This window comes from Sphaeramia orbicularis, chromosome 22, assembly GCF_902148855.1.
Source record: "Sphaeramia orbicularis chromosome 22, fSphaOr1.1, whole genome shotgun sequence".
Lineage (NCBI taxonomy): Eukaryota > Metazoa > Chordata > Actinopteri > Kurtiformes > Apogonidae > Sphaeramia > Sphaeramia orbicularis.
In genome coordinates, this window is record NC_043978.1 from 10,680,882 (window position 1) to 10,948,706 (window position 267,825).

Sequence of the window (267,825 nt, forward strand, 5' to 3'; positions counted from 1 at the left end):
AAAAAAGCCCAAACTTTGACTTTAAAGTTTAATCGTGCTTTAGTTGTTTATTTGGGGTTTCATCTATTGTTTTGTTTTTTTTATTATTCTAATGTGTTTTATTGATTTTCATCTATTTTCCTCATTGTTGGTTTAATTTAGTTATAAATACAGAGTGTGTTAAAGATTTAAGTCACATAAAAAACAGCATAAATTTAAACCCCTCTTTTCTACTAACTGCTAAAGTATGGAAGTAAATCTGTCTCATCAGATTTTGAATGATAAAAGCCACTGAATTTCTAGCACTGATTTTTTTTGCACTGAAATTAAGTATCTGAATTTGTTTTGTTTTGTTTTTTGCATGGAAATTAAATATCTGAATTTGTTTTTGGCACTGAAATAAAGTGTCTGAATTTTTTTTGCATGGAAATTAAGTATCTGAATTTTTTTTGCAACTGAAATTAAGTATCTGACTTTGTTTTTCGCACTGAAATTAAGTATCTGAATTTTTTGTCTCTCAATTTTACTATGCTCATAAATTTAGAACAAAAAAAAAATTCAGAAGTAAAAAATTCAGATGCAAAAAATTGAGATCACACATCCGGGACACCGAGGACAAGCAATGATTCTATCTCAAGTGGAACCTCCACCAGCCAATCAAGTTACATTAGGTTGGTCATGTGACGGCGAAAAACTTCAGATACTTAACCCTTTCATGCATAGTGGTCACTACAGTGGACAGCTGTTCAAAGCTGTTCTCTTATCTATTTATGGATTTTGTTGCTTTAGTTCCATGTCAGCCAACACAGTGGATACGCTTATGCATCATCCCACACACTGTAATTCACACCATTACTGTAAATTTGTTGTTCTAGATAAACCTGATGTTACGGCCACTCTTGCAGTCAAAAAGAAAAAATGGTAAAAAATAAAAATAGCAGAGTAGTCTGAGGAGGAGGTCTATGACTCACTAAATTCCTTAATAAGCACTCGCGGAGATATTTCTATATTCAAAAAATTATCAAGATTTATTTTCATCAACAAAAATATTCTCCGTGGTTGACTTCAAACAAACAATAATCAAACAAAAAACCTTCTTAAGCAGATATGGTATATTCAGTGGTAGATAAACTTTCTCACTCCTCACTCCTTCCTCATGACAGTCAGACAAAAGGCCTGAACCAGCTGTCCTCTCTCCCTAATCACAGGAGGAGGACGGTCCGATCAGGAGGAGGGCGTGAGCAGTTGAAAACAATAAGAAATCAATCATAATTCATTAATCAGTATGATCATTTGCCTTATTTTGATTCACCATTATCCAAAATATTAATAAATAATATAAGTGGCTCCAACACCTGATCTGCAGAAACATGTTTGAGTGTAAAAAAAAAAAAAAATGCTTATTGTTATTAGACTGTGATTAACTATTTTGTTTTTTAAACAAAAAAGTTTTTTTTTTTTTTTTTTTTTTTGTAAATTATCTCCATGCAGGTGTTTTAAAATGTGAAAAAACATCAGATTAAAAGCATTAAAAATGTTTTTTTTTTTTAATTTCATAGTTTTCATGCAGTATATCAGTATATTACGGTGGCCCAGAGGTGCAACAGGCCAAAAAATTATCCACTAGACGAAAAAAATTATCTACTACAAGAAAAAAAAAAGAGAACAGCCTAAAAAAAATTATCCACTAGATGAAAAAAATTATCTACTACAAGAAAAAAACAGAGAACAGCCCAAAAAAATTATCCAGTATAAGAAAAAAAAGAGAACAGCCTAAAAAAATTATCCACTAGATGAAAAAAATTATCTACTTCAAGAAAAAAAAGAGAACAGCCTAAAAAAATTATCCACTATAAGAAAAAAAAGAGAACAGCCTAAAAAAATTATCCACTAGATGAAAAAAATTATCTACTACAAGAAAAAAAGAGAACAGCCCAAAAAAATTATCCACTATAAGAAAAAAAGAGAACAGCCTAAAAAAATTATCCACTAGATGAAAAAATTATCTACTTCAAGAAAAAAAAGAGAACAGCCTAAAAAAATTATCCACTATAAGAAAAAAAAGAGAACAGCCTAAAAAAAATTATCCACTACATGAAAAAAATTATCTACTACAAGAAAAAAAAAAAAGAGAACAGCCTAAAAAAATTATCCACTAGATGAAAAAAATTATCTACTACAAGAAAAAAAAAAGAGAACAGCCCAAAAAAAATTATCCACTGTAAGAAAAAAAAAGAGAACAGCCTAAAATAAATTATCCACTAGATGAAAAAAAAGTCCCCTATAAGAAAAAAAAGAGACCAGCCAAAAAAATTATCCACTAAAAGAAAAAAAAAGAGAACAGGCAAAAAAAATTATCTACTAGCCCAAAAAATTATTCATTATAAGAAAAAAAAAAGAACAGGTGAAAAAATTTATCTACTATGAGAAAAAAAAGAGAGCAGCCCAAAAAAATATCCACTATAAGAAAAAAAAAAACATTATCCACCTTTTCAATTACGGGGGCGCTGTTTACCCGAAAGGTGCCTTGCTTTAAAATTAAGACCACCACAAAAAATAAAAGGATAGGCTGAAAAATTTTAAGGCTTTCGGCTAATGTGGCTAATGCTAAGGAAGTACCCCACCGGAAGTGGAGGTCGTGCCCTAAAAAATAAAGTTATTTTAAAATATAGATATCTCCATTAATATAGTTTGCAAAGCAGTTAAATGATTAAATACGGTTCCAGTGTCTGCTCAAGGTTAGGCATGGGCGTTAAATGGTTAAGGTTAGGGTTAGGGTATGGTTGGGGTTAGTTTTCAGTGGTAAATGGCCCTTGTGTGCACTGTGTGAAGGTTCGTTGCTAAGCTAATGCTAACGCGAAAAGTTGACGGCAACTTTGTGTTATTTTATTTTGAGAGGAGGAGAAGAGGAGCTTCCTGTGGAGCTCCACTATCATGGCATTGCCCATTTGTTTGCAGGTAGACCTCTCCTCCTCAACTCAAACGGAGTGTCTTCACTAACACTAGATCAAGAAGGACATTTTGTGGAGATAAAGATGTGTGCCGTGGTACCGCAGTGCCTCGGCACCTGGCAACGAGCTGAGCTGTGGTACCGAGCCATGGTACGCGGTGCCGTGCTGGGGTACCTGGCACCGAGCCGTGGTACCGTGGTACCGCGGTACGTCGCGGCACCTCGCGGCATCAACCGTGGTGCCGCACCAGCCGAGGTGCCACGGTACCCCGCGGCACCAGCCGAGGTGCCACGGCACCAGGTGTCGGTGCCGCAATATGCACTTGCTGTCTCTCAACAAATGGGCGATGCCATGATAGTGGAGCTCCACAGGAAGCTCCTCTTCTCCTCCTCTCAAAATAAAATTATTTTAGAACTTCTTGTAGCGAATATTCATCAAAAATGATATTGAATGTCAGGCAGTTGAACAATTCAACACCGTAATCACACAATTGTTTACTCGCACTGGTAGTTCACAAAGTTGCCGTCAACTTTTCGCGTTAGCATTAGCTTAGCAACGAACCTTCACACAGTGCACACAAGGGCCATTTACCACTGAAAACTAACCCCAACCATACCCTAACCCTAACCTTAACCATTTAACGCCCATGCCTAACCTTGAGCAGACACTGGAACCGTATTTAATCATTTAACTGCTTTGCAAACTATATTAATGGAAATATCTATATTTTAAAATAACTTTATTTTTTAGCGCACGACCTCCACTTCCGGTGGGGTACTTCCTTAGCATTAGCCACATTAGCCGAAAGCCTTAAAATTTTTCAGCCTATCCTTTTATTTTTGTGGTGGCCTTAATTTTAAAGCAAGACACCTTTCGGGTAAACAGCGCCCCCGTAATTGAAAAGGTGGATGATGTTTTTTTTTTTTTCTTATAGTGGATATTTTTTTGGGCTGCTCTCTTTTTTTTCTCATAGTAGATAATTTTTTTCACCTGTTCTTTTTTTTTCTTATAGTGAATAATTTTTTGGGCTAGTAGATAATTTTTTTTTTTGCCTGTTCTCTTTTTTTTCTTTTAGTGGATAATTTTTTTGGCTGGTCTCTTTTCTTTCTTATAGGGGATTTTTTTTTTCATCTAGTGGATAATTTTTTTTGGGCTGTTCTCTTTTTTTCTTATAGTGGATAATTTTTTTAGGCTGTTCTCTTTTTTTCTTGCAGTAGATAATTTTTTTGTCTAGTGGATAATTTTTTTAGGCTGTTCTCTTTTTTTCTTCCTTATAGTGGATAATTTTTTTGGGCTGTTTTTCTCTTTTTTTTTTTTTTTTCTTGTAGTAGATAATTTTTTTCATCTCGTGGATAATTTTTTTAGGCTGTTCTCTTTTTTTTCTTGTAGTAGATAATTTTTTTCATCTAGTGGATAATTTTTTTAGGCTGTTCTCTTTTTTTTTCTTGTAGTAGATAATTTTTTTTCGTCTAGTGGATAATTTTTTGGCCTGTTGCACCTCTGGGCCACCGTAGTATATACATGTTTCTTTGCTTCTTCAGCTGAGTGGACATTTGTGCAACTCCATGAAAAATAGGCTCATAAAAATTTTCCTTTTTTGTCATGCCTAAAAAGGAATAAAATAACTCAAGAAAAATATCTTGATTAAGGTTCTCATAATTAATGCATGAAAGGGTTAATTTCAGTGCAAAAAAATTCAGTGCTAGAAATTCAGTGGCTTTTATAATTCAAAACCTGATGAGACAGATTTACTTCCATACTGAAGTCCTGTCCTGTTTACTGTGAACCTGTCTGTGTGTAAACTGGTCTGAGGTCAGATTTTTTCTTTTTTCCACCTCTCTCTCTCTCTCTCTCTCTCTCTCTCTCTCTCTCTCTCTCTCTCTCTCTCTCTCTCTCTCTCTCCTCCTCTCTCTCTCTCTCTCTCCTCTCTCTGTGTGTGTAAACTGGTCTGAGGTCAGATGTTTTTGCTGTGTATGGGTCTTTTTTCCACCTCTCTCTGTGTGTAAACTGGTCTGAGGTCAGTTTTTTTCTTTTTTCCACCTCTCTCTCTCTCTCTCTCTCTCTCTCTCTCTCTCTCTCTCTCTCTCTGTGTAAACTGGTCCTGAGGTCGAATTTTTCTTTTTCCACCTCTCTCTCTCTCTCTCTCTCTCTCTCTCTCTCTCTCTCTCTCTGTGTAAACTGGTCTGAGGTCAGTTTTTTTCTTTTTCCCACCTCTCTCTCTCTCTCTCTCTCTCTCTCTCTCTCTCTGTGTAAACTGGTCTGAGGTCAGTTTTTTTTCTTTTTCCCACCTCTCTCTCTCTCTCTCTCTCTCTCTCTCTCTCTCTCTCTCTCTCTCTCTCTCTGTGTGTGTAAACTGGTCTGAGGTCAGTTTTTGTCTTTTTCCCACCTCTCTCTGCTCTCTTGGTGGTCTCTTCGAACTGGTACAGCTTCATCATCAGCTCCTGCTTTTCTCTCTCCATCTCCTCCTTCTCTCTCTCGATGATCGTCCTCCTCCTCTTCTCACTCTCCAGCTGATCTCTGCACAAAAACATCACCGTTACCACTTCCACCCAGCTACAAAACCTGCTCCTCTGATCCACCACCGACAGACCCAAGTCAGAAATAAAAGAAAAATAAAACTAATACATGAAACTGAACCATTTAAAGCAGCAGTCACCTGTAACACATGACTCATTCATTTAACTACAATTAGAAACCAGTGGATGAACGAGGACATTGAACTCAGAACAACTCTGAACTAACTGTACTCTGAGGTAAGTGTACTTTGTGGTACTTATACTCTGTGGTATTTGTACTTGTATTCTGTAGTATTTGTACATGTACTCTGTGGTACTTGTATTCTGTGGTACTTGTACTCTGTGGTATTTATACTTGTATTCTGTGGAATTTGTACGTGTACTCTGTGGTACTTGTACTTGTACTCTGTGGTATTTGTACTTGTATTCTGTTGTATTTGTACATGTACTCTGTGGTACTTGTATTCTGTGGTACTTGTACTCTGTGGAACTTGCACTTGTACTGTGTGGTACTTGTACTGTGTGGTACTTGTATTGTGTGGTACTTGTAATGTGTGGTATAGCCTCTCCTCTTTGACCTGGGCTATCATCTGTTATTATAGTATTTGTACTTGTATTCTGTGGAATTTGTACTTGTACTCTGTGGTACTTGTACTGTGTGGTACTTGTACAGTGTGGTACTTGTACTTGTACACTGGTACTAGTACCCACCTCTCCATCTTCTTCTGCAGCCTCTCCTCTTTGGCCTGGGCCTTCATCTGTTATTATAGTATTTATACTTGTACTGTGTGGTACTTGTACAGTGTGGTACTTGTACACTGGTACTAGTACCCACCTCTCCATCTTCTTCTGCAGCCTCTCCTCTTTGACCTGGGCCTTCATCTATTATTATAGTATTTATACTTGTACTCTGTGGTACGTGTACTGTGTGGTACTTGTACTTGTACACTGGTACTACTACCCACCTCTCCATCTTCTTCTGCAGCCTCTCCTCTTTGGCCTGGGCCTTCATCTGTTATTACAGTATTTATATTTGTACTCTATGGTGCTTGTACTCTGTGGTACTTGTACTTGTACTGTGTGGTACTAGTACCCACCTCTCCATCTTCTTCTGTAGCCTCTCCTCTTTGGCCTGGGCCTTCATCTGTTATTACAGTATTTATTGTTGTACTCTGTGGTACTTGTACTGTGTGGTACTAGTACCCACCTCTCCATCTTCTTCTGCAGCCTCTCCTCTTTGGCCTGGGCCTTCATCTGTTATTATAGTATTTATACTTGTACTCTGTGGTACTTGTACTGTGTGGTACTTGTACAGTGTGGTACTTGTACTTGTACACTGGTACTAGTACCCACCTCTCCATCTTCTTCTGCAGCCTCTCCTCTTTGGCCTGGGCCTTCATCTGTTATTATAGTATTTATACTTGTACTGTGTGGTACTTGTACTGAGTGGTACTTGTACAGTGTGGTACTTGTACACTGGTACTAGTACCCACCTCTCCATCTTCTTCTGCAGCCTCTCCTCTTTGACCTGGGCCTTCATCTATTATTATAGTATTTATACTTGTACTCTGTGGTACGTGTACTGTGTGGTACTTGTACTTGTACACTGGTACTACTACCCACCTCTCCATCTTCTTCTGCAGCCTCTCCTCTTTGGCCTGGGCCTTCATCTGTTATTATAGTATTTATACTTGTACTCTGTGGTACTTGTACTGTGTGGTACTTGTACAGTGTGGTACTTGTACTTGTACACTGGTACTAGTACCCACCTCTCCATCTTCTTCTGCAGCCTCTCCTCTTTGGCCTGGGCCTTCATCTGTTATTATAGTATTTATACTTGTACTCTGTGGTACTTGTACTGTGTGGTACTTGTACAGTGTGGTACTTGTACTTGTACACTGGTACTAGTATCCACCTCTCCATCTTCTTCTGCAGCCTCTGCTCTTTGGCCTGGGCCTTCATCTGTTATTATAGCATTTATACTTGTACTCTGTGGTACTTGTACTGTGTGGTACTTGTACAGTGTGGTACTTGTACACTGGTACTAGTACCCACCTCTCCATCTTCTTCTGCAGCCTCTCCTCTTTGACCTGGGCCTTCATCTATTATTATAGTATTTATACTTGTACTCTGTGGTACGTGTACTGTGTGGTACTTGTACTTGTACACTGGTACTAGTACCCACCTCTCCATCTTCTTCTGCAGCCTCTCCTCTTTGGCCTGGGCCTTCATCTGTTATTACAGTATTTATATTTGTACTCTATGGTGCTTGTACTCTGTGGTACTTGTACTTGTACTGTGTGGTACTAGTACCCACCTCTCCATCTTCTTCTGCAGCCTCTCCTCTTTGGCCTGGGCCTTCATCTGTTATTACAGTATTTATTGTTGTACTCTGTGGTACTTGTACTGTGTGGTACTAGTACCCACCTCTCCATCTTCTTCTGCAGCCTCTCCTCTTTGGCCTGGGCCTTCATCTGTTATTATAGTATTTATACTTGTACTCTGTGGTACTTGTACTGTGTGGTACTTGTACAGTGTGGTACTTGTACTTGTACACTGGTACTAGTACCCACCTCTCCATCTTCTTCTGCAGCCTCTCCTCTTTGGCCTGGGCCTTCATCTGTTATTATAGTATTTATACTTGTACTCTGTGGTACTTGTACTGTGTGGTACTTGTACAGTGTGGTACTTGTACTTGTACACTGGTACTAGTATCCACCTCTCCATCTTCTTCTGCAGCCTCTGCTCTTTGGCCTGGGCCTTCATCTGTTATTATAGCATTTATACTTGTACTCTGTGGTACTTGTACTGTGTGGTACTTGTACAGTGTGGTACTTGTACACTGGTACTAGTACCCACCTCTCCATCTTCTTCTGCAGCCTCTCCTCTTTGACCTGGGCCTTCATCTATTATTATAGTATTTATACTTGTACTCTGTGGTACGTGTACTGTGTGGTACTTGTACTTGTACACTGGTACTAGTACCCACCTCTCCATCTTCTTCTGCAGCCTCTCCTCTTTGGCCTGGGCCTTCATCTGTTATTACAGTATTTATATTTGTACTCTATGGTGCTTGTACTCTGTGGTACTTGTACTTGTACTGTGTGGTACTAGTACCCACCTCTCCATCTTCTTCTGCAGCCTCTCCTCTTTGGCCTGGGCCTTCATCTGTTATTACAGTATTTATTGTTGTACTCTGTGGTACTTGTACTCTGTGGTACTAGTACCCACCTCTCCATCTTCTTCTGCAGCCTCTCCTCTTTGGCCTGGGCCTTCATCTGTTATTATAGTATTTATATTTGTACCTGTGGTACTTGTACTGTGTGGTACTTGTACAGTGTGGTACTTGTAGTTGTACACTGGTACTAGTACCCACCTCTCCATCTTCTTCTGCAGCCTCTCCTCTTTGGCCTGGGCCTTCATCTGTTATTATAGTATTTATACTTGTACTCTGTGGTACCTGTACTGTGTGGTACTAGTACCCACCTCTCCATCTTCTTCTGCAGCCTCTCCTCTTTGGCCTGGGCCTTCATCTGTTATTATAGTATTTATACTTGTACTCTGTGGTACTTGTACTGTGTGGTACTTGTACAGTGTGGTACTTGTACTTGTACATTGGTACTAGTACCCACCTCTCCATCTTCTTCTGCAGCCTCTCCTCTTTGGCCTGGGCCTTCATCTGTTATTATAGTATTTATACTTGTACTCTGTGGTACCTGTACTGTGTGGTACTAGTACCCACCTCTCCATCTTCTTCTGCAGCCTCTCCTCTTTGGCCTGGGCCTTCATCTGTTATTATAGTATTTATACTTGTACTCTGTGGTACTTGTACTGTGTGGTACTTGTACAGTGTGGTACTTGTACTTGTACATTGGTACTAGTACCCACCTCTCCATCTTCTTCTGCAGCCTCTCCTCTTTGGCCTGGGCCTTCATCTGTTATTATAGTATTTATACTTGTACTCTGTGGTACCTGTACTGTGTGGTACTAGTACCCACCTCTCCATCTTCTTCTGCAGCCTCTCCTCTTTAGCCTGGGCCTTCATCTGTTATTACAGTATTTATTGTTGTACTCTGTGGTACTTGTACTGTGTGGTACTAGTACCCACCTCTCCATCTTCTTCTGCAACCTCTCCTCTTTGGCCTAGGCCTTCATCTGTTATTATAGTATTTATACTTGTACTCTGTGGTACTTGTACTGTGTGGTACTTGTACAGTGTGGTACTTGTACTTGTACACTGGTACTAGTACCCACCTCTCCATCTTCTTCTGCAACCTCTCCTCTTTGGCCTAGGCCTTCATCTGTTATTATAGTATTTATACTTGTACTCTGTGGTACTTGTACTGTGTGGTACTTGTACAGTGTGGTACTTGTACTTGTACACTGGTACTAGTACCCACCTCTCCATCTTCTTCTGCAGCCTCTCCTCTTTGGCCTGGGCCTTCATCTGTTATTATAGTATTTATACTTGTACTCTGTGGTACTTGTACTGTGTGGTACTTGTACAGTGTGGTACTTGTACTTGTACACTGGTACTAGTACCCACCTCTCCATCTTCTTCTGCAGCCTCTCCTCTTTGGCCTGGGCCTTCATCTGTTATTATAGTATTTATACTTGTACTCTGTGGTACCTGTACTGTGTGGTACTAGTACCCACCTCTCCATCTTCTTCTGCAGCCTCTCCTCTTTAGCCTGGGCCTTCATCTGTTATTACAGTATTTATTGTTGTACTCTGTGGTACTTGTACTGTGTGGTACTAGTACCCACCTCTCCATCTTCTTCTGCAACCTCTCCTCTTTGGCCTAGGCCTTCATCTGTTATTATAGTATTTATACTTGTACTCTGTGGTACTTGTACTGTGTGGTACTTGTACAGTGTGGTACTTGTACTTGTACACTGGTACTAGTACCCACCTCTCCATCTTCTTCTGCAACCTCTCCTCTTTGGCCTAGGCCTTCATCTGTTATTATAGTATTTATACTTGTACTCTGTGGTACTTGTACTGTGTGGTACTTGTACAGTGTGGTACTTGTACTTGTACACTGGTACTAGTACCCACCTCTCCATCTTCTTCTGCAGCCTCTCCTCTTTGGCCTGGGCCTTCATCTGTTATTATAGTATTTATACTTGTACTCTGTGGTACTTGTACAGTGTGGTACTTGTACTTGTACACTGGTACTAGTACCCACCTCTCCATCTTCTTCTGCAGCCTCTCCTCTTTGGCCTGGGCCTTCATCTGCTGCACTTCGATGGTGTCGGTCTTGCGTCGGCGCATGTACAGGTCGTGGTTTCCCATACACAGCTGCAGGATGCCCTTGTTGACGCGCAGACGTGGAGCGTAGAAAAGAAAGTCCTGACAGAGGAAAGCAGAAAGACGACAGCACGGTTAAAGAAAAAAAGATAAAACTAGTCATGATACAAACAATCCTGTGACACAAATGGACAAAGACATGAACGTAATGTGAAGAAAAAACTAAAGCACACACATTTACAGAGTGATGAGACTGAAAACAAACAGATTTTATACTTTCATCTCGTCAATAAAACAAACTAAATGAACACAAGCATTTTAACGTTATCGTCTTAGATGTAATCGTGCAGTACTTACAGGAGCTTTCTTATCTATGGGCTTGATCAAAAACTTCTTATCATTGAAAGAAACATTTCTAATTTCACTCCATGGAAATCCGATCTTTGGAGTCAGCCTGGAAAAAAGAGCAAAAGGAGACGTTCAGTCACATGTTCGTACAGACAGATGAATGTTTTAGACGTTTAGTTCTTTAGAAAACTTTACAGCGATAAAGTCAAAAAATACCAGAGTAAGGCGTAGAAAGCCAAAGGTTATTTGTCATTTTAAAATATATGAAAATAAGCAAAATAAAAGATGTAATAAGAGAAAAATCAATAAGAGAATAATCCCATTATACTGTGTTTTTGTAAAGTATTGACAGTAAAATGTGGATTAAGTCAGGCTGAATAAGAGCACAGACCAACACTGAAAAGACGGAACTGATAAAAATGATATAAAAGATAAAACACAACGAAAAGAATGGAAAAAATAAATAAATAAATAAATAAATAAATAAAAGAACGAGACAAAATAGCATAAGACATAAAATAAGATGAAAAAAGGTGATTTAGTTTTGTGCCTAATTTGTTGATTTCCATTTGATTCATTTTCAACAGGACGATAAAGACGTAAAAGGTGTGAATGTGTGTTTACTGTATTATAAACTAGACCTTCACAGAACGTGTTAGCAGGTGTTTATTTATGGTCTTAAACTCTGATTTATGGTCACGACAATGAGGACAATTTTAGTAAACTGAATAAGACAATAAAACTTTGACATATTTTTAGCTTAGAATATGAACTAAACAAATGTGTTTTAACTAATGTGTGTGTTTTAAAAATACTTTTACTGTGTTTATCCTGTTTTTCATTTTACTGCTGAGACCTGAGTCCACATTTCATTGTTTCATGTGAATGAGAATAAATAATGTGAATGCAATAACACTGTTTATTATGACATAACTGTCTCTCTATCTCTGATTAATTAACCGGTCTGACCCAATTTACATCATATTTGGTCAAATGTGGAGCTGAACTAAAATGAGTTTACCTGCCCTGCACTAAAGCAACGAGCCCCCAGACTCAAACACACTAAAACTATGAGCCCCCAGACTCAAACACACTAAAGCAACGAGCCCCCAGACTCAAACACACTAAAGCAACGAGCCCCCAGACTCAAACACACTAAAACTATGAGCCCAAAGACTCAAAAACACTAAAACTACGAGCCCCCAGACTCAAACCAACTAAAGCTATGAGCCCCCAGACTCAAACACACTAAAACTATGAGCCTCCAGACTCAAACACACTAAAGCAACGAGCCCCCAGACTCAAACACACTAAAGCAACGAGCCCCCAGACTCAAACACACTAAAACTATGAGCCCAAAGACTCAAAAACACTAAAACTACGAGCCCCCAGACTCAAACCAACTAAAGCTATGAGCCCCCAGACTCGAAAACACTAAAATTACGAACCCCAAGACTCAAAAACACTAAAACTATGAGCCCCCAGACTCAAAGACACACTAATATTACGAGCCCCAAGACTCAAAAACACTAAAGATAAGAGCCCCCAGACTCAAACACACAAAAAACTATGAGCCCCCAGACTCAAAAACACTAAAACTACGAGCCCCCAGACTCAAAAATAAAAAAATTACGAACCCCAAGACTCAAACAAATAAAAAAACTATGAACACCAAGACTCAAAAAAACTACAACTACGAGCCCCCAGACTCAAAAACACTAAAACTACGAGCCCCCAGACTCACATACACTAAAACTACGAGCCCCCCCAAAAAAACACAAACTAAAACTATGAGCCCCCAGACTCAAACACACACTAAAACTATGAGCCCACAGACTCAAAAACATAAAAATTACGAACCCCCAGACTCGAAAACACTAAAACTACGAACCCCCAGACTCAAACACACACTAACACTATGAGCCCACAGACTCAAAAACATAAAAATTACGAACCCCCAGACTCGAAAACACTAAAACTACGAGCCCCAAGACTAAAACACACAATAAAACTATGAGCCCCCAGACTCAAAGACACACTAATATTACGAGCCCCCAGACTCAAACACAAAAAAAAATATGAGCCCCCAGACTCAGAAAAACTAAACCTACGAGCCCCAAGACTCAAAAATAAAAAAACTATAACCCCCAGACTAGAAAACACTAAAACTACAAACCCCCAGACTCAAACACAAAAAAAAACTATGAAACCCCCAGACTCAAACACACACTAAAACTATGAGCCCCCAGACTCAAAAACACAGAAACTAAAAGCCCCCAGACTAAAACACACTAAAACTATGAGCCCCCAGACTAAAACACACTAAAACTATGAGCCCCCAGACTCAAAAACACAGAAACTACGAGCCCCCAGACTAAAACACACTAAAACTACGAGCCCCCAGACTCAAACACACACTAAAACTATGAGCCCCAAGACTAAAACACACTAAAACTATGAGCCCCCAGACTCAAACACACTAAAGCAACGAGCCCCCAGACTCAAACACACTAAAGCAACGAGCCCCCAGACTCAAACACACTAAAACTATGAGCCCCCAGACTCAAACACACTAAAGCAACGAGCCCCCAGACTCAAACACACTAAAGCAACGAGCCCCCAGACTCAAACACACTAAAACTATGAGCCCAAAGACTCAAAAACACTAAAACTACGAGCCCCCAGACTCAAACCAACTAAAGCTATGAGCCCCCAGACTCGAAAACACTAAAATTACGAACCCCAAGACTCAAAAACACTAAAACTATGAGCCCCCAGACTCAAAGACACACTAATATTACGAGCCCCAAGACTCAAAAACACTAAAGATAAGAGCCCCCAGACTCAAACACACAAAAAAACTATGAGCCCCCAGACTCAAAAACACTAAAACTACGAGCCCCCAGACTCAAAAATAAAAAAATTACGAACCCCAAGACTCAAACAAATAAAAAAACTATTAACACCCAGACTCAAAAAAACTACAACTACGAGCCCCCAGACTCAAAAACACTAAAACTACGAGCCCCCAGACTCACATACACTAAAACTACGAGCCCCCCCAAAAAAACACAAACTAAAACTATGAGCCCCCAGACTCAAACACACACTAAAACTATGAGCCCACAGACTCAAAAACATAAAAATTACGAACCCCCAAACTCGAAAACACTAAAATTACGAACCCCCAGACTCAAACACACACTAACACTATGAGCCCACAGACTCAAAAACATAAAAATTACGAACCCCCAGACTCGAAAACACTAAAACTACGAGCCCCAAGACTAAAACACACAATAAAACTATGAGCCCCCAGACTCAAAGACACACTAATATTACGAGCCCCCAGACTCAAACACAAAAAAAATATGAGCCCCCAGACTCAGAAAAACTAAACCTACGAGCCCCAAGACTCAAAAATAAAAAAACTATAACCCCCAGACTAGAAAACACTAAAACTACAAACCCCCAGACTCAAACGCAAAAAAAAACTATGAACCCCCAGACTCAAACACAAAAAAAAACTATGAACCCCCAGACTCAAACACAAAAAAAAACTATGAACCCCCAGACTCAAACACACACTAAAACTATGAGCCCCCAGACTCAAAAACACAGAAACTACGAGCCCCCAGACTCAAACAAATAGAAACTAAAAGCCCCCAGACTAAAACACACTAAAACTATGAGCCCCCAGACTAAAACACACTAAAACTATGAGCCCCCAGACTCAAAAACACAGAAACTACGAGCCCCCAGACTCAAACAAATAGAAACTAAAAGCCCCCAGACTAAAACACACTAAAACTATGAGCCCCAAGACTAAAACACACTAAAACTATGAGCCCCCAGACTCAAAAACACTAAAACAATGAGCCCCCAGACTCAAACACACACTAAAACTATGAGCCCCCAGACTCAAAAACACAGAAACTACGAGCCCCCAGACTAAAACACACTAAAAAAAAGAGCCCCCAGACTCAAACACATTAAAACTATGAGCCCCGAGACTCAAACACACACTAAAACTATGAGCCCCCAGACTCAAAAACACTAAAACTATGAACCCCCAGACTCAAACACACACTAATATTACGAGCCCCCAGACTCAAAAACACTAAAACTACAAGCCCCCAGACTCAAACACACTAAAACTATGAGCCCCAAGACTCAAACACACTAAAACTATGAGCCCCCAGACTCAAACACACTAAAACTATAAACCCCCAGACTCAAACACACACTAAAACTACGAGCCCCCAGACTCAAAAACACTAAAACTACGAGCCCCCAGACTCAAACACAAAAAAAAATATGAGCCCCCAGACTCAGAAAAACTAAACCTACGAGCCCCAAGACTCAAAAATAAAAAAAACTATAACCCCCAGACTAGAAAACACTAAAACTACAAACCCCCAGACTCAAACACAAAAAAAAACTATGAACCCCCAGACTCAAACACAAAAAAAAACTATGAACCCCCAGACTCAAACACACACTAAAACTATGAGCCCCCAGACTCAAAAACACAGAAACTACGAGCCCCCAGACTAAAACACACTAAAACTATGAGCCCCCAGACTCAAAGACATTAAAACTATGAACCCCCAGACTCAAACACACACTAATATTACGAGCCCCCAGACTCAAAAACACTAAAACTACAAGCCCCCAGACTCAAACACACTAAAACTATGAGCCCCCAGACTCAAACACACTAAAACTATAAGCCCCCAGACTCAAACACACACTAAAACTATGAGCCCCCAGACTCAAAAACACAGAAACTACGAGCCCCCAGACTCAAAAGCACTAAAACTACGAGCCCCAAGACTCAAACACACTAAAACTATGAGCCCCCAGACTCAAACACACTAAAGCTAAGAGCCCCCAGACTCAAACGAAAAAAAAAAACTATGAGCCCCCAGACTCAAAAACACTAAAACTATGAGCCCCCAGACTCAAAGACACACTAATATTACGAGCCCCCAGACTCAAAAACACTAAAACTATGAGCCCCCAGACTAAAAAACACTAAAATTACGAGCCCCCAGACTCAAACACACTAAAACTATGAGCCCCCAGACTCAAAAACACTAAAATTACGAGCCCCCAGACTCAAACACACTAAAACTATGAGCCCCCAGACTCAAAAACACTAAAACTACGAGCCCCCAGACTCAAACACACTAAAACTATGAGCCCCCAGACTCAAAATCAGAAAAAAGCTACGAGCCCCCAGACTCAAACACACTAAAACTATGAGCCCCCAGACTCAAACACACTAAAACTATGAGCCCCCAGACTCAAAAACACAAAAACTACGAGCCCCCAGACTCAAAAACACTAAAACTATGAGCCCCCAGACGAAAACACACACTAAAACTATAAGCCCCCAGACTCAAACACACACTAAAACTATGAGCCCCCAGACTGAAATACATTAAAGCTAAGAGCCCCCAGACTCAAAAAAACAAAAAAAACTATGAGCCGCCAGACTCAAAGACACACTAATATTACGAGCCCCCAGACTAAAAAACACTAAAACTAAAAGCCCCCAGACTCAAACACACTAAAACTATGAGCCCCCAGACTCAAACACACTAAAACTATAAGCCCCCAGACTCAAACACACTAAAACTACGAGCCCCCAGACTCAAAAACACTAAAACTACGAGCCCCAAGACTCAAACACACACTAAAACTATGAGCCCCCAGACTCAAACACACTAAAACTACGAGCCCCCAGACTCAAACACACTAAAACTATGAGCCCCCAGACTCAAACACACACTAAAACTATGAGCCCCCAGACTCAAAAACACAGAAACTAAAAGCCCCCAGACTCAAAAGCACTAAAACTACGAGCCCCAAGACTCAAACACACTAAAACTATGAGCCCCCAGACTCAAATACACTAAAGCTAAGAGCCCCCAGACTCAAACGAAAAAAAAAAAACTATGAGCCCCCAGACTCAAAAACACTAAAACTATGAGCCCCCAGACTCAAAGACACACTAATATTACGAGCCCCCAGACTCAAAAACACTAAAACTACAAGCCCCCAGACTCAAACACACTAAAACTATAAGCCCCCAGACTCAAACACACACTAAAACTATGAGCCCCCAGACTAAAAAACACTAAAATTACGAGCCCCCAGACTCAAACACACTAAAACTATGAGCCCCCAGACTCAAAAACACTAAAATTACGAGCCCCCAGACTCAAACACACTAAAACTATGAGCCCCCAGACTCAAAAACACTAAAACTACGAGCCCCCAGACTCAAACACACTAAAACTATGAGCCCCCAGACTCAAAATCAGAAAAAAGCTACGAGCCCCCAGACTCAAACACACTAAAACTATGAGCCCCCAGACTCAAACACACTAAAACTATGAGCCCCCAGACTCAAAAACACTAAAACTACGAGCCCCCAGACTCAAAAACACTAAAACTATGAGCCCCCAGACTAAAACACACACTAAAACTATAAGCCCCCAGACTCAAACACACACTAAAACTATGAGCCCCCAGACTGAAATACATTAAAGCTAAGAGCCCCCAGACTCAAAAAAACAAAAAAAACTATGAGCCGCCAGACTCAAAGACACACTAATATTACGAGCCCCCAGACTCAAAAACACTAAAACTACAAGCCCCCAGACTCAAACACACTAAAACTATGAGCCCCCAGACTCAAACACACTAAAACTATAAGCCCCCAGACTCAAACACACTAAAACTACGAGCCCCCAGACTCAAAAACACTAAAACTACGAGCCCCAAGACTCAAACACACTAAAACTATGAGCCCCCAGACTCAAATACACTAAAGCTAAGAGCCCCCAGACTCAAACGAAAAAAAAAAACCTATGAGCCCCCAGACTAAAAAACACTAAAACTATGAGCCCCCAGACTCAAAGACACACTAATATTACGAGCCCCCAGACTCAAAAACACTAAAACTACAAGCCCCCAGACTCAAATACACTAAAACTATAAGCCCCCAGACTCAAACACACACTAAAACTACGAGCCCCCAGACTCAAAAACACAAAAACTACGAGCCCCCAGACTCAAAAACACTAAAATTACGAGCCCCCAGACTCAAACACACTGAAACTATGAGCCCCCAGACTCAAAAACACACTAAAACTATGAGCCCCCAGACTCAAACACACTAAAACTACGAGCCCCCAGACTCAAAAACACTAAAACTACGAGCCCCCAGACTCAAACACACTAAAACTATGAGCCCCCAGACTCAAAATCAGAAAAAAGCTACAAGCCCCCAGACTCAAACACACTAAAACTATGAGCCCCCAGACTCAAACACACTAAAACTACGAGCCCCCAGACTCAAAAACACTAAAACTACGAGCCCCCAGACTCAAACACACTAAAACTACGAGCCCCCAGACTCAAAAACACTAAAATTACGAGCCCCCAGACTCAAACACACTAAAACTATGAGCCCCCAGACTCAAAAACACACTAAACTATGAGCCCCCAGACTCAAAAACACTAAAACTACGAGCCCCCAGACTCAAACACACTAAAACTATGAGCCCCAGACTCAAAATCAGAAAAAAGCTACAAGCCCCCAGACTCAAACACACTAAAACTACGAGCCCCAAGACTCAAACACACTAAAACTACGAGCCCCCAGACTCAAAAACACTAAAATTACGAGCCCCCAGACTCAAACACACTAAAACTATGAGCCCCCAGACTCAAAAACACACTAAACTATGAGCCCCCAGACTCAAACACACTAAAACTATTAGCCCCCAGACTCAAAATCAGAAAAAAGCTACAAGCCCCCAGACTCAAACACACTAAAACTATGAGCCCCCAGACTCAAAAACACTAAAACTATGAGCCCCCAGACTCAAACACACACTAAAACTATAAGCCCCCAGACTCAAAAACACTAAAACTACAAGCCCCCAGACTCAAACACACTAAAACTATGAGCCCCCAGACTCAAACACACTAAAACTATAAGCCCCCAGACTCAAACACACTAAAACTACGAGCCCCCAGACTCAAAAACACTAAAACTACGAGCCCCAAGACTCAAACACACTAAAACTATGAGCCCCCAGACTCAAATACACTAAAGCTAAGAGCCCCCAGACTCAAACGAAAAAAAAAAAACTATGAGCCCCCAGACTCAAAAACACTAAAACTATGAGCCCCCAGACTCAAAGACACACTAATATTACGAGCCCCCAGACTCAAAAACACTAAAACTACAAGCCCCCAGACTCAAATACACTAAAACTATAAGCCCCCAGACTCAAACACACACTAAAACTACGAGCCCCCAGACTCAAAAACACTAAAACTACGAGCCCCAAGACTCAAACACACTAAAACTACGAGCCCCCAGACTCAAAAACACTAAAATTACGAGCCCCCAGACTCAAACACACTGAAACTATGAGCCCCCAGACTCAAAAACACACTAAAACTATGAGCCCCCAGACTCAAACACACTAAAACTACGAGCCCCCAGACTCAAAAACACTAAAACTACGAGCCCCCAGACTCAAACACACTAAAACTATGAGCCCCCAGACTCAAACACACTAAAACTACGAGCCCCCAGACTCAAAAACACTAAAACTACGAGCCCCAAGACTCAAACACACTAAAACTATGAGCCCCCAGACTCAAACACACTAAAACTATGAGCCCCCAGACTCAAAAACACACTAAACTATGAGCCCCCAGACTCAAAAACACTAAAACTACGAGCCCCCAGACTCAAACACACTAAAACTATGAGCCCCAGACTCAAAATCAGAAAAAAGCTACAAGCCCCCAGACTCAAACACACTAAAACTACGAGCCCCCAGACTCAAAAACACTAAAATTACGAGCCCCCAGACTCAAACACACTAAAACTATGAGCCCCCAGACTCAAAAACACACTAAACTATGAGCCCCCAGACTCAAAAACACTAAAACTACGAACCCCCAGACTCAAACACACTAAAACTATTAGCCCCCAGACTCAAAATCAGAAAAAAGCTACAAGCCCCCAGACTCAAACACACTAAAACTATGAGCCCCCAGACTCAAACACACTAAAACTATGAGCCCCCAGACTCAAAAACACTAAAACTATGAGCCCCCAGACTCAAACACACACTAAAACTACAAGCCCCCAGACTCAAACACACACTAAAACTATGAGCCCCCAGACTGAAATACATTAAAGCTAAGAGCCCCCAGACTCAAAAAAACAAAAAAAACTATGAGCCGCCAGACTCAAAGACACACTAATATTACGAGCCCCCAGACTCAAAAACACTAAAACTACAAGCCCCCAGACTCAAACACACTAAAACTATGAGCCCCCAGACTCAAACACACTAAAACTATAAGCCCCCAGACTATAACACACTAAAACTACGAGCCCCCAGACTCAAAAACACTAAAACTACGAGCCCCAAGACTCAAACACACTAAAACTATGAGCCCCCAGACTCAAATACACTAAAGCTAAGAGCCCCCAGACTCAAACGAAAAAAAAAACCTATGAGCCCCCAGACTCAAAAACACTAAAACTATGAGCCCCCAGACTCAAAGACACACTAATATTACGAGCCCCCAGACTCAAAAACACTAAAACTACAAGCCCCCAGACTCAAATACACTAAAACTATAAGCCCCCAGACTCAAACACACACTAAAACTACGAGCCCCCAGACTCAAAAACACTAAAACTACGAGCCCCCAGACTCAAAAACACTAAAATTACGAGCCCCCAGACTCAAACACACTGAAACTATGAGCCCCCAGACTCAAAAACACACTAAAACTATGAGCCCCCAGACTCAAACACACTAAAACTACGAGCCCCCAGACTCAAAAACACTAAAACTACGAGCCCCCAGACTCAAACACACTAAAACTATGAGCCCCCAGACTCAAAATCAGAAAAAAGCTACAAGCCCCCAGACTCAAACACACTAAAACTATGAGCCCCCAGACTCAAACACACTAAAACTACGAGCCCCCAGACTCAAAAACACTAAAACTACGAGCCCCAAGACTCAAACACACTAAAACTACGAGCCCCCAGACTCAAAAACACTAAAATTACGAGCCCCCAGACTCAAACACACTAAAACTATGAGCCCCCAGACTCAAAAACACACTAAACTATGAGCCCCCAGACTCAAAAACACTAAAACTACGAGCCCCCAGACTCAAACACACTAAAACTATGAGCCCCAGACTCAAAATCAGAAAAAAGCTACAAGCCCCCAGACTCAAACACACTAAAACTACGAGCCCCAAGACTCAAACACACTAAAACTACGAGCCCCCAGACTCAAAAACACTAAAATTACGAGCCCCCAGACTCAAACACACTAAAACTATGAGCCCCCAGACTCAAAAACACACTAAACTATGAGCCCCCAGACTCAAACACACTAAAACTATTAGCCCCCAGACTCAAAATCAGAAAAAAGCTACAAGCCCCCAGACTCAAACACACTAAAACTATGAGCCCCCAGACTCAAACACACTAAAACTATGAGCCCCCAGACTCAAAAACACTAAAACTATGAGCCCCCAGACTCAAACACACACTAAAACTATAAGCCCCCAGACTCAAAAACACTAAAACTACAAGCCCCCAGACTCAAACACACTAAAACTATGAGCCCCCAGACTCAAACACACTAAAACTATAAGCCCCCAGACTCAAACACACTAAAACTACGAGCCCCCAGACTCAAAAACACTAAAACTACGAGCCCCAAGACTCAAACACACTAAAACTATGAGCCCCCAGACTCAAATACACTAAAGCTAAGAGCCCCCAGACTCAAACGAAAAAAAAAAAACTATGAGCCCCCAGACTCAAAAACACTAAAACTATGAGCCCCCAGACTCAAAGACACACTAATATTACGAGCCCCCAGACTCAAAAACACTAAAACTACAAGCCCCCAGACTCAAATACACTAAAACTATAAGCCCCCAGACTCAAACACACACTAAAACTACGAGCCCCCAGACTCAAAAACACTAAAACTACGAGCCCCAAGACTCAAACACACTAAAACTACGAGCCCCCAGACTCAAAAACACTAAAATTACGAGCCCCCAGACTCAAACACACTGAAACTATGAGCCCCCAGACTCAAAAACACACTAAAACTATGAGCCCCCAGACTCAAACACACTAAAACTACGAGCCCCCAGACTCAAAAACACTAAAACTACGAGCCCCCAGACTCAAACACACTAAAACTATGAGCCCCCAGACTCAAACACACTAAAACTACGAGCCCCCAGACTCAAAAACACTAAAACTACGAGCCCCAAGACTCAAACACACTAAAACTATGAGCCCCCAGACTCAAACACACTAAAACTATGAGCCCCCAGACTCAAAAACACACTAAACTATGAGCCCCCAGACTCAAAAACACTAAAACTACGAGCCCCCAGACTCAAACACACTAAAACTATGAGCCCCAGACTCAAAATCAGAAAAAAGCTACAAGCCCCCAGACTCAAACACACTAAAACTACGAGCCCCCAGACTCAAAAACACTAAAATTACGAGCCCCCAGACTCAAACACACTAAAACTATGAGCCCCCAGACTCAAAAACACACTAAACTATGAGCCCCCAGACTCAAAAACACTAAAACTACGAGCCCCCAGACTCAAACACACTAAAACTATTAGCCCCCAGACTCAAAATCAGAAAAAAGCTACAAGCCCCCAGACTCAAACACACTAAAACTATGAGCCCCCAGACTCAAACACACTAAAACTATGAGCCCCCAGACTCAAAAACACTAAAACTATGAGCCCCCAGACTCAAACACACACTAAAACTACAAGCCCCCAGACTCAAACACACACTAAAACTATGAGCCCCCAGACTGAAATACATTAAAGCTAAGAGCCCCCAGACTCAAAAAAACAAAATAAAATATGAGCCCCCAGACTCAAACACACTAAAACGACGAGCCCCCAGACTCAAAAGCACACTAAAGCTAAGAGCCCCCAGACTCAAACACAAACTAAAACTACAAGCCCCCAGACTCAAACACAGAAAAACTATGAGCCCCCAGACTCAAAAACGCTAAAACTATGAGCCCCCAGACTCAAAAGCAGAAAAAAGCTACGAGCCCCCAGACTCAAAAACACTAAAACTACAAGCCCCCAGACTCAAACACACTAAAACTATGAGCCCCCAGACTCAAACACACTAAAACTATAAGCCCCCAGACTCAAACACACTAAAACTACGAGCCCCCAGACTCAAAAACACTAAAACTACGAGCCCCAAGACTCAAACACACTAAAACTATGAGCCCCCAGACTCAAATACACTAAAGCTAAGAGCCCCCAGACTCAAACGAAAAAAAAAAACTATGAGCCCCCAGACTCAAAAACACTAAAACTATGAGCCCCCAGACTCAAAGACACACTAATATTACGAGCCCCCAGACTCAAAAACACTAAAACTACAAGCCCCCAGACTCAAATACACTAAAACTATAAGCCCCCAGACTCAAACACACACTAAAACTATGAGCCCCCAGACTCAAAAACACAGAAACTAAAAGCCCCCAGACTAAAACACACTAAAACTATGAGCCCCCAGACTAAAACACACTAAAACTATGAGCCCCCAGACTCAAAAACACAGAAACTACGAGCCCCCAGACTAAAACACACTAAAACTACGAGCCCCCAGACTAAAACACACTAAAACTACGAGCCCCCAGACTCAAACACACACTAAAACTATGAGCCCCAAGACTAAAACACACTAAAACTATGAGCCCCCAGACTCAAAAACACTAAAACAATGAGCCCCCAGACTCAAACACACACTAAAACTATGAGCCCCCAGACTCAAAAACACAGAAACTACGAGCCCCCAGACTAAAACACACTAAAACAACGAGCCCCCAGACTCAAACACATTAAAACTATGAGCCCCGAGACTCAAACACACACTAAAACTATGAGCCCCCAGACTCAAAAACACTAAAACTATGAACCCCCAGACTCAAACACACACTAATATTACGAGCCCCCAGACTCAAAAACACTAAAACTACAAGCCCCCAGACTCAAACACACTAAAACTATGAGCCCCAAGACTCAAACACACTAAAACTATGAGCCCCCAGACTCAAACACACTAAAACTATAAACCCCCAGACTCAAACACACACTAAAACTACGAGCCCCCAGACTCAAAAACACTAAAACTACGAGCCCCCAGACTCAAACACAAAAAAAATATGAGCCCCCAGACTCAGAAAAACTAAACCTACGAGCCCCAAGACTCAAAAATAAAAAAAACTATAACCCCCAGACTAGAAAACACTAAAACTACAAACCCCCAGACTCAAACACAAAAAAAAACTATGAACCCCCAGACTCAAACACAAAAAAAAACTATGAACCCCCAGACTCAAACACACACTAAAACTATGAGCCCCCAGACTCAAAAACACAGAAACTACGAGCCCCCAGACTAAAACACACTAAAACTATGAGCCCCCAGACTCAAAGACATTAAAACTATGAACCCCCAGACTCAAACACACACTAATATTACGAGCCCCCAGACTCAAAAACACTAAAACTACAAGCCCCCAGACTCAAACACACTAAAACTATGAGCCCCCAGACTCAAACACACTAAAACTATAAGCCCCCAGACTCAAACACACACTAAAACTATGAACCCCCAGACTCAAACACAAAAAAAAACTATGAACCCCCAGACTCAAACACACACTAAAACTATGAGCCCCCAGACTCAAAAACACAGAAACTACGAGCCCCCAGACTAAAACACACTAAAACTATGAGCCCCCAGACTCAAACACATTAAAACTATGAACCCCCAGACTCAAACACACACTAATATTACGAGCCCCCAGACTCAAAAACACTAAAACTACAAGCCCCCAGACTCAAACACACTAAAACTATGAGCCCCCAGACTCAAACACACTAAAACTATAAGCCCCCAGACTCAAACACACACTAAAACTATGAGCCCCCAGACTCAAAAACACAGAAACTACGAGCCCCCAGACTCAAAAGCACTAAAACTACGAGCCCCAAGACTCAAACACACTAAAACTATGAGCCCCCAGACTCAAATACACTAAAGCTAAGAGCCCCCAGACTCAAACGAAAAAAAAAAACTATGAGCCCCCAGACTCAAAAACACTAAAACTATGAGCCCCCAGACTCAAAGACACACTAATATTACGAGCCCCCAGACTCAAAAACACTAAAACTATAAGCCCCCAGACTCAAACACACACTAAAACTATGAGCCCCCAGACTAAAAAACACTAAAATTACGAGCCCCCAGACTCAAACACACTAAAACTATGAGCCCCCAGACTCAAAAACACTAAAATTACGAGCCCCCAGACTCAAACACACTAAAACTATGAGCCCCCAGACTCAAAAACACTAAAACTACGAGCCCCCAGACTCAAACACACTAAAACTATGAGCCCCCAGACTCAAAATCAGAAAAAAGCTACGAGCCCCCAGACTCAAACACACTAAAACTATGAGCCCCCAGACTCAAACACACACTAAAACTATGAGCCCCCAGACTCAAAAACACAAAAACTACGAGCCCCCAGACTCAAAAACACTAAAACTATGAGCCCCCAGACTAAAACACACACTAAAACTATAAGCCCCCAGACTCAAACACACACTAAAACTATGAGCCCCCAGACTGAAATACATTAAAGCTAAGAGCCCCCAGACTCAAAAAAACAAAAAAACTATGAGCCGCCAGACTCAAAGACACACTAATATTACGAGCCCCCAGACTCAAAAAGACTAAAACTACAAGCCCCCAGACTCAATCACACTAAAACTATAAGCCCCCAGACTCAAACACACTAAAACTACGAGCCACCAGACTCAAAAACACTAAAACTACGAGCCCCAAGACTCAAACACACTAAAACTATGAGCCCCCAGACTCAAACACACACTAAAACTATGAGCCCCCAGACTCAAAAACACAGAAACTAAGAGCCCCCAGACTCAAAAGCACTAAAACTACGAGCCCCAAGACTCAAACACACTAAAACTATGAGCCCCCAGACTCAAATACACTAAAGCTAAGAGCCCCCAGACTCAAACGAAAAAAAAAAACTATGAGCCCCCAGACTCAAAAACACTAAAACTATGAGCCCCCAGACTCAAAGACACACTAATATTACGAGCCCCCAGACTCAAAAACACTAAAACTACAAGCCCCCAGACTCAAACACACTAAAACTATAAGCCCCCAGACTCAAACACACACTAAAACTATGAGCCCCCAGACTCAAACACACTAAAACTATGAGCCCCCAGACTCAAAAACACTAAAATTACGAGCCCCCAGACTCAAACACACTAAAACTATGAGCCCCCAGACTCAAAAACACACTAAAACTATGAGCCCCCAGACTCAAAAACACTAAAACTACGAGCCCCCAGACTCAAACACACTAAAACTATGAGCCCCCAGACTCAAACACACTAAAACTATGAGCCCCCAGACTCAAAAACACTAAAACTACGAGCCCCCAGACTCAAAAACACTAAAACTATGAGCCCCCAGACTAAAACACACACTAAAACTATAAGCCCCCAGACTCAAACACACACTAAAACTATGAGCCCCCAGACTGAAATACATTAAAGCTAAGAGCCCCCAGACTCAAAAAAACAAAAAAAACTATGAGCCGCCAGACTCAAAGACACACTAATATTACGAGCCCCCAGACTCAAAAACACTAAAACTACAAGCCCCCAGACTCAAACACACTAAAACTATGAGCCCCCAGACTCAAACACACTAAAACTATAAGCCCCCAGACTCAAACACACTAAAACTACGAGCCCCCAGACTCAAAAACACTAAAACTACGAGCCCCAAGACTCAAACACACTAAAACTATGAGCCCCCAGACTCAAATACACTAAAGCTAAGAGCCCCCAGACTCAAACGAAAAAAAAAACCTATGAGCCCCCAGACTCAAAAACACTAAAACTATGAGCCCCCAGACTCAAAGACACACTAATATTACGAGCCCCCAGACTCAAAAACACTAAAACTACAAGCCCCCAGACTCAAATACACTAAAACTATAAGCCCCCAGACTCAAACACACACTAAAACTACGAGCCCCCAGACTCAAAAACACTAAAACTACGAGCCCCAAGACTCAAACACACTAAAACTACGAGCCCCCAGACTCAAAAACACTAAAATTACGAGCCCCCAGACTCAAACACACTGAAACTATGAGCCCCCAGACTCAAAAACACACTAAAACTATGAGCCCCCAGACTCAAACACACTAAAACTACGAGCCCCCAGACTCAAAAACACTAAAACTACGAGCCCCCAGACTCAAACACACTAAAACTATGAGCCCCCAGACTCAAAATCAGAAAAAAGCTACAAGCCCCCAGACTCAAACACACTAAAACTATGAGCCCCCAGACTCAAACACACTAAAACTACGAGCCCCCAGACTCAAAAACACTAAAACTACGAGCCCCAAGACTCAAACACACTAAAACTACGAGCCCCCAGACTCAAAAACACTAAAATTACGAGCCCCCAGACTCAAACACACTAAAACTATGAGCCCCCAGACTCAAAATCACACTAAACTATGAGCCCCCAGACTCAAAAACACTAAAACTACGAGCCCCCAGACTCAAACACACTAAAACTATGAGCCCCAGACTCAAAATCAGAAAAAAGCTACAAGCCCCCAGACTCAAACACACTAAAACTATGAGCCCCCAGACTCAAACACACTAAAACTATGAGCCCCCAGACTCAAAAACACTAAAACTATGAGCCCCCAGACTCAAACACACTAAAACTATTAGCCCCCAGACTCAAAATCAGAAAAAAGCTACAAGCCCCCAGACTCAAACACACTAAAACTATGAGCCCCCAGACTCAAACACACTAAAACTATGAGCCCCCAGACTCAAAAACACTAAAACTATGAGCCCCCAGACTCAAACACACACTAAAACTATAAGCCCCCAGACTCAAAAACACTAAAACTACAAGCCCCCAGACTCAAACACACTAAAACTATGAGCCCCCAGACTCAAACACACTAAAACTATAAGCCCCCAGACTCAAACACACACTAAAACTACGAGCCCCAAGACTCAAACACACTAAAACTACGAGCCCCCAGACTCAAAAACACTAAGATTACGAGCCCCCAGACTCAAACACACTGAAACTATGAGCCCCCAGACTCAAAAACACACTAAAACTATGAGCCCCCAGACTCAAACACACTAAAACTACGAGCCCCCAGACTCAAAAACACTAAAACTACGAGCCCCCAGACTCAAACACACTAAAACTATGAGCCCCCAGACTCAAACACACTAAAACTACGAGCCCCCAGACTCAAAAACACTAAAACTACGAGCCCCAAGACTCAAACACACTAAAACTATGAGCCCCCAGACTCAAACACACTAAAACTATGAGCCCCCAGACTCAAAAACACACTAAACTATGAGCCCCCAGACTCAAAAACACTAAAACTACGAGCCCCCAGACTCAAACACACTAAAACTATGAGCCCCAGACTCAAAATCAGAAAAAAGCTACAAGCCCCCAGACTCAAACACACTAAAACTACGAGCCCCCAGACTCAAAAACACTAAAACTACGAGCCCCCAGACTCAAACACACTAAAACTATGAGCCCCCAGACTCAAAAACACACTAAACTATGAGCCCCCAGACTCAAAAACACTAAAACTACGAGCCCCCAGACTCAAACACACTAAAACTATTAGCCCCCAGACTCAAAATCAGAAAAAAGCTACAAGCCCCCAGACTCAAACACACTAAAACTATGAGCCCCCAGACTCAAAAACACTAAAACTATGAGCCCCCAGACTCAAACACACACTAAAACTACAAGCCCCCAGACTCAAACACACACTAAAACTATGAGCCCCCAGACTGAAATACATTAAAGCTAAGAGCCCCCAGACTCAAAAAAACAAAATAAAATATGAGCCCCCAGACTCAAACACACTAAAACGACGAGCCCCCAGACTCAAAAGCACACTAAAGCTAAGAGCCCCCAGACTCAAACACAAACTAAAACTACAAGCCCCCAGACTCAAACACAGAAAAACTATGAGCCCCCAGACTCAAAAACGCTAAAACTATGAGCCCCCAGACTCAAAAGCAGAAAAAAGCTACGAGCCCCCAGACTCAAAAACACTAAAACTACAAGCCCCCAGACTCAAACACACTAAAACTATGAGCCCCCAGACTCAAACACACTAAAACTATAAGCCCCCAGACTCAAACACACTAAAACTACGAGCCCCCAGACTCAAAAACACTAAAACTACGAGCCCCAAGACTCAAACACACTAAAACTATGAGCCCCCAGACTCAAATACACTAAAGCTAAGAGCCCCCAGACTCAAACGAAAAAAAAAAACTATGAGCCCCCAGACTCAAAAACACTAAAACTATGAGCCCCCAGACTCAAAGACACACTAATATTACGAGCCCCCAGACTCAAAAACACTAAAACTACAAGCCCCCAGACTCAAATACACTAAAACTATAAGCCCCCAGACTCAAACACACACTAAAACTACGAGCCCCCAGACTCAAAAACACTAAAACTACGAGCCCCCAGACTCAAAAACACTAAAATTACGAGCCCCCAGACTCAAACACACTGAAACTATGAGCCCCCAGACTCAAAAACACACTAAAACTATGAGCCCCCAGACTCAAAAACACTAAAACTACGAGCCCCCAGACTCAAACACACTAAAACTATGAGCCCCCAGACTCAAAATCAGAAAAAAGCTACAAGCCCCCAGACTCAAACACACTAAAACTATGAGCCCCCAGACTCAAACACACTAAAACTACGAGCCCCCAGACTCAAAAACACTAAAACTACGAGCCCCAAGACTCAAACACACTAAAACTACGAGCCCCCAGACTCAAAAACACTAAAATTACGAGCCCCCAGACTCAAACACACTAAAACTATGAGCCCCCAGACTCAAAAACACACTAAACTATGAGCCCCCAGACTCAAAAACACTAAAACTACGAGCCCCCAGACTCAAACACACTAAAACTATGAGCCCCAGACTCAAAATCAGAAAAAAGCTACAAGCCCCCAGACTCAAACACACTAAAACTACGAGCCCCAAGACTCAAACACACTAAAACTACGAGCCCCCAGACTCAAAAACACTAAAATTACGAGCCCCCAGACTCAAACACACTAAAACTATGAGCCCCCAGACTCAAAAACACACTAAACTATGAGCCCCCAGACTCAAAAACACTAAAACTACGAGCCCCCAGACTCAAACACACTAAAACTATTAGCCCCCAGACTCAAAATCAGAAAAAAGCTACAAGCCCCCAGACTCAAACACACTAAAACTATGAGCCCCCAGACTCAAACACACTAAAACTATGAGCCCCCAGACTCAAAAACACTAAAACTATGAGCCCCCAGACTCAAACACACACTAAAACTATAAGCCCCCAGACTCAAACACACACTAAAACTATGAGCCCCCAGACTGAAATACATTAAAGCTAAGAGCCCCCAGACTCAAAAAAACAAAATAAAATATGAGCCCCCAGACTCAAACACACTAAAACGACGAGCCCCCAGACTCAAAAGCACACTAAAGCTAAGAGCCCCCAGACTCAAACACAAACTAAAACTACAAGCCCCCAGACTCAAACACAGAAAAACTATGAGCCCCCAGACTCAAAAACGCTAAAACTATGAGCCCCCAGACTCAAAAGCAGAAAAAAGCTACGAGCCCCCAGACTCAAACACACTAAAACTATGAACCCCCAAACTAAAACACACACTAAAACTACGAGGCCCCAGACTCAAAAACACTAAAACTACAAGCCCCCAGACTCAAACACACTAAAACTATGAGCCCCCAGACTCAAACACACTAAAACTATAAGCCCCCAGACTCAAACACACTAAAACTACGAGCCCCCAGACTCAAAAACACTAAAACTACGAGCCCCAAGACTCAAACACACTAAAACTATGAGCCCCCAGACTCAAATACACTAAAGCTAAGAGCCCCCAGACTCAAACGAAAAAAAAAAAACTATGAGCCCCCAGACTCAAAAACACTAAAACTATGAGCCCCCATTCTCAAAGACACACTAATATTACGAGCCCCCAGACTCAAAAACACTAAAACTACAAGCCCCCAGACTCAAATACACTAAAACTATAAGCCCCCAGACTCAAACACACACTAAAACTACGAGCCCCCAGACTCAAAAACACTAAAACTACGAGCCCCAAGACTCAAACACACTAAAACTACGAGCCCCCAGACTCAAAAACACTAAAATTACGAGCCCCCAGACTCAAACACACTGAAACTATGAGCCCCCAGACTCAAAAACACTAAAATTACGAGCCCCCAGACTCAAAAACACACTAAAACTATGAGCCCCCAGACTCAAAAACACTAAAACTACGAGCCCCCAGACTCAAACACACTAAAACTATGAGCCCCCAGACTCAAAATCAGAAAAAAGCTACAAGCCCCCAGACTCAAACACACTAAAACTATGAGCCCCCAGACTCAAACACACTAAAACTACGAGCCCCCAGACTCAAAAACACTAAAACTACGAGCCCCAAGACTCAAACACACTAAAACTACGAGCCCCCAGACTCAAAAGCACTAAAATTACGAGCCCCCAGACTCAAACACACTAAAACTATGAGCCCCCAGACTCAAAAACACACTAAACTATGAGCCCCCAGACTCAAAAACACTAAAACTACGAGCCCCCAGACTCAAACACACTAAAACTATGAGCCCCCAGACTCAAAAACACACTAAACTATGAGCCCCCAGACTCAAAAACACTAAAACTACGAGCCCCCAGACTCAAACACACTAAAACTATGAGCCCCCAGACTCAAAATCAGAAAAAAGCTACAAGCCCCCAGACTCAGACACACTAAAACTATGAGCCCCCAGACTCAAACACACTAAAACTATGAGCCCCCAGACTCAAAAACACTAAAACTATGAGCCCCCAGACTCAAACACACACTAAAACTATGAGCCCCAGACTGAAATACATTAAAGCTAAGAGCCCCCAGACTCAAAAAAACAAAATAAAATATGAGCCCCCAGACTCAAACACACTAAAACGACGAGCCCCCAGACTCAAAAGCACACTAAAGATTAGAGCCCCCAGACTCAAACACAAACTAAAACTACAAGCCCCCAGACTCAAACACAGAAAAACTATGAGCCCCCAGACTCAAAAACGCTAAAACTATGAGCCCCCAGACTCAAAAATACACAAAAACTATGAGCCCCCAGACTCAAACACACACTAAAACTACGAGGCCCCAGACTCAAAAACACTAAAACGACGAGCCCCCAGACTCAAAAACACACTAAAACGACGAGCCCCCAGACTAGAAAACACGAAAACTACGAGCCCCCAGACTCAAAAGCACACTAAAGCTAAGAGCCCCCAGACTCAAACACACACTAAAACTATGAGCCCCCAGACTCAAACACACACTAAAACTATGAGCCCCCAGACTCAAATACACTAACGCTAAGAGCCCCAAGACTCAAACGAACAAAAAAAACTATGAGCCCCCAGACTCGAAAACACTAAAACTATGAGCCCCCAGACTCAAAGACACACTAATATTACGAGCCCCCAGACTCAAAAACACTAAAACTACAAGCCCCCAGACTCAAAAACACTAAAACTACAAGCCCCCAGACTCAAACACACTAAAACTCTGAGCCCCCAGACTCAAACACACTAAAACTACGAGCCCCCAGACTAGAAAACACGAAAACTACGAGCCCCCAGACTCAAACACACTAAAACGACGAGCCCCCAGACTCAAAAACACACTAAAACGACGAGCCCCCAGACTCAAAAACACTAAAACTATGAGCCCCCAGACTCAAAAACACTAAAACTACGAGCCCAAAGACTCAAACACACTAAAACTATGAGCCCCCAGACTCAAAAACTACGAGCCCCCAGACTCAAAATCACTAAAACTATGAGCCCCCAGACTAAAACACAGACTAAAACTATGAGCCCCCAGACTCAAACACACACTAAAGCTAAGAGCCCCCAGACTCAAAAAAAAAAAACTATGAACCCCCAGACTCAAAAACACTAAAACTACGAGCCCCCAAACTAAAACACACGCTGAAACTATGAGCCCCCAGACTCAAAAACACTAAAACTATGAGCCCTCAGACTCAAACACACACTAAAACTATAAGCCCCCAGACTCAAACACACACTAAAACTATGAGCCCCCAGACTGAAATACATTAAAGCTAAGAGCCCCCAGACTCAAAAAACAAAATAAAATATGAGCCCCCAGACTCAAACACACTAAAACGACGAGCCCCCAGACTCAAAAGCACACTAAAGCTAAGAGCCCCCAGACTCAAACACAAACTAAAACTACAAGCCCCCAGACTCAAACACAGAAAAACTATGAGCCCCCAGACTCAAAAACGCTAAAACTATGAGCCCCCAGACTCAAAAGCAGAAAAAAGCTACGAGCCCCCAGACTGAAAAACACTGAAACTATGAGCCCCCAGACTCAAAAACACACAAAAACTATGAGCCCCCAGACTCAAACACACACTAAAACTACGAGGCCCCAGACTCAAAAACACTAAAACGACGAGCCCCCAGACTCAAAAACACACTAAAACTATGAGCCCCCAGACTCAAACACACACTAAAACTACGAGCCCCCAGACTCAAACACAGACTAAAACTATGAGCCCCCAGACTCAAACACACTAAAACTATGAGCCCCCAGACTCAAACACACACTAAAACTATGAGCCCCCAGACTCAAACACACACTAAAACTACGAGGCCCCAGACTCAAAAACACTAAAACTATGAGCCCCCAGACTCAAAAGCAGAAAAAAGCTACGAGCCCCCAGACTCAAAAACACTAAAACTACGAGCCCCCAGACTCAAACACAGACTAAAAATATGAGCCCCCAGACTCAAACACACACTAAAACTATGAGCCCCCAGACTGAAATACACTAAAGCTAAGAGCCCCCAGACTCAAAAAAACAAAAAAAACTATGAACCCCCAGACTGAAAAACACTAAAACTACAAGCCCCCAAACTAAAACACACACTGAAACTATGAGCCCCCAGACTCAAAAACACACAAAAACTATGAGCCCCCAGACTCAAACACACACTAAAACTACGAGGCCCCAGACTCAAAAACACTAAAACGACGAGCCCCCAGACTCAAAAACACACTAAAACGACGAGCCCCCAGACTAGAAAACACGAAAACTACGAGCCCCCAGACTCAAAAGCACACTAAAGCTAAGAGCCCCCAGACTCAAACACACACTAAAACTATGAGCCCCCAGACTCAAACACACACTAAAACGACGAGCCCCCAGACTAGAAAACACGAAAACTACGAGCCCCCAGACTCAAAAGCACACTAAAGCTAAGAGCCCCCAGACTCAAACACACACTAAAACTATGAGCCCCCAGACTCAAACACACACTAAAACTATGAGCCCCCAGACTCAAATACACTAACGCTAAGAGCCCCAAGACTCAAACGAACAAAAAAAACTATGAGCCCCCAGACTCAAACACACTAAAACTATGAGCCCCCAGACTCAAAAACACTAAAACTACGAGCCCCCAGACTCAAAAACACTAAAACTACAAGCCCACAGACTCAAACACACTAAAACTATGAGCCCCCAGACTCATACACACACTTAAACTATGAGCCCCCAGACTCATACACACACTTAAACTATGAGCCCCCAGACTCAAACACACTAAAACTACGAGCCCCCAGACTCAATAACAGAATAAAACTACGAGCCCCCAGACTCAAACACACTAAAACTATGAGCCCCCAGACTCAAACACACACTTAAACTACGAGCCCCCAGACTCAAACACACACTTAAACTATGAGCCCCCAGACTCAAACACACAAAAACTACGAGCCCCCAGACTCAAACACACACTAAAACTATGAGCCCCCAGACTCAAACACACAATAAAACTATTAGCCCCCAGACTCAAACACACACTAAAACTACGAGCCCCCAGACTCAAAAACACTAAAACTACAAGCCCCCAGACTCAAACACACACTAAAACTACGAGCCCCCAGACTCAAAAACACTAAAACTACAAGCCCCCAGACTCAAACACACTAAAACTACGAGCCCCCAGACTCCAACACACAAAAACTACGAGCCCCCAGACTCAAACATACACTAAAACTACGAGCCCCCAGACTCAAACACACACTAAAACTACGAGCCCCCAGACTCAAAAACACACTAAAACTATTAACCCCCAGACTCACACACACATTAAAACTACGAGCCCCCAGACTCAAATACACTAAAACTACGAGCCCCTAGACTCAAACACACACTAAAGCTATAAGCCCCCAGACTCAAAAACACTAAAACTACAAGCCCCCAGACTCAAACACACACTAAAACTACGAGCCCCCAGACTCAAACACACTAAAACTACGAGCCCCCAGACTCCAACACACAAAAACTACGAGCCCCCAGACTCAAACATACACTAAAACTACGAGCCCCCAGACTCAAAAACACACTAAAACTATTAACCCACAGACTCACACACACATTAAAACTACGAGCCCCCAGACTCAAACACACTAAAACTACGAGCCCCCAGACTCAAAAACACTAAAACTACAAGCCCCCAGACTCCAACACACACTAAAACTACGAGCCCCCAGACTCAAACACACTAAAACTACGAGCCCCCAGACTCCAACACACAAAAAGTACGAGCCCCCAGACTCAAACATACACTAAAACTACGAGCCCCCAGACTCAAACACACACTAAAACTACGAGCCCCCAGACTCAAAAACACACTAAAACTATTAACCCCCAGACTCACACACACATTAAAACTACGAGCCCCCAGACTCAAATACACTAAAACTACGAGCCCCTAGACTCAAACACACACTAAAGCTATAAGCCCCCAGACTCAAAAACACTAAAACTACAAGCCCCCAGACTCAAACACACACTAAAACTACGAGCCCCCAGACTCAAACACACAAAAACTACGAGCCCCCAGACTCAAACATACACTAAAACTACGAGCCCCCAGACTCAAAAACACACTAAAACTATTAACCCCCAGACTCACACACACATTAAAACTACGAGCCCCCAGACTCAAACACACTAAAACTACGAGCCCCCAGACTCAAATACACTAAAAATATGAGCCCCCAGACTCAAAAACACTAAAACTACGAGCCCCCAGAATCAAACACACTAAAACCACGAGCCCCCAGACTCAAACACACACTAAAACTCCCAGCCCCCAGACTCAAACACACACTAAAACTCCCAGCCCCCAGACTCAAACACACACTAAAACTCCCAGCCCCCAGACTCAAACAGACCCCAGGCCTCGGTGGGCCTGGTGCTTTGTGACCCACCTGTCCCCCTTCTCGTAGATGTTCAGGCCCAGGGCGTCCACTCCCAGCCACAGGTCCGTACCCTTCTTATTCTTGATCTCGAAGTAGTTGACCCCGTACATCTCCAGGTCCTGGGCGATCTTCAGATATTCGATCATGGCCTCCTCTCTGTTCAGGATGAAATAAAAACAGCAGTGAAGGACGGAAACCAACAGTTTTACTGAAGCACAAAGACAACACTCCTGTATTTTACATTTTCTGCTTCAAATACTCGACTGTTTACTCAAATATTCCTGTTACTAGTGTCTTTAACTGTTAGTATTATCAAAAAACTGAGGGAAATTCACAGATCAGTCAGAAAACAGGCAGTTAAAACATGACGAAGGAGAACAGTAGTTTACCTTCACCTAACAAATGTGTTTTTAGAGAAAATTTAAGATAAACTCTGAAGTATTTAACCCTTAAAGACCCAAATATCCACCAACGACCAAAAGCATCTACTGATCTAAACTGTTCAATACCTGCAGATCCACTAATCCTGTCAATACATGTCAATAATTGCTGTAAAATACAGTTCTTCATCTTTTCATGGTCATCAGATATGACCCATTTGGACGTTCAGAGGCGCCGTAGTTACCATGGAAACACCGTCATCTTCTACAACAATGATCCACCAGTAAAACCCATGGAGATGGATAAAATGAACAAAAATGAATAATATGAAAAATAAGTAATGTGAAGAAATAAGAAAAAATGTGCCAAAATAAAAGAAAAAAGAAAAAAATAAGCAACAAAATGAGCAAAAACCACCAAAGTAATGAACAAAATGAACCAAAAAGTAAGTAAATTTACAAAATAATAAATAATGGAGAAAATAAGAAACAAAATGCACAAAATTTAAAAAAAAAAAAAAAAAAATTAAATATTGATTCATCAGTAAAACCCACGGAGTTGGATTAATGACAGTGGATAAAATGGACAAAAATGAATAAAAAACCTACAAAACAACAAATAATATGAAAAATTTAAGGAATAAATGTACTAAAATAAAGTAAAAAAGAATAACATAAGCACTAAAATTAGCAAAAACCGCAAAAGTGGAAAAAAAAAGGGCAAGAAAATGAACAGAAAAATGCAAAAAATTAAATGAAATTAACAAAATGTACAAAAGCGAGTAAGAAAATTTACAAAATAATAAATAACGGAGAAATTAAGCAACAAAATGCACAAAATTTATTTTAAAAAATTGAAACATTTATTCACCAGTAAAACCCATGGAGTTGGATCAATGACAGTGGATAAAATGAACAAAAGTAAATAAAAAAACTACGAAATAATAAATAATGTGGAAAAAATAAGAAAAAAATGTGCTAAAATGAAAGAAAAAAGAAAAAAATAAGTCACAAAATTAACAAAAACTGCAAAAGTGGAAAAAAAAATAGGCAAGAAAATTAACAGAAACATGCAAAAAATTAAATGAAATGAACAAAATGTACAAAAGTGAGTAAGAAAATTTACAAAATGATAAATAACGGAGAAATTAAGCAACAAAATGCACAAATTATTACAAAAATGTAAAGATTAATTCACCAGTAAAACCCATGGAGTTGGATCAATGACAGTGGATAGACACACTTATTTTAAGTTCAGTTATTAATTATGTATTTGCAAAAAAAAAAAAAAAAAAGTCACATTTTCTCCAGTTTTCTCTGTTTTTGATATAATAATCCTCAAGTTTAACCTAAGCTTTATTTAGAATCTACATGATCAGTGAATTAAATATAGGAAAAAACCTGATTTTCACCTAAAAATGCAAAAAAACAGAGGATAATATTAGAATAAATGGTGATAAATCTGAGAAAAATGAATGTGGGAAGTGCCACAAAACCAGCCCTGGTCTTTATGGGTTAAAATGATGCTGTTTGATAAAAAACTGTATCAGGTTCATATATTTATAATAAACAGATATCACTGCAGATCGTAAAGCCACAAATGTACACAAATACCTGCTATAAAATCATTGCATGTTAATGTTTTTTCTTCTTTTTTCTGCACAAACCTCTTGAACCACTTCAGTCCTGCTCAAAAATACCAAATATTCAATTCAATTTTCATGACTTTAACCCTTTAAATGCCAGTTTGAATATGTGGTGGTACTTGTTTTACTAAAGAAAAAAAACAACACAAATGTATTTATATTTTCCATATAATTCACGGTGGATGGGTGTATCATGGTTTTATATCTGAGTCTAAACATGTGTTAGATGATCATTAACAGGTTCTATATCTATATGGATGTTAGTTATCACCTGTTTTATTTAGATTTATTACCGCTGATAACTACAGAACTCCCCACTGTGACTTGTATTCTACACTGTAAAAAAAAACCCTGTAATTTAACAGAATTTTTTTTACCATTTATTTTACAGATTTTTCTTGTATTTTTAAGATACAGGAAAATATCAATGAAATGACAAAAATAGACTGTGATTTTACACGTCAAATTTAAAATAACAGGAGTAAACTATAACTGTGAATAACCCAAAAATTCCAATTTCTTCAAAGAAATTTTTTTCTTTTTTCACAGAAAAATACAGTTAAATACATTTGCCAATGTATCATAATTTCACAAATATTTATTTTCTATTTATGAGATTAAACTGTTCATTTAAAGTTTAATACTGTAAAAATAAAATAATAATAAAACACGATAAAATTACTGACAATTAACTGTAAAAGAAGTATTTGTTCTGTAAGTTTAACCAGATTTGTTTGTTAATTGACAAATATCTTGTGTAATTACGGGAGGTTTCACAACAAAAATGTTGAATAAATGTGTTTTTGTGAATGTATAACATGTATAAGCACTGATAAACTTTCCAAATACAGTTTTTATCAGTGGATTGTACAACTGAGTCTTATTGAAAATCATATATTATATATATATATATATATATACACACACACACACACACACACACACACATATATATATATATATATATATATATATATATATATATATATACACACACACACACACACACACACATATATATATATATATATATGTATGTATGTATGTATGTATGTATATATATATATATGTATGTATGTGTATATATATATATATATATATATATATATATATATATATATATACATATATGTAATTTGATTGTTTTAATACATGAAAATATTTGTTATTAAACATTAAAAAGTCAAAAAATATGCAAAACCTCATGTAAAGTTAGGGCAAAAAACTGTATTTTAATTACGGAAAATTACCATATTTTTATGAGATGGCTATTTTCCGTTATTTAACAGTTTTTTTTCCGGCACCCCTGCTGCCGGAATAATACCCTTTTTTTCCTTTACTTTTTTTTTTTTTTTTTTTTTTTTTTTACAGTGTAAAGTTGAACGGCCCTCCGATAAACACTGGGTGTTATTCATTTATAAATCACTTATTGGTCTTTTGCCTCCGTATGTCACTGCATTACTATCTTTTATTAAAGGCACCAATAAAAGCTGCACAAATTATTTTATTATGATGCGAGTACAACCTGTTTTTACAAGTAAATATAGTTCCACTCATCGTGCAGCATCAGATAAAGCTTAATATTGCATCATTTGTAAATTCAAGGTAATTCAGATTTTTAATTTCATTATATTTTACTGATAAATGTTCATGTTTTAGCTCATTTAAATGATTTATATTTATTCTTGGGTTTAAATTGTTTTATTGCATCTTTGTTGTGCTTTTATCACCTCTGCTTATCCATGTTCTGACTATAATAACAATCTAATTTTGATTAAATTTCATTGTACACCCTTGTGCAATGACAATAAAATGCTATTCATTCATTCATTCATAATTGTATTTGGCTAATGACGTTCATTTTGTCTTCTGTTTATGTAATTATACTTTTCTTTTTTTCTTTTGTTTTTCTTTTGCTAAGTTTTCTGTCGTTTCCAGAATCAACTGTTTTAATCTTCATTATTTTCATGTAAACTGCAGCTGAGGCCTTCACCTCTATATTCACAGATTAACTGAAGGTGACACTCCACATTCATGTGTTCTTATCTTATCTCTCCTGTGCGATGCACTGCACATTTAACGTATTTAGTTAAATATTAGAGATTAAATCTGCAGGTGAAATAAAAGTAGGTTCACTGAGGTAAATGTGTGGTTCAGTGACTGATTCTGTAGTAAATGACGTAAAAAAAATAAAATAAACAAAAAACAAACAAACCCTGAAACGGTGCTGTCAAAGTCAGTTTAGTTCAGGTTCCACATTCAGTCCAATATGATGTGAAGTGGGAAAAATAAGAAATAATATAATAAATAATAATATGAAATTAAAATAAAATAAAGAAAAATTAAAAGAAAAATAATCTAAATAAAATAAAAATGGTAAAAGTTCAATTACATGATGAAAATGTTTACATCAACAAACCATCCTTTAAAAGATGTGAATAACATGAACAACCTGAAATGTCTTAAGAAAAATAGGTGCATTTTTAACAAAAATTATTCCTCAGTGAATCTACAAATAAGCTAAACATTTAATAACAAACAGAATAATGATAAAATTACACTTATTTCATTTCAGTTTGTTCATATTTGTTCAGGTTTTTCACATTTTTTGTGAAAGGATAGTTTTTAAATGTAAACATTTTTGTGTCATTTTACTTTTTTTACACTAAAACAATGAGAAACAGTTGGAGTTGTGATTATTTATAGGTCATTAGGATTTTTATTAGGACTTTTTTTTTTTTAAACATGATTCTGTATTTATCCTCCTAAGATCACATTGGTCTGAACATGGAAGTGGAACTAAGATGATTTTAACATCTTTGACAGTTTCACATTTAACAGCAGCAACATTCGAACAAGTGCAGAGAAAAAGACAGGTGGAAAAACAACAAATGAACGAAAAATGAAACATGAGAAAAATAAGAAATTTGGTATTAATTTAAATATTTAAATATAGAATAGAAACGAAATATTATTTACATATTAACGATGTGGTTGCAGGTGGTGTGATATGGGGGGGGGGGGTTACTGTGATGGAAATTTTTCTTTTCTTAAATTCATCTCAAGGATTGGACCCTTTGGTGGTCCAGTTTTGGCCCACGGGCCGTATGTTTGACACCCCTGGCCTACTGAATCTTTACACCGACGTCACAGTTGTCATGTGACTAGGGGTGCCGTGCCATGGTGGACGGCAAAAGCAACACAACAAACAAACAAACGAATGAGCGACGTATTCTGTCTACCAGCACTGAAAATAAAGTTTTGGAGTTGTCCTGCGAAGTGACCCACCTTACTGGACGGCAGAAAGAACACTATTTGGAGAAGCTAGTTATAGCAGGGCTAGCTACCGACCCATACCCTCTGCCTCCTGATGTGTTTACGGATGTAGCAAAACCCTCCAGTCTACCAGAGTTTAAAGCACACGATCTGTTCCATTCTGTTCTAAATGGAGCGTCCCCATACACACGTACTGATGTTCCAGTTTCACCTGTATAAAATAATCCCAGACAATTTCTTAACAATCTGAGATGGTTGAGCTATTGTCACGCTTGAATGAACTTGTCTGCGTTCATAAGACTTGTTTTTCTCATTGCTCAGCAATGAACTGCTCAACTTAAGGAACTGTGGTCAGTTCAGGAGTGGTCATGTTCTGTATATAAAGCCAAGCTGAAAAGCATGAAAATCATTTGCAATAACTCAGCGATGCCTAAACTGACACCTGACCACAGATGCCATGCTATGGGGCTCCTGGAGGCCGGAATCTCTGCTCGGCAGGTGGCGGGCCGTTTTGGATGCAATGTGTCCACCATAGTCAGGATGCAACAGAGGCATGAAGAAACTGGCTCAGCTGCAGACAGACCTGGACCTGGACGAGCACGTGTGACCACGCCACAGCAGGATCGCTACATTGAGCTGCAGCACCTCCGGGACCGCTTTGTGACTTTTGGTTTTGGGGGTCCTTGAGTTTCTTTCTTTATCCTTATTTTTTGTCAACAAATTTGGATGTGTTTTTTTTTATTTTTACTGTATAGAAATGGCCTATGATTAATTCCAAAGAGCTTATGGAATAAAAATCCTCATCGATTTAAAAAAATATAAGAATTTTCAAGTGTTGCGTTTTCATTGGCACTGAGTATATCTCATAATGGTAAAGGAAAGATACAGCTAACGTTAGCTAGCTAGCTGTGTATGTTTTTAACATGTTCCCCCCAGCATGCCATTAAAACTCAAATAGACTGGAACCAAAAGCAGCTCTAATGAACTAACACTGTGTAATAATGTTAGTGTGTGTCATCAGTATCCTACAGTATTAGCTCTGTTGTTGAAGTGTCTGCCTTTCTACTGTCTACACACAGTCATATGTACAGTTCCACCACTAGAACATATGGAACAGCATCAGGACAATAACAGTAGGACATAGAACATAGTGTAGTTGGTCCAAAGGCAGACACTACAACAGCAGAGCTAATACTGAAGGGACTGATGACAGCCACTAGAACACAGTGGCTCATAGTAGTTAACCCAGTCTACCACCTAGCTAGCATTTGGTGGAGCTAATGTACTATGGACACAAACAGAGCCTGTTCTATCTGTAATACCAGGTCCATCAGATCCAGGCTCTGTCTGGAACCAGCTGAAACTATGGATGGAACTGTTGTGTGCGACCGCTGGGTGTGTAAAACAGGGTTAAAACAAGCCAGTTTGTCATCCAGTGTGCAGTCCGGCACTTCCACCCTCCGTCATGGCGCTTGTTTGCAGCGTGAACAGACCATGAGGTAAGGTCATGGTCACGTAACGGTCAATATAAGTCTGATACTGTGAGGTGACGGTGGACTGTGCAGGTACATGGTTCCAGCTGGTGGACCTACTGGTTCCAGCTGTTGGACCTACTGGTTCCAGCTGGTGGACCTACTGGTTCCAGCTGGTGGACCTACTGGTTCCAGCTGTTGGACCTACTGGTTCCAGGTTGTGGACCTACTGGTTCCAGGTTGTGGACCTACTGGTTCCAGGTGTTCCAGGTGTGGACCTACTTGAGCATGGACCGGTGCTCCTCGTGCCAGACCTGGATCCTCTCCTCCCACTGACTCTTGGACAGTTTGTGTTGCTCCATGACCCTGAGGATGGACACAGACCATTATGACAAACCCACTGGTGAAACAGTACACAGTGTGAGTGGACATAGAGGACTGAACCAAACAGACGCTGCTTTGTCCTGCAGGACCTGCCTGATAAAACATTAGTTGGACGTTGAGTGGATGAAATATGAGACAGGATAATAAGTGAGTCACACAGGATGTTATTGATCCTCAGTGTTTATTCATGTTTGTGTCCGTCTGGGGTGGATTACACCAGTGGTTTCCAACCTTTTTTGGCTCGTCACCCCATTTTAACATCACAAATTTGTGGTGACCCCAGACATTCAAAACTGAGACTTTTTTTTTTTTTTTTTGCTAAAATTACATTTTTTCAGATCATGTAATAGTTTTCTATACTATGTTGCAAATAAAGGTTAATGTTAGAGGATATTTAGGCTATATAATGTATATCACAGGTGTCACGGCCTGGGGACCAAAACCGGCCCGCCAAAGGGTCCAATCCAGCCCCTGGGATGAACTTGTGAAATGCAAATATTACACTGACGATATTAACGATCAAAAATGTTAGAATCATTTCAGGTCAATTCAATCTCAAGTGGGTCAGACCAGTTAAAATTCTATCGTAATAACTTCTAAATAACGAAAACAACACATTTTTCTCTTTGTTGTAGTGTAAAAAAAAAAGTAAAATTACACAAAAATATTTACATTTACAGACTAGCCTTTTACAAAAAATGTGAATAACCTGAAATTTCTTAAGAGAAGTATGTGGAATTGTACCAGTATTCTGCCTGTTACTAAATGTTGTGCGTATTTGTAGATCCACTGTGATCTGTACGTTGTGATGCACATGTATAAATGACAAACTAAGGCGTAATATTGTTAAAATTGCATTTATTTTTCTTAAGAATTTTCAGGTTCATATTTGTTCATGTTATGTTCAAGTACGGTTCGTAAATGTAAACATTTTCATTATGGAATTTGACTTTTTTCACTCAAAAACAGAAAAAAACTTTGGAGTGAACATTATTTATAAGTTCTTATCCTATTATTTACATTATTTTACTGGTTCGGTCCACTTTAGATCAGATTAGGCTGAATATGGCCCCTAAACTAAAATGAATTTCACACCCCTGATGTATATTATTGTGGACGGAGGCAGAAAAGCCAGGTGTAGATTACTGCACAAAGGGAGAATTGGATTTGGTCAGGATATGTACAGTCAGTCCAGCTCAAGGTTATAATAGTTTTGGATTTTTAATCATAGTTTAGTTTTATTTAGTTTTGACTTTTTTTCTCTAATTCAGTTAGTTTTAATTAGTTTTTAGAGCAGGTTTGCTAGTTTTTATTAGTTGTCATTTTTTCTGAATGCTTAGTTTTAGTTTAGTTTATTTTTAATTTCAGTTTTTTCATATATTTTATCTTCCTCGCCATCCTATTCAAAGAAATAAGTGAGGTTACCCTGGACACTTTATTTGGGGGTGGGGTTAGGGGGGCTCTGACTGAGCACAGACACAAACATATGTACAGTACCATGGATAAATTCCCTATAGCAGGTTGGAGGGGGTGATGAAACTTGCCATTCTTTCACTGTTGGCCTCCTGACTTCTATACCTCTCTTATACCGCTGATCTTAGATGAAATTTTCACGTTCGATCCTATATCAACATTGACAAAGACGAAAACAAAGGGAATTTTATACATAATTTTTATCCGTTTTAGTTAGTTTTATAAGCACACAATACAGTTTCAGTCAGTTATCGTTTTTTTCTTGTAATTATAGTTTTTATTTATTTCAGTTAACAAAAATGTTTTTTTCAATTTTACTTTTCGTTATTTCGTTCCTTTTCGTTAACGATAATAACCTTGGTCCAGCTTGAATTTACAAGGCTGACAATTAATACTGAACAAACAAGAACTCAAACTATGAATTATGAAAGAGCTGCAGCATCTGAAACTGACCACTATGAACATTTGACAGATAAACAGAACCACAGTGCTGCAGTTTGAAATGTTATTTTAATTTAGATAGTTGAATTCTTCAGTTTAATCACATATTAGTCAGTATTAGTATTAGTCAGTATTAGTTAGGATTCTTTTGTGTCACTAGATTTTCTTTGTTTCACTGGTCAGTCGTAAATTTCTTAGGATAGGTCACATCTTGGTCACATACTAAACTGTCAGATTCATGATCATAGGACTAATACACATGCCCACAGACGATCGTAAACAACTAGAGATTAAGAGGTAAACACTAAACAGGGGGTATTGCACTGAGTTGAGGAATTACATCTGCTTGACATTACAGTCAGATGACCCCAGTCCATTTTCTGTGACCCAGCCCACCTATAGCACAAGAGGTTCAGCCCATAGTTTGAAGATCAGTTTACAAGGATTATAAAAGTGATGTGCATTGCAATGTTCTGGCTCCATTTCCCCACTTGGGGTGTGGATCCTCAGCTGAGTTATATTTTGTTTGTGATCAGATCAAACCAATAATAAATTTATAAAAATGAGACCGAAAAGAATCTGGACTTATTCTTGGAGCCGCCAACAAAAGAACACGTTAAAGAGTTTCAGCTTCACAGTTTGTCTTTTATGGATTGGGATTGTCTCTGTCAACTCACCATAGATTTTTTTTATTAGTAAGTTTTTATTTTTATCAATAACTAGAAATTTCAGGTGACCCTATTTGAATTCCAGGCGACCCCATATGGGGTCCCGACCCCAAGGTTGAAAAATAGGACCAATGGCTCTGTAGCTTAGCGGCCAAATTAAAAGCTTTGGGAAATGTATCCAGATGCCATTTATTATCACCCAGTTCTGTGTATTTATTCTATTACAGAAATAACCCATGTTTTGGTCATATTCCAATCAGATCTGTAAAAAATTCAAATTCCAACTTGATATCATTGATACTTACTGATTTATTGGATCAATCCACTTCCTATCTCTTATAATGGGAAAATTTTTCAAAGTGGCACCAAATCCAGAATCAGATCCGGATCGAAATAATTTCAATACCTTGTGTTGACATCATCATACAGAAGCTGTATACCAAGTTTGAAGTCAATCAGAACTGGAGTTTCAGAGAAAAAGACGATTGAAATGTTTTCCCCATAAGAGCCCGTGTTAAATTTTCTGTAAGTTCCCGGATCCAGAAGAAGAGCCTGATCAGCATGTGGCCTTTATGTTTTGGTCATCTCCCCATCAGGGCTGGACTGTAGAAATTTACACTGGATATCATTTATATTTACTGAGTTATTGCATCGATCCACTTCCTATCTCTTATAATGGGGAAATTTTTCAAAGTCGCACCAAATCCAGAATCAGATCCGGATCCAAATAATTTCACTAACTTTTGTTGACATCATCATAAAGAAGCTGTACACCAAGTTTGAAGTCAATTGGAATTGTAGTTTCAGAGAAGAAGACGATTGAAGTTTTTGTAATGGACAACAGACGACGCCGGACGCCACACGACGACAATAGTTTACAGCCTGTTGACCGGTGAGCTAAAAACACTGGATTATAATGACCTACTGTTAATGCAGATACCTCCACTTTAAGGAGCCTGGAGTCAGTGGATCATGGTTCTGTACGTTTCATTTCAAATCTGTCTAAATCCGTCTCTCACCACTGCATCCTCTATGATTTAATGGATATAATGGTTTTATCCCGACCGTCACCAGAGCTCCTTGGTGTTTTGTCGATAACTCGGACAGATTTGGTTGGATTTCTTCTCCTTGATAACCAACATAGTGGACCCCTACTGGAAGAACCCTATGGATTTTAGCGTCTATGAGTAGTATGAGTCATCCACATGGGGGCGCTGTAGTTGAACATGTGTTTTTTTGTCACTGTAAATTTTAAGATGGATTTTTTTGTGCATCACAGGAAAGGATGGGTGAGATTTGTGAAGCATTTGAGATCTGATTTTGCTGAGATAACTGCATGAATATGAACCCAAAATCCTCTGGAGGAAATATGTTTTTTGTGTTTTTATTTGTCTTTATTTATACATTGATTCTTTACTTTGAGATCCTGTACGTTAAGACAAGGATGAGCTGCTGTAAATGTTTTTGGTTTTTCTTTGTCTTTATTGTTGTTGTTGGGTTTTTTTACATCTACTTTCTGGATGTGTATAGTTTGTGTATTTGTCAGATTTTTCAATGTCTAAAAAAATCTAAATTCCTTCAATAAAAAGAGAATTAAAAACAAAAAAATCTGTTTTTTTGGAAATAAATCAAGCTATAATATGATCACTCAAATGCAAATGCTGTAAAAGATATGAAATATACTTATAAATAACTACAAACAAATGTACAAATGCAATATTATATTATAAAAATTACACATTTTTCTGTGTTGTGACTTTTTAAAACTCAGTGTACAGTCATAATGATGAGTAACAGGTAAATAGAAGCGGGGACATTATTTGAGGAAATATGATTTACATTTATGCATTTGGCTTTTTTCCAAAGCTACTTATAAAAGGGAAGATTAACAATTAAGCTCTCTCTATATACATTTCTTTTGTAAACCACTTTGAAATAACTACAGTGGACCAAAGTGCTGTTACAGAAGAATAAATAAAAACCAAAGTATAAGAATAAAATACAAGAATAGATTAAAAAGACATAAAAACAGCTGTACAATTAAAAAACAGTGTCGTACAGAAGAATAAAAAAAGCAAAATGATAGACTAAAATACAAGAATTGATTTAAGACATAAAAACAGCTGTACAATTAAAAACAGTGAATAAAAATACCAAGTAAAACAATAGAATAAACATAATGATACATTTAAAATGGAACGAAATGTGATATTTATTTTTTATTGCAGTTATCATGACCACTGAAAATGCCCAAAGAAAAAAAAAATGTTATTGTTTGGGGGTTTTTTTTACACCTTCTTATGATAAAAATAACTATGAAATGAATAAAAGTAAAGACTGACTAACCTTCTAGAATAGAAACAGAAACTCAGACTTTTAATGCACCGATAACTTAACGATAGAGACATAAATAAAGTGAAAAGAAACTGAGATCGATCCAGTTTTAAGACACTTAAGGCTTTGGTGGTTTGCACAAAGGCACTTCAGAAGGAAAGTTCATCTAACAAACCAAACATCCTGTAACGGTGACAGAAGACGAGTGGAATGTCGCCAGGAAATGACTCATCAACCCTTCCACTGACTTTAACCTGCGACGTTAATTATTTTCCTGCACGTTTCACCATAAGGCAATTAATGATCTGCAAGTGTTGGCACTTTCTGCCCTTTACTGAAAATCTAAACAGTACAGTGAGCAGCTTCACTTTCTATTCTGAGCAGTTTTGTTTAGTTTTTTTTACACTACGTTATACTTTTACTCAAACTAAATGTCATATTATTAAACCTTTCATGCATAAATTATGAGAACCTTAATCATGTTTTTTTTCCCTGAGTGTTTTTATTTCTTTTTAGGCATGAAAAAAACAATGCGATTGAAATTTTTTATGAACCTATTTTTCATGGTTACAAAAATGTCCACACAGCTGGACACCATACGTTTAATTTTTGAAGCAAAGAAACATGCCTTTACTGACAAACTGTGTAAAAACTATGAAATATATTTTTTCAATGCTGCTAATCTGATGTTTTGTCACATTTTTAACATGCTATAATTAGGGCTGGGCAAGTTAACGTGTTATTACCGCGTTAACTCATTCATTAAATAACGCCGACAATTTTTTTTTAATCTCCCGATAATGCCGTTCTGCCTTTCAAGCAAGTCTTAGTTCATTTATACATACGGACTCTTATTTTGAAACTCATGCTTGTATTTTGGCGCGCCACATGCCGGTGCTCTGTGTGAACTGCAGGTAGCTGAGAGGAGAGTGAGCGAAGTTTCGGAGTAATGCTGAATCGAACTGTGTGTAACTCCTGCAGTTCAACGCCTGTATGTGTCAATCATTCTGTTGTTTGCTAAATAATTTCACATGCAAACGTGCCGTTAGAAACATGTTTATGACGTTATTTTGGATGTGTTTATTACAATGTGTTATTAACATGTTTAAGCTAATTCGTTTATGCTACCAGTCGGAGATGGGTTGCTAATTCTTTATGCAGGCTCATGCTAAGTTTATGTAAATTCATTGGTTGTGTTTAGGTATAATATGCCAGCCTATATAGATTTTATACTATTCATTCTTACAACAACTGAACATAAAATACTCACAGGCAAACGTTTTTGGGGCCATACAAACAGAGTGAAAGAAACGTGTCTGTTAGTTCCTTCTTATGTCTGAACTGACTACGGTAACACTGAAAGGACAAAACATACGTTAGTGCAACTTATTCCGACCACTAGAGGGCCCCCTTTGCTTGCTTTGAACAACTGAACATCACATATTATTGGGCTTAATAGTATTAGTACTTATTAGTGGGCTTAAGACTCCTGTCAATCACTCACAAGCAGAAATAAACTGGTGGGGACATAAACATGGAGAAAAGTACTGGTCTGTTCCATGGACATTTTCATTTTAAATGTCCTCAGATGGTGGGGGTGAGAAGGACACAGTTGTCTGGAAGCACTGACATGTGGAATTATTTTTTATCACTGGAGTACTTCCAGTCTGAAGTATCACTGAAAGGCAATACACACTGTTGAGGCCGGCAACCGCCCCCCCCCCCGCCCCCAGTAACTTTGCGATTAATCGCAGAAATCCATGCAATTAATTGCAAGTAAAAATTTTCATCGCTGCCCAGTACTAACTGTGATACAGGTTATTACACACTAAGATAATATGCAAAAAAAAACAACTTTTTTGTTTAAAAAAAACCCTGTTAATCACAGTCTAATAACAATTAGCAACTGATTTACACTCAAACATATTCCTGCAGATCAGGTTTATCAAGAACAGGAAAGTTACAGTAACGGTATGAATGTCAGTGTATGGGATGGTGCATAAGTGTCCACTGTGTTGGCTGACATGGAACGAAAACAACAAAATCCATGAATATATAGGAGAACAGTTTTGAATAGCTGCCCACTGTAGTGACCACTGTGCATGAAAGGGTTGATGTAAAATAGTCATGTTCGCTTTTTCATCCACTCACATGTACCACTGACTTCACCTCATGTTCTGTAAGTTTACTTTTAGTTTGACGTTTCCTTTGTAAATAACTGAGTTAATTATTGCTCTTATAATTAACTCAGTTATTTACAGAACATAAGTCTTCTATGTTAAACGTCTAACCTCAGTGTGTGTGTTTTACAGTCTGTTTGTCGCAGGATGAAAACAAGTTCATACATTTGAGAATCAGTCGTTCTGGTCTGAATCTATGATACAGCTCCTGAATGACGATGCGTTCACTGACACTGACCTCTTGGGCAGCAGGCGTTCAGTCGACAGGTACCCGGCGTGGTTCACCGACTTGTCGAACTCCCCGTATTTGGCCTGGACGGCGTAGGAGGCCAGCAGGACGGCGGACTCTGGGGGGCAGTAGATCTCCTCCCCCAGGACGTCCTCCTTCACCTGCAGGAAGAACAGCCTCCGGGTGACGTCCTGGATCAGCTCCTCCGAGACGTCCTCCGGGTAGTACTTAGCCCTGAGCTTGAACTGCAGGGGGGTCTCCCTCCTCACTTCCTGGGACATGACCTGAACAAGGACAAGGACGAGTTTATTTCTACAGCACATTTACAACGACAACAAGTGCCCAAAGCGCTGTCCAAGGATATAGGTAAAAATACAAGATAAATAAAAAAATAAATAAATAAAACTAGTAAAAATATATAGATGTAAGATAAGATATGTTATATGGCAGAGGACCAGGGCCACTAGAAAAAGAAAATTAAAATTAAGGTCCAACATATTTTTTTAAATTATGATTCTGAGAAAAAAGTCAGAATTCTGAGAAAAATGTCAGAATTCCAACTTTTTTTCTCAGAATTCTGACTTTAATCTGAGATCATTAATTTAAAAAAATATTTAAAACAGTCAAAATTCTGAGGAAAAAAGTCAGAATTCTGAGATTAAAGTCACAATTCAAACTTTTTTTCTCAGAATTCTGACTTTTTTCTTGGAATTCTGACTTTTTTCTCAGAATACTGACTTTTTTCTCGGAATTCTGACTTTAATCTCAGATCATTGATAAAAAACATGTTTTTTTAAAACAGTCAGAATTCTGAGATTAAAGTCAGAATTCAAACTTTTTTCTCAGAATTCTGATTTTTTTCTAGGAATTCGGACTTTTTTCCTCAGAATTCTGACTTTTTTCTCGGAATTTTGACTTTAATCTCAAATCAATGATAAAAAACAAAACAAAACTTAAAACAGTCAAAATTCTGAGATTAAAGTCAGAATTCAAACTTTTTTTTTCTCAAACTTCTGACTTTAATCTCAGAACAATCCTAAAAAATATTTAATTGTCAGAATTCTGAGAAAAAAAGTTACAATTCTGACTTTTTTTCAGAATATCAACAAAATATATTTAGGACCTTTTTTTTTTTTTCCCAGCGGCCCTAATCCTCTTCCGTAAAACTAAAACTGATAAAACAGACTCACAATAACAGGATAAATAACATCTAAAAACACAACCAGAAGATAAAACAAAGAAAAGTTGCACACGTGTACTAAAACACAATTCAACCATCTTTAGAGGCATAAAAACATCTCTGTTAAATAAATGTCTTTATAACTTATCTATAACAAAAGGTCATAAGGAAAAAATGAGTAACAGATGCAAACAGATGCTTCCAGTTTAACAGTGAGGATTTTATTTTTCTCCTCTGGAAAGTGAAGTGAAATGATCCTGCCTTTTGTATTTCTATGTTTTTACTCTGAGTTATTTTAATTTTTTCGTTTCCAAGACAAAACGTAAAGATTAAAATGAACAAAAAACATTTTCCTCAAACTTTCCCTAAATTTATAGTCATCACCTTTGATAGAAATAAAGTGATATGGCCAAAACATTTTATTTTAAGTGTTTTTTTTTTTCTGTGTTATGGAGGATTCGTGGTTTTAATGGATTTGCTTCCGTGCACGAAAAAGGAAAAATAGGATTAATGCGTTTTCTCTAATAAAACACGTGCAATATTAATATCACTGTGCATTATTTGTTATAAAATAAAATAATCTGACATAAAATAAAGCAATAACGGTAAAGGTAAAGATTTCAGAAACATATTCACAGTATAATATATTAAAGGAAACAAGAAAACGTACCTTCTTGTCAAAGTTCAGCCATGTCATGAATCCTTTGGCGTCGACAAACTGGAGCCCAAAGTACCAGGTTTCACGCAGGCCGATGGTCCTGGTAACCTTCACCAACAAATAAAAACTTATATTAAAGTACAGTTATGGTCCTGCAGTCGGCTTTAAACCTGTCTGTAACAGGAAGCCAGTGGTTCTACAGACTGGAGACCCTCAGAACCCTTTATCTGGAACCTACTGTAGACCCTCTGAACCCTTTATCTGGAACCTACTGTAGACCCTCTGAACCCTTTATCAGGAACCTACTGTAGACCCTCAAACCCCTTTATCAGGAACCTACTGTAGACCCTCATAACCCTTTATCTGGAACCTACTGTAGACCCTCTGAACCCTTTATCAGGAACCTACTGTAGACCCTCAAACCCCTTTATCTGGAACCTACTGTAGACCCTCATAACCCTTTATCTGGAACCTACTGTAGACCCTCAGACCCCTTTATCAGGAACCTACTGTAGACCCTCAAACCCCTTTATCAGGAACCTACTGTAGACCCTCAGACCCCTTTATCAGGAACCTACTGTAGACCCTCAGACCCCTTTATCAGGAACCTACTGTAGACCCTCAGACCCCTTTATCTGGAACCTACTGTAAATCCTCAGACCCCTTTATCAGGAACCTACTGTAAACCCTCAGACCCCTTTATCAGGAACCTACTGTAGACCCTCATAACCCTTTATCAGGAACCTACTGTAGACCCTCATAACCCTTTATCAGGAACCTACTGTAGACCCTCATAACCCTTTATCAGGAACGTACTGTAGACCCTCACAACCCTTTATCAGGAACCTACTGTAGACCCTCAGACCCCTTTATCAGGAACCTACTGTAGACCCTCATAACCCTTTATCAGGAACCTACTGTAGACCCTCATAACCCTTTATCAGGAACCTACTGTTGACCCTCAGACCCCTTTATCAGGAACCTACTGTAGACCCTCAGACCCCTTTATCTGGGACCTACTGTAAACCCTCAGACCCCTTTATCAGGAACCTACTGTAGACCCTCAGACTCCTTTATCAGGAACCTACTGTAGACCCTCAGACCCCTTTATCAGGAACCTACTGTAGACCCTCAAACCCCTTTATCAGGAACCTACTGTAGACCCTCAGACCCCTTTATCAGGAACCTACTGTTGACCCTCAGACCCCTTTATCAGGAACCTACTGTAGACCCTCAGACCCCTTTATCTGGAACCTACTGTAAATCCTCAGACCCCTTTATCAGGAACCTACTGTAAACCCTCAGACCCCTTTATCTGGAACCTACTGTAGACCCTCATAACCCTTTATCTGGAACCTACTGTAGACCCTCATAACCCTTTATCAGGAACCTACTGTAGACCCTCAGACCCCTTTATCAGGAACCTACTGTAGACCTTCAGACCCCTTTATCAGGAACCTACTGTAGACCCTCATAACCCTTTATCAGGAACCTACTGTAGACCCTCAGACCCCTTTATCAGGAACCTACTGTAGACCCTCAGACCCCTTTATCAGGAACCTACTGTAGACCCTCAGACCCCTTTATCTGGAACCTACTGTAGACCCTCAGACCCCTTTATCAGGAACCTACTGTAGACCCTCAGACCCCTTTATCTGGAACCTACTGTAGACCCTCAGACCCCTTTATCAGGAACCTACTGTAGACCCTCAGACCCCTTTATCAGGAATCTACTGTAGACCCTCATAACCCTTTATCTGGAACCTACTGTAGACCCTCAGACCCCTTTATCAGGAACCTACTGTAGACCCTCAGACCCCTTTATCAGGAACCTACTGTAGACCCTCAGACCCCTTTATCAGGAACCTACTGTAGACCCTCAGACCCCTTTATCTGGAACCTACTGTAGACCCTCAGACCCCTTTATCAGGAACCTACTGTAGACCCTCAGACCCCTTTATCAGGAACCTACTGTAGACCCTCAGACCCCTTTATCAGGAATCTACTGTAGACCCTCATAACCCTTTATCAGGAACCTACTGTAGACCCTCAGACCCCTTTATCAGGAACCTACTGTAGACCCTCAGACCCCTTTATCAGGAACCTACTGTAGACCCTCAGACCCCTTTATCTGGAACCTACTGTAGACCCTCAGACCCCTTTATCAGGAACCTACTGTAGACCCTCAGACCCCTTTATCTGGAACCTACTGTAGACCCTCAGACCCCTTTATCAGGAACCTACTGTAGACCCTCAGACCCCTTTATCAGGAATCTACTGTAGACCCTCATAACCCTTTATCTGGAACCTACTGTAGACCCTCAGACCCCTTTATCAGGAACCTACTGTAGACCCTCAGACCCCTTTATCAGGAACCTACTGTAGACCCTCATAACCCTTTATCTGGAACCTACTGTAGACCCTCATAACCCTTTATCAGGAACCTACTGTAGACCCTCAGACCCCTTTATCTGGAACCTACTGTAGACCCTCAGACCCCTTTATCAGGAACCTACTGTAGACCCTCATAACCCTTTATCTGGAACCTACTGTAGACCCTCAGACCCCTTTATCAGGAACCTACTGTAGACCCTCAGACCAGAGCACAGTTGAAGTTGTTACACGCTAAAGCTAAAGCTAAAGCTAAAGCATGGTGATGTCATATCACAGTGGCTGATGGCATCATCAAACCAGATAAAGGTTTGTTTATTTCCGTTGCTACTAAACAGAAACAGATGCATTAATACAAAGAAAAGCAGAAAACCATCCCCCTCAGTGTCCACTTTTTAAAAACTGAAACCATCTACATGTATTTTTCAGACATAACGATGCATTATCTAATATAACATCATTATTTTGTTTGTTTTTTTCTAGAATACATGTGTTTTTATTCTACTGTCAGTGTTGTAATGAAGTGTGTTTGAATATACATCCACATTTTATACATGGAAATCTATTAAATACAAACATTTATTCATTCATTTTTTACAAGAGTTTAATAAGTTTTGCATAAGTTTTGAGGTGTTAATTTTTAATAAAAGTAAATATTTGATTATTTTGTTGATATTTTTGTTATTTTATTGAATATTTGAAACATTTTTACTTTTATTTTTTATTTGGTAGATTTTTTTGTTCACTATTATTTGTTGTTTTCTAAGTGTTTTGTTATTTTTTCTAGTAATTTAGCAACTTAATACTTGAAATTATTTGAATTTGAAATTAATTCATGTTCATTCTGGTGATCATTTTACTGCTTTTTTTGGTGATTTTCTTGATTATTTTAATAGTTTTATGGTCATTTTGTTCATTTTTTAAATTCATTTTTCATTTTATTTATTATTTTAATAATCTTTAGCCATTTTGTTCACTTTTTTTTCATTTAATCGATTATTTCATTCAGTTTGATCATTTCAGTGATTATTTTGTTCCTTTCTATTGATTACTTTGTTTATTTGTGTTAAATTTGTTGTACATTTTATTCGTTTTTAGTCATTTTGTTGATTATTACATTCATTTTTGTTGAATATGTTCATTATTGGTCATTTTGTTGAATATTTTATGCATTTGTGCACATTTTGTTGATTATTTTATTATTTTTTTGTAATTTCATAGATTATTGTGGTCATGTCATCCATTATTTTGTTCATTGTTGTTCATTTCATTGATTATTTCCTTAACTTTTGGTAATTTTGTTGATTATTTGTTCACTGTTGTTGATTATTTTGGTTCATTTTGTTGAATATTTGGTTCACGTCATCAATTATTTAATTCATTGTTGTTCATTTCATTGACTGTTTTCTTAATTTTGTTGAATATTTTGTTCATTTTGTTGATTATTCTATTCTTTTTTGGTAATTTTGTTGATTATTTTACTGACTGCTGTTCACTTCATTGATTATTTTCTTCATTTTTGGTCATTTTATTGATTATTTTGTTCACTGTTGTTGATTATTTTGTTCATTTTGTTGAGTATTTTATGCAATTGTGCACATTTTGTTGATTTTTTTTAAATTTTTTTTTGATAGTTTGGTTTATTATTTTACTCACTGTTCATTTCATTGATTTTTTTCCTTTATTTTTGGTAATTTGGTGATTATTTGTTCACTGTTGTTGATTATTTTGTTCATTTTGTTGAATATTTTGGTCATGTTATCAATTATTTTATTCATTGTTGTTCATTTCATTAATCATTTTCTTAATATTGTTGAATATTTTGTTCCCTTTTGTTCATTTTGTTGATTATTTTACTCATTGTTGTTCATTTCATTGATTATCTTCATTTTTGGTCATTTCATTGATTGTTTTGTTCACTGTTGTTGATTATTTTGTTCATTTTGTTGAGTATTTTATGCAATTGTGCACAATTTGTTGATATTTTATTCTTTTTTGGTAATTTTGTTGATTATTTTACTCATTATTGTTCATTTCACTGATTATTTTCTTCACTTTAGGTAATTTTGTTGAGTATTTCGTTCATTTTGTTGAATACCTTGTTGATTATTTACACACATTTGCAGCCTGGGCTCAGTTAAGTTGTTCCTGGTGCTAACATTGTCCTTTTATCTGCAGTCTGACATCGTATACAGTCTCTGATGGACTGAACATGAACCTTTTAATTCAGCAAAACTGGGAAAAAGGGCCCATTAAGTCCTCCAGGTCTGCATTTTTGTCATTTCATCGATTATTTTGTTAACTGTTGTTGATGATTTCATTCATTTCATTGAGTATTTTATGCAATTGTGCACATTTTGTTGATTATTTTATTCTTTTTTGGTAATTTTGTTGATTATTTTACTCATTGTTGCTCATTTCATTGATTATTTTCTTCACTTTGGCTAATTTTGTTGATTATTTCGTTCATTTCATTGAGTATTTTATGCAACTGTGCCCATTCTCTTGATTATTTTATTCATTTTTGGTAATTTTGTTTATTTTACTCGTTCATTTCATTGATTATTTTCTTCATTTTAGGTAATTTTGTTGATAATTTCGTTCATTTTGTTGAATATTGTGTTGATTATTTGCATACATTTGCAGCCTGGGCTCAGTTAAGTCATTCCTGGTGCTAACGATGTCCTATTATCTGCAGTCTGACGTCGTATACAGTCTCTGATGGACTGAACATGAACCTTTTAACTCAGGAAAACTGGAAAAAAGGGCGCATTAAGTCCCCCAGGGGCAGATAACCAAACATAAAGCTCGTTATGCATCCTGCGACACACACACCTGGTCGAACAGCTGCTTGCCGGTGGTGTTGGGGTGGAAGGAGAACTCCAGCTCTGCGTCCATGGTGGTGACGCGAACGTTGACCTGGAAACAGGAAAGGTCACTCAGTCACAGAAGAACACCAGTACAAACCCAGACGCTGAATTACAAATCTGAACTTTATCGATATATTTTTGTTTTTTCTTTATTTCTTTTTTATTAAAATTTTAAAAAATAAAAATAAAAAACAATTTAAAAAATAATAAGAAATTAAAAATTAAAAAAATAAAATAGAATAAATAAATAAATAAATAAATAAACAAATTAATTAATTAATTAATTAATTAATTAATTAATTAATTAAAAATAAAAACTTTATCAATATTTGAATATATGAATAACCCACCCCCACCCCACCCACCCCCAGTCTAATGGACCATGCAACCCCCACCCACACACACAAACACACACACACACACACACACACGTCAGTGCAAATACCACACCCATGCACTTTGGTTTTAACCTTGTACATATTTATACTACTATATTATATTACACATGCTGCCTTTATATATTCTTATATGTTGTATTTTATCTGTTGTATAGTTAGCTTTTGTACATTTTAGTAGTATTTAGTAGTATTTCAGTAGTATGGTACATTTAATATTTTATGTTTGTAGTTTTTGTATACTGCCAATACTTTTCATTATTTTGTGTGAGTTTTCTTTGTCTTTTTGCACTGTAAGCGTCTGCTTCTAAACAGAACAGAGCTGCTAAATGGACTTTCTTTGTTCCTGTAACAGTAACAGTAAAGATCTATTCTACTTAGGGGTGTAAGAAAATATCGGTTCCGCAATATATCGTGATATTTGCATTTCATGACACTGTATCGATATTAAAAAGTACTGTATCAGTATTTTTAGGTATTTATTTAAATGGATATTTTGCTCTGTTGTTTGTATGCTAAAAAAGTAGTATTGTGATATTGCATGTAGTTTTTTTTAAAACTGATAACACTGTTTTGTTAAATCATGGTTACTTCAATTATCCTAAAAGCACTTTTCACTGTCTGAGAGGCAGATGTTAATTTCTGTGTTGGGATTGCATTAAAATAATGTTATGATGTTAGATGATTCAGGGACTGTCCACTGTACATTCTTTTCACAACTAATAGAATATGAACATTTGAGCAGGATCTTAAACTGCAATATCTGTAAAAATTTATTTATTTATTTATTTATTATTAATAATAATAATAACAAAATTTAGTTTTTTACAGTGGAAAATTTTGTGATATCGTATTAAATCCTGTTCTGATCAAATAAAAATTTGTTCAGTATCTATGTATATTTCTGGTATAATTAAAATTTTCCAGGAAATATTCTGTTAGAAGAAGAAACAAAACAAACACAAACCATTGCCTTGTTAACAGTATCGTGATATATCGCGATATATCGCATTGTGGTCCTAATATTGTTATTTGTATCGTATTGCCAGATTCTTGCCGATACACACCCCTAATTCTACTTATATATTGTCAGACTCATAGCATGTTTGCCTAAGTCATCCACTATATGGACAAAAGCATGTGGACACGTTGAATTCAGGTGTTTCTTTTCTAACAGGGGTCTGGGATACAAAACATAATGACTAATGTCAGAATATGGTTTTATATTATGGGATAAATATCATTGCATTGGTTAGTTTGGTTTAAATTATCTTTGCCTCCAAAATGCCTCAGAGATTGTTTTGACTTATTTTTTTTCATCACTGATTTTGTTTGGGTTTTTTTTATCCATGACTATTGTAAGCGACTGGTGTGTGTGTATGAAGGAACACATCAGTCAGAACAGGTTCAAAGTCTTTCTCATAACTTTTTAGTCAGATCCAACGTACAGTCCAGTCCAACTCAACTCTGTATTTTCACTTATCTCTCATCTCCCAGAGCAGTGCCCACCCCCCGGCGGAATCCCACGTAACAGAATATCAACTTAATATTACTACAAACTTACATACGTAAACATTATACAGTAATTATACAAGAACACACAAAAACCATGTCTGTATGACATCATCATGAACACGTCTTTACTATTACTGTGCTTATGCTGATAACAGAATATTTGCTTATTAAAAGCATTTCCAATTTTCCCTCTTACACTATGATTTTAAATGTTCTACCTATTAAACTTTAAAGAAATACTGATTTTTTTTAACTTTATGGACATAAATATTGGGACACATGTCTACATCTGTAAGGTGTCCTGTTCATGAGGATTTGAGATAAAAACATCAATATTTCCTTAAAGTTTAATGAGAGATTTTTCTTCCTCAGTGAGATGTGATGACAATAGATGGTTAGTTGTGGTAGAAAATTATTACTTACATTCAGAGCAGGAAAAATATTTTAGAAATTTGGAGGAAGAACATTTAAAATCATAGTCATTTGTTTAAAAATTAAAAAAAAAAAAAAAATCTGTTGAGAGAAATTAAGTCAAAACCATCTCTGAGTCATTTTGGAAACAAAGATAACACTTTAAACCAAAACGAACCAATGCAATGGCATTTATCCCATAATATAAAACCATATTCTGACATTTGTCATTATTGTTTTGTATCCCAGACCCCTGTTAGAGAAGAAACACCTGAATTCAACGTGTCCACATACTTCTGTCCATATAGTTGTTATCATGGAATGTTTTGCCTTTAGATATAGAAACACTGCCACTTAATTAAATATTTATATCAAATTTCTAAGAATAAGTTGGAAAACACACTAAATCCTCCAGTTCCACAGTGCTTTGAATCTGTAGTTCTGTTCTCAGACCTGTTTTATGTTGGTTTTTCCTTTAATTTGTCACTGTTGATAAAAAATACTCTGCTGCTGTTCTTGAATCTGGACATAAATATTGGGACACATCACGTCTACACTTGTAAGATGTCCTGTTCATGAGGTTTTGACATAGAAACTTCAATATCAATAATCAATATGATATTTATCCCAATATAAAACTCTATTCTGACATTAGTCATTATTGTTTTGTATCCCAGACCCCTGTTAGAAAAGAAACACCTGAATTCAACGTGTCCACATACTTTTGTCCATATACAGTCACGGAAAAAAATGATTAGACCATCAAAAGTCATAAAAACAATGGTTATGCAATTAAGTACTAACTCCAGTGTGTGTCATGTGACTAAAACAGACAGAAAAGAAAACATAGAAAGCCTAAAAGCGGACTCAAAACACCTGCTATGAAAATCGATGAATATCTCTGGAATGTTCTTTTGGCAGCAGGAAAAAAGCAGTAACTTAAAAATGGATGGTGCAAGATGAGCCAACTGTTCAGCAATGGGTTCAAATAACATGGGACACTTAGAAAATGGAAAAAATCACCTTCACCGTTGATCTGAAATTAGAAATATTCGTCAAACATTGGGAAAAATGGGAAAATTATGTGAAACAATACATGCCAAATGTTACCATGGTGATATAAAAGGAGACTATTCAATTTAATATGCACTTTTTTATTTTTTATTCTCAGTCTGTATAAATATCGCTCATAATCTTTCTTTTCTATTGAATGTTATACAAAGCTAGATATGTCCATGCTGTTCTCTCTCTGGATGTTTGAAGAAAAAAAATAAAAATTTCCAATCCCTTAGAAAGTGAAACAGAGACAATCAGAAATTTATTATGGCTAAAATTTGCTTAGAGGTCTTCTTTATGTCTTTGTGGATAAGAAATCAATAGAAGTGAATCCCTAAAGGAACTTTGTGTTGGTAAATGCAAGTGATGCAAATTTACAGGATTTCAGTTCTGTTCAACATGTTGATGGTCATATGAACTATGTTTTCAGCTCAAAAATGTCCAATTTCATCACAATTAATGCTATATTTTCATGTCACAAATGGCCAAGTTATATTTGAACTGAATTTACCTGAAAAAAAAATTTCTATTCTTTTAGATTCCCCAGTTTTTCTTACAAGATTCTATCCTACATATCACATGTTTTATTTGTACAGGTTCAATCTGGAGTATGGTGCTGATCCATCCTGCTTATGTTACACCAATACATACATTAAGAATGTCACATGTCACTTTTTAAATCAACAGTTTTCAAATAATTAGCATTTTTATAAAGAAATAACAATTCTATATTGTTATTTACTCTTTAGTATGATGATAAACTATACAATAAATAATTCTGATCCTAGTTTTTGCACATGGATCATTAGTGTAAACGGTGACATGGCTGCAGAGCATCAGTATGATGGGATCTGTAACAACCATGTCACATCCGTCCACTGACACATTTTGTGTTTTTGTGTCAGCTGTTATTGTTTCAGATCCACAATACTAACATTTATGAATAAGAGGAGAATTAGCAATAGTAAGTATATAAGTGTATTACTAATAAAGTACTGGTACTGACCAGAGCATCATGGGTAATGTCACGTCCGTCCACCAGCAAAAGTTTTCACATACTGTTATGACCCTGGGTCATAATTTGTCTATTTATATGCATATGTATATATGTTTTCTGTTTAGTGTGTGTGTTCTCCCCCGTCCTGTAGGTGTGCTGTGCCCTTTTTGTGTCTGTTTGTTGCAGGAAGCAGATTGGTGGAAGGTGATTGCCCGGCCCCTTTAAAAATGGCCCCGGAGCTTCCATTCGTCCTCTCTCTTGCCTCCTGCCAGCTTCCAACCCTGTGTTCGTGTGTGTGACCGTCAGTCTTCGTGTGCTCGTGTAACCATTCGATTGTACATAGTTGTAAATTGATGTTTTTGGAAATTGAACCTTTTTCTGGTAGGGGAGGCCGGCTCTTTTGTTTTCCTGTTTTCTCCTGTTTTTGGTTCAGAAGTTCAGGTTGGTTTTCTGTATTTTATTTCTTGCTTTTATTTTGGTTAGGTAAGTTAGCTTTAACTCCTCAGAAGATATTTTTGTTTATTGTTTTAGCCGCACCCTCCCCTAACCCTTCTTTAGTTGTTTAAAAAAAAAAGTAGTAATAATAAACCTTGTGAATTTTAGTTTGTGACTGACGTGTGTGCTTGGGAGCTGGGAGGGGACAAAAATTGAGCACATTATGTTCGCCCTGGTGAACCCCTAGGCCGGGGCGTAACAATACACGTGCTATTCAAAATCCAATATTTCTGAAAATATAGCTTCCACTGTCAAATAATATCAGTAGTCTGTGCACAAATGGATTAGCATTATTTCAACACAGTTCTATGTGTTTCTTACAACTTTTTTTTTTTTTTGTGACAAAAATGGCCACTCATTTGACCCCCTAAGTAAATTTTAGCTGATTAGCCTCACTGAGCCTGGTTTTGATGGAGAGTGTTTTTCTAGAATGTGAACACTGTGAGGAATATGTAGCAGACTGATGTGACTGGAAAATGCTGTGTCTCTTAAACTTCAATAAAAAAATAAATAAAAAGGAACGTCTAAAAGCTCTGTTTTTGTCAGTACAATGCCGTAGATATTGATGTAAGAACTGAAGTGATTTTGTTTATTATCAAGAAAACATGTTAAATGCATAGATATCAGCTCTGAAATGAAACTACTATGAGATATTTTTGTTGTTATCGTTGTATTTGTCCAAACCATTGTACCTTTAGTTGGACCAGATATTAAAATGAACAAGAAACTGAAGAAAACAAGGGGTGGTCTAATAACTTTTAATAAATTTTTCCACAACTGTATCTTCTCTTGATTCGTGTTTTGCTGATTTTCTTATGACCCATTAAAAAATGAACCTTAACTGTGCAGAAAAACTTAAAAAGTGCATTTGAACATAAGCGCTTTGGCTGATTCTATTCTAAAAACAGAATGTGAGGAGCCTTTAAAGTGCAGCTATGAAGTGGATTGTTCATAAACCATAATTGCTCACTATCTCATTAGACTTTGGACTATCCTTGTGAAGGTGCCACAAGGTTGCACTTACACAGATTAAAATATCCAAACACTTGGAGCTTGCCAAGTCGCCTTTAGACCCGCTAATAAGAGCAAACGTCTCCAGAACTGGCAGAATTTAACACCTTCACTAAGTGCTTATTAAGTGATTTTCCAAAGCAAACATGGATTCTCCTCAGCCTTTTTCAAAAAAAAAAAAAAAAAAAAAAAAAAAGAAAGCAGGATGACTAACACACAACAATACATGACCAATTAGTGCTGCGGCAGATCGGAGCCGTTACACAATCCTTTTATGAAGTTACACTGGATCACGCCCCGGCTGTCATAAAGATAAACCCAACGAAACTTAGGCAACAAAAATCTGAACATCATTTATGAAAATATTATCGTCTGTGTTTCTCAACTGTTTCCACTAATGATGATGATCCGATGTGTAAAGCACCTTTGTCTGACAGACACAGTGAAGCGTCAGTACAATCATTCTGTTGAACTGGATTTATTTTAAATGTGAAAAGTATTGAATGAAATGTCAACTACAGCAGAAAACTACGGTGGCCCAGAGGTGCAATGGCCCCAAAAAATTATCCACTAGCCCATAAAATTATCCACTATAAGAAAAAAACAGAGAACAGCCCCAAAAATTATCCACTATAAGAAAAAAAGACAACAGCCCAAAAAATTATCCACTATAAGAAAAAAACAGAGAACAGCCCAAAAAAGTATCCACTATAAGAAAAAAAAGACAACAGCCCAAAAAATTATCCACTATAAGAAAAAAACAGAGAACAGCCCAAAAAATTATCCACTATAACAAAAAACAGAGAACAGCCCAAAAAATTATCCACTATAAGAAAAAAAGACAACAGCCCAAAAAATTATCCACTATAAGAAAAAAACAGAGAACAGCCCAAAAAATTATCCACTATAAGAAAAAAAAGACAACAGCCCAAAAAATTATCCACTATAAGAAAAAAAAAACAACAGCCCAAAAAATTATCCACTATAAGAAAAAAAAAGAGAACAGCCCAAAAAAATTATCCACTATAAGAAAAAAAAGAGAACAGCCCAAAAACTTATCCATAATAAGAAAAAAAAGAGAACAGCCCAAAAAATTATCCACTGGCCCAAAAAATTTTCCACTGTCAGAAAAAAAGAGAACAGACCAAAAAAATGATCCGCTATAAGAAAAATGCTTAATTCCAGATTTTTTTGCTTAATTCAACTTTTTTTTTTTTTTTTTTTTTGCTTGATTCAAGATTGGTTTTGCTTAATTAGCGATTTGTTTTGCTTAATTCAAGGTTGTTTTTTTGTTTTTTCTTTTCTTAATTCAAAAAAATTTTTTTTTTTGCTTAATTCCAGATTTTTTTTTGTTTTGCTTAATTCCAGATATTTTTGGCTTAATTCAAGATTTTTTTTTTCTTAATTGAAGACTTTTTTTTTTTTTTTTTTTTTTTTTCTTAATTCAAGATTTTGTTTTTGTTTTTTGCTTGATTCCAGATATATTTTGGCTTAATTCAAGATTTTTTTTTGCATAATTCAAGATTTGTTTAGCTTACTTCAAGATTTTTTTTTTGTTGCTTAATTCAAGATTTTATTTATTTTTGCTTAATTTCAGATTTTTTTTTTTTTTTTTTGGCTTAATTCCAGATTTTTTTTTTTTTTACTTAGTTCAAGATTTTTTTTTGGCTGATTCAAGATTTGTTTTGCTTAATTGGAGATTTTATTTTTGCTGGAGATATTTGGACTAGAAATGAGAAAAATACACTTGGTAAGATTTAGATTTTTTCCAGTGTTGGGTTGTGCAACTGAAAAAGACATTTGCTGACATTGTCTGGATCATCATTTTTAATTATTTTTTAATCACTTCATCCAGAAAACAGCTGCCAGATTAATCACAGATAAAAATAACCATTAGCTGCAGCCTGACTTTTCCCACTCATAATACCTGCTCTGAGCATTTTCCAGAACAACACAACCAGCTCCTTCCATTAAAACTCATTAATGTGTTTGATGTTCATTAACTTTATCGTCAGCTCGGTGTAGACATGACGTCAGCGTGACCTCTCAGCAGAGGCTTTTCTCCTTGGAGTGTCAACAGAAGCCCAGACCAGTGTTTCTTATCTGGTTTCACACTGATGCAGAAGACTTTCAATGACCGGCTGAGGACGTCGAACACTTCGGCTGAATCGGATTAAACGTAAAATACTCATGAGTGACCGAAATAAAAGCCAAACCATAAGGTGGTGACATGAACACATCAGTCCAGCGTCAGCAGAGCGGGTTTCAGTGGTGACGGAGAAGGCGTTTGGAAGCTTCTTGGTGGTTGGAATGTGAGCGGCGTGGGTCAAACTCTACTTTTGGTTAATGAGTAAAGGTTAAAGGAGAGAAACACCTGAAGCAGAAGACACGTCCAGAACGAAACCTGATTAACACTGACGAACTGCTGCAACGTTTAATTAAAAAATATTAAAAGAGGGGTGTCAAACATACGGTCGGAGAGCAAAACCAGCTCAGCAAAGGTTCCAGTCCGGCCCACGGGATGAATTTACCAAACGCAGAAATTACACTGAAGATATTAACAGTTAAAGGTGTACATTTTTTTCAATTTAATTAAAAAATATTACCAATATTCCACCTGTTACTAAATGTTTTGTGTATTTGTAGTGCCATTGTGATCTGTAACTTGTTTAAATGATAAGTAGAGGTATAATGTTGTTAAAATTGTAATTATTTTTCTTAAGAAATTCCAGTTTTTTCATATTTTTTGTGAAAGAAGAGTTTGTAAGTATAATTTAATTTTACTGTTTTGCACTAAAACAAACAGAAAAATTTGGAGTCGTCATTATTGACAGGTTTTTATGTTACTGTTATTATTTTACCGGCTGAAATAAATTGAGTTGGACAGCCCTGTGTTTAAAGAAATGTCCTAAACCTTATTGTACCCCCCCCCCCCCCCCCCCAAAAAAAAAAAAACAACAACAAAAAACAAGATAAATAATATGATCAAATCCTGGTTTTTGCTCATTTTGTCCGTTTTGATTCATTTCGCTGATTGATTTTCACCTAATTTAGTGTTTATTTCTTTTATTTTGCTTTGTTCAGCTGCTTAAGTTTGGTTGTTTTCATTCAATACATTAACTGTAGTGTTTATCTGATTTATTTTAATATATTACTGTTAAAAAAAAAAGCACAGCCTGGTGTTCACTGCATCTAATAAAATAGGGGCAAAGCAAGTTCTTTTTCAACTTTCTTTTTTTTTCCACATTTTTTATTGAGTTTCTTTCAAATTTATAAACCAATGCAATATAGAAAATAGGAATGGTATACTTTTTTTATAAACATATAAATTACTCAACTTTCTTATATGTATTTTCAGCAAGAGGGGGAAAAACATGTACTTTTAGCCTTTTTTAATCACAATATCATTTCTTAACATATTATTTCTCTCTGGCAGTTTGCACACTAACCCATACACTGCACATTTATGTAAAAAAAATTTCACTTAGTAATAGTAGTTATATATTCTATGCTCACTCTTTCTAATTAAATTATTCTTTTTCTGTTTTTATATACTTTAAATTCTCTTGGATTTCAGTGTGATTTTCATTGTACTGGTAAACCTGTTTCTTTACTGTACACAAAATAATAAAACACTTTGAATCTTTAAATTTCTTTCTTGCTCTGTGACAGTGGATGAAGTGATTTTTCTCATTTCTACTCCAAATATGTCATTACACTTAAAATATGTCACCTAAGGAGTAACTTTTCAGTGAGATAAAGGAACTTATTTTTGACAATAGATCTGGAAAATCTGATTTCAAGAAATCTTACCAAGATAATTTTCACTTGTTCCATTGGTAGATTTTTTTTTTCTTGCTTAATTTTTGCTTTCTTTCACATGCTTTTTATTGAGTTTCCTTCAAACTTATAAACCAATGCAATATAGAAAATAGGAATGGTATACTTTTTTTTATAAACATATAAATTATTCAACTTTCTTATACGTGTTTTCAGCAAGAGGGGAAAATACATGTACTTTTAACCTTTTTTAATCACAATATCATTTCTTAACATATTATTTCTCTCTGGCAGTTTGCACACTAACCCATACACTGCACATTTATGTAAAAAAAATTTCACTTAGTAATAGTAGTTATATATTCTATGCTCACTCTTTCTAATTAAATTATTCTTTTTCTGTTTTTATATACTTTAAATTCTCTTGGATTTCAGTGTGATTTTCATTGTACTGGTAAACCTGTTTCTTTATTGTACACAAGACAATAAAAGGCTTTGAATCTGAATTTCTTTCTTGCTCTGTGACACTAAACTGATACGACTCACTATAAAAAAAATCTAAACAAGTGGATTTTTCTCATTTCTACTCCAAATATGTCATCACACTTAAAATATGTCACCTAAGGAGTAACTTTACAGTGAGATAAAGGAACTTATTTTTGACAATAGATCTGGAAAATCTGATTTCAAGAAATCTTACCAAGATAATTTTCACTTGTTCCATTGGTAGATTTTTTTTTTTGGCTTAATTTCTGCTTTTTTTTTTCCACGTGTTTTTTATTGAGTTTCCTTCAAACTTATAAACCAGTTCAACATATAAATTAGAAACGGTATACTTTTTTTATGAACATATAAATTATTAAACTTTCTTATATGTATTTTCAGCAAGAGGGGAAAATACATGTACTTTTAAGCTTTTTTAATCACAATATCATTTCTTAACATATTATTTCTCTCTGGCAGTTTGCACACTAACCCATACACTGCACATTTATGTAAAAAAATTTCACCAGTAATAGTAGTTATATATTCTATGCTCACTCTTTCTAATTAAATTATTCGTTTTATGTTTTCATACACGTTAAATTCTCTTGGATTTCAGTGTGATTTTCATTGTACTGGTAAACCTGTTTCTTTACTGTACACAAAATTATAAAACACTTTGAATCTTTGAATTTCTTTCTTGCTCTGACACTAAACTGATAAGACTCACTATAAAAAAAATCTAAATCTAAACAAGTGGATTTTTCTCATTTCTACTCCAAATATGTCATTACACTTAAACTATGTCACCTAAGGAGTAACTTTTCAGTGAGATAAAGGAACTTATTTTTGACAATAGATCTGGAAAATCTGATTTCAAGAAATCTTACCAAGATAATTTTCACTTGTTCCATTGGTAGATTGTTTTTTTTTTTTGCTTAATTTTTGCTTTCTTTCACATGCTTTTTATTGAGTTTCTTTCAAACTTATAAACCAATGCAATATAGAAAATAGGAACGGTATACTTTTTTTTTTATAAACATATAAATTATTCAACTTTCTTATACGTATTTTCAGCAAGAGGGGAAAATACATGTACTTTTAGCCTTTTTTAATCACAATATCATTTCTTAACATATTATTTATCTCTGGCAGTTTGCACAATAACCCATACACTGCACATTTATGTAAAAAAAAAAAAAATCACTTAGTAATAGTAGTGTAAAATGTGAAATGAACCCATATGAAAGTGTCTGTCACATGTGTAAGGATCTGAAGTGCTCTTACTGTTTTGGGCATGTTGGCTCAGTTGGTGGAGCTCCAGCAGATCAGAGTGTTTCCCAGGCTGACGACGCTGCAGTGGCCCACTCCCAGCTGAACCTCCACCTGATAAAGACCGCCGCTCGGCTGTGTGTGGCTGCGGAGTGGAGGGCAGGGCTCCGCGTCCTTTGAACTCGGGCCGTAGATCAGCGGCAGTGACGTGGGAGGAGGTTTCACTCAGTTACTATCATACGCACTGACAGCGTTCGTCCTCCGGTGTGACCGCGGACGGACAGGGCGAGTCCAAAAACACCCCCGCCCACACGGTCGATCACCTGTCTCAGCACCTGAAACGCCGTGACCTTCGATCGAGGCTAGTGAGGCTATAAAACCCACAGTGACTATTTATGTTCCCTGTTAGGAGTGAAGGAGGACCGCCCTAAACACATCAGATCTAGAATAGATTATACAGACAAACTCAGCAAAACGCGAATCTAGACAAGATACAGTAGTGGAAAAATTTATAAAAATGATTAAACCACTTTGTTTTCTTCAGTTTCTTGTTCATTTTAATGTCTGGTCCAACTAAAGGTACATTTGTTTAGACAAATATAATGATCACAACAAAATATCTCATAGTAGTTTAACCCTTTCATGCATTAATTATGAGAAGCTTAATCAAGATTTTTTTTTTCCTTGGTGTTTTTAATTCCTCTTTAGGCATGAAAAAACAAACAAACAATGTGATTGAATTTTTTTATGAACCTATTTTTCATGGCGTTACAAAAATATCCACTCAGCTGGACACCATGTGTTTAATTTTAGAAGCAAAGAAACATGTATTTACTATGGAAGTAAATCTGTCTCACCAGATTTTGAATTATAAAAGCCATTGAATTTCTAGCACTGAATTTTTTTGCACTGAAATTAAGTATCTGATTTTTTTTTTTTGCACTGAAATTAAGTATCTGAATTTTCTTTTGCACTGAAATTAAGTATCTGAATTTTTTTTGCACTGAAATTAAGTATCTGAATTTTCTTTTGCACTGAAATTAAGTATCTGAATTTTCTTTTGCACTGAAATTAAGTATCTGAATTTTTTTTGCACTGAAATTAAGTATCTGAATTTTTTTTGTACTTAAATTAATTTTCTGAATTTTTTTTTGCACTGAAATTAAGTATCTGAATTTTCTTTTGCACTGAAATTAAGTATCTGAATTTTTTTTTGCACTGAAATTAAGTATCTGAATTTTTTTTGTACTTAAATTAATTTTCTGAATTTTTTTTTGCACTGAAATTAAGTATCTGAATTTGTTTTATTCAACTGAAATTAAGTATCTAAAATTTTTTTTGCACTGAAATTAAGTATCTGAATTTTTTGTCTCTCAATTTTACTATGTTCATAAATTTAGCATTAAAAAAAAATCTGATGCAAAAAATTCAGAAGCAAAAAATTCAGATGTAAAAAATTCAGATACAAAAAACTGAGATCACACATCTGGGACACCGAGGATAAGCAATGATTCTATCTCAAGTGGAACCGCCAGTCAGCCAATCAAGTTATGTTAGATTGGTCATGTGATGCCAAAAAAATTCAGATACTTAATTTCAGTGCAAAAAAAAATTCAGTGCTAGAAATTCAGTGGCTTTTATAATTCAAAATCTGATGAGACAGATTTACTTCCATAATTTATTGATATACTGCACAAAAACTATGAAATAAAAACATTAATACTGCTAATCTGATGTTTTCTCACATTTTAATATACCTACATGGAGATAATTTGCCAAAAAAAAACAACCTTTTTGTTAAAAAAAAAAAAAAAAAAAAAGGTTAATTACAGTCTAATAATTCGAATTTTTTTTACACTCAAACATGTTTCTGCAGATCAGGTTTATCTAGAACAACAAATTTACAGTAATGGTGTGAATTACAGTGTATGGGATGATGCATAAGTGTCCACTGTGTTGGCTGATATGGAAATAAACCGACAAAATCCATAAATATACTAGAAAAGCACTCGGAGAACGCAGACCTCCGCCAAGCGCAAAAATTCCCCACATAATCGGTGATACAAATCCCACATTTATTTTTTAAAATAAAATCCGCCTTCTGGATCAGATCCGGATCAGCCTTTGAAATGTGATAGAGGACCCCATTGTCAATTCCTGAGTTAAATTTCATGAGTTTTGGTCAATAATTAAGCGAGATATTGGGAAATGAAAATTTTGGCCCCATTTACCACAATGTTAACGAAAATTTCAAAGTGATCCAGAATCCAGGATTTCTTCCGGATCACCCCCAAAAGTTAATCATTTCTTCCTTATCCCATTTCCAACAAACCCTGAAAATTTCATCAAAATCTGTCCATAACTTTTTGAGTTATGTTGCACACTAACGGACAGACAAACAAACAGACAAACAAACCCTGGCAAAAACATAACCTCCTTGGCGGAGGTAACAAGAGAACAACACCTTTGAACAGCTGTCCACTGTAGTGACCACAATGCATGAAAGGGTTAATTTCAGAGCTGATATCTATCCATTTAACATGTTTTCTTGATAATAACCAAAATCACTTCAGTTCTTCCATCAGTATCTATGGCATTGTACTGACAAAAACAGTGCTTTTAGACATTCCATGTTTTCTTTTCTGTCTGTTTTAGTCACATGATACACACAGGAGTTAGGACTGGATTGTTTTTGACGACTTTTGATGCTCTAATAATTTTTCCGCTACTGTACATGGACAAAAGTATGTGGACATGTTGAATTCAGGGGTTTCTTTTCTAACAGGGGTCTGGGCTTCAAAACAATAATGAATTATGTCAGAATATAGTTTTGAAAATCAGCTATTTTCCTATATTAATTAAAGGGAGGGATGTTCAAGGTTCTAATAGTTTTGGAATTTTCATCATAGTTTAGTTTTATTTACTTTTGACTTTTTTTTCTCTAATTCAGTTAGTTTTAATTATTAATTAGTTTTTAGAGCAGGTTTGCTAGTTTTTATTAGTTTTTGTTATTTCTAAATGCCTAGTTTTAGTTTTTTCATATCTTTTCTCTTCTTCTCCGTCGTATTCAAATAAATCCCAGACAGGACTCTGCTGCTTTCTCCTAACTTTAGTCTCCATGTTTCCAGGTAGAGTGGGGACCAGAAGACGACTGGAAACCACAAGTGACGGACCGTTAAATATCAATCAATCAATCAGTCAATCTTTATTTATATAGCACTTTTCATACATTAACGGTGTAACACAAAGTGCTTTACATATAAGTTTAAAATCAGTACCGACCACCCACCCACCCAACCACTCACACACACACACACACACACACACACACACAAGCACAGACATACTTAAAAAGACTACGTATGGTGCCAGTAACTAAAATTGCTTGAGGGAAATAAATCAATTTCATATCAATTCGACATTGACAAAGATGAAAACGAAGGGAATTTTATCCATAGTTTTTATACGTTTTAGTTTTCTAAACACACAATACAGTTTCAGTTAGTTATCATTTTTTCTTTTAATTATAGTTTTTATTTATTTCAGTTAATAAAAATGTTTTTACAATTCTAGTTTTCATCATTTCATTAGTTTTTGTAAATGATAATAACCTTGGTGATATTTTGCGTTTTGTTTTTTTTTTTAATGGAATTCTTTATTTTCCCACATTTCCCTGTGGTCTCCATAAACTGTAAATCAGGGGTCACCAATCCTAGTCCTCGAGGGCCGGAATCCTGCATGTTTTAGATGTATCCCTCTTCCAACACACCTGATTCAAATGCTAAGCCTATCATCAAGCTCTGCAGAAGCCTGATAATGACCATCACCTGTGCTGGAAGAGGGAAACATCTAAAACATGCAGGATACCGGCCCTCGAGGACCAGGATTGGTGACCCCTACTGTAAATGCTCTGCTTGGGTCTGAATTCTTCATTCATTCAACTCCACAGGTCCATCTTCAACCCTATTTCTGAGTAATGACAACAGAAAGGTGGTTTGGAGCGCTGGCCCTTTAAATGCACATGAGCCACTTCAGGCCCGCCCCCTCCAGCTTGTTGGCTGTGCTGCCACTTGTTATAAAATGGAGAGAGAAGAAGAAACTACTATAGATACTTTGGGGACACTGCAGATACATCAGCTTTATTTATCATGACAAAAAAACACAACAACTCTCATTGATGTGTGATTATACACTAAAGAAAACATAACTATGATATTTGTTTTAGCTCAAATCCTCATAAACTTGAATCTTACACACTGATACTTTAGTTTTTCACTGTTGTGTATGCAATAAATATTCTGATATTAGAATATAGAGAATATATAGTTAATAAACTGAGCATAAAGCTGTGTATTGTACATTAAAAGAGTGATATTTGTCTTTTTTTAATGGAATTCTTCCTTTTCCCACATTTCCCTGTGGTCTCCATAAACTGTAAATGCTCTGCTTGGGTCTGAATTCTTCATTCATTCAACTCCACAGGTCCATCTTCAACTCTATTTCTGACTAATGACACCACAAAGGTGGTTTGGAGCGCTGGCCCTTTAAATGCACATGAGCCACTTCAGGCCCCGCCCCCTCCAGGTTGTCGGCTGTGCTGCTCTGTCCCGTTCAACCAACAACTGAACATTTGAGGTAATGGGCTCCAGGTTTGGACATATTTTCAGTCTGAACTACAACCGCTGCTGCTGACAAACAATTATGGAGAAATACTGGAGAAATGTTGGTCTGAAGTCTGGACCTGATATGTGCAAATGTGGAGACGGAACTAGTTAGAGACGGAACAAATTAAGCAGGAATTAAAAGAAGTTGTAGAAATCCATTTGATTTTTGACCAAATGAATATAAAGATAGTTTTGCAGCAGCTGAAGGGTTCAAATTCAAACTGTATGAACTATTAGGGTCCAAATACACAAAGAAATGAACCACAGACTGAGAAAAGTGGGTTTAAAGAAATATGATCCATTCACTGATCATGCAGATCACAGGTGTCAAACATGTGGCCCAGGGGCCAAATCTGGCCCGCCAAAGGTTCCATTCAGGCCCGCAGGATGAAAGTGCAAAAATGAACCTGAACTGTCAAGGTTGTCCAAATGCTTTTGGTTCAGGTTCCACATACAGACCAATGTGATCTACAGTAAAAATAACAACACAATAAACCATAAATAATGACAACGACAAAATTTCTTTGTTAAAAATTATGCGGAAAAAATTTAAGTGAAAAAAATAACATTACACTGTGAAAATATTCACATTTACAAAACTATTCTTTCACAATAAAATACAAATAATTACATAAATAAAAACAAAGATGAACAACCTGAAATGTGCAATTTGAACAATATTCTGCCTGTTACTAAATGTTTTGTGTATTTATGGATCCACTGTGATGTGTAGTTGTGTTAATAATAAGAGATGGAATATTGTAGAAACTGTTCAAATTTTGGTTCCAAACTCCAAAATATTCACAATATTCTGCCTGTTACCAAATGTTTATGTAACATTGTGTGTAAATGCACATGTATAAATAATAAGTTGAGGCATAATATTGTTAAAATTGCACTAATTTTTCAAATGACATTTCAGTTTTTTCTGGTTATCCACATCTTTTTTTTTTGTAAAATGTAAATATTTTCATAATTTAATTGGGGGTTTTTTGTACTAAAACAAAAAGAAAAATTTGGACTTGTCATTACCTCCGCCAAGGAGGTTATGTTTTTGCCAGGGTTTGTTTGTTTGTTTGTCTGTTTGTTTGTTTGTTTGTCTGTCCGTTAGTGTGCAACATAACTCAAAAAGTTATGGACAGATTCGGGTGAAATTTTCAGGGTTTGTTGGAAATGGGATAAGGAAGAAATGATTAAATTTTGGTGGTGATCGGGGGTGGGGGGGCCCACGGGGGTGGGGGGGCCCACGGAGGGGGCCACTGATCGTTAGTGTGCAACATAACTCAAAAAGTTATGGACAGATTTGGGTGAAATTTTCAGGGTTTGTTGGAAATGGGATAAGGAAGAAATGATTAAATTTTGGTGGTGATCGGGGGTGGGGGGGCCCACGGGGGGGGGGGGGCCCACGGAGGGGGCCACTGATCGTTAGTGTGCAACATAACTCAAAAAGTTATGGACAGATTTGGGTGAAATTTTCAGGGTTTGTTGGAAATGGGATAAGGAAGAAATGATTACATTTTGGTGGTGATCGGGGGTGGGGGGGGCCCACGGGGGGGGGCCACTGATCAGCCTTGGCGGAGGTCTGCCCTCTCCAAGTGCTTCTAGTTATTTATAGATTATTAAGTCATTATTTTACAGGTCTGGCCCGCTTGAGATCAAATTGGGCTACGTATGGCCCCTGAACCAAAATGAGTTTGACACCCCTGATGTAGATGTTCATTAAAGCTCAGATTGAAGCTGAGGGTTATTCTGTCAAAAACAGAGAAAACTAAAAGTGACTTTTTCAGCAAAGATATCATTAACTAAATGTAAAAACAAGCGTGTCCATCCACTGTCATTGATCCAGCTGCATGGGTTTTACTGGTGAATCAATATTGTAGAAGATGACGGTGTTTCCATGGTAACTACGGAGCCTCTGAACGTCCAAATGGGTCATAAACTATATGGACAAAAGTATGTGGACACGTTGAATTCAGGTGTTTCTTTTCTAACAGGGGTCTGGGATACAAAACAATAATGACAAATGTCAGAATATAGTTTTATATTATGGGATAAATATCATTTCATTGGTTAGTTTGGTTTAAATTGTTATCTTTGTTTCTAAAACGCCTCAGAGATGGTTTTGAATGAATTTCTCTCAACATTTTATTTATTTATTTATTTTTATCCATGACTATGATTTTAAATCTTCTACCATTAAATTTCCAAAATATTTTTCCTGCTCTGACTGTAAATAATAATTTTCTACCACATCTAACCATCTACTTTCTTCACATCTCACTGAGGAAGAAAAACCTACCATTAAACTTTAAGGAAATATTGACGTTTTTATCTCAAATCCTCATGAACAGGATATCTGACAGCTGTAGACATGATGTGTCCCAATATTTATGTCCATATAATTTATAAAACATCAATACTTCCTTAAATCCTTGCTCAGTTCTCCCAATTCAGCAATTGACATTTATTCATTTATTTATTTAGTGTTTATTACTTTGATTTAGATGTTGAATTCAGCTGCATTCAGGCTCTAATAACATGACAGATCATTTCAGACATGCATATACAGTCACACAAAAAATTATTAGACCATCAAAAGTCATCAAAAACAATCCAGTCCTAACTCCTGTGTGTATCATGTGACTAAAACAGACAGAAAAGAAAACACGGAATGTCTAAAAGCACTGTTTTGTCAGTACGATGTCATAGATACTGATGGAAGAACTGAAGTGATTTTGGTTATTATCAAGAAAACATGTTAAATGGATAGATATCAGCTCTGAAATTAAACTGCTATGAGCTAGTTTTGTTGGTATCATTATTTTTGTCCAAACAAATGTACCTTTAGTTGGACCAGGCATTAAAAGGAACAAGAAACTGAAGAAAACAACTGTGGTCTAATAATTTTTTTCTGTGACTGTACATCAGCTGATTAATCATTTATCAGCTTTTTCCTCATCATAATGACCATACACTAAGTTTTAAGAGGCCACTATCAGTCGACTTTGACGTATGTGAACATTAGAGCATTGGTATTTATTGGTGTATTTGTTTTCCAACATGTGACAGTAAAATATTTTATTGACCACAACACAGAAAAAAATTCTCATTTTTATACAATATAATATTTCATTTGTACGTTTATTTGTTGTTATTTATAAGTAAATTACATACCTTTTACAGCATTTGCCTCATCACGTTTTCTGTTATCTGACATTGGAATGACTAATTAATACAAACATCCAGTATCAGTGATGCTCTCCATCCAGTCAGAGGTGATCTTATTTTGGTTACATTTTCTAATTCAGAACAAAATGCTCTACTCCTAATGACTTCATAGTACAAGAAATAATAACATCTAATGATTTAACACATAAAACAGCAGTTCACTACTAGGGGTGTAAGAAAATATCGGGTCTGCAATATATCGCAATATTTCATTTCACAATACTGTATTGATATTAAAAAGTACTGTATCGATATTTTTAGGTATTTATTCAAATGCAGATATTGTGGAGGTTCATTTTTGTTTGTATTTTATTTATTATTATTTAATACTCTTTTATTAAAATAATGTTCTTTCCTTTGTTGGGATTGCACAAAAATAATGTTCTGATGTTAGTTCTGAACTACTGTACTTTCCGGGCTATAAGGCGCACCGGAATATAAGCCGCAGGTGTCCATGTTGTGACATGAGATATTTACACAGAAAGATGGTAAACAGAAAGATTATTTAAATATTTATTTCCATACCTTAACTGCTTTTTTCCAAACAGTGCCTGTAACACGGCGGTAAAACGGCAGGAACACGGCTGGTTCAAAAACCCAGAAAAGTCATTGATCTCGCTGCAGCTCTATTTCCTTCTTAGACAGACACATTGATTGCTTTTAACTTAAAAGCTGCAAAATGTGCATTTCTTCGTGTGTTTTCCATGATGAGGTGCATGACACGCAAAATAATTGTTAAAAGTTAAGATTAAAACTTCTCCTCTTCATCACCTCTTCCACCCATCTGTCTCACTTTTGCGTTTCCTGCTAGAGCGCCCCCTGGTGGCCATTAGCCTGTAAAACTCTATACTCGAGCTGCATCGCTGTATAAGCCGCAGGGTTCAAAACGAGAAAAAAGTAGCGGCTTATAGTCCGGAAAGTACGGTGATAGAATATGAACATTTGAACAGGATCTGAAACTGTAATGTGTCAGTTTGAACACAGGAACATTTTGTGATATAACATTAGATCCTGTTCTGATCCAATTAAAATGTGTTTGGTATTTGTGCAGATTTCTGGTTTTAAAAAAAGATAGAAATAAAAAAATTGACTTTTTAACAGTATCATAATATATAGTAATATATCGTATCATGATCCTAGTATTGTGATTTGTATGGTATTGCCAGATTCTTGCCGATACACACCCCTATTCACAACAGTCTACACCAGTGAATTTATATTACTCTTATATGTAAACTAAAATAATCAGTCACTAATTTAAACAGTCTGTAGTGGTTATGTCTTCTACAGTCCATAATACAGATGAAATATAAAGCAGTGGTGAGGACGTTTACAATTAATGGTAAACCTTTGGGACAAATGTTCATTATTGCACTTTTTTTGGATTGTGGCTCCTTTCAAGTAAAGAAAACATGTAAAAATATTTAAAAAAACCTGTGATTATAACCTTAGATCCAGTGACTTCCTTTGCCTAAAAGGTGAAATAATGTCAAAACTCATCTTTGATGTGAAACTGAGGCTGGTCTTCAGGTTTAAAGTTCTCGTTGGGAGTCCCATCTTGGTTGAGGATACGTGATGCGGTGTAACCCACAATGGGATACTTGGTTTTGTACGTGCCTTCAAACACACTGTCCAGAGACTCCAGCTCCTCTTCACTGAGACCTGTCTGCAAATATTAACAGTGGAAATGTCAGTAGTGTCAAAAACATAAACAGATACTTTATTTTTTATCTATTACTAGCTGCTGAAAAAAAGTCAATAAATAAACGACAGATGACACAAGAACCGACAATAAATAATTGGATAGACATAACCATGGGAATTGATAGGATGGAAAGAATAACCTTCACTGTAAATTTGAAGATGGATTTGTTTGTGCAACACTGGGAGGGATGGGTGAGATATGTGAAGCCTTTGAGATCTGATTTTGCTGAGATGAATGCATGAATATGAACCCAAAATCCTCTGAAGGAAATATGTTTTTGTGTTATCTATCTTTATTTATACATTGATTCTTTACTTGGAGATCCTGTATGCCAGGACCATGATGAGCATGAGCTGCTGCAAATGTTTTTGTTTTGTTTTTTTACACCTACTCTCTGGATGTGTATAGTTTGTGTATTTGTTTGTTTTTTCAATGTATGAAAAAAAAATTGAATTCTTTCAATAAAAAGAGAATTAAAAAAAAAAAAAAAAAAAAAGGAAATATCAGTAGTTGTGCATTTTTCTTTTTTACGGGGGTGTCAGTGGTGTTTTCATCGATCAAACTGAGTATTTAAGGCCGTATGGTGCTATATGTTCAGATTCTGAAACTCTTTATGCCACAAATATGGAAGTAAATCTGTCTCATCAGATTTTGAATTATAAAAGCCACTGAATTTCTAGCACTGAATTTTTTTTGCACTGAAATTAAGTATCTGAATTTTTTTGGCGTCACATGACCAATCTAACGTAACTTGATTGGCTGACTGGCGGTTCCACTTGAGATAGAATCATTGCTTATCCTCGGTGTCCCAGATGTGTGATCTCAGTTTTTTGTATCTGATTTTTTTACTTCTGAATTTTTTGCATCTGAATTTTTTGCTTCTGAATTTTTTGCATCTGATTTTTTTTTTAATGCTAAATTTATGAACATAGTAAAATTGAGAGACAAAAAATTCAGATACTTAATTTCAGTGCAAAAAAAAAATTTTAGATACTTAATTTCAGTTGAATGAAACAAATTCAGATACTTAATTTCAGTTGAAAAACACAAATTCAGATACTTAATTTCAGTGCAAAAAAAATTCAGATACTTAATTTCAGTGCAAAAAAAAAAAATCAGATACTTAATTTCAGTGCAAAAAATAAAATTCAGATACTTAATTTCAGTGCAAAAAATAAAATTCAGATACTTAATTTAAGTACAAAAAAAATTCAGATACTTAATTTCAGTGCAAAAAAAAAAAATCAGATACTTAATTTCAGTGCAAAAAAAAAAAATCAGATACTTAATTTCAGTGCAAAAAATAAAATTCAGATACTTAATTTCAGTGCAAAAAATAAAATTCAGATACTTAATTTAAGTACAAAAAAAATTCAGATACTTAATTTCAGTGCAAAAAAAAAATCTGATAATTTCAGTGCAAAAAAAATTCAGATACTTAATTTCAGTGCAAAAAAAAAAAATCAGATACTTAATTTCAGTGCAAAAAATAAAATTCAGATACTTAATTTCAGTGCAAAAAATAAAATTCAGATACTTAATTTAAGTACAAAAAAAATTCAGATACTTAATTTCAGTCCAAAAAAAAAATCTGATAATTTCAGTGCAAAAAAAATTCAGATACTTAATTTCAGTGCAAAAAAAAAAAATCAGATACTTAATTTCAGTGCAAAAAAATTCAGTGCTAGAAATTCAATGGCTTTTATAATTCAAAATCTGGTGAGGCAGATTTACTTCCATACACAAACAGGTGACAAATTAAAGGAAAAACTAACATAGGGTGTCTTAGGCTACGTTCACACAGCAGATGCATAATCACTTGAACTGGCTCTCTGTTAAAAAAATTACTTTATTCACTACTGGTTTTCTGTAGAAATATCATTAGAACAAAAAAAAATCCATCTTGTACAAAAATGTTTGTTTTAGTTCAGATAGTATGGAAGTAAATCTGTCACATGTCGGCGTCACATGACCAACCTAACATAACTTGATTGGCTGGCTGGCAGTTCGACTTGAGACAGAATAATTACTTATCCTTGGTGTCCTGGATGTGTGATCTCAATTTTTTGCATCTGAATTTTTTGCTTCTGAATTTTTTACATCTGAATTTAATTTAAAATTTATGAACATAGTAAAATTGAGAGACAAAAAATTCAGATACTTAATTTCAGTGCAAAAAATAAAATTCAGATACTTAATTTCAGTGCAAAAAATAAAATTCAGATACTTAATTTCATGCAAAAAAAAAATTTTGTGCTAGAAATTCAGTGGCTTTTATAATTCAAAATCTGATGAGACAGATTTACTTCCATAATCTTGGACTGTACAAAAGGCTAATAAAACCAAGCATTTGGATGTTGAGTGTAAAATACACTGGATGTAATAAAATAAATCTATGTTCGACTGAACCATAGTGATGCCAGCATACACACAGCCTAGAATATGATTCCATTGTTTTCTGCAGCTGATTCTCAGGTGTCAGAGGACAATGCTACACACTGGTGGGAGTTAACTCTGACAAACGAACCTTTGAAAAACACTAAAAACCAGTTCAGACAGCGAGGCGGTTGAGGTGATACCAGGACAAAAGTTTTGCATGTATCCATTCACAGACCAACTCACAGTATCTGATGTCAAGTCTTCTGGGTTGAGGGACATCTTGGCCACTGCTCGGGTTGAGTCTTTCCCAACCAGTGCATTATACGGTGCATCTTTTCCGTAAAACTCTGCAATGTTTCCAACAACATGAGTCCAAAGTGTGCCCTGAATGCAACATCTAATGCAGCAAGTGTAGCATACTCGTCCAGTGCATAGGTTGATTTATGGAGGGTTTAGAGATTTTATACTCTGTAAATCAGGGGTGTCAAACTCATTTTAGTTCAGGGGCCACACACAGCCTAACATGATCTAAAGTGGGCCGGACCAGTAAAATAATAGAAATAATAGTAGAAGAACATAGAAATAATGTCAACTCTAAAGATTTCTCTCTGTTTTTGAGTGAAAAAAGTCAAATTCCGTGGTGAAAATGTTTACATCTACGAACCGTAACATGACCAAATATGAACCTGAAAATTAGTTTTTTTAAAAATAGGTGCAATTTTAACAATGTTGTGACTGGTTAATCATTTATACATCACAACTTACAGATCACAGTGGATCTACAAATACACCAAACATTTAATAACAGGCAGAATACTGGTAAAAATTAGACATACTACTCTTAAGTACAGTGGTCCAGAGGTGCAACAGCCCAAAAAATTATCCACTATAAGAAAAAAAAAGACAACAGCCAAAAAAATTATCCACTATAAGAAAAAAAAGAGAACAGCCCAAAATATTATCCACTACATGAAAAAAAAGAGAAAAAAGAGAAAAGCCCAAAAAATTATCCACTATGAGAAAAAAAAGATAACAGCCCAAAAAATTATCCACTATAAGAAAGAAAGAGTACAGCATAAGAAAAAAAAGAACACCCCAAAAAATTATCTTAACAATTTTCAGCCTATGCATTTATTTTTTGTGGTGGCCTTAATTTTAAAGCAAGAGACTTTTCGGGTAATTGAAAAGGTGGATGATGTTTTTTTGTTTATTTTTTTCTTATAGTGGATAGTTTTTTGGGCTGTTCTCTTTTTTTTCTTTTATTAATTCATTTTTTGGGCCGTTCTCTTTTTTTCTTATAGTGGATAATTTTTTTGGGCTGTTCTCTTTTTTTCATATAGTGGATAATTTTTTGGGAATGTTCTTTTTTTTATATTAGATCATTTTTTGGGCTGTTCTCTTTTTTCTTTTATTAGATGATTTTTTTTATTTTTTTATTTTTTGGGCTGTTCTCTTTTTTTTCTTATATGGATCATTTTCTGAGCTGTTCTCTTTTTTATTAGATCATTTTTTGGGCTGTTCTTTTTTTTTTTTTTTTTTCTTATATGGATCATTTTTGGGCTGTTGCACCCCTGGGCCCCTCAGGTTTTGGCCCCTGGGCCTCATGTTTGACACCTGAGCAGTAAATGTTAAAGAAAGCCTTTCTGAGGATTACAGCAGACTTTTATTTCACAGATTAAAGCTAAATGTTGCTTGTTATTAGGTTTTACAGACCTTTTCCTTTGGTGACATCAAACACAACTCCCTTAATGGCCATGTAAATAGGCAGCCCATCCTAAAACAAAGAAGGAAACAACAAAACAAAACACAGGGTTGACTGTCATCTCCACCACTCAGGTTGTGAACATGGATGAGTGTAACAGGAGGTCAACACAAACACACTGTTTGTTTGTTTGTTTGTTTGTTTGTTTGTTTATTTTCTCCACTTGTTCACCTCTGTGCCGTCGTATCTCTGCAGCTCCTCCTCTGTGAACAGTCGGACAGGTTTAGTCGCTGGTTTATGTTTTAATTTGATATCTTCGGCTATAGTCGTGTAAAGCAGGGCTAAAAACACACAAACCCAGGCTGCAGCCATGGTTGGATCCTAGTTTGGACAAGTTTTAGGCGGAAACTCGACTTTCGTCCACACTTCCCTTATCCACACATGGAGTTAATGCTGCGTTCAAGACCGTCAGATTTTTTAGTTTTAAACTTGGGCGCCGGTTAGTAACTGTAAAGATTACTAAATAAATAAAATTCATATCACATGTCCCAAAAAAACCGAGATATCAGAATTGTATTATTATTTTTTTTTAAAAAACTGCAAATATGTATTATAACACACATGATTTTTTTTTATTTTTTTAAAGTGCCTATGGAAGTAAATCTGTCTCATCAAATTTTGAATTATAAAAGCCACTGAATTTCTAGCACTGAATTTTTTTTGCACTGAAATTAAGTATCTGAATTTTTTTTGGCGTCACATGACCAACCTAACATAACTTGATTGGCTGGCTGGCGGTTCAACTTGAGATAGAATCATTGCTTATCCTCAGTGTCCCGGATGTGTGATCTCAGTTTTATTTATACATCTCAATTTTTTACTTCTGAATTTTTTGCATTTGAATTTTTTACTTCTGAATTTTTTGCATCTGAATTTTTTTTCATTCTAAATTTATGAACATAGTAAAATTGAGAGACAAAAAAAATCAGATACTTAATTTCAGTGCAAAAAATTTTTTGATACTTAATTTCAGTTGAAAAACACAAATTCAGATACTTAATTTAAGTGCAAAAAAAAAAAAAAAAATCAGATACTTAATTTCAGTGCAAAAAAAATTCAGATATTTAATTTCAGTGCAAAAAAAATTCAGATATTTAATTTAAGTACAAAAAAAATTCAGATACTTAATTTCAGTGCAAAAAAATTCAGTGCTAGAAATTCAATGGCTTTTATAACTCAAAATCTGGTGAGACAGATTTACTTCCATAAGCGCCCAAACAAATTTAAAGTACTCTCAAGTCTGTTGTAACAAAATCAAAACTGAAGCCACCAGCTCATGTTCATTAGATTAGCATAGGGAATGTAATGAGGACAAATAACATCTCCAAATGTATTTACAGATTTTGAACATGGCATACAGAATTTTTAATTTATGGTTAATTTGATAATTTTATTTGGAAAATTTCACATACACAAAAGTAACTATGCCAAAACACACTCAAATTTTAAAGTCTTTATGACTGAATTTGAAAAATATATTAAATCACTGGAATTTATCTTTAACATGAAAAGCACAATGTCATGCATCGACGGTTATGTTGATTTTTTTTTAGGTGTTTTTGGTCTCTTCCTGTTTTATTTTGGTGATGGTGGTTGCTTTCCTGTTTTTTGTCTGCACGCTGTTAGTCTTGTCTTTGTCTTGCCTAATCTCTTTATTGCCTGGACCTTGGTGTTCCTCATGTGATTGCCCACACCTGTTTGTGATCCCTACCTTCCCTATATATTCTTCCCCTCTCCCTTTGTCTGTCGTCAGTGCGTCGTTTTCTGTGATCTGGTAAAGAGCATTATCTGTGAAGTATCTAGTCTTTTGAATCTTGAACTCCATGTTATCTACCTTAGGCTTTTAGTTTGTAAAGAGTACGTTGTACTTCTCTTTTAGTTATCAGGAATTTTTAGAGCACGTTGTGCTTTCTCTTTTTGTTAATCCTTTTGTACTTTGGGAACTTTTGTTGAATAAATCCTTTTTTTGACCACTGACAATTGCGTCTCGTTGCATTTGGGTCCACACCAAGAGTCGAGTCGTAACACACAAGCACTCTGACAATTTATAAAGAATTCTTTAAAATTGACTGAATTTATTCTGGGATTGATTGATTGATTTATTAGATATTTATATTTTAAGTTATTTATTTGTCTTTTCTTCTTTGTGTCTGTAAGCTTTTGCATTATTTTAATTTGTTTGGATGATTTGTCCTTTGACATCTTGATGTTTGTTCAAAATTTCCCAGTGTTTTGTGTACACATATATTATCAATAAACTTGGGGGGAAAAAAATGAAATGAGAACAAAACTATGGCCTAATTCTGTACAAAAGTAGAAGTTTTCCAATTGCATCTCAGAAATTAATTCATTAATTGACTCATTACTGTACGTATGTATTTTAATTAGTTACAACAGTTTTACTTTATTTGTACAGAAAAACTTAGCGAGTTGCTAATGCTAATTGCTAATGCTACTGTTTGTTGATGCTAAAGCAGCTAACCTTTAACCTTTTCACCGTCTTGGCTCTTAGCTGGTCTAAGCTAGCTAACTATTTAATTTCCTATAGTTTCCAGTATCATCTTCCTAGCTTAAAACTATGTAACATTTGTACCTTAATTAAATATCTTCAAAGTAACTGTGAAATTGTTAAATGGTTTGTCACCGTCCTGGTGCCATAGATCTTGTCTCTCCCCAGAAATGGCACATCTTATGGAACTAACCCTAACCCACAAACACACCCCCAGGCAGAAAGGTACCACCGGCTAGCTGTAAACACTAACACAAACATTCATTTCCCACGTGTTTACCATCGCTGAGCCACTGGAGAAAAGGAAGATGTGGCCGTTGTCGGAGGATGGATGAAACCAGGGTCTAGACCAGAGTCTGCCTTGGTCCAGTTTTTACAGCTGAAAGAAAAATAAACATACAAAACAGACGCGGAGTTGGCGTTGTTGCTGGTGCATTTGTAAATTTTAGGCTACTGTTCTTAAACTGTGTATTTCAGTGGATTTGTGCTCTTGGTAATGCTGTTGGTTGTAACAGTGTTTGCTGGTTTATGAACTCATTTAATAACAGATGCTGTGATGCTTGTTAGCTAATGGAGGTGTTAGCATACTCCAGGGGGGTCCAACCCTGGTCCTCCAGAGCCACAGTCCTGCATGTTTTAGATGGATCCCTCTTCTAACACACCTGATTCAAATGGTCAGCCTATCGTCCAGCTCTGCAGAAGTCTGAGAATGACCGTCAGGTGTGTTGGAAGAGGGATCCATCTAAAACAGGCAGGATGGTGGATCTGGAGGACCAGGGTTGGACACCCATGGCATACTCATGAATAACCACAGTAGTTTGTGTCACATAGGTGTGTGTTTATTCAGTTTATGAGATCACCCTTTGTCTGCCTCAGGAGTGTGTTTTTACCACTAGTCACTGAATTTTATTTGTTGAATCTAGTTTTTGTGAGGTGTATGTAGTTCAGGGACCCATCTAAAACAGGCAGGACAGTGGATCTGGAGGACCAGGGTTGGACACCCCTGATATAGTTCATTATATAACCCATGTCTAATTAGTTTGGTTTGAATACTGACTGGCATAGCAAGTAGTCTTTAAATCATAAAGATACTACAAAAACAGCTATTTACATAGTTGGAGTCAGTTCACTAATTAAACTACACTGAACTTTACCATTAATGTGCTAAAAAGCAGAGTTTGTACAAAGCAAAAATGGTGGTTTCCCATTAGCTCGGTTAGTGCTTTTACCATCGGCTCAAAGTAACTTACTGCCAGCAGGCAAAAACTATGCATAAATAAATAAATAAATAACCTTTTTTAACCAGGAAAAAAGATCCCATTGAAATTTAGAACATCTTTTACAAGGGAGTCCTGGCCAAAAGGAATGAAATGTGATTTCTTTTTTTTTTTTTTTTTCCATTAAATTATTATTATTAGTAGTAGTAGTAGTAGTAGTAGTAGTAGTAGTAGTAGTAGTAGTAGTAGATTTTGTCAGATTTTATTCCAAAGCTTACAAATGAAGTTTATGTGTGAGGGAAATAAACTCAACCACGGCCTGAGAAGGGTTAACATTTAAGTTTCCCAGGTGTCCGTGAAGGCAGCATTAGGTATGACAGAGGGGTGGGACGAAGGGAACCTGTGAACCAATAGTTGGTGCTCGGCCCTGCGGTGGGTCGGCCTCCTGTTGGGATGGGCTTCTGTCTGTGGAAGTGAACCTCCGTGGATGTGGTCCGTCTGTGACCAGCGGAAGCCCGGGACTGTCCAGGGAAGTGGGGTTTAGACTGTGGGGTAAACATGCGCTCCTTACTGAGGCCCAGTGTGGCTCAGACTAGGACTAAATAACCCAGAGGAATAAAAAAAAAAAAAAAAACACCTGGAGGACAGAAGAAGACAGAAGAAGACAGAGGAATGCTGACCACAGACAACTCCAGCCCATATGAGCAGGTAGGATGAGCTCCAGGCTCATGTCTGTAAACACTCATGTCCAACAGGATCTGTGGGGGAAAGGAGGTTTTTAGTGGAAAACAGTCCTTAAAGTGTACACGGAGGTCACGTGACCGGACAGCTGCCCGCTGTACAGCCTGTGCACACAAACAGCTGACTCCAGTTTCCTGAGTCTGATCATCATCCAGTTAAACCTTAGACACATAAAAACTACAACAGGACAAACTTTACACTGAGTCAGTGAAGGATTCCAGCAGGACTGTCAAACTCATGTTAGATCAGTTCCACGTTCAGCTGAATTTGATCTGCAGTGGGCTAAACCAGTAAAATAATAACATAATAATATATAAATAATGTCAACTCCAAACTTTTCTCTGTTTTAGAGTGAAAAATGTAAAATTACATTATGAACAGGTTTGTATTTACAAACTATCCTTTCAAACAATGTGAATAATATGAATAAACTAAAAAATGTGTAATTTTAATAATATTCTGTTTCAGTTTGTCATTTACACATGTACATTATAACGTACAGATCACAGTGGATCTACAAATACACAAAACATTTAATAACAGGTGGAATATCAGTACAATTGCACTTACTTCTCTTAAAACATTTGAGGTTGTTCATATTTGTTCAGGTTATTCAGATATTTTTGCAATATTATACTTTGTTTTAGTGTAAATACATAAAAACATTTATATTTACAAAGAGAAAAATTTGGAGTTGTTAATATTTGTAGGTTATTATGACCTGCCTGAGATTGAATTGGTCTGAATGTGGAACCTGAACTAAAAGGACTGTTCATATCTTCAGTGTAATTTTTGCATTTCACACATTCATTCAAAGGGCCGAACTGGACCCTTTGGTGGGAAAGATTTGGATCCCAGACCGCATGTTTGACACCTGTGGATTAAACTGATGCAGAGGCTGGAAGTAACAAGTACAACATTTACTACTGCACTGGAGTATGAGTACTGCACTGGAGTATTGGTACATTTATCCCTCTACTGTAGTACATCTCAACTATAGGGCTGTGTATTGGCAAGAATCTGGCGATGTGATACAAATCACAATACAAGGATCACGATACAATATATCACAATATATCATGAAACTGTTAATAAGGCAATTTTTTGTGGTTTTGTTTCTTTTTTAAAATTATTATTTCCTGGAAGAATGGAATTACACCAGAAATCTGCACAAATACTAAACACATTTTTATTTGATCCCAACAGGATCTCATGTTATATCACAAAATGTTCCTGTGTTCAAACTGAAATCCTGTTTTACAGACATTACAGTTTCAGATCCTGTTCAAATGTTTATATTCTATTAGTTCAGAACTAACATCAGAACAGTATTTTTGTACAATCTCAACGAAGGAATTAACATTATATAATAAAAGAGTGTTAAATAATAATAAATAAAATATAAACAAAAAACAAAAATGAACCTTCACAATATCTACATTTGAATAAATACCTAAAAATATCAATACAGTACTTTTTAATATCGATACAGTATTGTGAAATGAAATATCGCGATATATTGCAGAACCGATATTTTCTTACAGCCCTACTCAAATATAGACTAGTACGTTATATTTAAAATTTAAATACATGTATTATAAGGATAGCTGAAAAGTAGCACCGTTTATCTGAAGAAAAATACACTTTTTTGAGAAAATAAAAAATAATCTTGTCATTTTCTTACAGAAAGTTACTGTCAAGTAAATGGTGATTTTGTCCAAAAACAGTATATTATTTATTGGGTATTGTAAATAAATAACATTTTACAGTTCTGGTTAATGTGTAAATGAGGAAGTCAGTGGCATTCAGTATAAAATACACTTAAATGACTGTTACACATCTCATACATAGTTATGTATAGAAACTTTCATTCATTTTCTGAACCCGCTTTATCCTCACTAGGGTCACGGGGGTCGCTTGGAGCCTATCCCAGCTACATAGGGGCGAAGGCAGGGTACACCCTGGACATTTCGCCAGTTCATCGCAGGGCTGAACATATAGAGACAAACAATCACTCTCACATTCACACCTATGGGCAATTTAGATTAACCAATTAACCTGTTAGTGCATGTGTTTGGATGGTGGGAGGAAGCTGGAGTACCCGGAGAGAACCCACGCAGACACGGGGAGAACATGCAAACTCCACACAGAAAGGTCCCACCCCCCGTCGACTGGTGTTGGAATCGAACCCAGGACCTTCTTGCTGTGAGGCACGAGTGCTAACCACTGCACCACCGTGTCGCCCCATGTATAGAAACTTGTACAGTGAAATGTATTTTTGTACCGGCAACTAATAGTAATAATAAATAGTAAACGATATAGAACAACAGATAAATAAATACCTTAATTAATTAATCTGGAGTTGAGAAGTCTAATATTAAAGCTAAAACTGTAAAACTTGGAACCAACACTAATGGATCCATCAAACTCAACCTGAGAAAGAATAGTTTTACACTCTGGTATTGTTATTTTATTTAAGTAAAAGACGACAAAGTGCTTCCTCCATGTGTACATATGAGTTTATTATACGTCCTGGTGTCAGTGTCACACACACTGTTCTATAATTGTTACTTCGGTGTCACAGGTTGAACTGCTGTCGTTCTGCAGGACTGTCAGCAACAAAAATACATGATGCAACGTCTGTTACAGCATTTTAATTATAGCTCACATGGTTCTGTTGATACTGCAGATACTGGCCTGTTATATAACACCATACGAATGAAGACTTTTTATTATGTGTGAACAGTTTCAGTTATAATGTCTGAATCTGAGGCAAGATGAATTAACTATGTGGACAAAAGTATTGGGACACATCATGTCCTGTTCATGCTGATTTGAGATATGAACATTAATATTTCCTTAAAGTTTAATGGGAGATTTTTCTTCCTCAGTGAGATGTGAAGAAAGTAGATGGTTAGTTGTGGAAGAAAATTATTATTTACAGTCAGAGCATGAGAAATATTTTAGAAATTTAGAGGAAGAACATTTAAAATCATAGACATGGATAAAAAAAAAAAAAAAATCAATGTTGAGATGAATGAAGTAAAAACTCTTTCTGAGGCATTTTGGAAACAAAGATAATAATTTAAACCAAATCTAAACCTAATCAATGCGATGATATTTATACCAGTATAAAACTATATTCTGTATTTGTCATTAAAGATAATCTATCTTCATTAATTTTGTTTCTTATTTATGTTTATTCTTCATTTTCTTGCCTATTTTGTTAAATTTTGTTCCTTTTTAGTTATTTTTGCTGTTTATTTTTGGCTGATGCTTGCCTTTGTCCATTTTTGTTTCTTATTTTGTACATGTTCTCCCCTCCCTTTATACTATTACTTAACTTTTTTTAACCAGTTCATTGGTGATGATGAGGAGGAGGAAGTTGAAGCATCGACTCCAGGCTTTTTCGATGACGCCACCAAAGACCTGGAGCCAGATGAGCCGAACGGCAGCATCTCACCAGGTCATTTCCATAATAGTCATCTGTAAATCATCACCTGTAAATCATCACCTGTAAACCTGTAACCTGTGTGTCCACTGTCCTGCAGAGGATGAGGTCCAGGTCAGCCCATCCAGGAAGTTCAGTAAAACCTGCCTGAAGAACGTCTTCACGGGGGTTCTGGTCCTCATCTACGTGCTGCTGACCACAGTGGCGGCGTTCCTGGCGTACCAGACCATCTCCGACTTCCTGGAGAAACTCAACAACCCTGTGATGTCTGTCACATACAAAGAGGTCGACTCGTTCGCCCCCCCCGGTTCGTATTCATGACAAACACTGTGGAGAATATGAGGAGGGGATTTGGATGAGACAAATGGGTCATTAGGCCCTTTCCCACCTAAAGGCCCAGGAACTTTATTACCAGGAACTTTTTGGGGTAAAAGAGTTCCTGGTAACTGCGTTTCCACCGCACCCAAAGTTCAGGGTAATTTATTCAAATCAGGTTGATGATGTATGAGGAGCAGTAACAGAACCTGTAGTCCAGTTCATGTGCATTCACAAACTAACCTCTAGTTCAATAAAATGACACAGTACTGTACAGGGTGGGGAAGCAAAATTTACAATATTTTGAGGCAGGGATTGAAAGACAGTGTATGACCAGTTAGTTTATTGAAAGTCATGAGAATTTATTTGCCACAAGAAAATTGACATAATAGAAAAATGTTTTTATTCTATGTGTCCTCCTTCTTTCTCAATAACTGCCTTCACACGCTTCCTGAAACTTACGCAAGTGTTCCTCAAATATTGGTTTGACAACTTCTCCCATTCTTCTTTAATAGTATCTTCCAGACTTTCTCGTAATAGTTTTGCTCATAGTCATTCTCTTCTTTCCATTATAAACAGTCTTTATGGACACTCCAACTATTTTTGAAATCTCCTTTGGTGTGACGAGTGCATTCAGCAAATCACACACTCTTTGACGTTTGCGTTCCTGATTACTCATATGGGCAAAAGTTTCTGAAAAGGTATGGATAATAGTGTTAGGTATGATTATGACATCAATATATGTTTGGTTTCTAAACAACTGACGAAGTGCCTGCTGAGAAAAAACAACTAAATGTTCATTGTAAATTTTGCTTCCCCACCCTGTAAGTGGACAGTTTGGGTTTAACGTTTTACTGGTTATTGTATCTCTTAATTCCTCTGGAATACATTTTAAATGAAGTTAACCATCATTACATATCCTTAATTTGTATTTACAAATGGTAGAACATGTATTTTCAACTTCTCATTCCTTAAACTAAATCACATCTAACTTTCAGTGTGATGGATGGTTTTGTTTCATTTCTATTGTTTTACAGATATAGTCCAGGTTCAACCCTAAAGTCAGACAGATTTACTCAAATGCTTGCATTTAATTCAACTGCATATTACTAATAAAATTACTTATACTCATATTTTGATGCCTTGCAAATGAACAGACAGTATTAGGTTAGAATTTTTTTTTTATTAAAAATTGTAACAAAACAAAAGGTGCCTTGAGATTAAAAGGGAAATAAACACGTGTGAAAGGTTCAGGCTTTTGGACCAGGGTCTGGTCCAGCTAGTTCTGGACCTGTGTGTGGACCAGCTGGTCCAGGACAGCCGGTCTGGAACTCCATGGTCCTGGTCCCTTTTTCACTTTCCTACAGGAAAAGTATTAAAAATGTTAAAATGAATAACAGAACACATGATGCCACATTCCTACCAGTGTGATGTGACATGTGACCTGTCTGACCTGGGCCGTTGTAAACAGCAGTAGATGATGGACCAGGACACAAACAAGCCACAGGTTCAGAAAAAGAGGCGAGTCCGTTCGGTCCATTTCAGGTGGAAATCACAAACATACAGAATAAATCAGTGTTCAGCTCACAGCGACAACACGAATACATCCAGTTCTGTGATTTAGGTTTAGTGTCAGACTGTTGACCAGTTAGCATTAGCATTAGCTTTAGGTTAACCGGACTTCACTTTTGTCTAAACAGCTGATGCCTCTGACTACTGTAACAGCATGAACCAACTAAACAGGGAATATTTCTGTCATATTCAGACCATTGGTTTGTTCGACAGTCGGATCCACTGCGACCATTGTGGTCCTTCAGTTTCTTTAAACCTGCATAAATTTCTTCTTCTTTTCTCGTATTTCTTTAGGCTTGTGTTTTATATTTGGCTCCGACAGCTTTTACTCGCTTATTTCGTGTCGGCGATTCAAAGTCTGTCTGAATTTCCTCGTCGTCCATCCACTTGTTGTAGCTTCTCTTTTGGTCCATTTTCCGAATTATCAAAATCCAAAATTTGTGGAAATTAAATGAGTTAAATATTGGCAGTGAACAGAATGCAGAAATACTGCCAGTCTAGTCCACCACTCAGTGTTCTCCAGCACACAGCTCTGCCCCTTAAAGTTCCTGGTAATCTGGAAAGTACTACCTCCCTACCAGGAACTTTTTGGGGTAAATTCGGGGCTGGGGGAGGGTCATTTACCCGGGTAATTTTCGGAAGAAACGCACCAGGAACTTTGAACGTTCAGGGTAATACAGAAAGTTCCTGCGGTGGAAAAGGGCCTATTACGTCACATAGACAACTGGATAAATATACAGATCAGATTAGATTACATTACATTACATTACATTACATTTTCAGGAAATGTTGATACTGGCACAAGGAAGAAATGATTGCATTTTGATGGTGATCGGGGGGGCAGATCTGTCTCTCCGAGTGCTTTTCGTGTTAGATTATCCTTTTACAAATCATCCTTTTGCAAAAAAAAAGCAAATAACCTGAAATTTCTTAAGAGAAATACATGCAATTTTGACAGTTTTATGCCTCAGTTTATCATTTACACGTGTTTATTATAACTTCCAGATCATAGTAGATCTACAAATACACAAAACATTTAGTAACAGGTCGAATATTGGTAGAATTTTACGGTTGGAGTTCATTTTTGCATTTTGTAAATTCATCCCAGCCAGATTGGACCCTTTGTTGGGCCAGTTTTTGGCCCATGGGCTGTATGTTTGTTCTAGAGGCTGTGGTGAACCGTCTGGAAGCTATATGAATCATGAACAATATTTAATGTAGTGTGACTGGGTGCAGATGTGCAGTAACAAATACACACATTAAACCCGTATTTGTTGAAGATGATGGTCACCAAACAGGTTCAGCTGCATAGAAAACACCCTGCAGAACAGATGACAGACTTTATCTGTCATGTGATCCTGTTTTTGACTTCTGTTTCACTCTGATATTGATACTGTGTTCAGTGTCCGTTCTGTTTTTTGTCCAGATGGACTTCTTTGATAAGTGTTAAGAGTTCTTATTGTTAATGATGCATCGATTAGTCATTTCTTGGTAGTTGTACTCTCCTCCTTTTTCTCCATTTCTGCCGCATCGTGATGAAGATTCTTCTGTGAAATTCTAAATAAGGAATGTTAAAATCTCATGTTAGTTTTAATATTGGGACTGATCTCTGTCAGATGATCCAGACTCCCCTACATTTACCTTCTCACTTTTCATCTTCAGTGTTTTGAAGATATTTTTGTGTGGTGGATCTTCGTCTTCTGCAGCTTAGTCCACAAATTATGATCAGTTTCATTCTTTTACCTGCAACATTTTAATATGGGAACCTTTACCTGGAATCAGGGCTCAGGGGTTAAAGGGTTCATATGTGAACGTTTACCTGGAATCAGGGCTCAGGGGTTAAAGGGTTAATGCAGCACGCAGCCTCTTCAGATGAACTGTACCGTTTCTGTGACATACAGTGGGTGTTCTGGACCGGTTCTGTTCGTATGTGGTCAGTAATTCTTGCTTCTCCTCCTCCAGGTATCGCTCTGTTTCCCGGTAAAGCTCGGTTGTTGAGCTGCATGCATCACTACCACGACTACATCCCACCGTTAGTGGACCCTGGGAAACCCCAGGAGAGCAACTGCATGATTCAGGAAGTGACCTACTATGAGCCTTTCAAAAATTCAACACAGGTCAGATGTGAAGACATTCAGCAGCTGGTTTGAGGGAAAACACCAAAGATTCACTGCACAGTATTTACTGGCATCATTACAGAAAAAACCCAGAATTAATCTGTGTGTGTTTGATAGGATAGACGAGCAGGGGGTTAAATATATGATTGAAAAGCAGCTTTTCTACAGCATCAGGTTCATTTTGTATTTGTATTTGGTCTTTCATTTTGAATTAAATACATTAAAGTTTTTACAATAAAACGTATTAATTTTCGACATGTTAAATGTTAGTTATAAAGCTTCTCTGCAAATGAGTCTCTAAGTTTATTTTTCAGTGTTCCTAAACACCAAAATAAAATTCGTGAAAGAATCACCTGGATAGCAGTTGAAGTTAAAGGGACTTCCTACCTGTTTGGGGTCATTAGGTCACATGACTGGTCACATGACTAGTCATCAGACATTAATTATTTTTTTAAACTAGAGGTTATAACCCACAGGTGTCAAACATGCGGCCCGGGGACCAAAACTGACCCGCCAAAGGGTCCAATCTGGCCCCTGGGATGAATTTGTGAAGTGCAGACATTACACTGAAGCAGTAGCGATTTCTCACAGACTGCAAGGGAAGCCCGGCTTCCCCTAAAATTACAAAAATTAAATGGTTAAATATGTTCGGTTGTGTTGACATTTTATTGACTCCAAATGTGTTAGAACACGTTCATCTCAAAGATGAGTTCGTTCACAATCAGCTTTATCACAAATCAATGGACACGATGTTGTTCACTTCTCCTCCATTCCCGTGTCTCTGTTTTCTCCTCCATCTCTGCTCAGTGCATTTGTCCGTAGACTGCGGGCGTCTGTGGGCTTCAATGGGACTGAGTGGAACAGTTTTTTTCATTGCCTCAAAATTGAACGGTAATTGGATAAATGCCACGATGTTGTCCTGCCCCCGGACACCGGGCGTCTCTGGGGGTGAATGGAGCTGTGGGCGGAGCTCGGCTGGGCTGGACGCCGGAATTGGAGGATCAGTCGAAAGGCTGAATCCTGTTTGATTGACAGCAATTTTGAGCTCTACTCCTTCACTGACACAGTTCAGTTTAATACCATCGCACATTCTGCTGTGAAATCAAGAGAGAAACCACTACGAAATTACTCGTTCATTTCTTGCACAGTAAATAAAACACACTCATTGTACTTCCTTGTTTCAATTTAACATAATTTCAGCGTTTTCTTGTTTCAGTTTCATAATTTAATCATATCTTGTTCGAGTTTAATATCGTTTTGTAGATAGTTAAATCAATCAAACTGTCAGCTAGGTCGGAGTGAAAGGAGCATCTCTAGTTTAAAAAGGCTCCAGTTCTACACCTGCAACACAATGGGCCAAGGCCGTCTAAGCAGCCCAGCTCTGCTGGACATTCAGAGGACACTGGTCCAGTCCCTGGAAAATACGCCTACTTGGTATGATAAGATCACTGACCATTTTCTGAAAAAGGAACGGAGGGCCGAATGTATGTTTAAATAACTTGACAATTTTTTTTTTTTTTTTTTTTTTTGATGTAAGCCAACAATGAGCTTCTCCTGTCTGAAAGACAAGCAGCCGCCACTGCACTGAAGATATTAACAATCAAGGATGTTCAAATAATTTTAGGTCAATTCAACCTAAAGTGGGTCAGACCAGTAAAATACTATCATAATAACCTATAAATAATGAAAACTGCAAAAAAAAAGGAAAATTACACAAAAATGTTTACATTTACAGACTAGCCTTTTACAAGCAAAATATGAATAACCTAAACAAATATGAATAACCTCAAATGTCTTAAGAGAGGTGTGTGGAATTGTACCAATTTTACTAAATGTTTTATGTATTTGTAGATCCACTGTGATCTGTAAGTTGTAATGCATATGTATAAATGATAAACTAAGGCGTAATATTGTTAAAATTGCAATTATTTTTCTTAAGAATTTCCAGGTTCATATTTGTTCATGTTATGTTCAAGTACAGTTCATAGATGTAAACATTTTCATTATGGAATTTTACTTTTTTTCAGTCAAAAACATAGAGAAAACTTTGGAGTTAACATTGTGTTCTTATCCTATTATTTATATTATTTTACCGGTCCGGCCCACTTTATATCATATTAGGCTGTATGTGGCCCCTGAACTAAAATGAATTTGACCCCACTGCTATAACCTTTCAAATGAGGTGTTATTGAGTCATTTTGGCCACGTAGTTCTTCAGTTCTAACCTTTGGAACTTGGTAAATATGAGAAAATTAACACAAATGAAGTTGGAAGGAACAGGTTAGACCAGGGGTGTCAAACATGTGGCCCGTGGGCCAAAACCAGACCACCACAGATTCCCATCTGGCCTGTGGGATGAATTTGCAAAGTGCAATATTTTCTTTGAAAACATTTACAGTCGAGCACGTCAAACTCATTTTCAACCAATTTGAATTGAAGTGGGTCAGACCAGTGAAATAAAAGCAGACTAACCTGTAAATAATGACGACTCCAACCAGGTCCAAACCAAACTATTAATAATATTGTGCTGATACTACATGTTTTGTACCTTTGTTGATCCACTGTGGTAAAGGAATGTTTGTAAATGTAAACATTTTGACATTTTCATCATTTAATTTTACTTTTTGCACCAAAACAAAGAGAAAACTTTGGAATTGTCAATATTCACAGGATATTTTCCTGTTATTTTACTGGTTTGGCCCTGGAAGTAAAATGAGTTTGACAGCCCTGGGTTAAACCGCTTCACACACGTCTTTACAAACATATGTAAATTTTTTCCATGAGGTTATGAATGGTGGATGTGGAACAGAGTCAACACCAGTGTCTAATCACTGTTGAGTTTTTATGTAACTCTATCCGGACGGGGTTGAAGGTTAGTAAATTCAGCTCTAAATGGAGCAGCTCTAACGTTTTTCTGCTTCTCTGCTTGTGTGTGATAGAAAAACGCCCTGGTGATCCGTGGTCCGTCCGACGTCAGAAACAAAGAGGTGATCTTCATGCAGTTCAGTCATAATGAGACAGAGGAGGACTTCAGCGCCATCACTTACATGCTTTTTGCTAAATATAGTGACTTGACTGACAGGTAAGTGTCAACATGATGCACTGAACTGAACTTGAGAACATGCAGATTCATATTCTGTTGTGTTTTATTACCATTCTGATTAGAAAACACATACAAACAATGTGCACATGGTTTTTAGCTCAGTGAAACGGTTCCAGATATCAATGTAGTTCTTACTGATCACTGATAGAAGTCATATATGGACTGTGATTGGATGAGTTGAGTTCTCCTTCAGTGAAAGTCCCGCCCACTTCTATAGTTCGATTGATCTGCATCCAGACCACAGGACTGGATCATAGAACAGAACCTGACAACCTCACACATTCAACTGGTTATTGATTCAGACAGAACATGACGCTGACATACAGGGACACTGGAACTGTTTTCTAATAAACACCTTCCTTATTTTCTGTTCTCGTAGTGTAAATACGTCTGAGTTCATGAGGGACTGTGAGAGGAATTACTCCACATGGACCTTCTCTGGAGGATTCAGAACCTGGGTCAAGATGTCTCTGGTGAAGACGTCTGGGAAAAGCAACGACGGGGTCGAGTTTCGGCAGGAGGTGGGTCATGAGTTTCACACATGGAGCGGTGGAAATAATCATCAGACCAGAAGTTCTGAACTGGTCTGGGTTAAAAGATGGTGTGTTTTGAACCTGAGATAAGACAGAATATCACAGTACATCAGGGCTCTCAAACTCATGTTCTTTCAGGTTCCACATTCAGCCCGATTTGATCTCCGGTGGGCTGAACCAGTAAAATAATAACAGAATAACCTATAACTAATGACAACTCCAAATTTTTGCCTGTCTTTTAGTGCAAAAAACTCCCACAAAATTATGAAAATACTTACTTTTATAAACTATCCAAACAAAAAAGATGTGAATAACCTGAAAAAACTGAAATTTCTTAAGAAAAACAAATGCAATTTTAACAATATTCTGCCTCAACTTATCATTTCTACATGTGCATTATGGATCAGATCTTCAAAGACACTAAACACTGAGGAACAGGCAACAAATTGTTAAAATTGTGCTTAATTTTCTTTAGACATTTCAGGTTGTTCATATTTGTTCAGGTGATTTTATTGTTACAGGATAGTTTGTAAATATAAATATTTTCATAATTTAATGTTATTTTTTGCACTAAAACAAAGACAAAAATTTGAAGTTGTCCTTATTTATAGGTATAATGTAATATTATTTACCCATCAGAGAAGAAAATATGAAGTCATCATTTCTTGTCGGTTCTTCTGCTGTTATTATTTGACTGTAGATCATATTGGTCTGTATGTGGAACCTGAACTAAAATGAGTTCCACAGCCTTGACTGTGGAATTTTTACACTTTGCAAATTCATCCCAGGATCCAGACCAGAACCTTTGGCGGGACGCATTTGGCCCCTGGGCTGCATGTTTGAGACCCCTGGTTTAAATAAATGAGCCCTTTTAAATAAAGCTGTGACAGATGAATGTGACCTGTAAAGACGTCTGCGTTTCCTTGTGTGATGTTTTCAGTCGGCGGTGGTGAAATTCAACGACCGAAGGCCTGAACCAGAGCAGAGGAACCAGCTGTTCTTCGTGGTCTTCGAGTGGAGGGATCCATTCATGCAGGAGATCAGACTGGTAGGTTTTCTGTTTTGTTTTCTTTTTTTTCCACTGGTTTCAAACCGGAGTTCATTGTTTTGACGTCGGTTTATTTGCAGATCGTGACCGCCAACCCCTGGAACTCCGGCGTCATCCTCTGCGGCGTCTTCATGGCGTTATTTAAAGCCGCTAATTTTGCCAAACTTACAATTCAGTGGATAATTAAGATCCGTAAGAGGCATCTGAGGAAGAAAGCAAAGGAACTGAACCAAATAAGCTAAAGAATCATCACACACTGGGGCCACACATCCACAATGAATCACATCGTGTTTGTTTTTAAGGTCATTTTGTTCATTTTAGAATCATTACTTCAGTAAAATGATCCACCTCATAGTTTTTTTTCTCATATTTTAATAGTGATATATTCTGACTGTGAACTCAATTATTTCCTCAAAAGGTCAGTTAGTGCAAGATTAAATGATTTTTTAACAAGTCGTATATTTTATTCATATCATCCCAAACATACCTGACACTTATATTTATTATGCACATAAAAGAAAATGTCAAAATGTGATATAACACATGACTTTTTTTTCCATAATGTTGCTGAATTTTTCCATCAGTTCTCATGTTGATATTATTAATTTAATGGGAATACTGGAGAATTTTAATGTTTTGTTTTATTTTTTATGTGTCCTAATATTCACATCACATGGATATTAAACTACTGTTTACTGATCTGCTGTTCGTTTCTGTGTTTTAACCTGAATCTGGTCTGACCAAACCTGTGTCCAAGTCCTAAAGCTTTTTATTTGATTGTAATGTATGTGTAATGCATTCTAAAGTATATTTGTGTTTTTCCTGTTATAATTTACTTGAATTAATATCTGTATTGTGTTGATAACTGGAGTCTTATTGCATTTCATGTTTAAATAAAATAAATAAAAACTGCGATAAATTCCATCTTTCGTCACTTTGTCGACACAATTTTTTTGCTTTTTTTTCCAAGAACCTTGTAATTTATACCATGAACTGCAACATGATGTATAATGCTGAACCTTGTACATTTAAAGAAACCAAATTTCTTATTTGATTTTAAAAGGGAATAAATACAACACCTTAATGTTATTTGAAGCTATGCACGATGTCAAGGCATTTATAGTTTTATCATTGTTTTGTCTTTCCTTGAGCATCTTATGACATTTATTTATTCATTTAATGAGCATAATTATTACAGCACTGCTTCAAATAAAAAGTTATAAAACCTATATTAAAGAACCAATAGATTAGCTTTTTAGAGTAAGTTAGGCATCAAGCAATTACTGAAAAATTAAAGGTTTGAAGTTATGTTCAGAACTTAATTTTTAACCTTATGGACACTGAAAAACACCACACTGTTAAACCGTTTTTCCCTGCTTGCATGTTTCATTCCCTTTCTTTTTTTTATTCATATTACATCTCCTTATAACTCAACCACAGTTATGTAATAACTGAGCTCAGTAAAAACCAAGGCAAAAATGGACAAATCAAATTAGAGGGGAACTAATGGTAGTAAGTGAGCAGTATGGATACAAATGAAGAATAGAGGTTTGTATAAATATGACAGTTAAAAAAAAAAAAAGTAAATGTGTGCAATTATAGTGCAATTAGTTCCAGTTGTTGGTGAAAGTTTAGCATCTAATATAGATATGTTATATTCAGAACAGCCTGGGTGACAGACAACATAATTAAAAACGATATTATTTTTATAGTAGTAGTAGTAGTAGTAGTCATAATGTGTATGTATATGTAGCGGCTATTTGTCATCAAAATTAAATCAAATTAAAGGTGACTGAACTTAAGACTTAAACATAACTCAAATAACCACTAGATGCACCATGGGTTTGTGGTTTACGCAGTCAAAAATACAATGTCCATATCATAGATGTATTTCAAGTGGTTTATTTTTAGGATTTTCCAGGCAAACAACAACTAAGGCCTTTTGTGCCGTCTCTCCTGCTCATCCTGTCTGTCTGTGAATGACTGGTTGTCTGTCTGATTTTCCGTTAAAAAATCCATAGGCCCACCCAGGTGTATGCTGGTCTAACTTGGTGCTCCCTATTTATACCCAGGTGCCCACAGTCTAAACCAATCAGAAAACACAAAACAAAAAGGTGCTAAATACTAAAGAATGAAAGCAATAGCCATGAAAATCAAAAAATATATTCTAAAGATGAAACAAACAAAAAAGTAAACAAAAAATAAACAATTAGCAAAAAATGCTAAATTAGTAAACAAAAAGGTAAATTAGCATGGAACAAAAAAACTAAACAGACAAATAGCTCTAATAGTATACATAAATACTTTTTTTTATTTTAGTTATTTTGTAATTTTATTATTATTATTATTATTATTATTAGCATTTTTATTTTATTTTATTTTATTTTATTTTATTTTATTTTATTTTATTTTATTTTATTTTATTTTATTTTATTTTATTTTATTTTATTTTATTTTATTTTCCTGCTAATCTACTGTGCTACGCCCCAGTCCGATAGGTGGCGGTAATGCGCATGCTAAATCAATTGTCGGCCGCCAATCAAAACCAAAGAAGAAGACGACGTAGCAGTCGTAAACGTAAACACATGCTGTCGTACATCCGGGTCTGTAGGGTGCGCTGTGTCGGTAAAATACAGTACGAATTAAAAGGGGCGGATGTTATTGTTCTTCACCTCAGCGATGGATGATAAAGAGCAGTCATCACATATTTGGATGTTATAAAGGTAATAAATCTTATTATGACATAATTTTACAGATATAAGAACAGTATTTTAGATGCACTCCCTCATATTGTCATTATCAATTAAAACACGGCGGCGCTGGTTTGCATTTTGTTGCTAGCTTGCTAATTAACCGACCAGCTCTTTGCTAACATGCTAACAGTGAAAGTCCATTTAAAGTGTTAAATTACAAGTTTTATCTGTTCCCAATAGTCGATGCATTCTGGTGATCTGCATTTTACTGTTTTGCACACAGTCGGGATGATATAGAACATTGTTAAATAACAGATAATCTGGCATTTACCAGCTCGGCTAACATGTATCAGTGCTAACAGACTCTAACTGAAATAACTGTTCCTGCAAAGAAGGTCTGGAAGAGCAGATTTACTTCTGTTTAAGTAAAATAAGTGCATCTGCTGCTACACTTGTTCACATATTAGAAAAGATGAACCTCCAAAAACTTCAGAAGAAAGTTGATAAACTTTGACGAGCTAACAGAATAAATGGACAGACGCGTTTTAGCATCCCCTTTTGATTCTGCAGCTTTTATTATTTAAGCACTGTAGAGAGGAACTACTGTTGTGAAGCTGTGCATTGTTTGTTCATTTATTTATTTATTTATTTTTATTTATTTTATAGGGACAGTGCATATTAATGAACATCTGCAACAATTGCAGCTGTAAATATGCCAGATTGTAACAGCAGAGCTAATTTCCATCTGTAGTCCCTAGGCAGGTGACAGGAAAGGCAGTTGACAAAAAGGCAAAATATTGTAAAAGACATCATAAAAAGACAGTAGACAGAAATGCAAAACATCCCAAAAACACACAGAGGATGATCTCCTGATGGTCACAGGCTTGGTTTTCCTTCATCCAATGTTTAAGTTGTGATTTGAAGGTGGTATATGATTGTGAGTCTCTTATGTTGAGCGGTAAACTGTTCCAATATTCAGTCCCAGTGACGTAAAGTGCATTTTGTCCAAAAGTAGTGCGCCTGCCTGTGTTTATGTAGCCAGTCTGCAAAATCTACAGGCAGTTCATTCTGAAGTCACGCAAAATTCAGAACACAAATCATAATCAAAGCCAGAAATAATCTACTACCAGGAAACATACAGGAATTATTCACTGAAGGGGAAGGGAGTTATAATTTAAGGGGTAGATTTAATTTCAAAATTCCGAGGGTGTGCACTACTAGGAAAAGTTTTAGCATATCTGTGTGTGGTGTTAAAGTCTGGAATAGACTGAGGGAGGAGCACAAGGAAAGTTCAAACATAAGACAATTCAAAAACACTTATAAGAACATGGTTTTCACAAGACATAGGGATGAGGGTTATTAATTGTCACCATATGTTCACTGTTGTTTATTTATATATTTCCTTTTTTGAGTTAGTTATTATTTGTTTATTTATTCGCCAGCACAACTAAGAAAGGCATTGATAAAAGATTATATGTGTATATGTATAAACGTATGTATGTGTTTATGGATGAGTGTGAGTGTGTGTGTGTGTGTGTGTGTGTATAGATATATAAATATAGAGGAGCAATGTAAAAGGAAGAGGGACATATATATTATTAATAATATTTTAGGGAGAGGGGGTGGGATTAAATAAATTGCACTTCTTCCCACCCCTTTTCAGGCATGTAAATGGAACTATTGTGCTTTTCTTCTGTCTAAGATTGTTATGATTCTTGATATTTGTATTATTATGTATGTTTTGCTAGTTTGCATATATGTTAAATTTCATTGCATGTTCGGAATAAATCACTAAATCAAATCAAACTATAGTCAGTTTATGTCATAGGTTTTAAAGAAGAAAATGAGCCAGAGTTTGCAAAATCACATACTCTATTAAAAATGCTTTAGTTGTAATTTTTTTTGTATAGACCCTTTAATCCTTTTCTGTTTTCTGTGTATGTGTCAGAAAGCCTACAGTTAAGGTTTAATTTGAATTATTTTATAGTTGTCACTGAAAGTTACAGTAAATGAATGAATGAATGAGTTTTCACCAGAGTGAAATATCCTGAGTTTTCATATTAAATAAGTGTGATTTTAAGGTAAACTAGTCATTTATTAGACCTCCACTGTAATTTACTGTATTACAACAGCCAGAACAGTATTATCAGTGAAAAATGTTGAATAACATAGCACCAATATTAATAATTAAAGAAGAGGGTACATTTATTTAAATTACATTTTATTGAACTATACTAGAGAAAATAGCTTTAATGATGCAGTATTTCTCTACTTTGGTCATCTCATGAAGGAGGGCTGTGCAGTAGATCAAATTAAGTTGATTAATTGAGTTTTTCCATTAGCAAAAATTGTAATAAATCCCTAAATTATTAACCTGAGGTTAGTGGGTAATGGAGACCCTTCTCCAACAAAAAGTCAAAATGCAACCTTTTTTTTTTTTTGTAATATATTATTGCAAATATACTTGATTTGACATTTATTTTTGTATTTTTTAACCATTAATGCACATTTAAATTCCCCAAGTGCTACTCTTTTTTATTGTATACTGATGATGTTACACATATATGGTGTGAAATTTTTCTTTAAAAAAAAAAAAAGCTACATTCAAATACAATGAAATGTTTTTGCTTGACTTCATGTCGATGAATAAAAGTGAAATATCTGAAACATTGGAAAAAAACGTTGAGATTTCAAGTTGTTCAGCCTATGACATGACAAAATTTCATTGCATTTAGGATTTTTTTTAAAAGAAGAATAAAACAACATCTAAAATGAAATATATGATTAATAACATTTTCCCGTGAAGTTTCAAGTAAATTAAAATAATCCTTTCAAAATTATATAATCAAAATGTCTTAAAAGTGGGTTGTCAGCTCTCCAGTTTTATTAAATACATCAATGAGAGGTTTTTAAGCAGGACATCATAAATTCTATAAAAAAAAATAAAGTACATAAAACTACAGTAAAACTAAACAGAAGATAATTTTGGGTTTAATTTTCCTATGGGTAAAAAAATAAAATCAAGTTTCTAGTGTTTTCTCCATGTGTGCTGTGATCCAGTTATTTGACTAAAATAGAAACAAAATTACTCAAAGAAATTAAAAAAAACCCTGCTATATCTTTATTCCCTTCTTTTAAAGTATTGTGAATAACAGATCGGCCATACTATTAACTTTTATTATTAAGTTATTTCCAGAAAAAAAAGGCACTATCTCATCAGACTATTATGGGGAAAAAAAAATACTCCTTAGCAACAAACTTTTAAAATAACTGAAGTCAAATATATTCATGAACGTTTCTTGGATATTCTGTACAGGTTTGAACTTATTAAACCATGAAAGGATGTTGAGTGAAACCATCAGATTTAATAGAAGTTTTCACATGCATTTTTTCAAGACAAAAAATGACAATAACAAAGCGTTTTTGTGAATTTAAAGTTGTAACACCTTTTCCATATGTGCATGAGTGGCTTGCATCACCGTTTAGAAATTAAATATCTAACAGTTTTATTTCTGCTGCCCCCTAGAGACTCAGTGGCCGACAGAGGGAATATAACCCAAATATCTGACCAGTATTATAAATAACCCCCACAGGGTCTGAACAGAAATGGTGACAGAATATTGTGGAGGTGCTTCATAAGCCATAAACAGAATATGGCCCAAACCAATGAGGATAATAGGATCAGCAGACCGTCGTGGTGGTCATTTTTAGACGTCTGTACTGACAGATTAATAACTGAGTCTGATCAAGGTCCAACGGTTCTTGGGTGAGATCCCTTAAAGGACTCATATTTGTCTAAACCCACTTTTCTTAGTCTGTGGTTCATTTCTTTGTGTATTTGGACCCTAATAGTTCATACAGTTTGCATTTGAACCCTCCAGCTGCTGCAAAACTATCTTTATATTCATTTGGGCAAAAATCCAGTGGATTTCTACAACCTGTTTGAATTCCTGCTTAATTTAGTTCCGTTTTATAACTAGTTCCGTCTCCACATTTGCACATATCAGGTCCAGACTTCAGACGAACACTTCTCCAGTATTTCTCCATAATTGTTTATCAGCAGCAGCGGTTGTAGTCCAGACTGAAAATATGTCCAAACTTAGAGCCCATAACCTCAAATGTTCAGTTTTTTTTTTTTCAGCCAAATCAGTGCTCAGATTTATTGCATCACTTTGACCAAATGTTTGAGCTGCAGAAAATAAACAAAACTCATCTCCCATTTTTGATAAAAGGATGAATATGTTTGAGTCGTGGTAGAAAAATACTGAAAACATGGGTCCTAAAGCCAAAGCTACAGTATGTGCATGGCTGTGACAAATGTATTTTTAATTTAAATTTTTCTTTAAATTTATTAGTAGCAGCAACAGGAAAGAATTTAGTAATTTTGTGGATTTGTTTTACACAGATTTAATGTAAACTAAACCTACTTGTTTCCTCTCAAATGTCTGAACTTATGTGACAGTAGAGTCTCTATGTTGGATCTGGTGAAGGTTCAGTTATTGTAGACACATCTGGAGGCATGAGTCCAGCTGCAGTTGAGTCGAGGCCGGTCTTTCCTCTCTGTTTGTGAGCGTTGAACATGTCCAGACTCAGCCCTGGTGTGGCCGTGGCTCTGCATTCTGGACACAGACCTCCTCCATCAGCAGCCTGGAATTAGACCAGCGTCACTTTGAACCCGGGCGGAATTTGGCACCGACGCCTGTTGAATGGCAACGTGGAATCCACAACAAATGACCCCGTTCACAAGGGTGACCACATGGAGGTTTTTAAGGTTTAGACCAAGCATCAACCTCAAAATTACTTTAACCCTTTAACCCCTGACGTGTCTGAGGTGAGTGTTCTGAACCTGTGATTTAATTTAAATATTCGTAAAAATTGAACCATTAACTCAATAAGAAAAAATTCAAATCATGCTGATAGAATGGACTTTGTTCTTTCCATAGACATCTGAGCATGCTCAGTGTACCCCCCTCCACCTGTGGAATGGGGGGTCAAACACAGAGCAGTGAGTGAGACTGACTCACTATAAAATTAGACAGTTTGGGCTTTTTTTTTTTTTTTTTTTTTAAACACCGTTTTCCTTGTTTTTTTGTTTTTCCTGTTGTTTCCAGTGTTGTGGTGATTTTCCGTTATTATTATTTTTTTACTGTGTTTTCACTGAGTTTTGTCCGTGGAACTGCTTTGTGGAGTTCCACCAGGTGTCAAAAAGCAGCTGGACTGATTTCGAAGAAAACAGCCAAATTATAAACTACTGGGCCCAAATTCAACTCGTTCAGTGTGTTCCAGTTCACAGTTGATGTTCAACATCCTAAATCTCTTATTGATGTCCATTCTAGTGCCTTATTTAGTCCAAACCTGTCAAACTTCAAACTTGACAAATGGGTTTGTTTTGGTTTTTTTTGTTTTTTTTGTTTTTTTTTTAACACCGTTTTCCTTGTGGTTTTTTGTTTTTACTGTTGTTTCCGGTGTTGTGGTGATGTTCCTTTACTTATTTTTTTTACTGTGTTTTTACTAAGTTTTGACTACAGGTCAACTGATAAGGGTTTTTCTAATGCCATTGCCGATGCTGATTTTTTAAAATTTGGTCAGGTGATGGCTGATATCTACAGCTGATTTTTGAGGCCGATATTTAAGGCTTTTTTTTTTTTTTTTGTAAGAACATTGATCATAAAATACAGTTGAAACACTCAGATAACTATGATTTTTATGCAGCAATGTAACTTATTAATATACATACACATAGTACTCTTTTAACATGTATTGAACTTCAAGTGACCAAATATCTTGTAACATTTTTACTACTGATCAAATATTGGCTTTTAAATTTAGGCTGATAGCCGATATTGGCTCTACCTCTAGATTTGACTGTGTAACTACTTTAAGGAGTTAAACAGGTGTCAAAAAGCAGCTGGAATGATTTAGAAAAGAAAAGAGCCCAAAACATAAACTACTGGGCCCAAATTCAAATCCTTGTTGTTGTTCAGTGTGTTCCAGTTCACAGTTGATGTTCAACATCCTAAATCTCTTATTGTCGTACATTCTAGTGCCTTATTTAGTCCAAACCTGTCAAACTTCGGTTCCTCTCTTTGTCTTTTTGTTCTTCCACCTGTTTTGACCCTAAAACACACAGTAAAAACAAAACCACTGAAGAAAAGGAACACAAGCACATACTCACAGCAGCTTTAATGAACCTGAAACAGACGCAGATTCACAGCATCATTGGAATTATGTCTCAGGGGTTAAAGGGTTAAAATAAGAGAGCATCATAAATAACTCCGTGTCCTACTTATTTATGCACTTCAGTTTCAACAAACGTAATGAAATGAATGGTAATATCCAGAGCTATGCAAGAATGGAACAAACTACCAGAACATATCACACAAGAAAAGTGTAAAACGAAATTCAAGAAGTTAGTCAAGAAGCATCTAGTGACCATAAATGATTGATACTTGGGCTAATACATAATATAATCGATACTTGGACTGTATATAATATACTGCTGCTGACCTAAAGGAGCTGTCGTGTCTGTGTTTTGTCTGTTATTTATTTTCCTTCATGTTACGTTGTATTTGAAAAATAGTTGTGTATAATTATATTGTATGTTATTTGCATTGACTAGTTGTAGAGATTATTGTAAGGATTCCAGGAAGAACTGCTGTAGCTATGGTACAGTTAATGGGGATAAGAAAGAAGAAAGCCAGAAAGACAAAGAAAGAAAGAAAGAAAACTAGTGGAAAATGCTGGAACCCAGACAGCACCTAAGCTCCTGAAAACTCAGAGAAAATCCTGTACATGTTGCTCCACTAATCACACAATTTACAACACAACAAATGAACATGAAGCCGCAGCTTTGGAACCTGAAAAATGCATTTTTGTGTTTTTTTTTTTTTTTTTATCCATTTACTTAATTTGACTCTGCTTTTTTTGACAGGAATGAGCTGATTCTTATCAGTGTTGAAGATGGAGAGGAGCAGAAAGTGCATCCTGTGTGAGACGGTCCACGCCTCCAGACAGGTAATGAAAACACCACGTTTACATCCTGCATGCACTGGTCAAAGGATCTTATTAACACAGAGTTAGTGAAAACTGGACTTACACCAGGATTCATATGCATTTAATGGGATTTGTTCCATTGTCCACATTAGTCCTTCTGATGCAGATCCCCAGACAACACCAGGTCATTTGTCATCTGTCAGCTGTGAAGTTTTCTAAAATCAGATTAGATCTACCTTAACCTCCTAAGACCCAGCTATGGGTTTTCTTTCCACGTTTGTGGACAAGAGTTTCACAACTTTATACAAAAAAAGAAAACTGTCCACCACAAAGGACATTCCATAAAAATTAAAAAAACTGCATCTGAAAAAACTGTTGCATCATGATGTTTCCAATAAAGGCACTTATGGAATAAAAAACAAAAAAAGCTTGTACTTTGCTGACATTTCCTGGGTCTCAGGAGGTTAAACAGTGATTTTTTTTTTCTTTTCCTATTATTGAAAAGGCCAGGAGGGTCTAAAAATAATATTAAAGTATAGATTTAATGCTTAAATCTAAATTTCTATAAATACTATTATATAAAGAGTGGGTTTCTTTTTTCTCTGTATGTTTTGTTTCACAAGTTCATATTTTCTGTTTTTCTGTTTCCCCTGCAATTTATTTTTGTATTTTGTATATCTTTGTATATTTTTGTATGTCTTGTCTTGTCTCATCTTATCTTATCTCATCTTGTCATCTTATCTTAAATTATCTTATCTCATCTTATCTTATCTTAAATTATCTTAACTTATCTCATCTTGTCATTTTATCTTAAATTATCTGAACTTATCTCATCTTATTTTGTCTTAACTTAAATTATCTTAACTTATCTTAAATTGTCTTATCTCATCTTGTCATCTTATCTTAAATTATTTCATCTCATCTCATCTTATCTCATGTGATTGACAAAACCAACAGCACTCTCCAAAACCACTAGAACCATCCTGACATCCTGTGATAATGTGCCGGGATTTCCACATGATGGTATCCATGGCACTGACAGGAAAGGGGCGTGGTCAGGAGCAGCTTACACAGATTTACAGCAACAGACGCTAAAACAGCGCCTTTAGTTCAGGGCTTAAATCCAGGAATTTACAGATAGAATGAAGTACATCTGCAGGGAAAATACTGATATAAATATGAAAAGACTTTTGACTCTTAGAACAGGGTTTTTTTTTTTTTTCAGTTTTATGTCACACGTGTTGCGATAATATGTAATAATAAGTTCTTTTGACTGATTTTTACATCGTCCATCAGGAACTACAAAAATCTAGACACCTAAACCGTCTGAAAACCTAGTTATGACCAATATACTTTTGTGTCTTTTTTGTACCTGTTTATACCGACAGCACCTTTACCAAATGTCCCACCTCTGTTCTCCTTCATCATATCTATGTAAATGCACTAAAAGCTGTATTTTCACTGTGTTTCTGCAGGAGATGGATGAGCATATGAGAAGTATGCTGCACCACCGAGAGCTGGAGAAGCTAAAAGGCCGGTGAGTTGACGTTAATGTCACGTTTGTGCACAGCAAGGTTATTATCGTTAACGAAAACTAATGAAATGACAAAAACGAGAATTGAAAAAACATTTTCGTTAACTGAAATTAATTAAAACTATAATTAAAAGAAAAACGATAACTAACTGAAACTGTGTTGTGTGCTTAAAAAACTAACTAAAACGTATGAAAATTATGGATAAAATTCCCTTCGTTTTCGTTTTTGTCAATGTCGGATTGAGATGAAAGCAATTTATTTCGCTCGAGCAATTTTAGCTAGCGGCACCATATGGCACTTTTCATGGTCCGTCACTTGTGGTTTCCAGTCGTCTTCTGGTCCCCACTCTACCTGGAAACATAGAGACTAAAGTTGGGAGAAAGCAGCAGAGTCCTGTCTGGGATTTATTTGAATACGACGACGAAGAAGAGAAAAGATACAACGAAACTAAAATTAATACTAAAACTAAACTAAAACTAAGCATTTAGAAAAAAATGAAAACTAATAAAAACTTGCAAACCTGCTCTAAAAACGAATTAAAACTAACTGAATTAGAGAAAAAAAGTCAAAACTAAATAAAACTAAACTGTAATGAAAAATCCAAAACTATCATAACCTTGGTGCACAGATCATTTATTCTGATGCATTAAGTTGAAACCGCGTGTTATCCGTGATGAGCATAATTAGTCATCAGTGTCACAGCATCGGCTTTAAACTGTTAACGCGTCTTTAACACATTATATTTAAACAAAGTCGTAATAATATTGTAATGTCAAGCTCTGACTTTTTATTTATTTGGGTCATGAGGCACGTGTACACCCGACACGTGCTCATCACAGTCACCGGGCAAGTGGAGATAGATGCAGCTGTCTCAACTGTGGCTTGTATATTTAGACACAATCTCTCCGGAACAACAGGCATGACCGATACGAGGCAACTGGCCGATCCTATGACCGCCATGTAGATTACTACAAGTATGTGCACTCTGAGGTGGAAGAACCTTGAGTACTGCCAATACTCAGAGTCACATCTAAATCTTAAAAAGTCTAAAAGTTTTGGCCTTAAAATATATGAAGGTTTTATTTTGACGGGCACTGAAAACTTACTTTAGGTGTATGAAAAAAAAAAAACCATGAAGCCACCAGAAAACAGTGGGTAATGTGGTAAAAATTAATCACATTAGTTGATATTAATGATTTCTTTTAAGTTCGACGGCTGATTTTTGATCTCTTGATTGAAAGTTTGAGAAACCACACAGTTATTTATGATTTAAAACTTTATTATAGAGCTGCAACTGATTAATCGACTCAAAGTGATCCAAAAAAATCATTCAACCACAATTCTCCTGAATCAAAGCTTTGTTTGCTTCATTTCTCTGCTGTTAAACATTGGTTCCACTGTTGTGTTTCACACAGACGTTTATTGTGACGCACAAAGAAGCTTCAATTCAGGAAAACTGCAATAGAATATTTCCCTTCCATCAGTTGGAGTCGATTAATTGAATTGTGAATTTTTGCATTCGCTTCAAGCACCAAATCGATTAATCGGTTGCAGCTCTACTTTATTATGGTCAAAACACTTCATAAACTAAGTGCTACAACATTTGAAACAATAAAATATCATTATAACTATATCAAAACTAGGGTTGAGCCAAAAATTAAAACTTTTTGGAAGAATTTGGAATAAAAATAGAACAGATTTTGGGTTTTAAATGACCAATTTTCCACTTTTGTTAGGAGCTCCTCCTGATGATTTGACAATAAATGATAAACACCTTCTAAAAAAGCTTTGGTGCTGCAGCAAAAAAACCAAATCAATCACTCGGAAATGGCTTTGACTTGATCGACCGGTGCTGGAGGACTGGTTGAAAATTAATGATGAAATTCACAAAATGGAGAGATTAACATTTATGCTGAGGCTGCAAGCTGAACTTTACATAATAAGATGGGGTAAATGGATTAGTTTCTTTAAATACAATTTATGGGTGGTTTGTCTCATAGTCCTGTGAAATGTTATAAAAATTACTGCTCTAAAAATTTAATTAATTCGGTAACTTGATTGCTATTTCAGAACTGTAACCTAAATTATTGTTACTATTAGACTGTGACTATTATCTATTGCCGATTGTTCTTTATGTTCTGTATGACAAAATGATAACTAATAAAAACTAAGTGTCAAAAAAAAAAAAACTGGGGTTGGGCCAGTGTAAAATTAGGCAGACCAGCTAACCCTAACCCTAACCCTAACCCACGCACTTTATCAAAGTGATATATGTGATTTTACCAGTAGGTGTTGCACTTCCATTCACCAAAAGAGAAGAAATGAGACTACCAAAGCACACAACTGAGCAGCTAGTCACCCCAGTCCATTTGGTGGTGGTAATCCACCTCTAAATTGGTTTAACAGCCAATAAACACTAAATAATGAGAAGCAGTAGAAGGAGTTTTATCAAGATAGAGTTGGTTATAGATAAATAAAGCTGCACCGACATCATGTTCACCATGACTTTGTTTTCTGCAGTGTTAACATGTTGTGTCTTCAACATCTGTTCACTCATTTCTTTCATAATCTTCAAATCAGCTGTTTCAACATTAGCACAGTTTTAATCTCTCATGTTTCCTCTGCTTTCACCCCCAAAAAGTACATCATCTTCCTCATGAACACACGTCCTTCATGTCACCAGCTTTGAATCAAAGTTAAATCACTTTTGTCAGACGTTAGCGGCCCCTTTAGTCTACTTCTAACAAACACAATATTACGTTAATCCTGTTGTCATGTTACTTATTACTGATGCAAACCAAACTGGATTTACTGACATTTATTTATTTGACAGGGACAATGCAGTCAAACATAGTTACAAGTTTGCAGCTGATGTGATGCATATAGAGTTTATAGCTAGTGCTAATTCTCAACTCCAGTCCCCATTTGGGCTCTTCCACAACATTACAGTACGTACAATATAAAATATACATCATTTAAAATGATCATACCATGCATAAAAATGTAATATATATAAAATATACATAATTTAAAACGATCATACCATGCATAAAAATATAATATATATAAAATATACATAATTTAAAATGATCATACCATACAATTTGATAATCCAGTGTTTAATCAGGTTTTGGTTCTGGTGGTGAACATCTTAAACTCTGAGATGGATTTTATTTCTGGTGGCAGTGAGTTCCAGAGTTTAATAAATACTCTTACAGGAGAAGGATGACTGTCCGAAAGTTGTCCTGCAGAATGGGATTTTTTAATTTAGGTTTGAGGAGCTTCTGGTGACTCTGTTGCTATTTTGTCTCTCAACAAAGCGACTCAGTGAATCAATATATATATAAGACACTCTATTCAGACACAATTAGAACAACAATTTGTACAACATGTACTAGACAATATATTATCAATATGGTAATTAAAGAAATATGCATAAATAAGTGTGCAAAAATATTGTTGTTCTAAAAATTCTGTGGATATAATAAGGAATTAGAGCTGAAATGATTAATCAACTCAAAGTGATCCAAAAAAAATCATTCAACCACAATTCTCCTGAATCAAAGCTTTGTTTGCTTCATTTCTCTGCTGTTAAACATTGGTTCCACTGTTGTGTTTCACACAGACACTTATTGTGACGCGCAAAGAAGCTTCAATTCAGGAAAATTGCAATAGAATATTTTCCTTCAATCAATTCGAGTCGATTAATTGAATTGTGAATTTTTGTATTGGCTTCAAGCACCAAATCGATTAATCGGTTGCAGCTCTATAAGGAATTATGTATGTCGTTATCTCCTTTTATCATCGTGGTAAAAAGTCTTGGCTAACTTTTATGCACGTTTAGCTGAATTACAATGCAAAACAAATCCATATTAATAAAACCGATTCCTTCTTTATTGAAACTTAAGGTGTCAAAATAAAAAAGTAACCCAATCTTTTTGTCTGCCAACTGCACGAGAGGTCAGAAAATGGCAGCGTGCCACGACACAGATCTGAAAAAGAACTGGAGAAGGAGGCAGCATCAGGATGACAGGATGACATACTTGGGAGAGGTTTTTGAAGCAGGAGGTGTGGAGCAGCTGCAGGAGGCTCCGGTTTCACAGGCTTTGGTCCCGATTGGCTGGCAGGATCTGCCCCGCTGCTCTAATAACACATGGTGGTCTGCAAGGGGGGCTGGGTTCTGGCTCCGACAGAGGAGTGTGAGGTCAAATACAGACATTTCCTTGTGCAGAGGCTCAGAGTGCAGCGACTCCATCATGAACGCGCACTAGGCTGAGGGCACCGGCCTCCCCCTCCACCCCATGGTTGTGGCGGTTGGATCGAAGCAGCTGCTCCTGCCTTCGCCTCGGCCACCTATGGCCTACTGAGGACACGACAACACGATCAGGATGACACACACTGCAACCTTTATTCTAAACGAGAGAAAATTACAAGTTAGTTACCTCCTGATCTGTAAAGGATAGAGAATTGGATTATTTCTAAGGATTGTTGAGTAATCTCCTTTCCTGGTTTTATTTTAGACGTTTAAAACAGAAAGTAGAGCCAGTTTGTTCGCAGGCTCTGCAGGCGGGAAATAAACTGAAACCGGACCGAACTAGATTAGAACCATGCCCGAAGCCGCGACTGAACGCCCGCTGTCGCCTTCCCTCGCCAGGGACTGCGGACACGAGTGCCGAGTGTGTAAAGTGACGGTGGTGAGCCTGACCGACTACGCCAGCCACATCTCCAGTCCTACGCACAAGCAGAAGGCCGAGGCCGCCGAGCAGAAGCAGAGCCACAACGAGGCCGAAGAGGACTACTTCGACCAAGGCCTGGTGGACCTGATCGACAAGAGGAAAGAGCAGATCAGGTAAGAGCAGATCTGGTGTCAAACAGACGGCTTTAATGTGTGGAGGAGCAGAAAACAGTGGGTAGAGAACCTGTGTTGAAACTACGGTTAGAAAATGAATTTATGGTGGAATAGAATAGAATAGAATAGCCTTTATTGTCATTGTGTGTTCAGAAATAAGAATAGTGAATATAAAATTATAAAAACTAAAAGTAAGATAAGAAAATAGAATATAACTTTTACAGTTTTGCAAAGTAACATGAGGATAGAGCCAAGTAGAGTAAAATAAATAAAAATGGACAAAATATTAATAGACGCTAATTTACAGTATTAACAGTATGGGACAGTATGTGTTTCTATAAACAGTATAGAACAGGGTCTAACAAAAGCAAATAATTACCCTGTATAAGTGATTTAATTTCAGATCAATAGTATAGTAATGTGTAGTAAAGATTGCATCTATACACTAGAGGCACTTGGAGAGTGCAGACCTCCACCGAGGCAGAGCAGTGCCCCAGATTTGGATGAAAATTTCAGGAAATGTTGATACTGGCACAAGGAACAAACGATTAAATTTTGGTGGTGATCGGGGGTGGGGGGGCACGGGGGCCCACTGATTGGCCTTGGCGTAGGCCTGTGCTGTCATTTCTAGAAAAGCACTCGTAGAGTGCAGACCTCCGCCAAGGCCGATCAGTGGGCCCCCATGCCCCCCACCCCCGATCACCACCAAAATTTAATCATTTGTTCCTTGTGCCAGTATCAACAATTCCTGAAATTTTCATCCAAATCCGTCCATAACCTTTTGAGTTATCCTGCACAGAGACAGACAAACCAATGCCAACAAAAACATAACCTCCTTGGCAGAGGTAACAACAACTACCACAACCAGACTGTTGTTTAGCCTGCAGAGTTTTTATAATTAATGCTTATTAAATGGCCTGAGAGTGTAAATGTGTCATATTCTACTGTGGATGAACATTCTTAACAATAAATGCTCAGAATATTCTCTAAAACGGTCATTAATTTCATGTATATATCTACATGCTATAGTGTTAATTGATCTTGTTTATTTTTACTTTCTTTTGTCTGCTTGGGCCATATTAAGCTTTTCAGATGATAATTTCTTATATTTGGCTTCGAAAAATGGCAGTTCTTTGTTTTTTTGATTTGTTTTAGATCTGTCTCTGAAGATGTAATTTGTTTTGTCAGCGTTTCCACCTCCGTTGTTTTGTTGTTTGGTCTTTGGGGCTTGTATAGGTAATGACTGTCTGTCTATGATCATGTGTTAGCAGTAGTTTGACTCCCTCATTTTAGTTCACATTCCACATTCAGCTCAATATGACCTCAAGTGGGCCGGACCAGTACAATAATAGAAAAATAGCCTATAAATGTTGATAATTCCCAGTTTTTCTCTTTGCTTTTTTGAAAAAAAGTCAAATTAAATTATGAAAATGTTAAAATGTCTACATTTATAAATATTTCTTTTGCAAAAAGTAATGAATAACCTGAACAACCTCAAATTTCTTTAAAAAAAATACATGCAATTTTAACAATATAATGCCCCAGCTTATCATTGATATATGTGTATTACAGATCAACGACACAAAACATTTAGTGACAGGCAGCATATTGTTAAAATTTGCAGTTTGGAATTTGGAGTTGTCATTATTAATGGGCTATTCTTCTTTTTATTCTGCTGGTCTGACCTGCTTGAGATCAAATTGGACAAAAATGAGTTTGACACCATCGACTGTTAATATCTTCAGTGTAAATTTTGCACTTTGTAAATTCATCCAGCGGGCCGGATCGGAATCTGTCTGGTCTGGTTTTGGCTCACGGGCCGTATGTTTGACACCCCTGCCCTAAAACAACCCGAAAATAGAATTTGCCTGTTTATTCAATAGTTTTTCTCTGTGAGTTTGTGCTTTTAAGCATAACAGTAGGTGTTTGCTTGTTAGTGCCTGTGTGTACTTGAGCCATGTATAGTCACATACTGGTCAGTGCTGCTCACAGGCCTGTTTTAGCTTCTTCTCAGAGGTCGGAGTCGTATGTCAGGACTCCAGCCTAAAAAAAAACACATAACCCCTCACACAAAGTTCACTCACATCCTGCCTCATGCCTATAAAGGCTCTAAAACCATGAAATCTCCATGACTGTCTTGTAAACCTTCTGCTTTATCCTATTTGACTGTATTCTCACATTTGGCGGCAGTGCGCTGTCATTGCAACGCCCTGAGGAGTGTGATATGTGTTGAGATAATGGCTGGTAAAGTGTGGCGTCCAGCTGTCAGCAGGTCACATGATCAGTCTCTTCTGTCTGTAACTTCATACCATTTGTCACTAGTGGCGGTGACTTTCAGCTGCATCAAATGAGTTTAAAACCTGCATTAACTTTACTATTCCTGTCCACTAGGTGGCAGCAGAGAGAATATGAGACAGAAATGCTAAGAAGGGTCACAGATATATGTTGTTTTTTCCCCCAAGATCTATAAATAATAATTGAATTTGCAGTGAAAATGAAAATCTTGGTGCCATATTTAGTGTCATTCCTGTGTAAAATGTAAGAGACTTTATATTGAAATTTTTAGAGTAAAATGATCATGCCATAATTGTTATAGGCATAACATATGGACTGCATAAATGTAACACTAATCTCTGTAAATTACTCTGAGTAAAATACCTAAAATGATCATTAACAAACATAAGGACAGCTTGAGATGTATTCAACATCCCAATAAGATGTCATGGAAGAACTAACGTAGAATCAATATTTTATGTTCTTTATTGTGTTTGATGGAATTATAAAGACATAACCTGGACTGATTACAACTGCAAATACAAAAGCACCACAAAGTTCTGAAATAATCAGGCAAAACAGATTCAAGATCATCATACAAATAGAATAATTATTGTACATTTTGCAGCAACAGTTGAAACGTCTTTAAGATGACTCTCAAATTAAATATATATTTATTTATTTATTATAAATAGGTCTCATTTCATGTTAAAATTGTTGTATTACAGTATAACCCATGAATTCAAGTAAATAACTAAATGTGCACTTTTTGTTCTATTTTCTGTTTTGTTACAGAGAAATATGTAAAGTAGTGCAGTCTTTAAAAGATATCTGACTGTGAAAATATTCTACTGTGGCTCTCAACTCATTTATTTTTGTTTATAGAAAAGAGAAAGAGGCTGCTGCCTTAAAACGAGCAAACGAAGAGGAAGAGCAAAGGAAAACTAACGAATTCCATCGGAGGTTAAAGGAGGCTCAGGAGCGTTTCCAGCTGGAATGTGACTGGTCACAACCATCAAATGGTTTCAGTGGATCCAACCAGTACAGTTGGTATAACAGCAACCAATACAACGCCCCAGCTGGACAGGGACGCGCAGATTATAGACCTTGGCAGCACAGTAAACAGGGAAAGAGCGCCACCTGGCACGCTCAGCAGCCTCCCAACTTTCACAAATGGGCATCTGGAGAGTTTTCAAGTGGGAGTCTGCACAACCAAGAGAGATGGAACAACAGGCAGTGGGATCAGGGCATGCACTCTGGGGGTCAGAAACCTCGGCTGCCCTGGCTCAGCAACGGAGGAAGCAGCAATGGCATCTACGGACGCAACAATATTTCCCAGTATCCCCAGAGGAGCCGGCCCCTGAGCCTCCTGGGACCCCCATCCTGGTTTCCATCACCGCCAAAATTTTTCGCACATCAGTTTCCAAATACAGACCGTAACGAGGGAGGTCATCAGGGCGACATGCCTCATAACGGTGAGCAACAGAACGCAGAAACTGATCACCACAGTAGTAAGACCTCCAAGGCCTTTGGCAGCAATTCAAAACTGGACAAAGTCTGTCGTTGGTCGCCTTATCCGGTCACTAAGGGGCTCGAGTCTACATCACACAATCACGCAAACTCATCCGAGAAAAACAACATGGCATCCAAACCTCAGAAGCAAGAAAAGGCAGCAGATAACAATGCTTTTAACAGAAAGTCAAGACCTGAGCAGAAACCAGGGCCAGCGGGCTCTGGTGGGCAAAGTGTGGCAGAAAAATGGAAGCATAAAACCAACCTCGCAGCCAAATCCAGAGATAGGAGTAGTAGTGGCAGTCGGAGCAGCAGCGCTCAAAGAGAATCTCAGCAATTTCCTACTCCCAGTTTAAGAGAAGGTCGCCGAAACTCTTCACCCAATGCACCCAGCCAGAAGACGAGCAAACCAGCTGCACAGAAAGACAAGAAGCTGTCCTCAGTTTCTGGTTCCAACAGTGCTGCTCAAATTAGCAAGACTTCCAGTCAAGTAAGTGAAAAGGTAAAGTCGAAGCACAGTGGACTCAGCGCTCCACCTGTTGGCCTCCTGCAGTCACGGCACGATCAGCAGATCCAAGAAACTCTGAGGAAAGCCAGGCAGATTGTGCTAGAGAAGAAGGCGTCTTTAGAAAGTTCATTACCGAACAGAGCGGAGGCAACTCAGCAGAGTAAAGAGGAGCAGCAGAGGACTCAAGCCCCGAGTGGAATCAACAAAGAAAACAGCTGCAGGCAGAGACCAGCGCTGCCGGAGTCCATCAGACTGGGTCCACATGGGAAGGACAAAGAAAAGGTTGCATCTTCAGACAGTAACCAGTCACTCCAGTCATTACAGGTCAGCACCTCCACCGAAGAGAGGCTGAACTTTGCAGCTCCGAGCCCGGAAGACGAGGAGAGGAGGAAAAGAGAGAGGGAGGCCTGTGCAGACGAGGCCATGCAGGGTTTAGAGGTCGGACAGGGTTCAGAGAGCGACACCTCCAGGGGCGGTGAGGCCCAGGCAGGTCCGAACGCCTCTGGTCTGTCCAAGCTCGACCTGCCTCCCGTCTTAAAGCGAGACCTGACCAAACACATGAGCTCCAAGGCCAAAGTAGGCGTCAGTCACGAACCCAACCTGAACATTGCCAGGCGGGTCCGAAACCTGAGCGGGTCGAGGAAGAACGACGCGGACAAGGACTCAGGGCTGAAACCGACCGTACGGCAGCTCATCAGCTCCTGTGGGTCGCGGCGTAACGTCAACTGGGATCAGGTCTATCAGGAGGTCCGCAAGAAGCAAGACAAAGGAAAAGGAATGCCAAGGTAACGCCATGAACACACATTAGCTGCACCAGCACGATTAACCCTTAAAGACCCAAACATTTACCGTTGACCAAAAGCATCCACTGATCTAAATGGTTTAATACCTGTTGATCCACTAATCCTATCAATACATGTCAATAATTGGTGTAAAATACAGTTCTTCATCTTTTCATGGTCATCAGATATGACCCATTTGGACGTTCAGAGGCTCCGTAGTTACCATGGAAACACTCATCTTCTACAGCATTTATTCACCAGTAAAACCCATGGAGTTGGATCAGTGACAGTGGATGGAAACACTGGGTTTATGTTCAGTTAATAACAGATTGGACTGAAAAAGTCAGTTTTTCTTCAGTTTTTTCTGTTTTGATATAGTAACCTTTGAATTTACTCGAAACTTTTGTGAACATCTCCATGGTCAGTGAATTAGATATAGGAAAATAGATGATTTTCACTGAAAAACACAAAATTTAGAGGATAATTTTATAATACATTGTGATAAATCATTTTGGAAAGGTTAAATGTAGAGAAAAATAGTTCTAAGTCTTTCAGGATTAAAAGCCAAAATGTCAACTCATACCTGGATTCATTTACTCTAAAAACCTCCATTTAATTCCTGTTATTTATTAATATTTTACATAGAATTAGCACCTGTATCAGGAACAGAGTAAATATAGTTTAGAAATTTTGAATCTTTTTTTTTTTTTGGTTCTACAGTTTATTCATTCATTTCATTTGAATTTAAGTTTCATTGAAGTTTAAGAAAAATAACCTTTGAATTTATTTTGAGTTTTCATGAGCATCTAAATGAAATGTAGGAAAATACATCATTTACAGTGAAAAATCCAAAATTTAGGGAATAGTGTTATGATAAATGGTGATAAGTCCGCTGAAACAGGTTAAATAAAGGGTCTTTATGGGTTAAGTCATGGTTTAACTGTTGAAAAATCTTAAAAATAAGGAAGATTTTACAGTGAAACTTAACTTTTTGCCTCATCTCTGCTTAGGTTTGGAATAGAGATGGTGCCATGTGACCAAGAGGACCACAGTCAGGAGGAGGACGACCTTCCTCTGCTCCAGGGTTTCCAGTGGGAGTCACTGATGGACATGTCCTCCAGCTCCGCCTCCGCCACCTCCCGCAAGCGCTCCTTATCCGAGAGCAGCATCGCCCCCATGCCTGCGCAGTCGCTGTTCCCAGAAAGCTTGACCTCAGACCTTCAGAGATGCTCGGGTTCTCCACGATACGCCCAGGGGACCAAAGAGGATCAGGCCCAGCAGGACTTGGACTTGGACTTGAAGCAGATGTTCAGTCACAGTGAAACCATAGGGGTGAAACAGGAGGACGGTGTAACGGCGGGGACAGCCAGGAGTCTGCAGCGATCCGATTCAGCGCTCGGAGACAGCAGTTCAGGAACGGAGCTGTGTGACGGTCAGGGAACAGGGAAGAAGCGCCGAGCGACTCGGGTCAGTAAAAACCGCCTTTCATTTATAGGGGTGTAAGAACATATCGGTTCTGCAGTATATCGCAATATTTCATTTCACAATACTGTATCGATATTCAAAAGTACTGTATCGATATTTTTAGGTATTTATTCAAATGCAGATATTATGGAGGTTCATTTTAATTTTTTTTGTTTTTCTTTTTGTTTATATTTTAGTTATTATTTAACACTCTTTTATTAAATAATGTTAGTTCCTTTGTTGAGATCAAGGTTATTATCGTTAACAAAAACTAACAAAATGACGAAAACTAGAATTTAAAAAAAATTTTTTCGTTAACTGAAATAAATAAAAACTATAATTAAAACAAAAAAACAATAACTAACTGAAACTGTATTATGTGCTTACAAAACTAACTAAAACGTATAAAAATTATGGATCAAATTCCCTTCGTTTTCGTCTTTGTCAATGTCGGATTGATACGAAAGCAGTTTATTTCACTAGCAATTTTAGCTAGCGGCACCATACGACACTTCACAGTCCATCACTTCTCGTCACTTGTCGTTTAGAGATGTCTTCTGGTCCCCACTGTACCAGGAAACATGGAGACTAAAGTTGGGAGAAAGCAGCAGAGTCCTGTCTGGGATTTATTTAAATATGACGGCGAAGAAGATAAAAGATACGACAAAACTAAAATTAATACTAAAACTAAACTAAAACTAAGCATTTAGAAAAAAATGAAAACTAATAAAAACTAGCAATCTTGCTCTAAAACCTAAATAAAACTAACTGAATTGGAGGAAAAAAAGTCAAAACTAAATAAAACTAAACTAGGATGAAAAATCCAAAACTATTAGAACCTTGGTTGAGATTGCACAAAAATAAGCTTTAGATGTTAGTTCTGAACTAGTAGAGTATGAACATTTGAACAGGATCTTAAACTGTAATGTCTGTCAAACAGAATTTCAGTTTGAACACAGGAACATTTTGTGATATAGCATTACATCCTGTTGTGATCAAATAAAAGTGTGTTTAGTATTTGTGCATATTTCTGGTGTAGTTCAGTTCTTCAAGGAAATAATCATTTAAAAAAAGAAAAAACCCAAAAGTTGTCGTTTTAACAGTATCATGATATATCATGATATATCGTGATATATCGTATCGGGATCCTAGTATTGTGATTTGTGTCATATTGCCAGATTCTTGCCGATACACAGCCCTATTAATTTATTCACTACAGTGATTTCTAACTAGTATTTAGACATTTCCACTGCAAAAAGCTCTAAGGTTTACTGATGATGTTTTCAGAATAATATAGTAAAAGCAGATTGAGTCAGATTGTTTTCAGGATGTATATCTTTATTCCTCTTTTGTTTAGTAAACTGAGTGTTAGATAGAGACACTGTCACACCTTTTATCTGTTCTTTGTAGGAAGTGCCAAATCCTGAGACCTCCGGCTTGGAACACAATAACAAAAGAAGAAAAATTAAGCCCAAAAAAGGTTAGTGTCCAACATTCACTTTATCTGTCCTGCATGGTTCAGCATTAGGCTGCCTCATCTTATCTTATCTTATCTTATCTTATCTTATCTTATCTTATCTTATCTTATCTTATCTTATCTTATCTTATCTTATCTTATCTTATCCTATTTTACCTTATCTGTATCCTTGTCTTGTCTTGTCTTATCTTATCTTACCTTACCTTACATTTATCCTTATCTTATCTTATTACCTCCGCCAAGGAGGTTATGTTTTTGCCAGGGTTTGTTTGTCTGTTTGTTTGTTTGTTTGTTTGTCTGTCCGTTAGTGTGCAACATAACTCAAAAAGTTATGGACAGATTTGGATGAAATTTTCAGGGTTTGTTGGAAATGGGATAAGGAAGAAATGATTAAATTTTGGTGGTGATCGGGGGTGGGGGGGCCCACGGGGGGCGCCACTGATCAGCCTTGGCGGAGGTGTGCTCCGAGTGCTTCTAGTTCTATTTTACCTTACCTGTATCCTTGTCTTACCTTGTCTTACCTTACGTTACCTTACCTTACCTTAAGCTAAAAATGCACCCAGATTTAGGCAACATAAAAGCTTTATAATCAAAACATACAGTAAAAGACAGAAAACATACAGTGGTGTTAGATATATTTGTTTTCATTCTGATTCCTTTGCTGTTTCATCTGCTGCCGTTTAAAATGTTTATTGAAATACTGGTTAAAGAGTTGTGAACATCATTCTGGTACCACTAACCTGGGTTTGTTCTCCTTCATGATCTTGCTTTTTCAGTACCTCAGATCTAAGCTTCCATAGATGTCATTGAACCTAATGCTGTCCGTTTCTTTTTCGGTGCAGAGCGTTTACAGATCGACCAGCTGCTGGCGGTGTCTCTGCGTGAGGAGGAGCTGAGCCGGTCTCTGCAGACCCTGGATACAAACCTCATCCAGGCTCGGGCAGCGCTGGAGGCGGCCTTGATGGAGGTGCAGCGACTCATGGTGGCGAAACAACAGGTAAGACATAGAACAGTAGGTCATCTGTTATTTGTTTGTGTCTTCTCCCTCTTTAAACAGTACCTGTAGGGCATTTTCATCACTAGCTATTTCAAAGGATCACATATAATACTAGCTTTTCCATCAGGTAACTTAAGTTATAACTTGTCCAGTATTAAGTCACTGCTCCGTCAGTCAGTCATGGTCACAGACATGTTTCCTCCTTCACGGGCTGTTCCAACACCGGTTCTGACCCAGACTGGTTGTATTGTCTGATTACCTGAACTAAGATGGACTCGTCACTGATCCTGTTCAGCAGAAACCAGTCTAAGGCTACGTTCAGACTGCAGTTAAATGTGGCCTAAATCCGATTTGTTTGCCCATATGTGACCTGTATCTGATCTGTTAAAGACAGTTTAAACAGCGCTAATCCAACCCAGACCACTTTATCATTTATCCGACCTTTATGTCATTGAAATGCGACAACCGTCACAATTCTGCGCCGAGATGATGAGATGAGATGCCTCCATATTTCCTTCCGTAAACACAGTGTGTGTCTGCGTGGTCACATATTCCGTCAGGACCTCTTTTGCACATGTGGGTCACTTCAGGGTCACATTCAGTTCATACTCAAAACTGATAGAAGTCGCATTTAATGTGCAATATGAACAAACACACAAAAAAATCAGATTTCACTAAAAAATCTCAATTGTTCATTAAGACCTGCTGTCTGAACGTAGTGTAAAATGACACATTATCGGTCACTGCTGGGTCGCATCGGTAGGACAATGGCGGAGTGGAAAGCTTACGGCTGCACAAACAACAAGCACCAGAACATACTTTCCACTCAGTCTGTCTCACTGACTGCTGCCTGTTTACTGGCACTCATCGCCCTGGAATCATCGAAGATATGACACTTATGTCAACTAGAAGCACTCGGAGAGCGCAGACCTCTGCCAAGGCTGATCAGTGGCGCCCCCCCACCCCCGATCACCACCAAAATGTAATCATTTCTTCCTTATCCCATTTCCAACAAACCCTGAAAATTTCATCCAAATCTGTCCATAACTTTTTGAGTTATGTTGCACACTAACGGACAGACAAACAAACAAACAAACAAACAGACAAACAAACCCTGGCAAAAACATAACCTCCTTGGCGGAGGTAATCAACGACTGCTCCCCATAGGTTCTGCTCCTGTGCATAATTCACATAATAAAAAGGTCTAGTGTGCTGCATTTATGGCGATTTTTTTTTTTTTTTTTTTGCACCTCTCTTGCTTATAAGTCAGGGGTGTCAAACATACAACCCGTGGGCCAAAACCAGCCCTCCAAAGGGTCCAGTCAGGCCCCCGGGATGAATTTGTGAAATGCAGAAATGACACTGAAAATATGAACAATCAAAGATGTAAAAATAATTTTAGTTCAGGTTCCACATTCAGACCAATATGATCTCAGGTGGATCAGTCCAGTAAAATAAGAACATAATAACCTATAAACAATGACAACTCCAAATTTTTGTCATTGTTTGGGTATAAAAAGTCAAATTACATGAAAATGTTTATTTATAAACTATCAGTTGACAAAAAAGGCAATAACATGAACAATGGGAAATGTCTTAAGAAAAATAAGTACAATTGTACCAACACTCTGCCTGATACTAAATGTTTAGTGTATTTGTAAACCCACTGTGATCTGTGAGTTGTAATGAACATGTGGAAGTGATAAACTGAGGCAGAATATTGTTAAAATTAAACTTATTTTCCTCAAGAAATTTCAGGTTGTTCATGTTATTCACATTTTTAAAGAATAGTTTGAGATGATGTTGGGTTGTATGTGACCCCTAAACTAAAATGAGTTTGACTTCCCTGTTATAAGTAAAACACACAGTTAATGTCGTAAGCATGACCAGTACAGGTACATTTAACCTCCTGTGATGTTCTCAGTCTTCATTTGAACAGAAGTGTATTCACCTCCTGATGGTTTTATTTGTCCTGGTGTGTTTTCAGATGACCACAGAGATGAGCACGCTGAGAAACAAACGTATTGAGTTACTCAAAGGGATGCAAGGTGAGAAGTTATCGAAGGTCATTTGTTTTTTGTAATGGATTATAATAGTTGAGATGCTTTTAAGGGACATTGTTATTATACTTTTTGTCCCTTTTAAATTATTGATGGTGTTTTATATGTATGTTTTTAGTTGAATGTTTTATGTTTGGTTTTAGGACTGAGTTTTTATAAGTGTTTTATGTATGTTTTTAGTGTGGATGTATGGATGAAATCTCTATTGTCTGTAACTTCTGCTGCTGCTGTCTGTTCCAGGACACTCTGGATAAGAGATTTTTAATCTCAATAGGTCTTTTTCCTGGTTAAATAAAGGACAATAATAATAATAATACTTATGTTTACAACATTTGAAGAACTGGTTTTATACTTTCAAAATAGACTGATCTTATCACCTAAATATAGATATTTTTATAGTCATCTATTATCAGTCACTGATTGTGAGCTTAGCTTTGAGCCACACATAAGGTCTGTCACCAAAACACGTTTTTATCATTTAAAAAATATTGCCAGAATATGACCCTTTCTCTCTTTCTCTCTGGTCTTAGCCCTTTTTATTAATCTGATTTGCTTTTAACATATGGGCCCTCTCGGGCCCTCAGGTCCTCAAGTAGTAATCTCTTAACTGTTCCTAGAGTCCACTCCAAACCTCATGGTGAGGCCTCATTCAGCTTTTATGGCCCCAAACTATGGAACAGTCTACTTGAGGACCTGAGGTCTGCTGCAAGTGTTCATATTTTTAAAAGTAAACTCAAAACTTATCTTTTTAGTTGAACTTTTAATTAAACTTTTACTGTAAACATTACTTTGTTGCTTTTATTTTTATTTTTAGTTGCAACTGTGGGACAGTGGGGGGTTTGATGTGAAGCACTTTGTGCTACATGTACCATGTATGAAAATTGCTATACAAGTAAAGTTTGATTAATTGACTGGTTGATAATGTAATATTATTTTTTCACATTAACTCTTTCGGTGCCAGACAGTTAAGGGGCTAATAAGCCTTAAAAGTGCTACAGAATTTGGCCGTTTTTCAGTATTTCGCGTCGTTTTTATAATATTTGAAGAATCCTCCAGGAAACCGCTCGGTATCCGACCGATTGCTGATTAAATTCAAAACGCACCGGACGCAGCCGATTCATTATTGATCGTAATTTGCATAATTTATAATAATAATAATAATAATAATAATCTTTATTTATATAGCACTTTTCATACATTAAAAACTGTAGCACAAAGTGCTTTACATATCAGTTTAAAAATCAGTACCGCCCCCCACCCACACCCACCCGCTCACCCGCACACACACACACACACACACACACACACACACACACATATACATGCAAACCCACAAGCTCACACATACTTAAGAAGACTGACTGAGCACGGGTAGACCAGAGCAAAAATGTACAAGTAAAAGTAAAGGATCAATTTAGGAGGCGCTGTCTCAGGGAGCCATCCACACCAGGAGGCAGCCGCCGACCCCGGCGACCAGGCACCAGCAACACAGCCCCGCATCCCAACTAGTGGGAGAGGGCCAACTGGGACCCCCACCCACCAGAAAGGAGCGGACCCCAGAGAGAGAAGGCGCCACAGCCCCCGGAGTCCACAGCCGCCCCCCGGCATGGAGGGCTCCCTCTGATAAAACACCGGAGAATAAGAAACATTAAAAAGATATAAAAATATTATTCGGTTGCGTGACCTCAAATTCCCGTCTGATTGGTCTCAAAAGGGGGACACAGAAAGAACGTCATCGAAATGTGAGAAAGAAATGGGGGTGGATGGTTTGTTTGTACACAAATATGGCGTGTTCTCCAAAGCCGATCTGATCGGCCCGTGGCACTTTAAAGGTTGTATTCGTAAAGCCGATTTAATCGGCCCATGGCACTGAAAGTGTTAAACCAAGAAGAAAATTTGGAGTCATCATTTATGGATTATTATAATTTAATTTTACCTAAGATCATATTGGTCTGTATGTGGAAGCTGAACTAAAACCAGTTCAACATCCTTGACTGTTTATATCTCCAGAGTAATTGGACCCTTTGGTGGTCTGGTTTTGGCCCACAGCTGTATGTTGTAGAGTTTTACCTTTTTATCTTCTATGAATTTACTTAATGGAAACTAAATCAGCTGTACTGTGGACTTCTTTGCCCAGGTACTCGGGAGGAATCGCCTGGGTTGAAGCTGAAAGAGGAAAAGGTGGACTCGTTTGAAGTTGAGCTCGTCGCGCCCCCCTCCCTCCCCTCGTCTACGGACCCCCCAGCCTCTGCTGTGGGTCCAGGTCCTGCTGCCCAGCGCTCTGTTCCCAGTCCTAATCACTGCGCTCAGCGGGCCTCCCCTCCCTCCTCCAGCCTTCCCTTCATGCCCGTCTCCATCAAGCAGGAGCCCCAGTCTCCGGTCCACGTCAGCTCAGGGCTGGACGCTGACGAACCCCCCACCCTCTGCGCTCACAGCACCACCCCAGAGCTCCCTTCAGGTAACGTCAGCTTACACAGGGTTCCAACAGGTCCTCAAGACTCCTACAGAGTGATGACGTGAGATTCACATGTTCACATCCACACTGAACTGAACTGAAAGTTAACCATGAAAAAGATGATATGTCAGAACCAGAACCAGGAAATCCTTTAATGTCATTGTGTGTCCAGTGCCACTCCAGTCAATGTAACAATATGAATTAAAAAAAAAAAGCAATAAGTCAGAAAATAGCAATATAGGTATGAGAGAATATCAGTCCATAGATATGTATAACCAGTCAGTCATGAAACAAGCAACAAAAATCTCTTCAGACCCGACTCATCCATTGTCCTCTGAATATGAACTTCTTCCATCAGGAAGAAGATTTCATATGCCAAAGTGCAAAACTAATCGCCTCAAATTCCAGCGTCCATTAAGCTGCTGAACAATGTTAAAAACTAGTGTAATAGAGCAATGTGCAACAAACACACAGCACTTTAGCACTTAGCACTTTTTACTTTTTTTTTTTTTTCCCTGGACTTTAGGCATCTCTATATGTTCTGTGTTGTGATTGTGAAATGCAGTCCATGTCTGACAGACTAACTGTTATTGTTATCATGTGTCCATGTGATGATGCTTTTTATCTTGTCTTGTGAAGCAATGATATGTAGCACTGTGCCCAAGATGAATTTACCTTCGGGGACAATAAAGTTTATTTTACTTTACTTTTTATTTTTACTTTACTTTTGCTTTATTTTACTTTACTTTACTTAAAGCTATACCGTATGATGTGGCATTTTTACACTTTTCTTTTGTCATCTTAAAATGCTCCTAATAAGCGTGTGTCAAACTAAAATGTAAAAGAAATCCACCAGGTATTGAAACTCAAAAATGTTTAATTCTCATATATTTCTGATAAAAGTCTGACCAATCATTTTAGTTGGTCCAAATGAAATAATTGGCCGAACCTGGCTGAGCCTCCTGTCAATCATCCATTATCACCGTCCCCGCATCCGATATGTGTTCCTCTGAATCTGACGCTTCGCTGGCGCTCCTTCTCCTCTCACTGACCACAGTCTACTGTCTAGGATGTGTAAGGATAAAACTCAAATGCACATGTGGAAGGAAAAAAATGGATTTATTAACAGAAACAACACCCAAGGGGAACAAACAGGAGTCCGATGAATGAAGGATGGAGATAAAAGTCCGGAAGTCTGGTGTACTGGACTGAACAGGTCTGCATAAAGCTCAGCTTTTATGACCGTGGGACTCATACAGGTACATGTACATGGTGTCACACAGTGTAGGATTATGTAGGATGATAAATGTATGGACTATGAAACCTCAAATGTCCACGGAAAAATTCGCGAAGGCCGCGCGTTCACAGTGCGCACGCCCGTCGCCTGGGCATCTCATCTTCGTGGTGCAGTGAAGACACTGACCCAGCGCTGCACTGACCACACCCTTAAATTCAGAGTCTACTGATGGAACAGGAGCCGTGGGCCCGCGGCAGGTGGATGATGCATCTCATTACTGAGGGAGGGGTCCGCGGACACACCGAAGCGGACCGAACCTCCGCCTCTGCTTCCTCCGTGCGCATCAGGTGAGAGGAGGAGAGCCTCAGAGCTCAGGCAAAGGGAAGTGGGCGGGGCTTTGGAGGGAGGCAGGTTGTTCATGTTCAGACTTTTACTAAGTGCTGTGAGAATGCCACATCGGTAGGTATAGCTTTAATAGAGCAAATATAAAATTGCAGAAACTAAAAAGTAAAATAAGAAAATAGAATACAAAGTTTTACAAGAAGTAAAATAAGAATAGAACTAAAAATAGAATATGAATAGACACAATATTAACAGTATACATACTGTTAATATTGTGTCTATAAGAATAGTGCATTTATGTTTGAATAAATATTGAATAAATGTTGCATTGTTATAGCAAGTTATATTTTAGTGATATTCTATTCTGTTCTATTCTACTCTATTCTATTCCGTTCTGTTCTGTTCTATTCTATTCTGTTCTGTTCCGTTCTGTTCCATTCTATTCTGTTCTGTTTACATTGATCCCTGTGCCTCTGAATCTTGTGCAGATCTTGGCCTAAACCTTCGTCCATCTACTGACAGAAAGTCTCAGCTGTTCCCAACTAAAACAGAACATGAGAAGGAGAACTTTGGAGAACTCATGGACTGCAAAGAGAGCCTGTCAGGACTAGTTCAAATGATGGACAAGGAGATCCAGGCCGGTAGAAGCAGTCCGCCTGACTCCAAAAGCCACATAAAGCTCTTGTCACCCAGTAGGAGGGGCTCTGAGGTGGGCGGGGCCATTGAAAGTACAGAAGCCCCGCCCTTTGAGCCCCCGCCGGTGCCTTCAGTCCTTCATTTACCAGCCTCTCCTGGAAATGGAAAGCGTGTCAGGAAGCTGAAGAAGAGGAAGGTGTTGAAGAAGGCCCAGGGGGCGGAGCAACCCGAGAGCAGCGACACCGAGCTGGACGCCGAGGCCCTGAGGCCGAGGTGGCTCCGCCCACGCAGAAGGTCCAGCGGCGGCTCTCAGGTCAGCACCTCCACCCTGCAGATGGAGGACAGGGAGGGGGACATGAACGTGGAGGAGACGGGGGAGGCGGCAAAACCTGGTCCGGAGCAGGTCCCGCCTCCTAGACAGATGGGCCAAGTGCCTCAGGTCGCCCAGGCAACGCCGGCAGCAAATCAGAAACCAGAGGAAAGTATGGAGGTCACCGCAGCCACTCAGCAGCCCACGGAACCAGAACCTGTCCCGGTTCAGGTCCCAGACTCTTCCAGACCAGAACCACAGAACGTGGCCTGCAACGAAGTCTCGTCCACCAGTGACATGGACATTTCTCCAGTCCACTCCTCGGACAAGTGAGACCAATTTCATTCAGTTTTCAACAGTTACTACAAGTAGAGTTTTGCATCGTATCAGTATTTCAGAGTCCGGGTTGTGTTTTGGTTCAACATCTGCCCTCATTTTCTTCTTTTTTTTTAATTCAAATTTTTATTCAGAACAGTCTCATAACATATTATACAGGACATCTTTTTTTTTCTTTAAAGAATAAAGAAGTATGTCAATATTGCTCACTGAAAGGAAAATAAGGTGATTTGTGAATCTTTCTTACATGAATATTATCATATAAACATAAACTTTACATAACAGAAGAGTGATTTGTGAAGATCAGTGCTTTTCATGGTCATCCTACTTAATAGAACAATAACATGAATAGTAATAAAGATTATATATGCAAACAAACATATTTACATGTACTTACACACACTCACATTTATCTACGTGTATAAATGATTGTGGACGTGTCCATGAAGCACACACATACAAAAAAAAGGTGTAATATAAATGAAGTGAATAAGTAAGTAAATGGATAATGTTGATGATGATGAAATTCTTTATTCAGTCATCACATAATACAACCAGTGTCAACACTACAAACATTACCAACAGGTTAGTGACTGAAAAGGCCCAGGCAGAAGCAGAATGTTTATATTAATGCCTGTCCTACAGAACAAATTCAGTTACCCAGCATTCAATCCGATCGATCGATGTTGCAGCACGGGAGAGCGTTTGGGTGCAATGCCACTGTTGCACCACAGGAGGGCGCCATGCTATCGTACAGTGGTACTACGGGTACAATGCCGCTAGTATAGGATAATAATGATAGTACCAAGCTTGTACATGTAGCCAGCCACACTTCTAGGAAATAAGACAAACAAAATATATATAAATACATATATATGTATACACACATAGTATCTGTCCTCATTTTCTAACCTGCTTCCATTGATTTCTCCTTTTAGTGACGTGCCAATAATTGTCACGATGCCAAACATGGAGAAGGCTTCATCAGGTACGTTTATACAGGTGATGTTCTTTGACCTACATTAATCCATGGGGATCCGAGTGAGCTTATTATGCACAAAGTTAATTTTTTTCACAATTTGTACTAGGCAAGAATTCAAAAGTTGTTCATTTTTGCATGATTTTTTTTTCTAATTCTTGTCACCAACTAAAATTTGCACATTGTAAACAAAAGAAAATCACCCCACTCGCACCTGTCTCTGAAGTGTACCAGACACACACTATTTCTCCCATTAACCAGTTTTTGATCCATAACCCTTTAAGGCATAAATCATGTTTTTACTGATATCTGGGCTTTATTTGAGAGGTGTGGCTCTAAATTTTCACATGAACCATTTTTTTTTACCCTGTGATGTCACAAACAGTTAAAAATGAAAAGTAAAAAAATGTACATTATTTTGTGACTGTGCCTATTACACACACTTTGTTCAGGAAGGAGCTCTCTGGGTGGGATACCGGAGGGTTAATATTCATATTTGTTCAGGATAGTTTGTAAATATAAACATTTTCATGTAATTTTTGCTTTTGTTTACACTAAAACAGAGAAGAATTTAGAGTTTTCAGTATTTATAGTTTATTATCATAGTATTTTACTGGTCTGACCCACTTTAGATCATATTGGTCTGAATGTGGAACCTGAAGTATAGTGATTTTGACACCACTGACTGTTAATATCTTAGACTTTGACAAACTTTTATTGATCCACAAGGGACATTACTTGGTCACAATAGCTCAACTGTATACACAGACACTAGCAAAAAAGCAAAAAAACAAAGGAAAGTAAGTGCGAAGAGATAAAATCAATAAATAATACTAGAATATAGCACAGACCTCCGCCAAGGCAGTTCCCCCCCCACCCCCAATCACCACCAAGATTTATTTAATCATTTGTTCCTTGTACCAGTATCAACATTTCCTGAAAATTTTATGAAAATTTGTCCATAACTTTTTGAGTTATCTTGCTAACAAACAAACAAACCCCAATGAAAACATAACCTCCTTGGCGGAGGTAATAAATAGAATACACTAATAAAGCAGAAAAAAAACATGATTTGCATTTGTACAAACCTCCAGGATCTTCAGTTTATTTTTTTCATTTCCCACATTCATTCCACAGGCCGTATGTTTGACATCCGTGTGTCGGAGCGTTAGAGTTTAACCATTCACAGCTCTGATGAACGGACTCTGATGTTCTGATTTTCAGACGCGTCCTCTGACCACGGTGAGGACGACATTCCCACTGAGGGTGTGTTCGAGGGCCACGCAGAGGCGGTGAACGCCATTCAGATCCACAACGGGCTGCTGTACACGTGTTCAGGAGACCGGACTGTCAGAGCCTTCGACCTGGTGGTGGGTGTTTTGTCTGCGTTCATTCTGGTGCTCAACCTTTCACCGCACACACACATCCTGTCTGTATCTGTTGTTGCAGAGTAGGGATGTAACGATTATCAGTATAACGGTAAACCGCGGTAAAATTCCTGACAGTATTATCGTTTAAAATCTAATTATCATGATAACCGTGTTTGATTAACACACTTAGAAAACTCACAGTATTGCTCATTGCCTGGAGAAGCAGCAGCATTCCAGGCACGCATCTATCTCTCTCTCTCTCTCTCTCTCTCTCTCTCTCTCTCTTGCTCTCTCTTGCTCTCTCTCTCTCTCTGAAAAAGAAACTAAAACAACTCAAACTTGACATGGAAAATGGTCAAACGACCTCCACTCTGACCTGTCCAACTCTTTTTTTTTTTTTTTTCCCCAGTCAAAAACCCACTCAGTATGATGGCGTATTAGGGCCACATAAGAATAAAAAGACTCTTGTCACTACGAGAATAAAGTCATTATTTAACAAGAATAAAGTCGTAGTTTTGAAAAAGTCATTATTTAACGAGAATAAAGTCGTAGTTTTGAAAAAGTCATTTAACGAGAATAAAGTTGTTAATTAATGAGAATAAAGTCGTAATTTTAAAAAACTCCTTATTTAACAAGAATAAACTCATTATTTAACGAGAATAAAGTCGTTATATTTTGAGAATAAAGTCATAATGTAATGAGAAGTTGTACCTACTCATCGATGTAGAACTGTGAACATTTAGTGCAGTTCTCCTTTCATTTGGGGGTTAGGCACAAAGGCCAAATACTGAGTCTGTCCTCCCATCAACACATTAGTCTAAAGACTTTAAAGAGAGTTCACACACATTTGGGTTTGTTGTAAGAACCGAACTGATTTGTAGCAAATTGCCTCTTTTGTGGAGGAGAAACTGATGAAGTGTTCAGCTGCAGGACTATCAGTGGAAACACCACAGAACTATACAGAGAGGGTCTGATGTTTCTGAACAAACTGTGGGGATGCTACTCCAAGTTTTGGAGTCTAACAGAAGGGAAAGTTGCTGCTTTGCTTGTTTCCTTCGCTGTAAAACCGGAAACTGTAGAATTTTCAAAATATTACGAGTTAAACTCATAAAAGTACGACTTTATTCTCGTTAAATAATGACTTTATTCTCATTAAATAATGAATTTTTTAAAACTACAACTTTGTTCTCATTAAATAACGACTTTATTCTTGTAGTGACAAGTGTATTTATTGTCTTATGTGGCCCTAATACGCTGTCGTAACTCAGGAAACAATAGGAGAATTGATAAGGAATTGGACTGGTAAGCAGAATTGACAATGGCATTGATATTGGGAAAATCCAATCAATTCCCAGCCCTCGTGCAGATATCGCTTATGGCCGTAAGGTGCCATCTTTAATGCACATTTGTATATTAGTTTACATTTTAATATTTGAATGTTTCTGCCAACAGAAAGTACATTGTGCCTATTATTTTATTTGTTTTGTTTTGTTTTTTTTCAAAATACAACTTGGTTAAATTATTTCAGGTTGTGTATTAGTACTTTTTGAACATTTTGAGCACATTTCAACAATACTGTGATAATAGTGATAACCGTGATAATTTTGGTCACAGTAACAGTGATATGAAATTTTCATATTGTTCCATCCCTATTGCAGAGTCATAAATGCGTGGGTGTGTTCGAGGGTCACAGCTCCAAGGTGAACTGCCTGTTGTTGTCCACGAACCCCTGCCTGCATCACCGCCTCTACACCGGCTCCAGCGACCAGACCATCCGCTGTTACAGCCTCAAGGTAAAATAAAAACCACACCTTCATTTAGCTTTAAGGCTCCTACAGACTGATGTTTCAGTAGTCTGAGGCACACGATGTGGACAGAAGTATGTGGACACGTTGAATTCAGGTGTTTCTTTTCTAACAGGGGTCTGGGATCCAAAACAATAATGACTAGTGTCACAATAATATAGTTTTATATTATGGGATAAATATCATTGTATTGGGTAGTTTGGATTAAATTGTGATCTTTGTTTCCAGAATGACTCGGAGATGGTTTTTAATTCATTTCTCTTGACATTAATTTTTTTTTATCCATAACTATGATTTTAAATGTTTTACCTCATTTTTTTTTTTCTTTTTTTACATTTTTTATCATGGTCTGATGTTTTATAGACTGAATAAGTAATTGCTTAACCCTGCTATAAATACACTATATGGACAAAAGTCATAATATAGTTTTATATTGGGATGAATATCATTGCATTGGTTAGTTTTGATTTGATTGATTTTGTTTGTTTTTTTTTTATTAAATGTTCTTCCTCTAAATTTCTAAAATATTTTTCCTGCTCTGACTGTAAATAATAATTTTGTACCACAACTAACCATTTAGTAAGTAAGTAAAGTTTATTTATAAAGCGCTTTTCACAGATAAAAATCACAAAGTGCTGTACCTAAAATGGGTGCAATAAAACAACACAAGAGTAATTTCATAAAATAAATAAAAAGGATAAATCCATCAACCAAAAGCTTTCCTAAATAAAAACGTCTTGAGGTGCTTTTTAAAAGAGTCCGCAGAGTTGACCCTACTTTCTTCACATCTCACTGAGCAAGAAAAATCTACCATTAATCTTTCAGGAAATATTGATGTTTTTATCTCAGATCCTCATGAACAGGACATCTTACAGCTGTAGACATGATGTGTCCCAATACTTTTGTCCACGTAGCTTATAAACGTCAAAATTTCTTCAGTTATATTACACTGGGTTACAAAAAAATGTTTTTTGCAAGTTGTTTAGGTTTTTTCAGCTGAATTAGGACCATTTTGCACCACTAAATCCAAAAATGACATCTGTTTTTCTCAATCAGGTCAGTTTTTTTTGCTAATTTGATTTTGAAAAATTTGATCTTCTCACAAAATATAATAATTAATACCAAAATAAGATTGGTAAGCACACTTTATGAAACTTGTGACTTGATTCCTGTTAGGTACAATGGTGTATTCACCGCAGATGTAGCAGAATACGTCAGGCTTATTTTTGCAAGATCTTCTAGTCGAAGCCATTTCATTCACCTGTGATATTAAAAAAAACATTAATCATAAATTGGCAAAAGTAAAATCGTCAGAACTCGTTTATTGCAAGAAATATGAAAGAATTTTGTAGCATATGATGTGAAAATGCCCATAAATGTAAGCAAAAATGTTAAAAAGCCAATATGTAGCATAGTTCAGAAAGCTGACCTGATTGAGCAAAATTAATGTGATTTTTGGATTCAGCACACCAAAATGATCCTAAATCAGCTCAAAAAACTGAAACAATAAATTTGTTGTTGACCGGTGTTATCTTTGGTTGTAACATCACTTTTTTAGTTTTCTCACTGTATTTTTTTCCTTCTTTTGCCTGGGATCGAACCTGGCTTTAGACATGTTCTCTCTGGTGACGGCTCTGTGGCCTTGAACTGGTCACCTTCTGAAGTGTCTGTGTTTCTTTATGTCCACAGCAGCAGAAGTTTCAGAATCAGTTCTCTCTGTCCGATCGAGTCCTCTGCCTCCACAGCCGCTGGAAGATTCTGTACGCCGGGCTGGGCAACGGTACCGTGGTGACCTTTAACCTCAAGGTGGGTGAGGTGTGATGTGTAGGGCTTCATGTGTTGTGTTTAACCCATAAAGACCCAAACATCCATGACTGTCCACAACTATCTACTGATCTGAAATGTTTAATACCTGTTGATCCATTAATCCTTTCGACACATGTCAATAATTGGTGTAAAATGTAGTCATTCATCTTTTCATGGTCATCAGATATCACCCATTTGGATGTTCAGAGGCTCTGTAGTAACCGTGGAAACACCGTCATCTTCTACAGCATTGATTGATCAGTAAAACCCATGGAGTTGGATCAGTGACAGTGGATGGACATACTGGGTTTATGTTCAGTTAATGGGAGATTTTGTTGAAAAAGTCACTTAATCTTCCATTTTCTGTGTTTCTGACATAATAACCTTTGAATTTTCTCTGAACTTTTGTGAACATCTCCATGGTCAGTAAATTAAACTTCGGAAAATAGATGATTTTCACTGAAAAACACAAAATTTAGAGGATATATTATAATAAATTGTGGTAAATCATTCTGGAAAAGTTAAATGTAGAGAAAAATAGTTCAGGGTTTCAGGGTTAAAAGGCAGAATCTTAACTCATACCTGGATTCATGTAATTTTAAAACCTCCATTTAATTCCTGTTATTTATTAGAATTTTACATAGAATTAGCATCTATATCGGGAACAGAGCAAGTATAGTTTAGAAATTTTGAATCTTTTTTTTTTTTGCTTCTACAGTTTATTCATTCATTCATTTCATTTGAATTTAAGTTTAAGATAAAATAACCTTTGAGTTTATTTTGAGTTTTCATGAGCGTTTAAATTAAATGTTGGAAAATACATCATTTACAGTGAAAAATCCAAAATATAGGGGATGATGTTATGATAAATGGTGATAAATCAGCTAAAAAAGGTTAAATAAAGGGTCTTTATGGGTTAAGTCACGGTTTAACTGTTGTTTAACTGTTTTTTTTCTTGCCAAATGAGTATAAGCGTAAAGTACCACTTACATGCACAGAGGCAAAAAAAAAAAAATGATCAGAGATGGATTTCAAGTCTTAATTCTAAATATAGTGATTTAAGCTTTTGTAGACTTTCTAATACTAGGTTTATGTTCAGATGTTTATTATGAAAATTCTGCGTTTCCAGATGACCCAAATATAGAGGTTGTTAGTAAATCAAACTTACTCAGACTCAGCTTTACTGGCAAAGAAATATGCATAAATAAGTGAGCAAAAATATTGCTGTGTTACTAAAATGATGTGTTTATTCAGTAGAAATGGGAGTGACATCCACGTCCCTCAGGTTGTCCTCTCTAATGTGCGTGTCCGTCTGCGTTCAGATCAACAGACAGGTGGATGTGTTCGAGTGTCACGGGCCGCGGGCCGTCAGCTGCCTGGCCACGTCCCAGGAGGGCACCCGCAGGATCCTCCTGGTGGGGTCGTACGACAGCACCATCAGCGTGAGGGACGCCAAGAACGGACTCCTGCTGCGAACGCTGGAGGGACACAGCAAAACGGTGCTTTGTATGAAGGTATGTCCACGGCCACTGCAGACACGACGTCTGTGGACCTTTAAACAGACGTCTGTATGATCGGCCTAAATTATCTGTAACACTGATAATTAATCCTTAAATCTGACACTCAAATTCCAGACACAAGAAATGATGTTTACTATATTTACATTGTACAGAATTGGTCCAATGTGTAATGAGTGTTGATCATTTTAATGGAGATGGGAGTGAGTGGAGCCTCCAACAGTCATCCATGGGTGGGACGGGGTCAGGTATGATAGCAGACTTTACTGTACTTTAGCATATGTTTGTGTATTTTAGTGTATTTGAGCATATTTTTGGGTCATTTAGTGGTTTGTAGCTTATTTTTTGTATATTTTAGTGCAAACATGGTGTATTTTTAGTGTATTTTGATGTATTGTTTGTGTAGTTTTGTGTATCTTATCATATTTTGGTGTATTTTTTTGAGTATTTCAGCATATTTTAGTATACTTAAGCATATGTCTAAAAAATATTGTTGTGTATTTTAAGCATATTTTTTGTGTATTTTAGTATATATCTTTTGTATATTTCAGTGCATGTTTTGGGGATTCTTAGTGTATTTTAGTGGGTTTTTTGTGCATGTTAGTGTATAATAACTCCAACAGTCATTCATGGGTGGTGGTCGGGGTTCATGGGTGGAGGGGTTCAGGTATGATAGCAGACTTTACTGTACTTTAGCATATTTTTCGTGTACTTCAGTGTATTTGAGCATATTTTTTGTGTCATTTAGTGGTTTGTAGCTTATTTTTTGTATATTTTAGTGCAAACATGGTGTATTTTTAGTGTATTTTGATGTATTGTTTGTGTAGTTTTGTGTATCTTATCATATTTTGGTGTATTTTCTTGAGTATTTTAGCATATTTTTGTATACTTAAGCATACTTTTAAAAAATATTTTTGTGTATTTTAAGCATATTTTTTTTGTGTATTTTAGTATATATCTTTTGTATATTTTAGTGCATGTTTTGGGGATTCTTAGTGTATTTTAGTGGGTTTTTTGTGCATGTTGGTGTATAATAACTCCAACAGTCATTCATGGGTGGTGTTGGGGGTTCATGGGTAGAGGGGTTCAGGTATGATAGCAGACTTTATTGTACTTTAGCATATTTTTTGTGTACTTCAGTGTATTTGAGCATATTTTTGAGTATTTTTGTGTCATTTATTAGATTATAGCATATTTTTTTCTATATTTTACTGCGTGCTTTGGGAATTTTAGTGGATTTTTAGTGTATTTTATGTATTGTTTGTGTAGTTTAGTGTATTTTAGCATATTTTTGAGTATTTTGGCATATGCTAGTGTGCTTAAACATATATATATATATATATTTTATTTTTTATATTCTGTGTATTTTAGCATATTTTTTTGTATATTTTAATGCAAACTTGGTGGATTTTTAGTGTATTTTTTAGTGTATTTTGATGTATTGTTTGTGTAGTTTAATGTATTTTATCATATTTTAGAATATTTTTTGGACTATTTTAGCATATTTTAATGTACTTAAGAATATTTTAAAAAATAGTTTTGTGTATTTTAAGCATATTTTTTGTGTATTTTATCATATTTCTTTTGTATGTTTTAATGCATGTTTTGGGGATACTTTTTCTAGTAGGTTTTTTATGTGCATGTTAGGGTATAATAACTTCAGTATTCATTCATGGGTAGTGGGGTTCGCGGGTGGAAGGTTCAGGTATGAGCTTTAACAGTTTCAACGTCAGTAGAGCAAACATTATTCATGGACAAATGTTAATGTAACGTTATTGGATGTAAACATGGTTCAGATGGTTCAATACAATAACTATGAGGTCCGTTGAACTGATATTCATGTAAATGGAAGAAATGAAATTAGAACAAAGACACAGAAAAGTGTCTAAAAAAGTCATGAATGTGCCCTCAGACCTACAGATACACAGCTGTTGAATAATAAAGTGTCTCATTTCCTGAAGTCTGCTATTTCTTCTCTTCTCAGGTGGTCAATGATCTGGTGTTCAGTGGCTCCAGTGATCAAAGCGTCTACGCTCATAATATGCATGTAAGTCACTTTGTAGACCTCAGAGGACGATCTTTCACCACTGGTCAAAGTCGCCTTATTCCCTCTTCACTGCTCTTCTTCTCATGACGCTATATTAAAGTGAGTTGAAGTTGTCGTTGACATTTAAGGTTCTGTACTGATCTGAGTGTGTTCTATGTTCTGTTCAGAGCGGAGAGTTAATGCGGGTCTACCAGGGCCACACTCACGCCGTTTCCGTGGTCGCCGTTCTGGGGAAAGTGATGGTGACCGCCTGCCTTGACAAACTGGTCCGGGTCTACGACCTCCAGGTGGGTTTTACAGCCTCTGCTCTGAACCCTGTATATTCAACAGCTGCTCAGATTAAACTCATTTCTACACCTTCATTCATTCATTCATTCATTCATTCATTCGTCCACAGTCCCATGAGCTGCTGCAGGTCTACGGAGGACACAAGGACATGGTGATGTGCATGAACATCCACAAGAACATGGTGAGCTTCGACTTAACCTGTTGAAAAACTCCCTCAGATTCTGCTTTTTAGTTCAAATAATTATTAGTTTCTATGGTTTAAAGCACTGGCTAGTTATATAGAATAGAATAGAATAGAATAGAATAGAATAGCCTTTATTGTGATTGTGTGTTCAGTGCTACTCCAGTCAGTGCAACGGTATGAATAAAACACCAATACTTTATAAAATAAGAATAGAGCTAATATGAAATTACAAAAACTAAAAATAAAACAGGAAATAGAATATAAAATTTTACAAAAGTAAGATAAGTAAAGAGCTAAGTAGAATATAATAGTAAATATGAATAGACACAGTATTCACAATACTAACTGTATATGACAGTATTTATTTACTGTCGGTGATGTGATGCTTATTTTTGTTTAATATGAAATGGTTAAAATGGATGTTGAGTGAATATTTGAGAGAAAAGGGCAGAAAAGTCAATGTGTTGTAAACATGAAAACAATATAGATCAAATAATTAGACTTGTGTAACCTGTATTAATGAAAATATGACATTATAAAGACAAAAGTATGTTTATAATAGGATCTTGTTGCTGACCTTCATGTTTAGTGTGTGTTGCTTCATAAATCTCATTTGTTTGTTGTGTGTTTCAGATCTACACGGGCTGCTACAACGGCAGCGTCCACGCCGTCAAGCTGAACCTGATGCAGAACTACCGCTGCCGGGTAAGACCAGGACTGAACAGAACCAGGATCTGGACCGCTTTTAGTCACATGACATGGGACTAGTGTTTGTTGTAGATTTCAGGTCATGAATTCATTGGTTTAAAATGAGAGCAGACGTCACACATGAAGTTTTTTTTCCGCCCAAGTTTAATATCAGCTATAAAATAGAGCAGATACTATTTTCACGTGTAGACAGTGAAACATCTACACACACACACACACACACACACACACACACACACACACACACACACACACACATGTGTGCATGTATTTTATGTTATTATTTTTGTGTTATTATTGTTAATGTTGTTTTGTTTGACTGTTGAGTGTTCTTAAAAAGGAAATATGAGGGTGAATCACATTGTTTTTATGCTTTTAAATGGATACTGTATGTCTGTTTGGAATGGGAGGACCCAGGGAGAGTAGTTGATGTCCTGCATCAGCTAATGGGGATCCTAATGAATGAATGAATGAATGAATAAATAAATAAATTTATAAATCGTATGTATATGTATGTAATGTGTATATAAATGTGTGTGTGTGTGTGTGTGTGTGTATATATGTATACACACACACAATTTATATACATATGTACATATTAAAACACACTTAGAACAGTAATTTATGCAATATGTACTAGACAAAATATTATCAATGTGATAATTAAAGAAATACACATAATAAGTGTGTTAAAATATTGTTGTGTTATATAATATTTGGTCTGTGTTGAGTAGAAACAGGGACATCTGATGCTTTGTGTTTGTAAATGTGTTGAGTAAAGTCGGTCACATTAATGCTTGGACTCTGTCGACAGTGGCACGGCTGTTCGCTGGTCTTCGGGGTGTTGGAGCATCTCCAGGACCACCTCCTCAACGACCACGCCACCATCAACGTCCAGACGCTCAGGTGTCGCTGGAAAAACTGTGAAGAGTTTTTCTGTACCCGGAACAGCTCCAAACAGGTCGAGTTTCAGTTTCTCTTACTTCAAAAAAAAAAAAACATTGTAAAGGTCCAGTGTGTAGAATAATAATGGCGTTATATGTAGTATTGATATTCCAAACTGTCACCAGCAGGGGTCAGTGTGGTACCAGTGAGTGACTCACTACTCCCTCTAGTGGTCACAGAAAGGCCACAGCCTGTCACTACAAATACATTCACTTCATATCTGTACAATCCAATAGACTGGGATGCACATTTTTAAGGAAACTTCATAGATGTCAACATTTTCATAATATAATTGGACTTTTTTCTCTGTTCTTATTTTATTGGTCCTGATCCACTTCAGATCATTTTGGGCTGAATGTGGAACCTGAACTGAACTGAGTTTGACAGCCCTGCTTTATATGAATTTCCACCTAATTATTGCCTTTTTTTTTTTTTTTAAACTCAGTTTTTATTATATTTTCTTGTTTTTTTCAGTACAATACAATGTATACATTTAAATATAATTCAGTTAGTTTCTTTTCCTTTTTCTCAGCTGTATGTGTTCCCACAAACCTCCACAGGGAACACAGGATGGAAATGAAAGAAAACAACAACAATCACAGAAAACAAACAATGTCCACTTCCACAAATAAGGCTGTAGATATAAATCCTAGTCAGTTAACAGGGTGACAACACCTTGATTAACAACATGGAGTTTTGCATCACCAATAAATATTACTGCAGCAACAAAGGTCACATAGGTTCCCATCTTTTAGTAAAGGTGGTTTTCTGAAGCCTGAGTAAGAATGTGATCTGCTCCATTTGGTAAATATCCCAAACTTTTTAAATTCATTTATTATATGAGGGAGGTTCTGGTTTCATCCAACTGATGGTTCTAGACCAGGGGTCTGCAACCCGTGGCTCCTGGGCCAAATGTGGCTCTTTAGCCTCTCTGTATGGCTCCCATTGTCAAACATTTAAGGAACATTTTGAAATAAACTGAATAAGTCATTACTTTCTAACATTATTATAGGCCTAAATCTATGCTAACGTTGTCCATCTGCAAAAATGCACAGGCTGTACATGGAATAAAATATTTTTTTTGACAGCATATAAGCCAAAATGTTTTTTTTTTTTTTTGCCAAATTCAAGATACAATACACGATACTCAATTTGCATTTGTTTGTAGTTTGTCTGTTTAAAAGTCAACCTCTACATGAAAGTTGAGCTTTTTCTCAATTACACAATATAATTATGTTTTGGAAATAGTGTCCATCATTAAAAAAAATCATACAAATTTTGAATGTTTTTTTGTTGTAGTTGTATAATTTCATAAATGCACCACACATTGCTTTATTGTAAAGGAAATACAAAGTTAAATAGCAAACTAATCACAAATAGGCTACATCAGAGCAGCCACCTCATGGTAAAATGTAGATGGGTTTAAATATTTTTTCATGGCTCCAGTTAGATTTCTTTCTTCTTTTTAAAGACAAAAATGGCTCTTTAGGTTGTAAAGCTTGCAGACCACTGTTCTAGACTTTAAGGCAGCGGTGAATAATATATTCAAAAGGTATTTATCTGCCTTTCTATCCAGACCTCCAGGTATTACTCCCAGTATCGCCACTGTGAAGTTTTGCGGGATGTTCATTTTAAAAACCTCCTTCAGGGCGTGAAAAACCTCCCTCCAAAACACACTTAACTTAGGGCAGGGGTGTCAAACTCAATTTAGTTCAGGGGCCACATTCAGCTAAATATGATCTGAAGTGAGCTGGACCGGTAAAATAATAACATAATAATATAGAAATAATGTCAACTCCAAACTTTTAGAGTGAAAAAAGGAAATTTACATTATGAAAAGGTTTACATCTACAAACTATCCTTTCAAAAAAAAGTGAATAACATGAACAAACTGAAAAAATAAGTGTAATTATAACAATATTCTGCCTCAGTTTATTATTTACACATGTACATTATAACGTACAGATCACAGTGGATCTACAAATACACAAAAACCTTTAGTAACAGGCAGAATATTGTTAAAATTGTACTTACTTCTCTTAAGACATTTCAGGTTGTTCGTATTTGTTGAGGTTATTCACATTTTTTGTGAAATTATACTTTGTAAAAGTAAATATATTTCATGTATTTACACTAAAACAAAGAGAAAAATTTGGAGTTTTCGTTATTTATGTATTATGATAGTATTTGGCTGGTCCTGCCCACTTGAGATTGAATTAGTCTGAATGTGGAAACTGAACTAAAAGAATTAATATCTTATGCCGCATTTCCACCACATGGAACCGACTTGACTCGGGTACCAGGTCCTATTCCTGGAGACAGTTTCCTTTACAGGATACTACTGACTTTACAGTACCTGGTCGTCATAGCAATGCGGCGCGTTACTTCTGTGTCATCTGCTCAAAGAGTCGCTGACAAACTTGCTCGTTGCGTGTTGTCTCGTCAAATTCATGCTGAATTTTCATGTTGGCCACCAAAGACTGAACCTCCTGACTGAATGGTGTAGTTTTACAGGCTGTCATCATGTGCATTAACCTACCGCTATATTTACTGTCCACTTCTGCATCTGTTTTTTGTAAAATGGCGGGTCACAGAGACGACTCTCTGACCAATCAGTGGTCTGCAGTGTTTACATGTCACCTTTTAGTATCTGTTCCCCAGTCTTGGAACCTCGGCAGAGGTGATACCAAAAAATTAGTACCAGGTACCAGGTTCCAGGTCCTTTTTCATAATGGAAACACAATAAGGCCGAGTCGAGCTGAGCCGGTACCATGTAGTGGAAACGCAGCATGAGTGTAATTTTTGCATTTCACAAATCCATCCCAAGGGCCAGATTGGACCCTTTGGCGGGCCAGATTTGGCCCCCGGGCTGCATGTTTGACATCTGTGACTTAGGACAAAGCCAAAATATGTGGGTGTGATCAGTTATAAGGGCTCCACAGTATCTGCCTTTTTACCTCTGCCAGGAGGTATTGTGATCACTTTGCTTTGTGTGTTTGTTTGTTTGTTTGTTAGAAACTTTACGGGAAAACTATTCCAACCATCTTTACCAAATTGTACCCACAGATAGGCCTAGGCCCTGGGACCAACCCACTAAATTTTGGCCAAGTAGGCCAGAGTTCAAGGTCACAGCAAGGTCACAAAATCTACAATTTTCCTATCTCTCATCATTGAGCAATTTTCTAAATTCATAAAAAATTCAAAACGACTCCGATTAGCCTCCAATTTGATCCACCTGTAGCTTCGAACAATGTCTTGTATCTGACACAAAATTGTCCACATCCACTGTGGAATGTGGACTCTGTGGACATTTACATTTAACATTGAAAATCCCATTTACCACACATTTTTCATTATAACTCAACAAATATTGATTGGAATTGAATCTAATTTGACATACACATGACTGGTACCAAGCTTCAACTTTTTCTGCTGTATGGAACAACCTGGAAACTGTTGAATTTAAATAGAAATAGTTGATCCACACATGCACACCGTTCGGGGTGCTTGGCGGAGGTTTGCGTTCTGTGAACACTTGTTTAATCTTTAATTCCAGTCTGTTGAGGTTTTCTTGTGTTTTGTCGTTGCAGACGTTGCTTTTGCACATGCAGAAACACACGGAGGAGGAGACTGAACCGGAGCCTTAAGAGCTGCAGGAAATGAAGGTTTCCTCCAAGCTCACTTCCCTACTTTTCTTCCTGTAACCTATCACCTTTAACCCCCCCCTCTGTTCACCTCCCATATTGGGGGGGATTGATCGATCGTTCTCGGGACCCGCTTGTGACGAGTGGCGTCCGATGACTCTATCCTTTCTGATCCGTGTTGGAATCCAACCATATAACAATAATAACCGAGGAGGGTTGGTTGTGTTCTCGTCTTTTTTTTTTTTTTTTTTACGTTCTATAAAAACACACCTTCCTCTTCTGTCTAAAGTCAGACCATTGCTGTTCGACCAAAACAAATGTGACTTTTGTTTATTGAAGAAACTCCAGCGTTGACGCCAGAGCGAGGGATTGTGACGCTTCCTGTTGAAAAGCTACAACACGACCCCAGCTGATAAACCGCTGGGTTGACTTCACTATGGCATGGGTTAAGAGATGTTTTATTGTTGTTGTGCGGTTGTGACGTTTCATTTTGAGCAACTTATATTATTTTTCCTCTTTTTATTTTGTCACGTTGCCCTTATTCCCTCAGAATAGTGTTTGGTAGCTTCAGACTTGGAGTGATGTTTGGATCCATGTGTCTGTGGTTGTTTTCAGGAGGATCTATTTACTCATGGTTTGGTTTTATTTTATTTTCAGAGAGCCCCTTTCTCTAACCTTTTTGGGTTTTTTGTTTTTTTGTTTATTTTTTTTTGTTGCTCATTGATATTAAGGCATGGAGGGACTTTGGTGCAGTGTTTGTGTGACTTGTGGCCTCACGTTGCCATTTGAGACTTTTCATTTGTGGTGAGAACAGAAACAGAGCCGAGACGTTGTGATGATCGTGTGTCTGTGAACATGTTCTTCTCGACAAAGGGCTGTGAAGATCCCTGTTTTCCATGAGTGTGTGTGCATGTGGTACTGTTTTTGATGCGATTTCCTCCCTGGAGATCTTTTTTCTTTTTTTAATTTAATTTAATTTTTTTTTTTTTTACGTTGGAGCATCGAGCAGAAGGCGCCTGAACTGTTTTTCCGAAGCGAGGACAGTTTTCTAACGAAGAGGCATTAGTGTGGAGGTGAAGGACGTTTCGCGGAGGTGTTTGATGGACGAGCTTGAAAAGAAGGATTAGGTTTTATCTCCCATGCCATAACCTCAGCCCACTGAAAACAGGAAGGCATTAACCAGTGTTCAGCAGCGCGGAAGGCCAGCCGATGCTCTATGTGGTGTGGTTACGACTCTCGGTTGTGTCTTCTCTCTCTCTCTCTCTTTTCTTTTTTTGAGGATTTGTTTCTCAGATTTAACCCGACGTTCTTCCCGTTGTCATCCATTCATAACGCGAACAGTTCACCTCTGCTCTGGCATTCCTGAGTTTCTTCAACATGTTAATCTTTTCTCTACGTTGTAAACGGATATTTTTTAAGAATGTGCAATTAAAGAAAGTGTTATTAAAAAAATATTATTAAAACACTGTAAACTGTTTCTTGTGTGTTTTTGAGTTTGTGACAGAATCACCAGAGTTTTGATGGTTCTACCTCAAGATTGGGCATTTTCAGGCTTTTTTTTTTTTTTTATAATTTGTTTTTATTAACAGAAGCTTTTACACAATATTTATGGTGTTTAACAAACGTCTACAGTTCGTTACAGTGACATAAGGCACATGTTACAGAAGGAACACACATAAATGTATAAACGTACAGATACACCACACAGGGATGATTTTTAAACATCAGAGGAAAAATAATAAATAAATAAAAATAATAAAAATGAAAATTGAAACAGAACAAAATATTACATGAACATTTTCAGGCATTTTAGAGAAAAAAAAATTGATTGTACAAATAATCAACAGATTAATGATGAAATCACAGTGTTCGTGCAGGTCTTGAAAGTTTTAAAAAGTTTGGAATTTTTAAACGCTGCTTTCCAGACCTTGAAAAGTCTGGAATTTTTGTGAAAGTCTTTATAAAGTAAGGAAAAAAGTTACTCATATAGTTGAATTTTAGAGTATAATTAAAGACACATAATCTTATAAAAAATACTCGAGGAAAAAATATAAAAAAATTAATATGATTTCACTAACCAGTCAGTACTGGAATGATTATATCCTCCTGACACCCAGTAAGTAAATATTTTCGCCATTTTACATTAAATAATTGCCTTAATTGGAAACTGCATGATGCAACAGATTTTTCAGATACATTTTTATTTATTTTTTTTATATAATGTCCTTTTCAGTGGACATTATGTAATTTTTTATTTTGAAGTAAAGTTGTGAAACTCATCCACTACAGAGGACAAAAATACATTGCTGCATCTCACCAGGATATGAAACATGTTTGTGTGATATTCATGCACTTTTGTGATTTTCATGTTTTGAAAACGTTTCTGCCAGTAAAACAATTTTCTGTGAATTATATGTTCGTACATTTATTAAAATGAACTTTTCTACTACACAACAGGTACAATCTCAACCTAAAAAGTCTGAACACAAGTATAAAAGTACATAAAGTCAAGGTCTGGGGGGAAAAATAGTTTTGAAAAAGTTTGGAATTATTATTCTGATAAAGAGGACACACCCTATGAAAATGATGAAACTGAAAGGTGTGTGGATTTGTTTACAGGATCTGAAGTTAAAATCCACTGTCGAATGTGGGTAAATTTTCCTTTCTTGTGAGTAAATCTTGCACCAAAACAGTTATGGAATAAAGTCAGCCTCGACTGTATTTAAATTTTCATTTTTCCTGCATCTGTCCCATGTCCTCCAGTTCAGTGAAAGGACTTCATGGTGCATTCAGGTGCATCTACACTTGAATGATCACGTTTTCCAAGTTTGTTAAAACAGGATCATTTTTCATGCATTTTCTACACCTGTTCCTTCATTGTCTTGTTGCCTTCTTTTATATTTGCAGATGTACTCTCAAATGTTTTATCAAACTTACAATATTTTTGTAAAAGAGGACCCTAAAGTACCCTCTAGTCATATTTTACTGTAGTATTCTTTATGAGTCAAAACCCTAAAGGCATATTTTTTGGATGTTGGGTTTTCGGCCTTTACTGCGATGTCCAGAAAGTTATTTGACACTTTTTGCTTATTTCTCACTAAATGGTAAAATATCTAGGGTTGCGATAAGCGCTTCTCAGTATCACATTTGCTGAGTACGGTCTTGGTAAGAACAGGCCTGGAGAATGGACTTCCTAAAAACACAAGAGTCTCAGTCTCTTGCGAAAGACTCTCTTGCGAATTTTCCTCCCTGACTCTGCCGTATTTCCGCTATCACCTCCCTAACGTATTCCCACAATCCACCACAATATATAATATGTGACTGACTTGATTTCAGTACATTTTTATTATTTATATATCATTTATATTTTTATACATTTTGTACTGTGCGTTTTGTTTTCAAAACTGGATAAACAAATTTTGTTGAGTCCCATATCATGATAATAAGACTCAGACTCTGCTTTACTGTCAGTCGATCACAGACACAATCAGAACAAAAAATAGTTTCCCAGGTCTCAGTGTGCAGCATGAATGAAAAGGATTTAAAAAATAGACAATAGATAAAAATAGGTAAGAACAATAGATGAGAATAAATACTACAGTAAAAACCACTAAAATAAATGAATAAAAAAAACTCTGAATCTGTACAATATTGCACAATACGCAATAGGGTTTCCCATGGCAACAGCAGCTGTGCCTCATGGGTATTGTAGTATTTAAAGTCTGTTATTTTTAACCCTCCGGTATCCGGGTGCGCTTTTTAGGCACACTTTGCACTTCGTTTTAAAGACCTTCATATTATTTTTCACAATTTAAATAAGGTTAGAATACAAAAGTTGTTCATTTGTGCATGATCTTTAAAATTCTGGCCACCAACTAAAATTTGCACATTGTAAACAAAAGAAAATTACAAGACTAGCATCTGTCTCCCAAGTGTGCCTAAAACGCACTATTCCTTCCATTATAACCACTGTTTTTGATCAAAAAGCCATTCAGGCATAAATCCTGCTTTTACTGATATCTGGGCTTCATTTGAGAGGTGAGGGTCTAAATTAATTTATTAACGTTGTTAATCATTGGCATATGCCAGGCTACAAAAATAAAATAATACGGAATCCAATTTTAATGTAGTATTTTGAAAAAAACAAAACAAAACAAAACAACAACATATTTTGTGTTTTTTGCATCAAAAAATGTAGTGACATCATGATGAAAAGAGATCATTTAAAGGGTTAAAAAAAATCTAAAATGAACGATTATTTGATATGTATGATTAGGGCTGACCTTGAGTTACAAAAATAAAATCAAATTAGAGCAGAAAAATAAATCAATATATAATATTTAATATTTTGATTTATAGGTGTGCCTTTTATGCACACTTGGTGACAGATGCTAGTATTTTTGAACATTTGACCTTGCACCAAAAATAATAATGCAAATTAACCAATGTTGGAGTTAATGATTGACATATACCAGGCTGCAAAAATCAAATAATATGTGATCCACTTTTTATGTAGTATACTGAAAAAAAAAATTTTTTGTGTGTTTTTTGCATCCAAAAAAATGGTTTGTTTACATTACAAACACGGCATTTAAAGGGTTAAAAAAAATTTGATAATTATTGAGTATTTGGTATTTTTATTTACGGCTTAAGTTGATGAAATAGAAAAAAAGTGTAAAAGAATTAAAAACAAACTGTATGATTTTTTATTTTATTTTATTTTTTTTTTTGACATTATTGCACAAGTGTGTGAAAAAGGCACACCTGGTGCTTAGTAAGGGCCTTACTGAACAGGATACCAGAGGGTTAATGACACACCAGAGGAGTGGGAAAAGACAAGTAATCATATTTGCAATCAAATTAGGAAATATGGCATAAAACTGTCTTTTAAATATTATTTAAATGTTATTAATCCACTTCTTTAAACCCACTCAATCGCACTGACCACGCCCACTTCAAAAACAGGAAGTGATCCGTCCCGTATGATTGACAGCTCTATCTTCGTGAGTTTATTTTGGAAACCGGAAGTTGTACGCAGACGTGTCGTTGCTTCAGTAGCAGTTCTTGCTAACGCTGTCTCCTGTCAGTTTGGTGGACTAGAAACAGACAGTAAGGACCCAAATATCTGCTGGTTGTTGTTCTTTACCTCCACTGACACGGAGCGGCTGATGTCTGCTGGTGTTTCTGTGTGAAATGGCGGAAACGAGCCAAACGGACGTTAGGTATTTATGTTTGTTTCAGAGCAGACCTTTGACATTAAAATCAGTTTATTTATAAGACACATGGAGCTACTGTTGTCCAGAGTAAAGTTATGTTCAGTAATTCATCTTCATTTACTGTATACTACCTCTTTATAAGTGGTTGTCAGTTTAAACTCCTCTACCACTGGTTAAATTTTAATATTTTCCGTAATAAATTTAATCTATTATTAAACCAGGTCAGCTGCAGGTTTTCTGTTTTTGCAGGATTATAATGAACACATATGTTTATGTCTGTTTCTTTATTAAGGAACAAAAATAAAATAAAATAAAAATACACAGCACAGTTTAACAAACATACAACAAAAAATCTGAACTAAATTGGTTCTAAATCAATGTTCAGAGTAAATTTGTTCACATGACAAATAGTAGCCTAGATAATAATAATAATAATATTAATAATAATAATAATAATGATAATAAAAACTGTAGGTAGGTACTAATAGACAGGGATGGGATGTTTTACAATTTGCAAAGTTTTGTAAAGAAATTGTATCTGTATTTTAACATAGGTAATTTGTTGGTGTATCTATTATTTCTGTTTCTTTGGATGAGATAAACAGTTTATAGCAGGGCTGTCAAACTCATTTTAGTTCAGTTCCACATTCAGCTAAACATGAGCTGCAGTAAAATAAATAAATAATAAATAACCAGTAAAATAATAACATAATAATATATAAATAAGGTCAACTCCAAAGTTTTTTCTGTTTCAGGGCAAAAAAGTGTAAATTTACATTATGAAAAGGTTTACATCTGTTAACTATCTTTTCAACAGATGTGAATAACATGAACAAACTGAAAAAATAAGTGTAATTATAACAATATTCTGCCTCAGTTTATCATTTACACATGTATGTTATAATTTACAGATCACAGTGGATCTACAAATACACAAAACATTTAGTAACAGGCAGAATCATGTTAAAATTGTACTTACTTCTCTTTCAGGTTTCATGTTCATATTGTTATTCACACTTTTTGCGAAATTAGGGTTTGTTTTAGTGTAAATACATGAAAATATTTTCATTCACAAAGTGAAAAATTTGGAGTTGTCATTATTTATATGTTATTATGATAGTATTTTACTGGTCCTGCCCACTTCAGATTGAATTGGTCTGAATGCGGAACCTGAACTAAAAGGATTGTTAATATCTTAGTGTAATTTTTGCATTTCACAAATTCATCCCAAGGGCCGGACTGGACCCTTTGGTGGGCCGGCTTTGGCCCCTGGGCCGCATGTTTGACACCTGTGGTTTATGGTTTTGTTTCAGTCTAATGAGAATAAACTAAACTAAACTTGTCATAAGTAGTAGAATTTTGTTCTTGTGTCTGATATCAGGATTCTCTTAATAACTGTAACTCGAAAAACAAAACTCAAACCTGCATGTTGCATAGAAGAACAGGTTATTGTTCCACTCTGATCCCTGTGTGATGTGTGTTTAATTCCTCAGCTTCGTCCCTGATGATGAATGGAAATTGCATTTCAAGAAAAGCGACCAAGTTGCATTTTACAGGTGTGTTCGAGTCCTATTTTTAACATGTAATTCAACAAACACAGGAGTCACATTAAACATTAACAAGATGTTTTCCTTTTCCCACATGAAGGCGACAGATGCAGGGTCCAAAGCACCAGTACCGAGCCCTATTGGACTCCCTGGTGCTCACTGAAAAAGGGGCTCGATTAGAGTTGTTGGATCCTAAAACACAGGTTTGAGAAGAATTGTTAATTTATAGAATAAAACAGAATGATCTGGATGATTGTTACTTACTTTTGATCAGTTCAGCCATCATTAAAAATCTTTAATTCCCTTTTTGTGTCATATTTGTCTGTAACCTCCCTCCTCATCTCACAGACCAAACTTCTTCTGTCTGTGTCCGCCTGCAAAAATGACACTGTGAGGATATTCATCGATGAGCTGCAGCCCATTAAACCGCGCTACAGAGTTCCAGATGTGATTAGAAGTGAGCTGCAATGTGAACAGTAAGAACTGCATCAGAATCATCCCTCCATTATCATCTAAATCAGGGGTCTCAAACATATGCAAATGTGGCCCGCCAAAGGTTCCAATCCGGCCTGTAGGATGTTTTTGCAAAGTCAAAAATTCTATAGACTTGAATTGAATTAAGCAAAAAAAAAAAAAAAAAAATTGGCTTGAATTAAGGAAAAAATGTTGAATTAAGCAAAATAAAATCTTCAATTAAGTAAAAAAAAATCTTCAATTAAGCCAAAAAAATCTTGAATTAAGCAAAAACTAATCTTAAATTTAGCAAAAAAAAGTCTTCAACTAAGCAAAAAATCTTCAATTAACAACTTCAAATTTTTGTCTTTGTTTTAGTGCAAAAAATAACATTAAATTATGAAAATATTTACATTTACAAACTATCCTGTAACAATAAAATGTGAATAACCTGAACAAATATGAACAACCTGAAATGTCTAAAGAAAATTAAGCACAATTTTAACTATTTTCTGCCTGTTACTAAATGTTTAGTGTCTTTGAAGATTCAATCCATAATAATGCACATGTAGAAATGATAAGTTGAGGCAGAATACTGCTAAAATTGCACTTATTTTTCTTCAGAAATTTCAGTTTTTCAGGTTATTCACATCTTTTTTGTTTGGATAGTTTATAAAAATAGGTATTTTCCTAATTTAATGTTTTTTTTCCTTTACACTAAAACAAAGACAAAAATTTGGAGTTGTCATTATTTACATGTTATTATGTCATTATTTTACTGGTTCACTCCACTGGAGATCAAATCGGGCTGAATGTGGCCCCTGAAAGATAATGAGTTTGAGACTCCAGATCTAAATACTTAAAAATTAACGTCCATAGTGCAGCTGGAACAAATGACAGGGTTCCTGCGGGGTCTTAAAAAGTCTTAAAAGTCTTCAATTTACAAATCTGCATTTAATACCTTAAAAAAGTCTTTAAAAGGTATTAAGTTTGATATGGTAGGTTTTAAGTCATGTTGCCATAAATTTGTTGACTGTGCTGTGTTTAAATGTGTCTGTTAAATGTCCAAACTGCAAAAAAATAACGTTAGTCGACTCATTTCCACCCGTTCCAACCTGACAATTTATATTGAAATTAGGAACCAATTATCAATAACTTTGCAGCCCCTGGTGAGAAATGACTCTGAATGGTGGGAATGAAGACATTGGAATAAATATATACAGTACATTAACCTAGATTCTAGGAGCCATGAATATTTGCCAGTATGGCTGTGAAATAAGCATTAAATTTTGCTCTAAGTAATCTTTAAAAGGTCTTAAATGTAACTTGTAGAAACCTGTTGGACCCCTGAAATGAGTGAACCCTCAGATTTAATATCTGGTTGAACCTGCTTTACTTATTGTTCCCACAGTATTCTGGACCGTTCCTCCTGACAGAACTGCCTCAGCTCAGCCATATTCTTAGGATGTCTGCTGTCTTTAATAACTGGTCAATAAATACACGAAATATTATAACTGATTGTGTGGTATTAGTTTAAGAACATTATGTTTGTCTGTACTCGTAGATGCAGATCAAACCAGTTCATGCAGAAAACGGGGAATTTTCATGTCTTTGTCAGGTGAAAGCTGTCTGCAGGAGTGTACAAAGATTACAGCCTGTCATTGTGTCTTATATCAAACTAATAAAAAAAAGAGGTCTGTGCCAGGCTGGAATGTCTGGGAGTATAGGAAGAGATAACTTCTGTGAGAAAGCGCCTCTTTTCGAACACAAGTGTCCATATGTGTCCTTGACCAAACAGACCAAACACAGAGGGCAAAACAACCATTTGTCAAACAGGAATAAAACCCAGTCTCATATATACAGAGTTCAACCAATCTTATATGTAATATAGAATATATGTAAAATTACCATGACTCTTTCTTCCTTTCTTTCTTTCTTTCTTTCTTTCTTTCTTTCTTTCTTTCTTTCTTTCTTTCTTTCTTTCTTTCTTTCTTTTATTTATTCTGAAATTTCTGCATTTCCATATAAACCAAATATAGAACAGAATGCCCTTTACTGTCATTATACTGAATGTGCGACGAGATTGAAGAGGTTCTCCTTTTTCAGTTCAAACAGGTAATTATAGATCAGTGTTTTTCAACCTTGGGGTCGGGACCCTACTTGGGGTCGCCTGGAATTCAAATGGGGTCACCCGAAATTTCTATTAATTGATAAAAATCTCAATAAACTTACTAATAAAAATATATGGTTAGTTGACAGAGACAATGTTCACAGTACACAAAAGACATGACAAACTCTGAGGCTGAAACTGAAACACTGTGGTTCTGTTTATCTGTCAAATGTTCATTGTGGTCGGTTTCAGATGCTGCAGCTCTTTCATAATTCATAGTTTGAGTTACTCAGTATTAATTGTCAGCCTTGTAAATCCAAGCTGGACTGACTGTACATATCCTGACCAAGGAAAATCAAACTCTCCCTTTGTGCAGTAATCTACACCTGGCTTTACTGCCTCCGGTCATAATAATACACATTATATAGACTAAATGTGTCTAAAATTAACATTTATTTTAAACACAGTAAAGCAAACTATTACATGATCACAAACAAATTAATTTTAGCAAAAAAAAAAAAAGTCTCTGTTTTGAATGTCTGGGGTCGCCAGAAATTTGTGATGTTAAAATGGGGTCACGAGACGAAAAAGGTTGGGAACCACTGTTATAGATAAAATATAAGGTGCAAAATATATACAAGATAAAATCCTACAAGACAGTGCAGTTAAGTCTAGATACAAATATGAAGATAAAAAAAGGATACAAACTGAGACTGTAAAAATGTGTTGCACAGGATGGTTGAATATTTACAGAATAATTATAGTGCATATGGAGGTTGTTATTCTGAATAACCTTTATTTTAACCAGATAAAAATCCCATTGAGATCCAGATCCATCCAGAGAAGGTGACTTGGCCAAGAGGTCAAATAGTACACACCATAATGAAAAACCTTTTCAAAGATAAAAAAAAAACATCCACAAAAACATCCATAAAAAAATTGTCATTTCTAATGTACTCATTCTGGGGAAAAAAAAACCCCACTTGTTTTAATAAATAAATGCCATTGAGGAACTGATTAACTTTGCTGTGGGTTACTATTTTGAGCTCTGGGGGTGAAGGGTAGAGTCTGTGACCTTGAAATAATATCAAGTAAATAATATCAAAACAGAAAAAAGTCATGAAAACATACTGTGCACTTATTTTTCCAACTTCATGAATATTATCACAACACAAAGGTTTATAATAAGCTACAGTATGTGTGAGGGGCGGGGTTTGTTGTGCCTGGCACCACTTGTTATAGTTTATTTTCACTCTGATGTTGAACAGGATTGAATTTTGAGTGTTTTTACAGTGTCACAGGTTTTAATAGTGTTTCCCACCAGTGACTGTGACATATTTAATTTTTCCCAGCAGTAAGGGAGTGTGTTGGCAAGAATCTGGTGATATGATACAAATCCAAACAACAAACTACACTTTCAGTCACTGGAACTGAATATTGGAACAGTTTACTGCTCAACATAAGAGACTCACAATCATATGCCTCCTTCAAATCACAACTTAAACACTGGATGAAGGGAAACCAAGCCTGTAACCATCAGTAGATTGTCCTCACTGTGTTGTTCTGTGTGTTTTTAGGATGATTTGTGGTTTTTGTCAGCTGTCTTTTTATGATGCGTTTATGATGTTTTGCCTTTTTGTCAACTGTCTTTCCTGTCACCTGCCTAGGGACGGACTACAGATGGAAATTAGCACTGCTGCTACAATCTGGCATATTTACAGCTGCAATTGTTGTAGATGCTCATTAATATGCACTGTCCCTAATAAATAAATAAATAAATATACTAGGATCACAATACAATATGTCACGATATGTCATGATACTGTTAAAAAGGCAATTTTTTGTTTGTTTTCCTTTTTTTAAATGATTATTTCCTTGAAGAACTGAATTACACCAGATATATGCACAAATACTGAACACATTTTTATTTGATCACAACAGGATCTAATGGTATATCACAAAATTTTCCTGTGTTAAAACTTAAATTATGTTTTACAGACATTACAGTTTAAGATCCTGTTCAAATGTTCATGTTCTATTAGTTCAGAACTAACATCAGAACTTTATTTTAGTTCAGTCCCAACAAAGGAACAAACATAATTTAATAAAAGATTGTTAAATAATAAAAATAATACAGGGTGGGGAAGCAAAATTTACAATGAGCATTTAGTTGTTTTTTCTCAGCAGGCACTACGTCAATTGTTTTGAAACCAAACATATATTGATGTCATAGTCATACCTAACACTATTATCCATACCTTTTCAGAAACTTTTGCCCATATGAGTAATCAGGAAAGCAAACGTCAAAGAGTGTGTGATTTGCTGAATGCACTCGTCACACCAAAGGAGATTTCAAAAATAGTTGGAGTGTCCATAAAGACTGTTTATAATGGAAAGAAGAGAATGACTATGAGCAAAACTATTACGAGAAAGTCTGGAAGATACTATTAAAGAAGAATGGGAGAAGTTGTCACCCGAATATTTGAGGAACACTTGCGCAAGTTTCAGGAAGCGTGTGAAGGCAGTTATTGAGAAAGAAGGAGGACACATAGAATAGAAACATTTTCTATTATGTCAATTTTCTTGTGGCAAATAAATTCTCATGACTTTCAATAAACTAATTGGTCATACACTGTCTTTCAATCCCTGCCTCAAAATATTGTAAATTTTGCTTCCCCACCCTGTACATAAAATATAGACAAAAAATAAAAATAAAAATGAACCTCCACAATATCTTCATTTGAATAAATACCTAAAAATATCAATACAGTACTTTTTAATATCGATACAGTATTGTGAAATGACATATCGTGATATATTGATATATTGCAGAATGGGTATTTTCTTACACCCCTACCCAGCTGCACAGATTTGGACGCTATGTGATTTGATCTTGTATCTTTGAACTGCAGGTTGAGAGTGGACAGACAGACCAAAGACCACGTTGTCCTCTCCTGGTCTACGGGACTTCACCGGGTCCGGGTCTGGTCCTTCCCGTTTCGTCTGGAGGTTCTGTGTGCAGATGAAGTCATGGTGACGTTCAACTCTGAGAGCAGGCTGTGGTTGGAGACTCTGCAGGAGCCACTCAGGTGAGGAGTCCATGAACAGGTCCTGTTTGTCAAAACCAGCACATGGAAAATACAAGGAATGACTTTGGAATGATTTCAGGGGAACATCTGATGGTGTTGAGGTAAGAGGACGCTGACATCAAGGTCATTATTTTCTATTAATACTTTTAATGTCATTAAATTGGACTTTTCTTCTACAGGACGACACCAGTTCGTTATGGAAGGAGACGTTCAGAGAATTTGTGGATTTCAAAGCTAATGGTTTGTGTTTTGTTTGTTTGTTCTGCATATTTTTATTTATTTGCACAGAACAGAAACACTAGTGGTTTATTAAAAGTAAAAGACAGTTATAGAACTGAACTGAACTTAATGTGTTGTAAAGGTTAAAGTCACTATTTAATGTGACCTTTGACCCCAGGACAAGAAACAACACAAACAGAAACATCTGACATGTGTTGAATCAAACCTGATTATTAGGTTTATTTTTGTTCTTTTTTTTTTTTTTCTTTTCTTGCTCATTGTTCGTTTTGGGTGGTTTATAGATTTTGTTAATTATTTTACTCATTTTGTTGATTATTCTTTTTTTTTTTTAAATTTTGTGGTTAATTTTAAATTAGGCTCGATTCAGCTTTAACCATTTGTTTATTTTCTTTGTGTTTTGGTTTATTCTATTAATTTTGTTCAGTATTTTGTTCATTTTGTTCTTCATTTCTGTTCATTTTTGCTTCATGTTGATAGTTTTTGTTTTTAATTTGTGGTTCATTTTTCAAATTTTGGTTACCGTTTTCACCAGTGTAAAACCTCATAAGATGGCCATAAATCTCATTTTGTCTGAACAAAAGGGTTAAAGACATTTTAAGGTCACAGTAAATTCTTTGTGTCTTCTTGTCTCCAGGTCCCAGCAGCGTCGGGGTCGACCTTCGTCTTCACGGGTTCGATCACGTGTATGGTTTACCAGAACACGCTGACCGCCTTCAGCTCAGAGACACCAGGTGTGTTCTCATGTCACCTGTTCTATTTAACCTTAGTCAGAGGTGTCAAACCTCCATGCGGCCCATGGACCAAAACCAGCCCACCAAAGGGTCCAGTCAGGTCCATGGGATGATTTTTTGCAAAAATGACACTGAAGATATTAAAAATGATGTCAAACTGACTTTAGTTCAGGTTCCACATACAGACCCAAAGTGAAATCATACCATAATAACATGTAAATAATGACAAGGACAGATTTTCATCTTGGTTTAATATAAAAAAAGTAAAATTACATAATGAAAATATTTACATTTACAAACTATCCTTTCACAATAAAATGTAAATAACCAGAAATGTCTAAAGAATACAATATTTAGAATATTTTAGAATAGAATATTAAGTACAATTTTATCAATATTCTGCCTGTTATTAAATGTGTTGTTTATTGTTTAAGGTTATTCACTTTTTCATAATGTAATTTGTCTTTTTTTTTTTTACACTAAAACAAAGTTAACATTTTTTATGATTTTATAATTTTGTATAATATTATTTATAATATGTGATGTTGTGATTTTAATATGATGAAAAAAAATAACTGAACTTAAGTCTTGATGCTTGTTTTAAGACAAAACAGTAGAACATCGACAGAGCAAACAGAAGAACGGGTTTTACCTCTAGTTCTGTTTAGTTATTTTTCATGCCTCGTTTCATGTTTTAATTTAATTGAACTGTATTATTTCACTGCTAGCTTTACTCTTTGTTTAACTTTAATTATTTTTACTTGGGTTTGTTTCTCCCCAGAGATGGCGAACCGTATCGTCTGTATAATCTGGACGTGTTTGCCTATAAACTGAGCAGCCGTCTGGGTCTGTACGGGTCTGTTCCTCTTCTGGTTTCCCACCGTCCGGACCGGACTCTGGGGCTGTTTTGGCTCAACGCATCAGAGACTTTTGTAAACGTCCATTACTCGTCTGCCGAACAGGTAACATATTCATTTCTGCTGTTAATTCTGTGTCCCGTTTCTCAGTTAAAAATGTCGGTTTTCAGTTTTTTAAAAAATATATATTTATATAAATTTTACTGCCTGTATTACAGTTCAGAGCAGAGGTTCTTAAACTTTGTTAGTTTTAGACATATTTGTAAATATATAATGGATGTGACGTGTTTTCACAGGTTTTTGCTGCCAAATTCACCAAAGAAATCTTATTTTATCTTATCTTGTCTTATCCTATCTTATCTTATCTTAATTTTATCTTATTTTATCTTATCTTATGTTATCTTATGTTATCTTATTTTATCTTATCTTTTCTTTTCTTATTTTATCTAATCTTGTCTTATTTTATCTTATCTTACATTGTCTTATCTTATTTTATCTTATATTGTCTTATCTTATTTATGCCCATATACACCCCCCCTTAGGATGACCAAACCCCCCCAGTGAAGAGGATGCGGACTCAGCCTCACACCGACGTCCACTGGCTGTCTGAGAGTGGGGTTATCGACTGCCTGGTTCTGCTGGGACCCGGTCCACAGCAGGTCTTCAGCCAGTACGCTCAGATCACAGGTCAGTTCATGTACATCAGGTTCATCTCATGGAAAGACAATGCAGCACCTTGTCCTGGGTCTAGTTCCATATCCATATGATCTATATGTTGTTACTTAGTTTCCATACAGTTTCATTTCTGTTCATTATATCAGAACAGTCTTGGAAAAGTATCTGTTCAAATGTGTTGGAACTCAGAGTTTTGTCCTTCATGTGTTATAATAGTCTGATAATGTTGGTGTATTTGTGCGACTTTCAGGATTTCAGGCGCTGCCTCCTCTGTTTGCTCTCGGATACCACCAGTGTCGCTGGAACTACGACGATGAAGCTGATGTGAAGGCTGTGGATGCCGGATTCGACCGACACGACATCCCATATGACGTCATCTGGCTGGACATCGAGCACACGAACGGAAAACGGTATTTCACCTGGGATCCGGTCCATTTCCCTGAACCTGCCGCCCTGCAGCGCCACCTGGACACGAAGAACAGGAAGGTCAGATTGAGAGTTATGTACCCCATCCAACCAATCAACTAACCAACCAACCAACCAACCAACCAACCAACCAGCACCCACCCAACCAACCAAACCAGCCAGCCAACCAACCAACCAACCAACCAACCAACCAACTAACTAACCAACCACCCACCCACCCAACTGACCAACCAAGACCCATCCACCCAATCAACCAACCAACCAACCAACTGACCGACCAACCGACCACCACCCACTCACCCAACTGACCAACCAAGACCCATCCACCCAGTCACCCAACCAACCAACAAACCTACCCACAAACACCCACCCAAACAACCAACCAACTGACCAACACCCACTCAACCACCCACAACCAACTGACCAGCCAACCACCACCCACCCAACTGACCAGCCAACCACCACCCACCCAACTGACCAACCAAGACCCATCCATCCCCCCAACCAACCAACCGACTGACCAACCGACACACCATTACCCAACCAACCAACCACCACCCACCCACCCAACTGACCAACCAAGACCCATCCACCCAATCAACCAACCAACCAACCAACCAACTAACCAACCCACAAACACCCACCCGAATAACCAACCGACCAACACCCACCCACCCAACTGACCAACCAAGACCCATCCATCCAGTCAACCAACCAACCCACAAACACCCACCCGAATAACCAACCGACCAACACCCACCCACCCAACTGACCAACCAAGACCCATCCACCCAATCAACCAACCAACCACCAAACCAACCAACACCCATCATTTCGTCCATCCGTCCGTCCATCCATCCATCCACCCACTTTGTGTTGTGTTGTGTTCAGCTGGTCGTCATCAGTGACCCACACATCAAGGTGGATCCTGATTGGTCTTTATACTGTGAGGCCAGAGATGGAGGACACTTCATCAGAGACCGACAGGGACAGATCTTTAAAGGCGTTTGTTGGCCTGGTAACACTTTTATTTATACTCTAAAATGACAGAATTAACCTTTAGCTTCTGCATCGGTTTAGTTATTTTTTTCTTATTATATGTTTGTTGTTGCGTTGTCCTCTGTCGTAGGTGAGTCCTCATACCTGGACTTCAGCCGTCCAGACACTCGGGCCTGGTACTCCTCATGCTTTTCTCTGAGTAAATACAAGGCAGGTCCAAACAAATCTACACATCATCAGGTTTTACACAGAGATGCAGGTATAACAGGGTTATGTTTATTTCTGTCCGATGCAGGGTTCGACGCCGTCTCTGTTTGTGTGGAACGATATGAACGAACCCTCTGTGTTCTATGGGCCGGAGCAGACAATGCCAAAGGACGCTGTGCATTATGGGGGATGGGAACACCGGGAGTTACACAACCTGTACGGGTTTTACCAGGTGAGTCGGTTAATTTAAGGTCAGCAAACTCTATAGAGAACAGTTTTATTCAGTGTGTTTTAGACTGGAATTATGAATGAGTTGGTCTTGTTCTTTGTACAAGGTTCCTACGCAAGTATGGAAAAAAGAAACAAACGTATGGAAAAATATTCATGTTTCCAAGACTGTTACCACCGTTCTATTGTCTAAAACATAAAATTATGAAATGGATCGATCTGTTTTCTTAAGGCGCTTGCTAACGCAGCTAAAATGTTTGTGGGCGAGCACATAGTTGGCTACACATCCCAGAAAACATTTGGGCGGATTGACAAGTTGTTCTTCTGCTCTTATCCTCCTCCAACCCATTTTAAGCCCCGCCCAGGTGTCGTCAACTTTCACTGCTGCTTCGCCGAACAGGTGATTTCCACACACTGTTGGTGAACGAACTATTCAACCTGCCTTGTGTGATCGTTGGCAGAACTCATAATGCGTAGATGGAAATTCTCTGACCACTGGCTCATAAATCTCAAATATAGACTGGTTGGAATTTTTTTTTACCAAGACATCTGGGGCCTCATGTATAAAGACTTGCGTGGATTTCATACTGAAACCTAGTGTATGCCCAAATCCAGAAAAGTCCAAACGCACAAAAAAATCCAGATGTATGAAACTGAGCGTACGCCCGAATCCAAGTACACTTCCTTTATTCATCCCAATCAGCGTGGAATTGACCACATATGTTGGAACACCTGACTCCTCCCTCTCCACGCCCACATTTAAATATGCAAGTCAGTATAAACGGGGTCTGCAGGTGGGATTCCCTCTGGGATTCCCCTGTCTGCGTGATCAGACGATGACGTCAAGGTGGATGCGAAGCGGAGGCCGAAACAGGCGGAAGAAGAAAAGAGATGAACTGAGACTGAGCAAAAAGTTGATGATATTGTAGGTGACATTTTTTGTGATAGGCTAAGTACAAAGGCTGAACCCAAAAGCAAGACCACAAAAATCCAGTAAGGTTTAGTGTTTTTATTAAACACTTTAACAGGGGTAAGAATACAACACAGAGATAATACAACTTCTGTGAAGCCACCGGATCCGGGGAAAAACGTCTGGGCTGCGGGTGGATACGGCAGACGACCAGCTATGCCGAGCCGGGAAAACCCCAACGGAATCCCCACTAGGGACAAACAGAGGGTGGTCAAAAAACAAGCCAGGTCATACACGGGAAAGCAGTCACACAAGCAACGGTACATGGGGGACAGGCAAACTCACGGTAGTAATCCAGGCGAAGGTCGAAGCACAGGTAATCGGTGGAGGCTGAGGTGATAAAGGGAGTAGGCAGAGACAGAGTCGGGTAACGAACCAGGTCGATAACGAACAGGCTGAATCAGTGGTCGAAGGACGAAAACGGGTCAAACACGGCAGACAAACGAACAGGATCCAAAACGCTGGTAAGTGAACACAACAAGTTGTAGAGCACAAACTGGCAAACAAACAGGGGAAGACACAGGGTTTAAATACACAAGAGGGCGGGAAGACAATTGGACACAGGTGGAGACAATCAGGGAGGAGCCAGGTAATCAGCACAGGTGGACACAATCAGGGAAAGGAAGTATAGACACCAGACATGACACATGAGGGAAACTTAACAAAATAAAACAGGAAATGACAGACAAAACAGAAAAGACAGACAAATCCAGACACAGTCTGGAAGCCGACATGACACTTTTCTCACAGGGCTGACGTGGATCACCCCCAAGGTAAATATATATTTAGTATTTGTGTAAGTCACACATTAGTTTATTCTACGGGTCATACAATAGTCTGATCACAGCCAAACAAGAAAAAGGTTCATGTGTAATCATGTCAGGATATCAAAGAGGAAATCAAAGACTTTGACTCATGTTTAATCACTCAAATTATTAATTTCCAACAATGAGACAGAAGATGGTCAGACGCAGTATCATCCTCCTGTCACAGAGGCTTCTGTTGCCTCCCCAGCGTTAGCCGGTCCTCCGATCCGCCACAGCCCACTGCTGATGCCCATCCGACCGGTGTCCAGAACACCGGCATGGGTCCGTGCTGACCCGAGTCACAAGAGGACATCGTGAGGACAATCGGTGGAGTCAATGAGCGACTGGGCCAACTAATAAATGTTCTCACAGACATGAAGACAACATTAAATGCATTTATCAACCAGTGAATTTTGGGTCCTTGTCTCTTTATATGGTTGTTGCTTAATGTCTTCCCAGGCAGGATTGGCATTGATGGATACAGGGTCTAATTGGTTCTGGTTCTGGTGGTGGATGTGCTGCTCTGACAGCAGGATGACGTGCTGGTGTGTTCATTGTTCTTCTGTGTATCTCCAATGTGCCCATCAATCGGAGGAATGATCTTTTTCACATTATTAACAGTTTTTCAGTGTCACCTCTAAGTGTCACCAAAGGTTCCAAAGCACTAGAAACGTGCGTACGCCAGCTGTGGACTTGGCGTGAAGGACCGCACATTTCCACGATCATTTCAGTCTTTATACATCTGAATGTGAGCGTGGAAAAGGGCGTACGCCAGGTTTTTGTGCGTACGCACGCTTTATACATGAGGCCCCGGGACATTAGGGTCTGGAAAAAATATGGAATTTAGAAATTTCAAATGTGTAGGAACCATGTTATAGGCCCCTCCCACTGCTGTGACAGGGAGGCATAGCAGGTACAACATTACCACAAACAAACAGTATCGTTACCGTCACCTCAGTGTGTGTGTGTGTGTGTGTGTGTGTGTGTGTGTGTGTGTGTGTTATGATGATGTACCATTTTATATGCTGGATTACTGTAGGGTTACTTTAGTTGTAGTGTAGTAGTAATTGCATGAATGTGTACTTGTAGTAAGTATTCATGATGAACAACAACTATGGAAGTAAATAACCACTACTACTACTGTAGGCTAATAAAATAATTGATAATAACAATGATAATAATAATAATAATAATAATAATAATAATAATAATAATAATAATAATAATAATAATGGTTAATAATGATAATGATAATGGAATGAATGATTTAATGATTAAAATTAATTATAGACAGTAATTTCAGCATTCTGGGGATATAAGATGTTGGTTATGAGTTTGAAATATTACCGTCTGTAATTAAATTGGATTCATGTTAATTTTGCCTGCAGCACAATGACAAAAAAAAAAGAAAAAATACAAAAAAGGAAGGAGAAGGAGCACCAGGAAGCAGCTAGGTGTAGGTTTTTGACACCAATTTGCTGACACAAAAGAAACAGCAAGTACATATGACTCACAGCTACATAGGACACACAGCTATGTTGTTAGCTATCTATGGCTACTTTATTCATTTTACATTAAGATACATATTGTGGGATTAAGGCCTGAAAATAATTTGGCACAGACATACTACCCTTTTCTGACTCTGAGCCCCGCCCCTCTATAATCCTGTGCACGGCCCTGGATCAGAGGTGGAGTCACATTTTACAGAACAGCGATCATTTCCCAGAAATGAAAGTGGAAGTTGTTCCCAGTGTGAGCAGAGCTGCAGAGCTGCAGATGTGTCTCTGTAACGTCGAACAAACCTTAAACCGACTTCATCAGATCTGCTTCAAGTCTCAGCAGAGTCTCTACAAACAGCGGTGAGTACAACTGAGCTTATTAACAGCTTCAACACCACACTTCAACTCCAAACACACAAATAGAACTGTGTTCATTTCACACCAACTCTCCAGAAATGGTTCCTATCACTGAACCACATAGATAAACCAACTGTATTTACATGTGTTCTATGTTGTTACAGCCCATGTCCTTTAGTTGGTCTGGACTTTGACTGTACGTCTCGTCCTGGTTTTGTTTGCACTAATGTTTTCTTTAGTTACACTTCAATGAACTTCCTGAACATTTTAAAGTCAAAGTATTGGACTGATATCATAGATAATTAACACTGCTGTAGAGCCATGTGACTGACCACTCGCACTTATCTGAAGACCATACATGACTTTTAGGAGTGATCACATTATGATAAACACTGATAGTATAGTTACAAATATTTCTGTTGTAGCCAATTTACATTCGTGCTGCATGTGTGTATTTGTATGTGTGATAGTGGGTGTGTATTTGTGGTGAGGCACTTGGTTGCTAGGGTCACCTGCACACCTGTGGGCATAGGTAGTAATCAGCCAGGCAGAGGTTATATAAGGGAGACACAAGTGATCAACCAGGGGAATTTGAGCCATGGGAAGCCACACAGTTTTTCAACCGTGCCTGTGTGTGTGACCGTCTGAATGGGTGTTGTTAGTATTTTTTGTCTTTTTGTGTATGAGCTCATTTAAGTCATTTAGCCCTTTTGTAGGTGTTTTTTAAGATTTGCAAGTAAATAAAATATTAAACGCACATCCATGGCGGACCTTGTTTTTACACACCATCATGAGTTGAAAATGTCTTCAAAACCCCCAAGTGGCATTTTTTGTAGCTAGATTGCCACTACAATTTCAGTGATGTATCTGTTCTTTTGTTCCATAGATATGGCTGCTGCCGGTCGTGTCCTATCTGAAGATCAGTTCCTGTGTTCCATCTGTTTGGATGTTTTCACTGATCCAGTCAGCACACCATGTGGACACAACTTCTGCAAATCCTGCATCTCTCAACACTGGGATAATAAAGAAAACTACCAGTGTCCCATGTGTAAAGAGCATTTCTACACAAAACCCCAGCTGAAGATCAACACTTTGATCTCAGAGATGGTGGCTCACTTCAGACATCAAGCTCAACATGAACCAAACATCTACAGCTCAGACCAGCAAGCTGCCAAACCAGGAGAAGTTCCCTGTGACATCTGCACTGAACCCAAACTGAAGGCCCTGAAGTCCTGCCTGGTGTGTCTGACCTCCTACTGTCAGACTCATCTAGAACCTCATCTGACAGTTTCAGCACTGAAAAGACATCAGCTGATCCACCCTGTGGAGAACCTGGAAGACAGGATGTGTAGGAAACACGACAAACCTCTGGAACTGTTCTGTAAAACCGACCACACATGTATCTGTCTGTTCTGTCCTGTTGTCGACCACAAGAACCATGACTTTGTTTCTCTGAGAGATGAATATGAAGAACAGAAGGCAGAGCTGAAGAAGACAGAGGCTGAAATTCAGCAGATGATCCAGGAGAGACGACTGAAGATCCAGGAGATCCAACAGTCAGTGGAGCTCAGTAAGAACGCTGCAGACAGAAAGACAGCAGAAGGTGTTGAGGTCTTCACTACTCTGATGGACTATGTTCAGAGAAGTCTGGACAAGTTCAAAGAGAAGATCCAAGAAAAGCAGAGGACCACTGAGAAACAGGCTGAAGACTTCATCACAGAGCTGGAACAGGAAATCTGTGAGCTGGAGAAGAGAAGCACTGAGGTGGAGCAGCTCTCAGGCTCTGAAGACCACCACGACTTTGTCCAGAGATTCACATGTGTCAAAGCTGCTCCATCCATGAAGACCTGGACAAAGGTCAGCGTCCGTCCACCATCATATGAGGGGACTGTGGAGAGAGCTGTGTCTGAGCTGGAGGACAAACTCACAGAAGACATGAAGAAGGTGGTTGAAGCTGAGCTGAAGAGAGTCCAACAGTATGAGGTGGATCTGACTCTGGATCCAGATACAGCTTATCCTACCCTCATCCTGTCTAATGATAGAAAACAGGTTCATCATGGTGATGTAAAGAAGAACCTTCCAGACAAACCACAGAGATTCTCTCTTTGTCCTTGCATCTTAGCAAAGGAGAGTTTCTCTTCAGGCAGGTTTTACTTTGAGGTTCAGGTCAAAGGAAAGACTGACTGGGATTTAGGAGTGGCCAGAGAGTCCATCATGAGGAAAGGAAAGATCACACTGAATCCTCAGAACGGATACTGGACCATCTGGTTGAGAAATGGAAATGAGTACAAAGCTGATGATAGTCCTTCTGTCCGTCTGTCTCTGAAGTCTAGTCCTCAGAAGGTGGGGGTGTTTGTGGATTATGAGGAGGGTCTGGTCTCCTTTTATGACGTAGATTCTTCAGTTCTCATCTACTCCTTCACTGGCTGCTGCTTCAATGATAAACTCCTCCCATACTTCTATCCAGGTTCTAAAAACTCTGCTCCTCTGATCATCACTCCTGTTGACACTGAGTAAGAAATTCATCAAATGTACAGACTTTTTCTGATTTACTGGAGTCACTAAACTTAGTGATAATGTAAACTGTTTGAATGTGTATGAATCTGTATCCAAATGCACTTAAATACTAACATTTGTGGTGATAATAATCCTGGTTTGCCACATTCTGATGCCTGTGATTTAATACAATGATAATGGTGGTGTTTTATTGTTAACTTTAAAAATGTTGTGATTGTGAATGTGTTTCCATTATGTGGTTGATTTCTATACATTTAAATGATAGAAGTGTTCAGGAGATATCAATATTCAATAATAACAGTGACAGTAAAGATTATGTTCAACTGTAATAAATACAGCCTTATACTGTTAATACTGTCTTCATAATAAATGAGAAAAATCATTAAATATTACATGCTTGGCGAGTTGTTTTTATTAAACTCCTTAACATACGAAATGGTGGGCTCAAATGCACGACTCTCAAAAACTGAAGATTTTAACAAAAGTATTTTAATATTGAAAAAGATATAACAAAAAGTGCTTTCAAGGAGTATATATAAAGCTACAAATAAATCTCTAAGATGTAGTGGTGGGTCCAGCAACACTGATGCGTTGGCGCATGCGTCGATCTCATAGAACAAACCCTGTGTCGGCGCGCATATAGCTTTGACTAAGTCACGTGGCCGATACAGGAAGTGTTTGGAACTGACACTGACGCACCAAACTGTGTTTATAAGGAAGCGCATCTGTCAACGGGATGCATCTGCCAAAAGAATCTCTGATCTTTTGCGGTTCATTGTCAAATTCATCAAGAATTATGGAGCAGCCTCAAGCCAAAAGAAAGGTTTCCGCTGTGTGGGACCATTTTGATCTCATATCGGAAAATAAAGTATTTGTTTTAATTTCCTTGTTTCATCCTGTTCCTCTCAGAGTTTCCACTTGATCTATCTGAATTCAAATTCATTTCAAAGTGATTCTTAGTTTACCATTCATATTATTTTCTGCAGGTTAAATGTTGCATTTGTTCGACAAAACTTCCTATTTAAACAACAGCCCCTCCTCAGCGCTGAGGCATTATAGGGCCAGGCATGAGAATGAAGTCCCAGATACACCCAGGATAAACTCAGGTATACAGCCATTCTACAACTTACTCACAGTTGCTTTACTGATAATTAATTCCTATCAATTTATGATTTACATCATTTTTAACCATCAAGCTCAAAATGTTGGAAAAACTTTTTTTTTTTAATAAAAATTTGTGTAAAACAAAAAAAAACCCAAAACAAAACAAAACCAAAAAAAAAAAAAAAATTATATATATATATATATTAAAAAAAAAAAAAAAAAAAAAAAAAAAAAAAAAAAAATATATATATATATATATATATATATATATATATATATATATATATATATATATATATATATATATATATATACCCCAGTCCACAAGCATTCTCATTCACAACACATTCACTTAGATTTTCATGTTATGATCCATGTTCACATTATTTATTGACTGTGTCTAAAAATATCAAAGATATTTTACATTTAAATGAAGATATGAAATAATACAATATAAAATACAATGACTTAAATTATATTATTGTATATACTAGGTCATCAAATCAGTGTCAGTGGAGTCTGTCAATGAGGTTGCCTGTAGGGATTTTTAAGGTCCAGCAGGTGTCAGTATTCAGTGACACAGTATCGACACGGTATCAATACAGTTTGGCAATGTGTCGAAATGCTTCATGATGCCTCATCTACCCATCACTACTAAGATGAACACAAAACTCTTTCAGAAAAACTTGAAGCAAAAACCTGACAAACATGGAAAACACCTTGTTGGCCGTTAGATGTGAACACAATGCCAGATTCAGACGAACTGGCACAAGACAAAGGGAGACAGGACTATTTATACATAAGGTAGGGGAACACAGGTGACACCAATCAGGGATGGGGCTAACAATCACACTGGCGGGAAAACACACAAAGGGAGGAAGTCAGGGTCTGAAACGAGAGGGAAGAGATGTGTACAAAATAAAACAGGAAGTGCAAGACAGGACCAAATGTGAACAACTCTAACTTAACATAAAGTGACTATTCAAACAAAGACAAAACACTGAAAACCAAAGACGAGACATGAAACACTAAACATTAACATAATTAACATATCTGACGAGACATGACAGTTTTCTGTTTGTTCAGAGCAGGTCTTGAGTTCTGTTGCCATAAACTTGTTTTCTGTATTGTGTTTAAATTGCGGGGGGGCTTATTTTGGGAAAATTTTCAGATTCAACTTTAGCCCAGATTTTCTAACGCTCCCATGTCTTGGGAAGACAAAAATGTGAAAAAATTTCAAATCAAGCCCAAACCCCACCCCCACCCCCACCCCCACCCCACCCCGAAAATTACTTTTTCAACCCTGAAAACATGGGGTTTTCGGCAACTTTAAAACCTTCTTCACTTTTGATAAAGTACAATGTAACAATCTGCTCATGCTGGGCCCTTCATTTTTTTTTTGTGAGACATGTCCTGTCTTAAAGAGTGCTTTGCACTACAAAAGGTGTAGTGTCAAGGTCAAATTATAGGTCAAAGGTCACCCAGATGGTCAAAAATGCATATTTCATGGAATGACGCTGTTAATGTGGGTTCTTCCAAATGTTGGGCTCAGGTTCTCTCCTCATAACACATCTGTTGACCACAAACAACTTCCATTCAATAAGACACATTAAACACAACTATTTACTCAATGTATTCTCCATATAGACATGTTTAAAATAACAAACAGTAGTTTCACATGACTTTAACATTTACATGAATGTGTCCCGTTGTGGGTGACACAGTAGTGCAGTGGATAGCACTGGTGCCTCACAGACAGAAGGTCCTGGGTTCGATTCCAACACCAGTCAATGGGAGTGGGACCTTTCTGTGTAGAGTTTGCATGTTCTCCCCGTGTCTGCATGGGTTCTCTCCGGGTACTCTGACTCCTCCCACCATCCAAACACATGCACTGATAGGTTAATTGGTTAATCTAAGTCACCCGTAGATGTGAATGTGAGAGTGATTGTTTGTCTCTCTATGTTCAGCCCTGTGATGAACTGGTGACGTGTCCAGGGCGTACCCTGCCTTCACCCATAAGTAGCTGGGATAGGCTCCAAGTGACCCCCGTGACCCTAGTGAGGATAAAGCAGGTTCAGAGAATGAATGAATGAATGAATATCCCGTTGCAATACTTGTAGCTCCATGACAATGGGTTGTAATGTAGTGTTAGTGATGGGCGACACGGGGGTGCCGTGGATAGCACTTGTGTCTCACAGGAAGAAGGTCCTGGGTTCGATTCCAACACCAGTCGATGGGTGGGACCTTTCTGTGTGGAGTTTGCATGTTGTCTCCATGTCTCCATGGGTTCTCTCTGGGTACTCCAGCTTCCTCCCACCATCCAAAGACATGCACTGATAGGTTAATTGGTTAATCTAAATTGCCTGTATATCTATAGAGATATCTCTATATCTATATTGTCTCTATATGTCAACCCTGTGATGAACTGGCGAAATCTCCAGGGTGTACCCCACCTTCGCCCGTAAGTAGCTGGGATAGGCTCCAAGCGACGTAGTGAGGATAAAGCGGGTTCAGAAAATGAATGAATGAATGAAGTGTTAGTGATTCCGCCAAAATGTGTGCTAGTGTTTCCCGCCACACTAATGGCAGCAAATTCAAATGGAATGTACATGTTGCAATATTTAGTCTCTAATGTGTCTTTAAAGGGCCAAAGGCCTTGGGGGATCCCACCAGGAAACCAGAGGGAAGAGAACTGAGGACATATTTGATAAAATGTCGGAGTGGTATGAATTTTTGAAAAAACTAGGCATTTTGGTGACCTTTAACCTACAACATGACCTTGACATTAGACTTTTCATAGTACAAAATACTCTTACGATACAATACGGCACTGACAAGATCATTAAATGGCCCATCATGAGCATATTTATACATTGCTCTGGACAAAAGAGTGGAGAAGCTGTGAAAGTTGTGATTTTCAGAGTTAAAAAAGTAATTTTCGGGGTGGGGGTTCTTGGATGAAAATTTAAAAAAAAATTACACAGGAGTGCTTAGAACATCTTGTTGCATCAGAAAATCAGGGCTAATGTGGTATTTGATATTAAGCCCCCCCCCCATTTAAATATGTCTGTTAAATGCCCAGGTTGCAAAGAAAGTAATGTTAGTTGACTCATTTCCACCCATTTCAACCTGACAATTTATACCAAAATTAGGAACCAATTATCGCTAACTTTGCAGCCCCTGGTGAGAAATTGTCACAGAACTGACAGCCCAACATCGTGTGCATCGCCCAAGAAAGCAGACTTTGGGAACTTTCAGCCTTTATAGTCCACTCATAAAAATACTCTGAAATTCAGAATTGATTGACTGATTGATTGATGTGTTTATTTCGAATATGAATGTCAAAACAGAAGAAAATAAATAAACAAAACACTTGAACATAAGACATAATACATATTCGAAAAGGAGTGAGAAGAAGTACAACTTATAAACTCCCACCCCTTCTCCTTATATAATTAATAACAATAATAACCTTCCTAGTCTAAGCATATCTACAGGGTGGGGAAGCAAAATTTACAATGAACATTTAGTTGTTTTTTCTCAGCAGGCACTACGTCAATTGTTTTGAAACCAAACATATATTGATGTCATAATCATACCTAACACTATTATCCATACCTTTTCAGAAACTTTTGCCCATATGAGTAATCAGGAAAGCAAACGTCAAAGAGTGTGTGATTTGCTGAATGCACTCGTCACACCAAAGGAGATTTCAAAAATAGTTGGAGTGTCCATAAAGACTGTTTATAATGTAAAGAAGAGAATGACTATGAGCAAAACTATTACAAGAAAGTCTGGAAGATACTATTAAAGAAGAATGGGAAAAGTTATCACCCGAATATTTGAGGAACACTTGCGCAAGTTTCAGGAAGTGTGTGAAGGCAGTTATTGAGAAAGAAGGAGGACACATAGAATAAAAACATTTTCTATTATGTACATTTTCTTGTGGCAAATAAATTCTCATGACTTTCAATAAACTAATTGGTCATACTCTGTTTTTCAATCCCTGCCTCAAAATATTGTAAATTTTGCTTCCCCACCCTGTATATTATATGCCATAATATGACTGATACTTATTATTAAATAATTTGGTTTCTAGCTTTATATTATTATGAACAAATATATGATTTACATAAACACATAATACAATAACACATATATGTAAATACATTTTCTTACACAGATCTATACACCCACACATATACATATACACCTACATATACTGTATATACATACATACATATACATACACATACATACACATACCACATACTTGTACATCTTTGTAACACCCTCCCTCATCCCTGTACCTCTGAAAAATAGTGTATTTGTACCTCCTTTTAAATTCTTTCATGCTTGGGCATTGCTTTAACTCTACATTAAATTTGTTCCACAGTCTCACCCTGCTGAGTGAAATACAAAAACCCTTCCTAGTCATGCATATTAAGTGAATTTTAAAGTTAATTTTCCCCCTTAAATTATAACCCCTCTCATGAATACTGAAAAATTTCTGTACATTTGTGGGTAAAATATTATTTTTAGCTTTGTACATTATTTGAGCTGTTTGATAGTCCACAGTGTCTGTGAACTTGAGTTATTTTGACTGTAAGAATAATGAGTTGGTGTGTTCCTGGTAGCCAACATTATGAATGATCCGTATTGCTCTTTTTTGAAATTTAAACCTTACTGTGTTATTTATTGGAGGACATAACAAGACTTTATTACTTTAATACATAAATATAAAACTACTCATCTCATGTTCCAAAGCAAGAAAAAAAAAAAACAAGAAAAGCCTTACCCTTGCTCACAAGTTTAATTGTTGAAAATGATCCAAAATTTCATACCTCACACCTGTTCAGAGTGGCTTTTAACCCTTTGCACTGAGACACTCTTAGGTTTGAAATCTGTGGTCTTCTCTATCTGTCTGATTGTTTTATGCACTTTTATAGTATTTGATCAAACTGTTGTTATCTTATAATTTTGATCGTCCTTTTAGATGTAAAGTACTTTGGTCTTCTTTGTGTTGTTGATTGAGTGATTGATTAATTGATTGACTGATTGTTGAATATGTATGAGCCTCTAAGACTGAGCGAGAGGTTTTTTTGAATGTACTGCTGATTAATTCTTTGTAATAATTAGAAGTTTTTTTGATGCTTTTTGGTGAATAAACTTCTTTCTATTCCCCACATTTTTCATTTGTCTGTTTCCTGTTCTCTCTTTTCCAAATGAAGCGCTTCTCTTCTGTTTACTTGAGAAAATTATTAGCTCATCTTGTTTTGTTGTGTATTTTAGAGGAAACCATCCTTAAAGACAGATTCAGATGATCAGATAGATCAAACCTCTGAACTGAACTTTTTCCCCTGAATCGAACCTTTTCCCCTGAATCAAACCTTTTCCCCTGAACTTAATCTTTTCCTCTGAATCAGACCTTTTCCTTGGAATCAAACCTTTTCCCTTGAATCAAACCATTTCCCCTGAATTGAACCTTTTCCTCTGAATTGAATCTTTTCCTCTGAATCACACCTTTTTCCTTGAATTTAATTTTTTCCTCTGAATTAAACCTTTTCCCCTGAATCAAACCTTTTCCCCTGAATTGAACCTTTTCCCCTGAATTTAATATTTTCCTCTGAATCAAACCTTTTCCTCTGAATCAAATCTTTTCCCCTGAAGTGAATCTTTCCTCTGAATCAAACCTTTTCCTCTGAATTGAACCTTTCCCCTGAATTGAATATTTTCCTCTGAATCAAACCTTTTCCCCTGAATTAATCTTTTCCTCTGAATCGAACCTTTTCCCCTGAATCAAACCTTTTCCCCTGAATTGAACCTTTCCCCTGAATTGAATATTTTTCTCTGAATCAAACCTTTTCCTCTGAATTGAACCTTTTCCTCTGAATCAAACCTTTTCCTCTGAATTGAATCTTTTCCTCTGAATCAAACCTTTTCCTCTGAATCAAACTTTTCCTCTGAAATTAACCTTTTCCCCTGAATCGAACCTTTTCCCCTCAATCGAACCTTTTCCTCTGAATTGAACCTTTTCCCCTGTATCATACTTTTTCCTCTGAGTCATACCTTTTCCCCTGAATCATACCTTTTCCTCTGAATCGAACCTTTTCCCCTGAATCGAACCTTTTCCCCTGAATGGAACCTTTTTCCTGACTCTGGTGTTGTCTGTTCTCAGCACATGGCCACCTTCGAGGGTCTGATAACTCGCTCTGGAGGCTCTCAGAGACCCTTCGTCCTGTCACGTTCCTTCTTTGCAGGTTCACAGAGACTCGGTAAGTTCTGTAAATGGTTAAACATTGAACGTACCTTCTTCATCATATCCTGAAAACGTCTGTTGATGGTCTTTGTGATGCAGGAGCCGTGTGGACTGGTGATAACGTCGCCAGCTGGAAGTATCTGAAGATCTCCATTCCTATGCTTTTGTCTCTAAGTGTCTCAGGCATCGTGTTTTGTGGAGGTGAGTAAAGTAAAGTACATTATTCAGTGTTCAGAGATGGAATATATTCTTTTTTATGTTTTCATTCAAGTAAAATCACATGAAAAAGAGAATGTGAATATGACTTATTAAATCTACAGATAAAGAAGGTCTGTACAGTTTGTAACTGTTTTTCTTTTTTACTCCTTATATCAGGTTTAAGCAGTAGAATTTAGTATTGAATGCAGTTTTTCTACCATAAAACATCCAAAAATGGCCTAAAAATATCATTAAAGACCATGTTATGTTATGATTGTCAGTATATTTTATCGCAGAGGCGTGAACTGAATTTGTTCCCAGCAAGGTTATTATCATTAACTAAAACTAACGAAATGATGAGAACTAGAATTGAAAAAACATTTTCGTTAACTGAAATAAATAAAAACTATAATTAAAAGAAAAAAACAGAACTAACTAAAAATTATGGATAAAATTTCCTTTGTTTTCGTCTTTGTCAACGTCGGATTGATATGAAAGCGATTTCGCTCTAGCAATTTTAGCTAGAGGCACCATACGGTACTTCACGGTCCATCACTTCTCGTCACTTGTTTAGAGTCGTCTTCTGGTCCCCACTCTACCTGGAAACATGGAGACTAAAGTTGGGAGAAAGCAGCAGAGTCCTGTCTGGGATTTATTTGAATACGACGGAGAAGAAGAGAAAAGATACGACAAAACTAAAATTAATACGAAAACTAAACTAAAACTAAGCATTTAGAAAAAAATGAAAACTAATAAAAACTAGCAAACCTGTTCTAAAAACTAATTAAAACTTACTGAATTAGAGAAAAAAGTCAAAACTAAATAAAATTAAACAATAATGAGAAATCCAAAACTATTATAACCTTGGTTCCCAGCCTTGAATGTATATGACCACTAGAGGGAGTAGCGAGTCTACTGGTGTCTCGTCCATTGAAAAAAAAAAAAAACACTGATGGGTCTTAGACCAAAATGCAGAATATGAGGAGCCGAAGTGGTCTTCAGCAACAACTTTCAGAGTCAAAGAAAGTGATAAAGTGAAAATATGAGGATAAATTCACCTCAAATTACCACATTTCAGAAAATGTTCCAGACTGAGCATCTTTTATTAGCGTCACACTTTCCGAAAAAGTAAAATTATTAGCCCTAGTTCATGTAAATTTCCCTGGTGTACAACTAATTAAGGATTATTGAATCTTATTTTAGTTAACATCATATTACCTTCCAGCCATCTGTTAGTTTCTTTGACATTGTGGATTTGATGTTAAGATGTTAACTTCAGTAAATCATTACTTTTACATTTTCATGACAAAGCTGTTCTATGGTACTGAACATCTGTAACTTCTGGTCCACAGTTGTATATTTGCTAAATTACTTTGTGTTTGTGCCTCAGGACTGTGCTGTTGTAGTGTTTCTCCACACTGAAGCATATGAAATATCAATTTTATTACTTATGAGGCATTAATCATTAATCAAAAAATCATTTCACACCTCATGTACGACAAAGTCTGTGAAAGAAACCGTTATTTCCCAGTGAAGAACAGGTCTGTATTAATGTAACAATCAGGATATCAGTGCATTAATTGTAATTAATTAATTCTTTCTCTCTTGTATACATCCTGTAGACATGCATCAACTTAATAAACATCAATGTGATGTTGAAAAGTACATATTTGGTTCATATTTAGTTCATCTTACTGTCATCTACTGTGTCTGAATGTGGACCAGAGTTAACATCCCTGTCGTGGAAAAGTTGAAGACAAAAAAAAAAAAAAACACTAGTCGCTTTTCCATTGACCCTCAAATTGTGCAAATATAACTTGCGCATAAAAATTTACCTAATGGAAAAACGACAATTTCGCCAAAAGTCTCATTTTTCGATTAAAAGTTTTTGCACTGGCAAGAGGTGGTTTTTCGGGTGTAGCACAAATGGTGTATCACGGAAAACTGCAATGGAAAGACTTTTTTCACAACTGGAGTCAGGTGAATTAAAAAACACGGATGTTGACGGATGTTACAACAAGCGAAGAAGAAGAAGAAACATGTTGCTGCGTGTTTGGACACACTAGGAAACCCAATCATTTTTTAATTTAGTTGGAGATAATGAATATATCTGTAAATCAACACCATGTTTACGTTTGTCGCCATGTTTATGGAATGACTTTTTGTGTCATCTCGCGATAATAAATAAACAAATTATTGCGTTTGGGATTTAACGGGAAAACCGACAGTACGCACTTCTGTTCTTTCAACATTTAGTAAATATCGGTAAAGTTTTGTGCAGATGTCCAATGGAAAAGCAACTACTGACTTATAATAAATTTGAAACCACTTATTCAATGACTTCACCACTAGATGTCATTAAATGTCACATGTTGAACGTCCAAATATTAAAATAATTATAAATGTTTTAAGAAACCAAATCTGTGAACTGAAAATAATGCCCTGACGTGGTTAGTTCAAGGACGTTCTACCTCCAGATCAGTGACCGTGGGCTGGACTTCCTGTTTAGTAACTCCTCATTTCCGTTTTATCTGTGTTCCAGCTGATGTTGGTGGGTTTGTGGAGGATCCAGATCCAGAGTTACTGGTCCGCTGGTACCAGGCCGCCGCCCTGCAGCCGTTTTTCCGAGGCCACGCCCACAAGGCAACAAAACGCCGTGAGCCCTGGTTGTTTGGAGAACAGGTCACTGCTGCGATCCGCTCAGTAATCAAACAAAGGTATCTGTGAAACATGGTGTAATACCACTGACGGCCAGTAGAGGGTGCTAAAGAATGGCATGTCTTTCATAGTCTTACATCATAATTCTCTCCTAAAATACTGTCATTGTCATTCAATTTCCAACCGTCAATGTTTTCCAACTGTTTATTGAGTTCAGTGTGTTTTTTCCATCACTCAGATCGTCTCTTGTTGTGATGAATAACTTACACTAATATAATAATCAAATTATTCACTAAATATTGTCTGTTCTGGCTCCAAAACGCCCAGATGCTAACACCCAGAACACCTGCTGGTCTTCCAAATGACAGATTAAAGCTGCGGGAGACTTTCATGTCCAATTTTTCATCAAATCTGTCAAACCTCAGTCATATCCTCAATATCACAAATCTGTAAGTCTTTCTGTGATTACTCACCTGAATCTCTTCCCTCATGGTGAACAATTTTGAAGTGTCATCCACCATAAACAGTCCATGTGTTTACAAACAGAGCCGGGAGGTAAGTTAGGCATCTTCGGAATTTTGTCGCAACATGCATTGTGGGAAACGGAGGTTCATGCAGCTGCCTGACAGCAGCAGCTGCTGCAGACACGATGCGGAAACCACAGGTGGTCCGTTCCCTATATGTATATTCCTCCAGCTGTTTCCACGTTTCAGCCGTTTCCGTGTCGTGTTTGTTGCTTTGTCATGCTGCTGCCAGGCGGCTGTGTGAACCTCCCTTTCCCACAATGCACGTCGCGACAAAATTCTGAAGATGCCTGAGTTCCCTCCCGGCTCTGTTTGTAAACACATGGTTTGTTTATGGTGGATGGCGCTAAGAAACTGTTCACCGTGATTCAAGAGATTCAGGTGAGTAATGACAGACAGACTTACAGATTTGTGATACTGAGGATATGACTGCGGTTTGACAGATTTGATGAAAAACTGGTCACGAAAGCCTCCTGCACCTTTAAAACCAATGGACCAGTTTTGTATAAACTCTATGGTTCTGTCTTTATTGCACATATTGCATGTATCACTTTAACCCAGTAACTCATCTATTACCAGTAACTCATCTGTTTAATTTCACTGTTGCACCTTTATTGTCTATTTATTGTCTACTCAACCCCCTGCTGTTTATAGTTATATTCTGTTCTTTTTTTTTTTTTTGTGGGGGGGGATTTTTTTTCCTACTATGTTCATTTTGCACTGTGGGGCCTTTGAGTTTTGTATTTTGAGTTTTGTGTATGAGATGTACATATGGAAAAACTGACAATAAATCTGACTTTGACTTCAAATTGTAGAAGCCGAAGAAAATGTTTGGTCCTGTTCTTTTGTATCTTGATTAATGAGGTCTAACGGGGTCTGGACCAGGGTCTGGACGAGGGTCTAGACCAGGGGCTGAGGCCTTTCACAGACTTTGGAGGATGTGTGTTGTTTAATTTTTTCTTGTTTGTCGTCTGTTCAGGTACTGTCTGCTGCCGTTCTGGTATACTCTGTTCCATCAGGCTCACACCTCCGGACTTCCTCCACTCAGGTCAGTGCTGCCCCCATCTGCTGGTCAGTACCAGTACTGCAACCATTAGTCATTAAGATGTTTCAGACACCAGAGGTCAGTGTTGCTGTTTTTTTAGTGCTGCAATATTTCACTCATTCAAAGGGCATTTAACTTTTCAGTCTTCTTCTACATGGACAGATATAGAATGGTCTCTCAGTCTGATTCAATAATAAATGTTAATTTTATTAAAACTTGTCCAGACCTCTGTGGGTGGAGTTCCCAAAAGAAGAGGACACCTTCACTGTGGACGACCAGTACATGATTGGTACTTAATTAACTCTTTTTTTTTTCATTATCACCCATCATATCTAATAATAACCAGTTTTATTTAGTTTATGGGTCTTTGGTTTGTTGCAGGTGGAGCTTTGCTGGCTTGTCCTGTAACTGAACCCGGGGCCTCAGAAGTCCAGGTGTTTCTTCCTGGATGTGGTGAGGTAAATCCGCCTCCTGCCACTGCGTTAATCCAGTCTAATGTGTCCAGGTTGGATGTAATACTAAAACTGGTTGTTGTAGGTCTGGTATGACGTCCAGTCTGCAGTGGCGTTCAAAGGAGGCAGAACTCTGTTTCTTCCTGTCACTCTGGACACAGTAAGTGTTGACCAGTGTTTCTGTATTCAGGATCATTCTCAGGTTCTTCTACTGTACTGGAGCACTTCCATTTTATCCAGTTTTATCCTTCTACTCTACTGCTGCTGCTCTTACACTGTCCTTTCACAGGTGGACGTTCAGTGACAGACTGATTCCACCCAAATGCACCATGAACCACTAAACAAAATCATTCCTGCCTGTGTCCATCAGACCGTTTAATTCCACATTATAACCACATCATTTTAATAATACAGCAATTTTTCCACTCTTATTTATGTATATTTCTCTAATTATCATATTGATAATGTATTGTGTAGTACATATTGTACAAGTTGCAGTTCAATTTGTGTGTTAATATGTATATTTAATATATCTATAGAGAAAGAGCTATATATTTTTTATATATTTAGAGCTCTTTTTTTTTCTTTTTGTTGTATTGATAATTTTTATCCTCCTACTTTTTATTAAACTTGAATGGAGTAAATGTAACACACAATAATTTCCCCCTGGGATTAATAATGTATTCTGATTCTGATTTATTCCAGTAAATTTGTCTGACAGTTTTAGTTTCTTTTACAGTTTTTCATCTCCTTCCTGTTCAATGAAAAATCCACAAAATAAGACCAGTTGAGAATCACTGCTCTATAATAAAATATTCAGTTCAGTTCAATTCAATGTTATTTGTAGAGCCCTATATCACAACAAGGTTGCCTCACAGGGCTTTACAGAATTAGTTGGATATGAAAACAAACAACAGTCAAATCAACAGCAGATGAAGGACATGGATATTCCACTGTAACATGTGAAATTCTCCCGTTGTGTTATTAATGAAGGAGTATGTTATCTTAAATAAAACCAGTGACTGTCTGTTGCTGGTTTTGTCTGTGGTAATTGGACAACGTTAACTAAAACAACCCCTGGTTCTGTGTTGTTTCCTGTGTTCTCCAGGTTCCTGTGTTCCAGCGAGGTGGTTCCATCATCTGCAGGTCGACAGGAAGTGGTTCGTGTACAGCTGATCTGTGTCACTTCCCCCTGACCATCACCGTGGCTCTAAACCTACAGGTGTGAACTGGAGGAACTGGATTTTGTTTGCATACACTGTTTCCGAAACAGATTTAGTTTTGGTGAAATGAAAACATATGACCTGAAGGGTCCAATCCAGCCGGTGGGATGAATTTGTGAAATGCAAAAATGACACTGAAGATAGATAGATAGATAGATAGATAGATAGATAGATAGATAGATAGATAGATAGATAGATAGATAGATAGATAGATAGATAGATACTTTATTAATCCCGAGGGAAATTCAAGATATTAACAATCATTGGTGTCAAAATTATTTTAGTTTAGGCTCCACATACTGGTTGTTAAAGTGGGTCAGACCAGTAAAATACTATCATAATAACCTATAAATAATGACAACTACAAATTCTTCTTTTTGTTTTAGTGTAAAAAAGTAAAATTACATGAAAGTGTTTACTTTTCTAAACTATCCTTTCACAAAAAATGTGAATAACCTGAACAAATATGAACAACATGAAATGTCTTAGTAGAAGTAAGTGTAATTTGATCAATATTCTGTCTGTTATTAAATGTTTTATGTATTTGTAGATCCACTGTGATCTGTAAGTTTTAATGTACATGTGTAAATGAAAAACTGAGACATAATATTTGTTAAAATTACACTTTTTTTTTCTTAAGAAATTTCAGGTTGTTCACGTCATTCACATTTTAAAGGAAACTTTGTAGATGTAAACATTTTCATCACGTAATTTTACTTCTTTCCATGTTATTATTTTACTTGTGCGATCCACTTCAGATCATATTGGGCTGAATGTGGAACCTGAACTAAAATTAATTTGACAGCTCTGATGTAGATGGTCATGTATGAAACACACTATAGTTCACATCACAGCCTTAAAGTGTTGTCAGTGTGGATGTTGCTTTTAAAGGTAATGGAAAACAACGTAAGATAATAATTGTCATCATATATTTTTTTTACTATCTCTGTTTCAGCTGTTTTCTTTGGGAAAAGTAAAATATGTGATAAAGTACAGTACTGCACAGTGCAATTTCAGCAGGATTATATTCATCCAAAAACTCTCTTTCGAGTCATCAGAAACATTTTATTTTAAGATTTGTTGGTGAAATTGACCTGTAACCTATTGCAGCTTTGGAGAATATGAGTCTAAAAGGTTATTGGATTATCAGTGATAATAACAGTGTATTTTCTTTGCTGGTGTCAAGCAGGAATAAATAAAGAAAAGATGGAAGAAAAAAAAAAATAACAAAAACCTCATGTCACCGGTTTAATGTTATCTAGGATCTGAAAAATTACATTCATAAACATAACGCAACATAGCATAACATTGCATAACATAACAAAGCATAGCATAATATAACATCCATCCATCCATCCATTATCTTCTGCTTCTTCTGGTTAATATAACATAACATAGCATAACATTGCATAGCATAACATATCATAACATAGCATAGCATAATATAACATAGTATAGCATAAAATAAAATAACATAGCATAGCATAATATAGCATAGCATAACATAGCATAGTATAACATATCACAGCATAGCATGACATAGCATAACATAGCATAGCATAATATAGCATAGCATAGCACAATATAACATAGCATAGCATGGCATAGCATAGCATAACATATCATAATAACATAGCATAGCATAATATAACATAGCATAACATAACACAGCATAGCATAACATATATCATAACATAGCATAGCACTATATAACATTGCATAGCATAAAATAATGCTACATATTATATAAAATAATATAATACAATATGTAAACATAACACTAAAACATCATGTCGTGTCATATAGTGAAAGCAAAAACCCTAACATCAGTAATAATTATGGAAATTCGACTGAGTGACTTGGATCAGACCATCATGAATGGGTAAATGTTTGTGGTTTTACAGTTTGAACTCCTGACTGTCGGGTGTTTTCTCCTCAGGGCGTCGCTGAAGGTGAATTATACCTGGACGACGGACACTCCTTCAGTTACCGTGACACAAAAGCCTTCAGTCTGCGAAGGTTCAGCCTGAAGTCTGGTCATCTGCTCTGCCGGTGAAAGTCACATCACACACATGGTCACAGCAAAGCATACTGAAAGAATAGACCTTGTTCTTTCCATAGACATCTGAGCATGCTCAGTTCAGTCTCTGTCACCTGTTGTAATGGGGGTAAAACACAGAGCAGTGAGTGAGGCCGACTCACTATAAAAATAGATGATAAGTCTTTTTTTTTTTTTTACTCTTTTTTTTCTGTTGTTTCCAGTGTTGTGGTGATTTTCCTTTATTTTTTTTACTGTATTTTTACTGAGTTTTGACCGTGTAACTGTTTTATGGAGTTCAACAAGGTGCCTAAAAGCAGCAGGACTGATTTAGAAAAAAAGAGCCCAAAACAAAAACTACTGGACCATATTCAAATACTTTTTTTTTTTTTTACGTAATTTAAGTACTTTTTTTTTTTTTTACATATTTTTCATGTTATTTATTATTTTGTTAATGTTTTATTCATTTTTGTTCATTTAGTTGCTTATTTTGTTTATTTTCCTACATTTAGTCTTTTATTTTTTCTTCAGTTTTGTTCAGTTTGTGGTTTATTTTGTTCATGTTACTGATTATTTTGTTGGTTTATTCATTTTTGTTCATTTCATTGATCACTTCAGCTGTTTTTGTTCATTTTGTTGCTTATTGTATTCTTCTTTTTGACCGTGTAACTGCTTTATGGAGTTCAGCCAGATGTCAAAAAGCAGCTGGACTGATTTCGGGAAAAAAAGGGGCCCAAAACAAAAACTACTGGGCCCAAATTCAAATCCTTGTTGTTGTTCAGTGTGTTCCAGTTCACAGTTGATGTTCAACATCCTAAATCTCTTTTTGATGTAGATTCTAGTGCCTTATTTAGTCCAAACCTGTCAAATTTCAGTTACTCTCTTTGTCCTTTTCTGTTCTTCCACCTGTTTTGACCCTAAAACACACAGTAAAACAAAACCACTGAAGAAAAGGAACACAAGCACATACTCACAGCAGCTTTAATAAACCCGAAACAGACGCAGATTAAAGGGTTAATTAACCTCATGACAGTGTGTTTCTGCTTCTTTTAGTCCTGCTGATGATGAAGGAACCTTTGACTGTGACACCGTCGTCCAGTCGGTCATCGTCCTGGGTCTGAAGACGAAACCGTCCACTGTGGTCATCCATGTGTCCGGTGAGCAGCTCTGTTACTATAGCAACATACACACTCACTGACCATTTTACTGAGTACACCATCTAGTACCAGGGGGTATCTGCTTCAAGTTTCATCATATTGTGTGTTCAGAGATGCTCTTCTGCATATCATCTGTTGAAACTAGAGGTTAATTGAGATGCCGTTGACCTCAGTCTGGTCATTCTCCTCTGATCTCTGGCATCAACAAAGCATCTTCGCCTAAGTCCTCAGATTTTTTCATAGTTCATTATATAGTTTTCTTCCTCCAAACTGTTCCAAATGTTTCCTATTTGGGGTTTTATACCATATTAAAGTGATTCTATGTGGTGTTGGTATTCCAAACGCAGGGGTCAGTCTGGTACCAGAACACACTTACAACCAAAACCACCAACGAATCAACCCTATGCTTCCACAAGCTGAATCACTCACTGAATAAAAGATAAAGTTCATTGTTTCCACACATCTGTATTATAGAATCATCAAGTTTTATTCAAAAACTAAAACTCATAGACACGTATTGTAACAGTCGGTCAAAATAACAGTCTTATAATGTTCATGTGCTGCATCAGCTGATAGTTTACATGATAGCTCTGTTAGCTTAGCTCTGTTTTTAGACTGAAAACAGCCACAGTAAAACCACTAATCACCTCTGTTTTCTGTTCTGTAAACCTAAACTAAAAGATGGGGGTTTTTTTTACACTTAATTTTTATTAGTTATTTATCATTTTGTCATACAGAATGTAACAAACAACAATCAGCAACAGGTAATAGTCACAATCTAATAGTAATGATACTTTAGGTTACAGTTATGAAATTACAATTAAGTTACTTGATTAACTAAATTTTTAGAGCAGCTGTTTATAAAGCATTTCACTAAACTAACAGACGGTTTTAACAGACAACAGCTTGGTAAAACCAGTATAAAAGATGTTAAAACTAAACTAATGTTAAAACACATTAAAATGTGGTAAAATGGTTTTAGTACATTGTAAAACTAAACTGTTTAATGGTCAAAACAGATTTAAAGTTGATTAAACTAGACTAAAGTATAGTAAAAACCAAAAAAAGAGATGCTGGAAACAGAATAAAAGTTGGAAAAATAAACTAGAAGTGTTTCCACTCATCTGTATAATGGAATCATCAATAGAGCTGGGTATCATGGCCAGTTTCCATAATCGATTCGATTTCGATTCATAAGGTTCTGAATCAATTAATCATGATTCGATTCGATTCAATTCGATTCAATATCGATTTGATTCAGTATTAACTGACTGATTCAAAGTAATATAGTGACACCAAAGTACAATTTTGAGTTGTAACCTGATTATTTGAGTACTGCAGTCATGCAACACATCAATACTGGGATCAATATTGATATTAGAAAGGAAATAAATATGACATTTCAGCAGTAAATTGCTGAATGTGCTCTTAAATAAAGAACGGGACACAAACATTCCCATGTTTCTACAGTGGCTCAGGACGGACTTCGTCATCTTTATTCTGTTTTATGGCTGGAGGCTCCTACTCACTGGGGGTGGGGTGGGGGGGTGCGCTCCGTGATTGTTGGTCGGAGCAGAGTGGGGTTGGGGGGTGTGCGCGCTCCTGGGTGTTGGTTGGGGTGGGGGGGTGGTAGCGTAGCGGTCGGACATTGTCGCTTTACTCTTCCTCTAACTCCATACTCAGCCACAGGTGATAGTATGGATCCAAGTTATTATTCCGAGAAGGACTGGCTTCCGCGACTCACCTGGCGGCCACTTCCTTCACACTGCAGGTTCGAGTTTGAGGCCGGAGGACCTCCAGCGGAGGGGATTTCCCCACCGCGTCTTTTTCACGAGCGAGACCAAGACTTCCCAGGGGTTCGCAAGACAGAGCCGCCCGCAGTTCCGCGTACTCTCGGTCCTGCTCTGAAAAATCGATCTCATCCACTATTAATCGATTACGCAAAATTAAAATGAGATCGATCTAAGATCGATTCCATTGTTTTTTTTTACCCAGCCCTAATCATCAAGTTTTTTTTTTTTTTACAAACTAAAACTCATGGATGCTTATTTTAACAGCTGCTAAAATAACACTGTGTCTTATAATCTTCACATGCTGCATCGGCTGATAGTTTACATTATAGCTCTGTTAGCTTAGCTCTGTTAGCTTAGCTCTGTTTTTAGACTGAAAACAGCCGCAGTAAAACCACTAATCACCTATTTTCTGTTTGGGTTTGTGTTGTCAGTAGCTGAACTAAAGATCTGTTTGAATCCAACAAACAGGGTCAGAACTATCACAGTTTAGTCTGAACCGTGGATCAACAAAGGGCAACTTAGCAAAGATAAGAACATCCCATAATAACTTTATACCTTCATAAGCCTCAGAATCAAACTCACCTGTGTAGAAGAAATGCTAACATTTAACCATCAAACTCCATTCTTTACATTTACAGCTGAGTCCAATGGAAACAACACAATGACTCTAGTTTTATCACTTCTTTTCTTTGACTTGGACAGTTGTTTCTTTCTGGTTCTCATCCCCATCTTGGTCTTGTGTGACTCACTACACCCTCTAGTGGTCACATAAATCCCCATCACTAGAAATAAATTCACTTCATATCTGTACGATCCAATATGGTGGCGTCTTTGGCAGAACTTCACAGATATTTATTCTGAATACTAATGATAATTTTAGGTCATTTTAAAAATATTTGACGGTTTAGTAATAGACAGTTTGGCCTTTTTTTTTGTTACATTGTTTTCCTTGTGGTTTTTTGTTTTTCCTGTTGTTTCCAGTGTTTTGGTGATTTTCCTTTATTTTTTTTATTGTGTTTTTACAGAATTTTGACCATGTAACTGTTTTATGGAGTTCAACTAGGTGTTAAAAAGCAGCTGGACTGATTTAGAAAAAAAAAGAGCCCAAAACATAAACTACTGGGTCCAAATTCAAATCCTTGTTTTTGTTCAGTGTGTTCCAGTTCACAGTAGATGTTCAACATCCTAAATCTCTTATTGATGTACATTCTAGTGTCTTATTTAGTCCAAACCTGTGAAACTTCAGTTCTTCTCTTTGTCTTTTTCTGTTATTCCACCTGTTTTCCACCCTAATGATAATTTTAGCAAATTCTAAAAATATTTGACAATACAAATATTACATATAGACCCTTTTATACTTGTGAATGAATCTTAAAAGGCTCATATTTGTCTAAACCCACTTTTCTTAGTCTGTGGTTCTTTTTTTTGTGGATTTGGACCCTAATAGTTCGTACAGTTTGAATTTGAACCCTCCAGCTGCTGCAAAACTATCTTTACATTCATTTAGACACAAATCCAGTGGATTTTTACAACCTGTTTTAATTCCTTCTTAATTACCTCCGCCAAGGAGGTTATGTTTTTGCCAGGGTTTGTTTGTTTGTTTGTTTGTTTGTTTGTTTGTTTGTTTGTCTGTCCGTTAGTGTGCAACATAACTCAAAAAGTTATGGACAGATTTGGATGAAATTTTCAGGGTTTGTTGGAAATGGGATAAGGAAGAAATGATTAAATTTTGGTGGTGATCGGGGGTGGGGGGGCCCACAGGGGGGGCCACTGATCAGCCTTGGCGGAGGTCTGCGCTCTCTGAGTGCTTCTAGTTTATTCTGTTTTGTAACTACTTCCGTCTGCACATTTGCACATATCAGGTCCAGACTTCAGACCAACATTTCTCCAGTATTTTGACATAATCATTTGTCAGCAGCAGCGGTTGTAGTCCAGACTGAAAATATGTCCAAACTTGGAGCCCATTACCTCAAATGTTCAGTTGTTGGTTGAACGGGACAGAGCAGCACAGCCGACAACCTGGAGGGGGCGGGGCCTGAAGTGGCTCATGTGCATTTAAAGGGCCAGCGCTCCAAACCACCTTTCTGGTGTCATTAGTCAGAAATAGGGTTGAAGATGGACCTGTGGAGTTGAATGAATGAAGAATTCAGACCCAAGCAGAGCATTTACAGTTTATGGAGACCACAGGGAAATGTAGGAAAATAAAATCCAGGTTAAAGAGCCTCCTGTTCTCAGCTGCATTTGAATAGAGTTTTTATTCATCAGTTCAGATCTGCACTGTTTCTTATAAGCTTAAAGTTTGTATCTGTTTTATCTATTTATCTGGGTTTTTTGGTTTAGTTTTTTTTTTTCCTTCTTTTTTTTCATGCCTGTACTTTTTGTTGCTTCCCGGCGGAAAGGTTTTAAATGTTTTATGTAAAGCACTTTGAATTCCATTTAAAATTTTATTTAAAAATGCAACATATCACTCCTTTAATGAATTTTCTTTCTTTCGTTCTTGCTTTCCTTCTTTCTTTCTTTCGTTCTTTCTTTCTCTCTTTCTTTCCAGGCGCTGAGGAAACGTCTGCTGAGTTTCAGTTCAATGACAGAATCTTCACGTTGATGAACCTGAACCTGATGGTGACGAAGGACTGGGACATACAGTTAGGTTAACTCGCAATTAGACCAGTTAATTAAATCATATAGTCTTTAATTAGCAGACACATGATTTGACTGGATATATTTGATTAAATGAATTTTATGCAGCTTTATTTCAGTTCTGTTTCAAAGTCTACTTTAATGTTAAACTTCACAGTAACAGAAAAACAAAGACACATTTGAGTTTTTTATTTTCATGAACAGATACAAAATAACACTGGTCTACGAGTCAAATGCTTCCAGAATAAAAGTAGTGAAATTTTACCACTTGTGAGTCACTGTTAAAGACAAATCCGGTCCTCAATGCTGGTTGGCTGAAGTTTCACACATACAGTCTTGGGTCTGTAGCATAGAAGTCTCTCCAAGCAAAAAAAAAAAAATGTTGGGCACCAGACAGGAAAATGGTTACATTTCACCTCAATCTGTCAGATTTCTAAAGTATAAAATTAAGTATTAAATTGGAGAGAAAAAACCTCAACTGCTCACTTCATTGTGACAAAAAACATATAATGAGACCACACCATAAAATTAAGGTTGCTTACTTTTCTTGCTTTAAATCAAAATGTGAAATTTGAGAATTAACCAGAGAATAGGTTTAACTCCAAAGGAATATTAGTGTTAGAGCTACCAGATCTACTTCAAAACACTGTCTGCACATGACAATACATTCACTTTACAGGTTCTATCAGTGGAACTAGGGATGTAACGATATAAAAATTTCATATCACGGTTATTGTGACCAAAATTATTATGATTATCATTATTATTGCGGTGTTGTTGAAATTGTGTTCAAAATGTTCAAAAAGTACTAATACACTGAAATAGTTTAACCAAGTTGTATTTAAAAAAAAAAATAAATAAATAAAATAAAATAAAATAAAAATAATTGGCACAATGTACCTTCTCTTGGCAGAAACATTCAAATATTAACCCTTAGTGGTCTGAGCCTGTTTTGGTCGTTTTTCAGTACTTTTGATTTTGCCTTTATATACTATATAAACAAATGTTTACTATACCCATGTTTGGTATCTTTTTTTCAGTACAGCTTCATCTATTTCATCTGCCTATTATTTTTTTCACTTTAACCTACTATGAAAACATAAAAGGCCAGAAAACACACAAAAAATAAATAAAATCCAATTTGAAAAATGTATGTAATTTATTGCATAAATAACACAAAGATGCTTAACGAACCTTTTCAAAGACTTTAAAAGTGAATATTGGTTCCAAATATTAGCTATATACAATTAAAATTGTAATAAATTAAAACTATACTCAAATATTTGACATAAAAGCAGATCTTTACACAGGGTTTTTTCCCCTAAAAGTGCAGTAATCAAACACAGTAATCATGATAGTTAGAATTTAAACGGTAATACTAACCGTCTGCAATTTTACCACGGTTTATCGTTATACCGGTAATCGTTACATCCCTAAGTGGAACATTTATAAATCTAATATATAAATGTACATAAACCAGCATGTATGGGGAATAACACTTGATTATAATACCTGAAAAACATCAGCAAACCAGCACTTTGGTCATTTGTTTCCAATTAATCTGATTAAAATACGTAACATTTAGCACATTTAATCTCTGAAGCAGATAATTTCTAAACAAAAAAAAAATTGTAGACCAGTGTAATTATCACCAACAAGACGTAGTGTTTGTTAAAAAAAAAACACTCCTCCTTTCTGTTATTCTGGCGTAGTGTTGTGTTAAAGCGACTCTCAGGGTTCCATAGTGTGTTGTTTGCCTACATTGTGTCGTGCGGCTGCGATGTGTGACCTGACCTTTTCTGAAAACTAAAAAAAAATGTTTGTTTACTTAAGAGCCAGACAAAGAATGGGACAACAGGATCACTAGAACAAGCTGAATCCCTGCATTTCTGTGTTAAAATGTCAAAAACAACAAGGACAAAAATAAGAAAAGGGACGACGACAGTAACACGATGGAAAATAAAACACATTTAGATCCTTATTGATTTGTTTCATTTGTTCTTTGCTCTCAGACTTAGTATCAGTCTTATTTATCAGCGTTAATGGTCATCTGTTATTCTGTATTTCTATCAAAACTAATGTTGAATAAACCTGTAATAGATAGGAATAAAAACAGATTATAGTCTGTGTGAATCATCCTGTAAAATGTTGGAGAAACACTTTTATTACAAATTGAACAGGACAAAATAAAACAGCAGGCAATGAAAATACTACAACTGAAATATTATATATACTTATATGTATTAAACTGTTTTATGTGTAATTTAAGACACTTTATGCTGCTTTTCCAGCTCAGTTCAGAGAGTAGAGTCAAAACACTGAAATAAAAGTGTTTTTTTGATTTTGTGAATAATCCTCTCAATAGGGAACAGATTATAATATAATGAATTATTAAGACAACATATAATTTTGCTAAGTTTAGAAGCTTAATAGTAAAATAACAGTTAAATCTACTGTTGAAGCTTCAGTTTTCATGTACAAAGTATGTTCAGCTTTGGAAATAACTATTGCATCACCCGTGGTTTTCTGTAGAAACTTCACTTGACTCTCCTCTAGCATCATTTTGATAATGTTTCCAGGTCGTTTCCCATCATCAGATGTTCTTAATTCATATGTTAAATTACTTATTTAGGTCATAAAATTAAATACAGCTCATTTCTTTGTTAAATCTAAAGCATATGTTAGCTTCTCACTACTTTTTCACAATGGAACAAGTGTTATTTCCAAAGCAGTACATGTACAGATGAGGAAATATGAATAAAATGATAGAACAGAAACAAAGTGAATGAAGTTTAAACCTTCAGACGTAAACCATCTACTGATATAAACTGTTTAATACCTGTTGATCCACTAATAAAAACTAAAAAAATGAACCAAAAAATCTTGAAATATGGCATAAAAGTCATCAAATTCTTCTAAAGTGAGGAGAAAATTTGCAAAATGCTTGAAAAATAGCAAAGTTAATCATTTCATAACATCTAGAACCCTGTATTTATTCTGTTAACCCTCAAAAACCAAAACCATCTACTGATCTAAACTGTTTAATACCTGTTGATCCACTAATCCTATCAATACATGGAAATAATTGGTGTAAAATACAGTTCTTCATCTTTTCATGCTCATCAGATATGACCCATTTGGACGTTCAGAGGCTCTGTAGTTACCATGGCAACACCGTCATCTTCTACAACATTGATTCACCAGCAAAACCCATGGAGCTGGATCAATGACAGTGGATAAAATGGACAAAAATGAATAAAACAACCTAGAAAATAATAAATAATGTGAAAAAAATAAGCAAAAAATTTACTAAAATAAAGTAAAAGAGAATAGAATTAGCAACAGAATGAGCAAAATCTGCCAAGGTAATGGATAAAATGAACAAAAATGAATAATAAATCAAACAAAATTATAAGTAATGTTAACAAAATAATCCACAAACTGAACTAAATTGGGGGAAAAAAAGGATTAAAAATGAACACAAGCAAGTAAAATAATAAATGACATTAACAAGATTAACAAAAGTGAATCAGAAAATTTATTAAATAATAAATGACATGGAGAAAATGAGCAACAAAATGAATAAAAATTGAATATTGACTCACCAGTAAAACACATGGAGTTGGATCAATGACAGTCGATGGAGACACCTGGTTTATGTTCAGTTAATGAGAGATTTTACTGAAAAAGTAACTTTTTTGTCAGTTTTCTCTGATTTGATATAATAACCTTTGAATTTACTCTGAGCTTTAATGAACATCTACATGATCAGTGAATTAAATACAGGAAAATATATGATTTATGATGAAAAATCTAAAACACAGAGATTATAATAAATAATGATAAATCACGTATAAAAGGTTCAATTTGGAGAAAAATCATTTGGTAGTTGCATCAAAAATACTAAAAAGTCTTTAATGGTTAAAACACAATGAAACAGATGGAAAAGATAACATTTAATTCCACAGAATGACACATCAACAACATCAGTGTTTTTCACTAAAACCACCTTCATGGTTCATTTTAAATGATCTTTTAACAACAGTTGATTTTTCTTTTTTTATTATAAAAATAATAACATTATAATGTTATATACATTTAGTTGTTGCATTTTCATTTTTGTTTTTGAGGTATTATGAGGAAGTTCTTACACTTACATGAAACTTAAAAATATTTATTAAAGGTACAATATTGTCTAAAATCAATTAACAATTAAATTTTTTCATCACTTCAAAAAACAAAGGGCGATACTGCGATTTTCCCTGCTGTTCACTGTTTTTATTAACTAGGCATGATTTTCAACACTTTTACTGATGATACTGCTTTAGTTATAATTTCCATTAATTATAATAATTCTGGTTAAATGTAAAAGGAATAATAATAATAACTCCTCAGTAATGACAGTCAATCAGTTGTTGATCACTGTCTGTTTCTGAATACAGCGTTTCCTCTTCACTTAATATTGATAAGATTAATAAGGACTTCTACAGGCTTTTATTCCATATTTTTATTATTTTCCCTTTTCTGTTTTTATGTTAAACATCATTTAGAGTTTTTTCTGCTCAAACATTGATGATTCTTTTAGGTTTTTTTTTAACGTCGCTGTGATCTTTTGCAGCCTTGTAATGATCGTCTGTGCTCTTCTACTAAACCCAAAATATGGGAGTGAGGTTCTGATCAGAGCTAAATCTATCATTATCCAGTCTAACTCATACACAAATGGACAAAAGTATGTGGACACGTTGAATCCAGGTGTTTCTTTTCTAACAGGGGTCTGGGATACAAAACAATAATGACTAATGTCAGAATATAGTTTTATGTTATGGGATAAATATATTGATTATTTATATTGATGTTTTTACTTTAAATTATCATGAACAGGACATCTTACAGCTGTAGACATGATGTGTCCCAATATTTATGTCCACCACCCCTTTATCACACTATGTACATGTGCAGCCATGATGATGTAAATATGTAAATAATATTTAATTTTTAATTCACATTCTTTATTTACATAAATATAATTATATATAATTACCAAATTTCTTATTTTTTTCTCTTTATATTTTAATTTACACTTGTTTGTGTTTGTTTTTTGTCTCATTTGTCTTTTTCTCTGCACTTGCTTGTTGTTTGTTGCTGCTGTTAACTGTGAAACTTCCCCACAGTGGGATAAATAAAGTCTTATCTTATCTTATCTTATCTTATCTTATCTTATCTTATCTTATCTTATCTTATCGTTTATAAACATCAATGTTTCCTTAAAGGTGATTTGTAGATTTTTCTTCCTCAGTGAGATGTGTAAAAACTAGATAGTTAGTAGTGGTAGAAAATTATTATTTACAGTCAGAGCATGAAAAATATGCAAATTTAGAGGAAGATCATTTAAAATCATAGTCATGGATAAAAAATAAATATTGAGAGAAATTAAGTCAAAAACATCTGAGTCATTTTGGAAACAAAGATAATTTAAACCAAACTAACCAATGCAATGATATTTATCCCATAATATAAAACTATATTCTGACAGTAGTCATTATTGTTTTGTATCCCAGAGCCCTGTTAGAACAGAAACACCTGAATTGAATGCGTCCACATACTTTTGTCCATTTGTGTGTGACTTATGCAGTAATGCTATGATGCTATGGATATAATAACATAAAATAATGGTGTTGGTAACATTAGCTGCTGTGGTTGTGCTGAGGCTGCTCGATGCTGAGCTCCATTGACACCAGGTTTAAAGGGCTTGAATGCCTTCTGCTGAGGCAGGCCATCTACTCACCTCTCTTTACATGCCCTCTGGCGTGGCCCACTGGCCTTTGTGTCACCCAACAATGATGGTACCGGGTCGCCACGGCCCCGGGACCGCCATTGTTTGGTTTCGTCCAATGGGAACGCAACAAATAGACGTTTACGTGATGTGTGGGTTGGCGTGCATATGTGTGCATATGGAAATGCAAAGGTGAATGCATGTGGAGCGAACGTCTCTTTCACACCGAGGTTTTGCATCTGTTCTGTGACGAAGGGGAGGGAGACGTCACACAAAGAAAGAGCCAATCACACATTAGCTGTTTGGATTTATGCCAGGGCTTTTAGGCTTGTAAGACTTTAGTACAAGCTGCAAAAGGTTAGTTTTTTTTTTAACAAAAAAGAGGGGAAAAAGGCGGCTGAGACGAAATGCCCTACACACCGTCTGGCTTCTTCTGTGACCGGTTGATCCGGGAACGAGAAAGGAGAGACGGGGAAGGATCTTTGAACAAACCGCTGCGATTCAACGGCCAGGACTACAACACCCTGAGGCAGGAGTGCAGTCAGAGGAAGAGCCTGTTCGAGGATGACTCCTTCCCGGCCACAGTGGAGTCTCTGGGCTTCAAGGAGCTGGGACACAAGTCCAACAAGGTCAAGAACATCGTCTGGAAGAGGCCCAAGGTAGGAGGGGGTCGGACCGCGGACAGGCAGGGGGGGAGGTGGGCCGGTGGGGTACGGGTTCACCTTACGACCCTCTGGGTTCAAATACTCACTGTGGTTATATTTGGACCGATGGGAGTCACTAAACCTTCATGTAGAGACAACCAGTGCATCTCCAACTTCCTCTTTGGGTGTAATATTCCAATCAGACACATGAGGCTGAACTTTAACTTCATGTTTGTTTGTTGCTGTTGCAGGAAATCTGTGAAAACCCTCAGTTTATTGTTGGAGGAGCCAGTAGGACAGACATCTGCCAGGGAGATCTGGGTAAATGTTGCTTTTTTTTGGACATTTTCAGCCACATTTTCCTCTGTTTATGACTTTGGTTCACTCAGATTACTTGGAATTTGTAAAGTTCTGTTCAGTGGAAGTGATTATGTTCTGGACAAATGACATGCATTCAGTGGACAGAAGTGAAAACACCGCTCTAACAGCAGTATTAGCTCTTCTCTGGTGCATTATTTGGTCTGTTCTTAGACACATGTGTGGACTTTGCATCAGTTGTGTTTGCTTCAGGTTATGTGGACATGCAGCTCAGGTTTGGTAGAACATCTCATCCATCCCATCCATCCCTGCACACGGCCTCTCGGTCTGCAGCGGCCTCCCTATATTGTGCTTACTCTTTTGGAAGGGAATCCGACCAGCAGCATTTCTCATTGTTGTCCCGTCCAGGCTGCAAATAAAGGGGAGCACAGGGACAAAAGTCCTGGCAGACCCTGTTAAATGTTCCCTGTTGAAAACCTTACATTGTTGTACACCTGGACAATCAGAAAACACCGCCGTCAGCACTCAGGCTTTTCCTCCAGCAAAACAGAGCGCGTCCATCAGAGGAGTTCCTGTCGGCCTTTGTTTTTGTTTTAAGTCAAAGCACAATCGGTGAGGTGTGTGTGTGTGTTCTTTACGTAACGGTTTCACGATTGAATGAAGCTCAGGTGATCAGTGATGGAAAGTAACTGCATACCTTTACTCAGATACTACAGTTACCTACAGGTTTATATGGTCTATGTCGACATCTGACAGCTTTAGTCCAAGTCAGACTCAGCTTCATTTGTCAGTTTCACCATATGTACAAGTTACACAGAAAACTGAAATGAATAAACTCTAAAGCCTACGACACCACAAGGAACAGTAGAAATATATAAGAAATAGAAAGTAGAATATTACTATAAGCATATAACTATAAACATACAATATAACTATAAACATATAACTATAAACATACAATAGAACTATAAACATGTAACTATAAACATACAATATAACTATAAACATGTAACTATAAACATACAATATAACTATAAACATATAGCTATAAACATACAATATAACTATAAACATATAGCTATAAACACACAATATAACTGTAAACATTTAACTATAAACATACAATATAACTATAAACATATAACTATAAATATACAGTATAACTATAAACATATAACTATAAATATACAGTATAACTATAAACATATAACTATAAATATGCAACTATAAACATACAATTTAACTATAACATACAATATGACTATATTCATACAATGTAACTATAAACCAACAATCTAACTATATACATACAATATTGCTATAAATTATACAATGTAGCTGTAAACATACAATATGATTATGAACACAATATGACAATAGTCATACAATGTAACTATAAACATGCAATATATTTATAAACATACAATGTAACTATGAACATACAATAAAACGATAAACAGTTCCATTTATAGAATAGTTCTATTTTAGTTTAGTTCTATTTTAGATCAGTTCCATTTATAGATCAGTTCTGTTCAGATTCATTCTATTTTAGATCAGTTCTGTTCAGATCAGTTCTATTTTAGATCAGTGCTATTTCAGATCAGTTCTGTTCAGATCAGTTTTGTTCAGATCAGTTCTGTTCAGATCAGTTCTATTTTAGATCAGTCTATTTTAGATCATTTCTGTTCAGATCAGTTCTATTTAGATCATTTCTGTTCAGATCAGTTCTTTTCAGATCTGTTCTATTTCAGATCAGTTCTGTTCAGATCTGTTCTATTTCAGATCAGTTCTGTTCAGATCAGTTCTGTTCAGATCAGTTCCATCTGTCTGATCTGTGTAATGGTCTTCCTTCCAGGTGACTGCTGGCTGCTGGCTGCCATCGCCTGCCTCACCCTGAATGAGAAGCTCCTGTACAGAGTGGTTCCTCAGGAGCAGAGCTTCTCTGAGAGCTACGCTGGCATCTTCCACTTCCAGGTCTGAACCCGCCCTCATGTACTGTAGAGTCCAGACAAAACACACCAAACACAGACACACACAAATACAACTCTCATCCCTGTCTCCTCTAGTTCTGGCGCTATGGAGACTGGGTGGACGTCGTCATTGACGACCGCATCCCCACCTTCAACAACCAGCTGGTGTTCACCAAGTCAGCGGAGAGGAATGAGTTCTGGAGCGCTCTGCTGGAGAAGGCCTACGCCAAGTGAGTCAGCGTTCTGTCCTACACTGCATCATGACCTTTAGTTTATTTACACTTTATTTCAGGGACGTACAAGCTGCTGTTCTAATTGTGTGTCTTAATAGAGTATTTTTAAGGGTTAGTCTATACATGAAATAAAAGCCTCCAATATTAGATCTGTAGTAACATGGTGATCCCAGCTTTTCCCAGTTTATTCAAGTCTGTGCAACCTTTACATTTCAGTCACAGAAAAATAAATCCTGAGATTTTTCAGAGGAACACTCATCTAAAAATGTCAGACACTAAATGGTTAAATTCTTCTTCATTCCATGGTTCCACACACTTTAAACCTCCTCATTTCTTTTACATGGACTAAATATACTAAAACTAGTGCATTCAAGATGTGGTTGTTTTTATGTTGGGGAGAGCTGACTTATGGGAAAAGATCTTCCACCTCCTAGACTTCATCATCATCAATACCGAGGGTGGGATGTGAAAAGGGGGTGTTTTCTAAATGTACATTTTGACCCTGAGGGGCAACACCCTGGTCCCCCAGCACAGATATTTGTTGTAATTCATGCATGTTGTACCACATTTGTCCAGCAGTCACCGCCAAAGCGTAATGTTAACCTGTTGTTTCGAAGTGTAAGCAACATGATTCTGGGCAGAGCAACATGATTGTAAGGCTGTTGAATTCCACAACTACTAATGGGTGCTTCTATGAAACTGGGTTTATTTAGTATCGGCGCTTTTCCAGCTTTTTAGATCCAATAATGAAAGGTAAATGTAGACATATTTCCCCTCAGGATGGACCTAATGATGACCTCAGATAACTGCAATAAAATTATACTCTTGCTCTGATCCATCCCATGATTAATGAATTTTTAATCAAATGTTGGGTCCAAAAATAGGACCCAAATATGGACATTAAATCTCTCTAGGTGTCAGTGCACTAGATGTGAAAACGTGTGTAAATGGTTTTCTATAGACTGTAAATAAAGACACTGTGTTAAATGTGTCAATCCCAGTGGTTTTTTTCTAATCCACACATGTGGGTTTTTCATCAGTCTCAGTCTCATTCCAGGTTTGGTGTAGAACCCATTGTGTCCACTTGTGTTACATGCAGAACCTGCCCAGTTAAACATATATAAATTGCAAATGATTTTACAACAGCGGTCATTTTGTGAAACACTCTGTCTTGAACAATTAGTTCAATTCTGAAAATGTACCTGTGAGAGAACAAAGATATAAAAAAAAAAATAGTAGCACGTAATTTTTGTGTCCTTTTGATCGTGTTACATGCAGATTTTTGTGTTAAATATAATGTAAAATAATATAAAAAATATGTTTTATCTGAAAAATAGTTTCTCATTTATCTCAGTAAGTATTTATTTTTAAAGCAGAACCAAAGTGCTTCCAAACTTGCTTCATAACATTAGTCTGGTTGAATTTTAGCCCCATGTCCTGTTTTTAGGACCAGTTTCATAGAAGAACCCTAATATCTCCCAAAATATTGGTGCTATCAGCTTGCTGTTTTTGTTATTCTGTTCCTTGAGCAAAAATACAAAGTATGCCAAACTGCAGCAGTCAGCTCTGTACAGACACACACACACACACACACACCACACACACACACACACACACACACCACATACACACATACAGAGTCCACTTCCCTTTTAAAATAGAAGATGTCATGACACTTAACATCAGCCTCTTCTCCCACTGGGCTCTACTAACCCTCCTCTTCCTCTAACTCTTTGTCTTTCCTCCTCCTCCTCCTCGTCTCTCCGTGGAGGCTTCACGGCTCCTACGAGGCCCTGAAGGGAGGAAACACCACCGAGAGGCCATGGAGGACTTCACCGGAGGAGTCACTGAGTTCTACGAGATGAAGGAGGCGCCCAAGGAGCTTTACAAGATCATGAAGAAAGCTCTGCAGAGAGGATCGCTCATGGGCTGTTCCATCGACGTGAGTCACACACACATCTGGGATTTAACAACTAGGGCTGTGTATCAGCAAGAATCTGGTGATATGATACAAATCACAATACTAGGATCACAATACAGTATTTCACGATTTATCACAATACTGGTTAAAAATACAGTTTTTTTGTTTGTTTCTTTTTTAAAATGATTTTTTCCTTGAAGAATTGAATTAGCACCCCAAATCTGCACAAATACTAAACACATTTGTATTTGATCCCAACAGGATCTAATGCTATATCACAAAATGTTCCTGTGTTAAAACTGAAATGATGTTTTCCAGACATTACAGTTTAAGATCCTGTTCAAAAGTTCATATTCTATTAGTTCGGAACTAACATCAGAACATTATTTTAGTTCAATCCCAACAAAGGAACTAACATTATTTAATAAAAGAGTGTTAAATAATAATAAATAAAATATAACAAAAAAGAAAATCGAAAAACAATAATGAACCTTCACCATATCTGCATTTGAATAGTTATCTAAAAATATCGATACAGTACTTTTTAGCTTACCAGCCGACAGGCCGTAAGTTATTGTCGTCATGTGGTGTCCGGCGTCGTCTGTCGTCTGTTACAAAATTTCAATCGTCTTCTTCTCTGAAACGACATTCCGATTGACTTCAAACTTGGTATACAGCTTCTTTATGATGATGTCAACAAAAGTTAGAGAAATTATTTGGATCCAGATCTGATTCTGGATTTGGTGCCACTTTGAAAAATGTCCCCATTATAAGAGACAGGAAGTGGATCGATGCAATAACTCAGTAAATATAAATTATATCCAGTGTAAATTTCTACAGTCCAGCCCTGATGGGGAGATGACCAAAACATAATGTCCACATGCTGATCAGGATCTTCTTCTGGATCCAGGAACTTACGGAAAATTAACATGGCTCTTATGGGGAAAAAATTTCAATTGTCCTTCTTCTCCCAAACTCCAGTTCTGATTGACTTCAAACTTGGTATACAGCTTCTGTATGATGATGTCAACACGAAGTATTGAAATTATTTCAATCTGGATCTGATTCTGGATTTGGTGCGACTTTGAAAAAATTTTCCCATTATAAGAGATAGGAAGTGGATTGATCCAATAAATCACTAAGTATCAATGATATCAAGATGGAATTTGAATTTTTTACAGATCTGATTGGAATATGACCAAAACATGGGCCATTTCTGTAATATAATAAATACACATAACTGGGTGATAATAAATGGCATCTGGATACATTTCCCAAAGCTTTTAATTTGGCCGGTAAGCTACAGGGCCATTGGTCCTATTTTTAATATCGATACAGTATTGTGATAAGAAATATTGCGATATATTGCGGAACCAATCTTTTCTTACACCCCTATAAACCGCAAGTCAGAAAATATCCCATCTGTGGCATCCCTTCAGTATTATGACAATGGGTTATGATAGTTTATGGTTAATTTGACACTAAAACAAATACACCACATGGACAAAAGTATTTGGAGCATTAGTCTGTTGGTGTTTGTATTTGTTATTTTTCTTTTTGCACTATTGGGTGTTTGTTTCCTGATCTGTGTCAGCGTTTATGTTTTATCCATACTGTTAGTCTCTATTTTTGCATTAGTGTAGTTTCTTAGAAAAACAGGGACAAGATCTGCAAATTAATAACAGCTACAAGTCACACATTCATCCCATTTTGTGCATTTCATTTGCGTATAATAAGACCGTGTATATTTTACCCGTCAAGTAAATTCACATAAAAATAATCACCGCTTAAATCTCTAGAAATGTCCTATTTCAGACTGGATAACTATTAAACTAAGTAAACGAAGAAATATAGAACTGAACATCAAATTAACAACTAAACAGGTTTAAATATATACACCATATGGACAAAAGTATGTGGACACTTTGAATTCAGGTGTTTCTTTTCTAAGAAAACAATAATGACTAATGTTGGAATATAGTTTTATATTATGGGATAAATATGATTGCATTGGTTAGTTTGGTTTAAATTCTTATCTTTGTTTCCAAAATGACTCAGAGATGGTTTTTCTTAATTTCTCTCACCATTGATTTTTTTAAATCATGATTTTAAATGTTCTTCCTCTAAATTTCTAAAATATTTTTCCTGCTCTGACTGTAAATAATAATTTTCTACCACATGTAACCATCTGCTTTCTTCACATCTCACTGAGGAAGAAAAATCTACCATTAAACTTTAAGTAAATATTGATGTTTCTAAACTATTTGGACATAAATATTGGGACACATGTCTACAGCTGTAAGATGTCCTGTTCATGAGGATATGACAAATAAACATCAATATTTCCTTAAAGTTGCATGGTAGATTTTTCTTCCTCAGTGAGATGTGAAGAAAGTAGATGGTTAGTTCATTTTCATGTGTTTTTGTTTTCTCTATAATTAGGTTCCATTTCACTCCATTCCCTTTTGTTTTTCTTTCATCTTCAGGCTCTTGTTCCTGCTCGATACGAGACCAGAACTGTGACGGGACTGGTGAAGGGCCACGCCTACTCTGTGACGGCGGTGGAGGAGGTAAGAACAGACGCAAAACTAAGATACTAAACAACTTAAAAAATGACAGCTGAGAGATAAATGATGTGAAAGAGGCAATACTTCCTAAAAGACGCAGTAGGGTGAAAATGGAAACAAGATTAATAATGTGAAACATGTAGAAGATGCAACAATATGGAAACAGTTAACCCTTTAACCCCTAAGTATTATTATTATTAGTAGTAGTAGTAGTCATAGTAGTAGTAGTGCATTAGTACTTACTTATATTACTTATTATATTGTTGTTACGACTACTAATACTATTATCACTTTATTATAATATTTATCCAGTGATTATTAAATTATATATTAGGGCCATCAAAATTAATGCAGATTAGTCCATCATCGTGATTAATCTGATAAAAAAATGTTAACTCCATAAACCCATCTGCAGAATGACTGTGATCATCTCCTCCAACACATCTGGGTCAGTTTGTCCCAGTAGAGTTAGCGTTAATACACATGATCACATGGTCAGCTGATCCGGTAGTGACAGGCAGCAGAACCAACCCAAAAGATGGAGAGTGGAAACAGCACGTTGGTCCTCTGGATGGAAATATGAGGACAAAAAACCCCAGGACGGAACAGTTGGGTACAGCTGTTTTTTTGAAGTTTTATTGAAACTGTTGAAGGTGTTTAATAAACACGTTAAGTGCACATTTATTCCCTTCTTTCTTAGTAAATGGTCGGTGCACAGGACTTTTCCACACTTTTATGGTGCCCAAAGCGCTTTACAAAGCCTCCCACTCACCCAGTCACACACACACACACACACACTCATACACCAGTAGGCGGCTGTCAAGCCCAACTGGGACCCCACTAGGGTTCAGTGTCTTGCCCAGGGACACTGCGACATGTGGACAGTTGGATGCAGGATTCGAACCGACAACCCGCTCTACCAACTGAGCCACAACCACCTTGAGTCAATTTGCTGATGCAAAACGAAATGCAATTAATATAGATTAAAAATGAATTATATTTAATCGTGATTAATCCACAGCAACCCTGTGATTAATCTGATTAAAAATTTTAGTTGTTTGGCAGCACTAAAAATATATATACGTACATATTGCATATTATAACATAATTACATATTTATTATTGTTAGTACTTCATTATTTAGCGTTTCTACTGCTAATATATAATTACCTGTTTTTTTTACTACTGTTTTTATAACTACTGTTATTACTATTTTTTTTATACTATTTCTTGTATCTTGTAATATTACTTATATGTATATATTTGTTTTTGTGCTGATACTGGAATTTAAATTTCCTGAAGGATCAATAAAGTTCAATTTTATCTAATCTAATCTAATCTAATCTTACTTTATCTAATCAAATCTAACCTAACCTAACTTAATCTAATCTAATCTAATGTAATCTAATCAAACCTAACCTCATCTAACCTAACCTAATCTAACCTAACTTAATCTAATGTAATGTAATCTAATCTAATCTAATTTTATCTAATCTAACCTAACCTAACTTAATCTAATCTAATCTAATCTAATTTTATCTAATCTAATCTAATCTAATCTTACTTTATCTAATCGAATCTAACCTAACTTAATCTAATCTAATCTAATCTAATCTAATCAAACCTAACCTCATCTAACCTAACTTAATCTAATGTAATCTAATCTAATGTAATCTAATCAAACCTAACCTCATCTAACCTAACCTAATATAATCTAGTCTAATCGAATCGAATCGAATCGAATCTAATTTTATCTAATCTAACCTAACTTAATCTAATCTAATCTAACCTAATCTAATCTAATCTAATTTTATCTAATCTAATCTAATCTAATCTAACTTTATCTAATATAATCTAATCTAATTTTATCTAATCTAATCTAATCTAATCTAACTTTATCTAATCTAATCTAATCTAATCTAATCTAATCTAGTCTAACCTAACCTAACTCAATCTAATCTAATCTAATCTAATCTAATCCAACTTTACCTTACTTTACCCTACCTTACCTTACCTCACCTCATTTTATCCATCATTAATCCTGACCCCACATGATGACATAGATTTAATCCTAGTAACGTTCGTAGCTGTTTTATTGCAGGTTTAATGTAACAACAGCAGCTGTTTGATGAAGATCCACTTTAATAATGAACGGAAACAGGAGAGAAACACAAATCACCTGTTTTTCCTTCTGTTGTTTCAGTGTAAAGCGTCTCAACACAAGGAGTCCAAGGTCCGTCTGGTGAGACTGAGGAACCCGTGGGGTCAGGTGGAGTGGAACGGCCCCTGGAGCGACAAGTACGAGCACCCCGACACCTGAACGCAACCTGCTCTGTTTAAGTCATTCTGCAGTTTTATAGGGTGTGTGTGATTCTGTCTGTGTTTGATGGACAGTTCTAAGGAATGGGCCACGCTGTCCAAGGCCGAGAAGGAGAAACTACAGCATCAGAACGCAGAGGACGGAGAGTTCTGGTAGGTCCAACGGTTTGCACCAGGTTAATCCAACGGGTCGAACTTTAGTCCCAGAAAAACTACAGCTGAGCGATAAATGATGGGAAATTCTATCATCAAATGTTATAAAAGAGACAGAATTATGTAAAAGAAGCAACAAGATGGAAACAGGAAGAAGACAAAGTAACAAATAAAGCAAGATTTAAGAGACATATGAAGACATGTCAGCAAAAACACCCTTTATGAAATGAAACAGATTTATTAATATAGTCACATAATAACAAAGTTAACTCAGGACACTTTTCCTATAGAGTTCATTCAGTTCAGTCACTTTGTTTCATTTTTGTCTCATTTTTTTGTTCTATCTGCACTTTATTTGTTCAGGTTTGTTGACCTTCATCCATTTAAAACAAAAAAAAAGAATCCAGGGCCTGACATTTGTAAAAATATTTGGGAAATGAAGCCAGTTCGGATTCTGACCAGAGCTGGATGAAATCAGTTATGAGTTTATTTTCAGGACATTTTCAGATCAGATAAGATCCTTGAATAATTCACATTATATAATTCTCTCCTCCTTCTTCTCCTCCTTCTCCTTGTTGTTGTTTTTCTTCTTCTCCTTTTTCTTCTCCACCTTGTTTTTCTTTTTTTTCTTTCTTCTTCTTCTTCTCTCTTCTCTTGTTTTTTTCTTTCTTTTTTCTCTTCTTTTCTTCTTCTTGTTTTCTTTTTTTTCTTTTCTCTTCTTCTTTTTCTTGTTTTTTTCTTTTTCTTCTCTTTCTTCTCTCTTTCTTCTTCATTGTTGTTTTTTTCTTCTTTCATCTTCTTTCTTCTTCTTCTCCTTGTTTTTCTTCTTCTCCCCCTTCTTCTCTTTGTTGTTTTTCTTCACCTTCTTCTTCTCCTTCTTCTCCTTGTTTTTTTCATCTTGTTCTTCTTGCTCCTCTCCTTGTTGTTGTTGTTCTTCTCCTCCTTTTTCCTCTTGTTCTTCTTTTTTTCTTGTTCTCCTCCTTGTTCTCCTCCTTGTTGTTTTTCTTTTTCTTTGCCTTCTTCTCCTCCTTCTTGTTCTTCTTCTCCTTCTCGTTCTTCTTCTTCTTGTTCTTCTCCTTCTTGTTCTTTCTCTCTTGTCCTTGTTGTTCTTCTTCTTGTTCTTCTCCTTCTTCTTTTTCAGGATGTCATTCGAGGACTTCAAGAAGAACTACACTAAGATTGAGATCTGCAACCTGACCCCTGACGCCCTGGAGGACGACAAGATCCACAAGTGGACGGTTTCTGTGAACGAAGGCCGGTGGGTGAGGGGCTGCTCGGCCGGAGGATGCAGGAACTACCCAGGTACCACGGAGAGTCCAGAACCGTCTGATGATCCAGAACGGCCTCTGAACTCTGACCTTAGGTCTTCTCATTGTTTGTTACATGAGTAATGTCATAAAAAAAACATCCATATTTTATGGACGTGAGGGTTAATTTGGATAAAACATCTGATTTTAATTATCCAATATTACAGCTTTTTGCTAAAATCCACTCAAAACCAAATTGAATTTTCATCATTACTTTTGTTGTATTTTCTGCTCATTTTCCTTCAGTAACTTCATGTCAACCGTATAAACCAGTTTTACAGGCTTATCTTGTACATTAGAACAAAAACAATAAGGTTTATTGTTAAAATATACATTATATTTATGACTTTTAGTAGGTTTAGACAGTGTTTTTCAACCTTGGGGTCGGGACCCCATGTGGGGTCGCCTGGAATTCAAATGGGGTCACCTGAAATTTGTAGCAATTGATAAGAATAAAAATGAAAAACTTACTTATTAAAAATATACGGTGAGTATAGAGAGACAATCCCAATCCATAAAAGACATGACAAACTGAAGCTGAAACTGCAGCACTGTGGTTCTGTTTATCTGTCAAATGTTCATTGTGGTCAGTTTCAGATGCTGCAGCTCTTTCATAATTCATAGTTTGAGTTCTTGTTTGTTCAGTATTAATTGTCAGCCTTGTAAATCCAAACTGGACTGACTGTACATATCCTGACCAAGGAAAAAAATTCTCCTTTGTGCAGTAATCTACACCTGGCTTTTCTGCCTCCATCTATAATAATATCCATGATATAGACTAAATGTCCTCTAAAATTAATGTTTATGTGCAACATAGTATAGCAAACTATTACATGATCAAAAACTAATTAATTTTAGGTAAAAAAAAAAAAATAAAGGCTCCGTTTTGAATGTCTGGGGTCACCAGAAATTTGTGAAGTTAAAATGGGATCACAAGCCAAAAAAGACTGGGAACCACTGGTTTAGACGGTGTTTCCACGTTCACTACAGAGCCTCTGAGTGTCCAACTGTAACTGTAACTTTACACCAATTATCTCCATGTATTGATAGGATTAGTGGATCAACAGGTATTAAACAGTTTAGATCAATAGATGGTTTTGGTTTTTGAGGGTTAACAGAATAAATACAAGATTCTGGATGTTATGAAACTATTAACTCTCTTCATTTGTCAAGTATTTTGTTCATTTTCTCCTCAGTTTAGAAGTATTTGTTCACTTTTATTCCATATTTCGAAGTTTTTTGGTTCATTTTTTCCTTATTTTTCAAGTACTTTGCTCAGTTTTTGTGCATTTTATCTTATGAATAATTGGGGTATTTTACACCAATTATTTACATGTATTGATGGGATGAATGGAAGAACATCTATTAAACAGTTTAGATCAGTAGATGGTTTTAGTTACTGGTGGATGTTTTGGATCTTTGCCAATTTACCATCAGTGTAATAGTGTTATGAATTATCAGTACATCACAAAATATGAAGATGGAATCTTTAACCAAACGCTATATCACAGTGATTTCACATGAAATGAGAAAATAAGCAAACAAGAAAAAACAGGTCTCTTACTATAAAGCGATCCCGTTCACTCTGGTTCTTCTTCTAAACGTCCTGCAGACACTTTCTGGACGAACCCTCAGTACCGCCTCCGTCTACTGGAGGAGGACGACGACCCCGAGGACAACGAGGTCGGATGTACATTTGTGGTCGCTCTGATGCAGAAGAACAGACGGAAAGAACGTAAGATGGGCGCCAACCTCTTCACCATTGGATTCGCAATTTATGAGGTGAAGACGCTCATTTACACCTTAAAAAAAGACACAGAATCAAGTTTCAAGGTTCATTCAATAGAAAATATTGACTGAAATATAGTGTTTTATTTGAAGTTACATATAAGAGAATAATAGTCCAGGGAGCTCAGGATGAAGATGTTTTCCAATCCAATCCAATTTTATTTTTAAAGCACTTCAAAACAACCACAGTGGACCAAAGTACTGTACAGAAGATTAAAAGCACAATACAAATTAATAAAAGCATTAAAAACATTAAGATCAATAAAATAAAATAAAACAAGTTAAAATATAAAAACAGAAACAAAATGTCCACATTGCATGAGTGTCAAAAGGCCAAGGAGAACAGGTGGGCTTTAAGAAGAAATTTAAAAATGGGCAAGTAGGAAGCCTGTGTGATCTACAGAGGCAGGTTGGTCCACAGTCTGGGACCAGCAGCAGCAAAAGCCAGATCTCCTCGTAGGTTGCACGTTGGTCTGGAAACCATCAACAGCAGCTGATCTGAGAGAGCGAGTGGGAGTGTATGTGTGAAGGAGCTCAGAGAGGTAGGGCGGTGCAAGACCATGGAAGGTTTTAAAAACAACTAAAAGTATTTTAAAATGGATTCTAAAATGGACAGGCAACCAATGGAGCGACGCTAAAACCAGAGAAATGTGCACATATTTATGAGTGCCAGTTAAAAGACGCGCAGCGGCATTTTGCACTCTTCGAAGACAAGCGATGGAAGATCCTCTAATCCTCAAAAACAAAGCATTACAATAGTCCAGCCCAGTGGTGATGAAGGACACCGTCTCAAAGTGGTGCTCTGGGATGACTGGCTTCACTTTGGCCAGCTGCCATAAGTGAAAGAAGCCTGACTTCACAACTACAGTCTAGTGGGAAAACACATTCATCCTGTACTCCCTGGATTATTATTCTTTTATGGATATAACATCGTCTAGTGACTAGATGATGTTAATCCGTCTCCCTGGTAGCAATTTTGTATCATGAAACCAAGACGGAAGAAAATGTCTTTTGAAAGTATTGAAGGATGTTAAAGCTGTGTATGATGTTCATCACAAGTTTTTCAGCAAACATGTAAAACCTGAGTCATAGCCTAAGTATCATGAATCTGGGCACTTTCAGAAATTTGTCACGACATGCTTTGTGGGAAGTGGAGCTTTACGCAGCCGCATTATGGCTGCAGCGGCAACAAACAAGGAAACAGCTTCATTACCTCTTGTTACTGCAGCTGCAGCTGCAGCTGCGTGGAGCTCTGCTTCCCACAATGCACGTCGCGACAAATTTCCAAAAATGCCTGAGTGACCTCCCGGCTCTGTTTGTAAACAAATGGACTGTTTATGGTAGAGTACACTTCGAAATTGTTCACCATGAGGGAAGAGATTCAGGTGAGTAATCCGGGAAAGACTTTCGGATTCATGATACTTAGGATATGACTGGGGTTTGACAGATTTGATTAAAAAGTGGTGACGAAAGCAATATGCTGCTTTAAAATGTCATGTAATGTAAAAGTAATGTAACTATTAATCAACAAACAAAACAAGTTAACCTTCTGGTATCTAGGTGAGCATATTATGCACACTTTACACTTCATGTCATATTATTTTTGAACAATTTGTTTTAGGTCAGAATTCAAAAGTTGTTCATTTTTGCATGATTTGTAAAATTCTGAAAACCTTTTGAATTTACTCTTTTTCATGAACATCTACATGATCAGCTAATTAAATATGGGGGGAAATACATGATTTATACCAAAAAATGCAAAATACAGAGGATAATATTATAATTAAATATAATAAATTGTGATAAAGTACTTAAGAAAAGGTTAAATAGAGAAAAATTGATTTGGGAACTGACACAAAAGTAGCTCTGGGTGTTTATGGGTTAAATGAGAAGAAAGGAAACGAATCTGAATCTATATTTGGATTATTTTTGATGTGAGCATTTTTTGTGTTTGTTCTCAGGTGCCAAAGGAGGTAAGATCTGGACGAACGTCCGTCGGAGGAGCTGCACTTTCTAAGTTTCACCACACCCTACATCAGCTGTTTCCATATCTACTCATTCAACCTGTGATTATTGGCGTTTCTTGAATTTGACTCGTCCTCGCATCCTTTTCAGATGCATGGGAACAAGCAGCACATGCAGAAGGACTTCTTCCTGTTGAACTCGTCCAAGGCTCGCTGTAAGTCCTACATCAACCTGCGCGAGGTGAGCCAGCGCTTCCGCCTGAGCCCCGGCGAGTACGTCATCGTTCCCTCCACCTACGAGCCGCACCAGGAGGGCGAGTTCATCCTCAGGGTCTTCTCTGAAAAGAGGAACACCTCAGAGTGAGTGGGTGAGGGCGATCAGGGTTGGCCTGCAAGGGGCGCAGTGGGCGGCCGGGCGTGTGGCAGCAGTGTGTTTAGTAGCATTTCTGTGTTTTACCAGAGCTGGGTATTGAAATACAGCACAAGTCAATGTCAGAAACCAGTCAAATCATTCTGATTTTGGCTTTTACATTAATGACAAATAGGTGTAAATACAGTTTTTTTTAAAAATGAATAGATGTTCGTATTCTTTATGCAAATCAAAATGCAGATTTTGTCCCAAATGTAAAAAAAAAACATCACTAGTGTAGTACGAACATGTATTTACTACAATACTCAGCTCTACTGTGTAGATTTTCATGTTGTTTTACAGTTCTGATTTATGTGTTCAACCCTGGGAACAATTAAGAGACCACTGTTATTTCTATGTCTAAGTTATTATTTACCGTAGAGACATTTCTTCCAAATTATAAGAAACAATAATGGCATTTAGATCTTTATTTGGAGAAAACGATCGAAGCGATAGAAAATACAGGGTTTCACATCACACATAATGCAAAAATCAAGCTCATGTTCATTTAAAGAATATAGAATTGATATTAAGTATTGTTGATTATTATTTAGTAGTATTGATATTCCAAACTCTCACCAGCAGGGGTCAGTCTGGTACCAGAACACACTTAAAACCAAAGCCACCAACAAATCCACCCGATGTATCCACAGACTGAATCAGTCACTGAATAAAAGATAAAGCTCATAGTTTCCACATCTGTATTATGGAATCATCAAGTTTTATTCAAAAACTAAAACTCATAGTCACTTATTTTAACAGTTGCTAAAATAACAATGTGTCAGGTGCTGCATCAGCTGATTTACATTATAGCTCTGTTAGCTTAGCTCTGTTAGCTTAGCTCTGTTTTTAGACTAAAACAGCCACAGTGAAACTAATCACCTGTTTTCTGTTTGGTTTGTGTTGTCAGTAGATGAACTAAAGATCTGTTTGAATCCAACAAACAAGGTCAGAACTGTCGCAGTTTAGTCTGAACCGTGGATCAACAAACAGCAACTTAGCAAAGATAAGAACATCCCATAATAACTTTATACCTTCATAAGCATTAACATTAGAAGAAACACTGACATTTAACCATCAAACTCCATTCTTTACATTTATAGCTGAGTCCAGTAGAAACAACATAAGTCCCTTTTCCATTGGACATCTGCGCAAAACTTTACTGATATTTACAAAATGTAGAAAAAACAGAAGTACTTAATGTCATTTTTTTCATTAAATCACAAATGCGATAATTTGTTTATTTATTATCGCAAGATGACACGAGAAGTTATTCCATAAACATGGTGACGGACGTAAATATCCTGGTGATTATGATATATCATTATCATTATATTTCCCCTCTATCTCGTACTAAATTGAAAAATGATTCAGTTTCCTGGTGTGTCCACACATACACACCATGTTTCTTTTAAAACTCTTCTTCTTCTTGTTGTAACCTCCGTCAACATCGTTTTTTTTTCACGTGACTCCAGTTCCGGAAAAAGGTCTCTCCTTTACAGTTTTGCGAAATATATCATTTGCACTACACCCAAAAACTTTTAATTGAAAAAACGAGAGTTTTGGCGAAATTCTTGTTTTCCTTTAGGCAAATTTTTACCCATAAGTTATATTCACACAATTTGAGGGTCAATGGAAAAGTGACTAAAATAACTCTAGTTTTTATCACTTCTTTCTTTGACTCTGACAGTTGTTTCTTTCTGGTTCTCATCCTCAACTTGGCCTTGAGTGACTCACTACTCCCTCTAGTGGTCACATAAATCCCTGTTACTGGAAAAAAATTAATTTCAAATCTGTACAATCCAATACATTGGTATCTTTGGCAGAACTTCACAGATATTTATTTTAAGGTTATTTTTTTGATAATTTCAAGTAGAAATACCTCACACTGACCCTATAATGGTTAATTAGTTAATTACTAACAAACACCAGAATATTATTTTTGTCACACAAATGTCATATATACCTTTATTGTCAACACTAAGGATAATTTTAGGTCTTTTCTTAATATTTGACAGTAGAAATAATACACACAGACCCTTTAAACAGCCTGATAATCCATTTTAACTTCCTCTTCTATCTGATCACTTCTTGGTTCAGGTCTGGTCTCTTAATTGCTCTCCAGAGTTGTACTTGATGGGGGTTTTGGTTTGTTGTTGGGTTGTTTTTTTTTTTGGGGGTGGGACACAAACCACCAAGAACAAACAATTTTAACGGCGATTTGATTTGTAGAGCTGGAAGAAATCGGCCCCAGTTCGAAGCTGTTATGGAATCTTTTTTAGGACAAGCCACGTCAGATATGGGCATACACCGGTAAACTTTCATAATATTCAGTCCTGCATGTTCAACCACAAACATCCAGCTCCGGCTGCCCTGGACCACCTGACAGGATGGACCCCCCCACCCCCCCCACCCAAAGCTGGCTCTGGGACGGACCAGCACAGACAACACAGATGGGCTTAAAAAAAACAGATAAATATGGATCCTCAAATATTACAAGAAGTTTAACCTGTTCATTCCCACCTGATCTATCAGACTCAGCTTTAATGTCATCAATCAATGGTACGTAATAGAACCAAATATAGTTACCCTGGTCTCAGTGTTGTAGCAGGAGGAAGATAAAAGGATAAATATGTAAAAGGTAAATAGGGTAGAATAAAAACTACCATAAAATGTGCAAAAAAAAAAAAAGGATTCTTTTTTTTTTTTTTTTAACAATTTTTTAAATTTATTTTCAGTAAAGTGATGGTGAAATAAAGTCTAATCCAATCCAACTTTATTTGTAAAGCACTTTAAAACAACCACAGTGGACCAAATTGCTGTACAGAAGAATAAAGGAAAACCAAAATAAAAAATACAATACAAGAATAGATTAAAATACATAGAACAACTGTACCAAAAAGAAAACAGTGCTGTACAGAAGAATAAATAAAACCTAAATAATGAATAAAATACAACAATAGATTAAAAGACATAAAAAGCGGTACAATTAAAAACAACAAAAAATAGTAAGTGACCGTTTGTTGATTTTCACTGATTTACCAACTTCCATAGTTTATTAAAGAACCACAAGGACAAAATGAATCAATAACACCTGATTCGAGCGGTAATAACCTCTATAGTTTCAGAACGTTTCCTTTTTTATGCAGCTAAAATACAAACTTAACTACATATACTAGTCCCATGAGCTTCAGGATTCTTTCACTAATTATGTTTTGGGTTCAGGAATACTGTAAATTAAAGAAACTTTAACCCATAAAGACCCAAACATCCACTGCTGACCAAAACCATGTACTGATCTAAACTGTTTAATACCTGTTGATCCATTAATCCCATCAATACATGTAAATAATTGGTGTAAAATACAGTTATTTGTCTTTTCATGGTCATCAGATATGACTCATTTGGATGTTCAGAGGCTCTGTAGTTACCATGGAAACACCGTCATCTCTACAACATTGATTCACCAGTAAAACCCATGGAGTTGGATCACTAGTCACTTTTCCATTGGACGTCGTCTGCGCAAAACTTTACCGATATTTACTAAATGTCGAAAAAACAGAAGTGCATAATGTTGATTTTTCTGTTTATTCACAAAAGCGATGATTTGTTTATCATCGCAAGATGACACAAGAAGTCATTCCATAAACATGGGGAGGAACATAAATATCTGTTGTGTTGAGTCTAGAATGCTCGTTACCCCTCTATCTCGTACTAAATTAAATAAGGACTGGGTTTCCTGGTGTGTCCACACAAACCGCACCATGTTTGTTTTAAACTCTTCTTTTCTTTGCTTGTTGTAGCATCCATCAACATCTGTTTTTTTTTTTTTTTTGTTCACATGACTCTAGTTGTGCAAAAAGGTCTTTCCATTGCAGTTTTGCATGATTTACCATTTCACTACACCCGAAAGACCACCTTTTGTCAGCGCAAAAACTTTTCACCAAAAACGAGAGTTTTGGCGAAATTATCGTTTTTCCATCAGGCAAATTTTTATGCACCAGTTATATTCGCACAATTTAAGGGTCAATGGAAAAGTGACTATTGACAGTGGATGAAAATGCTGGTTTTTATGTTCAGTTACTGATATATTTGCTGAAAAAGTCACTTTTTCTTCAGCTTTCTCAACTTTAATCTGAGCTTTTATGAACAACCACAGGATCAGTGAATTAAATATATGAAAATAAATGATTTACACTGAAAAAAGCAAAATACAGAGGACAATATAATAATAAATGGTGATGAATCACTTAAGACAGGTTAAATATACAGAAAAAATCATTTTGGAACTTTCACCAAAGTAGCACGGGGTCTTTATGGGTTAATTTAACACAAAATGTTGCCTGGATCGCTGGTGATTCGGTGGGAATGGAAGGGTTAATGAATTAGATTATTAACTGATAACTGTCACTTTCCCATCTGGTGATTTATGAAGCATTAAAACAAATATTAATGACAAATTTAACCTCATCAAGCCCAAAAAAAGACATCGTCTACTATCAAGAAGACCCAAAATGTGACAAAACAAGAAGTAAACAGAGGAGAATGAGCATCAGGTGGTATTAACGAACACATTTTGTTCCCAGCTGCATTGTGTTTGTGTTTGTGACTCTTAGACACAGTAGATCCATCCTGTAGATTAACCCTTACTCGACTCTTTGTTCAGTTTCTGATGAGCAGTAGGTGATTGGATTCAGGTAAACCATTAGGTCGCAGGTTGATGTCCGGATGTTGTGACTTGTCACCATGGTGACTGCTGTCTGTTCGTCTTCACTCAGGGAGATAGAGAACAGGATCGAGGCCGACCATCCGGTGGTAAGTGTCCTCCTTCACTTTGGCGGATTTAAGGATGAAAAGGCTGCATTATTGGGGTTATTTCAGTGAAGGCAATAATAATAATAATAATAATAATAATAATAATAATAATAATAATCTGCAACAAGTACAGCATATGATAATATAATATTTCAGATGTATGTGACACTAGAAACTGAATTTTAATCATTTATGTCTGAACTGGATGACTTAACTTGAGCCACATCATTCAGAAAAGGCTCTGAAACTATTTAATCCATGTGAAAATTTAACTCTGGTCTTTTTTATGGGATGTTTTCAGTCCATTATGGACATATTTCTAATCAAGAACAAAACCTCCCTGCTGAAAAATGTACTTTTTTGCCAAACGCTATTTGTTTACAATACTCAATAAAAAATACTGTTTTTGGACTGTATTATTATTATTTATGAATAGCATTCTCAAAAAAGTGCATTTTACAAGTGGAAGGTTTTGTTCTTTGGTCATCGCTATAATTATGTGCTAATGCTAATGCTAATCTGTGTGCATTATGGGTAAAATGCGGAAAAATTTCTCTACAGGGATAATAAAGAGAGTTAACCTTTATAAGCAAAGCACATATTATAACAGTAATCATTATTTTGCCATCATTTATTATAGATTATGAATATATTTAGAATGTTTACAAATAGAAGCACTCATAAATAGTTAGAACAGTTTTAACTGTTGTAGCATATTATACAGTTCATATAATGATCTATAACATGCATATATATATATATATATATATATATATATATATATAAAATTATTATATATTTTTTTTATTGTATTGATAATTTTTTCCTGCTACTTTTATTTTATTAGACTTAAATGGAGCGACTGTAACACATAATAATTATTATAATAAAGTATTCTGATTCTAATTAACCTATTATAAATAGATAATACAACCGATAAAGCTGTTTTTCCATGGAACAGACAGTACCATCCCATAATCCCAGGACTAACATGTCGTCTTCTTGTGCGTTCTGTCTGTTTCTTCTTCTTCTTCTTCTGTTTGTGTGCGGTGGCGGCGTGGCGTCTCAGCCGGCGCCGGCCTCGGCAGGGGAAGAGAGCGAGGAGGACCAGCAGTTCAGGACCATTTTTCAGGAGATAGCCGGCGATGTGAGTCATGTGAGGAAACTGGGCGGAGTTTAAGGCTTTCGCTGACGCTTTATTTTCTTTATGATCACCATAACCTGCTGCAGACTGTGCCGACGGACTGAGTTAACCCCCGCTGTTCTGTTCCTCTGGCTTCAGGACATGGAAATAACAGCCAACGAACTGAAAAAACGTCCTCAACAGAGTCATCACCAAACGTAAGTGTTTCCAATCTGACCCTGGTGTCAGTTTTATCTGGTTCTTTACGGTTTAAAACATAAGTCAGAGCAGTTTAGGAGAAATAAAATACAAAATAAAACACATTTCTGTCTCATGTTAGACTAGAACAGGGTGTCAGACTCAGTTTAGTTCAGATCTGGGACCAGTAAAATAACCCAACATATAAAAGTGAATGAATAATAATCCAGTTTTCTCTCTGTTTTAGTGTCAAAAAAAATTAATTACACAATGAAAATGTGAGTAACTTGAACAACCATGTACAACCTGATATTTATTTAGAAAAATAAGTACAATTTCTACAATATTATGTCTCATCTTATTATTAACACAACTTACAGATGACGGTGGATCCACAAATACACAAAACATTCAGTAACAGACAGAATACTGGTACAGTTGAACTTCTTTTTCTTTGGACATTTCATGTTGTTCTTACTTGTTCAGGTTATTCACATTTTATTGTGAAAGGATAGTTTCTATACGTAAGTATTTTCTAATGTAATTTTACTTTTTTTCACATTAAACCGAGAAAAAAATCTGTAGTTGTCATTATTTGCAGGTTATTTATATTATTTACTTTTGATCATATTGGTCTGAATGTGAAACCTGAAGTAAAACCAGTTCAACACCCCAGACTGTTAATATCTTCAGGGTCATTTTTGCACTGATGGGCTGGATTGGACCCTTTAGTGGGTCGGTTTTGGTCCGTGGGCCGTGTGTTTGACCCCCCTGGACTAGAATAATATTTAACTTGATACTTAACTAATGTTTTTGTACTAATAAGACGTCTTTAAGAACATTTAACATCCTCGGAATAGACTGAGACCAACCCCTGTTGTGTGTTTGTTTGTGTGTGTGTTGTGTATTTCTTATGTGTGTGTGTGTTGTGGTACCGTAGATAAGGACCTGAACACCGAGGGCTTCAGCCTGAGAGCTGCAGGAGCATGATTGCTCTGATGGACGTATCCTTTGTATCGAGTGCATCGGGCTGTGTTTCTGTAGGAGGCCCAACCTGCCAACACACGCGCAGGGTCTGACATGGACGCACACACACAAACAAACAAACACACACACACACACAACAACAGCACAAACAAACACACAGACACAGGACACTTACACAAACACAACAGCACTAACACAAACAAACACAACAACAGCACAAACAAACACACAACACTAACACAAACAAACACAACAGCATAAACAAACACACAAACTAACACAAACAAACACACAATACTAACACAAACAAACACACAATACTAACACAAACAAACACAACAACAGCACAAACGAACACATCACACAACACAAACAAACACAACAACAGTACAAACGAACACAACACTAACACAAACGAACACACAATACTAAACAAACAAACACAACAACAGCACAAACGAACACACATAACACAAACACACAAACACAACAACAGCACAAACGAACACACACACTAACACACAAACACACAACACTAACACAAACAAACACAACAACAGCACAAACGAACACACAACACTAACACAAACAAACAAAACAACAGCACAAACGAACACACAACACTAACACAAACAAACAAAACAACAGCACAAACAAACACATCACACTAACACAACCAAACACAAAAATCGCAAAAACAAACACACAACACTAACACAAACACACAACAGCAAGACAAAACAAACACAACAACAGTACAAACACGAAAACACTAACACAAACAAACACAACAACAGCACAAACGAACACACAACACTAACACAAACAAACACACAACACTAACACAAACAAACACAGACACACAACACTAATATTATATTTGGGAACATTAGGTCAAAGTTCACATTTTTTACGAATTTTTAAAATCTTTTTTTCCCCATTTACTTCTAATGGGTGAAATTTCACATGTCTGTAGCAGCAAAACTATTGGTTGAATTCAGACCAGACTGGGTTTATAGATTGACAGTGACCCAGAATAGATGTGATTATATTTTGGGAAAAGTAGGTCAAAGTTCACATTTTTTATTACTTTTTTTTTTTTTTTTTTTTTTTTACATCTTTTTTCTTCTTCCATTTACTTGTAATGGGCAAAAATTAACATGTCTATGAAAACATCAATTTTGTTTCAATTTACTTCAAACTTGGCACATATATAGAGGCAGTTGATATGATGACATCAGCACACATAAACATGATGACATCAGCTGGATTGATGCCAAATAAGATATAATCCGTGCGAGGGGCGGGGTTTGTTGTATCTGGAACCACTTATTCCTACTTTCCTACTTGTTGTTTTTATTAGTTTGTTCTAATGTGCTGTCGCCTGTTCTTATCACTCTACTTTTCTGGTTCTTTTGCTTTTTTCTTGTGGTCTTTCTTGTGTCTGTACACACATTGTTCTGCTGCTACTGGAACCTCAATTTACTGAGGGATCAGTAGAGTTCAGGTTAACCTAATCTAATCTAATCTAATCTAATCTAATCTAATGTAATCTAATCTAATGTAATCTAATCTCATCTAATCTCATATGATCTATTCTAATCTATCTATTCTATTCTAATCTAATCTAATTTAATCTATTCTAATGTAATCTATTATAATTTAATTTAATCTATTTTAATGTAATCTATTGTGATCTATTTTAATCTAATCTATTCTATTCTAATCTGATGTGATCTATTCTAATCTAATTTAATCTATTCTAATATATCTATTCTAGTCTAATCTAATATCATCTAATCTCATATGATCTATTCTAATCTAATCTTTTCTATTCTAATCTCATCTAATCTAACCTAATATAATTTAATCTATTCTAATGTAATTTATTCTAATCTAATTTAATCTATTTTAATCTATTCTATTCTAATCTCATCTAATCTGATGTGATCTATTCTAATCTATTCTAATCTAATCTAATTTAATCTTCTAATCTAATCTATTCCAATCTAATTTAATCTATTCTAATCTTTCTATTCTCATCTCATCTAATCTGATATGATCTATGTATTGTATTGTATGTATTGTATTATTCTATTCTATTCTATTCTAATCTAATTTAACCTACTCTAATATACTCTAGTCTTATCTAATATAATATATCTACACTAATCTAATCTAATTTATTCTATTCTATTGTATTCTATTCTTTTATCATCTAATCTAATCTAATCTAATCTAATCTATTGTGAACAAAAACAGTAAAATAACCGGCTGGATCAGACCCTATGGGGCCAGTTTTGGCCCCTGGACCTTCTGTTTGACACCCCTGCTGTAGATACCCCCCCCCCCCCCCCCCCAGCTGTCCATATGAGCTCACCTTCAACATGTAGGTCAGGAAACTGAGTGGTAAACCTCCGAAGTCAAACTAAACACTGTCAGGAGGCGTTTGAGTGTCGGACTGGGGCCTTAACTCCAGGTGTCAGATGGACGGGACGGGTCGACTCAACCTGCAGGAGTTCAGACATCTGTGGAATAAGATCAAACAGTGGCAGGTCAGGCTCCTCGTCAGCAGCATCCATCCGACCTCCTCTGCTCCTCCATAAAAACAAACCCTGAGTCTAAACGTCCTCCTCGTTTCTTCCAGGGAATCTTCAACACTACAACGCCGACCAGTCTGGAAGCAACAGCTACGAGATGAGGAACGCCGTCAACGACGCAGGTAAAAACACCCCCACCTGTCACTGGACTGATGTTCAGATATCTGTCATGGTAGTGGTTTAACACTGCTTTAAAACAACGACTACAGATGGAACAGTAACAAGAGCAGTTTAGGCCAAGTTTAATATTCATTAGCCTCATAGCATAACTGTCTAAGTCAGACACAAATGGACAAAAGTATGTGGACACGTTGAATTCAGGTGTTTCTTTAATAAACAAAACAATAAGGACTAATGTCAGAATGTAGTTTTAATATGGGATAAATATTATTGCATTGGTTAGTTGGGTTAAATTATTATCTTTGTTTCCAAAATGCCTCAGAGATGGTTTTGGACTTAATTTCTCTCAACATTGATTTTTTTTTTTATCCATGACTATGATTTAAATGTTCTACCTCTGAATTTCACTTTAAATATTCCATTAAACTTTATGGAAATATTGTTGTTTTTATCACAAGTCATCATGAACAGGACATTTACAGCTGTAGACATAATGTGTCCTAATATTTTAAATATTTTCATTGATTTGTGCATTTTTGTGCATTTTGTTGATTATTTGGTTCTTTTTTCTTCATTTTGTTGATTATTTTGTCATTTTTTTTGTACATTTTTTATTATCTTGTTCATTTTGTTGATTATTTTGTCATTTTTGTACATTTTTTATTATCTTGTTCATTTTGTTGATTATTTTGTTCATTTTGTTCATTAGTTTGTTAATTTTGTTGATTATTTTGGTCTTTTTTACTCATTAACTCCCTGGCCTAGTCATCTCAGATTCATCCTTTAAGACTAGGAGTTAAGTCCAAACCATCTCTGAGGCATTATGAAACAAAGATAACAATTTAAAGCAAACTAACCAATGCAATGATATTTATCCCAATGTAAAACTATGAAAATAATCATATTCTATCACAATTAACCATCTACTTTCTTCACATCACACTGAGGAAGAAGAACCTACCATTAAACTTGAAGGAAATATTGACGTTTTTATCTCAAATGTGCATGAACAGGACATCTGACAGCTATACACATGATGTGTCCCAATATTTTAAATGTTTTCATTGATTTGTTCATTTTTATGCATTTTATTGATTATTTTGTCATTTTTTGTTCATTTTTTTGATGATTTTGTTCATTTCGTTGATTATTTTGTTCATTTTTTGTTAATTTTGTTGATTATTTTGGTCTTTTTTCCCCTCATTTATTGATTATTGGTCATTTTTTGTTCATTTTTTTAATTATCTTGTTCATTTTGTTGTATTTTGTCACTTTTTGTTCATTTTTTTAATTATCTAGTTCATTTTGTTGATTATTTTGGTCTTTTTTACTCATTAACTCCCTGACCTAGTCATCTCAGATCTGTCCTTTAAGACTAGGAATTAAACCCAAACCATCTCTGAGGCATTTTGGAAGCAAAAAAACAATTTATAACCAAACTAACCAATGCAATATTCATCCCAATATAAACTATGTAAATAATTTTCTACCACAATCAACCATCTACTTTTTTCACATCTCACTGAGGAAGAAAAATCTACCATTAAACTTTAAGGAAATATTGATGTTTATAAACTATATGGACATAAATATTGGGACACATCATGCCTACAGCTGTAACATTTAACATAGAGACATCAATATTAATAATCAATATGATATTTATCCCAATAAAAACTATATTATGTCATAGTCATTATTGCTTTGTGTCGTAGACCCCTGTTAGTAAAGAAACACCTGAATTCAACGTGTCCACATACTTTTGTCCATATAGTATATAATTTAGGTAATTATGCTAAAAGGCTAACTATATTTTCAGGAATACTCAGATCCAACAGTTGAGAGATGTGACCCTACACTTTGCATCCTGTTCCCTTTGTCTAAACCAGACAGTGTAAATTCAGACGCTGCTTTGCTGGATTTGTCGTATATAGTTTGTGCTTCACATGAGTCAGGATGTGATGTATGATCTACTGCTGATGGTCCTACACCTTGAACTCATCCTCTAAATGTTCTTGTCACTGTACAGTCATGTGTCTTATGTCGCTCAGGCTTCCGTCTCAACAACCAGCTGTATGAATCATCACCATGCGCTACGCCAATGAGAACATGAACATCGACTTCGACAGCTTCATCAGCTGTCTGGTCCGCCTCGAAGCCATGTTCAGTAAGTCCGCTCATCAGCACAAAACGCAGAAAACAACAGGTCAAAGAAACACGAACCGCCGACCAGTCTGAATCTGAATACTGTGTCCAGTGGAGAGAACAACTACAGCAACAGTAACAGTACTTCAGCTTTCAGCACTGTAAATGTTGTTTCTTACTGGTTCTCATCCCGTCCAGTCACTTTCTGACACTTTGGTCAAAGGTCTAGTCTCTGTTTTCTTTTCTCATTTAACATGAGATATGATATGATATGATATGATATGATATGATATGATATGATATTGATATGATTGATAATATGACACAATATGGTTCCATGTGATACAATATGATTTGATGCAATACACTACGATACAATGTAATATGATACATTACAACATGTTATGATGCCGTACAATATGATACCATGAGTGGACGCAATGTGATGTGACACAATACAATATGATATGATACAATATGATACAATGCAGTGTGATACACTACAATACGACATGATATATCATATGATACAATATGATATGATATGATATATGGTACGATATATGATATGATGTATGATATGATAAATGATATGATATGATGTGATATATGATATGATATGATATGCTATATGACTTTATATATATGGTATTATATGATATGATATGATATGATGATACCATGTGATGATACCATACGATGATATATGATGCAATAACGTGATTATCTACAATATGATGCAAATGATATGATACGATATATATGATATGACATGATGTGATATATATAAGGTGATATAATATTATATGATACGATATGATTTGATGCAGTCCTCTATGATATGATATATATGATATGATATGATATGATATGATACCATGTGATAGGATACTATAGGGTGAGACATGATGCATAATATCTGATAATCTACAATATGATGCAATATGATATGATACAATATGATACATGACATGATGCATATTATATGATATGATACAATATGATTTGATGCAATACCCTATGATATGATATAATATGTTATGATATCATACGTGATACAATTGTATGTTATGTTATTTGTTATGTTTGTTATGTTTGTTATGTTATGATGATGCCATGTGATATGATATTATACAATAAGATATGATGCGATAATGTAGGATGATCTATGATATGATGCAATATGATATGATACATTCCAATACAATATGATATAATATGATACAGTATTATTTGATACAGTATGTGAAATGATACCATATGTTACCATATCATACAACATACATTTTGTCCCCTCTGGGAAATTTGTTGTTGAACATTTATTCATACAAAAATGTTTCACAAAGGTCCATTAGTGTCAGTTACATCAGTGCCTGTCACATAGATGTCGCACATATCTATAGTATAAAAGCATTAAAGATATTAAAATTGTTCAAATCTCCCAATAAGACACTTTGCACATTTCAGAAACTAAACTCACTCCCTAACTGAAGGACCAGTGTGCATCATTTTCCTGAGTAACTGTGTAGCTATGGCACACAGTAGACGTTTGGATGGATGGATGGATGGATGGATGTGTGTGTGTGTGTGTGTGTGTGTGTGTTTCCTGCTGTTGTTCTGGTTGGTGTCTGTGGTTCTTTCATGAGCTGAATCCTGTCGTTGAATCCTAGTTGTGTGTTTTTGTCCTCAGGGGCGTTCCAGGCCTTCGATCAGGACGGAGACGGAACCATCAGACTCAGTGTCCTGGAGGTAAGACTCAACATGTCCACGCTTGGACTCGGACTTCACTCCAAAATACTGAACAGGATTACACCAGTCAGTCCAAAACAGTAACAGATACATCTTAATATAATATAACCAGTGTCACAACAAACACCTGTCATTGGTTCTTTCCACTTTTAAATCATTTCCAGTTTGGATCTTTTCTGCTGTTTTTATCATGCTGCACTTTTCACTTTTTGGTCATTTTTGTCTCACTGTCCTCTCCTGCATTTCACATCAACTCTTCCAGAGAACTCGATTATTACCTCCGCCAAGGAGGTTATGTTTTTGCCAGGGTTTGTTTGTTTGTTTGTTTGTTTGTCTGTCTGTCTGTTTGTCTGTCTGTTAGTGTGCAACATAACTCAAAAAGTTATGGACAGATTTTGATGAAATTTTTAGGGTTTGTTGGAAATGGGATAAGGAAGAAATGATTAAATTTTGGTGGTGATCGGGGATGGGGGGGCCCACGGGGGGGCCCATTTCCAACAAACCCTGAAAATTTCATCAAAATCTGTCCATAACTTTTTGAGTTATGTTGCACACTAACGGACAGACAAACAGACAGACAGACAAACAAACAAACCCTGGCAAAACATAACCTCCTTGGCGTGGGGGGGTTCCACAGGTGGGGCCACTGATCAGCCTTGGTGGAGGTCTGCGCTCTCCGAGTGCTTCTAGTTTTTATTTAGAAAAGTCACCCCCATATTATACACTATATGGACAAAAGTATGTGGACACGTTGAATTCAGGTGTTTCTTTCTAATGACAAATGTCATAATATAGTTTTATATTGGGATAAATGTTATTGTATTAATTAGTTTGGTTTAAAAGGATGTATAAATCCAGTATAATGACAAAATATAGAACATTATTAATATAGAACATTAACATTTTTAATATCGCTGTGCAATAAATTATTATTGTATGCTGTGCATACTTAGGTGTGTTAGGTGTTTTCAGGTTATTGTATTATATACAGTACTTGTATTGTACATATATATATAGATATATATATATATATTCTATTCTGTTTATTATTTATTTGTTCCATTGATGACTGTTTGTGGGATGTTCATGCGATGGGTCAGAGTGTTTTTCTTCTTGTACTGCTGCTGTTGTAACAAAGCAATTTCCTGCAAAGGATCAATAAAGTATCTATCTATCATCTATCTATCTATCTATCTATCTATCTATCTCTATCTATCTATCTACTATCTATCTATCATCTATCTATCTATCTATCTCTATCTATCTATCTATCTATCTATCTCTATCTATCTATCTATCTATCTGTTATCTGAATAAGTGAAAATCTAGTTGTAGAAGAAGGCATAAAATAAGATATTATTCTGTACTGCCTATTTGTAATTAATCAATTAATTAATACAGACTATCATGATTAGGAGATATTATCACGTTTATTAATGATTATATTTGTAGTAAATGAAAGCGCATGTAAATATTTTAGTTTATATTAAAAAAGATTGATTATGCAAATCTGATTGTGTGTGAGCTGACTAAAGAATGTATGAGTGGTTTTGTATGGATGCTTTGTGTTATTGTAAAAATATATAGAAAAAATGTGTTAAAGCAAAGGAAGTGGTATTAATTTAATTATCAGTTTGTAAAAAGGGGGTGGAGTCTATAAGTTGTACCTCTCTCCACTCCTTTTGGGCACCGAAAAATTTTGTTTGGCCATTTGTATGGTTCTGTGTTATCTGATTCTATGAGCTCCAAATAAAACTACATTAACTAACTAACACTAACTAACTAATATAATAACTACTAACTAACTAAATAAATAAATAATTAACTAAATAAATAAATAATAAATAACTACATAATAAATAACAAATAACAAACTAAATAACTATTTAAATAACTAACTAAATAAATAAAAAATAAATAAATAACAAATAACAAACAAACTATTTAACTAACAAACAACTAACTAACGAAATAAATAAATAACAAACAACTAACTAAATAATATTTAAATAACTAACTAACTAACTAAATAAATAAAAAATAACAAATAACAAACTAACTAAAACTATTTAAATAACTAACTAACTAACTGAAAAACTAACTAACTTATTATCTTTGCTTCCAACTGACTTCCTGACTTAATTTCTCTCTTTTATTTTATCAATGTTTTTAAATGTTCTTCCTCTAAATTTCTAATATTCTTCCTGCTCTGACTGTAAATAATGCTTTTCTTCCACAACTAACCATCTACTTTCTTCACATCTGACTGAGGAAGAAAAACCTCCGATTAAACTTTAAGGAAATATTGATGTTTTTATCTTAAATCCTCATGAACAGGACATCTTACAGCTGTAGACATGATGTGTCCCAATACTTTTGTCCACATAGTGTTTGTAGTTTTGTATTTTCCTCTGACAGTTGACAACCCTGTAAAAACAGTCCTATGACATGGTTTAGGTCTCAGCCCATTGCTTGAAATTGCACTTATTTTTTCTTTCTATTTTAGGTTCAAGGTTGTAAATGGTTTTTAAGGTTTTTTACATTTTCATAATGTAATTTGTCTTTTTTTTTTTTTTTTTACACTAAAACAAAGTAAAACATTTGTGTAAAACTATCATTTTGCACCTAATATTTTATTATAGTTACCTGTTTGCACTGAAAAAGGAGAAGCTTCTCTTCTCTTCTCTCTTTCTTCTCTCTTTCTCTTCTCTTCTCTTTCTTTCTTCTCTTTCTTCTCTTCTTTCTCTCTCTTCTCTTCTATTCTATTCTATCTCTATTCTTCTATTCTATTCCTTTCTATTCTCTTCTGTTCTATTCTATTCTATTCTGTTCTGTTCTGTTCTATTCTATTATTTGTTCTATTCGATTTGATTCTATTCTTTCTTTCTGTTCTGTTCTCTTCTATTGTGTTCTATTCTATTCTGTTCTATTCCCTATTCTATTCTGTTCTATTCTATTCTATTCTATTCTATTCTGTTCTTTTCTATTATGTTCTATTCTGTTCTGTTCGTTTGTTGTTTTATTCTATTCTTTCTCTTCTCTTCTCTTCTGTTTCTTCTATTCTATTCTATTCTTTTCTTCTCTTCTCTTGTCTTTCTTATTCTTCTGTCTATTCTATTCTTTCTATTCTGTTCTATTCCTTTCTATTCTCTTTTCTTTTTTCTATTATATTATATTCTATCTATTCTTCTCTTCTCTTGTTTATCTATTCTCTTCTGTTCTATTCTATTCCTTTCTATTCTGTTCTATTCTATATTCTCTTCTGTTCGTTCTATTCTATTCTGTTCTATTCGATTCTGTTCTGTTCTATTCTGTTCTATTCTATTCTGTTCTATTCCTTTCTATTCTCTTGTTCTCTTCTATTCTGTTCTGTATTCTATTCTGTTGTATTCTATTCTATTCTATCTATTCTATTCTATTCTATTCTATTCTATTATTCTAGGTTACTATGTTAGTATTTTCCTGGTCTAGTGTGAACCTCTGGGCTCAGGTCTAGTCCACTTCAGGGTCATGTTGGGTCTTATGTGGTCCCCCTGGTCGTGGGAACCTCTGGGCTCAGGTCTAGTCCACTTCAGGGTCATGTTGGGTCTTATGTGGTCCCCCTGGTCTAGTGGGAACCTCTGGGCTCAGGTCTAGTCCAGTTTTCTGATGCGGGTCCTGGTTCTTCTTCTCCTCCCCAGTGGCTCCAGTTGACCATGTACGCCTAAAGCGGGCCCGTCTCCTCCAGCTCAGCTCCAGTCCACATGAGGACCAGACCTTCCAGCCTTTACCTCATCCCTCAGTGACCGCCATCAGCTCTCAGACTCACCTCCTCACCACACCTTCATCATCATCATCATATCATCCCTCCTCCTCCTGGCACCTCCTGTCGTCTCTTTCACCGTCACACACTTTTCTCAGGCATCAAAACACACACCACCTCTTTTATTTTTCTGTCACGATACCTCAGAGCCTCCCCCCATCTCTGTACTGTATTCCACCTCCACCTTCTTCTTCTTCATCTTCATCTTCTTCCTCCTTTTCTTCTTCTTCTCGTGAATAATCTGAGAACATCTACAAGCAGGGCCGTCACTCTGCCCCTGAACTTGTGTTTTTAATTTACTTTCACTGTCAATATAAACTCAATCCTGCAGGAGTTGTGGTTGTTGTTAGGGTGGGAGCGGTGAAAACAGCGCCCCCTGGTGGACGAACATACACCTCCTCCTCCTACCCCCCGACTTCCTGACCTCCTGACTCTACTGTCCAGTCTGAAAGTCGTTCACTTCCGCCTGCGGATCCACGAGAGTCGAGACGGAAAAAAACCAGCAGCAACAGCAGCAGCGGAGAAGAGTTTTTTTTTTTTTTTTTTCTTCAGTATGGATTTGATAGAAAATGGCTGATGGGTTGGACTGCGGATTTTGTGATTTCCTCTTAAGGCTTTGGTCAAATGAGTGTAATGCATTTTTAACCATTTTAACCCAATAAATGAATGTGTAGTTATTGGTTTGACTGTGTAACTGGGAGTTTTTCTATCACACTGTGGACGTTTTATGCACATTTATTAACCTTCAAAACCAGACACCCACAGAATCTATGATCTACAATATTTAATAATTATGATCCATTAATTCTATCAATACTGTAAATAATGGTGTAAAATACACTTCTTCATCTTTTCATGGTCATCAGATATGACCCATTTGGACATTCAGAGGCTCGGTAGTTACCATGGAAACACCGTCATCTTCTTCAACATTGATTCACCAGTAAAACCCATGGAGTTGGATCAATGACAGTGGATGGACACACTGCACTACATGTGCATTATGGATCAGATCTGCAAAGGCACAAAACATTTCAGTAAATTAATAACACAATAACCTATAAATAATGACAACTCCAAAATTTTGCCTTTGTTTTAGAGCAAAAAACCCCATTAAATTATGAAAATACTTACTTTTCTAAACTATCCAAACAAAAAAGATGTGAATAACCTGAAAAAAACGAAATTTCTTAAGAAAAATAAGTGCAATTTTAACAATATTCTGCCTCAACTTATCATTTCTACATGTAGATTATGGATCGGATCTACAAAGACACTAAACACTGAGGAACAGGAAGAAAATAGTTCAAATTGTGCTTAATTTTCTTTAGATATTTCAGGTTGTTCATATTTATTCAGGTTATTCATGTTTTATTGTTAAAGGATAGTTTGTAAATGTAAATATTTTCATAATTTAATGTTATTTTTTGCACTAAAACAAAGACAAATAAATATTTGAAGTTGTAGTTGTCATTATTGTAGGCATAATGTATATTATTTTCACATCAAACTGAGAAAAAAATCTGGAGTCATTATTTTTTTGCAGGTTCTTCTGCTGTTATTATTTGACTGTAGATCATATTGGTCTGCATGTGGAATCTGAACTAAAATGAGTTCCACAGCCTTGACTGTGGAATGTTTACACTTTGTAAATTCATCCATGGCCGGAATGGAACCTTTGGTGGGCCCCGGGCTGTGTTTGAGACCCCTGATCTAAGTGGTTGCTGTTGAAAACATAAAACGTGAGAGACATGACGACAAGTAAGACAAGACAAAACACATACTGATGACATTTTCACACACACACACACCAATCTATAATGATGAATATGTAATAAGTTGCTGATTATTAATAGTTCAGCATTAAACATTCAAAAACCACCACCGCTGTCTCATTTATTTTAACATATATTCGTACTGTTTGGGTAGAGCTGTTCAATTCAGAACTCATATCTACAGGAAAGGACAGAGTTGTCTGTACATCCTGAGGAGACTGGGGTATGGAAGTAAATCTGTCTCATCAGGTTTTGAATTATAAAAGCCACTGAATTTCTTGCACTGAATTTTTTTGCACTGAAATTAAGTATCTGAATTTTTTCGGCGTCACATGACCAACCTAACGTAATTTGATTGGCTGGAGGTTCCACTTGAGATAGAATCATTCCTTATCCTTGGTGTTCCGGATGTGGGATCTCAATTTTTTGCATCTGAATTTTTTAGTTCTGAATTTTTGCATCTGAATTTTTTTAATTCTAAATTTATGAACATAGTAAAATTGAGAGACAAAAATTCAGATACTTAATTTCAGTGCAAAAAAAATTCAGATACTTAATTTCAGTGCAAAAAAAAATTTTCAGATACTTAATTTCAGTTGAAAAAAAATTCAGATACTTAATTCAGTTGAAAAAAATTCAGATACTTAATTTCAGTTGAAAAAAACAAAATTAGATACTTAATTTCAGTGCCAAAAATTCCAGATACTTAATTTCAGTGCAAAAAAAAAAAAAAAAATTCAGATACTTAATTTCAGTTGAAAAAAAAATTCAGATACTTAATTCTAGTGCAAAAAAAAAAAAAAAAAAAAAAATCAGATACTTAATTTCAGTTGAAAAAAAAAAATTCAGATACTTAATTTCAGTTGAGAAAAAACAAATTCAGATACTTAATTTCACTGCAAAAAAAAAAAAAAAAAAAAAAAAAAATTCAGATACTTAATTTAAGTTGAAAAAAAATTCAGATTCTTAATTTCAGTTGAAAAAAACAAATTCAGATACTTAATTTCAGTGCAAAAAAAAAGAAAAAAGAAAAACAGATACTTAATTTCAGTTGAAAAAAAGAATTCAGATACTTAATTTCAGTTGAAAAAAAAGAAAAAAGAAAAACAGATACTTAATTTCAGTTGAAAAAAAAGAATTCAGATACTTAATTTCAGTTGAAAAAAACAAATTCAGATACTTAATTTCAGTTGAAAAAAAAATTCAGATACTTAATTTTAGTGCAAAAAAGTTCAGTGGCTTTTATAATTCCAAATCTGATAAGACAGGTTTACTTCCATCCAAACGCCTTTTCCTGTTTAATCACACAGTGTTGCCCGGTCCAATATGGCCGCCCTCTGCCGCCCTCTCGTGCCCGGGCTGTGAACTACTTCCGCTTCCGGCCCGGAACTGGACGCGGATGTGAGTGTGAACTCCATGTATGTGATGCACAAATGAAGATGCCAGATGCACAGTCGCGCCGGTTATGTTTGCTGCTTTTTCCCTTTCTTTTCCGGGCCGGGGCTGCGGCGGAGGTGTCCGTATGGAAGGTGTTCATCAACTCGGTCAGTGTGACCCCGCCGGCTCTGGGGTTGGTGCGGGTGTGGAACAGTTTGTCGTGTCAAAGCTGCTGTAGCTGCTGCTGCTTTAGCCGGGGATGCTAGCTTCAGTTAGCCTTCTGCTTCAGCTGACATTACTGATGACCAGCTGTGTTGATAATATGACACCTGTCAGATACGGTGGGCTTTATGGTTGGCACATTTCCAGCTTGAATAATTTAAGTTAAAGGTGTCATTTAGGTCAGTATTACAGAGCAATGACTTATGCTAACTTCCTGGAGATGCAGGTAAAGCGCTAACCTGTCATATTATGAATAAATATCCAGCAAAATGAAATGTATGGAAGTAAATCTGTCTCATCAGATTTGGAATTAAAATAGCCGTTTAATTTCTAGCACTGAATTTTTGAGCACTTAAATTAAGAATTGATTTTTTTTTTTGCACTGGGAATTAGTATCTGAAGTTGTTTTTTTCAACTGAAATTAAGTATCTGAAATTTTTTGCACTGAAATTAAGTATCTGAATTTTTTTTTGCACTGGGAATTAGTATCTGAATTTGTTTTTTTCAACTGAAATAAGTATCTGAATTTTTTTTTCAAACTGAAATTAGGTATCTGAATTTTTTGCACTGAAATTAAGTAATCTGATTTTTTTTTTCAACTGAAATTAAGTATCTGAAATTTTTTTTGCACTGAAATGAAGTATCTGAATTTGTTTTTTTTTTTCACTGAAATTACGTATCTGAAGTTTTTTTTTCAACTGAAATTAAGTATCTGAAATTTTTGCACTGAAACTAAGTATCTGAATTTGTTTTTTTCAACTGAAATTAAGTATCTGAATTTTTTTTTGCACTGGGAATAAGTATCTGAATTTGTTTTTTTTCGACTGAAATTAAGTATCTGAATTTTTTTTCAACTGAAATTAGGTATCTGAATTTTTTTGCACTGAAATTAAGTATCTGATTTTTTTTTTCAACTGAAATTAAGTATCTGAAATTTTTTTGCACTGAAATGAAGTATCTGAATTTTGTTTTTTTTTTCAACTGAAATTAAGTATCTGAAGTTTTTTTTTCAACTGAAATTAAGTATCTGAAATTTTTTGCACTGAAACTAAGTATCTGAATTTGTTTTTTTTCAACTGAAATTAAGTATCTGATATTTTTTTGCACTGAAATTAAGTATCTAATTTTTTTTTCAACTAAAATTAAGTAACTTCATTTTTTGCACTGAAATTAAGTATCTGAATTTTTGTCTCTCAATTTTACTATGTTCATAAATTTAGAATTAAAAAAATTCCGATGCAAAAAATTTAGAAGCAAAAATTCAGATCCCACATCCAGGACACCAAGGACAAGCAATGATTCTATCTCAAGTGGAACCTCCAGTCAGCCAATCAAGTTACGTTAGGTTGGTCATGTGATGCCGAAAAAATTCAGATACTTAATTTCAGTGCAAAAAATTCAGTGTGAGAAATTCAGTTGCTTTTATAATTCAAAATCTGATGAGACCGATTTACTTCCATAGTAATGTACCACTGTTAAATATTATTACACTGTCAGTAATAACCTCAAACTGTCCTTATTATTGTAATTATAATAGTAAAAGAGATGAAACAAGCTAACAGCCTCAGTATTATTGGGTTTTGTAAAAGGACAGGTGGTTTATTATGCGAAAGATTTAAAGCACAGAATAGGAGGAAGTAAATGTGTGTTTTTAAGGAGATAATACATAGTTTATTCAGTTCTAATTAGGGATGTTAGAAAATACTGGTTCTGCAATATATCATGATATTTCATTTCGCAATACTGTATCGTTATTTAAAAGTACTGTATCAATATTTTTAGGTATTTATTCAAATGCAGATATGGTGGAGGTTCATTTTTGTCTTTTGGTTTTCTTCATTGTTTTTATCTTATTTATTATAATTTAATACTCTTATTAAATAATGTTTATTTGAAGCATCCTAAAAGCACTTTTTCCTGTCTGAGAGGCAGATGTTAATTCCTTTTTTGGGATTGCACAAAAATACTGTTCTGATGTTAGTTCTGAACTAATAGAATATGAACATTTGAACAGGATCTTAAACTGTAATGTCTGTAAAACATAATTTAAGTTTGAACACAGGAACATTTTGTGAAAAAGCATTAGATTCTGTTTTGATGAAATAAAAATATGTTTAGTATTTGTGCAGATTTGTGGTGTAATTCAGTTCTTCCAGGAAAAATCTTAAAAATATATAAAAATCTTAAAATAATATGAATAAATGAATGTAAAATGAATAAATGATAATAAAAATAGTTAAAAAAAAAAAAAAACTTTTAAAAAATCTTTAAAAAAAAACAAAAAACAAAACAAAACATAAAAAATTGCCTTTATAAAATATTGTGATATATCGTGATATACTGTATTGTGATTCCAGTATTATGATTTGTATCGTATCGCCAGATTCTTGCCGATACACAGCCCGAGTTATAATAGATCATCCTTAAGGAAGTATCAGTCTGTCTGCTCAACAGTTTAAATAGACATAATCATACCTCCCTGTAGGTAAATATTACTTAACCCAACAGTTAAAACATCTTAAAAATATAATCTGATATCAAGTTTTAAAGCACTTGTAAACTTATCTAGGCTCCTTATTTTATTTCTCTTGTTCTGATGGAATGAATGTGAGATCTTTTTTAATTCAGATTTTGGTTCTAGTTCTGCACATCACTCATAAAAGCCCGCTGCAGCGTTCAGTAGGTGTTTCAAACAGCTATGAAGCAGGAAAAGCTGATATATTTAAGCACAACGCAAAGTGGCAAACTTTTTCAAAATATTTGGTCTGCAGAGCTAATGTTTTTAATGACTGGTGGAAGAAGGACTCTGACATTTACTTCAGTGCATGTGAAAGAAGATGAAGTACCAGGTGGTGGTTGTTGGGTGGAATGTATATGTTCGTATACAGATTTATATAAGTACTTAAAAAAATGGCAGATTTTCTTTCTTCTCTTTAAATTTTTGTTTCACTAGTGGATGTTTCTGTTCTGTCTTCCCTGCACTTTGTATTTGTATTTGTGCTATCAGCTGTGTAATTTCCCCATGATGGGATCAATTAAGTCCTACCGTATCTTATCTTATCTTATTGTATCGTATCTTATTTTAACTTGTTTTATCTATCGTATCTTATTTTAACATCTCTTGTTTTGTTTTATCTCATCGTATCGTATCTTATCTTGTTTTATCTCATTGTATCGTGTCTTATTGTTCTTATCGTATCTTATTTCTCTTATCTTGTTTTATCTTATCGTATTGTTTCTTATCTTATTGTATCATACCTTAACTTGTTTTATTTTATTGTATCTTATTTAACATATCTTGTTTTATCTCATCGTATTGTATCTTATCGCACCTTATCGTATCTTTTCAGTATCTTATCTTGCTTTATTTATCTTATCGTATCTTATCATACTTATGTTATGTTTTTCTCTTATCTTTGTTTTATCTGATCGTATCTTATCTTGTTTTATCGTATCTCATCTTATCTTATCATATTGTATCTTATTGTAGCTTATTGTAGCTTAACTTATCTTATCTTAACTTATTGTATCGTATCTTATTTTAACTTGTTTTATCTTATCGTATCTTATTTTAACATCTCTTGTTTTGTTTTATGTCATCGTATCTTATCTTGTTTTATCTCATTATATCGTGTCTTATTGTATCTTATCGTATCTTATTTTCTCTTATCTTGTTTTATCTTATCGTATTGTTTCTTATCTTATTGTATCATACCTTAACTGTTTTATTTTATTGTATATTATTTTAACATATCTTGTTTATCTCATCGTATTGTATCTTATCGCACCTTATCGTATCTTATTTCATCGTATCTTATCTTGCTTTATCTTATCTTATCGTATATCATACTTTATGTTATGTTATTTCTCTTATCTTTGTTTATCTGATCGTATCTTATCTTGTTTTATCGTATCGTATCTCATCTTATCTTATCATATTGTATCTTATTGTAGCTTAACTTATTATCTTAACTTATTGTATCGTATCTTATTTTAACTTGTTTTATCTTATCGTATCTTATTTTAACATCTCTTGTTGTTTTTGTATCGTATCTTATCTTGTTTTATCTCATTATATCGTGTCTTATTGTATTATCGTATCTTATTTTCTCTATCTTGTTTTATCTTATCGTATTGTTTCTTATCTTATTGTATCATATCTTAATGTTTTTTTTATTGCATCTTATTTTAATATATCTTGTTTTATCTCATCGTATTGTATCTTATCGTATGCTATTTCATCGTATCTTATCTTGCTTTATCTTATCGTATCTTATCATACTTTATGTTATGTTATTTTCTCTTATCTTTGTTTTATCTGATCGTATCTTATCTTGCTTTATCTTATCGTATCTCATCTATCTTATCATATTGTATCTTATTGTAGCTTATGTAGCTTAACTTATCTTATCTTAACTTATTGTATCGTATCTTATTTTAACTTGTTTTATCTTATCGTATCTTATTTAACATCTCTTGTTTTGTTTATGTCATCGTATCGTATCTTATCTTGTTTTATCTCATTGTATCGTGTTATTGTATCTTATCGTATCTTATTTTCTCTTATCTTGTTTTATCTTATCGTATCGTTTCTTATCTTATTGTATCATATCTTAACTTGTTTTATTTATTGCATCTTTTTTAATATATCTTGTTTTATCTCATCGTATTGTCTTATCGTATGCTATTTCATCGTATCTTATCTTGCTTTATCTTATCGTATCTTATCATACTTTATGTTATGTTATTTTCTCTTATCTTTGTTTTATCTGATCGTATCTTAGCTTGTTTTATCTTATCTTATCTTATCTTATCTTATCTTATCTTATCTTATCTTATCTTATCTTACCTCACCTCACCTCACTTCACCTTATCTTTCCTGATCTGTCATCTGTTTCTGCTGTAAGAGTCCCATCACCCTCTAACTGTCATGTCCGTGTTTTGTTTTCAGACACAAGATGCAGTGTTTCGGAAGACGCTGTACGCCAACACTACTATTTACATGAAATGTGAGTAGTTTCACCCCCGTGGTGCTTTATCATGTTTACTTTCTACCTTTATCCACAGGGTGAGACGTTAGACTTGGCACATTTTGTGGTTCCTGTACGGTTCTTTGAATCAGTTCTTCATTTTGCTGAAAACTGGTTACATTTAGGACAGTTGTCTCAAGTAGTAATAATAATATATAATAATAAATAATATAATAATAATAATAATTAATTAATTCACTTCATATCTGTACAATCCAGTACATCGGCATCTTTAGCAGGTCTTTGCAGCTCTTTATTCTAAACACTAATGAAAATTTTAGGTCTTTGTTTTTTATTTTACAGTACAAATAAAACAAGTTGCCTCTTTAAATAGAATAAAATCATCAGTTTCACCACTATCAGTGCTTTCTTTTCTAACTTTGATTTAAGCTGAATATTCCTTTTCCAGGTAAAATGACACTGACATACATACAGTTACATAAACAGTGTGTTGATGAAACTCCAAACAGTCCAGATATTCCAGAACTCCTGAAGAACACATTTAGTCTAGAACCCCCCACAGGAACCTTCTGTTGACACTCCACTCTGGACGTAAGTGTCTGAAACCTTCAATGTTTTTTTTTTTTTCTTTTTTTAATTTTTATTAGTGATAGTTAACAAGACAGTGTGGACAGAAAAACAACAACAACATATAAACAAAGGGAAATAAACAAACAAACAAACAAACCAAAAACCACAACAATGACAGAGTATTGACAAACAACAACAACAACGTCATATTACAAAGAAAAAGATCATAAATGTAAATAGCAACTAAACCATATCGTTTGGTTAGGGGTGATAAGGGAAGAGGGGGGTGTAAATGAAAGTGAGAAAAAGAGAGGGGGGAGTGAAGGGGAAAATAATAACTGTTGTAATACAAAAATATTTAATAATACCAGTAGCCTAATTTACTAGAATTATTGTGGCAGCGGTAGCGGTGGAGGCAGTCACAATACTACTAGTTAAATAATTTAATATTTGTAACAATGTATTTATGTATTAAACCTTCAATGTTGTTGGAACCACACAATGGAAAGGCTTTGTTTTCATCCTTATGAGTGTTCTCCACCGCATGATTTCGAGCCGTTCTGATCCGTGACTGCTTTTGTTTTTCTTCACAGTCCAGGCTGATAGCGGTCCATGTGACCGGAACCTGGCCTTCAACATCAGCTGGTACCTGAGGTCGTCTGTTTGTTATAATGAGGTTTTCAACACACCGGTGAGCGTCCACGTCTGGAAACAAACACACACATACGGCCCGCGGGTCAGAACCGGACCACTGAAGGGTCCAACCAGGACTCTGGGATGAATTTATGAAATGCAAAACCAAGAGAAACAGGAATAAAATGTGAAATATTTTTGTGAAAATATAGTTTGTAAGTATAAACATTTTCATGTAATTTTCCTTTTTTTACTCTAAGACAAAGAAAATAATTGGTAGTTGTAATTTTTTATAGGTTATTATGATAGTATTTTTGCTGGTTCTGATCCACTGTAGATCATATTGGTCTGAATGTGGAACCTGAACTAAAATAATAACACTGGTCTACAATTTTTTAGAAATGATTTGCTTCAGAGATTAAATGTGCTAAATGTTATGTATTTTAATAAGATTAATTGGAAAAAAATGACAAAAGTGCCAGTTTGCTGATGTTTTCAAGGTCTATGATTAAGTGTTATTACACATATTATTGGTTTATGACATTTATTTAATAGTTTTATAAATCTCCCACTAAATAGAACCTGTAAAGTGAAGTATTTAATGTGCAGACAGTGTTTGAAGTAGATCTTGTCGCTCTGAGACAATATTCCTTTGAGTCAAACCCATTCTCTCGTTAATTCTTGAATTTCACATTTTGACCCAAGGCTGTATCTTGGAAAGTTTAGCCAACCAGCATTTTGACTTGATTTTTCTTTATCAGTGGACTGTCATGTGGTAACAATTTCATTTTTATTCTGGAAGTTTTTCCTTGCAGACCAGTGTTATTAATGTTCAGTGTAATTTCTGCATCTCATAAATTCATTCCATTGGTCGGATCGGACCCTTTGGTGGGCGGTTCTGGTCCGTGGACCATATGTTTGACCCCTGTGTTCTGAAGTATGATGTGACTGATTTTCTCCGTGTTCTGCTGCAGGACAACAAAGCCATGAACATGTTCGGGTTGGACCACATGTTGAGGGACGGATGGAGCGGCTTCTACAGCCAAGGATACATGTACTTCGACAACTGCCCTCACTGTTCCTACCGAGGTCAGTGACGTTCACCAAAAACACCTCAAAATACCAACCATCGCTGTGGATGAACAGATAGTGTATGATTACTCGAAGTCAGGGGTGTCAAACATGCTGCCTGTGGCCAAAACCGGCCCGCCAAAGGGTCCGATCCGGTCCAAGGGGTGAATTTGGGACGTGAAGAGATTCACAATGAAGGGCATTTTAGTTCAATACAGACCAACTGTGATCAAAGGTAAAGAAGAATAGAATAGATAGAATAGAATAGAATAGAATAGAATAGAATAGAATAGAATAGAATAGTAGAATGTACAATAAAATTAAAAGCACCATCCAATCTATACATCATATAAAACCGATGATAAAGATACAAATAAAAGTAGCTAAAAAAAAGCTTCTTTTTTATTTAGGTTAATGAATAATAATCTATAAATAATGACTCCAAATTTTCTTCTTGTTTTAATATGTATAAATAATAGTACATTCTACCTATAAATAATGACAACACCAAATTTTTTGTCTTTGTTTTAATGCATAATAACATCGAATTCTGAAAACAGTTACATTTACAAGCTATCCTTTAATAATGAAATGTGAATAACCTGAACAGATATGAAAAACCTGAAATGTCTAAAGAAAATCAAGTATAATTTACCATATTCTATTTGTTATTAAATGTTTTGTGTCTTTGTAGATCTGATCGATAATGTACATGTGTAAATGATGAGTTTAGGCAGAATATTGTTAAAATTTCACTTATTTTCTTAAGAAATTTCATTTTTTTCAGGTTATTCACATCTTTTTTGTTTGGATAATTTGTAAATGTAAATATTTTCATAATTTAATGTTTTTTTTTGCGCTAAAACAAAGAGAAACATTTGGAGTTGTAATTATTTCTAGGTTATTATGTTATTATTTTGCTTTAGATCATATTGGTTTGTATGTGGAACCTGAACTAAAATGAGTTTGACATCCTGATCTAAATTTCTACATCTTATCTTATATAATGTGTTATGTTTTTCTTTTCTTTCTAGGGGTATTATTCAGATTTCAACCCTTATCAGCCCCTCACCAGCCCCGGGGTGAGTCACACATTTCACTCCTCGTCCTTCAGTGTGTTCTACCTGACTTAATCCACCTTTAATGTCAACACTGTACCATAAATACCACACAAAATACACAGTATACCAGGGTGTTGCATCATAGACAGATACACTATATGGACAAAAGTATGTGGAATTCGGTTTCTGTCTGAGATACAAAACAATAATGACTAATGTCAGAATATAGTTTTATATGCCTCAGAGATGGTTTTTACTTCATTTCTATCAGCATAGTTTTTTTTTTATTATCCATGACTATGATTTTTAAATGTTCTACCTCTAAATTTCTAAAATATTTTTCCTGCTCTGACTGTAAATAATAATTTCCATCTACTTTCTTCACATCTCTAAGGAAGAAAAATCTAACATTAAACTTTAAGGAAATATTGATGTTTTTATGTCAAATCCTCATGAACAGGTCATCTTATAGCTGTAGACATGATCTGTCCCAATACTTTTGTCCATATAGTTATATGATGTGGGACCATGTTGTGTAAATATGAATGTATTTTATAATAAGTATGTTTTGTTTCTGTTCAGAGTGAGCCAACAAACCAGACGTTTACTTGGCCTGATAAACCGGTAAGACATGTTTTCAGTACTTATCATGTACTGTAGCAAATTTATGTGTGGACCTTTTATTTGTCAAGCATTTAATTGGAATTATAAGAAAGGAATTGAAATACGTGTTTGTTTATTTATTTAATATGTGAAATTTATACATATATACATATACGCCGTTTTTACAGTTTCTTGAAATATAACCGTTTTGGACATAAGAGGTTTCTGCCCGACAGCGACAGTATATTAATACATTATACTAGGGATGTACCGATACCCCTTTTTTCTAGACCAAGTACAAGTACTTACATTTGAGTACTTGCTGATATCGAGTACTGATATGAGTACTTAATAATCCCATTCCAGTTCTTAGTTCCTTTTGTAAATGTGCTTTATTGTCGTTGTCATTAGTCTGACTGGAACAAAGTGCTGCTACTGACATTTAATGTGTTGGAATGAGCGTTTGTTAATTAATCCACCAGGGGGCGCCGCTCTTAATTAACCATACTGGACAAATAATTATAATGATAATGATAAATTTTTTTATAAGCACCTTTCAAGACACCCAAGGACACTATACAACAAGATAAAGCACACAACACATAAAATACAAAGAATAAACAAAATAGATAAAAGAATAATTACGATATATAGAAATGAAGATGTACAATGGAGAGTAAAACTTATGGTGGGTAGGCTATTCTGAAAAGGTGAGTTTACCATGAAGAAAAGTAAAGTTTTTGAGAAGAAGAAGAAAGTCAGTAATAACAAACATGGGGACGACAGAAGTAACACTGATGTTGATACTAACGTTGATATTGATGAGGGTAGTTGTCATAAATACAGGGTGGGGAAGCAAAATTTACAATATTTGAGGCAGGGATTGAAAGACAGTGTATGACCAGTTAGTTTATTGAAAGTCATGAGAATTTATTTGCCACAAGAAAATTGACATAATAGAAAATGTTTTTATTCATGTGCCTCCTTCTTTCTCAATAACTGCCTTCACACACTTCCTGAAACTTGTGCAAGTGTTCCTCAAATATTCGGGTGACAACTTCTCCCATTCTTTAATAGTATCTTCCAGATTTTCTCGTAATAGTTTTGCTCATAGTCATTCTCTTCTTTCCATTATAAACAGTCTTTATGGACACTCCAACTATTTTTGAAATCTCCTTTGGTGTGACGAGTGCATTCAGCAAATCACACTCTTGACGTTTGCTTTCCTGATTACTCATATGGGCAAAAGTTTCTGAAAAGGTATGGATAATAGTGTTAGGTATGATTATGACATCAATATATGTTTGGTTTCAAAACAATTGACGTTGTGCCTGCTGAGAAAAAACAACTAAATGTTCATTGTAAATTTTGCTTCCCCACCCTGTATGTCAGTAGTTTTTCACTAACTCACACAGTCGCTCTTTGAAAAGTGGTATGTGGTATTGGTGTGGTTGTATTGGAGTACTTTTATGAGTACAAGTACACACGCTGAGTATCGGATCGATACCCCACACTGATATCGGTATCAGTGCATTCCCTACATTATACAATTATATAACGACATTCTAAAATAACTATGTGTACATTGTATAATACACATTATTTACAATCATCAAATATAATACACATTATGTATTATTTTACTGGTCTGACCCACTTGTGGTCATATAGATATATAGATGTATTTTATTCATTCCAAACTGGGAAATTGGAGTTTAGTTTAGTTTTTTAGGTAGATATCTTTGTTAAAAAAATAGTATAACTGGTCTTGCCGGGATTTGAACCCAGTCTCCTGCATCGTACATCGTATTGTTACGTACTGAGTTATCCGTCCACATACTGTTCTATAATATTGGTGTGAATGTGGTGCATGTACTTGGCTTTTCCAGGCGCTTTAGGGTCATTAATGTCATGAACTACATTTCCTTGTGCAGGTAAGCTGAAGCCTGTGTATCTGTTACTTATTAAAAAGTCCTATTTCGTCTGTGTGTTGTGTTAAAATCCTTCAGGACATGAGTGCGGTGGCCAAAGCGTGGGAGGACAGCCCATATCTGTTCATCGTCAAAGTTCAGCCCATGTTCCGCGGAGTGGAAGATGATGAAATCGGCGCCGAACAGCTCAACTTTGCTTTCACGAGTGAGGAACAACTCCATTCCACCTCTAAAATGACAAAGAAATAGACACATAAATTAGAAATAAACGACAGAAACATCAGAAAATATTTACATATAGAAACTGTTCTTTAACAGTAAAATGTGAAGAACATGAACAGATATGAACAACCTGAAAAATAAGTTCAGTTAAACCAATATTCTACCTTTTAATAAATGTTTTGTGTATTTGTGGATCCACTGTCATCTGTAATTATTTCAATATGAAGCTGAGAAATAATATTGTTGAAATTGCACTTATTTTTTAAATAAATGTGGACATGGTTGTTCACATTATTCATATTTTCATAACATGATTGGAATTTTTCACACTAAAACAAAGAGAACATTTGGATGATTATTTATAGGTTATTATTCCTGTTTTTTCACTGGTCCAACCCCTGCACTAAACTCGACTTTTTTTGTTTCTTTTCTCCAGTGAAAGTGGAGATGATGGGACCACATGACTACTCCTCTCCTGCTGATTGGCCCCTGATGATGGTCTGTACCATCATGTAAACCCATGGAGGGGGGGTTATTAATTTTACTAATATTCTCCCATGAAAGTCTTTATTAAGATGTGTTTTATAAAATTTAAAACATATCGAATGTCTTTGTCAGTTGGAATAGATGAGTTTTTATACTTTTTATTTCCGTTTATTGTTTATTTAGTTTACTTTTATAAGTGCAAATACAAGTTCAGTTTGAGGATATAATAGGTTTAATTCAGTTCAGTGTAGGTATTGTTTTTGAGGTTTAATGAGTAAAAGTCTAGATTTATAAAAGCTGAAAAATTCATGTAAGTAACTTAAATATTTACTAAACTACAGATTATGACCCCTACTGACCCATTTTTGTCATTTTTCTTTGTGATTTTCTGATCATTTATTTGTGTTACAGCTTATAGAATTCATTTTTACTATAATGTTTTTTTAAGCTAATCTCAGTTACTCTTACAGGTCTAATACTCACAACTGACACTTTTTACAACCTCTGCTGTAAAATCATCATATAGCAATATTTTTTTTAGCCTTTTTTCTGCATAAATCTTTTAAACTACTTCAGCTCTGCTCAAATCTACCACATTATTTTTTACCCATTTTCAGGATTTTAACCTTTTAAATGCCAGTTTAAATACATGATGTCATTTGTTTTGGTTATATTTGGTCATGGTCTTGGACGTGTCAGATTATCAATAACACAGAATTCATTGCATTAGTTGGTTTTATGTCAGATTAAAAAATGTGGTTTCAATGAAGAATTATTTTCCATGAGGTTCAAATAAATCAGTGTTAATGATAATAACATATAAACATATAATATATAATAACATAATTTAAAAGTGTCACATTCCATGAATCACATAAATTATATGGAAAACATCTCATTTTGTTTTTTTTAATAAAACAAGTGGCATTACATATTCAAATTGACATTTAAAGGGTTACAATCCTGAATATTCTTGAATTTTTGTTAGTTTTTTAGCAAAGCTGAAGTCATTTAAGAGATTTATGCAGAAAGAATTTTGATATGTGATGATTTTATAGTAGTCTTTTTTGTGTATATTTTTGGCTCAGGAGTAGTAAATTAGTGGAATGCAGAAGTTATTAGTTTGTAACTTTAGTCTTGATTTATAGAAGTTAAAAAGATGAAAAAATGCACAACTTTTCACAGCTATTAATTACAAAACCCCTGATTATTAAGAATCTAGTATTGTGCAAAGACATTTTCTTAAATATTATATCATAATCAACAATCATAATGCAAAGTAAACTGATTTTACCTGCATTTTTGTTACATTTTAATTAGTATTGCATTACTATTTTAGTGTTAATTCATTTTTCTTGTTTTTTATTTCAGTTAAATCACAGTTTTTGTACTAGTTTTACTGTAGTTGTATTTTTGTGACCTGTTTTAAACCTGAGCTGTAGTTGAAGCCAGTCTGAGGCTGTGTTCTTTGTGTCCGTCCTCCAGTTCTTCATGGTCATGTGCATCGTCTACGTCCTGTTCGGGGCCCTCTGGCTCTTCTGGTGCGCCTGTTACTGGAGGGACCTGCTCCGGATCCAGTTCTGGATTGGAGCTGTCATCATCCTGGGGATGTTGGAGAAAGCCGTGTTCTACTCCGAGTACCAGAGCATCCGATACAAAGGAGACTACGGTCGGTGGAGTCCATGAATGGTCTTGTTTTAACCCTTTAACCCCTGACGTGTCTGTGCTGAGCGTTCTGAATGTATAATTTATTTTAAATACTCATACAAATTCAACTGTTTGCTCAATAAGAAAACTTTCCTGTTGTTCTGATAGAATAGACCTTGTTCTTTCCATAGACATCTGAGCATGCTCAGTTCACCCCCCACCACCTGTGGAATGGAGGGTAAAACACAGAACAGTGAGTGAGACGGACTCACTATAAAAATAGATGGTTTGGGATTTTTTTACACCATTTTCCATGTGTTTTTTTTGTTTTTCCTGTTGTTTCCAGTGTTGTGCTGATTTTCCCTTATTTTTTCTACTTTGTTTTTACTGAGTTTTGACCGTTGAACTGTTTTATGGAGTTAAACAGGTGTCAAAAAGCAGCTGGACTGATTTACAAAAAAAAGAGCCCAAAACTAAAACTACTGGGACCAAATTTGAATCCTTGCTGTTGTTCAGTGTGTCCCAGTTCACAGCTCATGTTCAACATCCTAAATCTCTCTTTTTTTTTTTTTTTTAACTCTTTATTTATGAACTTTTTTTTTTTTACAGATTCAAAAACAAAAAACAGAACAGGTCATGAGGTCAAGGGGTTACAAAGATCGCATTGCTCAGACAAACAACACAATTTTTACACTTAATAGTTTACAAATTTGTCTCACAGGTTATGTAAACGTGACATTTTTCCCAATGTTCTTCACCCAGTTTTATTGTGTAGGTCAGTGGTTCCCAACCTTTTTTAACTCCTGACCCCATTTTAACATCACAAATTTCTAGTGACCCCAGACATTCAAAACAGAGACATTTTTTGCTAAAATTAATTTGTTTTTGTTTTTTTTTGTAATAGGTTGCTATACTATATTGCAAATAAACGTTAATTTTAGAGGACATTTAGTCTATATAATGTATATTATGGATTTGAAAAATAAACAGTACCACAGCGCTTCAGCTTCAGTTTCACAATTATATGTATTGTGACAGTCTCTCTCAACTCACCGTATATGTTTTATTAATCATTTTTTTGGTAATATTTATCAATTACTCGAAATTTCAGGCGACCCCAGGTTGAAAAACACTGGTGTAGCTCATCTGTTCTAATAAATGGAGATGTTTTATATTAGTAAAGACAGTCATCAGTGGACATTCTGTCTTAAGCCAGTATTTTGTAATGGTCTTTTTACTTGCTGCCAGCAAGACCTTGAGGTAAGCGTCATTCTTACTTAGACCATCAGGTTCATGGCCAAGAAAGAGGGAAGTGAATGATGTGTTGATTTTAAAACCCAAAACTTTAGAAATGATTTTAAATACTTCCTCCTCGTAAGTCTGGATAGAAGGGCAGGAGCAGAAAACCCAGATCTCTTCCTGATGTACACTCTAATGCCTAATTTAGTCCAAACCTGTCAAACTTCAGTTCCTCTCTGTCTTTTTCTGTTCTTCCAACTGTTTTGACCCTAAAACACACACTAAAACAAAACCGCTGAAGAAAAGGAACACAAGCACATACTCACAGCAGCTTTAATGAACCTGAAACAGGTGCAGATTCACAGCAGAAATAACGTCTCAGGGGTTAAAGGATTAAGCTGTTTCTCGATGTTTATCTCACCGCCATACGTGTTTTTTTCCCCACAGTTCAAGGTGCTGTGATCTTTGCGGAGCTGCTCTCTGCTCTCAAACGGTCTCTGGCTCGCATCCTGGTGCTTATCGTCAGCCTCGGTTATGGAATAGTCAAGTAAGTTCACAACTTCTTTTTTTTGATCAATGTATTTTTTAAAATATTTTTTTAGTACTTGATTGCATAACCATTGTTTTTTTATACTTTATGTGTATCTCCACATTTTATGACACACAAAAAAGAAAAAAAAACCCAACACACAAATAAACAAAAGACAGACCACAACAATTAGACCATCCAAGTTCAAACTCCAGACAAACAAAATACAGACAGGTTCAGGACAAATTAGTATAGAATTATACAGGTTCAAGGATTTCTTGATTAACATACACATTCCATTTTTCCCAATATTTGTTTTACATTTATCAGTAGTGAGTCTTAATGAGAAGGTCAGTCTTTCCATGTCATAAATTTCATTCACAACAGTTGTTGGGGGATCATTGCGCAACCATTTTCGAGTTATGTCTTTTTTGCCCCTGCTAATAATATTAACAAAAGATATCAGTCAGATTTGTTCATAATCAATGTATTTTTATTCATATTCAGTCTTTCAAACATACAAGAAGTAAGATAAACACTGAGCCATATAACAGACGTATAAAACGCTACAAAAAATGTTAAATTAAATTAAAAATTTAAAAAAATTAAAGGGTTCCATTATGTAATTACCCAATCACTTTGTACGCAGCACACATTATCCAGAGTCGAAGTGCATTGTCAGCTGTTCTACATAAGAAATTAAAGGATGCCATACCACATTAAAGTTCCCCATTGATCCATTCAGTGTGTATCTAAATCTAATCTTAATTCACGTACTTTTGTATTTATCGCATCACATTCAGTCTGTACAGTTTAATACCAAGTTCAGACCAGACAATATCAGCCTCATTTCATCTTGTTCGGTCCATCCTGACAGAACCTTGAACATATAAGTGCATATATGCATTTAAAAAACCAAACTCACACATTTACATTCATACGTATTCATTAAGCACATACCTGGGCTGTGGACTCAGACCAGTTCAGCCTGTTTTGTCCGAATAATTGAGGGTTTTATTTTGTATTTTTTAGGCCCAGACTGGGAACCACAGTTCATCGACTGGTCGCTGTCGGCCTTCTCTACCTGCTCTTTTCTTCTGTTGAATGTCCTGAGAGTAACAGGGTAAGAATACACTATTATTAGTCGCTTTTTCCATTGAGACCCTCAAATTGAGGAAATATAACGTACGCATAAAAATTTTTGCAAATTCATCCTGGATTGGACCCTTTGATGGGCCAGTTTAGACCCACGGGCCCATGTTTGACACCCCTGACGTTAAGTACCATAAACAGATGCAGTGTAATTATGTCTATCTGGAACCTCAGGTAGTTCATAGTTTTTATTCAGCTTATTTACATGTTTACTGACCACATTATTACCTCCACCAAGGAGGTTATGTTTTGTCGGCGTTGGTTTGTCTGTCTGTTTGTCTGTGGGCAAGATAACTCAAAAAGTTATGGACGATTTGGATGAAAATTTCAGGAAATGTTGATACTGGCACAAGGAACAAATGATTAAATTTTGGTAGTGATCGGGGTGGGGGGCCACGGGGGCCCAATGAATCGGCCTTGGCGGAGGTCTGTGCTGTCTTTTCTAGAAAAGCACTCGTAGAGTGCAGACCTCTGCCAAGGCCGATCAGTGGGCCCCCGTGGCCCCCCACCCCCAATCACCACCAAAATTTAATCATTTATTCCTTGTGCCAGTATCAACTTTCCTGAAATTTTCATCCAAATCCATGGCACTGATCTGCCTGGCAGAGGTCTGCGCTCTCCAAGTGCTTCTGGTTTATCATTATTGAGTTTCATATAGTTTTAGTTGTGGTTTGCAGGAGAAACATGTACAGTATTTGGTTTTATGTGTGAAAAAGTAGGTCCCTCAGGGTTAAATAAACTGTAAATTAGACCAAAAGTTGCCACTTGTGCAGCATGAGTCGATCTATGTCGGGTCATGTCACTGCTCTAAATCAGCTTCTCCTTTTGTGAATCTTTGGTCTAGATCAGATTTTTCTTATTTGCACTTCTATTAGAGTCCACAGTCCACCCAGCGAAGCCTGATAAGCTGCTTTTATCACCTCAGCAAATTAATCTGGAAACAAAGACCGAATCCGACTCAGTGGCATCAGTCATCTGCACACAGCTCAGTACTCTGTAAGAAGATTTAGAGCATCCCAGAGTACCCTGAATAGGGCTGTCGCTCATTTAGTTCAGGTTCCGCAATTCAGACCAATATGATCAGACCAGTAAAATATAACATTAAAATAATAATATAAATGATGACAAGTCCAAAGTTTATCTTTGTTTTAGAGTGAAAAAAAAAAGTCAAATTATATAATAAAAATGTTTACATCTATAAACTAATGTGAATAACATGAACAACCGTGAAAAACTAACATTTATTAAGAGAAATAGTGCAATTTTCAACAATATTATGTCCTCAGTTATCATTTCCACATGTTCATTACAACCTACAGATCCCAGTGGATCTACAAATACACTAAAACTTTAAATAACAGACAGAATACTGGTCAAATTTAATTTATTTCTCAGACCATTTCAGGTGTTCATATTATAATGTTCAATATATAAAAATATTTACTTTTACTTCTATTTCTATATGTATATAATAATACCTAATGTCTTATTTTTCTCTTTATATTTCATTTTTGACTCATTTGTGTTTTTCTGACTCTCTTTTCTCTTCACTTGTTTATTGTTTGTTGTGTTATTGTTGCTGTTAACTGTGAAATTTCTCCACAGTGGGATCAATAAAGTCATATTAGGGATGAAATTATCGATTAATGTATCAATCATTAAGTGGTTGACTTTATCGATCGATTAACAATTAATTGATAGCAGCATTTTCCTGAGAACCTGATTTTCTTTTTCAATCGGATCTAAGAAGAATAAAAGCTAAATGTTGTTTCTATACTTCGTGAAAAAAGCATGTTCATATTTTTTAATGGTTAATTTATTGAACCATTGGATCCAGTACTGACAATGACATTTATGGAGCAGAACTAAATAAATTCTGCAGAGAAATAAAATAAATGGATCTGAAGATGGGCAGGTTAGAAGAAATGGGCATTTCTGACTTTGCATCACTGACGTTGATGGAGTGAGATTTTCAGCATAGATGCCCCCCCGCTGCCGCTTGTTTCCCGTGGCCACCAGGGTGACCATGGGACATAATGCGAGACATACTGTGGCCCAGTTCAGAGCCTGGAGGATGTTTTCAACTTCTGTCTCATTAACCAGATAGTCCAGATGACCGTGGGCTAGACCAACCTCCAGGGAAAACACTCACTCCGATCCGATACCGACCCCGCATTTGTGCGTGTGTTTAGGCGGGGGTGCACCGCTCCCACAAACAGACGGGCCGGTCTGTGTTTTGCTCCACCATGTCCATAAAGCCATTCTAACTCATCAACGCCATGATCCAGTTTGATGACCGGCTATCCCAGGGGTGGCGTTGCAGCAATAAAGTCCAGTTTGGGCAGCGGCGCCCCCTACTGTCGACACCACAAATCCCGCCGTGCAAAAGGGCAATTAACCGACAATTAATAATTTAATCGAGCTAATTCCTATTGAAAATTAATTGATAATCAATTAATTGTTTACATCCTTAGTCACATTATATCTTCTGTTTTCAGGTATTCGCTGTTTTGTGAAGGATAGTTTATAAATGTAGTCATAGTCATAATGTACTTAAGTCTTTTACTGGTTCTGATCCTCTTTAGATCATATTGGTCTGAATGTGGAACCTGAACTAAAATCATTGTTCATATATTCGGTGTAATCTTTGCATTCCCACGGGCCAGATTGGACACCTTTGGTGGACCGGTTTTGGCCCGCAGGCCGTATGTTTGACACCTGTCACCCTGAACAGATGAGAAAATCGCAGGAATCATGTCTGGTAATAATTTATATTTGACTGTGAGGTGTAAAGCATCATCTCCTGCAGATACAGATGAATGTCCTCTGCCCGTTTCAGCCGATGGGACAGCGTCTGTGGAGGCGCCGCCGCCGCCGCCGCCGTCGGCTGGTTGAAGCCGATCATCCGCTGTGTTTTACATGAAAGTCTCGCCCTGGTGCATCTTTCAAGGCGCTCTGCATAAATAAATGTGATTGGATTGGAGAGTGGAGGTTATGCAGGGATTGGGTTTCTGGGAGGCACTGGACTGATGCTAATCTGGAATGACAAATGTGATCACAGCCAGATCAGAAACCCACAAAAACACAGAGTCACACAAACAAATATCAGATAAGGACGGCGGTGGGAGGAGCCACAGAGCACATGGGATATGTTTACATGAGTTTATTACATTTACATAGAGCTGCAACCGATTAATCGACTCAATGTGATCCAAAAAAATCATTCAATCACAATTCTCCTGAATCAAAGGTTGTTTCCTTCATTCCCTGCTGTTAAACATTGGTTCCACTGTTGTGTTTCACACAGACGCTTATTGTGACGCACATTCGATTAAGGAAAACTGCAATAGAATATTTCCCTTCAATCAATTCGAGTCGATTAATCGAATTGTGAATTTTTGCGTTCGCATTCAAGCACCTAATCGATTAATCGTTGCAGCTCTACATTTACAACTACAGGATTATTTCTCATGGTTTTTTATTTTCCAGGTTCTCAGTGTTAAATGTGTTTCTTCTTATTTCTGCAGGGTTTTTACCGGGACCGCGCCCTCGTGGCCTATCTCAGCCTCTCCCTCATCGACTCCTGCGGTCATGTGGTGGATATCCTTTACCAAATAAACCCCCATTTATTCACTAGATGGACAAAAGTATGTGGACACGTTGAATTCAGGTGTTCTTTTCTAACAGGGGTCTGGAGTACAAAACAGTAATGACTAATGTTTCAGGTTATGTGTTTATTCAGTCATCATCCATAATACAGAAAATATAAACAATGAGGCTGATTTTAAGTCGACCAACTGTGAATTGTGTTGAGACTGAACAGGCTCAGGCAGAAGCTAAATGCTTATGTACACCTCGTCTACATTCAAATCAAAACCAGTTTGATTCTACCAATCAAAACAGTAAAAATCATTCCTGCTGGTATCCCTCGAAAACATCTTTCCAACCAGTGTTTTGAAAACCATTAATTAATTACACATCTTTAAGTTTATCTTTATGTCATTCCATAATTTAACCCCAGTAACAGAAATACATCTTTTCATACATTTAATGGCTGTTTGTACAGTAAACATATAAACACCTCTGGAATCAGACCTGCTTTCCTGTATCAAAAGAACTTTTAACAGTTTTATATTGGGATAAATACCATTGCATTGATTAGTTTGGTTTAAGTAGTATCTTGTTTCCAAAATGCCTCAAGATGGTTTTTAGACTTCATTTCCTTCAACACTGATTTTGTTTTTTAATCCATGACTATGATTTTAAATGTTCTTCCTCTAAATTTCTTAAATATTTCTCATGCTCTGACTGTAAATAAAATTTTCTGCCAACAACTAACCATCCACTTTCATCACATCTTCACTGAGGAAGAAAAAAATCTACCATTAAACGTAAAGGAAATAGTGATGTTTACAAACTATATGGACAAAAAATATTGGGACACATCATGTCTACAGCTGTAAGATGTCCTGTTCATAGGATTTGACATGTAAACATCTTAACGTAACAACTCGCACCAGTCCCTAGTCTCCTATGTACCTCAGTAAAAGTACTTAATTCAACTACTTTATCACATACATCTTTAATTGCAAAAACAAGAATTGAGGAGCATTTTGTCATAGAAACAGAGTTGTAAATGCTCAACCTTATTTAATTTGCATCCACATTTTCATTAGTGGACATAATAAAACACGCACTCGACCTCCATAATAAATTAATAAAATTTGATTATACAACACTTTACAACATAGCAACAATAAAAGAGAATACAATAGAATAAAATAAATAAAACCAGTTCTAAATAAATACAATTCCAGAAAAAGCAAAAGAACAAGTTAGGGTCAGAGTCACACCTTTGAGCCTTTAATTAAAACTACTTTAGAGCATACGTCTTTAATTGCACACCACCTCTGTAAATGCTGTACTTTTCCTTAATTTGCATGTACATTTTCATCAGTCTTGTCTCAAACCACTCGCCTCCTGAAGCTGCGCCGAAATGTGGTGAAACTGTCTCTGTATCAGCATTTCACCAACACACTCATCTTCTCTGTGGTCGGTGAGGTTCAATCCAATAATAAGAGTATTTATAGTTCACGTCTGTCCTCGGCCTCATCTATAAAACACTACAGATTCCCTGTTTACTCACCTTCTGTTCACGGTCCTAATTCTGTTTCACTGGTGTAAAGAGACGTTTCATTTGCATCCTGTTCAGAATAGAATAGAATAGAATAGAATAGAATGTGCAACAATATTTACAAACACCAGAGCTATAAAAATAAGAATAGAGTGAATATAAAATTACAAAAACTAAAAAAAGATAAGAAATAGAATATAAATTTTACAATGTAACAAAGGAGAGCTAAGCAGAATAAAAAAATAAAATGGACAAAACATAAATAGACAGAATTTACAGTATTAACAGTAGTGACAATATGTATATATATGAGCATATTAACAGTATATATAAGTATGAACAATATTAACAGTCTGTACACGTATGACAATATCAACAGTTAACAGTATATAGATCTATAAGCAATTTAACGTTTATTATATGTATGAATAATATTAGCAGTATATATATATATATATATATATATATATATATATATATATGTATGTGTGTGTGTGAGTGTGTGTGTGTGTGTATGAACAATATTAGCAGTATACATATCTGTATGAACCATATTAACAATATTAGCAGTATGTATCTATGAACAATATTAGCAGTATATTATATATATGAGCAATATTAACAATATTAACTTCATATACATATGTTTGAACAGTATTAACAATAATATGGCCCAATCCCAATTCTACCCCCCCCCCCCCACGATGGAGGGTTGTATAGGCCCGAAACGTGATTTTTTTTTTTAGGACCACACTACAAATGGAGGGATAGGAGAAATTTCCCATAATTCTGTTGGAATCATCGGCAAGATAGAGGTAACACAGCCAAAAAGTGCAGCAGTGTGATGAAAGAAACACACAAATATACGGATTTCTTCATAAACAACTTAATCATTTGATCGACCGTTTACTGCCGTTTCGAGGTGTTATAGACTGTGTTTCTGTGGTTTATAGTTGATAGTTGTAAAAAGACGACAAAGCCCATGGAACAGAGATGGTTACAGCTGCTGATGGCATGAAGAATACTGTCAGAAACAAAGTTGTCGCATGTGTTTATAGCGGCATCGATGACTGATGATGATGATGTAACAGGTCTGGAGGGGTTGGACCTTTCATAAGGGAATGGTTTCATCCCCTACCTCCTGCAACTCCGTTTCCAGGGGGAAGGGTGAACCGGGATTGGGCCTAACAGTATGTACACCTATGAACCAGGTCCATATAAAAATAGTGCAATTATATTTTAATAAATATTGAATAAATAATGCATTCTTACTGTAGAACAGAAGGATAATTGCACAACTTACTGCACATAGTTCACATTAGTAGGATTATGTGCACATTATAGGAGGTGGTTTGAGGAAACACTGAGAAGGAGTGGTAAACCAAAATAAGGAAAAGTAAACAAAACAAATGAGCACTGAGCCGGAGAGCACAAAGCCACGGCACCTGTAGGATCCAGACTTCACACTGAGTACCTTTGTGTCCACAGCCTCCATCATCTTCATCATCTGGACCACCAAAGTCTTCAAGCTGGTCGACTGTCAGACGGTCAGTTTGTTCCCTGTTATTGATCATCAGATTATCAGATTACACCCTGACGCTTTTCCCTCGCTGCTGTTTATACACAGATCAAACCGTGACCCCACCGTCCTGTTCATGTCCAGTGTTTGTGTTGTTTTTGTGCAGGGTTGGAGGGACCTGTGGGTGGACGATGCCTTCTGGCGTCTGCTGGTTCTCCACCTTCTGCTGGTCATAAGGTGCTGCCTGCGGCCGTCGGCCAACAGCCAGAGGTTCAACACCACACCGCAGTCCAAAACCCAGTTCACAGGGACTGGTTTAGGGCAATGGTCAACACCACCAGTCAATCAACAGAAATAAACCATATACACATATAAACTAGGGATGCACCATGGAAACTGTGTGCCGACACCGGACATTCCAACTAATTATTTGGCTGTTTTAAAGTTTTTCATCACACTGTATGGAGGACTGAACCTGCCATATTAAGAAATATATACAGAAATATAAAAATGGCTTGATAAGTTCATTTCCGTACCATTTATTTATCTATTTGTCCTTATTTATATTTTTCCTTATTTAAGTTTTAGCTTACCAGCCGACAGGCCGTAAGCTATTGTCGTCATGTGGCGTCTGTCATCGTCGTCTGTCGTCCGTTACAAAAACTGGTGTATGAATGCATTTGAATGTTCAGTAGTGGTCAGAGGGGCCATAGGCACAAATTACCACCACCAGAGTGTGAATGTGAGAGTGAATGAATAATGGGTCAATAATGTAAAGCGCTTTGGGTGCCTAGAAAAGCGCTATAGAATTCCAATCCATTATTTTCAGTTTTCTCTAATTTGATATAATTATTTATATTTATTATTTTTATATTATATTATTGCTATTTATTTGTTGCACTTTGGTGAGGGCATCCTGAACTAATTCTGTTGTAACATGGAGTACAATGACACTAAAGCTTATTCTGTTCTATTCGATTCTATTCTATTCTATTCTAATAACATTTCATCAACATGTACATGTTCAATGAATCAAATATAGAAAATAGCAGATTTTGCCAGAAAAATGCCAAATACAGAAGCTAATATGATCCTGTCCTATTATATCTCAGGTTTCTCCCATTCCCCTCTGATTGATGAAGATGATGAAGAGGAAGAGGCCAAGGAGCCCATGTTGAATGAAGCTTTCGGTGAGGACACAGTCACTAAATCATTGTGTCGATCTGTTGAGACACCAACTCCTTCAGTTTTTTTCTCCTTAATACACTTATCGACTCCATTGAGGAGAGTCTGAGCTTTCTAGCATGTATAATATGTCTGTAGTGACAAAGGGTTTATCTTAGAAACTTTAATGTATTGATATTTTCGTTTAATGGTGACTGGATCTGGTGGAAACTTAGTGGTTAATGTAAGTCTATGTAGCAGCATCTAGTGGTTGTTAGTGGTATTACAACAGTGATAAACGCTTCCACATCAGGTGCATTTTTAAAGCCGATGTCGTCGGCCTGTGAAACACCACCTAGTGTTAACTATTCAAACAGTTTCAACCTGAAAGATCGGACCATATCTGAGCACACACAGAGATTAAGTATAGGGATGGGAATCATTAAGAATTTAATTAATCCAATTCTATTATCGATTTGGCTTACCGATCCGATTCCTTATCAATTCTCATTGGGTGAGGGAAATAAAAAGAGTACAACGGGTGTGTTTGCATTAACTTTATTTTCTCCATCTGCACAGAAAATATAGCATATACAGGATGTACAATAATAACAGATGACGCCAGGCCCGGTTCGGGGGGGGTGCAGTGAAATTGAAACTAAAGACGCTTTACTAATTCCTCTATTGCCCGTTATTTCTACTACTACGTGGAACCGGTTCGACTCGGCTCGGCTTGTCTCCCATTGTTGTGCACCTCATTTCCTTTCCCTTCTTACCTTCGTAAACTTGTATTTGAGGAGTTACGACATTTGTTGCCCGCACCGAACCGGCCCGGTGTTCACTCTGCCGCTACATTCACAAGCGCCGCTAAGTAGAGTATCAAATACGTGACATTCCTGTAAATGAATCACATGTTGTGGACAAATGTTTGAGGATACTGGAGGGATTCCACCCTTTTAAAGACATGGAAGCTTTGACAGTGTTCCAAGTAAGTGGACCTGGTGTCGTCTTTTAGACCGTTTCTGCCTCACGCCATGTTGGCTACGTTCTAACCAAAACAATGCAGCGTACGTGTGATGTCATCGCACATGCACAACGAAGGCGGAATCGATAAGCAGAATCATTAAGCAGGCAGGCAAACGATTCCAAGGAATCGAGCTACTGGGAACCGGTTCTCAAAAAGAACTGGTTCGCGATTCCCATCCCTTATTAGTATCAGAAAAAGGAGGCAATTACGATAAACTAGCTGGTGTTTTACAAACTACTTCACGCTCTAAGTATTTCTTTCTTTTTGTAGTTGGCTCCTCTTTTAGTTTGGACAGTTGAGGAGATTCAGGAGAACTTTTCCTCTCGCTTATATCTTTACATTAGAACATAGAGGGACTTTATTTGTCAAATTTACATCTAAAAATGAAATTTTGATGCAATTGGCTCAATAAAACAGACACCATATATACAAGATTCTGTTGGGGTTTCTGTAGAATTGACTTAGAGTCTGGTTTTGACCAACTCTATATATAAATGTCAAGAGATAACTTCTTGTGATCTGGCGCTATATAAATAAAATTTGATTGATTGAGTGATTATAATTGGTTTTCCCCTGTAAGTCGCTTTGGAAAAAAGCGTCTGCCAAATGCGTAAACATAAACATAAACATAAGATAGAATAAATATACGTATAAAAACTATGTCAAGTATAAGAAATATGCTTCAGTGATTAAAAAACAAAAAACTATTATCAGTAGTAAAAGCCATGATCAGTAATAAATAAAAGGATCTACAGGGTTATTCAAAAAGAATTAACCAATTTCATGATGCAATATTTTAATAAGGAAAAGCAACAGAAAACTCCAGCCAAGTCACAAGTATTCTACTCACAACTGTTATTTCCTGTATTCCAAGTGTTCAATGTGTCCACCACCTGCAGCACAGATAACATCAATGCCATAAGAGAATTCCTCGCAGACACATATCAGCGTATCACCATCCACTGAGTTGATCGCTGTTGTTATTCGATGTTAAGGTCATCGAGGTTAACCGTTCAAAAACTTAGAAAACTCTCTTTCAAACGGTCACTGACTCATTCCCATGACGATGCTTGAGAACTGAATGCAATGCGTCATGAAATCGATTCATTCTTTTGAATACCCTGTATATTGCACAGATATTAGCACAAACACTCTGAATAACGGTCTTTTCTGGTGATTTATTTGTTCCATATGAAGTCATTATGTCCATTTTTATCCCTTGGCCGAGGGATATTATAATAGTTTTGTCATGTCTGTCTGTCTGTCCATTCAACGATGTAATCGCATGATCTGAAGAATGCATTGACATATCTGCACCTAATTTATGCTGTGGATGCACTTTGCATGGAGCAGAAGCCTATAAAAAAAATGGGTGACCTTGGCCTACTTTTTCCAAGTCCAATGGCCGAGTGCAGTTATAATCTCTGAGTACTTTCAAATATAATATGTAACTGAAAATACCTCTTTGCAAATTTTACTAACAGCAGCCTTTAAATGCAGCACTAAAACCTGAAGCTCCCACATATAACATTTGGATTGAGAAAGTGAGGGAAGTCTATCAGATGGAGCAAATTACTTACGTATTTAGAATTCAGAGAGAGAGATTTACAAAGAGATGGAGTCCCATGATTAAACTTTAATGCAATAAGTATTCAGAAGTGGTCATAGAAGTGTTTTTTTTTTTTCTGTCATTCGTGTTTCATTTGTGATTAATTGTAATCAGTATTTACTGCAGATATCCAGTTTTTCTTTTTTTTTTTTTTTTTTTTCATGTATGCCGTATGGGGATGTTTGATTGGATATGTTAATATATGTAAAATGTCTTGTATATTTGTATGAGCAAAACTAAATAGAAATTAAGTTAAAAAAAATATGAATATCAAGGTTCAAGGTTACTTATTTATACCCGTGGGTAGATTTGTTTGCAGACATAGCGATTGCCTTTGGCATTACAACAAACATACATTGAACCTGTTTGGCAGGTACTTGATCGAGTGTCAAGACAAGACAGAAAGTGCTCCGTGTTCCACCATTCAACAGTATAGCAGCATGGATAAGTAAAAGAACAAATAAATAAATAAGATCAAATAAATAAAAACAAGATGCAATAAAACACAATAAAAAGCTCAAGAAGATAAAAAAAAAAGTCTGTGGATAAAAACCAGGATAAAAACATAACGTTTAAAAATTAGAAGTCACAATAATAATAAATAGTGCAAAGAAATATAATATGTTGAATATGTATATAATAAGTTTTACCCAAAGACAATCTAATCTAAATTATAGGGCGGGAACTTTCAACGTAATCTTACACTATATTTGGCCAAAGGGGATTAAAATTGCGCAGCATGTTATGTTTTCGTCTGTACTGGATCGTTGTGTTTATGCCAGGTTTGTTTCAACTGCCCATCTCCCCCTGATATGATGACAGCCCCCCCCCCCCCCCCATGTGCAGGTCATTTGTGTCCAGATCTGCTCATACGTCACCTCCCTGTCATCTGCAGTGTTCTATTGGGTTTAGTTTTGTTGTGTAACGCTTCAGTACTGAGGCCAAAACCTAAGACACATGTGCAGGACTTTGACAACCACTGGTCTTATAATCATGTAACAGCATAAAAAGAACATTTTAACCCAGTTATGTCCAAATCTAATTACTAAACAATGGCTTTTATGTGATCTCATTGGATTTAATTACGTTTCAGAGGGAATGAAGATGAGAGGCTCCAAACCTGACATTAATGGTTCCCAGAAACTGTTGAGTAAAGAGGTGGGTTGTTTTTAGTGTCATCTTTAACACAGTTAATGTTGTTGTAAACAGATAATTAATATAAACACGTACGTCATTTTTACAGGATGAAGACCTGAAGTGGGTCGAGGAGAACATTCCTACAACTGTTGCAGATGTGTAAGTAAAATAGTAGAAATGTATTAATACTGATGACTGTATTCATTTTAATAACAGAATATATTATACAAACAAATGACATAAATGTACAAGAGGGGATGAGTCCATTTAAACATTACATTTCCATAAAATTTCCATAGTTACCGTGGAAACGCCGTCATCTTCGACAACATTAGTTCACCAGTAAAACCCATGGAGTTGGATCAATAGTTGCTTTTCTACTGGAATCTGCGCAAAACTTTACCGATATTTACTTAATGTCGAAAAAACAGAAGTGTGTAATGTTGGTTTTTCCATTAAATCACAAATGCAATGATTTGTTTATTATCGCGAGATGACACGAGAAGTCATTCCATAAACATGGAGACAAATGTAAATATGGTGTTGATTTACAGATATATTCATTATTATTATATATTCCCCCTCTATCTCGTACTAAATTAAAAAATGATTGGGTTTCCTGGTGTGTCCACATATACCGCATGTTTTAAAACTCCTTCGCTTGTTTTAACGTTTGTCAATATCTGTTTTTTTTTTTATTCACGTGACTCTAGTTGCAGTAAAAGGTCTTTCCGTTGCAGTTTTGCGTGATATACCAATTGCGCTACACCCTAAAAACCTCTTGCCAGCGCAAAAACTTTTCATCGAAAAACAAGAGTTTGGCCGAAATTGTCATTTTCCATTAGGTAAATTTTTATGTGTAAGTTATATTTGCACAGTTTGAAGGTCAATGGAAAAGCGACTATTGACAGTGAATGAAAATGCTTGTTTTTACATTCAGTTAATGATATATTTACTGAAAAAGTGACTGTTTCTTCAGTTTTCTCTATTTTGACATAATGACCTCTAAATTTACTCTGAACTTTTATGAACATCTACATGATCAGTGAATTTAATGGAAGGAAATACATGATTTTCACTAAAAAATGCAAATTCCAGAGGATAATATAATCAATGGTGATAAATCACTTAGAAAGTTAAATGTGGAGAAGAAATAATTTGTAGGTCACTACAAAAATATTTCAAGGTTGTTTATGGAATAAACATATACAAATGTACATAGAAGGAAACTCATGGTTAAATGGACTGTTTGGATAGAATATGAGTAGAAATCTTTTCAATCTAGTGCAAATAGTAGTTTGACAGATGACAGTGCATGGAGACACTCATTTTAATGTTCAGTTAATGATATATTTAGCTGAAAAACTCACTCTTTCTGTGATTTTTCTCTGTTTTTGTCTGTTTTAACCATTACATTTACTCAGAGCTTTAATGAACATCTACATGATCAGTGAATTGAATATAGGAAAATACATGATTTCCACTGAAAAATGCAAATTGCAGAGGATAATATTATAATACATGGTGATAAATCACTTAGAAAAGGTTAAATGTAAAGAAATATGACCTTGGAAGTCTCATTATGAGTAAGTTTTAGCACAAAAAGCAAATAATAGGGAAAGTAGAGAAATAAAGTTATAATATTGTAAACAGTAAACATACTATGCACGGGTCTGGTAGATCTGTGAATGAATCCCCTCTTGTTTTTCTTTTTTTACAGAGCTCTCCCTGTAATCCTCGATGAAGAAGAGGTAAGACTGGTGTATATCTTCTGCTTAACCCTTTACAGGTCACTCATTGAAATACTCTGAAATTCAACATTTCAACCTCAGTGTGTTATCGAACGTTGTCATGTACCTCCTCGTCGGTTGCCGTGACAACAGTCTCCCTCTTTTTGCCATAAAACATCCGAGCAGCAATTGCTAAAAAGTAAACACATGCAATAAAACAGCCATTATAAGGTCATAAACGGACAAAAATCACTCATATTCACTATTTACAGCTTCAACATGTGTATAAAATCTGTCTGAATCAGTGAATAGTTTTATAATAATAATAATAATAATAATAATAATAATAATACATTTTATTCATAGGTGCCTTTCTTGGCACTCAAGGACACCGTACAGTAAACAGGAGAATATAAAACAAGCAATAAAACAGTAAAATGCAAAAAAAAAAAAAAAAAGGAACATGCAAAACACTTCTCCAAGGCTTGAAGCCGAAACGCATAGAAGTATTTTTTAACTCTTTAAGCACCAGACAGTTAAGGGGCTAATAAGCCTTAAAAGTGCCACAGAATTTGGCCGTTTTTCAGTATTTCGTCTTTTTTATAATATTTGAAGAATCCTGCAGGAAACCGCTCGGTAACATCCGACCGATTGCTGATTAGATTCAAAACGCACCAGACGCAGCCGATTCATTATTGATCGTAATTTGCATAATTTATAATAATAATAATAATCTTTATTTATATAGCACTTTTCGTACATTAAAAACTGTAGCACAAAGTGCTTTACATATCAGTTTAAAAATCAGTACCGCCCCCCACCCACACCCACCCACTCACCCGCACACACACACACACCCCCACACACACACACATATACATGCAAACCCACAAGCTCACACATACTTAAGAAGACTGACTGAGCACGGGTAGACCAGAACAAAAATGTACAAGTAAAAGTAAACATCAGTTTAGGAGGCGCTGTCTCAGGGAGCCATCCGCACCAGGAGGCAGCCGCCGACCCCGGCGACCAGGCACCAGCAACACAGCCCCGCATCCCAACTAGTGGGAGAGGGCCAACTGGGACCCCCACCCACCAGAAAGGAGCGGACCCAGAGAGAAGGCGCCACAGCCCCCGGAGTCCACAGCCGCCCCCGGCATGGAGGGCTCCCTCTGATGAAACACCGGAGAATAAGAAACATTAAAAAGATATAAAATATTATTCGGTCGCGTGACCTCAAATTCCCGTCTGCTTGGTCTCAAAAGGGGGACACAGAAAGAACGTCATCGAAATGTGAAAAAGAAATGGGGGTGGATGGTTTGTTTGTACACAAATATGGCGTGTTCTCCAAAGCCGATCTGATCGGCCCGTGGCACTTTACAGGTTGTTTTCGTAAAGCCGATTTAATCGGCCCATGGCACTGAAAGTGTTAAGGTCTAGTTATGACCATGCCATGATAATCAAGTCATTTTAATGTTTAAAGGTGCCTTGGAGTTTTCTTCCAGTTTGTCATCTACTTTATGAATCCCTTTTTCCAAAGAGCACCTTGAACAAACACTTTTTTGGTCCTAGAAGCATTCTTTCCCATGAATTTTTGAACTTTTTTTTCCACTTTTCTTAGTCTGTGGTTCATTTCTTTGTGTATTTGGACCCTAATAGTTCATACAGTTTGAATTTGAACCCTCCAGCTGCTACAAAACTGTCTTTATATTCATTTGGACACAAATCCAGTGGATTTCTACAACTCGTTTTAATTCCTTCTTAATTTGTTCTGTTTTATAACTAGTTCCGTCTCCACATTTGCACATATCAGGTCCAGACTTCAGACCAACATTTCTCCAGTATTTCTCCAAAATTGTTTGTCAGCAGCAGCGGTTGTAGTCCAGACTGAAAATATGGCCAAACCTGGAGCTTAGCTAAAATGTTCAGTTGTTGGTTGAACGGGACAGAGCAGCACAGCCGACAACCTGGAGGGGGCGGGGCCTGAAGTGGCTCATGTGCATTTAAAGGACCAGCGCTCCAAACCACCTTTCTGTTGTCATTAGTCAGAAATAGGGTTGAAGATGGACCTGTGGAGTTGAATGAATGAAGAATTCAGACCCAAGCAGAGCATTTACAGTTTATGGAGACGACAGGGAAATGTGGGAAAATGAAGAATTCCATTAAAAAAACAAATATCACTCCTGTAAAATACTCTCTGTAATGACTTTTAACTCCACGTTTCTACACATACATTATAGTAGGAGTAGTAGTGTAGTTTTATTTCGAGCACATAGAATCATCAGATAACAAAGAACCATACAACATGGTCAAACAAAAATTTTTTGTGCTCAAAAAGGTGTGGGAAGAAGTATAACTTATTGACTCCCACCCCTTTTTACAAACTAATAATTAAATTAAATCTTCTTCCTTTGCTTTAACACACTTTTCTGTATAACACAAAACATCCATACAAACCATTCACATCCACTTTTTAGTCACCTCACACAATCAGATTTGCATAATCAACCGTTTTTAATATAAATTAAAACACAACTCCATTTTTCCAGGAAATCCTCAAAACCAAGATGGAGAGATCAAAAATGGAGTGAACGGCCACGCGAGAGGATGACGAGAGAATGAAAAGAAAGCGACGTCACCAAGGCGACAACTACTGCGCCGAAGTGATCGATTACCAAAAAAAACACGGGCAAAGCCAGCTGTTCTCTCCACACACTTTAAAAAAAACGTTTTGGGTTCATTTCACTGGTATTTATTGTTGTAACATGAAGCAGTTCAGAGGAGATGTAAACGTGTACTGTCCAACACTGACGGGTCTTTATGGAAGTGAAGAAACACACCAGAGTGACTTGAATATTTAATTTAATTTAAACACATACAGACCCGTCCTTACTTTAAGGAAAAAAAAGGGACATTTGGAAACAGAAATCCCCTTTTTACAGTAGAATATTAATTATAATACTACAATAATATTTGGGAAAAGTATGCTCATCCAAACAGTGGCGGCTGGTGTTCAAGAAAACTGAATATGAAGCGAAGAGAAGCAGTTATAAATGTACGTACAGATGCAGATATTTAAGGCATCAGTCGGATTATGCTGTCTGATTGAACATCTGCTTCTGTTTTACTGGTTTATGCAACAAAATATTGACATTTAATGAGAACTGACTGGTGTAGCTGCCCTTTAACCCCTCACATTTGCCAAAAACATGACATACTCTCTTGTATGTCTGCCAAAAGGCATCAAACTGCATTAAAACATAGTCATAGGATCGTAGAGGAGACTGAATATAGGTTTAACCCTTTAACCTCTGACACGTTATTTCAATGTAACGGACTGATTTTGAATTTGGGCCCAGTAGTTTTTGTTTTGGGGCTTTTTTTTTTTCTAAATCAGTGCAGCTGCTTTTTAACACCTGGTTGAACTTCAAAAGCAGTTACATGGTCAAAAAAGAATAAAATAAGCAACAAAATGAACAAAAACAGGCAAAGGGATCAATGAAATAAACAAAAATTAATAATAAACCAACAAAATATTAAGTACAAAAACAAATAAAATATTTAAAAAAATTATAAATCACATGATAAAATATGCACAAAAAAAAAAACTTAAATGAAGTTTTAAAAAAAAGGATTTGAATTTGGTCCCAGTAGTTTTAGTTTTGGGGCTTTTTTTTTCTAAATCAGTCCAGTTGCTTTTTGACACCTGGTTGAACTTCAAAAAGCAGTTAGACGATCAAAACTTGGTAAAAACACAGTAAAAACCTAAAACCATGGAAAGTCACAACAAAACTGCAAACAGTAAAAACAAAAAAACCACCAAAAAAAGCCCAAATTGTCTATTTTTATAGTGTCGGTCTCACTCACTGCTCTGTGTTTTGCCTCTATTACACAACCGATGGGGGGGTGAACTGAGCATGCTCAGATGTCTCTGAAAAGAACAAGGTCTATTTTATCAGCACATTTTGAAATTTTTCCTATTGAGTAAACGCTTGAATTTTTATGAATATTTGAAATAAATCAAACATTCAGAATGCTCACCACGGACACATCAGGAGTTAAAGGGTTAAATCAATGTTAATTATGTAAATGATGACTAAAGTGCACAAGACAAGACCATTTTTTTGTTTATTTCAGATATTTTTCTGTAATTTCTAAAGGTAGCTCTTCTTCTGAGTAATTTAAAGTGGGGGTGTTACTCCAGCGCCCCCTGGTGACCAGCCGCCACTGCACCGACTGAAATACCAAAGTGAAACCAGAGGTACTACGACGGAATAGGTTAGATTAGAACGGAAT

General features: G+C 36.7%; 8 protein-coding genes across 13 annotated transcripts in view; 6 read left to right on the forward strand and 2 right to left on the reverse strand.

Annotated features, from left to right (window-relative positions):
• ezra (ezrin a) overlaps positions 1-58,317 on the reverse strand; it is a 67,558-nt gene extending 9,241 nt beyond the window's left edge. Inside the window, exons 1-8 of the mRNA XM_030126937.1 lie at positions 58,234-58,317; positions 53,020-53,115; positions 51,179-51,453; positions 43,743-43,826; positions 36,696-36,842; positions 11,054-11,150; positions 10,635-10,798; positions 5,317-5,447 (exon numbers count right to left, since the gene is read on the reverse strand). Of these exons, the coding sequence (XP_029982797.1) occupies positions 5,317-5,447; positions 10,635-10,798; positions 11,054-11,150; positions 36,696-36,842; positions 43,743-43,826; positions 51,179-51,453; positions 53,020-53,115; positions 58,234-58,296 (1,057 nt within the window). The 5' untranslated portion in view covers positions 58,297-58,317. The remainder of the gene's footprint in view (positions 1-5,316; positions 5,448-10,634; positions 10,799-11,053; positions 11,151-36,695; positions 36,843-43,742; positions 43,827-51,178; positions 51,454-53,019; positions 53,116-58,233) is intronic.
• A 19,225-nt stretch (positions 58,318-77,542) lies between these two features.
• Positions 77,543-83,781, reverse strand: nenf (neudesin neurotrophic factor). 2 transcript variants are annotated; one of them, XR_003934439.1, is made up of 5 exons: positions 83,593-83,781; positions 83,373-83,433; positions 81,903-82,006; positions 78,770-79,241; positions 77,543-77,736 (listed from the first exon to the last, which is right to left on the reverse strand). XR_003934439.1 is itself a non-coding variant. In XM_030125917.1 (4 exons), the coding sequence occupies exons 1-4, from the start codon at positions 83,731-83,733 to the stop codon at positions 79,065-79,067; spliced, it is 483 nt and encodes a 160-aa protein (XP_029981777.1). In that variant the 5' UTR covers positions 83,734-83,781; the 3' UTR covers positions 78,728-79,064. The 2 variants fall into 2 exon arrangements, 1 of the variants encoding a protein (XP_029981777.1); XM_030125917.1 differs by lacking the exon at positions 77,543-77,736 and having other exon boundaries at positions 78,728-79,241.
• Positions 83,782-87,601: 3,820 nt separating this feature from the next.
• pacc1 (proton activated chloride channel 1) lies at positions 87,602-100,951 on the forward strand. The gene is made up of 8 exons (XM_030125916.1): positions 87,602-87,855; positions 91,246-91,354; positions 91,440-91,646; positions 95,189-95,343; positions 98,283-98,425; positions 98,826-98,967; positions 99,920-100,027; positions 100,108-100,951. The coding sequence occupies exons 1-8, from the start codon at positions 87,820-87,822 to the stop codon at positions 100,267-100,269; spliced, it is 1,062 nt and encodes a 353-aa protein (XP_029981776.1). The 5' UTR covers positions 87,602-87,819; the 3' UTR covers positions 100,270-100,951.
• Positions 100,952-102,677: 1,726 nt separating this feature from the next.
• Positions 102,678-149,253, forward strand: znf106a (zinc finger protein 106a). The gene is made up of 22 exons (XM_030127156.1): positions 102,678-102,750; positions 109,652-109,734; positions 111,189-111,250; positions 115,903-116,097; positions 119,257-121,176; positions 122,184-122,640; positions 124,048-124,117; positions 124,957-125,111; positions 127,099-127,159; positions 129,309-129,629; positions 131,694-132,480; positions 133,426-133,475; positions 134,691-134,836; positions 136,495-136,629; positions 138,331-138,447; positions 139,770-139,961; positions 141,949-142,011; positions 142,179-142,298; positions 142,409-142,480; positions 143,117-143,188; positions 144,006-144,152; positions 147,727-149,253. The coding sequence occupies exons 2-22, from the start codon at positions 109,681-109,683 to the stop codon at positions 147,781-147,783; spliced, it is 5,253 nt and encodes a 1,750-aa protein (XP_029983016.1). The 5' UTR covers positions 102,678-102,750; positions 109,652-109,680; the 3' UTR covers positions 147,784-149,253.
• Positions 149,254-152,840: 3,587 nt separating this feature from the next.
• Positions 152,841-192,245, forward strand: ganc (glucosidase, alpha; neutral C). 5 transcript variants are annotated; one of them, XM_030127525.1, is made up of 25 exons: positions 152,841-153,002; positions 154,490-154,552; positions 154,644-154,746; positions 154,892-155,019; positions 160,019-160,195; positions 160,275-160,296; positions 160,375-160,435; positions 161,070-161,166; positions 161,948-162,128; positions 162,566-162,710; positions 162,949-163,184; positions 164,016-164,142; positions 164,254-164,333; positions 164,419-164,562; positions 177,990-178,086; positions 178,170-178,271; positions 180,811-180,985; positions 182,430-182,498; positions 182,720-182,784; positions 182,877-182,953; positions 183,033-183,107; positions 184,056-184,169; positions 186,110-186,222; positions 187,262-187,365; positions 191,707-192,245. In XM_030127525.1, the coding sequence occupies exons 1-25, from the start codon at positions 152,974-152,976 to the stop codon at positions 191,808-191,810; spliced, it is 2,688 nt and encodes an 895-aa protein (XP_029983385.1). In that variant the 5' UTR covers positions 152,841-152,973; the 3' UTR covers positions 191,811-192,245. The 5 variants fall into 5 exon arrangements, with proteins under 5 accessions (XP_029983385.1, XP_029983386.1, XP_029983389.1 ...); XM_030127526.1 differs by lacking the exons at positions 177,990-178,086; positions 178,170-178,271; positions 180,811-180,985; ... (6 more) ...; positions 187,262-187,365; positions 191,707-192,245 and adding exons at positions 168,021-168,193; positions 169,077-169,231; XM_030127529.1 differs by lacking the exons at positions 177,990-178,086; positions 178,170-178,271; positions 180,811-180,985; ... (6 more) ...; positions 187,262-187,365; positions 191,707-192,245 and adding an exon at positions 166,543-166,608.
• A 5,730-nt stretch (positions 192,246-197,975) lies between these two features.
• Positions 197,976-231,218, forward strand: LOC115414386 (calpain-3). The gene is given in 25 exon segments (XM_075353459.1): positions 197,976-198,227; positions 198,464-198,533; positions 200,386-200,504; positions 200,597-200,730; positions 202,505-202,547; positions 202,550-202,675; positions 205,141-205,224; positions 207,425-207,519; positions 207,616-207,693; positions 208,835-208,995; positions 210,613-210,782; positions 212,750-212,761; positions 212,904-213,112; positions 217,940-217,976; positions 219,046-219,123; positions 219,259-219,291; positions 219,293-219,317; positions 220,238-220,264; positions 220,267-220,301; positions 222,771-222,855; positions 222,932-223,006; positions 225,056-225,079; positions 225,082-225,171; positions 226,840-226,898; positions 230,579-231,218. Coding segments are annotated over 25 exon segments (2,148 nt in total). The 3' UTR covers positions 230,606-231,218.
• A 2,635-nt stretch (positions 231,219-233,853) lies between these two features.
• Positions 233,854-241,365, forward strand: LOC115413928 (transmembrane protein 87A-like). Its single transcript, XM_030127068.1, has 4 exons — positions 233,854-234,019; positions 239,026-239,083; positions 240,229-240,326; positions 241,243-241,365. Exons 1-4 carry the CDS (start codon positions 233,909-233,911, stop codon positions 241,363-241,365), a joined length of 390 nt encoding a protein of 129 aa, XP_029982928.1. The 5' UTR covers positions 233,854-233,908.
• A 1,012-nt stretch (positions 241,366-242,377) lies between these two features.
• Positions 242,378-266,711, forward strand: LOC115414232 (transmembrane protein 87A-like). The gene is given in 17 exon segments (XM_030127474.1): positions 242,378-242,421; positions 242,983-243,024; positions 245,013-245,139; positions 245,593-245,654; positions 247,128-247,311; positions 248,976-249,075; positions 250,090-250,180; positions 253,737-253,793; positions 253,795-253,811; positions 255,156-255,265; positions 256,832-256,890; positions 257,029-257,149; positions 257,996-258,052; positions 261,756-261,820; positions 261,906-261,958; positions 263,520-263,550; positions 266,079-266,711. Coding segments are annotated over 15 exon segments (1,173 nt in total). The 5' UTR covers positions 242,378-242,421; positions 242,983-243,024; positions 245,013-245,015; the 3' UTR covers positions 266,121-266,711.
• Positions 266,712-267,825: the final 1,114 nt, after the last annotated feature.

Bases quoted from the DNA above. Each gene is read 5' to 3' on its own strand.
- pacc1 (XM_030125916.1), top strand. From the start codon at position 87,820: ATGCTGACCACAGACAACTCCAGCCCATATGAGCAG. The intron at 91,647-95,188 runs GTTCGTATTCAT...CTCCTCCTCCAG, and splicing joins CGACTCGTTCGCCCCCCCCG to GTATCGCTCTGTTTCCCGGT. The intron at 98,426-98,825 runs GTAAGTGTCAAC...CTGTTCTCGTAG, and splicing joins TATAGTGACTTGACTGACAG to TGTAAATACGTCTGAGTTCA.
- znf106a (XM_030127156.1), top strand. From the start codon at position 109,681: ATGGAGAGGAGCAGAAAGTGCATCCTGTGTGAGACGGTCCACGCCTCC. The intron at 129,630-131,693 runs GTAACGTCAGCT...AATCTTGTGCAG, and splicing joins CACCCCAGAGCTCCCTTCAG to ATCTTGGCCTAAACCTTCGT. The intron at 138,448-139,769 runs GTGGGTGAGGTG...GTCTGCGTTCAG, and splicing joins TGGTGACCTTTAACCTCAAG to ATCAACAGACAGGTGGATGT.
- nenf (XM_030125917.1), bottom strand. From the start codon at position 83,733: ATGGCTGCAGCCTGGGTTTGTGTGTTTTTAGCCCTGCTTTACACGACT. The intron at 83,434-83,592 runs GTGAACAAGTGG...TCTTTGTTTTAG, and splicing joins AGAGATACGACGGCACAGAG to GATGGGCTGCCTATTTACAT. The intron at 82,007-83,372 runs GTCTGTAAAACC...GAAACATTGCAG, and splicing joins TGATGTCACCAAAGGAAAAG to AGTTTTACGGAAAAGATGCA.
- LOC115413928 (XM_030127068.1), top strand. From the start codon at position 233,909: ATGAAGATGCCAGATGCACAGTCGCGCCGGTTATGTTTGCTGCTTTTT. The intron at 234,020-239,025 runs GTCAGTGTGACC...TTTTGTTTTCAG, and splicing joins GGAAGGTGTTCATCAACTCG to ACACAAGATGCAGTGTTTCG. The intron at 240,327-241,242 runs GTGAGCGTCCAC...GTTCTGCTGCAG, and splicing joins ATGAGGTTTTCAACACACCG to GACAACAAAGCCATGAACAT.
- ganc (XM_030127525.1), top strand. From the start codon at position 152,974: ATGGCGGAAACGAGCCAAACGGACGTTAG. The intron at 154,747-154,891 runs GTTTGAGAAGAA...CTCATCTCACAG, and splicing joins TGTTGGATCCTAAAACACAG to ACCAAACTTCTTCTGTCTGT. The intron at 183,108-184,055 runs GTAAGTGTTGAC...TGTGTTCTCCAG, and splicing joins TTCCTGTCACTCTGGACACA to GTTCCTGTGTTCCAGCGAGG.